The 288,358-nt window shown below is 32.5% G+C and overlaps 4 protein-coding genes and 1 pseudogene across 4 annotated transcripts; 2 read left to right on the forward strand and 3 right to left on the reverse strand.

Moving 5' to 3' along the window:
- The first annotated feature begins 26,392 nt into the window (after positions 1-26,392).
- LOC118203056 (ubiquitin-associated protein 1) lies at positions 26,393-67,422 on the forward strand. The gene is made up of 7 exons (XM_035375300.2): positions 26,393-26,503; positions 34,423-34,465; positions 39,455-39,573; positions 50,255-51,202; positions 62,162-62,392; positions 65,694-65,795; positions 67,036-67,422. Exons 2-7 carry the CDS (start codon positions 34,444-34,446, stop codon positions 67,159-67,161), a joined length of 1,548 nt encoding a protein of 515 aa, XP_035231191.1. The 5' UTR covers positions 26,393-26,503; positions 34,423-34,443; the 3' UTR covers positions 67,162-67,422.
- An 8,574-nt stretch (positions 67,423-75,996) lies between these two features.
- LOC118203055 (lysosomal aspartic protease-like) lies at positions 75,997-100,802 on the reverse strand. Its single transcript, XM_035375299.2, has 9 exons — positions 100,511-100,802; positions 98,109-98,241; positions 91,493-91,616; positions 90,015-90,148; positions 89,097-89,281; positions 87,878-88,000; positions 82,504-82,651; positions 79,887-79,985; positions 75,997-76,970 (listed from the first exon to the last, which is right to left on the reverse strand). The coding sequence occupies exons 1-9, from the start codon at positions 100,576-100,578 to the stop codon at positions 76,809-76,811; spliced, it is 1,176 nt and encodes a 391-aa protein (XP_035231190.1). The 5' UTR covers positions 100,579-100,802; the 3' UTR covers positions 75,997-76,808.
- Positions 100,803-101,301: 499 nt separating this feature from the next.
- On the forward strand, positions 101,302-159,615 carry LOC118203058 (lysosomal acid glucosylceramidase-like). Its single transcript, XM_085824405.1, has 10 exons — positions 101,302-101,541; positions 102,878-103,072; positions 111,954-112,103; positions 114,349-114,482; positions 116,730-116,902; positions 126,547-126,790; positions 141,487-141,711; positions 155,360-155,523; positions 155,624-155,755; positions 159,289-159,615. The coding sequence occupies exons 1-10, from the start codon at positions 101,499-101,501 to the stop codon at positions 159,383-159,385; spliced, it is 1,557 nt and encodes a 518-aa protein (XP_085680531.1). The 5' UTR covers positions 101,302-101,498; the 3' UTR covers positions 159,386-159,615.
- Positions 159,616-162,828: 3,213 nt separating this feature from the next.
- On the reverse strand, positions 162,829-234,500 carry LOC118202579 (uncharacterized). The gene is made up of 8 exons (XM_035374747.2): positions 233,830-234,500; positions 217,112-217,313; positions 207,184-207,350; positions 191,562-191,701; positions 185,290-185,431; positions 180,691-180,782; positions 180,469-180,530; positions 162,829-178,851 (listed from the first exon to the last, which is right to left on the reverse strand). Exons 2-8 carry the CDS (start codon positions 217,307-217,309, stop codon positions 178,732-178,734), a joined length of 921 nt encoding a protein of 306 aa, XP_035230638.1. The 5' UTR covers positions 217,310-217,313; positions 233,830-234,500; the 3' UTR covers positions 162,829-178,731.
- Positions 208,575-213,408, reverse strand: LOC146995571 (uncharacterized; annotated as a pseudogene).
- Positions 234,501-288,358: the final 53,858 nt, after the last annotated feature.

Raw genomic sequence — 288,358 nt, forward strand, 5'->3', positions numbered from 1 at the left:
ATAGAATCTTCATTTTATTTTTCTTCAATTTTAATACGAATCAGAAAATAATTCATGTTACCTACAATAACAACAAGTAAATCAACAAATAATTCGATACCTTCTTATTATAGCGGTCCGCGAACTCGCGCATCTATGATTTCATCAAACTCATGAAGAGCGAATGTAAAAAAATAAAACTACGAAATATATAATAATAACATTATGATAATAAATGGCTCTTTTTTGTTACAATCATTTAAATACACCCATGCTTCATCTATTGTGACAATTGTTTTCCATTTTTCTTTGGATAAATGTTTCTCATATAGAATTCTGCAGCGTGTCCTGCGTTGAGCGATATGCTTTGGAAGAAGACGATGCACATTGCGTTTTTTCGTTTTCTTAAGATTTAAATCAACGTTTATCATTTTGTTTACAGTGGACACTGAGCATTTTAATGATTTTGCAACTGTCCTTTGACTAGGGGGATTTTCTTTTAACATTAAACAACGTACCTTTGCAATAGTCGAAGATATCCGTTTTTTCCTCGGATACTTGTTTGGAATTTTTGTCCCACTTGAGGCTCCAATTTGACGTTTTTTTCCTTTCTTATTGGTGATATTACCTATCGACGCTTTAGATATCACAAAACCATGACTCTCACATCGTTTTTGGATAACGGAGTATGCCTATTTCTCTTCGGAAAGAGCGTAAATGTAGCCTTCGAACCACTGCTTTGTTAAATTCGCCATTTTCAATAAAAACAAAACTTTCAAGCCACAGACGATAATTTTGACTTACTTTTAAAAACATAGTACAATTGCAATTACTTCTTTTGCAGCAAACGATTTTTTATTACCGCTTACCAAAATCGTTTAAAAATGTGTGAACAGCCTCTGTATTTATGATTGCGAAAATTCTTCTTAGCAGCTTCTCAGATGACAAATTCTATGCTCTTGCTTTTTTTTATTAATGGCCATGTCCACAAACAGCCGATGGGGTAAGACTGGAAGCTCGTGTACGGTTCATGGCTAACGAATTGGCTGCATATTGCCAATGGATTGGGTCCCATGTGTAACTTGAATACAAGTCAGTTCTTACAAAAAACCCTCCACGAAAACATCCCTCGGAAAGCAGATAGTTCCCGGTGGTTTACTATAATCGGTTATTCAAGGGATCAGGCTTTAATATTCGTACATCTTTTTTCAGTCTGAATTTTATTACAAGAAAGGCATTTCTGTGCTTGAACTTCTGTACAAGCACAAATAAGCCTCTCGACTAACTCTGATTAAAATAAATGGTTGGTAAATCGTTGTTAGGTTCCACTTTCGTAAGTCATCGTTCTCATCATATTCTTATATATAAGCATAATTTTAAAATTAATAAGATTTAATGATGCTTTGTTAACTTTACGTTTACCAAATCTCATCAGATAACTCAGAGAGCTTCAGTGCGCTAAATTTTCCAATAATGACAGATGTTTGCAGTTAATTTTTATTTGCAGCAATAAAAAAGTTTGCTACTTTTAGTCTAATTTATTTTAATGCTCCAGTTTCAGTGTTTTTTAAATCCTTAAATCAAGAGCTTTATCACGTTCATCTGTTTCTCTTTTTCCCATTTCGAACGTTTCGAAACTATTTCTTGCAATTTCTTTAACATGTAACACGCGTCTTAATTATATTTTTACATTTCTTACCTTAAATCAACAGAATAAAACTAAATTTTTAAAACGTAGGGTGTCATGTCAATGTCGGCTGTTTTAGAATTAGCCAAAAACCGTTTGTCTTTCAAAAACAATTCAAATGCTAAACCATTTTTTATTTTTTTGAAACGTAATTTATTTTGTTTTATTCGTTACAGACAACAAACAACTCAGAAAAAGAGAAATCGAACCTCATATTTTAGTTCAGCCAAATAATAAAATAGACTAATACGTCGATTCGGTAGGGTAATGTTCTATTATCAGGACTCAGATATCGCCAAAGCTGTTGATCTGGAGAAAAATTCGAAGCATAAAAATTATCGCCAAAACATTAAGTTTAAAACAAGACAACAAAAAAAAAGAACTGATAACTTTCAGATTTTATACAGGGTGTCCCAAAACGACCGCGTAAACTCTGCACAGCTAGATTCCTCGTTGGGAGTACATAAAAACTGCACAAAAAACCGTTCCTGTACGATCCATAGTTTACGAGAAAAATACGAAAAACACAGTATGACGTCACTTCCGGTGCAAGAAAAAACACTTTATTGAACATATCAACAGCAGTATATGCACAATTTAAATTATATTAATCCTCTTAGAAAGAATGTTTTAAGAAGCTAATTTTTCTCTCGCTTGTATAAAAAACATGATCTTTAATATGATTTAGATTGTTTCAGCCGATATAAGAATCGGATCACTCGGTGGTACAGAATAAACCCTGCTGGACTGTTTTATTTCTTTGTCTAACTTCTGTCTAACTCTTAGCAAAAATATTTTAATTAAAATATTTATCCTTTGGACTTCGCTTTAAACTTTATTTATAGTTAAAATGACTAGAAAATGAAAAGCTGTCTTCAGCTAAAACGCAATTCATGTAGTTGATATTTTAAAAAATTGACAAGAATGCAAAATTTATGGAAGTCTAGCAATTGAAAAATCTTAATTTTCTTCCGTGAGCACTGAAAATAACTGTAGAAGAAAAGAAGAAAATTAGGGAGAAAAGTAAGCAAAAATTTGCAAAAAAATTTGACTGCCAGACATACCAAGATTTTCAAAAAGTTAGACGCTTTTGAATATACTTTTAGGATACTTCAAAGAATTTAGGTGTTCAAAGAGAAAACACTTGGACGTGTACACCAGCAAATACCATAAATTGAGTTTCTGTTAACAGAAAAGACAAAAATGATATCATTGCAGATTAAAGTGAAGAGCCACAGGTTTTTGACTATATGGTTGTATAAATTTAAATTGCATTATAGAACTTCATATCGTATCATAAATGGAGAATCCCATGATTTTTTCAGTTGAATTATTTGAAGATTCAGTAGTTTATCCAGTGATGTATGTGGATGTCACCTAAAATGTTTTTTTTTTCCCTCCTGATGAAACAGCGGCCGAGCGGTAAAGTCGCTGAACATTGGTAGTTCGGTCCGAGGTTCGAATCCCGCGAACGGGCTGGCTGCATGGGCGTTTTCGTGGTTTTCCCCACGTGTAACGTGTATGCGAACCAGTTTCCCTTAGAAAGACCTCCACGAAGGCATCACTACCCTTAGGCAGATAGCCCTAGTGTGCTTTGTCATAGTTAAATAAAACCAAAACCTCGATGAAACCAGTCTTTCCTTTCATCTCATACCTTCAAAATGTTTAGCCTCTAAAGACTGATAAAGGCTCTGACCAAATACTTCGTGAAGAACTTTCTAAGGGAAACCAGCTGGCATACACGGTACACATGAGAAAATCCACGAAAACGCCCATGCAACCAGCCCGTTTACCGGAATTCGAACCCCGGATTGAACTACCTGTGTTCAGCGACTTTACTGCTCGGCCGTTTGTGGGCCTTTATGAAATGGAAGGCGATAACTTTATTTAAAATGATTGTCAGAAATACCAAGATATTTCAAAAAGTTGGATGCTTTTTAATATACTTGCAGAATGCCTAAAGAAAAAGAGCAAGAATAAAGTAGAATGCCTGAAGAAAAAGAGAAGAACAGATAAATTTTTGCATAAAATTTAGTATTTGTATTTTTTTTAATTTAAAACCTTTTAATCTTATGATATTTTATTCCTGCGATTTCAAAAATAAAATATTTGACTAAAATATGAATAACATTTTAAGAAGCCAAATGTAGGATAAAATTGTGTAAAGCAATGGGCACAATGATAAAACTGTTTAATGCAGTGTATGCAAGTCATCCTAAGTTAAAATGTCGGTTATACATATCTCTTATTTATATATATCTTTTCTGAAAGGAACATTGAAAGGCGTGTTAGCTGTGCTTTACTATATTTTCTCTTTTAATATATGCAGTTTTCAAACTCATCGTAGTCTGGGTTACAAAGTATTCCCCCGAAAGAAACGCAATTCAAATAAATAAAATCAAATTCTGGAAAATTTATATTAATAAATATATTTAAAATGCTCAGTTCGAAGGAATAAATAGAAAATTTAAAACAATTATCTGAAGAGACAATGCAACACAAACAATTAAATTAAAAGTTTAAAAATTACCTAAAATAATAACTATGACAAAAATTATATATAAAGAAAATTATTTGAAAAAAAAAATAAACGCTGCACCTTTATTTACGCAGTTCGAATAGGTAAAAAGAAAATTTTAAAACAGTTATTCGAAAAAAACCATGCAACTTAAACAATTAAAATGAAATTCGAAAAAGAAAAAATTACTTAAAATAATAACAATTATAATTAAAAATATAATATTGTTGCGTGCGTACGGATTCGTTACTAAATGAATGCACAAGTCCGATGAAAAATGAACAAAAATTTATTATTATCACAACAAAAATGCTTAAATTTTCTCAAATTATCACGCAGTATTACAATATCTCACAGTAGTTTTCTTTTAACTACTCAAATGTCCAATAGAACGTAATTCAAAACAGCTAAAGAACGCTAATCCGCGAATTCGCTACAATCAACAACAGTAGTTTTCTAAACAACAACAAACTAAGCAACTACTACGAACTGAGATGTTTTCCTCCTTTTATAACATTTTAAAATCACGCGCTAGAATTTTCCAGTACTTTCTCGAAATGAAAAAGAGTTATTTATTTATTTAATGCACGCGCTCTTGTATTTTCAATTTTCCGGCTTAGCTTTCTTTTAATATTCGTCACGCGCTGCACTGCGCGAGAAATAAAACCATTTAATTTATAATTGAACTAACATTTGCTTTTTAAATACCAAATTCGTAACACTGCCCCCTTCCCAAGGACTGCACGTCCCGGGCAGTACAATCCCTGGATAGGAAGCTAAACTTACAACTGTGGCATAAATGCAACTGAGGCATAAACATTACATTACAATATCAAACAACATGAACAATAAATGCAATAACTAACTTGAACAAATCAAATGCTATCAAATACTAAATATAAAACAAATACTAAATACAAATCAAATACTAAATACAAATCAAATCAAATACACATTTAAAAACAAAAAGGACCATGGTCTTATACTATTTACAATTATTTACATTATGTACTATGGCCATAGTAATGAGCTAAGCTGTCGTAATGAACGACTTTAGGTTTAGAGTTCGAAGACTTACGAATCCGAAACACGACGTCATTCAGCCTGTTTAGGACTGTGTACGGCCCATCCCAAGGTGACTGTAATTTCGGACAAAGTCCTTTCCGTCGAGTCGGATTCCACAACCACACCTTGTCTCCTTCGTGGAATTGATGTTCAGTAGCTCTTGTGTCGTATCGGGTCTTCATCTTCTCCGTCGCCAAGTTGACTCGCTCTCGTGCAAAATTGTGCATCACTTCAAACCGGGCCTGGAGATCTTGAATATATTCCTCAGACGATGAAGGAGCATCCGGAGGGCGGCCAAACAATAGATCACAAGGCAGACGAAGGTCACGACCGAAGAGCATCTGTGATGGAGAATAGCCGGTAGTCTCGTGGACAGCACTGCGGTAAGCCAGTAAAAAGAGTGGTAATTTCTTGTCCCAGTCCTGTTGGTTTCTGGAAACCACTAATGAGAGGTTATTAAGGATGGTTCGATTGAACCTCTCTACCATGCCGTCCGACTGGGGATGCAATGGCGTCGTTTGAGTTTTGTCAATGCCAAGTAGTTTGCATAGTTCTTTGATTACTGCCGAAGCAAAATTCCTGCCCTGATCGGAATGTAACTGAAGAGGCACTCCGAACCTGGAAATCCAGTGCTGTATCATTACCTCAGCTACTGTGACAGCCTCTTGATCAGGAATAGGATAAGCTTCAGGCCACTTGGTGAAGTAATCAATGACAACGAGTATGTATTTGTTGCCATCAGCAGTTCGTGGCAGAGGTCCCAGGATGTCAAAGGCGATACGTTCAAAAGGCGCACCTACGTTGTAACGTTGCAGTCTGCCTCGGCTGCGTTTCCTCGGTCCTTTCCGACCTGCACAGGCATCGCAAGATCGGCACCACTTTTGCACGTCATTCTTTGCATTATTCCAGTAAAAGCGCTCACGAACTCTCTGTAAGGTCTTCATAATTCCAAAGTGACCTCCTGTAGGGCTGTTATGTAGTTCTTTGAGGACATCAGGAATCCGGGATCTTGGAAGTCTCAGTTGCCATCGGAACGTCTTCCCATCATCCGACTCGAATTTCCGGTATAAGACGCCGTTTCGAATGTGAAGTGAATCCCAGAGTGCCCAGTATTGTTTTGTTGTAGGACTACAGATAGAAATGTCCTGCCATGTAGGTTTTCTGTTTGATGACTCTATTAAATCAAGTATGGGTTTAATGTCGCGGTCTTCCAGCTGGTCTTTCCTGACTTCATCATCACTCCACGGGTCTCGATCAGCCGACGTTGATGTTGTAATTTGTCTTGCGACCGGAGTCAGCAGCTCGTATTTCGCTTCCACCCTGGAACAATATCCGCAGCTGCCTTGGCAAGGTCTTCTAGACAGGGCGTCGGCGTTTCCGTGTGATGATCCCTTACGATGACGGATAGTGATGTCATATTCTTGGAGTCTCTGTATCCACCTGGCTATTTGACCCTCAGGATTTTTGAAATTTAAAAGCCAGGCCAATGAGGCATGGTCCGTGCGGAGGAGGAATTTTCTCCCGTATAGATAATGATGGAAATGTTCTATAGCTTTGACTATGGCGAGCAACTCTTTCCTTGTGACACAGTAATTCCTCTCCGGTTTAGACAGGCACTTGCTCCAGTAAGCTACTACACGTTCTTGGCCGTCTATTTCTTGGGACAAAACAGCACCGACACTTTCATTGCTCGCGTCGGTGTCGAGAATAAATGGTCTGTCGAGCTGAGGATACGTCAGGATTGGAGCAGATGTTAAAGCTTCCTTTAAGTTGTTAAATGCATCCTCGCATTCCTTTGTCCACAAGAATCTTTGCTTGCTCTCTGTCAGCTTGTGAAGTGGTCTTGCGATGGAAGAAAAGTTCTTCACGAATCTCCTATAGTAGGTGCAAAGCCCTAGGAAGCTTCTCAGCTGATGGACATTTTCGGGACGCGTCCAGGATTTAACCGCCTGATACCTTTTCAGGATCCGTGCGCACACCTTCTGCAGAGATGACATGTCCCAGGTAAGTCACTTCCTTTCGAAACAATTTGCATTTAGCGGGAGTCAGCTTCAGATTGGCCTCTTTCAGTTTCTGAAGCACCATTCTTAGATTTTCTAGATGCTCTTCAAAACTCTTTCCGATGATGATGATATCGTCCAGGTATATCAAACAGGCTTCGTAGGAAAGGCCATTCAAAACAGTCTCCATAAGACGTTCGAATGTTGCCGGCGCATTACACAGTCCAAAAGGCATCACTTTGAACTGCCAAAGTCCTTGTCCCGTAGTAAATGCCGTCTTTTCTCGGTCATCAGGATGGATTTCTACCTGCCAATACCCACTCTTTAAATCAAGTGTTGAGAACCACTTGCTTCCAGAAAGAGTGTCTAGAATGTCATCAATTCTAGGAAGAGGGTAACTGTCTTTCTTCGTAACCTCATTCAACCGGCGATAGTCAACGCAAAATCTTGTTGAGCCGTCTTTCTTTCTGACGAGAACGATGGGAGATGCCCATGGACTCGCTGAAGGCTCGATGACATCGCCTTCTTCCATATCTTTTAACAGTGTTCGCACCTCTTCCTGTTTAGCAAACGGTAGACGTCTTGGATGTTGCTTGATCGGGGGATGATCGCCAGTATCTATTCTATGTTGTGTCAAACTAGTTCGACCCACGTTAGAAGACGAGCGGGAGAAAACAACTTGAAGATCTTTAATGACGCGATCGGCAGCATTTTTCTCTTTATCGTTTAATTGTGCATTCTGCAATAACTCCGATGTAATGCTCTCTGAGGACACGGATTCTGGGATGTTACTCTTTCTTTCAACGCTGGTTACTGGAGTACATGTTGCAACCACTTCACCTTTCTTAATAACTCTCGACTTTTCAGTTACATTGGCGACTCTCACCGGCATAACCGTTCTGGATAGGTCGACGAGTGTTGAGGCTACTAGTACTCCTTTTGGGATATTACAGTTATTGGGATATTCTATGATGCCGTAGCGGAAATTTCTATTTTCGGCTATGGATCCAGGAAGTAAAATTTCTGTTCTTGCCGGTATTGTGATATAGTCTTGTGCTATGATTTTATGGACAGATTTAACTTCTTCATCATTAACGAGAAATAACGCTATGTCCTCAGATGTAGAATGCAATTCGTTATTTTTAAAATCCAAGGAAAAATTGTATTTCCTTAGAAAGTCCAATCCGAGTATGCAAGAATCAGTGATCTCTGCTACATATGCCGTGTGATGGTAAGCGGCACTTCCAAACGTGATGTTAACATTTACTTTTCCGTCGATGTCGATCTTCTCACCGGACACAGTCTGGAGGGTAACGCAGGGCGGCGTCCAGATAAGTTTGTTTCCTAGTTGTTGAGCCAAATCTTTTTGGATGATAGTGACGTTGGCTCCTGTATCTATAGTCATATTGCACGGAACTCCATTAATATGTCCTATTATGAAAAGTCCATTACTGCCGCCTCTCATTGCAGAAATCTGAAGCGCTTTAAACGGGGGCTTTTCATTATCTGGCAACCTCCGCCCCGCGAGATGGCCACTAATTAGTTTCCCTGCTGCTTGTTAGAAGCGGTCTTAACATCAGTACCCTGGGGTGTTTTGCAGTTTCTTCGTATGTGTCCTTTAGCACCGCAGTTCCAGCACTTAACGGTCGGTTTCTTCTCACCAATATTCCGTCTCAAGGCGTTCAGTTGTCTAGTTAAATCGTCAAGTCGAGCGGTGACTTGATCCCCTGGCTCCTGGACTTGAGCAGCTCTGACTGGGTAGCGGTCTCGACGAGTGGCTTGCTGGGCTGCCTCAAATTTCATGGCGTACACTAGAGCACTTTTTAAATCTTTTACATCCGCCATTCGTAGAGCTTTCTGTATTTCAGTATCTCGGATGCCGTCGATAAAGTATTGCAAGGACAGGATTTCCCTTGTTTCTGTCGGGCATTCCGAAAAGGCGAGATGGGACAGCCTTTCAACATCCGCGGCGAGCTCCTGAAGTGTTTCGGTAGGCTGCTGTTGACGAGATTTTAATTGGAGCCTGCTGTAGTCTTTTAAACACTTCTCCCCAAAGCGCAACTCCAAGGCGCCGGACAGAGCTTCGAAATCTAACCTTTTGTTTTCGGGAAGAGTCTGAAGGATATCCGCTGCGTCGGCTCTTAGAGAAGCGGCGAGATGACAGGCCTTAGCTTGGGAATCCCATCCATTCGCATCCGCCACGATAGAAAATTGTGTCTTATACACCTGCCAGGAGGTCTTCCCATCATATGTGGATAGCTTCAGAGGTGGACGAGCAGGCATTGGTAAGAATTTAAAATCATCACTCCTGCTCCCTGCCGACGCTACGAATTTCTTTAAAGTATCCATTTCTTTGGCAACTTCAGAAACTCTCTCATCAATTTGTTGTTCGATTTGGTGTTGGACGGCACAAACTCTTCCTTCAATTCGTTCCTCCACAGCAGAAACTCTCCCTTCTACATGTTCTTTTACAGAAGAAACTTTTTTTTCTATTTCTTCTTTCACCGAAGAAACTCTTTCTTCTATTTCTTCTTTCACCGAAGAAACTCTTTCTTCAATTAGTCCAACTTTATTTTCAACTGTGTCAATTCTGCCTTCCATAGCTTCAAATTTATTTTCTATTATGCAGGTAATCTCTCTTTTCATTTCTTCTTGACCTGCTTCAATCTTTTCTTGACCAGCTTGAACGGCTTTCATTTCGTCCTTAACAGAGTTGACGGCCCCTTCCATCTTTCCTTGGCTAGTTTCATCTCTTCTTTCATTTCTTCTTTAAACGAGGCAAAGGCTGTTATCAATTGCCTTAACTGCTCTTCCATCGCTCTTGTTATTGGCATTCAAACCCCACTCCTGACACCAAAAATTGTTGCGTGCGTACGGATTCGTTATGAAATGAATGCACAAGTCCGATGAAAAATGAACAAAAATTTATTATTATCACAACAAAAATGCTTAAATTTTCTCAAATTATCACGCAGTATTACAATATCTCACAGTAGTTTTCTTTTAACTACTCAAATGCCCAATAGAACGTAATTCAAAACAGCTAAAGAACGCTAATCCGCGAATTCGCTACAATCAACAACAGTAGTTTTCTAAACAACAACAAACTAAGCAACTACTACGAACTGAGATGTTTTCCTCCTTTTATAACATTTTAAAATCACGCGCTAGAATTTTCCAGTACTTTCTCGAAATGAAAAAGAGTTATTTATTTATTTAATGCACGCGCTCTTGTATTTTCAATTTTCCGGCTTAGCTTTCTTTTAATATTCGTCACGCGCTGCACTGCGCGAGAAATAAAACCATTTAATTTATAATTGAACTAACATTAGGTTTTTAAATACCAAATTCGTAACACTGCCCCCTTCCCAAGGACTGCACGTCCCGGGCAGTACAATCCCTGGATAGGAAGCTAAACTTACAACTGTGGCATAAATGCAACTGAGGCATAAACATTACATTACAATATCAAACAACATGAACAATAAATGCAATAACTAACTTGAACAAATCAAATGCTATCAAATACTAAATATAAAACAAATACTAAATACAAATCAAATACTAAATACAAATCAAATCAAATACACATTTAAAAACAAAAAGGACCATGGTCTTATACTATTTACAATTATTTACATTATGTACTATGGCCATAGTAATGAGCTAAGCTGTCGTAATGAACGACTTTAGGTTTAGAGTTCGAAGACTTACGAATCCGAAACACGACGTCATTCAGCCTGTTTAGGACTGTGTACGGCCCATCCCAAGGTGACTGTAATTTCGGACAAAGTCCTTTCCGTCGAGTCGGATTCCACAACCACACCTTGTCTCCTTCGTGGAATTGATGTTCAGTAGCTCTTGTGTCGTATCGGGTCTTCATCTTCTCCGTCGCCAAGTTGACTCGCTCTCGTGCAAAATTGTGCATCACTTCAAACCGGGCCTGGAGATCTTGAATATATTCCTCAGACGATGAAGGAGCATCCGGAGGGCGGCCAAACAATAGATCACAAGGCAGACGAAGGTCACGACCGAAGAGCATCTGTGATGGAGAATAGCCGGTAGTCTCGTGGACAGCACTGCGGTAAGCCAGTAAAAAGAGTGGTAATTTCTTGTCCCAGTCCTGTTGGTTTCTGGAAACCACTAATGAGAGGTTATTAAGGATGGTTCGATTGAACCTCTCTACCATGCCGTCCGACTGGGGATGCAATGGCGTCGTTTGAGTTTTGTCAATGCCAAGTAGTTTGCATAGTTCTTTGATTACTGCCGAAGCAAAATTCCTGCCCTGATCGGAATGTAACTGAAGAGGCACTCCGAACCTGGAAATCCAGTGCTGTATCATTACCTCAGCTACTGTGACAGCCTCTTGATCAGGAATAGGATAAGCTTCAGGCCACTTGGTGAAGTAATCAATGACAACGAGTATGTATTTGTTGCCATCAGCAGTTCGTGGCAGAGGTCCCAGGATGTCAAAGGCGATACGTTCAAAAGGCGCACCTACGTTGTAACGTTGCAGTCTGCCTCGGCTGCGTTTCCTCGGTCCTTTCCGACCTGCACAGGCATCGCAAGATCGGCACCACTTTTGCACGTCATTCTTTGCATTATTCCAGTAAAAGCGCTCACGAACTCTCTGTAAGGTCTTCATAATTCCAAAGTGACCTCCTGTAGGGCTGTTATGTAGTTCTTTGAGGACATCAGGAATCCGGGATCTTGGAAGTCTCAGTTGCCATCGGAACGTCTTCCCATCATCCGACTCGAATTTCCGGTATAAGACGCCGTTTCGAATGTGAAGTGAATCCCAGAGTGCCCAGTATTGTTTTGTTGTAGGACTACAGATAGAAATGTCCTGCCATGTAGGTTTTCTGTTTGATGACTCTATTAAATCAAGTATGGGTTTAATGTCGCGGTCTTCCAGCTGGTCTTTCCTGACTTCATCATCACTCCACGGGTCTCGATCAGCCGACGTTGATGTTGTAATTTGTCTTGCGACCGGAGTCAGCAGCTCGTATTTCGCTTCCACCCTGGAACAATATCCGCAGCTGCCTTGGCAAGGTCTTCTAGACAGGGCGTCGGCGTTTCCGTGTGATGATCCCTTACGATGACGGATAGTGATGTCATATTCTTGGAGTCTCTGTATCCACCTGGCTATTTGACCCTCAGGATTTTTGAAATTTAAAAGCCAGGCCAATGAGGCATGGTCCGTGCGGAGGAGGAATTTTCTCCCGTATAGATAATGATGGAAATGTTCTATAGCTTTGACTATGGCGAGCAACTCTTTCCTTGTGACACAGTAATTCCTCTCCGGTTTAGACAGGCACTTGCTCCAGTAAGCTACTACACGTTCTTGGCCGTCTATTTCTTGGGACAAAACAGCACCGACACTTTCATTGCTCGCGTCGGTGTCGAGAATAAATGGTCTGTCGAGCTGAGGATACGTCAGGATTGGAGCAGATGTTAAAGCTTCCTTTAAGTTGTTAAATGCATCCTCGCATTCCTTTGTCCACAAGAATCTTTGCTTGCTCTCTGTCAGCTTGTGAAGTGGTCTTGCGATGGAAGAAAAGTTCTTCACGAATCTCCTATAGTAGGTGCAAAGCCCTAGGAAGCTTCTCAGCTGATGGACATTTTCGGGACGCGTCCAGGATTTAACCGCCTGATACCTTTTCAGGATCCGTGCGCACACCTTCTGCAGAGATGACATGTCCCAGGTAAGTCACTTCCTTTCGAAACAATTTGCATTTAGCGGGAGTCAGCTTCAGATTGGCCTCTTTCAGTTTCTGAAGCACCATTCTTAGATTTTCTAGATGCTCTTCAAAACTCTTTCCGATGATGATGATATCGTCCAGGTATATCAAACAGGCTTCGTAGGAAAGGCCATTCAAAACAGTCTCCATAAGACGTTCGAATGTTGCCGGCGCATTACACAGTCCAAAAGGCATCACTTTGAACTGCCAAAGTCCTTGTCCCGTAGTAAATGCCGTCTTTTCTCGGTCATCAGGATGGATTTCTACCTGCCAATACCCACTCTTTAAATCAAGTGTTGAGAACCACTTGCTTCCAGAAAGAGTGTCTAGAATGTCATCAATTCTAGGAAGAGGGTAACTGTCTTTCTTCGTAACCTCATTCAACCGGCGATAGTCAACGCAAAATCTTGTTGAGCCGTCTTTCTTTCTGACGAGAACGATGGGAGATGCCCATGGACTCGCTGAAGGCTCGATGACATCGCCTTCTTCCATATCTTTTAACAGTGTTCGCACCTCTTCCTGTTTAGCAAACGGTAGACGTCTTGGATGTTGCTTGATCGGGGGATGATCGCCAGTATCTATTCTATGTTGTGTCAAACTAGTTCGACCCACGTTAGAAGACGAGCGGGAGAAAACAACTTGAAGATCTTTAATGACGCGATCGGCAGCATTTTTCTCTTTATCGTTTAATTGTGCATTCTGCAATAACTCCGATGTAATGCTCTCTGAGGACACGGATTCTGGGATGTTACTCTTTCTTTCAACGCTGGTTACTGGAGTACATGTTGCAACCACTTCACCTTTCTTAATAACTCTCGACTTTTCAGTTACATTGGCGACTCTCACCGGCATAACCGTTCTGGATAGGTCGACGAGTGTTGAGGCTACTAGTACTCCTTTTGGGATATTACAGTTATTGGGATATTCTATGATGCCGTAGCGGAAATTTCTATTTTCGGCTATGGATCCAGGAAGTAAAATTTCTGTTCTTGCCGGTATTGTGATATAGTCTTGTGCTATGATTTTATGGACAGATTTAACTTCTTCATCATTAACGAGAAATAACGCTATGTCCTCAGATGTAGAATGCAATTCGTTATTTTTAAAATCCAAGGAAAAATTGTATTTCCTTAGAAAGTCCAATCCGAGTATGCAAGAATCAGTGATCTCTGCTACATATGCCGTGTGATGGTAAGCGGCACTTCCAAACGTGATGTTAACATTTACTTTTCCGTCGATGTCGATCTTCTCACCGGACACAGTCTGGAGGGTAACGCAGGGCGGCGTCCAGATAAGTTTGTTTCCTAGTTGTTGAGCCAAATCTTTTTGGATGATAGTGACGTTGGCTCCTGTATCTATAGTCATATTGCACGGAACTCCATTAATATGTCCTATTATGAAAAGTCCATTACTGCCGCCTCTCATTGCAGAAATCTGAAGCGCTTTAAACGGGGGCTTTTCATTATCTGGCAACCTCCGCCCCGCGAGATGGCCACTAATTAGTTTCCCTGCTGCTTGTTAGAAGCGGTCTTAACATCAGTACCCTGGGGTGTTTTGCAGTTTCTTCGTATGTGTCCTTTAGCACCGCAGTTCCAGCACTTAACGGTCGGTTTCTTCTCACCAATATTCCGTCTCAAGGCGTTCAGTTGTCTAGTTAAATCGTCAAGTCGAGCGGTGACTTGATCCCCTGGCTCCTGGACTTGAGCAGCTCTGACTGGGTAGCGGTCTCGACGAGTGGCTTGCTGGGCTGCCTCAAATTTCATGGCGTACACTAGAGCACTTTTTAAATCTTTTACATCCGCCATTCGTAGAGCTTTCTGTATTTCAGTATCTCGGATGCCGTCGATAAAGTATTGCAAGGACAGGATTTCCCTTGTTTCTGTCGGGCATTCCGAAAAGGCGAGATGGGACAGCCTTTCAACATCCGCGGCGAGCTCCTGAAGTGTTTCGGTAGGCTGCTGTTGACGAGATTTTAATTGGAGCCTGCTGTAGTCTTTTAAACACTTCTCCCCAAAGCGCAACTCCAAGGCGCCGGACAGAGCTTCGAAATCTAACCTTTTGTTTTCGGGAAGAGTCTGAAGGATATCCGCTGCGTCGGCTCTTAGAGAAGCGGCGAGATGACAGGCCTTAGCTTGGGAATCCCATCCATTCGCATCCGCCACGATAGAAAATTGTGTCTTATACACCTGCCAGGAGGTCTTCCCATCATATGTGGATAGCTTCAGAGGTGGACGAGCAGGCATTGGTAAGAATTTAAAATCATCACTCCTGCTCCCTGCCGACGCTACGAATTTCTTTAAAGTATCCATTTCTTTGGCAACTTCAGAAACTCTCTCATCAATTTGTTGTTCGATTTGGTGTTGGACGGCACAAACTCTTCCTTCAATTCGTTCCTCCACAGCAGAAACTCTCCCTTCTACATGTTCTTTTACAGAAGAAACTTTTTTTTCTATTTCTTCTTTCACCGAAGAAACTCTTTCTTCTATTTCTTCTTTCACCGAAGAAACTCTTTCTTCAATTAGTCCAACTTTATTTTCAACTGTGTCAATTCTGCCTTCCATAGCTTCAAATTTATTTTCTATTATGCAGGTAATCTCTCTTTTCATTTCTTCTTGACCTGCTTCAATCTTTTCTTGACCAGCTTGAACGGCTTTCATTTCGTCCTTAACAGAGTTGACGGCCCCTTCCATCTTTCCTTGGCTAGTTTCATCTCTTCTTTCATTTCTTCTTTAAACGAGGCAAAGGCTGTTATCAATTGCCTTAACTGCTCTTCCATCGCTCTTGTTATTGGCATTCAAACCCCACTCCTGACACCAAAAATTGTTGCGTGCGTACGGATTCGTTATGAAATGAATGCACAAGTCCGATGAAAAATGAACAAAAATTTATTATTATCACAACAAAAATGCTTAAATTTTCTCAAATTATCACGCAGTATTACAATATCTCACAGTAGTTTTCTTTTAACTACTCAAATGCCCAATAGAACGTAATTCAAAACAGCTAAAGAACGCTAATCCGCGAATTCGCTACAATCAACAACAGTAGTTTTCTAAACAACAAACTAAGCAACTACTACGAACTGAGATGTTTTCCTCCTTTTATAACATTTTAAAATCACGCGCTAGAATTTTCCAGTACTTTCTCGAAATGAAAAAGAGTTATTTATTTATTTAATGCACGCGCTCTTGTATTTTCAATTTTCCGGCTTAGCTTTCTTTTAATATTCGTCACGCGCTGCACTGCGCGAGAAATAAAACCATTTAATTTATAATTGAACTAACATTTGCTTTTTAAATACCAAATTCGTAACAATATAAAGAATATTATTTGGAAAAAAGGAACAATGGTGACTTTTTTTCCTCTCACTGGAAAGGAAACTAGGTTGCTATATATTAAGAAGTTCGCCAAGTGAACTATTCTTGGCGCAAAATGAAAAATTGTGCTAACATAAATTTGTGAATTTCTCCGAAAAATTTCGCTCCAAATTTTACGAAATTTCATTTTTAGGCGTAATTTGAGTTGTAGAATCGAAATATGTAAAAACATTGGTATGTTATTTCAGAAAAAGTCCGATTTTGTGTCAAAATACCTATGTTAGAATAGTGGGTACTATTCGGTTTCGAGGGCCGTGTAAAATCGCCAAACTATTTTTGACGCCAATGCTGCCAAATATAATTGCGGCAAGAAAAGACGTATAATAGTAAATAACTATCTAAGATTGATGTTTTAATTTAGATGACAGGTTAATTTCATATAATACTTTTTTTATTATTGTAATTTATATGAAAAAGGCTAAAAATGACTGAATGGAAGCAAAAGAGTAAATAACTATTTCAGATCATTATTATAATTTATATAAAAATTGCTAAACATAACTGAATGGATGCCTGCATCGCTATTTCGCTACCGACTTATCGCTAAAGCATAATTTCATCTCGTTGGTTGTTCAAACGTAATTTTCTATAATGAATGATGCCTTTTCTTTGAAAACATTCTTGGTAAAGTGCAGAATCGCCTACTTATTTGTTTGCCGCTTTTTAGAAGGTTAAAAAACAATTGAATTTTTGTCACTTTTCTTTTACTCTTTAAGTGAAAATAGGTCGATGTGTACATAGATAAAGCCAAGGGTGTACGCAGTGCCATTTTTGTGCAATTCTGAGATTTTTTTTAAGTGAAAATAGGTGACATGGATACCGAGTATGTGCAATTCTTAAAAACGCGTCAAACGATGGGTGATCCTGCACTTTACTCAAAATTCTATTGCCGACTTTGTAAGGATCTTAAGTTTTACTAACGTTTATTTTATTTTAAATCTTTACTATCACTTCTTATTTTCTACTTCCGGCCAGAATTAAAAGCTTTAACTTATTTATGCAAATTTGTCTTCGAACGCCAAGTACTTAAGTTGTGGCTTTTTGCCAAGCAAGAGAGAGGAGTTAGTAGAAGCAGGCCATTTGCCTTAGCAGTTTTACTCGGTTGCTGGTTGCCTTCAAGGCCAGAGGTTTAATCCTCTTGATAATTTTAAACGTATCGTAGTGTTAACAGTTCTCTGTACTACATACGGCCTTTCTGTTAATATACGGCCAATCTTCAAGTCGACTCTTGTTTATTAATCCAAAGTTAGTTTAGTTAGAATTTAGTTAATATTTTTATATTCTTACGTTCAGACCACAAGTGGTTGGTCTCTGTATTCCGAAGTCCGGAAATCATTGTAAAGAGAGAAAAATAAAGGGTTTCGTATACCCTTCCTGTGTATCTTGTCTACTTCCCACATTTATTGAACATAGTTTTAGTAAGCTCCCTGTTCCGAGTCAGATCACTTAATGTTCCCCAAACAAGTAAGGAGGAACACAGAACCTGATAGTGGCGCCCGACGAAGAAGAATAACCATGGCCGAGTTTCAAGAAGAACCTGTGCTGCCTGCAGAAGCGGCTCAGAATCCAGAAATGCCAGCTGCCGCCCTGGAAGGATTTGGTTACATCGTCCAGACCATGCGCGCATCGATGAAACCAGAAGCAACATTTAATGGAAACTCACCGGTAACCAGTTTTTTGGAAAAATTGGAGGACCACTTCATGATGTATCCCGTGTATGAGTTCCAGAAAGTCACCTTAGCTACCAGCGCTTTGAGGGGCCAAGCGCTTAAATGGTTCAAATGTATAGGCAGAAGTCTCTTGGGTCAAGCGGGAAGTCCCATCTATACTTACGAAAATTTCAAGACTGCCCTAGTAAAAGCCTTCCCTGTCGTAAGGGAACAGTATTATATTTCGTTCATATTATAACTCAGAATGTACAAAATTTACATCATTTAAAGAATTATCTAATCGTTGCCACATGTTCTATTCAAATACTATAATAAAGCTAGAACGATGTATAAAAGAAATTAAGAAAACAAAACAAAAAAGAAACAGTTTTTCACAGACGATTGAGTATTTCTCATTCAATTAATTCAGTTCTCACTTCGCGACAAGGCAAAAATACATAAAAACTCAAAATATATGTATTAAATATTACGAAGTAAATCTTAAACACTTATTTCCTGAAAAAAATTCCAGAAAGAATTAAGCATGAAATAATAAGTTGGAAATAATAAATGAATGCGTTATCTTTGTTGTTGCGAGGCTAAGTTTCTCTAGATTGGAAACAAATCCACTAGTCTGCTGTTTCAAATGTAAACATCAATGGCCGCCATAAAAAAAAAAAAAGGCTTAGCGGCAATTAGACAACTTTAAAATTGTTGATAATTCTAAAAATATTCCATACAAATTTACTAAAGGCATTAAAACCTTAACCCGAAGATAAAAACAACATAATACACATTTATAAAGCAAAAAATGTGCAATTTACAAACATATAAGAGTAAAGAAACTGAGATCACTGAGCCGGGTAACAGAGTAGATATATATATAAATATATTTATATACGTTTGGTGAGGCCGATTGCAACCAATATACGAGGTGCACATCTACATGTTATAGCAGTCCTATATACAAAATTTCAACGTTCTGAAGCTACTCGTTTTTGAGTTATGCGAGATACGTACGTACGTACATACGTTCGTACAGACGCCACGAAAAATTCTCTTCAGAATTCATTTTAAAGCAGTTTTACAATTTTTTTTTGAGGAAATGAGTCTTTTATTCTGTCCTTACGTACAGATATCACGCAAAAACATCCTTAAATTGCATTCGATAGCAGTCAAAATGGATATTTTCGTTGAAATATACTGCCTGAAACTTTTCGCGATTATAATACTTCCTTTTTACTTCGTACAATGAAGTAAAAAGAAGAATATTTTTTTATTGCATATGAACATCATTACGTAGCTTTCATATAAATTTCTAAAATTCCTAAATCACGCCATATTCTCTGTAGACATACTAGAATTCTACGCATTAATATATAAAATAAATCTTATTTCTCACAAAGAAGAAAATAAATACTGCAAATTTGGAACACTAAGCAATACTTCACATACGCCCACACACACATATTGTCAATGAACTCGCATTATCAAGCGCAATTACGATACCAAACACTATGTATTAAAATAATGAGGTAAACGTTACTTATAGGGTCCAAAGTTTACAGTTTTGTTACTGTTGAGTATATCGTCGGATTACCGATATTTAGCGTAAATCGGAAAGCATTATCAACATATCAAAACCAAACAATTAAAAGTGCAATTTAAATAACAAAAAAGATGTCTCAAATATGAATTAACACAACAATACAAATTTAAAATACACAAACGATATGTTAAACATTGTACTTGAAAAAAGTTACATTACTCTTCGGCATCGCACATAACCTCGTTTTCACTTGTACACAACGCTCCGTATTTGCTCGAGAAACAGCAAAGAATTGCACAAAACCGGTGTTCATGTGCACATCCATCTATTTTCACTTAAAAAAAATCAGAGAATTGCACAAACTCGGCATCGCGCACAACCTCTGCATTGCGCACCACATTGGCTTTGCCCATGTACACATCGATCTATTTTCACTTAAAAAATTCCCACATTGAATAAACTCTGCATTACTCATATACTCCAGAAAGAAACTCATATTCGCCGACGCAAATTCGTTTCGCCGGCGCAAATCTCGCCAAACAGACCTTACTGGCGACAACACACATTATACACATAAAAAAATGTTAAGAAATGTTAATTTTAAGAATTTTACGCATTTTTTATTTTGGAGGCATAAATATTTTAATATCGTTTAGAATTTTTCAAATGGGTCTTTTGTGTCCTTTCGCCACATAAAGTCGGCGAGGTAACTTTCCAGATGATGCCGAGCAGTTCCTCTGTGTTTCTTATTCCGCCATTTTGCGCTTCCCCATAGTGTTTCAATTTTTTTGCGTGTGCGTTCCAGTTTCCGGATCTACAAAATTGTATTTATGGTTCACTTTGAAATGTTCGAAACTTTCCTCTTCCAGTTTTTCAGTGCAATATGATTTCCATGAATCGGAATATATTGTAGTTCCTTTTTCGATGTTTTCATTTATTGCCTCTAATATAATACTCATGGATCGGTTTGGCACCATCACAAGGAAACATTCGTTTGTTTCACGACAAACTCCACCAAAGATCCACTGTTGTGGTAAAATCCATCCCTCGTTGTTTTTGCGCTTCGTGAACATACTTTCATCCACTTCAACGATCATACCAGGGCCTCCTATTTTGCGTTGTTGACGTTTAAGTAAAGAATCCACACAAACCTCTCGCATGTAGTTATTCCAATCCACAACTGTTCCGTGACTGATTTCCAACTGCTTTTCACACCATTTAACTGAAGTTAATTCTTCACTCCAACCATAAATGAATCTTAAACACTTCAAGAAACTCAATCTCGATGATTCAAAACCATGTGCCTTTCCGTATACTTCTTTAACTGCGGCAAGTTGAAAGGTTGCAACGCCATTGAATTTCGTCTCCGAAATATAATTTCATTTCAAGATTATTTTAACAAATAGCAATGTTAGGCAAAACGCCTTTCGCTTGAAAGAATCTGACGGATTCTTCCTCTATCCTGGGCAAATCCGAAATTTTCATTGGTTTTTCATCCATTTTTGACATATTTGTAAAAGACGTTAATTTAAGAATTTAAAGACGTTAAATTAAAGATTTACTATGCTTTCATGGTATAACCTCTTGATTCGCAGGTTAATATCACGTGATCGCAAACGATCTCATCTCACGTAAAATACGCTACAAAAATCTGATTCTCTCAGGAATTATCTACATTAATTTCAAGTTAAATCTCAGTATGGAATACGAGTTTAAATGTAAGAATTATTTCAATATTATAATTTAAAAAATTCTATGTAACTGTATGCCAATATTGAAAAAAAAAAAAGGTAAATCTGATAATAAATCTCAGCGACTTGTTTTGAAAAAGTGCCGTGAAAGGTTATCAGCGAAGATATTCGCTTTGGCATCAGTTCTACTATTTTCGGCGACTTTATCGCTTGCGCCGGTGAAATGGGAAATTGCGCCGGCCAAACGGAAAAGTACCTTCAGAAATCTGCTTAAAAAAAATCAGAGAATTTCTGAAACTCGCGCATAACCAACTCCATTGATTCGAGATGTAAAAAAATATTTCCAGAAAAATGACACAAAACAAAAGTAAAGCTACCAGAATAAAGTAACTACCCAATATCCAAATTGCCATATTTGACAAGCACCCGATATTTTACTTAAGTCGAATGTGGTGTTGGGTGGGATACTTGAAGGAGAATGTGATGGGGAGCAAAAGGAGAGGACTGAAGGTAAATTTCATTTATTATTAATGACGTCTCTAGTGTAGAATTGGGTGCCTCTTCGATCAGCCACAATGTTTTGTAAAATTTTGGGGATGAAATCTCATTTCTGATTACCATGATAGTTTAACTTTGTTTTAGACTCCTGATTTTTTTAAAATAAAAATAGATTGATGTGTACAAGGACAAATTTAAAGCAGTGCGCAATGCCTAGTTTGCGCAATTCTGGGATTTTTTTAGTGAAAACAGATCGACATGGACACAGAATTTATGCAATTCTTTGACTTCTTATTTTGGTTTTGTGTAGCGGCCATCTTGAAATTATGTCTTTCTGGCGCCGATCTTGGTGTCAAAAAAGAATCGCCAAAAACCAAGGGGCACCCAATTGTAAACTTTAACTCCACATTCTTCCTCAAGCATAACTCTATGCACACTTCCCTACAAACACTTTTCCAATATGTCACCGTATTTTTAGCAATACGTAATTTCGATTGCATAAAATCATTCGCGCACTTATCCAACCACATATAGGTAACTCGCAAAACACCACATATGCTCAATTTACTCTTCGCAAACCACGAGTGCTTTCGAACAGACCTTGTAATTCGATGCTTACATTCGCCTCCAATAAGTCTACACATTCACTCAAAACTATCTATACAGTTCTTTCGCTCTACTAGTTTCATATCAGTTTCATAAATTGGGCATTTATACGGTCTTGCTATCAGACGTTTCTCCATACACCACTCAATCATGCTTTTTTTTTTTTTTTTTTTTTTTTTTTTTTTTTTTTTTACCATTTCGCTGCAACTGATAAAAAAAATCCAGATTCAGATAATCATCCATTCTGCGAAAAGCATCGAATCAGACACACTCATCAATAATCAAACCGCTCTTTAAGCAAAAGAATTCCTTTCTGTATTTTGAGAAGTTACGGTTATAAATTTTAAATCACGCATTTAATATTTTCAATCATTTGGTATCTTAATAAGATATTTGTCCGAGATAACGCGTTGCGGGTAAAATCCTAGTATACGGTGCGGCTTTGGCGCGATTTTTAAAATTGTCGCCAACACCAAAATGATGCGTTTACGTTTGTCGCCAAATTTTTGGCAATCTCAAGGTAAAGCGTCACCACAAGTTTGAGTTGGCAAAAAAAGTAAACAAAATGATAATCATAAGATAATAAATCCTAAGCATACGGTGAGACACAAGAAAAAAAGCAAGCATTTAGAAATTGAAAATAATTTTTAACAGACTTTATAACAAATAAAAATATAATTTTCAACGTGCATCGCAACAAATACAAAACATTCACATATCAAATATAATAAATTAAATACCATGGCTCAGTGTCACATATGTTTTAGGGTCTATATTATAACTCAAATGCCATGGCCCTCAAACTCGGGTGGCGGATATATTGCTTTTATTGCAAATATAAAGTCTTTCATTTTTTTCAGATGACGATTTATTATTTTTCAGGTGCCGCCACATATATTCCACCAAATAAGAGTCAAACTCTTCGCTTACCTTTTTCGTCCCCTTCATCCCACGCTTAACAGCACTCCACGTTCCTTCCAAACCCTAGTATACGGTGCGGCCATGCCGCGATTTTTAAAATTCGGCAGCAATCCGGCATCTACTGCCCACTGAATTACAGCAAGCTTTCCTTCTAGTTCTAACTTTCAAAAAAGTTTCGTGTTTAAATATTCGCAATTCATAGCATTGCACATCATAATCGAAAAGTAACGTTATCCAACTGTAGAACAAAATACGTTAGCAACTCAAACTGTAGAATAAAAGACGTTATCAAACTAAAATTATATTCAGTATCTGACCAAAAACCGATTAATTAAAAAATATTAACCAATCGGAAACTCGGCGGAACCACTACTGTTATTTTAAAAAATACAAAAAATAAAAGATAAATAAATTTTACCTGAACATACGTTATCCTTTCTCATTCAGTTCAGCCGAAGACAGAAGATTAACAGAAAGAACTTCAAACAATGGTTTGAAATAATTCTTCTCTTCCATCTGCACCAATCAAAACTTCTCAATTTAAAATATTTAATGAGCATGCGCGAAAATGCTCCCAAATCGTGGCCTTCGAGAAAAATCGGGTTCTTTTAAAATGCTCTTTTTATTCATAATTTTCATTTTTATCTATAAATGAAAAATAATGTGCAGTATTTTCAGTTCGAAAGCATAACATTTTTGCATTATAGCGTTTAAGTGTTGAAAAGTTTATCCAAACTATAGAAAGTAAAATGGGATTGAAATAAATAATTATTGATCACCCAGATGAAAATTTTTATCAAGCGTTAAGAAAAATAAGCTCAGATACCTGAAGTCTTCAAGCATGATATTTAATTAAATGCTAAGATAGTATCACTTATTTAATAATTTCCTGTTTACTTTACATCGGAATAACATAAAATTAGCTTTTACTAATAAATAAACGCGTTGTGGAATCGCTCGCTTTCAGTGGAGAAGAAAGGTTTCTTCGCACTCCATACGGTGACGTCACGAGAGAGCTGGACGGCCTTGTTTCTCGAAGGCCACGCCCAAATGCACTCTCCTACAGAGCATCAAAAATCGGCTTGGTTACCACAATTGGCGAGCTTATTAGTCTCTTAAACCCGAATTTCGCCAACTCTCATGTGCACCGTATACTAGGATTAAGCCGCGTTGCGTAAAATACTAAAACTACCACATAACACACAAGAGTAGATTTATAATTTAAAAAAATATCGCACAGAACATTATAAAATTAACATTTCAACTCAGTTAAAATATAATTTTTCTTTAAATATGAAGCTATAGCATACTTATAACTTATTTTTAATGGTGTATTTAATTATGGCAAAGCACAACTATCTGCCTAAGGGGAAGGATGCCTTCGTGGAGGACTTTCTAAGGGAAACTAGCTTGTATAAACGTTACACATGGAGAAACCACGAAAAAACCCATACAGCCAGCCCGTTCGCGAGATTCGAACCTCGGACCGAACTACCAGTATTCAGCGACTTTATCGCTCGGCCGCTGTAACTTGTTTTTAAGAAGAGGCGTAACCAATATTACATTATAAAAAGGCATGTCCAAGCATTGAACAAGTAAACACCACATCGACTGATGTAGCCCATTCTGCGATTTAGCCAAAACTAGTTCATTTATTATTCCTAACACATTTGATGAATTCTGAAAATTCTAATTGCATACATTACCGCTGAAGATACATTGCAATATAGAACAAAATTTAAATTTTTAAAGTTGACTTACCATTTCAGAAGTATTTTAGTCCCACGTACGCTCGGAATTTGTATTTCACAGACGCATAAAAACAATCGAACCATCAATTCTTGATGCAATCCATGCGCACCAGAAGAAATCGAAACTATCATACAATCCACCGTCGAACTCAGAAAAAAAAACTGCGGAACTTTAAAATGGGTACGCAGCTGCTTACGACGCTGTCCGTAACATATATTCGATAACAGGTGACTACATATAACGTGCGTATAATATCAGTGACATCTTGTAACATTACAGAAACATCGTACTTTCTTTTTCCATTTTACACTTCATAAGTAGAATTGGATCACATCCGGGTAAACCAGTGTGGAAGTCTGGAACATGGGAAATGTTAAACACTGTTCTGACTCCAATAAGATTAATATTTATTTAAATTTTTTTATATAGAATTACACAGACAGAAAATCAGACAATGTTCTTTTTCTTCTTGAAGGCTTACTGTTGCCACTCTGGCGAAAAGAAAATTGCATGCGAGGAGTTTCACAGATGGCGCTTCGTTGACGCAAATGATATCGCCACACTGACAAAACGCAAAGAAAATTAATTCTAAATAGCATACGTAAATGAAACGAATTTCCGTTAAGAAAATGAAACTAGATCCTTCAAACCAATTTTGAGAACATAATACTTTTCTTCTCGGACCATTATATCTTCACATCATTATTTCATCGATTGATGTAACCAAATATGGGGAGTTGAAAAGGGTCAGTCACTTGTATGGAATCTTATTTTTGTTCTCAGCTTACAGATTAATTCTCGAACTCAAGCCTTTTTTTTTTTTTTTTTTTTGTTTTGTCTGAAAGGACACTTTACTTGGCAGATTGGATACGCCGCCCAAACTGTATAATGATTAGGGGAGCCTGACTGCGACACCAAAAGGCCCGGGTTTGAATGGATGTAAAATTGTCTGTCCCTTCATAGGAGGTAATGATGCCCGCCTATTAGGTGCCTCCACAATAAAATGGCCACCACTTCTGGCCTTAGTAGTGGCCAGTGCCTTTATAAGCAAGTGCCAGTCATTGGGAGGGGGAAAAAAGATTGGATACTGTGGTTAGAAAGTTTTCGTACCTACACTTCGTTAAAATTTGCTTCCTTACTCTGGTACTGTGTCTAGCGATCTCTCATTAATGACATTTTTACCGTTATAAATTTTCTCATTAGTATGATGGAAAAGCCCCAAATCAGATGTTTCTACTATTTAACTATTTATCATTATTCAGTTCATCTTTCCTGACAGCCTTCTGTAGGGGTCTGCCACTTCGGATTTTAGAAATTGAGACCTGTTTAGGACCATAAAAAAAGATTTAACACTGCTGCTGAATCATGTGCAAATGACTGCATGTTAAAGAATACTTTTACTTCTACTTTGATAATGGTCAATATGGCAATCGCTGTGAAATTATTTCATGGAACGTAAATGGAATTTTGGTAAGAAGGGATGTTAACTGCTATTTATTTCATGACCTTTTCACCTATTTGAGATTGATAACCAATTTTTTATTCTCAGCGCTTCTAATGTACAGCTAATTAATTATTCTCATTTTATTTTGTCTTTAAAATTTAATATTTTTTCCTGTTATTTACGAGGTAGAGTAATGTTTTAATTAATTCATGATAAACATGAATAAAAAGTATACTGATAAATGAGGAAAGACTGAGAAGTTTGGATATATTTTAGCTGAAATGTGTATGTTGATCAGTTGTGTAAGATGGGTAATATAAAATTATATTCTGAAATAAGTGAAGTTTTTTTTAAAAAAACTTTAAAAAATTATTTTTAAACTTATGAATTGGAAGTTTTTTGATGCATGGCTAAAAAAATAAGCTATTTGTGTGTCTTTTGTTAAGTGATATGCATCTTGCACTTATTTCATATTCTATAAATTTTCAAACCTGTTGTGTTTACACACAGCAGTGTTTTGAATCTGTATATGTATTTTGTAAATAAAAGAACTAAATATTGATTCATATAGTGCTCATCAGTGTCAAAAATTGGCTACTTCTCTATCATTTAAAGGACATTCTTTGGGATAAATCTTTCTTATATAAGATAGCTTCTAATATAATCTCTTTTGTGTCTAAACATCTGAGTAGGAGAAGGCTGAAATTTGAGAAGATTCACTTCCAAGGAGTTCTTAACAATTTTTATATTACAATAAGAAAGGCAGTGAAGTATAAGCAGTTGTTTAAGAGTATATAAGTTTATAGGGAGTCTTTCTGCCCTAAACTGCTTTCAGTTCCATTGAGCAAGTTCTAATTAGATATTTCATTATGTTTAATAATATGCAATGGCTCAGATTTGTTTTCAGACACATGTAATTTTGAAATTTATATTCATAGATCTCGTAGGTGCTAGCAATGTTCTTTTTTCTTGTACTAAATACTGAAAAATATATTTCAATTTTTTTCTAATATATTATTTTTTCTTTATTTTAAATTCTGATCATTTTAAATAAATAACGTCAAAATATTCTGGGTAATAAAATAATATGTTCAAAAAGTGTTAATTCATAATTTGCATAATACTAAATTGGACACTCCAAATTTTCATTAAAATGCTTTGGTAGACAATATTTCTAGTTATAATTGTTTTTTTTTTTTTTTTTTTTTTGGTACTTTTCCGTTTCGTCGGCGCAAATCTCGCCAAGCAGACTTTATTGGTGACAACATACGGTATACACATAAAAAATATTTAAAAAATGTTAGTTCTCAGAATTCTTTTTTTTTAAGGCATAAACATTTTAATATCGCTTAAAATTTTATAAAAAGACAATAAATATGTAAAAAGACATTAATTTAAGAATTTCCTATGCTTTCATGGTTCAACATCCTGATTCGCCGGTTCATATCACGTGAACCCAAACGATCTCATCTCACGTAAACTACTCTACAAAAATCTAATGCTCTCAGTAATTATCTACATTAATTTCAAGTTAAATCTTAATTTGGAATACAAGTTTAAATGCAAGAAATATTTCGATTCGTACGAATAGCTTACACAGAAATTATGTAAAACTGCAGTGCTTTACTTTGTTAATGCATTCTCATTAGAATTGATGAATTTAACCCTTGACTTTATCTTTTCTATATTTTCGGCTTCGGGTAAGCGCTGTGATTGCATCCTGATTGACTTAATTACCGAAAATGGCCTTAGACATAAAACTGAACTAGTATCTGATAAAAATTCTATGTAATTGTACGCTAGTATTGAAAGAAACAATCAATCTGATAAGACAAAGCGGCAACTTGTATTGAAAATGAGGCGTGAAAGGTTACCAGCGAGAATATTCCGTTTGGCATCGGTTGTACCATTATTGGCGACTTCATCGCTTGCGCCGGCAAAACGGAAAAGTACCTTTTTTTTTTTTTTTTTTTAAATAAAAATACATCCCAAGAATTATCATTTGCATTTGGAAACTTTTACTTGTTTAGCAAAATACAGGGTAGACCCATTTTGATGTTTAATAACTCGTAAAATAATAAAGATAGATTAAAATTAATAACATAAATGGTTAGATGGACTCAAAAAGTTTCATAACCCTTGTCAATGAACTTCCACATGTGCCCCCTTCATCGCATGGAGAATATCAAGTCGATATTCAATTTCACGGCAGGTAGTGGCAAGCTTGTCGGCATCCACAGATTCTATTGTGGTTGTAGTTCTGGGTTTTAGGTCATCAATGTTCGACACTCCTCAGGTAAACGTTGTCCTTTAAAAATCCACAAAGGAAAAAGTGCAGTGGTGTTATATCAGGTGATCTGGGTGGCCAAGGAATTGGACCTCTTCGCCCAATCCATCTTCCTGTAAAATGGTCATTCAAATAACGATGGTACTCCAATGAGGTGGTGTACCATCTTGTTGCAAAAGACATGTGGCTGAAGCTCTTCTAGTTGTGGAAATATGATGTTTTCCGACTGATGAGACCGTCTTTTTCTGTAAAAAAGAAAGACCCAATGACTCGTGCATTAGCCCGCACCACACATTAACCTTTGGGGAATCCCTTTGTGCCTCACGGTATTCATGGCAGTTTTCAGATCCCCATATGCGCATGTTATGGCGATTAACAATGCCAGAAAGAGTGAAAGGATGCTTCGTCGGAGAGCATTATGCGCTTCAGAAATTCATCATCGTCTTCTATCCTCCTTAGCATATCTTTTGCAAAGGCCATCCTCCTAGGCCTATTGTCCGGTTCCAAAACTTGAACAATTTGAACTTTCTATGCATGCAGTCTTAATTTTTTTTTTTAATAATGTACAAAACTTGAACAATTTGAGCTTTGTATGCATGCAGTCTTAATTTTTTTTGTACACTATCGAAATTGGCATATCCAATTCTCTTGCCGCTGATCTCACAGATTTTTTAGGATTGTGTAAAAATGTCTCTCTGAAATGCTCAACATCAAAAATCGCCCACCAGTGGCCGAGCGGTAAAGTCGCTGAGCACTGGTAGTTCGGTCCGAGATTCGAATCCCACGAACGGTCTGGCTGCATGTGCATTTTCGTGGTTTTCCCTATGTGTAACGTGTATACTAGCCAGTTTCCCTTAGAAAGTCCTCCGTGAAGGTATCCCTCCCTTTAGGCAGATAGCTCTCGAGGCTTTGGCATAATCAAACACACAACATCAAAATCACTTGTGCTGGGATGTCTGGAACGTTTCTTATCTGCGATACTTCCAGTTTCTAGAAAATTCTTTTCCACCGCAAGATGCTGCTTTTGGATGGAGGATGTGTTTGGTAAATTCTACTGCAATTTCTCTGTGTTTGCATCATGGATTTCGTTTTTGTGAACCACCATAAAATGTGTGCTTTCTCTTGTGGTGTATGCATTCTCCTTAGTATCCGATCGAATAAAAAATCGCATACAAAAGTACTAGAACAAACACATCAAAAGTAAACATAACATTGCAATAGTTGCCAAAAACAAAAGAGAGAAAAATGCAATTAATAAGCAGACGATATTTAGAAAAGTACAGATATTTAGACTGGAAAATGAAATTATCTGAAATTAACCACATGTGCAGATGATATTTACAAAAGTAAAGATATTCAAACCTGAAAAGTAAAATATATAAGTTATTCCATCAATTAATGCCATAAGTTTGTTTATATCTTCATTATTTTATGAGTTATTAAACATCAAAATGGGTCCGAGACTTTATAAACACACCCTGTATATTAGCAGTTCCATATCTGAAGTGTACATGGCAAGACACTGCAAATTATTGACAAATGCTGTTAGAAATTTAATATAATTCATCTTTTTAAAGGCAGTAAAAGTATTGCAGATACTAAAAAAAATCTCTGATGTAAATCATTATTATGTTTGGTATAATAAAATGATGGAAATTGCGTGGAACTGTTGAAAATGTGCTGAAGTTTGGAATACATTCTAAACTAACACCACAGATTACAGATTTATTTAAAAAAAAAAAAAAAAAAGCAATCATCGTCCAAAAATTTCGTACTGTAAAATATTCAGCAGATTTAGAAGAATGATTTGCAATAAAAATTAACCCTGAAGCTTTTTAGAAGAATCATTTAGGGCAAATGGATAAAATTGGCAATCAACAAGAAGGAAATTTCTGCTTCAGCAAGAGAACAAGGAAAACATGCCTGACATTTGCAAAATCTGTAATGAGCTAAGTTTTATCTTATTGGAACAATGCTATACTTGCAAACAAGTCTAAATTTAATATACACTCAAAAGTTGTTAATCCGGACTCGTCGGGACTTCGGCGATTCCGGATTATCGATTTTTCCGGATTATAGATCATCAGTTTAAATCTCGTAAGATGGCATGCAGAAATTCTAAAATTAAAAATATGAAACCGTAATTTATGAAATAAAGAACAATTATGATCTAAAGAATATCAAAATTTACAAAAAAAGCTTAATATTTATTTGTTTACTGTATTAAACATTTCTTTCAATGCAAGTTGTTTAAATTACTTCGTTTTATGTGATAATACTTTCTCTTTAATTCTATAATCAGACAAAATTTCTTGTTCAGTTACAAAGTTCCGCTGTTCAAGTCCCGTAATTGCTGTGCCGAGAATACCGACTAACTTGTCAATCGAAATGTTTTCGTTTTCACTAACCTCTCTGTCACCTTCTTCATGTCTTTATCCATTTTTTGCAGCAATTCCACTTTGTGTTTGATGGACATCGAAACATACTTTTGTTTTGTAGATCCTTTGGAAGCTCCAGCATCGGAAATTCTATTTGACATAATCGAAAGTTCAAGTTTACTTTTATAAAATTGCTCTTACAGTCTGCAAAAAATAATAAACCGGATCTAATTTGAAGATTAAGGAACAATGCAATCATCAACATTAACTGAAATAGGTAATTAGATAATTTTAGCTTATGCCGTCCGTTATTCATAAAACGCGCACGCGAAAACATATTCTGCGCTTGCCCACACGCATATGCGCAGTCGTAAAGGTCTTACGCGCACGCGTAAACGCCTATGCGCATGTGTCAACGCGGAGCATGCGCAGAAAGTTTTTAGCTTTGAGGTCTGGATTATGGGTGTCCGAATTAACGACTTTTGACTGTATTTGCCTCTTGTAGATGAACTAATATGTGGCAAATTCCAAATTAAGAATTGAATTCAAAAAACATATTGCTTAATACTAATTCAGAAGTCAAAAAACAAAAATCAGCGTTATACCTACAAAATTTTCACAGGACTAGTTTCGATGGTTTTACCGAACCATCATCTTCAGCTGCAAACCGCAAAACCGCAAAAAAAAAAAATTTTGCAGACTGTAAGAGCAATTTTATAAAAGTAAACTTGAACTTTCGATTATGTCAAATAGAATTTCCGATGCTGGAGCTTCCAAAGGATCTACAAAACAAAAGTATGTTTCGATGTCCATCAAACACAAAGTGGAATTGCTGCAAAAAATGGATAAATTTTGCGGTTTTGCTGCTGAAGATGATGGTTCGGTAAAACCATCGAAACTAGTCCTGTGAAAATTTTGTAGGTATAACGCTGATTTTTGTTTTTTGACTTCTGAATTAGTATTTATTCGGCGTGTTATTGTGTCTTAATTATATTGCTTAATGTTATGCATGGAGGTACAGGCATTAATGGACTCTTATGCTGCCTGTAGAATTAGAAGTTTAGTGTTTATCAAAAAGGGTATAAGTGAACAAATTTTTTTATGAAAACCCGAAATTCATTTTCTGAATGATTTTTTGCTTTAACTTTTTTTTTTGTTTTTTTAACCAAAAACATTATGAATAACTTTTTCAAAACAAGCAGGTTTTAAAAATTGATCAATAGCATGTGTTAAAAGAAAGAAAAGGTAAAATTGTCATTTTGCTAATATTTATAACTGATGTTTGCAAGTAAAACTGAAAAATACATGTCCGAAAACAGATGTCAGCCTTTGTAATGATGCAATAATTATATCTTTAAGTAAAATGTCATAAAATAATAAATAAATGTTTTAAATTAAACTTTATAAAAAGATTTGGTAAAAGTATATTTACGGGTACCCCTTTGGTGAAAATTGGTAATTTTTCGCTGCACATGGATACCTAGTTCATGCAATTCTTTGACTTATTTTGTCTTTGTGCAGTTTTAGCTCCAAAAACCATGGCTATCCAAAGACAAAATAACAAGTCAAAGAATTGCACAAACTTGGTATCCATGTACACATTGACATATTTAAACTTAAAAAAAATCACAGAACTGCACAAACTAGGCTTTATGCACTCCCTTAACTTTATCCATGTATACGTCAAACTATTTTCACTAAAAAAAAAAAAAAAAAAAAATCGGAGAATTGCGCAAACTTGACATTGCACACTCCCTTCGTCAATGTACACATTCATATTTTTTCACTTAAAAAGTCAAAGAAACGCCATTTCTAGGTAAAAGTATATTTACAGAACATTCAACTTCTCAGGTTATCATACATGAAACAACAACTTCACGATAATATAAGGGGTACCCTTCAGTCTACTCTAACCAAAGAGGTAATGTAAGCGTTTATATTTATTTCTTTTCATGCAATATTAAATTCTGTTTTATTCTTTTCAATGATTAATTTTTTTATGCTTTTCCATTGTGCACCTGTCATTCATTTTGGCATGTATATATTTATATATAGAGAGAGAAAGTACCGTATGCATGTTGTTTATAAACAACTAATAACTAGAAATTGTTTATAACTAAAAATACTGCCAGTATGTGTTTTTGGTACACAACAGAAAAGTATCAATTTTTTAAATTTTACTTTTGAATCAGTAGTTTTAATTCATGGTCTCTGGTGCACAATGATGCAATTTTTGTTGTAGAATTAAAAAGTGAAAGCATGTGGCATTGAATTTGAAAATGTGTTAATGATTATTTCTTACAGATGTAGCTTTAAATTCAAAAGCAACTTAAAAGTGTTTCAAAGAATTATAGCATTCATGATTAAATCAAAATTTCAGCAAGTAAGAATACACAAGTAATTCAAGACAATTTTTAAATTCCTCAGTGAAGCTGCAATGATGCTAATCATTAGTGACATAAATATAACTATCTATTAATTGCAATACTATAATTTTTCTGGGATTTTTGTCATAAAAAGCTAGATCAAAAGAGTAATTATTAAATTTTTTGGAATAATGAATGTTCAATGCAATTTTTTTAAAGAATTTTATCTTACATAATTTATGTGGAATATTTTTTTTTTTTTTTTTTTTTTTTAAAGCTTAAATTTGCTCCTGAAAATAATGTTAAGCTATAAAAATTAAGTATGAACTGTTAAACTCTGTGAATAATTTTTTATTATTTTAGTGCAAGTTTTAAAAGAATGTTTGCTTTTGTGTTTAATATTGCATTCTTTTTTTTTTTACTAGATTTAGTAATTTCTTTTGATTTTGTCTGCAAAAAAGAATCTGCATAAATGTATGCATGTTTCTCGCGTTGTGATAAAACAATGGTAGCCATCCATTGTAGAGCCATCCGATTTTGAATAACGTACGTCTTCACCCGAATATAGACATCTGAAAGCCCGGAAAAAAATTTGTTTTACATTTTTAAAGAAATTGGTTTACAAACATTTTGAGGGACAAGTTGCTTTCAGAAATGAATTGCATTTGTGAACCTAGGTTTCACTTTAAATTCATTGCTTACCTTTGGTTCTGTCTGAACGGGAGTAAATATTAAAATCAGATTTAAGTGTGATGTTAAATTCTCTGTTTCTCAATCAAATATAGTTCTTACCCTTCTTTTTAAATTTCCATCTTATAATTATTCTTAATGTATGTCTTCATTTTTGTTTTTCTGTTTCATTTTTAAAGTAATAATGTGATTTTTCTTTTGTTTTAAAAAATTCAATAATTTAGGTGGAAAACATTCCTTTTGAAATGGATTTTGACAGAAAAGATGGTGAGTTTTTCTCTCATTTAATACTCTCAATGTCTTTCTGTTAAAGTACTTTTACACAAAATATGAATGGAGGGAAAAAGTGTAATTTGAAAAGTTTGCTTATGTATGTCTGTGATATAATGTGTTTAACTCTTTCTTCATATATTATTTTATATTTTTTGTTGGCTTGCTGTCTTTTGCAGAAACTTGTTAAATCCCTGATTAGTACCTAAACTTTGAACTGTAGCAGTTGACAGGAGCAATTTCTCTATATCTAGTTTCCAATCTTAATTAGTTTTTGTTGATAAATTCTAAGCAGGAATTGGAAATATAGCTGTTTTATGTGACTGTTTCTTTTCCCAGTTGAAAAAGATTTTTGTTATTTTCATGCTAATAGCTGAAATAAACCCGGCATCTCTACTTATATCAGCTTCAGGTAGTGGGATATGGATTTGTAAGCCCCCACAGAGGCTTTGTAATGAGATTTTAATCGGATCTTCGGTACTTTTCCGTTTCGCCGGCGCAAATCTCGCCGAGCAGACTTTATTGGCGACAACATACAGTAAACACACAAAAAATACTAAGAAAAATGTTAGTTCTAAGAATTCTTTTTTTGAAGGCATAAACATTTTAATATCGCTTAAAATTTTATAAAAAGCCAATAAATAAAGACAATAAATTTGTAAAAAGACATTAATTTAAGAATTTACTATGCTTTCATGGTTCAACATCCTGATTCGCCGGTTCATATCACGTGACCCCAAGCGATCTCATCTCACATAAACTACTCTACAAAAATCTAAGGCTCTCAGTAATTATCTACATTAATTTCAAGCTAAATCTTAATTTGGAACACAAGTTTAAATGCAAGAAATATTTTAATTTCTACGAATAACTTACTCAGAAATGATGTAAAACTGCAGTGCTTTACTTCGCTAATGCATTCTCAATAGAATAGATGAATTTAACCCTTGGACATTACCTTTTCTATATTTTCGGCTTCGGGTAAGCGCTGTGATTGCATCTTAATTGACTTAATTACCGAAAATGGCCTTAGACATAAAACTGAACTACCTGATAAAAATTCTATGTAATTATATGCCAGTATTGAAAGAAACAATCAATCTGATAAGAAAAAGCTGCGACTTGTTTTGAAAATGAGGCCTAAAAGGTTACCAGCGAGACTATTCCGTTTGGCATCGGTTGTACCATTATTGGCGACTTGATCGCTTGCGCCGGCAAAACTGAAAAGTACCGGATCTTCTTTACATAATTTCCATATATTCTATAGTTTTCTCTTTCTCCATAAATATTCAGTTCATTAAAACAATTTGCAGATCTTCTTGTATAACTTTGTTTTTCAAAACATAGTCTTCTTGTGAACAGAGTAGCATATAATTGGACTTTGTCATTCAGTGAATCAAATGCTTCCTTTAAAATAGGAATTCTTGGCAGTCTAGCTCTTAACTGTGCAATCAAGCATAATGTTGTGTTTTTCATGAACTGATTAAATTTTAGTGTGTTCTGCAGGAACTGTTTGTTATTCATCTATGTTGTCAACATGTTTTCTATGTCCTGATTTGCTGTCTCACCACTGTCTTATTTTGTAAAGCACGTTCTTGAGCTGTGACCAGGTTTAAGCCATCAGTACGTCTGTTACAAAATTTTCTTCCATTGTTTGACTGTAATATGGATGGTTCTCCAAATTACAGGAATATGTCAAGCAACTGTGCTACAAATTCTGCTGCTGTCTTTGTTTGAAGAGGTCTTCAAATGACAACCTTAGTAAAAATTGTCTTAAAAAAGTTTGAAAAAAAATGATAGTTTTCATCAGTTTGTGTTTGAAAATTTATGAAGTCTACTTGACATTTGAGTTGATATGTGAAAATAAAAAATAGATTTAACATCATTTTTGTTTCCTTTTTTATTGAAAAGGCTTGCAGAGATTCAGAGAAAATACTACTATCATTTTGTATAATAAATCCGTTTTTTCATTGTTTGATTTCTGCACTATGCTCAATAGATGAATGGGTTTCTTGTAAAATGTCAAACAAAGAATCATTTGAAGAATAAAATCACTTAATCCATATTTAAAAATGAAATGCTAAGAAGCTTATTTATAAAGTGATAAATGACGAAGGAATAAATCTTCAGCAAACAATCCCAAATTTAAATTAATTATTAAATGATATTGACATAGAAAACAAGAGTTTAGTTAAACAAAATGAGTACTAAATTAAAAAAAAAAAGTTATCCTAAAAAAAAAAAAAAAAAAAAAAAAACTTGTGTATATCAGTAAAATTAACATGCATAAACATGTAAAATGGCAAAAGAGTAACTTCCCAGAATATAATTCTAAGTGGCAGTCTAAGTCAGAAGTTAAAAATATGTAAAATAATATGAGAAATGAAATGAACATTAAATTTAAAATCTGTCCTAGGAAGTAAAAAAGCCTCATTTAATAAAATTAAGAAATTCATCTACTAAAATAAAATGATAGAAGGAACAGTGCACTTGTAAAATGGTGCATAAATGACCAGCTAAATGTGTCGGGAAATATTTTTCCTTGAAAGACGGAAAAAAATGTGGGTTATAAGATATTGTGATCGTGATTCTAAGTGAAGTGTCTTTGCTTATAAACCCCTTTTAAATGCATACCATGTACCATGTGTTTTTTTTGGGGGGGAGGAGAAATAAAACTTTTCTGCTATGTAAGTTATAATTCTGTATATTTTGGAGGGAGGAATCTGGAAAATTGCTTAGTATTTTTTACTCATTCTTGCTTTAAAAGGGGATGAAGGATTTGTTGTATAATGTGTGAAATTTTTTGATATTTTATAATGTATACATTTTTAATGTTAAAATTTTAAAATAATGGGCATGCAATTATTAAAAAATTAAAGGTACTTTTCAGTTATATGGGAACCACGAAAAACAAAATGTGTAGTAATGTGCCAAAGATAGCAACAATGTGATCAGCTAAATCATCTTGGTTTTATGAGTGAAATTGAGTCAAATATTCCGTATCTGCAGCCTTTTTTCAGAACTGCACGACACATAATTTGATAGATGACTTTCTTCGTATACGTTATTTGACTAATAGTGTTTTTTATAGGAGGAAAAAAAAAAAGAAAATGGATTTTGCAATCTGGAATTCACCTAAAGATGAGGAGGCAGTGAAATTACTACAGGATGAAGGAATTCTTCATAGGCGATGCCAGTATGGCATTGCAACTTTAGATCTTGCTGAGAAAAAATAGGTGCTACGTTTCACACTTCATTTGAAGGATTGCTCCTAAATTTCTGTGCAGCTGTAAAATCTATCTGGTGTTCATGCCACAAACTGACCTCAGATGACTTTTGTAATGTGCTGTGGAAAATGAACCATAATGCAGTTGTCAACTAGAACAATTATATATCAGTGGTTTGCGCTCACGTCTTGTTATGTAGACCTGAAATTGGTGGAAATAACAGAACATTAGAGGCGATGTCCTTTTACTGGAAGAAAGAGTAATGTTGAGCGTGTTCTTAATCCACAGTCAGTTTTTGGAAGCCTATGTAGAGAAACTTTAGAAAAAAAAAAGAATGCTTTCTTGTAGCCATTTCAGATCGCTCAGCTGAAACTTTACATGGCACAATTGAAAAAAACGTCAAAGATAGTAGTATAATTTTTTCTGATTGCTGGAAAGCATACAAAATGGAGGATTTGAAAGAAGCAGGGTATAATCACCTCACAGTAACTACAGATACAATTTTGTAAACCCAAATATATTCGATGTCATATGCAAACAGTTGAATGAATGTGGGCAAGTACAGAATAGTGTAATAATGCCAACATGGCACCCCACACCACCATCTTGACTTATTAGAGTTTATGTGGCATCAATTACACAAAAAAATGAAATTTTGTACAAAATATGTTTTACACCACCATCTTGACTTATTAGAGATTATGCGGCATCAATTACACTGTAGAGACATTAGGTATTTTTTTTTTTAAATCGGGCAAGAAGAAAAATATGCAACGCCTTTGCCAGGGGCTTTCAATTATGCACTGAGCATGCAGACCACTACACCACGAAGGCTCACTAAGAAGGCGGGAGAAATACCTTATATACTCCTCCTTTTAAAGTGTGACTGGGGTTTTTAGAGGATCCAATCACCAAATCCCGGGTGAGGAGAATTATCATCCAAACACCCTTTTAGTTCAAGTGCCACTGTAGAGGCATTAGGTATTTTTGGAAGCAGGCAAGATGAAAAATTAGCAATGCCTTCGCTGGGAATTGAATCGCGGAGCTCTCAATTACGAGCTGAGCGTACAGACCACCACACTAAGAAGGTGGGAGAAATACCACATAACGCGCACACACAAAAAAAAAAGAAATGTTTTACGAAATATTGCAAGACATCTCTAAATTCATAGCCTCTGTTCAAATTTAAATTGTATTTCATTTATAATGTATTTAAAATTTGTCAATGCTGTCATAACAAACAATATCGTATGTTTTTTGTAGCATCCGTATAATGGAAAATTACCAAATTAAACAGTTATTTGAAATATTTTCAATAATTGATTAATTGTGTTATAAATTGGGGATAGACTTCATCTGGTTTTTTATTTTTTTCTTTCTTTTTGTAGCTGATGGTATAGTAAAATTATGAAATTATTAATTTGTTCATTAAGCAAAGATATGGGAAAAAATTGCATATGTACCCTCACCATCCAAATGTGTGTGTTAATTATCCTTAGTTCAGCTAGCTTTATGGTATGCAATACCAATGCATATAAACTTTGCTTTATTGCTATTAATTAAATCATATGAAAAGTCCAATTATACTCATATTCTAAGTTATTTTTAGTAATTAATGTATGTTTTCTGAGATTCTGTACTGAACAGATTAAAGTATGAAATTAAAAATTTAAATTACCTTTTTTTGTTTTGTGCGTGTAATATTTGTGTGCCATTGATTTCAGAATTGAAATATTTCTTTTTCATATTAAATATATAGGTTTCAGTTATTTAGATGGTGTTCCTGTTAAAATATCTCCTAAATTCTGCCCACCGCGACCAGTTTCTATGCCTTTAGCGCTTGATGCAGAATTTCCATCAAATTTACTTGCCGAGCAGGTAGGTTGCAGTTCAGGTTTCTGGCCTAGTGTTAGTGGCATTTTAATGCTTTTTTTAAATTTATTTAAGTTTATTTCTGTTTATTAAATAAAACTAAATTTGTTTAAATTAAATCTATATATACATATATTTATCAGGTTTGTCAGCTGATCAGTCTCAAATATTCAATTTGATATCACATTTTTGGACATTAAAAACAGATGTGAAAATGAACTTCCCTCTTTTATGTCAATCTTTGTGTAATACGGGATTGCCTCTGATAGAAATACAGTCTTCATATCCTAATTAAAGAGAATTTATAAAATTGTTGATCAAGCCTTGTGAAATTGCACTTTTCCCAATTTGTACTTTTCAGATACTGGAATATTCAGAGAAGCCTTAATGCATTCTCTGCATACTCCAAATCTAGTGAGTAATTTATTCAAGACATATCTTCGTTTTCCAAGTATTCAGATATCAGTAATGTGGACAACCGTTGTCACTTGTTAGCAAAAAATCTGGGCCAACAGTGTCCGTAAACAGCCATGCATGTTATTCTAAGAACTTTTACACTTATCTGTGACACTGGTTACAGAACCTCAGATACTAGTTTGTTGCGACCTTTTTTTTTTTTTTTTTTTTTTTTTTTTGGATGACTTCACCCCAAACTGTTAAACTGATTCTTGTAGAAACAGAATCTTGAACAAGGAATGCCCATTTGCATGTTCTTTTCTTTCTGCAGATCAAAGCACATTTAGAAATCATAGTTCTGGCTATATCTGGATTAATGGCTCCACTGAAAATGATGATGACATGACCTTAAGCAAGTCTCATTTGAAGATGAACTGAGTGAAACGCAAACTATTGATTTTCTTGCACTAAGTTCAACTGATTCTAATTCTCTTGTAGTTGCTTCATGGTTTCTTTGTGTCAACAAAATGAATAGTCTTTGAATGCAATTTTTGCTATTGGTTGCCCTGGAGCAAGTTGCCTAGTAATTGATATATTGCTTTAAAGAGATTTGAGAGGTATTTAGTTCTTGGGCTGTTACTTGCGTATTATTGCAACCACCTTAATAGAAGTCCCCAAATTTTCAGAATTCTCCAAACTCTGGCAACCATGCCCATAACATTCTTCAGGTAACCACATTCATTGTAAGTTGCAGTCCAAAAATTCACCAAATCATCCCCTTTTTTTTCTTCCTTGTACGAAGTAAAAAGGAAGTATTGTAATCGTAAAAAGTTTCAAGCAGCATATTTCAACGCAAATATCCATTTTCGCCGCTATCAAATGCAATTTAACGATGTTTTTGCTTGACATCTGTTCGTAAGGACAGAATAAAGGACCCTTTTCCCCCAAAAAAAATTGTAAAGCGAATTTAAAATGCATTCTGAAGAGAATTTTTCGTGGCATCTGTACGAACGTACGTACGTACGTATCTCGCATAACTCAAAAACGAGTAGCCTCAGAATGTTGAAATTTCGTATATAGGACTGCTATAACATGTAGATGTGCACCTCGTATTTTGGTTGCAATCAGCCGCACCAAACGTATATAAATATATTTATATATATATATCCAGGCTGTTACCCGGCTCAGTAATCTCAGTTTCTTTACTCTTATATGTTTGTAAATTGTACATTTTTTGCTTTAAAAATGGTTGAATTATGCTCTTTTTATCTTTCGATTAAGGTTTTTATGCCTTTAGTAAATCTATATGAAATATTTTTAGAATTATCAACAATTTAAAAATTGTTTAAGTGCCACTAAGCCTAATAATTTTGCCATGTTAGCCATTGCTTGTTTACATTTGAAACAACAGAATAGTAGATTTGTTGCCAATCTAGAGAAAGTAAGCTTTGCAATAACAAAGGTAATGCCTTCTTTTATTATTGCGAATTAAATCATGCTTAATCCATTCTGGAATTTATTTGAGGAAATAAGTGTTTAAGATTTAATTCATAATTTTCAATACGGACATTTGGAGTTTTTATGTATATTTGCCTTTTCGCGAAGTGAGAAGTGAATTAATTGATTGAGAAATACTGAACCGTCTGTGAAAAACTGTTTCTTTCTTTTTTTTTTTTTTTTTGTTTGTTTTTGTTGTTGTTCTTTGCTTAATTTCTTTTATACATCGATTTAGATTCATTATAATATTTGAATAGAACATGTGGCAACGATTAGATAATTCTTAAGATGATATAAATTTTGTGCATTCTGAGTTAAAAAAATGATTGAAATGTATTGCTGTTAAGTGAGCCTAGGGCCAGAGTGTCCCTAGGGTAAACAAATATAGTGAACTTTAAAGAGTGCATTTGTTCTATTGTTTTTTTATGTGCTATTGTCAAAGTAGATTTAATTCAATCCAATAAGTTTAAATAAAAGGCAAGAAAAAATGCATATAATTTAATATTCCGTATAAGAAAGTCATGTGGTGTGCACATGAGATTTTTTTTTTTTTTTTTTCCAAATAATCTCCAAACTGTAGTTGCTTTAAAATTTAAGTATCCTTGGTCTATCTCTGTATTTCCCATGCCAAAATCTACCAATTTACTACAACCTTTATTCTTTTTTAAATGTTACCTTTAAGTTGTAACTGTTAAATTTGAATGTTATCTTTGAGGCATATGAACTTTGAATGACATTATGTATCTGAATTCCAACATGCATCCATTGTGCAACATGAAGTCAATCACTTAATTTGTATATTTCATGCACTAACTTGTGCACACAGGTCAAATTTTGTTTTCACTCGCAGATCATTAAATGTAAATAAATACACCATTTGGTTGATAATTTTAATCGGTGAGAATTTTTTTTTTCAGATTATCTTTTAATTAGCAAAATATGTATGTATGTATATATTATATATGTACGTAAAGGAGGCAAAATTTAGAAATTGTAGAAATATCGATGGCAAATCACATAGTAGATCCAACCCTACCAGTTAATTATAATAAAAACAAGTTTTAGAAGTATTGTGACATAGAAACTCGGGAATTCTGATGACGAAGCACTTAGATGGCATATTGAAGAAACATATATATCTAAGAAACTTGGCAGTCAATCGAGGCAAATTAACACTAGAATTATGGCAAAGGTTATTTTGACCGCTATTTCTGTTCTAATTAGACATAACTTCTTTTAATTCTTTGTTAAGTTTGTTTGTTCACTCTAGATTTTTTTAAACTCTTTCTAAAGACTTATGAATATTGCGTGATATTTTTTGTGCATTTTTAATAATTATTTTCTCCAATATTGTTTATACCCATAATTACGGCTATCGCTCATTTTGACCATATCCAGAAAATTATAAGTTTTTTGTTATTTTTACGACTTTTTTAGCTATTTTCGGTTTGTTGATAAATAAACATATGTATTTGTGGTAAAGAAAATTGCATATTTCACGGAAGTGAGTAGGGGGAGCAATAAAAGCACTTGCTTGGAATTTTTGTATGCTACCTGAAATTTTTCGTGATTACAATACTTCTTTTACTTCATTCAAGGAAGTAAAAAGACACCAAAAGCTGTGAGTATTTTACAGTTTGATCAAATATGGAGTTTATGTTTTGGACTAGATGGCTAGAAAATACTCAGTGAAGTCCTCATCAAGACATTGGTCAGATCAAGTTTTTTTTTAAATGTTCTTGAATTGGCCTCAATAAATGCATGGATAATTTAGAAGGAAAAATAAGAACATCAGCCATCGAGATTTTATTTTGAATACGGATGAGGAGCTTCGAAAGATGTACACTGCCACAAAAAAAAAAAAAAAAAAAAAGGACAGTTTTATATCTTCCATTCTACAGTGACAATTGGTGAAAATCAACTTGCGTTTTTCATGTCTCGAAAGCGCAATTTTGGATATGTATTACAGAGTTGCCAACTCTTCTGATTTAGGCGGGAGACTCCCGATTTTTGACCGTTGTCCCGCCAACCTGATTTACAACATATTTCGCCAGATCTTTCTCTTATTCTTAAATTTTCTCACAATTTTTATGTAGCTTGGCTCAATACTTCTTTATTTGCTTTGCCAAAAAAGTTATTTGGGGTGTCTGAAAACATCTGGTTTTTCTCTAGATTGTGAAGAAAACCAAAGTAGTTTCATCGGTGAGAAACTATGCCGCGTTTCTGCTTTGTGAGTGAGCGTACGTGTCCGAAAACGTCATACTGTATACGCTCACGTAATGTCCGCACTTTTTTTTACTAAAATTACGTTCACTAAAATGCAGGTGCGGACGTTACACGGTTGTTCAAATGTCGCGCTTTTTCTCGCGAGTAATTTTAGGTGTAAATTTCATTTCAAACAGCCAAGTTAAGTTCTATGTGGAAGAAAATAACATAAGTATGAAAAATATCAAATTTAAAGTTATCTAATATGGCTACCTAAAATTTACAAACTCCTTTCCTCCCATCCACATATATAATATAAATTACCTCGTTCGCATTATCACCACTCGGCGCGGATAAGTTCGCACAGAAGCGCAATATAGAGACACAAATTAACTAACACTTGCAATTTTAATATTTACTTTTACACAAATTAAATAAACATTGGTTCTTTTAACATCTTGCACACATTATTTAAAAAAAAAAAAAAAAAAAACTTCTGACGCACTGTATGAAAATTTTGGTTGGTTATGTCTGCGTGTGTGAATGTAAAATCTTTCTGCTGCAAATAGTAGCATAAAAATTGCACAAGAAAGCAAAGAAAATGCATATTCTTTAAAGATGTTTATTGACTGAAGAGAAAAAGGCGATGTTAAGAAAAATATTAGGTAAAATACTCATGTACTTTTCAAAAATCGTATACAGATGACTTTCTTTCTAATGTTTCCTCAAGGAAATATAATGCATTTGCGATGTGTAACTATTTGTCACTGCGATTTTTTTTTTTTTATTTCGTACGGTGGAAGGGTGGATGTTCTTAAACATGTTCGTACACAAAAACACAGAGACAACAACAACAACAACAAAAAAAAAAAAAAAAATTTCCTGTGGAAACAAAGGACCAAGATGTTATTAATGCAGAATGTTCTGTTTGCATTTAAGAATTAGTAACTGAACATTCAGATATTAATTACACGATTTCAAGGTAATTCATTATTAAAAATATATTTTTATCATTTAAAAATCTTTTTGTCGTTGCAGTAAATCCCCTGTTTTCTAAAAAAATTGTAAATATATTTTTATCATTTAAAAATCTTTTTCTCGTTGCAGTAAATCCCCTGTTTTCTAAAAAAATTGTCCCGATTTTAGAGTGTCGTAGGTTGGCAAGTATGGTATTAGATTTATATACAGCATTGTTCTAATATAGATATTTTGACACAAAATCAGACTTTTTCTGAAATGGCATGCCAATTTTGTTCCATATTTCAATTCTACAACTCAAATTATGCCAAACTGCCGAGTCATAAAAGTCACATGAGTAGTTTTTAAAAAATTAGTTCTCAAAATTTTAGCTTGTCATTGTTAATTGCATTTGATATATGCATTAATATGGTATTATAAGAAGAAATAATTTAATTAAATAAATTTAATTTTTTAAAAAAAGTTTAATTTAATACTTGACTTTACTTGCTTGTTTCTCAAAAGACTTCATTAGTATTTTCCTTTTAGAACTTTAATTCTTAAATGCTAATTTCTAAAGTCGTTAATCCGGACTCGTCGGGACTTCGGCGATTCCAGATTATAGATCATCAGTTTAAATCTGGTAAAAGGGCATGCAGAAATTATAAAATTAAAAATATGAAACCGTAATGTACGAAATAAAGAACAATTATGATCTAAAGTGTATCAAAATTTACAAAAAAAAAAAAAAAAAAAAAAAGAGCTTAATATTTATTTGTTTACTTTACTAAACATTTCTTTCAATGTAAGTTGTTTAAGTTGCTTCGTTTTCTATGTGATAATACATTCTCTTTAATTCTATAAACAGACATAATTTCTTGTTCAGTTACAAAGTTCCGCTGTTCAAGTCCTATAATTGCTGTGTCGAGAATACCGACTAATTTCTCAATCAAAATTTTTTCGTTTTCAATAACCTCTGTCACTTTCTTCGCTATCGGAAGCGAATTATATTTGATTTAAATCATATCAAAGAGGAGTACATCGAAATGAAATACTACATTTAGTAAGCAATTATAAGCCAAATAAAATAAAAACATCTGCCCTGAAGATAAGGATAGTGCTGACAGATCAACTTCCAATTCATTGCGCGAAACAAAGGATATGCCTTTATTCCTTTTTTGCAGCAATTCCACTTTTTGTTTAATGGACTCCGAAACATTCTTTCGCTTTGTAGATCTGTTACATATTAGTAAATATAAATTGGAAATTCTATTTGACATAATCGAAAGTTCAAGCTTACTTTTATAAAATTGCTCTAACAGTCTGCAAAAAATAATAAGCCAGATCCAATTCGAAGATTAAGGAACAACACAATCTGCAACATTAACTGAAATAGATAATTAGATAATTTTAGCTTAGCTTATACCGTCCGTTATACATTAAACGCGCATTCATAAACGTATTTTGCGCACACGCAAATTCGCAGCCGTAAAGGTCTTATGCGCATGCATCAATACGACGCATGCGCAGAAAGTTTGTAGCTTTGAGGTCCGGATTATGGCTGTCCGAATTAATGACTTTTGACTGTATCTCTTTTTGGACATTCTTCACTTTTTACTTTTGGTTTTGACTTTTACCCTTGCCTGCATGAATGATGAAACATGAATTGAATGATTGGAGAGTTATGTTTGGAGGCAACTTCCCCTTGATAAGTCTGTCTCCTGCCTGCTCAACAGTCATTCACTTATGCATTTTAAAAAAAATTGTTTGGATTAATTTTAATTTGCTAAATTAGTGTATTTATTTTCATGGATTGGTTTTGCACTTGATTTGCTTATGCTTCTGAATTTAAATGATATTGTAGATTAGTTCGAGAATTAAATCTTTTATATGTTTACACTTTTTTTTTTCTTTATATTTGCTTTTTTACTTTTATACGTGTTTGTTAAAATTTAAATTTAATTTGTTTAACATTAATATGGTATATATTTATTATATTTATTAACATTTTTTTAACTTACTTGATTCCTTCTTTCAGAATTCAAAATTTAGGTTCATTCCAAATAAAATTTGCATATTTTTATGATTTATTTTTAAAATTTGTATTTTTAAATATTTTTTATACATTTTTTGAAACAATTTTTGTATTATAATCTATCAAATTTTTACTATTGTCTTAAAGTAGATGCGAGCCTTTTCTTGGAAAATGCCATAATGCTTGTGTGAAATTCCATTTTTATTTAAATTGACATTTGTGGCCTCAATTCACTTGGCACTCTAATCATGCCTGTTTCCAGAAATTTACATTTTGGAATATTTTTGCGATAGAAAGAGCAAAGCGAAATTGCATTCAAACAGCATGGAGGGTGAAGCTAAAGTGTGCATTTATCCAATATGGCAGGTCACAGAAGAGGAAGTTTTTGGTTTAGGTAGAAATATTTCAGGTCTCAAAATTTTGAGTTCAAGTTCCCAATTAGCTACATCATCAGCATTATGCAAGACATGCATCATAGATTCATCTAGAAATGATGCAGTCCAGAAATGTTATTAATTTTTTAGAATAAAAAGGGAATAACTGAATTAAAAAAGAGGAATTAAAAGGCTATTGCTAAATTAAGTTATAAAGTTGATTTACATACTTTTTTTTATCTTAAACATATATGTAGATAAGAAGTAAGAAATTTAGAACCAGCTCCACAGAGAGACCCAAAAGAAGTGAAATTCAATACCAATAATTTTCAGAATGTTCTATAAATAAACCAAAGTCAGAAGAATTAAGGAAATTTAAAAAAAAAAAAAGGGTTACACTTTTTACTAAATTTAAATTTTGAAATTAATGTAGTAATACAAAATATTGAAAGAGTGCAATGTAGAGTTCCAAAAAAAAAAAAAAAATCATTTATTTTTGGGTCTCTCTCCCTCATATCTAGTGTATAATGTAACAGAATTTTATGGCCATAAGAGTAAGTTGAAACTTTTAGCTTTCATTTGTCATACAATATTAAAAGCTAGTCACCTATGCTTTTAGGTAAAATTGTATTTGAGCATCCCACAATCATCAGCAGTTTATTATGCTAATTTCCATTATAGTGGACTTGCTCATTTTTGCCAAAGTTTGTTATTATTGCTTTTTTGTTTGTTTGTTTTGTTTATATATATTAGTTATTCCATTGCTCTACGATATGCAAACTCGATTTTTGTTTTATTAATGAACAAGTATGAACTAAATGTAATGCACTTTCATAACTATGTTTTGGAAAATATTTCTATTGACAACAACATTGAGATTTTACAAAGGACTAAGTTTTTACAACCTGTGAAAATCTGAGACAATATCAAGACGTCTTTTCAAGAACTTTATATGTCTTGAATATAAGAACATTTTTATGTTTTCAAGAACTTAAGAGGCTTTTCATTTATATCATTTTGTTTTCATACTTCTAAATTGCATTTTTACATGTTTTTATACATTCTGAATTTGGAATTATATTTTTGTGCATTCTTATATATCTAGATATGAGAATTTGAAGCAAATGATGAATGTAACAAAACCTCAATGCTATGTCCCTGAAGCCATTCATTTGCTTTTTCGTACATATTGTATAATATTTCTTTGCTCCTGCTCTAATGCTTTTGCTAAAAAGGCTTCTCTGTCACTAAGCCTTTTTCTGTTTGAAAGGGGGCAGGAATATGTAAGATATTACAAATCAAAATTATATTACAGTAAAAAACTAATACAAATCAAAATTATAATTTAAAATAGTGATAACCCCTTCATTCCCCCTCTCTGTTCTAAAAATCGTAATAATAACTTTTCTGGACTGTGTCATTTCTAGATCAGTCCGTCTTGCATGGCTTGCATAACATCGATGACATAGCTAACTGGGAACCTGAACTCAAGATTTCCAGAAATAAAATCTTTCTATTCTAAATAAAAACTTTCTCTTGGTGAGCCTGCATATTTCATTATTGTTCACACTTTATAGCTTCAGTTCTCCTGTCAGGATTCTACTTTGTCATGCTGCAACTTCGCCATTATCTAAAATGTGGTACTCTGTATAAAATTTGAGGTGTGTATTGTGCCCATGATCATGTGTGATGAAAAATATATTTTTGATTAGTTTGTATCCACAAATAAAAGTTATATTCAATTCTGCCTACCACTATGTCCTTCAAGTCTCATCCTTCTAAAGCTACTATCACACATCCATTTGTTTCAGAACAACTGTTTAAAACAATCTTCTGCTTTGTCATAAGCCAATGATCAAAAATCTCTTTGAGGTTAACATTGTAAAGGGGAAACTGTTTCTTCATTACAAAAAAGCTGATAGCTGATTGGTTGAAAACGAAGAACTTGCAATTTTTTTTTGAAAGAAAGGAAAAAAATTGCACGTCTTTCTTTCAATAGTAAACCAGGCAAAAAAATTGCCCAAAACAGTTGTTTGTATGAAGCAAATGCATGTGTGATATGCAGTATAAAGTCTCCTCAGGATATAATGCAGAGAACCATCATCATTCTGCAGCAAATTACTCTTAAGTCATCTTATTAGATATACATATATATATATACACACACAGACACATGCATAAGCTGTTGTATTTAAGAGAAATTAGATCTATTCTGTTTTTATAAACACGTATCTCTATTTTTTCATCTGCATTTGATACCACACAAATTAACTCAGTTTTAGTTGGCCTATATGTTGTGTCATTATAATACTGTAGTAATATTAAAATAACATAAAACATTGCCTATATAATATTTTATAATGAATTTATTCTGAAAATTAATGAATAAATTAGTAATTGAAAAGTTGATTTTATCATGTAGTATTTGGAATAAAGGATTAATAAAAATGCAGTAGAAACTTTAATACTTTCTGATTATCCATGTTCCCACCAAAATGCCCAAACTTGTTTGAGACAAATTTTTCGGCAAACTAATGTGTAAAAGGCAACAGCCATTTTAAAAAATGGTAGTGCACTAAGAATTTCATACAAAAACAACTGATCAATAAAATATAAAAGCAAGAAAAGCAGTAATAAAGCAGTTTTGATTTTGGAAATTTTTCTTTATTGTGCCCTCATGTATACAATGATCTGTTTCTTTATTGTGATCTCATGTATACAATGCTGTATTTTAGTTTAAAAAAGCATCAGAGAATTGCCCAAACTCGGCAACCATGCAATTCAGCATTTCGTACCAACCAAAGTAGATGTTCTATGTGCATGCTTGGGTTGTTACGTAAATATTTTAGTGACATACTACTTAGCCTCATGAATACCTTTCCGTGACTTCAAAAGGGGATTCAGATAATATAAGAAAGTACCAACTAGTTTTTGGTTCCTTCCATCTGCTGGCATTTGAATAATAGTTTATAAAATTAACATTAACCAAAATAACTAATTTTAGTTAACTTCTAGTTATTTTTTAGCATTCATTGATTATATAGATTTAGATATTTTTATGCGATTCACTGCATAAGATTTTGGCGACACTTGAAATTTGCATATAATGATTGGGAGATTGAGTTTTCTAGTTTCTTAGTCACTAAGTATTGTGACTGCTTTAAAGAGAAAGTATCATTAATAAATTCTAAATAGAGTAAAATGTTTTTATTTTGTATTTCAGTATGATTTCTCTTTGGAAAAGAGTGTTTTGGAGTCAGAAAGAAGAAGAAAAGCGGAGCTAGAAGACAAATCAATTGCTAAAGATGGTTCTACTAATATTGGAAGTACGTTAAATATTTCTAACAAGGATGGTTTTAATCAAACCATTAATGCAGGGTTTGACTCAGCTTTAAAACCAAATGTCCACCGTGTTTTACCATGGCAGTCTGATATAATTTTACAGCCAAAACCTCAGCAATCTGTCGAAAAAGTTTCAAATGGTAATGAAATTGAGGATGCCACTAAACGAATTAACTTATCAGACTTTGAAAACGATACTTCAAGTCCATTTGACTATATGGAACTTCAAACTATTAATGATTTAGAAGAACTAAGTAGTGTCTTTCAGGACTTACATAGTAAAATATCTGACAAAGAGAAATCACAGCTGCAAGATTCAGAGAATTTGGAAATATCTACTTCTGCAAAAGAAGAAGCAGTTAGCAATGTCTCAAAATCCATTAGCTTTCCAATTTCTCAAAAACACGAATTTAATTCTGAAAAAATTCCAAATAGTTCTAGTGAAGATTTTGTATATGGGTCCTGTAATAATCCCATGCCTTTATTATCTGGTTCTAAAAGTGATGCTCGTCTGTCTTTCTCCTATCCGAGCGTTTCTGCTGTTGTGAGTGATTTTAATTCCCAGTCAAAAGAAGAGGTGAAGAATTTTGTTAGTGATATAAGTTATACAGCACTATCTGAAGTGCCTTACATTTCATCTCATACTGCCAGAAATATTTCTGAAATGACCAGTGAAACAGCATCTACATCTAAAGCAAAATTGCGTGGATGCAAAAGTTATTCCGATATATGCAATCTGTCTGAACTCGAAACTGCATATGCCACAGAACAAGAGAGATCACGTACACCACCTAGTAATATATTTCCTACAGAAGTTTCTGAGCCTTTAGTAAGTAAAATGTTCTATTTTGGCAATGTGAAAAGAAAATTCAGAATTTTGGCTCTGCCTATTTTTTAATTGTCTTAGTTGTGGAGAAATTTTCATTTCTACTTGGGTATTAGCTGATACGTGCTGATACAGCAGTAAAATTCTATTTGTGTTTTTTTGGTGATGAAATTATTTTCAACATCAGGAAATTTAACTGGTTTTCTGGCAGCAGGTAGTGTTCAACAGTTGTGTTTAAAACTGCATCAGATTATTATTTTCTGTAGATGTCTCTGCCTTCATAAAGATTTTAAGAAGAATTCAAATGATTTCTCTCAAATCAATTTCCTGTTTTTATTTTTATTCTAGACTTTCTCAGCGGGTGTTGATGCTATGTTTCCTTCGTACATCTTGCATCGTATAGTTGTGATGCTTGGAACACTCGTAATCATTTGGCGAAATATCACAGGCCTAATAATGGATTGTTTCTGCTTCATTTCTCAGTAAATCTTATAAGCGAATAATGCTAAATGCAGTAAAAGTCAACAAGATAACCATTCTCCTGAAAACTTTTCTTGGGAAAGAGTTACTAAAAGGATAACAGTTTTGTGTTTGCTTTAATTAGTCTTAAGATGCTAAAGTAGAAAGAAAACTATTTCAGACGTCTGTGGCCAAAAAAGAAAGAAAAAAAGAATATTAATAAGAAAAGAAAAAGGAAATAAAAAAGTCACATCTCTGTACAGAATCTGGAACAGTTTTTAGGGATGTTGCAGTACCCACAAGAAAGCAGAATCAGAGGTGGTAGTATTGGTGATGTGTCAGCAAGTACCAGTTAATACCCAAGTACTCATTCATTTTCCATTTTTGAAATTTATTTTTGGAAAATGAAAATTTTTTAACAAATTATATTTTACATTTACATACTACCTAAATGTAATGTAACATACAAGTAAGAAAATTAATGTTAATTTTGTTTTACATAAGATTTAGTATGTGTTGCTTAGTTCAACATTTTATAGAATATCTTTGTACGGCAATTTTGTAGTGGATTTGTCCAATGTCATGTATTTTTCTCTCTAATTTTAATAGTTGAAATTCATGCAGGTTTTTTGGTGGTAATAATGTTTTTTAACTGTCTTAGAATACTGAAATAGCAAGAAAATTTTTGGCAGTTTTCAACAATATATTTCTAAGACTCTATATAACTAAACAATATTTTTAATGTAACAAGCAGTGCAATTTCAGCATTTAGGATTTCGCATAGAGCAAAATTTAGAATTTGCATTTGCATTATTATAAAAAATTTTATGCACACCACTTATTTAATTTGTCATATCTTTCATACTGTCTTAGTCATTGTTTGACATTGTTTTATAAATCTACTGTTCATCTGTATCTCATTCATATAATGCATAAAAATATTGCAAAAAGAAAAAAAAAGAAAAAGAGGGGGGTGGTAAGTTTTAACTTCTAGTTCCACGGTTATTATTATTATTTTTTTTTTTTTATTCCTAACTGTACAGTTATAAGCATTTCAATGGTGTTCAATTTTATAATTAGCTGTTATTTTTGTTGAACAAAAGCATTGAGTTAAATTAGTAGATGATAAACATAATTTAATTGCAGTTTCAAATATGCTGTTTCAGGAATCCATTTATTTTCTTATTTAAATAAGTTGAGATTTCAAAATAAAACTATTTGATTAAACTTTTGATGCATTAAAAAAAAAAATAAATTGGCATTTCATTCTGCTATTCTACAGTGGCATGGAGTTTTGGGAAAATGGCCTTCACAAGTATTTGGATGTATTCTGTGTAGGTTGGTGACCACCATAATTCCTACAGAAGCAGTCTATGATTTTATTTTTGTATGATGTAGAATTTCTGCATTCCACTGCACATTGGTATCATCCTAGGTATGTTTCATAATATTGAGATCTGGTGACTAGGTGGTTGTAGCAAGATTGCAGATTTAAATGAGAGCACCACTAATCATAACAATAGCATCTGCAAATGTATGTGGTTATGACTCTATATAAAATAATGCTCTATATAAAGCCCATATAGTGAAAGAAATAGGCCATAATCCTTACACTTACAATTTTTGAGGGCCTAGCATTATAGATTATGTTACTTGAGATATATATTAATGTAATATGTATCTCAAGTAATATTAAAGATTTATATTTATGTGTTATATATATATATATATACTAATTATCACTATTTGATGCTGGTCAAGGTCATCTGGAGTTTCTTTAGGGCCATGTTGTAGTTATAAGTTATACTTCATGTATCTCATACATATGCTTTTCAGCCTGGAATAACTGATGAGCTATAACAGATCAAAGACTACTGTGGTCAGTGTTATCATAAAATTGTAGTATAACTTTCCCTGACAACAAAACCAATAGAGTTAATAAAGCTAGCCAAAGTACATTAATAAATAAATAATAATTTTTAAAAATGGTAAAAATTTATCAGTTAAACCAGCTTTTCTAGTGTTCACAGGTTTTTTTTTTTTTTTTTAAGGGAAATTAAATTCATTGGAAAGGAATTTAATCCTTTCTTGAGTGAATATTATTTTTAACTTCATGATCCGAGCTGTTTGCTTCTTGCATATAGTTTCTACAATTTGCAGTTGCTAATTATTATAGCTTAAAGTGGGTTTTTGCTTATGCTTTAGCACTGCATAAATTGTATTAAGTATGGCATGTGGTAATGGACAGTATTCTTTCTATGTGAAAGGCATTTTACCTCATAATAGAATATGTAAAAATGATCACAAAATATAACTATGTATCAGTAATAAAGGCATTTGGAGATGCAGATTTCAAAGTTGTGAAAGAACAAAGGCATTTGTGCTGGAAATTGGGTGTATGGTTTCTGGCTGCTATTTTTTAAAGGTGTTATGGTTAATTTATTTTTGGAAAGAAATTTTTGTTCTCTAAATAATGCAAAAACGGCACTTGAAAGTTTTATTCTACCCCTCCAGAAGAAAGAAAATATTGATTGGAATAGTTATTTGCCTCTGTATGATGTTGAGTAGTGTTAGTTTTCAATTACAACAAAGAATTTTTTTATTTTATTTTTTTATTTTTGCATTATAGTGACCACTATAATGCAAAAATGGATCAATATTCTGTGCTTTCCTTTTTATATATACATGCTTGCAGAATAAATTATAAACTAACCCAAAAAAGAATATAGAGTGAGAATAACAAAATGGAGGATTGTGTTGAAGTGCTCCAAAGTATTCATATATTTTTAGTCAATCAATGCACAGTAGTTACATTTTGTAAAATAGTCATTAGTTACTAGCTGAAAATACTTAAAAGTAATAATTATTCATTTCATGCAGTACAGTACAAAGTCCGTAATCCGGAATGATCTATAATCCACACCTCAAAGCCACAAACTTACGCATGCGCGTAAAGCCAGTAAAGCGTTTACCCATGCGTGCTTCCGATAGTGAAGAAAGTAACAGAGAACGTTGTTGAAAATGAAAAAATTTCGATTGACAAGTTAGTCGGTATTATCGACACAGCAATTACAGGACTTAAAGAGTGGAACTTTGTAACTGAACAAGAAATTATGTCTGTTTATAGAATTAAAGAGAAAGTATTAGGACAAATACGAACCAACTTAAAAAACTAACATTGATAAAAATGTTTATAATAAAGTAAACAAATAAATATTAAGTTTTTTTTTTTTTTTTTTTTTTTTTTTTTTTTTTTTTTTTTTTTTTTTGAAATTTTGATACCCTTTAGATCATAATTGCTCTTTATTTCATAAATTATGGTTTCATATTTTTAATTTTATAATTTCTGTATGCCATCTTACCAGATTTAAATTGATGATCTATAATTCGGAAAAACCCCTAATCCGGAATCGCCGAAGTCCCGTCAAGTCCGGATTACGGACTTTATACTGTATATGTTATTATAAATGTGTTTGTTTTGCACACTGAGTATGGCTGTTTGATATCAGGTTGATATTCCTATAGATTGAGAATTTTTTTAATGGAAATTTTAGAAAGATATTTTAGTTTACATTCTTTTAGCTATAGGAAATTGGGTTTTACTTTGGAGCAGGGGGACTTATACAGTATAAAACTTCTATTTAGCTGAAAATGTTAAATTGAAAAGCTAGCAAAGTTAGTCACAGAATTTAAGTTTTTGCATTTTGTTACATTATGATTATTGAAGATGTTTAATTTTTTGGGAATAACTTTTACTATTAGTGCAGGTGTGTAGATTTATATGGGCATTATTTCACATCATAAATATTTAGTTATTGATATTAACCCTTGAATGGAGGAGCCGGCATACCGAGTACACCAATGCCATCTTTTGGGCTGTAATTTTTAGACCACCCCTTCCTGAGCTTCCTCTACCCTTCTAGAAACATTCCGTGAGTGCAACACATCTGGTATTTCTGATCAGTCTATTTTTCGCCTTCCCTCTGAAAGCAGTTTTTGCGTTCATGTTGCGTATGTGAACGCAGTGTGCTGCTCCTCCAAGTTTGTATACACAGAAAGAATATTGTACCTCCTGAAGATTATTTGTGCATTTTAAAAGTCTCGGTTGATGAGGACTCCAACAATTTGGATAACACAAAATTTAAGTTTGTGATGTCGATGAATCAGATGCCATTGAACATTCTGATCATGAGAGTGACTCAGAAATTGAAGGAAATATTTCTAAACATCCTCATTTTCCTTCCTCAAATGATGTTTCTCCAGCAAACGACGATTTTAATGATGTTGAAAATGACCCAAATGATTTAGAATATCAGGACTTTTATGTAAAAACAATTTATAAAAAGAAGAAAGTTGGAGGAAAGATTCTGAAAGAAGAAAAGGAAACTTGTAAGTGGAATGAAGTTCCCCTCAAGAGCAAATTTGCCAGAACGCCTCTAAAAAATTTGATGAAAAAAATATTCCCAAGTGCCAAAACTTGTGGCGATATAAATGATGAGCTTTCTGTTTTCCAGAAAATCATAAATACAAATATGATTGATGCTACTGTACAATATACAAATATTTATCTCAAAAATAACAGGACTGTGGATGATCTCCAAAACATATCAAAGAGAAGCATGTATGATACTAATAGAGCAGAAGTGTTGGCCTTTTTAGGAATTTTATTCGTATTAGGGTGCAAAAAATGTCAAAACTCAATTTGGAGGAAGCATGGGCAAAAGACAGTACTGGAATTGAAATTTTTTAAGGGGTCATGCGTCTCAAGCGATTCAGAAACCTGTATGCTACTATTAGATTTGACAATAAAGGTGCAAGGTTTGTGCAAAGAAAACTGTAAGCTTGCTGCACTAAGAATTTTTTTAATCTTTTGATCAAAACTGTCAAAACTTTTGTACACCAGGTGACGAACTCGCAATCGACGAGAAGTTTGAACCCTTTAGCGAGAGATGCTCATTTATTCAATTCATCCCCAACAAGCCCACAAAGTACGATCTGAAAATTTTTTCAGTTGTTAACTCACAAATTTTTTATACATTAGAGCTTGAAATTTATTATGGCAGTCAACCTCCAGGTTCTTACGAGGCTTTTAATTCAAGTATTGACATCGTCAAAAGGCTAACTGGTGTGTAACTAAAGTTCCAACCATAATCTGACAACCAATAATTAGTATACAAGCTATCCACTAGCTCAATATCTTCTTACCAAAGGTGTAACACTTGTGGGCACGCTGAAAAAAATAAAAAGGAAATTCCAAATTCCAGCCATCAAAAGCAAGATAAGTCGGCAGTTCGCTGTTTGGTTTTCAAAATGGTATGGCAGTTTTTTCATATACAATGAAAAAAAAAAAGTAAGTTTGTAATACTGCTCAGTACTGTGCACAATGATGACAAAATTGACAAGGAAATGAATAAACCTCGCATAATCCTGGATTGTAATAAATGTAAAGGCTGAGTTGACATCATAGACCAACTCTGTAGCAATTTCACTGTCTCATAAAAAAACCAAGAGGTGGACAATGGCAATATTTTTTGCACTGCTAAACATAGCGGCTTAAATTTGCAAGTGCTCTTGAACTTCACCAAACCTGATGCAGCCATCAAGTTCAGAAGATATTTTTTGAAAAATCTAGTTACATCTTTGATGAAACCACATCTTCAGATTCATCTAAAATGCCATTTTTCCTCTCACATTCCAAAGCTATTATTAGAAGGTTGGTAACAACAGAACGGACAAGATGGCCGAAAAGGACAAGGAAGCATCTGCAAAAAAGATCAAAACACGTTGCACTGAATGTGGTAGAATGAAGAATAATTATACTACCATAAAATGTTCTGAGTGTTCTAAGTTTACCTGCAAAAATCATCTGGGCAAGATAATACAACTTTGCAAACCCTACCGCAGTGAACAGTGACAATCTGAAGAGGATTAAAGTAGCAAAAGGTTTTTAATTTTTTCATTTGTGAAATTTGTTACCAAACTTTTCTTTATAGAATATGTATAATTTGTAAATTTGATTTATGATCTTATAATTTTAATACATAAAATAACATAGCATACATTACATTTCCAGTGCATTCCATTTTTTTAATTAATTAAAAATTCATAATTTCCATCTTTACTGCTTTTTTTTTTATTCTTTTTCTAATATCCTTTTTTCTATGACAAATCATTTTATTAATGCAATTTATAAGATTAAATAGTTTCAAATATGAAGCAGAGGCTCGAAAAATGACCTGCCATCCTTCATACTCCACCCCTCTGAAATTGTACCATACGCCAGCCCCTCCGGCTGAGGTTTAAATAAAACAAAATTGCTGTATTAGTCAAGAAGTTGTTTACTTCAGTCATACCTAAAACTTCTAGGACTTAATCATGGAAGAATATTTATCATGAGAAAAGTTTTAAAAATTACTGCATTAAATATTAAGTTTGCCAAATTTATTTAAGAGTCTGAAATAAAATTTCCTATTGAAATGGTACTGCATTGTTAGTATTCACATGAGAATTTATTCTTTTTTGATGTTGCCTAATTTTCATGTTTTTCTAATCTCTCTCTCTCTTTGTGTTTTTTTTTTTTTTTTTTTTTTAAATTTTATGGCAAATTTGGAGTTTATTATTTGGTTGCGATCATCTCCCCCCCCCTTCAAGGACTGCATAATTTGGCAACAAACTGGTTGTTATCACAGAAATGTTTGAAAAGTACAAAATTACTTTTTGAAGGGGTATTCCTTTGTAAAACTGCAAATAAATATATGAAGAAGTTCATTAGAAACAATGGTGCATATTATGAGGCTATTTTCATAGAATATACGGTTCTGATAACTGTTGAAAGACAACTATATTGGAGATACAATTTTACATATTTAATGATAGGTGGTAAAAAATTAGCAAGTTATTGAAACAGAAAATGTGATTTAGCAATAATGTCACTTCTAACTGCATGTCTATGTCAGCAAATGGCAATGGCAATGCTGGGAAGCTGAAAGTCTGTATTTTGATATTGTAGTGCGTTTACCTGTTGTGCATTACAGAAATTTTTATTTGTTTAAGGATCTAGATATGCCTTATAAACCAGCATGTGTGTAAATATGATCATAGTGTACTGTGACTACAATGTATCTTAAGTGAAAATGTGCTGACATTGTTGGAAATCCAGTTACTGTCCTATAAATATGAAATCAGTGGCTCCAGAAACGGCATGGAGTGAACTGCAGGATCATAGCCACCACAAGATATCAATGCATAAAGGACAGATCTTATGTCCATATTCCATGCATCACATATCCTAGTTCAGGAATTAAGAATATACGGAACAAGAATAAGTATTTGCACATGTGCTGTGATATTGTGGACAGTTTGCAAGGCAGCTTCATGTAATTTTGATGGTAAATGCAGGCATCTGTGGCTATAATGGTACATTCAATGATGTGCATACATTCCTGAAGGGCAGTACATTATATCTTTCTAGATGAAATTCGCTTTTGCATGTAGCATCATGAACTGTATCCACATGTGGTGACACTTTCGAAATTTATCATTAGAGTATTGCATTATGTGTTATCCTTGCACAGTCTTTCACTGATTGAGCACATCTAGGCCATAGTTTGCTTAAACACTAGTACAGTGACTGCCATCAATCAGTTACTGTAGTTGGAACTTTTTTAAAGATTTGAAGTATGATGTATTGCAACATACTAGGCTACTACTGTCTGCAGTCTTTGTGCCCACACTACCAGAAATTCTAATAATTTCATACTTTTATTAGAAGGTATGTATAGAATAAATAAAAGATGTAATTTATTATTTTTGTTCTTCACTGTCTTGCAGTTTAGAAAAAATGGTCAGAAAAGATGACTGCACTAGATGTTGTAGTCCATCTTCAACCAGTATTAAATTATGATTGCTTTGTAATCAAGTTGTTTGCTTGAATTTTTTACAATAGTGTCAGTTACTGCCAGTCCATAATTATATCTCTTCCTGTTGGACATTTCATCAGGGTATTGAGCTGTACTTTTATTTGTACTTTTACTTTGTCAATTGGTATTGTTTCATAATTCAGACCTCTTATTTCTTGCTGTACTTATGTATATATTTACATAATGTTAGAATATTTATTCTGAGATGGTTGGATTCATGCTTCTTTGTATGGTTTGTAAACATTTTATCTTTGCCCATGACTTAACCTTTTAACTGTCATGCCCGAGCACTGGTATTCTAAAATGTCACGCCCGAATATTACTCGGGCTAATTTTTTTTTTTTTTTTTTTTTTTGAGCGCATCGTATTGTTATACCCGAATATATATCATGAGAATTTTATTTCAGCTTCAGTTCAGCAGATGGCAGCATTTTACTGAAGGTTTCAAAGGATAGAGGTTAAAGTTCAACGTGCACTGCATTTTTTTTATTTTATTTTTTTTATTTATTTATTTTATTATTTATTTATTTATTTATTTATTATTATTATTTTTATTTTATTTTATTTATTTTTTGACTGCGAGGCAAACATTTCATTTTTGAGATAAACAAAATTGGCAATTTATGCACCCAAATCATCAAAATAACTTGACAGTTAAAAGGTTAATAGTTTCTTTGATTTGTTGCTCTTTAAAATGCCTAAGAAAACATAATCTTTATTTTTTGCAATAGTATTTATTCTGTTGCAACTTGAAGTCATTTACATTAAACTTTTGAATGCTTAAGAAGATATTATCAAACTTATATTTGTATCCAGTAGTATAAATTTAAAATGAAAAGTTTGCTAGTATAAGATCACAATTCTTCTCTTTTGACAAACAAAGCAATTTTAATAATAAAATGTTTTCTTGATTTATAAAATATAATTATCTAAGTTTTATCAAGAAAAAGTCTTTTCGTGAAATGCTTTTTTGCATTATGTTGTAAGGTTTATCCTAAGTTTTTAACAGTTGCCTTTAGTTTAGGCCATTTTCCTGTCCCTCCTAATTTCAGCTTAAAATTTCCTAGCAGAATGTGTTTTTAGAATTATGGTTAATGCAAATGAGTAAGAGCGGTATTTAAGTCTAAGTTCCACTGACTTAGACTAACAGTGGTTGTCTCTAACATTTAGAGAGCCTTAAATTCTGACTAGTCAGTGTCCGTCTTTTGGCTTCTCTCTCTCTAAGCTATTACTACGCTCGGCCGTATTTCAGGTCCATGATAACTTCGCCAGCTTAGTTGATATTTAGGGACCAACTGCTTAGAAATTTCTTCATAGCTTCGGCTATATCTTTTAGTTAGCATTAGTTAAGTTTATTTCTTATTACTTTAAGTTCAAGCCCAAGTAGAAGCTTTGATGTACCTCCTGAGAAAGGGACCATCTGTAAAATTCTGATTTTGAGAAATAAAGGGTAATTAACCTTTCTTGAGTTTTACATATCTGTTTCTGACATAAAGCGATTATTCATTTAAGTGTTCACGAGATTCCTACACACGTAGCTGTTAGATAAAAGGTTGGAACTGCACAATTTAAATATAATTTGTTCCATATAAATTTATTGCCTTATTTTGGTTTTCATGAATACTTTAGAAATGCTTCATCATACACATTTTCTTTTTATCATCATAGATGACTATAGAAATTCATAAAATTTTCTGTGACAACTTGCACATATTTTAATTTAAAAAAAAAAAAAATCATTGTTGCTCTTTAAAATGCATAAGAAAACATAATCTTTTTTTTTTTATTATTTTCCAATGGTATTTATTCTGTTGCAACTTGAAATCATTTACATTAAATTCATTTTTATACCTATACGTTTATGGTATATTTCTTCTAAAAAGATACATGTGAAGAAAATAATTAATTTTTTATAGTTATTAGGGAAAAGATGAAATGTCAGAGATTAACTTATGAAGAATATAAACAAATGAATACAATGCAATGAAATAGAAACAAATGAATTTTAAGCAACCAACAAGAACTCTACTTGATACAGTTTAATATTTGTACATAAAGTTAATGATTTTTTTTTTTTTTTTGTTTAATGTATTACTTTTTTCAAAAATGAAGGTATATATTATTTATATTGTGTGTAATATCTTTTAGCAGTACGCTTAGTATAACTGTCTACAGTAATAATTTGCTAGGAGCTGCATGAGACTTAAAAGTGCCATTATGCATTTCATGTTGATAGATTGCATTATTAGCAGTAAGAAAAGCCGGCCCAGCCTCCTAAAAAAAAAAAAAAAAAAAAAATGTTTCATTGACTTAAATTTAGGTGGAAAAAAGGTTTGTTTTTAATATAAAATTTATTTTTATTTTTATTTCTTTACCAAATTGATAATAATAATCTTTAAGGCAAAATAAACTGGATGAAAAACAGTAATGATTACATCTATCTGGTAACAGCAATATTTCACCTATTTTTAGTTGTTATGTATTATTTCTTTTGTTAGAAAAATAAAACAAGTATATTTTTAAACTAAGATTTTTATTTCTCCCTTTTTGTGCAGATTAGTATTAACTTCATGTAATTTTTCAGATTAATAAAATGGATAAAAATGATCATTCCCAATTTACAAACCATGAGAATGCATCCAGGAATGGCATCCTAAATTCAGATAGCAATGCATCAAAACCATTTGGCTTGCCCGATCCTTATTATGAATTAGATGATAATGAAAGACAAGTTGTTGATTCAATAACAGACATGGGTTTCTCAAGAGGACAAGTAGCTCGAACTGTGAAACACTTAGGAATGGATGAAAAAAAGGTAATAAATGGTGAATTGCTTCATGTATCAACAATGCAGTCTTCAAACTGTGTTGACTTAAGGAACTCATAGAGCTGTAAATTATTATTATTTTTTCTTTTTTTAAAGCATGGAACTCCTATTGTATTTCCAAAAAGTAAATGTTAAAACATTGAAAATATAGCAATGCTATCAGCACTTTATGTGGAAATAGTAAAAGAAACTCATTATTTTATTATAAAAACTGATCTACTTCATGTTATTTTAGATAACAATAATAAATTAAATAAAAAATATTTAATTATTTTGCACATTTAATAGTATGATGTTCACATGGTATAGAAGGATTTTTTGCATTTTTGATTTTGCTATGCAGATCCCTGAAAGGAATTGCACGGAACACATAGGTTCTATAAAACACAGTTTGAAGACCACTGTATTATAGCCTGTTATTTTAAAATAAGCATTCCAAGGGTGTAACAATCCTCTTCTCATTTATGATCATAACCGGTGTCATCATCACTCAATGCACAGAGATGATTAGAGATTTTAGCAAATTGGAGAACTCAGCTATCTTCTGCAATAATTGTTACTATAGTTATAAGGCAAAAAAAGAAAGTTAGAAATGGCCTTAAGTATCTGTTGTAATGTAGCAGACTAGCAAAGAAACAGGTGCTTGTTTCTACACTATTGTGTTATGTGCTGTTGTTTGTGTAACAGTCTTTTGCAGTTCCCGTATTGTTTGCCAGAGCTCGATGGGTGGAGGTGAACTTCCCTCCCTGGTAGAATTTTGAAAAATAAAGTTTAAAATAGCATTTTATGCTCTTAATTTCAACAAGCCTCAGATGGTGAACATGAGGTCATAGTGAATTACATGCAAGTCAACCAGTGAAATATAAAATGTAGACTTAAATTTCAAGAAATTAATTATTTCATTTCTTTCCTTAGCTAAGTATGATTAGGTTACTAGCAGTGTGTAATTTTGCTAAAAATGGGATTTGTTGCTGTTGGTATCAAATAATTGACATGTGCACTGTTTCATTTTTGAATAAAAATTTAGGACTGAAATGTTCTTTCCCTAAGCTTCCTTTCCTGATTGATCTATTTATATCAACAATACTCATATTTCATTGTTTAATTTCTAAATTACAGCTGCTAGAAATGATAGAACTATATTCTTTGTCAGTGCACATGCTTCCTAGCATGTGTACTATTCTCAGCTTAAGTTGACTCTTAGTATAGTCATGTATATATGTGCATATACGAGGGCTGTTCAGAAAGTATCAAGACTGAATTTATTATGCAAAACAGGTCACAGGTTTTGAGTCAATCTCCTTCGAAAAATGCTCCATTGGTAGTAACACACTTGGCCCAACGACGTTTAAACATTTCTTGAACTCTGACTTTGGGATGGCCTGAAGCTGCTGCATCGAATTCTGTTTTATGGTCTCAATGTCCTGAAACCGGTGTCCTTTTAAGGTGTTCTTGATCTTGGGAAAGAGGAAGAAATCGGGAGGTGACATGTCCGACGAGTAGGGAGGATGTACTACTTGGATTGTTCAGTATTTTGCCAGGAACTGCTGCACAAGATTGTTGGCGTGTGCTGGGGCTCCATCATGATGAAGCATCCAGCAAGAGGACGGCCACAACACCGGTCGTTTTCTGCGAACATCCTCTCTTAATCTCCTCGTGATGTCCAAGTATAATTCCGTGTTCACTGTCTGGCCCTGGGGAGCATACTCATGATGAACAATTGCATCTGCATCGAAAAACACAAGCAACGTGACTTTAATCTGGCTTCGCACCTGCTGTGCTTTCTTTGGCCGAGGAGACCCGGAGCTTTTCATTGTGACGACTGCTGCTTTGTTTCGGGATCGTATCTGTAAATCCACGACTCACCCCCAGTGATGATGAGCTTCATGAATTCCAGATCATCGCTTGCACTTTGAAACAAATCAGGTGAGATTGCCAGTCGTTGGAATTGCTGATCCTCAGTGAGGAGACGCGGCACAAGCTTTGCAGACACTCGGTGCATGTTCAAGTCCTTCCTCAAAATTTCATCACATGATCCTATGAAAACACCACACTCCTGTGCAATTTCTTGTACTGTTAAACGACAATCAGAGCGCACCACTGCCTGCACTTGTGCAATCTTGTCCTCATTGCGAGAGGTGGACGTGCGTCCAGAACGGGGATCACTGTCCACCGATTTCCTACCCTCCTTGAATCGCCAGAACCACTCTAAAACCTGAGCACGACTCGTCGCCTCATCTCCAAATGCTGTTTTCATCATCTCGTAGCTTTCAGTGCCCATTTTACTGAGCTTAAAGCAAAAAGTGATACAGATTTGCTGCTCCGTGTTTTCAGACATTTTTTGTTTTCGACGAACGCATGCAAGCACTCCACATGAAAGAAGTCAGTGTGACTGAACGGCGCACTGTACAGACCTGCCGGTTTTTGTGAAACGAGGTGAAACATGCGCGTGCATGATGCACTCGGTCCCACCGCTAGGGGTTTTCTGGAATAAAAGAATAAATTCAGTCTCGATACTTTCTGAACAGCCCTCGTATACTGTAGATACTGTAACAACATGTGCACTTGATTTCGGTAGTTTGCATATAAAATTGGGTTCAAAAGAGAGAGAAATTTAGTTAGCAGTAGTTCATAATTTGTCAGATTAAGCAATTAGAAGGGCTGGCTTTTATCTGCCCCGAACTAGAGTATACTATTGATTCTAAAATACATAGGTGCTGGCTTAGCTTCTACCTTACCTGCACTTATGTACTTTTAATATATTGCCTTAATTTCTTGGACATTTCAAGATGCACGCAGACATATATATTTTTTCTTAAAGTGTTTTTTTTTTTTTTTTTTTTTTTTAAGAAGAGCAAATTCTAAAGAAAGAAAAAAAAATTTCAGCCAGTATATAAAGCTTGGCCGGTCAGAGAGTTCATTATTTATACCTGGAAGTAACTGTCCCTAACTGCACTCATACATGCTTAATGAAAGAGTTATTATGGTTATAAGAAGGTAATGAAAGAAACACTTGAAAAATATGTATTTTTTACCATTTATACTCAGATATAATTGACATATTCTACATCTCTTTGTTGTATACCATGATCTAGGAAATATCTATGTATAATTACTATATCTAATCTTTACAAAATACAATAACAGACATACAATATATATAGCTTCAGACATATTTCACATCATATATATATAGGACTATATTTTTAATCTTGGCATATTACATTTTCAAATTTCAAAACTTTAATAATATTTTTTTTCGTGTTATTAATTTTTTTTCCTGTTTTAGGTTGTGGAACATTTGTGTCAGATTCAGATGCTAGAAGAATCTGGATATGATAGTTTAGAAGCAGAAGCGGCACTTCATTTACATGATTACAATCAAGATCAAGTAATTCAGTTTTATATTTCTATGTTATTCCTTCTGGAATATATGGTAGGGCTCCAATAATTCACAAGTGCTAGCAATTTGTTGTAATTTTTGTATGTAAACATGTAAAGTTTCATTTTTTGCACATTCAGCATGGTTAATCTAATCATATTTTTTTGGGTACGAATGTGCAAATAATTTTTAACAAAAATATGCTACATTAATAAGACTTTTGATTGAATATACAATTTTATTATTGAAGTTATTTAGCATTTTGTGCATGTGTCAGTATGCTGTTCTTACAATCGCATCTTTCATTTTAGTATTACTTCTGGATGTATATTTCATTGTCTAAAAATAATTTTGAGTTAATGTGATAAACATTTGTGAAGAATATATTTCTCCACTGCTTTTCAGATATTGAGTTTTATCTTAAGTGCACTATATGATTAGTTCATTTATATTTTGTGCTAGTCGAATCTACAGGTTGCTGCAAGCTTTGATGGTAAATAGAGATAGATTCTCAAAAATAGCTCTTGCAAAAAATATTCGGACTTTAAAATTGAAAAACAGGATAAGAAGGAAATTTAAAGAAATGTTTTAAATAAACTCCAGATTTCAATTCTAGCTGTTAATATAGTTATTAATCATACTGTATATGTATAGAATGTAATGTACTAGAATAAGCATAAGGATTCAGTTTAGGAAAAACTGTACTGCTGGCCATTTGTAAGTAATACATGTATTTACTTATTTGTTCTCTTGTTTAACAGCATAAAGATTCCTTTGAAAGTAATTCTGCATGCAGTTTTTTTTCCCCGTATATAAATTGCCACATTATTATGAAAGAACTTATTGCTATCTCAAAAGAGGAAAAAAGTCCCTACTATACTTTATCTTCTCACGACATTGTCGTCTTTTACTGATATCATTTTCTTTGCATATACATGTATTTAAAAAATATAATACTTTTGTATTCAATAAATCCTGATTAAATAATTCTTAGATATTATTTGATTAATCATTTAATGAGCAAATACTCCCAAGTTTAATGTAAAACCTAAAAAGAGAGAAATAAAACTTTATTATTTTATTAACTGCTAAAAAACACCTTTTATTTAAAAATAAAGTGTTCATTTTTCATGAAATGTCAAGGAAAAATCTTTCCTAAAATATGGTGACTAGTACTCACAAATATTTTCAAGTGTTAAAATTTTTTATTATTTCATTAATTACAAATTTTTATTTTATTTTAAAACAGGCAAAAGTTTTTCTGGATCTTCTGAACAAATTTCAAGATTTGGGATTTGAAAAGAATGCAATCAAGAAGGCTCTGGTGCAGAACAAAAATGACTGGAACAAAACAATAGATGCTTTGCTACCTTGATACCAATTTTTAGAGTGCTTTCTCTTATTTTAATGATGTGATTTATATACTACATAAGGAAAAGATGTTGTAAATCATGAGGGAATTGGACTTTATAAACATTCACAGTATTTTATAGGGTAACTGTGTTATTGGTCACAGTTTGATCACTTTTCCCCTTCTCATGATCATTCTGTTTATATAAATGATTTATTAATTTATATCATGCATAGTAATTATGTACATACATAAAATAAATAAAATTATTTTTATTTTCATCTATTTCAAATACTGAATTGTATTTTTCCCCTTTATTTATGCATACACATTTTTAGCATATACAGGTTTGATTACCAAATGCTTTTAAAATCTCATTTCATTATAACTGTTCATTTGTTAGTATTGACAATGGTCTATTTAATTACACTGTCTATAGGAATTTTATACATGAGATGACATAATTTTCTTAGTAAACAATTTTGAAGTATTAAATGTAATAAAAATTAAAGTAATGATTATAAAATTATAGTATGTGGAATTCTTATATTTTCCCTGAAAAAATTCAACTTTTTTTAAGGGATATCTGTGCATCAGGAAAGTGAAAGTATATGGGAGAAAGAACATATTTTTGGTTTCCTCAGTTTTTGCATTTTGAATTTTTCTATTTTTCATATAGAAGAGCTGCTAACAATCCCAGTGAAACCAGGAAACGTCATATTTTCACCATAACTTTCAGTCTCCGGATAAATTAAAAGACCTACTAGTTTTTAATTTACCTAGATAGTTGATAACTAAATAAGGAAATTTTTTAATTTTTTTTTTTTTTTTTTTTTTTTTTTTTTTTTTTTTTGTCAAGGTCTGATTGGTCATGAAATGAAAACCACATTGAAAATAAAATTGTTCAATTCGGAATATTTAGATACACCTTCCAGCTACTTTTCTACATAATCACTGCTCCAACTGAGACATTTGTTGTCATAGCATGGTACCAATTTTTCAACACCTTCATCATAGAAGGCAGCCAGCCACCTGTGTTTTAAGCCAATTCTCTGTGCTGATCTGCAGCTCGTTGTCTGAAATTTCTGTCTTCATAGCCAGCATTTCATGTGAGCTAAGAGATGGTAATCAGAGGGAGTCAAGTCCAGGTTGTATGGTGGATGATCAAACATGTCCCACCAAAAACACTGCAGGAGTGTCTTCATTGCAGCTATAGTGTGCAGCCACACAATGTCACGAAGAACGACAATGCGTGATGACATTCCACTGCGCTTGTTCTCAACTGCTCTTCATAAATGTTCAAGAGTAATGCTGTATGATGCTGCAATGATGGTTGTACCACATTTCATGAATTCCACCACCTTTTTGGTCCCAGAACACAGTGTCAGTAGCCATACACTTTCTGCTGAAGAATGCTTCCCTGAACTTTTTTGGTTTACTTGAAAAAATGATATGCATCCAATGTTTAGATTGCTCATTTGTTTCTTCAGTTTTGAAATGCACCAATGTGTCGTCAACTGTCATGATTCTAAAAAAATCTCTCCTTTTATCATGGTAGTGCATGGTAGCACCTATTTGCTGTATTTTGTGATGGTCAGACAGCATTTTCGGAAGCCATCACACAATGTCTATGGTACTGGAGTTTCTCACTCACGATGATATAGAGAGCTCACTGAAATTTCTGGAAACTAATCACTCAACACAGAAAATTGCGAACTGATGATTTTCTCGAATTGCTTGATCCACTCGCTGAACAAGATCATCAGTTGACACTTGCTTCCCTCCCTGCCTGCCTGCATCATGAACATCTGTACATGTCTCGCTTCAAAATTTCTAAACCAATGCCACACTTTGCTGTCAGTCATGAAAGTGTTTTCTATGCACATTAGTTAGTTATCAATGAATTTCAACTGCATTGCACCCCTCAACATGCAGAAATCAAACGCCAGCATGAACTTGTCACTTCGTAAGAGAGACAATTGTTCGAGGCATGTTTATGGGCTAAGAGACCTGACACTATTGACATGAGAAAATGCACGACATCTGCCCATAATGTCATTGGAACTTTTCATTTCGCGACCAATCGGACCTTAAAAAAATAGCCTAAAATTATTATACCATTAAAAGAAAATTAAATGGAATGAAGAAAATTTTAATGAAAAAATTCTTAAAAAATGTCAAGATATAATGATTCCTTAACTTTCTGTGTGCTATAACCAGCTTTATCCAGTCATGATATTTTTTTACTTGGTTTATGAAAGTAGAGACTAAAATAAGTAATTTTACAAATTTATCTAATTGTTGAAAATTTGCATTCCTTCCATTCATGACTGCGCTTAGCAGAAAAGGTGAACTATATAACTGCACGGAAGGATCCTCTCTACAGTGAGAGAAAGGGTTGTGTGTCTTCCCGGTTTTAATGGTGTTGAAGATTGTCTTTCCTGCCTTGCCTATCCTAAGTGTTTGCCGACTCTCTCGAGCGTGGTACAGAAATGTGATGCATAATCCTAACATGGAACAACACACTGGAAGAAATATCACGTGCTGATACCATCAAGTCATGTACCAGTCAAATACATTCGTATGTTATCCATCATATAATTTCACTAATGTGTCATAGTCTGACACGATATGTCCATCTATTTTGTTAAATGGAAAGAAAGTAACCAATTAATTTTATTTTTTCAACTTAGTGCAACTTATATTTCTGCAGCAAAGAACCTCGATTCCACACATACTATGTTAACTCTCAAGTTCTTTTAAAGAACAAAAATTCAAAAAACAGCACTAATAAATACTATTTAAATACAAGTCTTCATGACAGATCCCAAAACCCATTCTGCTCAGAAGGTTAATAAAACTTATGTGAAGCCTGTCCGCATGGTCTAATGATTGGTTTGACGTATTTGATTATGCCAAAGCACTTGAAGTCTATATACTTAAGGGGGAGGGATGACGTCATAAAGGATTTTCTAAGGAAAACTGCCTCATACAGATGTTATGCATGGCGAAAACCACAAACACCTATGCAGCTACACTGTTTATAGGATTCAAACCCATGACAGAACTATCACCATCCAGCGACTTCTATCACTCAGCCATTGGTCGGCCTTGGCCTAATGATTTTCAGCATAATTTTTTATTAATTTGTATTTAGTGTGAGAATCTATGAAAGATCAGCCCACAAGCAGCCGAGTGATAAAATCACTGAATACTAGCAGTTTAGTCTGAGGTTCGAATCCTACAAATGGGCTGGCTGCATGGATGTTTTCGTGGTTTTCCACCATGTGTAACGTACATACGAGCCAGTTTCCCTTAGAAAGTTCTCCATGACTCCCCAAGCCCTCAAGACTTTGCCGTAATCCCATAAAAAAACCATGAAAGATCTGCAGTGCTTTTTATGAAACATGGCTTTGCTTTAAATCTGCATATGCTAAGCTTATCTATACGAGTATATATATACTAACTATTAATTCATTTTTATTATGTTTAAATGTACTTTTATTTCTTCTTTGGAATTTCATCAGTATATTTTAAAATTATAAAATTTCATGAAATTAATCAGAAAACATAACTTACATATTAGTAAAATAAACATCATATTCAATGTCATTTTTTCAGTAGCTAGTTTAATAACCCAAAACTTACTAATTTTGAAGTAATTTTTTTTTTATAAATATGAATTAAAATTAATGAATTAAATGAATGAATTAAAATATGAATTTTTTTATAAATATGAATTATAAATATAATTTTTTTTTTTTTTTTTTTTTTTTGGTTTAAAGGTCTTTTGAAATTGTAAGACTTGGCAACTATGGTACAGTGACTCAGATTTGCTTTCGAACACTTATTTAGAAATTTTTAGGTAAACATGCTATATATGGTGATATATCAACAAATTTTGCCAGGCATCAAAATCAGATGGATGAATTGTTGGTGTTCAGTTATGTCGTAAATTGAGCCACTTTAAGGCCCTCTGCCAAGGAGTTGAGAATCTTTCATCATCTATTAATTAACATACTTTAATTTCCCAAAAGTTATTGCACACTACACATAGATTTTCTGTTTATGTATTAATGACCTGAATAAAAATTTACATTCATATTTATAAAACTACATTAATAAATATTAAAACAAAATTCACTAATTTTGCTTTTAAATTTGTTTGATGTTTAAATGCACTCTTAGAAACAAAAGAGAGCAATTTTATCATCATAGCAACAAATTCATATGGGTTTAATACATATATGTAAAAAAAAGAGAATTGTTCTTCATGTTAAGCAATATTTTCCCTTTTTTCAATATTTTGCCTTCCTCTCTAAAACTACGAAACATGTCATGCATTAAAAAATGTATGATTTCCCCCTTGAGGGTTTTCAGTAAGGTCTAATTGTCTAACTTCGAAATCAGATTTGATTTTTTCAGAGAAATTCTCAACAATTTTACTATTTGCAGAAACTGATTCTATCTCATGCTGTTAGATTTGCATCTCGATGAATTTCGTGGTCCTATTCTGATGTTACTGTCAGACAAGTGAGATATTACAACAGATCTGCATCTATATGACACAGATTTATAACTTGTATGACATTAAAAAAATAACATTATCTTTAACGTGAAAGAAATTCCAGTACTTTTCCGTTTCGTTGGCTCAAATCTCGCCAAGCAGACTTTGTTGGTGACAGTATACAGTATACACAGAAAAAATGTTAACAAATGTTAGTTCTAAGAATTTTTTATTTTGAAAGCATCAACATTTTAATATGGTTTAAAATTTTGTTAAAAGCCAATAAATTTGTAAAAAGACATTAATTTAAGAATTTACTATGCTTTCATGGTTCAACATCTTGATTCGCCGGTTTGTATCACGTGACCCCATGTGATCTCATCTCACGTAAACTATGCTACAAAAATCTAATTCTCTCAGTAATTATCTACAGTTATTTCAAGTTAAATCTTAAATTAAATCTTATGGAATACAAGTTTAAATGTGAGAATTATTTCAATTCATACGAATAGCTTACTCGGAAATTATGTAAAATCGCAGTGCTTTACTTCGCTTGTGCATTCTCATTAGATTTGATGAATTTAACCCTTGATTTTTCCTCTTCTATATTTTCACCTTCGGGCGAGTAGTGTGATTGAAACAAACAATCAATCTGATAAGAAATGGCTGCAACTTGTTTTGAAAATGAAGAGTAAAAGGTTACCAGCAAAGATATTCCGTTTGGCATCAGTTGTACCATTATTGATGACTTTATCGTTTGCGCCGGCAAAACAGAAAAGTACCAAAATTCCTTAGGATTTCATTATTGGAAATCTTTTACTGCTATGACCTTTGAGTGAATACATCAACCCACATTTATGGAATTAACTTACAAACAGCCAACTGTAATCATCTCTTCCAAAAACGTTTTTAATTTTAAACTCACCACACGTCAGTATAGCAAGAAATTTAATCTGGTAACATGACACATTTTATCAATAAAGTACTTTTAATGCTGAAATTAGCATGCAAAAAACATAAAAATAGTATGGATACATATCCTTGAGCCCAAATAGCATCAAGGTGTTTTCTAACATGGGAGGAATGATGCCAAGAAAACATGTAATCAATCACGAGGTTAGAATTTTCTCCTCTATGTTTGCAGTAGAGTAGTTTGTTTAAATGTCTTCCTCTCTAAATTACTTCCATATTCTGCAGGCACACAGCAGCTCGCTCATTACAGTCAGCAGCTCCATATCTGCTAACTTTGCATTTATGAGACCTTTCATCCTACTACTTTTGTAGGCAGTTCCACATGACTTTTTTCCTTCATGGACATATTATCATCTTCCAAACAACTCCATCTACTGTGTTTTGGATTCTGCATTACTATCAGATCTCAATTTGTTTTTGAGTAGATGCTATTGAGACTGAAATTGAGATCTACAGCTGTGCAAACCTCTGACCCTGTAAAAAGACTGCAGCTAAAATTTGAACCAATGATTTCTTTTGTCCTTTTAAATAAAAATAATACCTTTTGTTGCTAGCTGATAAAAATAAATTTTCATTGTTTAAAAAAATTAAAACTTGCATTAAATATAAAATGTATTCAACAGGTAAGTACTGCCTCTAGTCTGAAGTGACTGGATTTACGGATGTTCTAATGCAGTGGTTCTACTGCCCCAAGGGGTCCTTATGACTACTAAGGAGCAAATTAAACAATTTGGAGGTGTGTGGACAATGTTGGGGTTTCCACAAATGGTTTAACGTAAAATAAAATAATTGTGACCGATTTTTATGAAAGTTTAGAAAAAGCAATAAATAAATCAGAAGCAATTTTTATGTCCCGAGTGAAATAAAACAAATTGTGTCCTTTTTTCTACAGATGACAGTATCAGTGAGTTAAAATGCAGTCAATATACAACTTATTCCATTACCATGATATAATACTTTACCCACATGCCTTCTAATCAATAAAACATTGTCAAATGAATCAATGAAATTTAAGGAACATTTTATGAAATTTCATAGTGACAGATTTAACCTTTTACTTTAAATAGTTATAAAAAATATTTAAAAACAATGCAACACTGCAACAACACCTGAGTGAGATGACTATGGACTGCATGCTTCTTATATTATTTCTTTACTGATTGTAAAATCGGAAAGCTGCTTATCATTAGTGAAGAACTTATCCTACCCAACTGTAAATGAGGTAATACATATTGTGTTGCATAAACCAGCTTTTGATATTCTAAGAACTCCACTGAGCAATAGTTCAGTACAAAGAAGAATTGACAAAATGGCTCGATGCATAGAAATTCTTTATGCCAGATTTTAAAAAACATTTAAATTCTCTAGTCAGCTTGATGAATCAACTTTCCCAGGAAATATTGTTTTATTTTAAACTTATGTAGAATTTGTAAAAAAAGAAAAATTTCTAGGAATTATTATCTGTCAAATGTTTAGAAACTGATATGAAAGGTGAAACAACACTTAATTAAAAAATTTTGGGATTTAAAAGTTATATCTTGTCTCCTGCTACTAACAGTGTTTCGGCAGTGGACCAAATGTGTTAACAGTACATTGCATGATTGTTTGACAAAATTTAGATATTAAAAATCTTAATGAACCCTTTCATGGCTCACTGGATTACAGCATTAGAACAGTTAACGAAATCAAAAGAAATGCCTTAAATGAGAGACTATTTTACCTTGTGAAAGCGATAAAGGTTATATAATTTACTACTTAATAAGGAAGTTCATCAATTATCTAAAAGTGGATGTTGGGATGAAATTTCTGTGCTCTTTGTTGTGTTGAATTCCAGGAAATTAAATGACAATGATTTGTCACCTTATTTAATTAATTAAAAAAACATCCAGCTCATATAATTAACTTATTTGTTTGCCTATCTTACATAATTAACTTATTTTAGCGAAACTAGTTTGAAGCTACAAGTCAATCAATTAAATTTATGAAAAATAAAAGCATAATATATGCATTTATGGCAAAACTTTTTCTATACAAAAGGGGAAAAAAAAACTGAGATGCAACGGCGACAATCCTGCATAATTGACGTGATTCACATCAGATCCTAAGTTCAAGTATATATTCTCGGACGCAATTAACAATCCTACGACTCACAGCAAAATGCAAAGGGGTATCAAATGTTTCAAGACTTGGTAACGATAAAATATCACGTCCAACAGCATTTTTCAAATGAGTTAACACACACTCTTCATAGCCAGCTTTCGCAGCAATATAAAGACTTACAAAAAAAAAAAAAAAAAACTAGCGAGAGAAGAATGTTCTCAATTTCCAAATCTTTCGAAATTGCGTAAAACAAGATGAAGGTTTGCTTGCTTACTGTCAGCATTTAACTGGCTATTTATTCTAACTTGAGCCACAGATTTGAATATATTTTTCACTTTGGTGTTCCCGATTGGGCGCTGAAGCTTCTGCAAGAAACTCAGATGAATTCTATACTAACATAGGAGCAAGTTATTGAATTATCCATGAATGAGGAATGGAAACCAATGTTTGAACAAGCATACACAAATTCTGGTTACAAAAACAGATTCGAATTTTATGTCCTGCATTACTGTAGTAAAATCTTTGCATGCTTTCCTGTAACTTCCTGTTTATAGGAACATAGATTTAAGGCAGTTCAGAGCATCATTACAAAACAAAGAAGTCAACTGGAAATTAATGCTCATGAAGACTTATGAATGTTATTCCAAATATATAAGTGACCATAAATAATCTCATACCATCCCATTAGGTTCATACATCTCGTTTGGGTCAGGGGGTATTTTTTATTTTTATTTATTTTTAAGCAATAGTTATAATTTCAATACATACTACTTTAACTATATAAATGTTTTATTTATACTATTGTATTTTTACACCACCACTTAAGACATTACAGTTAAATTTGTATTTTCTAAGTACTTAAGAGTTATTTTACTTGGAGTTTTATGGTCAGGGTTTTTGTTATAAGAACGGGTACATGGGCATAGTACATTTGGGAAACACTGCGCTAGTGCCTTATACAAGTGCTAAAATTAAAAATTTGTCTTCACAAAGATACCACTTTTTCCCACAATTACAAATGGAAAACATGCATATTTATTATCTAAAGCTCAATACTACCATTGAGCTTTAAATAATAAATATGCATGTTTTCCAATATTATGAAAAATGATATCAAATTTATAATAATTTAAAATCTATAAAACTGATACAAGCAATTTTGTGAATTTGTGTTTTGAAATATCTCAAGGTATTGAAACAAAATGTTTATAAAAAATGAAATGTTAAAGCTTTATATAAATTTAAATATATTGTGATTCTAATAAGCACACAAATACCACTTGTTCTCCTATTAGCTCTTTATTATAAAAATTGACATTAAATATGTAAATCTAAAATATAACATGCCATTTAAAAATAAATGCTAATATTCCACAACTTGCATCACTACGCATTTTAATAATAGGTAGTATGCTGCATGAGTTATTATTCATTTTACAAATATTTCAGTGCATTGAGAAAAAAATAAAATAAAACAATTAAGTAACATACCATGATTTAACACAGGGTTTCTTAAACTGGGGGTTGCGAGACCTGTAGCAAGGGGGGGGGTCGCCAAAAATTTTAGCAATTTTGATATTTCTTTAACTTATAATAATTTTACAGTTACCAAATATTTTTACACAATGTATCTAAAAATAGATAAAGATAAGACAATACACACAAAGGGGAAAAAAAAAACTTTCGATGTATTCTTTTTATAATATAAACATTCATTTTCCTTGCTTTGCACACGACTCTGACATTTTATCTGTTACTTATTTTAAATTTTCACATTGTTCTATGTATTAAAATTAGAAATTAAAGTTAATTACCTAAAACTGCAGTAGTATGTTACTGTACTAGCGAAAGAATTGACAGTTTCACTCACGCATGTGTCGGATTTTCGCAATACTTATGCGGTCCTTAGGATCGCGAAAAAAGTCTCGGTGATAAAAAGGGGTCGCGACTGAAAAATGTTTAAGAAACTCTGATTTAACAGAAAAATATTCATTTTAAATAAACTGAATCTTTAAAAACTAAAATAACCTAAGAGTGTATATAAAAGAAAATGCACAAAATGAAATGCTGTGTTTTCAGAAAGTATATTTGATTATGCTGCATCTGCAAAGCCTACTCTGCTGTTGCCGTAGTCAAATTCACTATAATATCGCCCAATGAAAACATCACCTAATATCCAAAGTGGACCCATTGGTTTTGGAACATCAAGGCCTAAGAATCCACTTAAACATATAGTTTGACCCATCTGTGATACCTAAAAAAAAAAAAAAAAAGGTTAAAATAAAATAATATCTTGCACAACATACTGAAACAATAATATTATACCTAAATTAGAGACATAGCTATCGATCTTGAAACCCAGTAGTTTTTAGAAGGTTTCCATGGTGCGTGGTAACACCATCTGCAAGAAGCTCCGAACTAACTTAAAGTCACTTCATAATGCATTTTAATGATTCGTGTTACTGAACTATTTCAAATATAACTCTGATGTAGAATACATTAATATTTCATTAAATATTTTAAACTTTATTCTCTTTGGCTAATTCCATTTCACAAGTTTCTTACCCTTTTATACTGACAAAATGTTGCTTGACTCTTCATAAAAAAATCTACAAATATCTCCAATAAATTAAGACAACTCGGATAAAATGAAATTCTGTAAGAAAAAGGCCAATAAAACGTAATGAAAAATACAATTCAGATGAAATAAAATTTAAGAAGAAAAATTATTCTGAAAATCACTAGTGGTGGAGGAATGTAATTGGGACAATTTAAGTAAATAAATTTCATTTATTTCTTGAAAATATTTCCCTTAGTAACATGCTAAAAATTCAAAACTGAGAGATAAGTTGATCTACCAGAAAACTTGGAGAAAAGGGAGAGTTGGCAGCTCTGCAAAGTTAAAACAGGCAAAAAAAGCAACTTCTTACTGCTGTGGATTTTTAATAAAATACTACTGATTTCAGGTATGATCAGACATAAATCCTACTTCTCTGGAAGCAAAAATCTGCAAAAGTTTGAGCACCAACAACCATTTTAATATCAAAACTAATGGGTTGGACGAAAGAGAAAATGAACACAGTGCCATCTGTCAAGGAAGAAAGGTGAAACATAGGAAGATAAGACAGAATTTTAAAAGTATTCAGAGCTTGGTTAGAATTAATGTCATTAAATAAAGATGATAAATTTTTGTGAATATGGCGATTTACCTAATTTTAAAATATGATGATATATTACATAGAACACAAGATTTAAAATTCTTTCCTAAATAGGAAATTATATAGGGTGATTCTATGATTATGAGACAAAACTTAAAGGGGTGGTTGAGCATACTAAAACATGTATTTCTTTTATAGGAATGTAGAGTCTAAAGTGACATGTTAAGGCACGAACGCAAAAAATGACATGGAAAAATGATTATTTACAAAATCAGTGCAAAGTGCTTCTTTGCAGCAATACAGTATTGACCAGAAATGTTAAAAATTGCAACCACTAACAGTAATACATGCTTGATAGCGACGTAGAAGAGTTTGTCGAACACGTTGAAAAATGTTAGGCCTTTCACTTACGCTTGCAGCCGAAATGGATATTCGTGCAACGAGGTCCTCCAGCGAGTCAATGGGAGTCTCTTAAATGATGCCCTTCATACGCCCCCATAAAAAGAAATTCACGCTGGATAAATCTGGCGAACAGGCTGGCCATCAGACTGGTCCACTATGGCAAATCCACAGCCATGCAAAATTCACATCCAAGTAATTCTTTCACTGATGCAATTAGATCGTGGTTTGCCCTGTCACTACTGTCCTCTATCTCATTCATTGCTCCCCATCCACCGACGCCCTCATGGCCAGCCAGTCGCAGCTGTAGCTTACTTACAAATGTTACTTCAGTATACACGAAGAAATAAGGAAACAAACTTTACTACATGTGGGAAAATGAGCATAAAAACTGATGAAGTTATGAACAGTTGTCCAGCAGTGAGTCGTATGGTACATGACATTTCACATAGTGTCTGACACATTTACAGACATTATAGACCAACAAATGTTGTTTATCCATCCTTACGAATCTACATTCATTCATGTTGTGCTTAAGGGTTTTTGTCAGATCAATAAGCATAACTGCCCAGATCTACTCGAAAAATTTCTCTGGATGTGGCTTCATGAGTTCACTGGAATTCCAACAAAACATGAGTAATTTAACATGTCATCCATTCCAGAATCCAGTACATGTAAATATCAAAAGAACGAAAGACCACTATTCAGACAGCAATTTATGCATACTTAAAATACACTATCTGCACGTGCAAGAGGGTTTTTCCAACTGTGCTATTGCAAGATTCTGATCAAATGTGGTCTACATCCAATAATTATTAGAGATATGTCACCTTTTGTGATCCATGAAGATATATCACTGAAACCGTATATTATTATATTATGGCATATAACACGCATCAGTGTATAATGCACGCCTAGGATTTTAAAGTACATTTTTTAATTTTTAGGTATATTCACTATATAATACACACCCTTTTCTTTGTGAAGGTTTTAGTTTGGGACATGTTCAAATCCCATTTAACAGATAATACAAAGAAATTGTTGAAAGAATGCGATACAGATATGGCAGTTTTACCAGGCAGATTAATGCTATTTCAGCCTTTAGATGTGTGTATTAATAAATCTTTCAAAGAAAATTTAAAACATTGAAATACGTGCAGGTTAGAAGGTGAAGAAACATTTACGAAAGGAGGCAAATGTGACATGCCAGTCTAAAAATAATGTGTGAGTGGGTAACAAAAGCATGGAATGAAATTAGACCCAATGTAATTCAAAAGTCATTTAAAAAATGTAGTATTTCTAATAATCTAAATGGAATGGAAGATGATTATTTATTTATAAATCAGAGTGATGGTGAAGACAAAACAGAATTTGATAGTATGCTTGAAGATATAAGGGAACACAAATAAGACGAACTTTTCATGTTATTCAATAATGAAATTTTCAAGTTTATGTGCTCTCATTTCTTTTAAGTACACAGCACTTAAGTACATGTAGAAATCTATGGTATATTAATAAAATATAGATATTTATAACATTGTCATTCTAGTCTGCCTGAGCCAAAAAAATACAGAATGGATTAGATATATAACATATAATTTTCAACAACTTACTTGTAGAACATAATCAGAACCCTGGAGATCAAAATTCCTTCCACCAAATACTAATGAAATTTTCGGCAGGTTTGGAATTAATTTGCAATCCACAACATACTGCAAAAAAAAATTATTTTAAACAAAGGTTTTATTCCTTGGAAACACCAAACTAATTATGAAATACTTTAAATATGTACATAAAAACAATTACTGTCTTCAAAAAGAAAATGATACTATTATCTTATCAGCCTATATATACAATTTTACTATTATCATGAAAATTCTGTTCTTATTTATCTTAGACAATTATAGTAATTTTAATTAAATTATTTTGATAATGTTTGTATGCAAGGGAAAAAAATAAATTTTCCAAGTGTAAACTGGCAAAGTCAGATACACAGCTAATGCTATATGACATCCTTGACAAAACATGTGTGTTGATTCAATCATTCATTTTTTTCCTTAGTTTCCTTTTCACAATGGATTTTTTTTTTTTTTTCTTTTCTTTTATCTTGGTTTCTAAAATAAGCAAATTGGGATTTTCAATGATTTATTTCTATATTACATACTTCTAACATTCACACATTTGTAATATTTCCTTTTATATAACATATTAGATTTAAATTTTTAAAATTTTGTCATCAATTTAAAGTTTTATTTGCATATGTTTATGCATTATTACTGCTTTTATTTTGTGTTTACATATTTTTTGTATTTGTTACACTGGCTACGGGTTAACAAAGCTCATATCAATAAATACCTCCTTTTAGCACAAGTATGAAAATTTATATGTATAATTACAAAACATTTTTTTAAAAAAACAATTTAATCATGCTTATTATTTTTGCACATTAAGCTGCTGAAAAATTATCAGTAAAAACAGTGGAAAAAATTTAGAACCAATTTTTTACAAAGACCAAAAATTGAAATTCATAAGTAATAAATTTCATAATGGAAAAAAAAAAAAAAAAAAAAAAAGAATTTAATAAATGTTAAAACTAATACTTCAAACAAATAATATCCCAATTCAAAAAAAAAAAAAAATGAAATTTAAAGAATATAAAAGAAGAGGAATTCGATCAACTTCAATGTCACTTCGTCAGGAGGAGGAGGAACAAGGAAATCAATTGAAATCTCTTTCATAAGAAATTCTTGCTTTTCTGTATCCAGAATTAGCCAATGAACTTTATTTCTTATGAATTTCAATTTTTGGTCTTTGTAAAAAATTGGTTCTAAATTTCTTACTTTATGTCTTTTATATACATATATATAGTTTTATATACACTGCTGGCCGGCCAGTCTGCATGTTATTCCGTATGACTCTCAGCAATCCACTGATTCCTTATTCGCATAACAGTAGTTGGATGTCAACCAGTGCGATCGGCGATATCACGGAACAATAATCTGCACTTTCGATAGGCAACGATCCTCCCTCTATAGAATTTTTTAATGAAAATTGCTGATAAGCATTTCCTCTTCTTATTCGAGACACACGATATTCTGAACAAACTCCAACTTTACAAAGCACTTTCTGAATGAGAAATCCACTACACAACTTTTCTTTTATGCAGTGCGTCAGGTGACGTTTCTCCCTCATGCGTCGTCTAAATGTTCTGAAATACTAATCATTTGCATATCCCAAATTCTTCCTTTCATGTGATTTTGACATTCGTCAGATCATTCCTTCCTGGTATTGCAATTTTAATGGCCAGCAGTGTATATGTAAAATTTCAACTTGTTTAACTAAAAAGCTTTTTGTCATCATTCTTACTTGAGAAAAAGAAACACTTTTGCATTTATTAATTATTGTTAATTGATCAGAAGTTAGTTTGTTCCCCTTGAAAAGTCAACTAATTTCCAGTCAATGACCATAATTACTTAGTTTGTTGGTTACATTTTCACTTTTAAATATACCTTTTTAATGCTTCCATTTTAAATATGTTCAAGATTCCACTTTAAATATGCTTATGAGTTACTTCATTTCAATAGAATTCTAACTAATTTTTTCAAAGGAGAAAATATACTAAATATAATCTACTAAAAAATAAATTACATATATATTTTTCACCCAAGTATTATAATATTTAAAATGTTTTGAATTATATGCTATATGTTTAATGGTAAAAATTTTAATTAAAATTTTTCACTTATATTTTAAATTCTTTAAATAAAATAGAATTCTCTTTATTTAAGTTTAAAGATTCTAACTAGAATTTACTTTGTTTTTAACTTGCTTTGGGGAAGGGCCAGAATTTTTGGGTGAATTATTAAAAGTCAAATACATTGGAATGTTTCATCAGCTGATTCTAGATACAGAAAAAAATGGATTTTTGTAGAAGAGTGATTTCAAATGATTTCAGTGTTCCTCCCCCCCCCCCGATGAAGTGGTATTGAAGTTGATTGAATTCGTCTTGTGTTATGTTCATTTTTCTTTAAGTTTCATTAATTTTTTTTAATTGGGGTATTGCTTGTTTGAAAAGTTTTGGTTTTAACTTTTTAAAAATTCTTTGTAACATTTAATGGATATGCATGCAATTAACTACACGAAAGCACACTAAAATTGAGCTGGTCAAAAGCATGATTTTTAATACTTATTTAGAAGCATGACAATATTTATTAATAAAAGGGTTTATACTTCTCCTTGTGCCAAAGGCGTTGCTCCAATTTCTTTGTTAAGTTTCTCTATTTCAGCAACAGGACCAGCAATGAGAGAAGTTCCAGTATCTGCAATAGCTTGACAGCCACCAGCACAGTATACACCTGATTTGCCATTTACAGATAAACTGAAATGTAAGATAATTTCAGTAAAAGATGCTCAAGAATGAAGATACAACTTACAGTCATAGGATCAACATAATATAGGTTTGAAACTGTACAATGTCAACATGGTCATACAATCAATGCCCTCATGCAGCCCATATTAGTTATTTGAATACTATCAACATAAGAAAAAATATTCTAAGAGTGTAATAATTAATAGGAAGATTAATGCACTTTCACAACACAGTTATCACATGCATATAATCAACAATGCCTAGGATCATAACCAGCATAACATCAACACAGGTAAAGAACCATCATGGCAAAAAAAAAAAAAAAAAAAAAAAAAAATTAATCTGCATACAAGAGCTATAGGCACAGCATTGAAAAGACATTATAATTAGAAAAACTGTATAACCAAGAGTGTAAGAATTTGATTTCTTAATTATTTTTAGGGTACTTATGCAGGATTTATACAAGCATAAGATCAATGCTGACATATGATCAAAACCAGTTTTTGAACTGCTCTGCCAGTACAGGTATTGTCAATGCTACTTTCTTCCAAAAGAAACATTACTCCTCTCTTTTCATTTAAATTCAGATCATTCTCCATTTTTGTGGTGTTTTTGTTTCTCTAGCCTGATGCAGAAAAAAGTATTCTTTTTCACTTTTTAAGTACTCTTGATTCTTCTGCGATGCTTTCTTGTAAATACTGAACTGTAATAGCTTTATAGTACTCATACTTCATGTTCAGTTCTTAAATTTGTGCCACAATGACTCAAATCATTTTTCTGTTATCTTATCCCCTGCATGCTTGTTCCATGGCAAGCAAGCCATAAATGTTGTCCTCAAATTTTAAAAATTCTCTAAATTTTCTAAATGTAACACAAGAATGTGATAGAAGTTCTTATCAGAAATTCCCATAGCTTCCCCCAGCCATAAATTTCTCATCAATTCCAACATCGAATCAACTTCTAAACAATTTTTAACTTGTATCAAATTCTGTATAATATTAAATGTTACTGATGCATTACATGCACTTTCTTTTCCACTCGCAGACCACTTTAATTTAGTTTCTACTGCTATCAATGATTCAGAAATTTGGAAGACCCTTAGCAAGGAGCAAATCTAAATTTAAATACTTTCTTTATAAAACTATTTTATAGAATCAGCCTGAAGTTTGCTACTTATATTTCAGGCTTTGACAACAGTAAGTGTTGCTAGGCGATTGCAGATGATGACAATCAAAAGTTTGACATTTTTAACCATAACTTCTTTGGATTGTTTGCCATTTTAGCGTGATTTGTGTTGTTTACAGTAGATTGAAAAATTCATCTTGGGCAAAAAATGGAAGTGATTTGTGAACATTTTTGTGCAATTATTTTTCATAACTTTTGATGTAGATTATCAAGACAACTGTGGTTCAACGAACTTAATTCTTTATACAACGGTAACACACTATCCCACAGCACTGTAAAAAACTGGTATAACGAATTCAATCGTGGTTGACGTTCGCTCCTGGATGAATCCCATGAAGGTTGTCCAAAATTGGTTGTGCCAGAAAATATCAATACTGTGCGTGATCTGATAAAGCAAGATTGTCATATGACATACCATGAGATTGAGGCATCTTAGTGCATTAGTAAAGCAACATTCAATAAGATATCACATGAACATTTGACCGTAAAAAAGATTTGTCCACATTGGATCCCGCATAATTTGACAAAAGAAGGCTCATGTCCACTGGTGCAAGGTAATGGAAAAATACAGTCAAGGTGCATCAAAGGCTGTATATAACATCTATACAGGTGATGAATCATGGATCTATGCATATCAGTTCGAAAATAAACAGCAGTTGACTGTATGGGTCTTCTAACACAAGCAAAATACAACAAAAGTTGTTCGTGGAAGAAGCACATCGAAACAAACGGTTGCATGTTTCTTCGGCATTACCAACCACATGACGACACTGGCATTACAGTAATGCAGGATGGTCAATTCAGAATAGCACATGACCAATTGTTTGCCCAGAAGTCACCGGAGAAATTTTGAAAAAAGCAGAAAAAGATGTGAATCATTCTTTATCATGACAATGCCAGCTCTCACACATCGGCTCAAACAAAGGAACTTTTGACAGGCCAAAACATCAAATTGATATGTCTGTACAGGCCTGATTTGGCATCCAATGACTTTTTTTAAATTCCCACATATCAAAAATAAATTACGCGATCACTGATTTGCAACACCCGAAGAAGCAGTCGATGCATTCAAAATGCATATTTTTTTAATTACCTCAATCGGAGTGGGAAAAGTGCTTCGAAAATTAGTTCAGACACATGCAAAAGTGTATTGATTTTCGAGGAGAATATTTTGAAAAACAATAAATACAGTTTCGATCATAAACATTTGTTTTTCATTATTAGGCGAGTAATATAAATAGCACACCTTGTACAACATTTTTATTTTATTTTTATGTTTCTGAATACCATTATCAAGTTTCTTAACCCGTTAGAAATAAAATAAAATAATTGCATTTGGAAATTGATCAGTTTAAGTTTACTAATAACTCTGCAAAAAGAAGTGGAATGAATTAATTTCTTTCGTTTGAACATTGAGTAGTTTTAATTTACAATTTCATACATAAATTTTATTTGCATTAAAAGCCACACCACAGGCATGCCAGAGCCACATTATGACCATCCCTAATATATTATGTACTGGCTCATACATATGATCATATATGATTATGCATTTGGACAGAAACTTTCCTACAGTAGAAATTATGCTATTTGAAAAAAGCATTTGAAGTTTTCACAGAAAAAAATTTCAATGGATTTAATCTCACAATACTTTATTTAAAAACTTACTGAGTTTGTTCGAACTTCTGTGAATTCCTGTTCACTGAGTTTAATGAACATATTTTGAGTAACATATACTTTACAAGAAGAAAGTGTACTGAAAATTGTTAAAAGAGATATGAGTTAGTTAAGGGAGGAGTCAATTAATGATTAATAGAGAAGTTAAAATAGTTCTCAATTTCACGATCATTAGTGACTATACACATTCTTCAGACTACAGTCTACCATAAACCAACTGGCAATTTAGAAAGAATCTCATATGATTCTTCATTTCATCCTCATAAAACAGTTACTTTTCATTTTTACTTAACATGAACTAAAGATTTCTGGTCCTCAATACAAGAATCAATTAGAAGTAACTTCATTAGACATTCCCCCTACTATCCAGTCATCCCAGAAATTAGTTCCATTTTCAAAAAGATTTGATTATAAACCTGCTGTAATTCCATCTCTATCCATCTGAAAATTGCTAACAGCAGACAAATCAAATATGAAAATATAAACACAGAAATTTAATGCACAGGCTCAACATCAGAAAATTATGGGTAAGAATAGCAAGGGTAAGAATAGCAAGGGTAAGAATAGCAAAGAGATATTTATACAAACTCTCTGCCAACCAGTACACCAGCAAAAATAGCACATATTACTTAGAGTATCCAAACTCGATAATTGAATGGGTCAAGGGCAAAATCATCTACAAAACCTGGCATAAATGTAGCTTTAAAATCACAGACATGCTAGAAATCACCACTATGACTGATACAACAGATCTTTCAATCTATCATACATCTGAGTGCCAGTTCTGAGAAGTAAAGTATCCCTGCAGAAAGCAATGAAAGAGGGAGAACTTGATCAAGCCCTTCATTCCAACTCCATTTGACAAGGCACATGTGCCATCTGTGAAAGTTTCTTATTTTCACTTATCTTTAAATGTGATTTTAGCTTCCCGCTTAGAGGAATTTATTTTATTTAAGACTTCAACACCATGTGTCTTAATTCTTACAAATGAGTCAAGGAATACTGCATAACATAAAAACTCAGAACAATAGAAAAGAACAAAATTTTATACTACTGCCATTGTAAGTATTTCACTGATTTGTTGCTGTAAGGAATTCAGTTTATTTAAGATTTGTTTCTTCAATACCATGTGTCTTATTTCTTACAAATGAGTCAAGGAATGCTGCATAACATAAAAACTCAGAACAATAGAAAAGAATGAAATTTTATACTACTGCCATTGTAAGTATTTCACTGATTTGTTGTTGTAAGGAATTCAGTTTATTTAAGATTTGTTTCTTCAAGTTTCAAGTACAATTTTCACCTTGTTATTAAAAATTTTAAAAAACATCCTTTACAACTATTGCTGCAATGTTCATGCATGCTTCACTTAAATTATGCAAAATGAAGCCTCTTAAACTATTTGCCAAAAAGCAACTAAGAAACAAATTCTTGAACAGCAGAGGACAAATAAGAATTAGATAAAGGATTACTAAACAGAATAAAAAGATTTTTACTGATATAGAACATCTCTAGGAAATGTAATGGAAGACATTTTCTTAATAATTTTGACTATGGAGAATTGGAAATTGTAATATCTGATGTTTTTCTAAGCAGCAATGATGGATAACAAAAGAAACAAACTTACAAAATTTGAAAACAAAACTTATGCTCTTCAGTATGAACTCATGCTCTTCAGTATGAAACCTCAAAAATAAACTTATTTTACCATCATATATGAAACCACAGTGGCAAGGAATATTATTCGTACCTAATGAGTTAACATACCTACCAACTTTATAAAAGTAAAAATCAGAAGGTTTTTTTGGAGGCGGGTAGAATTCAAATAAAGCCCAAAGTAAATTTTAAAAAAGTGAAAGAAGCACTTTCTTGATATTTTTGAATAAATAACAAAATTATAGTACTGAAAACTTTCTGTTATGTCAGTTCCTGTTGCTCATTATTAACTGTTTTATCATTAAGTTCAGATGTTTTATAACTAATAATAATATGGACCACTAGTAATCTCTACAGAAATAATTTTGTAATAGAAACTATTTTATTAGCCCTGCAAAAAAGTGTACAAAAGTGTTTCGCATATTTATTGCATAATACAAGCTTTTACAAATCTGCTCCATTTCAGTGTAATATCATAACATAATTTACCTTGGTTCCTCCCCCCCCCCCGATAGCATATATTAAAGTAACCTTTTTAAGAAAAATATTTATTACTTGTCATCCAGTCTTTCAATGCCATAAAACTGGTTTTCTTGCCTTTTTTTACATAAAATTAACATTACATCTTGAACTTTTCATACATCTAAAACACTTAATTTATCAGGTAATCACACTTTTTGGACTTTAACATTTCTACATTTAAATAAAGCAATATACCCATCCATAGGAAATTGCCAATAGCCCCTTCTATCAACTGGAACATATGTAAAGTTGCCTCTATAATGGTCAGGATCACTACCTCCAAATATGATTTCTCCTCCAACACTTGCATTTGGGTTGCTGAAATGGCAGAAATTGGGACAGTTTAATAAAAATTTTCATACAAACCAATCATTTTAAAATGCACTTAACAATATTTGCACAAGATATATAAAATGATGATTAATAAAAACCCCCAAATAATTACACTCATTTACAAAATTATTCAGAAAAAAGAATTAACAGAAAAACTGTCCTACAAAATAAAAACAAAGCATATACCATAAGCTATGGTAAATAAATAGTTGTCAATTTTAGAATATGAGAAACAAGATGTTTTTACACCTTGTATCCAGTGCAACTCTAAAGGTACACCAAAGTAGGAAATTTGATTCAAACTAAATTCAGATTATTAAACTAGTTATAATAGAATTTTAATATCAAATGCATTAAATTAAAATTAGAATAAAAAAATAAGCTATAGTTTGGGACTAATTTAATTCAAATTTGTTCTTTCTTTTAATATTATTAAATTAATTAGTACAGGAAGGAAAAAATTTAATTTATTAAAATGCTTTTAAACACCATGGAAACAAAATTAAGATCTAATGTGCATATAATAATGAGGATAAAATTAGTAACAAACCATTTTCAAATTTAAAGCAAAATTAATTACAAATGTTTACCCATTATGTAAATATTCATAAAATGTTCTACAAATCTCTCCAATATATTAAAATACTGAATATATTGGAGAATGAATAAAAATTAACCAGAAAAATTGCTCTACAAATTACCAAGGAAAAATTGAATTTGAACAAATTGTGTTTCACTGAAGGATGGATATCGCTGAAGGATTAAATAATCGATATTTTTCTTGAGTTACATTTAGAAGGGATGATCTATATTCAATTTAATTAAAAATTAATTGAAATAAAAAATCAGATGTGATGAAAAATTGAAAGCCTGATTTTACCAGGACAGTCGGCAACTATGGTATGTTCAAGTAAATATAATTACATATCATATTTTCTACATAAATTACAAATGTATATAATAAATGTAAATCTATAATACTAAAATCAATTTCAGAAAAATGAGATATATTTAACCATATACTCTAAACTACATTAATAATCTTTTTGTTGTGAAATAAAAAGAACTTTTTAAATCCTACCGATTAAGATAAAAAGAGAATATCGGTTGCTGCACAAGTTTTTGTTTTATCATATTATCAAAGACAGGTACAACTCCATCTACGGAAATAGTACTAAATCCCAAGCCTAGAATACCATCAAATTTAGCTGCCACAAATGCCAGTCCAGGTTCTGTTACAGCTTCACCAAATGTTTGATCCTGAATCTGAAACAAAATAAAATAGAAAGTATTATTTTACTTAAGAGGCTATTACTTCAAACCTTTTAACAAGAAAGAATAAAATATTTTGCCACACTCTATAGCTATAAATAACATATAATAGTATTTCTTTAAAATAATATTGTTCTGAAAGAATAAAGTCTCCTTAATGGTATCAGAAAGCTCTAATTTCCAACTTACATTTCTAACTACAAATGTATTCTCATATCTCCTGATTTAATACCAGCAAATTCAATTATCCATGATTTCCTGAGGCATATAAGAAAGTACTAAAATGTAGTATAACAGTTTATCCTACAATGATCAAGCACCATCGAGAATGATTTATTTAAAATATTGCATGTACATAAAAATCATCTCAGCCATTTTTTTCGGGATGGGGGGGGGATTTGTTACAATTTTTATCAGTATCTAGCAAAAATTCTTACTTTCAAATTTTATTTTTGCAACAGAATTTCTGCTATAAGAGTATCTGAAATATAACAAAAAGCTTTTGAGAAGAATATTTTATTAAAACCCAGAGTTTCTAAATGTTGTAAGATATCCAAAGACAGAGAATGATGCATCGAAGATGAACTATGTTCTGGTAGAAGAAATACCTCAGCAATTAAGTGAATTTTACTTTTATTTTCATGCAAAATGAAAATGTCATGAATTGCTAAAAAAAAAAAAAAAGGTACATGACATATATATAGATATATTCTATGCAATTACTTACTTTTGATCCTCCAACTGTTACAACATCAGTGCTTAAAAATCCTGTCATACTTCCACTTCCATATCTAATTTCTAATGATGTTCCATTGGGTTTGTAAGTGCTAGATTTCTCACTATCATATTTATTATGAAGTACTGAAATATGAAAACAAATAAATTTAAGTATTAATAATAATTAAGGATTGATCTTTTCTCAAATAGAGATTTAAAAATAGCATAGCTACTTTAAATGCATGCTTAAAAATCAATTAGCAATTTGTTGATTTAAGAAATTAAAATTCAAAATGTAACTTTCATGTTCCTTAAAGTATTCTGTCAGGGTGAACTGGTTCATGCATTTACACTATCCCCTCCCTTGCATCCAAGGTACAATGTTTTAATGAATTGGTCTTCTAAAACAAACTGATAAACTTTGACAGTGAAGTGACTGGCAAGCATAATTACTGCTCTTGATGCTATCCACATTGTAACCAAGCCACTGCTGTGCTTTATTCTGAGGACAAAACAGTCTGGATCATAAGTCTCTGAAAGGATTTACCCCACATAAAATTTCTCAGAAGTGAGAAAGATAATGCAGATAAACTCATATCAGAACAATACACATTTTGTATTACAACTGTAGAAATCAAAGGTTCTCAACCAGGGAATCCCCATGGGAGAGGAATGCGGTCAGTCTTCTATTTAGCTGTTAAGTATTAAGTTTTAAATTAAGAAATAAAAAAAAAATTGCTTTGATTAAAGCTTTGTTGTTACCACTGTTCTTTACACTTTTTGTTGTTTATTTTATAAAAACACTTACCTTTGGTCTAGGTTTTACATTCCTTACATCATTGAAATAAGCATTGCCAATAGGTCATAAATATAAACCCCGCAACGCTCTCCACAATATTTCAGTAAAAGTACATGAATTCAGAAAACTGTCGAGTCTCAACATAATTTCAGTAGTCAATTTTTTAAGCAAAATTCTTTTTAAAAGTTAACATCCTTTTTAGCAAATTACATTAACTACAATTTTTTTATTATTATTCAGACAAGTTTTTTTAGAAATTGTAGTGCTCAATATACTAAAAAGACCTACTGTCATGGTACAAAATATACCAGCTAGACAGCATAAAAAAAAATCTTGTCTTTTGAAGTCTGATATATTTTCCCACTTACGTCCTAGATGTGTCAGTGAAGCCAATACATTTAAAGGAGAGGCAAACTCAGACTTGACAATTTGCTGCTTTAATCAAATTGAAAATCATTCAAAATTCTTGACTGGAAGTGCATACACTGACTTAAAATTTGGAGTGCTAAAAAAAATTAAAAGTCAGTTTGCTAATCTAATGTTAGACTGTGTCCTTTTACTTAAACTTTTATGCATCAACAATTTAATACAGAACTTAAACACATAATTAACATACAATCCATTATGCTTATTAAACATCAATGATGAACTATATTCTAAACATTTCCAATTTCTCTTGCTCTACTTACAACATGCTACATTTGTCCATTTGCATTTCTTTGATGGCACCCATAGATTTGAAGATCCAGTATCAAAAACAACTTTAAAATTCTGAGGTGGAGTCCCAATAGAAATAGGTCCATAATATTGAGCCTATGAAAATTCAACAAATTTGGGATTAAGACATTGAATGCAATCTGTTTGGTCACTAAATAAACATTGGAAATGTTAAAACACTTTTTACAATTTTCTCATATTGTGATTATTAAAATAACATTTGCTTTATTTCTGAAATACAGTCAAAAGTCTTTAATCCAGACTCGTCGGGACTTCGGCGATTCCGCATTATCGATTTTTCCGGATTATAGATCATCAGTTTAAATTTGGTAAGATGGCATGCAGAAATTATAAAATTAAAAATATGAAACCATAATTTATGAAATAGAGAACAATTATGATCTAAAGAGTTTACAAAAAAAAAAAAGCTTAATATTTATTTGTTTACTTTATTAAACATTTCTTTCAACGCGTGCATGCGTAAAGCATACATTACGCATAGTCGAAATTAGAAAATTGCAACCAGAAAACTATTTGATGTGTATTCGTGATATTTATAATGAATTTGATTCAAATCATATAAAAGACAGAGTACATCGAGATGAAATACTACATTTAGTAATGAACTATAAGCCGAATAAAATAAAAACATCTGCCCTGAAGATTAGAATAGTGCTGACAGATCAACTTCCAGTTCATTGCATGCTGTGACGTTCCCCTCCCCCGCAGAGCAGCGTGAAATTGATAAACAGATTTCGGAATGGTTAGAGAAACAAAGAATATACCTTTATCCATTTTTTTGCAGCAATTCCACTTTTTGTTTGATGGACATCGAAACATGCTTTCGCTTTGTAGATCCTTTGGAAGTATACAACATCGGAAATTCTATTTGACATAATCGAAAGTTCAAGCTTACTTTTATAAAATTGCTCTAACAGTCTGCAAAAAATAATAAGCCGGATCCAATTCGAAGATTAAGGAACAACTCAATCTGCAACATTAACTGAAATAGCTAATTAAATAATTTTAGCTTGGCTTATACCGTCCCTTATACATTAAACATGCATGCATAAACGTATTATGCACATTTGTACACGCATATGCGCATGCGTAAAGATATTATGCGCATGCGTAAATGCATATGCGCATGAATGGTTTGTAATCGAGAGGTTTTCCTCTGGGAATACACTTTTTAGCAACTTTGTGGATTGTCTCACAAAACTTCTTCAACTAAGTATCAATGCTCCCAATATAGAATATATTATCATCTTCAAAACCCTGTTCTGAATATGCAGTAAATACATTCGAGTTGGCTTTTTCAAAGTTCCATCTGCGTTGTGGTCTACTACATTTGGCATTTCTTTTTTAGGAGTATTTTCCTTGATTGCTGTAATGATCGCTCTGTTTACAGTCATAAATTACATTTCTTATGGCATTAGGTGCTAGATCATCCGAAACCATTTGTAGATGTGTTGTTGTAATGGAGGTAAGTAGGAACATTGGATGGGTGGTATAGAAGATTTAAAGGGTTGAGTTCAGAAGATCTTCTATCACTCTACCTGCAATATTGTAGTCAGCAGAGTTTCATCTAGTCTATGAGCATTAAAATCACCCATTAGCACTGTTTTTCTGGAGAAAGAGAGAATGTCAAAATTTAATTTTGTGTTACCAGTTGGGCTGTAGCACATAAAGATTGTAAAATAGGCATCATTTTTCCAAACTTCAGTGCAAACCTACTCAGAGCCACTGACACAGTCCAAGGCACTAATAATTGTGAAAGAAGACATAAGAGATTTCTTTAGTTCAACAAGAATACCACTTGCAACTCGTCTTGATTTAGGTAATATATGTAAGAAGTATCCAGGAAAATTGCGGAATTTTAAGGATTCCAAAGTCAGATTATTAAATTAGCTTTAACAATGGAAAACGCAACATCCTCCTCCTTATCTAGAATAGTTAGTTCTTTTTCATGTGAGAGGCCATCAGCATTCCACTGAAGCAGTCTCAAAAGTTTACCCACCTTGCAAAAATTCTCAGTAAAATGTCCAGAGACACAAGGAAGGAGGCAAAGCTGTAGCAGATTTAGTATTAACCAGGGTGCACCCCGTGAAGGACTGTTACATTACATTCCCGAGTGTGTTTGTACACATGCGTTAGTAAAACGGGAGATAAAACATATTTGTTCAGATCCGGAAGTCCTGCATTTATTTGCTTTCATTGTTACACTTTTGGCTTCATACGTAGAACATTAAGAAGTTACTGGTTTTGAAAATTTCACTTTTTTTAATTATTATTTTGAAAGAGGATGAATGGATTGAAAATGAAAAGAAAGGTAGCAGATGATATTAAGAAATTTTTGAAGGCCTGGACTTTAAAATACTTTTTTGTGGAGCAAGATAATATAATTACATGCTTGATATGTAATTTCATGATAAGCACCAGAATGTTTAATTTTGTTACGATTAGAACTAAAAAAAAATATTTTTTGTCATATCAGAACAGTAAGCTGTAAGTAAACTCCTGATTTTTGCCCTAGAATTAATGAAAACTTCATATTTAGAGCAACAAAACCCTGTGACTCATCCCAAAGTAATTATTCTGTATAATTTAAGCAGAGAAAGTTTCAAACCTGAACATTCTGAACTTTGAAAACAAATCACTGTAAACACATATTTGAAAAATATAAAAAATATTTTTTCACATTTATCTTTATTTTGTTTAGTATAAAATTGAAGCATATTTTATATATTTCTCTTAAAGGAAGTCAAAGATATTAATAGCTTTTAAGCACATTTTTTTTTTAAATTCTTCCCTTTACTAAACCTAACTCTAAAGATTTTTCAGTACTACTAGATTTTTACGGCCCCACACAATAAACTGCCAAATTAAGTAAACCGTGTGAAATAATAAGTCTTTTTTCAGATTAACTTCTGTTTGTCAAATTTGATGAAACACATGATATCATAATTATCTTTTTTTCAGTTTCAACATTTTTCACTTTTGGCTTCTATTTGCCAAATTTGATTAACAGTGCAATATCATAGCATTCTTTCTTTCCTTTTTTTTCCCCTCCAGTTTAAACATTAGAAAAAGAATTTTTTTGACAATCTTTAATTTACTGAGCAGTGAGGAAGACACCATATCATTTTTCTAAGAAAAAGATATATTAACTCACAATAGAATATGCGTAAATGGCCACGAAATGAAATTATATCGAAACAAATGTATGTGGATGTGCAACATGAAAAGTTGTAAACAAAAAAAGAGCATTCGATCTGACAGCTGGTTTAGTGGCTCCAGAATACCATTCTTAACAACACTGCATTTCAATTACTGTTAAGCAAAGGAAGTAATGTCGCTTAAGTGGTGCAATAAACAGATCAACATGTATCAAAATACCAAAATTGAGTAAAAAAATTTTACAAGATAGGTTTGTTTGCTATATTTACTTTGACAACTTAAAGGATGAATTGGTGACCCTGGAAAAATAGTTCAAATTCACGAGAGCTTGTTAGTGCAGAGAAGAAACAATGCCGACAGGATATTTCCACAATACTAGATATTTGGCAGGTTTTGCCGTGAGTAGTGAAGTGGTGAGTGCACCACCCAGCGATGCTGACTACCGTACCAAACGGCCCAAGTTCGAATCCCGGAGAAGGCATGGATGTTTGTAAATGTATATTGTCTGTGTGACATGAGAGCACTCTAAATATGTGGCGAGCCTCTTGCGAGATTGACGGTAGGGAAAGAGGAGTGGGAGACTCTCAGAACAATCTCCCCCGAGTACTTTCCTTCAAAATTGGAGGCGGAACTGAGCAAAATCGTACAATCACCTGTATGGTGCTCAAGATTCTTGCCAATGACAAGCGCAATGTTGCAAAGCGAGATAAGTCACAATAACTGTAGTGAATGCTTCCTTGTTCAGGGTCCAAATCGCCCAGCAAGCACACCGATATTAACAATTGTGTACCACGTAGTGGAAGCCTCAATAATACATTCAGATTGTTGGTGAGCCTATTAAAAAAAGAGCTGGTTTCTGCCTTTTAACTGTGATTCACACATTTAATTTTGTTGATCCAACAAGGGGTGCTCGCACCCAAAATGTGGAAAGATTGTGGGATTCTGTTAAATAGCGAAACAAAAAGCAAAATGGTACAGCTCAACATCATTAGAGTCGTATCTTTCAGAATTTATGTGGCGGAAATCCTGTGGGAAAGATAAGCCTTTTGATGCCATGTTAAAAGCAGTAGCAGAGATATAACAGCCACAAACTGTATGCGAGTAGTTTAAACTTGGTGATAATCTTAACACCTGTTTTGATAATGGGTGTTAAGTAATAATTACCTTTTGAAATGCATGTACATCAATTTATTGGGTTATAACAGAAGTTTCCTGACACCGTACCTATCGTTTGCAAACTGCTTGCATTGGCATTTTTAACCATATTTTGTCAAAATATTTTTGGGGCTAATATTTGGAATATGGTAACAGGTAGTTTGGTGACATTTTGGTAAGGCAATAAAGGTTACTAGCTAGTACTTTAGCAGTGTACCTGGATATAGTCAAGAGTGTGCGCAATGCCATTTTTGTGCAATTCTGGGACATTTTTTTAAGTGAAAATAGGTCAACGTGTACATGAATGATACCGTGTATGTGTAATTTGCAAAAACGCGGCAAGCAGTGGGCGATTCTGCACTTTGTCCCAATTTCGCACCTAATCTTTGTCATGATTAAGCACTTTTGTTCCATAAAAGTTCAATAAGCGTAATTCGGCTAGCAGATTGTTGGAAAAAAATAATGGAAATGTTGAGTAAAAAAAAAAAAAAAAAAAAATGCCTTTACTTCGTGAAAACAAAATGCCGTCCAAACAAAAACTAGCAGGTTGCTGTAGCAGGGTTAGTCGCCAAAAAATCGTCAAGTTACCATAATCCAAAGATTAACCATTTTTGGCATTTGAAAGAAACAGTGCGAAATTTGTAAAAAAAAAAATATTGTTATCATTAAGTACAAGGTATCTGAAGTGGAACTATCAAGCTACCAGATTAGAACCATCATTTACTTCGAATTCTATTGCAAAAAGTCAGCTACAGAATGCCACGAAACCATGTGGAAAGCTTTAGGAACGAATGTTGTAGCATATGGCACTGTGAAGGTTTGACACCGAAAGTTCAAAAACAAGGACTATAACATTCAAGAAGCAGAGCACTCTGGTCGGGCTACTGATAAGGCCCACTTGCAAGAACTTGTGAAGAAAGATTTATATGCAACCACTCAAAAGCTTGCTAAGGAGTTATGTTAGTATTATGCCCATTAGGTGTGCTATGCATCGCATAAACATGATGTATAACTTCAATCACTGGGTACTGCATGAGCTGACTCAAGCAGATAAGGATAGAGGTTGTTCGTGCCTGCATTAACCTGCCCGAATATCAAAGCAAGGACAAAATTCTGGACTGGATAAAAAATTGATTTACTTAACAACACAGACCGAAAAGGGTTTGGTGAGTCTGTCGGCAGCGTTGCAAAGTGCAATTTGACTAAAAAAAAGATCATGCTTTGTATCTGGTGGGATTGCCATGGTATTATCCATAAAGTGTATCTGAGAAAAGGTAAAAGCCTCGACATTAAGGTGTACAGCAGGATGCTAGTCTGTGTTGAAGCTGTTATCAAGGAAGAATGTCGAACTGAGTTCCAGTGCAAAAAGGTAATATTCCATCAAGATAATGCAAGATCACATATGTCTGCATTTACTGGATGGACTACGTACAGCCTCGAATGGGATCTTTTGCCACACCCACCATATAGCTTGACATCGCTCCTTCGGGCTTCTACCCTTTTTTCTCAGTTGCAGCTACTTGCTGGTGCTATCTACCATTCTGCATAGATGAGGTTAATCTATTTTTGGACTCGCAGCCACCAAGTTTCTGGGCTGAAGCCTTTGAAAAACTACCAAAACATTGGCAGAAAATCATAGATGTGGGTGGTGATTACTACCCACACTAAAGTATTTGTTTCGTTTTTTTTTTTTTTTTTCTTACTTTATTAAGAATGTTTGGCTAATCTTTGGAATATGGTAACAGGTAGTTTGGCGACATTTTGGTAAGGCAATAAAGGTTACTAGCTAGGACTTTAGCAGTGTACATGGATAAAGTCAAGAGTGTGCACAATGCCATTTTTTTGCAATTCTGGGATTTTTTTTAAGTGAAAATAGGTCGACGTGTAGGTGGATACCGTGTATGTGCAATTCCTAAAAACGCGGCAAGCAGTGGGCGATTCTGCACTTTCTCCCAATTTTGCACCTAATCTTCGTCATGATTAAGCACTTTTGTTCCATGAAAGTTCTAGCATAAGCATAATTCGGCTAGCAGATTGTTGGAAAAAATGTTGAGTTAAAAAAAAAAAAAAATGTCTTCACTTCGTAAAAACAAAATGGCGTTAAAAAAAAAAAAACTAGCAGGTTGCTATAGCAGGGTTGGTCGCCAAATTTTCGCCAAGTTACCATAATCTGAAGATTAACCGAATGTTTTTTTGGCAGATAACATTCATTATAACCAGATAAAATTTATATGCAAGTGCAATAATACTTACATCTAAGTAATTAGACAATGGCTCAGGAAATGGACCAGCATTGAGAAACCTATTCTTGGGCAAAGCTATTTTAACAGGTGTTTTAACTTCAAGTAGATGTTGCCGAACAGATTGCATTCGAAAAAGAGAAATTCTAGAAGTACATAAAAAAAAAATAATAATGAAAAAAACTCACCTGAAAAGATATGGTACTTATTAGAGATCTGGCACCCACTTACATAACAACAAAAACACCACCACCGACTCCAAATCTTGCAAGCACTAAATAACCTTGCAAGCTGTTCCACATTTTTTTCTGCTTTTCTTGTTTATTTCTCTTATTTTTTTTTTTTTTTTTTAAGCTAAGGAAATAGGTAGATGGCCCCTTTCCTCATTATTTCAATGTCAATTTTGATTCTGAGACTGATAATGACACACAAACAATGCAACACAGGTAGAAATTGGCAAAATGGAAAAATACAAGTGGTAATATGGCACAGTTTGTCAAGACTTGCCTTTATATGTTTTTTCTTATATTTGTTTTTTTCTGGCCAGTCTTATTTTTTGATCATACGGCCCGCATGTGCCAGCTAGGAGGATCGGGGCTGTGCCCTTATAATGATAATGATGACTTGCCTTCTCACTCATCGGAATTTATACGATACAAGCTGCATAGAATAACAATACGTTTGATGCCATTTTGAATGCAATAGCCGAATACCTACAAAAAAGTTAAATAAAGAAAGATTCCATCACCAATAGCTTATTTGTGATGTGTTAGCAGGTATCAGATAGCTAACAAGTACCACAGATATTACTGCACATAATTAGATGCATACAATAGTATTCATAAATTACTATCAGAAATAAATATATAAAAAGAAAAATATAAGTACATACGAAACAATTCAAATTCTAATTTGGTCAGAATGACAATGTTTTAGATGCAGGGAACTTGTATTCATGAATTGTTAAAATTTGTGTTGCAATGGAGAACTAACTTTTAATGTTTAGTATATTGAGACACTCATTCTAAATATACAGCAATCCAGTTTGAAACTGCGAAAAAAAAAGGTTTTCAGATATTGTATTACATGCAAAAGGGCTTTTTTTATTAGCATTATTATTATTATTTCTTGACACATACATGTCGCGACAGCATTTGGGATAATGCTACATTGTACTAAAAATATTTAAAAACAGCATATCTTTAGAATTTTTGACAGACAGTCTTGTGTGCTTTAGATAAAAATGTTTTATTCCCTGCAGTGTAGCCACTGCTTGCTTTGAAATTGTCGAGTTTCTTTTAATAAAAAATTCATTAATGTTTTACAAAACATGAAATAGACAATAAAACAAATTCAAAATTTGAGATTCCAGGTACCCATGTCCAGGTGGAGGACTACGTTATTCAAAATTTGACAACTTCTACTAAGGTGGTTGGCTAAAATAACACATAAATCCAGGCAGTTTATACTCATTGTTATCACAGAATTCTCAACAAAGCTTTCAGTAAAATAAGAGAGCTTAACAAAATAATAAAAAATCGATGAAAGCAAGTCACGGATCAATTTGTTTTCAATAAACCGTATTTTGCTTTTATCAGCAGGGATATAAATTAACTATTACTACTGCATTTTTTCTATAAGTATTTTTCATTTTCAAATTAAGTGATTACGATTTGAAACTTCCATCAAGAAAACAGCATACAGTAGATTATTTCCAAATTTATGGTATTTTATGATGAAAAAAGTTGTGCATCCACACATGATTGCAAAATCTCTTCAACGATATCGGCAAGATCTTCAAATCCATTCAAATTCATTCATTCATTTACAATTCCCATATTCCGAACGATTAGCCCTATTTGAAACCGATTCCATGTCACAATTATCAAACGCATTATATTATCTTCAAATGCATTATTATCTTTAATAAAATTTTTGTTTTCTTAACAGATAACAAAAATCTTGCATAAATAACACAACTTTCAGAACTCCATAACACAATAACTAGAACATAAATACTAACAAAGAATATCATTCTTGTTCATTTAAAGATATTAATAGTAATAATCGAAAATAATTTCAGAAAACTGACCACGATGTACAACGTATGTAAACCTTTAAAAATTAAGTAAGAGACTAAATAACACAGTTAAAATATTTATTAAGCAATTTATGATACGCAAAATGCTTTTCAGATAGATATTTTTTTCAACACCGTTTTATGTCTTTTTTTTCACATATTTACCACATTTTCATTTCATCCAAAGATGTGAAACAACCGATTAATTCCTTTCAGTAAATTCATTTTTCTTTCCCATAACGATAATTTTGGATAAATGTACACTTAATTATAAGCAAAATACATAGAATGTTTTTAATACATGTGAAATATTTCTACACTGAGAAAATAAATACCTGTGTAATCGATTAGCCAGCAAAGTTTCGAAAGCGCATAATAACATTAATCCAATATACAGCTTCATTTTGCGCAAAAATTAAAATACAGAAGAATAAAATAAATGATGTTTAATCACCAGCTATGAGTGAAATAAGAAATATACTGAACAAGAAAATTTTACGTCAGGGAGTACACTAAGAATCATATGACACAGTAAACACAGTTGCCGGTTGTCACAGCTATTTTAGAAGTTCAGCAGACAGCACATGACTACTTGGAATTGCCACATTGATAAGAAATTACTGAAACCAAGGTCCGTAGAAAGAATGGACCTTGTACTGAAACAACTTTCATTTTAGACATGTGACTTTGACAGCCAGGATTTATGTTTTTACGACAAATGTAATTAAGGCCTCATTCAATTGAGAAACCTCCTCATCTGAATATAAAAACCTCCTCATCTACACGAGACATATTATATATATTTCACTTTATCAAATATTCGAGCAATATTTCCATCAGTAAATTTATCATTAAAAAAGCAAACCAATGAAATAATAATATAATATGGATTGGAAATTGATATACAGTATTCAACATGATTAATTTCTGAAAAGAAGGAAAGCAAATGTGGACAAAGAGGGTACAAAACAGTACACTCTATATCCGATAATTATTTTCATCCGCTTGCTAACGTCCTTGTATGTACTTTACCATTATTAAAGAACCTTGCCATTTTCCCTCTACAATGCAAGCTTGACTTTTTGTCCTAAGCAGAAAGACGTAGCCGATGCAAAATATGACATCTCTACTTTGTAAACAATTTGAATTTTAGCGGCTAATGTTTGATAACGTTGAGTGAAAAATATGATTAAGCAGAGTGATAGCGTATCATATGACAGGATGAGATTACTTCACATGTGATACTCTTTTTTCAAAAACATTAACTTTCTGTCATCTCCATGGATCTTTATTTTTTGGCTCTTATTGATTGATGTTTTCACAATGTTAATTTATAGGTTATTGCTTTTAACATTGCTGTGTTCAAGTAAGGAAAAAAGCAGTTATATATATAGAAGAAATGCTTAACTTTTATAAATGTTTATTAATTTGTTAAAGAAGTATGGCACAGTATCAGTTATAACTTTTTAAATTGATTATGAGGTATGGCAGAATATTATGTCTATAGATCATACTATATTTGATGATATTTATTAAAGGTGACAAACATTATCAACATAATTTTAAAATTTTAATTACAGAATTTAGTTATTAAATAAAGATTTCATGATACATTAAAAATATAAAATATATTTTTCTCCAAATCTTTCTGTTTTTATTTTTTTTTATTTATTTTTATTATTTTTTTTTATTTTATTTTATTTTATTTTCTCTTTCCCGAGTACACAGTGATCTGAGATTGCTTTAAAAACATCAGAGGAAGGCAGAGACTCATTTCACAAACCTCAGCTACACTGGGTATCTACCAAACACATCTCTTTGTTGTTTCCTGTAGAGATTTTATGTCAAAATTCTGTATTCTTGCAGAAATTTTACTGAAGTTTTTTTCATTGATGTCAAACAAGTGCATATTTTAAAACTAAAATTAAGGCAAAAAATATCACAATTTGTTTATAAAAATTGCTGGAACGTGAAACATAATGAAAAGAATGCATACAAAAATGGCGATGTTGCTTGAATGAAGGATTCCTATTAGAATAGTTGCCTGAAGAGTGGTTATGCACATGGGTGCCAAAGTTTAGCACATTCTAAAAATTTGACAACTTCTACTAATATGGTTGCGACAACACATAAGTACTTGTTTTTGTTTCTTTCGTAATGTGCCGAGCTTTCAAAAGCTACCTGTATAATCAAAGTAGTTATCTATCAGAATTTTTCAAAAATTAATCAGATTTTCTTCTAATTAACATTGACTTGATTGACTTCTAATTAAGATTCTAATTCTAATTAACTGATATGATTTACTTCTAATTTCTTGGTTGTTAATAGTACTCAAAATGCCTGTGGACTTATATGACTAATCATAAAATATTTGGTACTCTTCTATTATCGGGACTATATTCAGGAATGCATGTATGTATGTACATATGGACGCATATATTCATGTATTCACATTATATAAATAATTAAAATGTGTGATATAGTATGGAAATTTTGACACTATAAATTTTCATTAATAAATTTTATCTGGTTTAAATGTAGGAAAACAGTTTTATTCTCTATTCGATATCCTATTGCTGAAATTTTTACGAATTGAGCATCTTGTAGAATATATTGTTCCAAAACTAATCTATATAATAAATTAAAAATTCATTTTAAGATTTTTTGTAATTATTGTTACTTTTTCTCCATTTCTTTATTAGGTTTAGAGTGTGCGTCTTGTGTTGCTCGTGTTTTCCAGAATGAAAATATTGTATGCGTATGTAATGAAACATATTGTGATGACTTAACTCTGATTTACAATGTGCCTGATAACCAAGCTGTGTTGTATGAAACTAATAAAGCTGGAGCAAGATTTAGTTCTTCATTTTTAAATTTTTCATCATTTAAACCTCCAGGTATTATTATTCTTATTTTTTATCTGTAATTGAAAACTGATTTAAGCAGAAAATTATATCTATCTCAAAAAGCCGTAGACATAATTTATAAAAATATCTAATATTATTTGTGCAGTTAAAAAAAATACTGTTTAATGGTTTCTGAAATGATGTAGTTAATTCTTGATTTACTGGAGTTAGATTAACTGTCTTTATCCTTAAGGAATCAAGCATAAAACAAATCTGTTTACAAAAAATGGTAAAAAAATATGTCGGAGAGCTGTGAACATGGTAGTATATAGACCTGTCCACAACAGTATGTAATCCAGAATATAAAAACATTGTTAGATCACCTTTCTTGAGGTTAGATCATTGATCTGGGAGGGAGAGGGGAACCTGCCTAAAAAATTCTGACTAACTTCTCGGTGAACCTGATGACATTGTTCAAGTTCTCTTGTAAATGTTGTTCTTTAATGCTATTTATAATTGAATTTCTTCATTTCTAATAATGTTTATTCTTTCATTCTTTACATTATAGTCAATCACCTGCTATACAATCTACCACTTTTAATTAGTTATTTCTTGGATGGTACTACTAAAATGCTATTTTTAATTATGAAAACAAATACGATTAATTATAAGTGCATAAATGAAAATAATTCCACTAATTAATAAGCTATTAAATCTTTAATTTTATTAAATTTTAATGCTTTCTGATTTTTTACAAAAAAAGCAGGAGTTTCTTTTAAAAGGGACATTTTTATGAGGCATTCAGCCATATGCATCATGAATGTCTTGCAGTATTATCCAAAAATTGTCATCTCTTTTATTAACTGCTTAAGATGTAGTTAAACATTTAAAATTTATCTTTAAAAGCATTTACACGAGCTTGAAATCTCTTGAAAAATTATTAACATGTGTATACGTGGAGGCCAAACTGTCCATAAATGTTTAAGACATGTTCAGATGATACATTCTAGTCTTCTTGTCCTTACATTTCAAAAGATAGCTGTAACAAAGCTCTGGTCAAAGATGATGACACAAAACTCTGAATAGGGTGTGAAGTCTGTTTTAATAGAATACTTTGCGAAAGAGCCTTGCGAGTTCTATCTTATTGTCAGACAGCAGATAGGAGGGATGTTATTTAAGTAAGGGCTGATTGAAAATAAAAACCAAATGAAAGGAAATTTTCAAAAACCAAATTATTTTCAGATTCTACACATGCTTCTCTATCTTTCAATATAGTTGCCAAATTTGTTTAAATACTTATCATACCTTATAACTAGATTTAGAATACCCTCTTCATAGAAACTTGCCACCTGATCCAATAACCAAGAGGTCACAGCCATTTTCACGTTTTCATCATCGTTGTAGTGGTTGCCGCTGAGATGACATTTGGGATAGCAGAAAAGATGAAAAAAGTCACTTGGCTCAAGGTGTGGGCTGTAGGGGGCAATCCAAAACTACCCAGCCAAAATATAATCCAATAAAACTCAGGTCTGAGCTGCAGTGCGAGGCCTTGCATTGTCATGGAGTAGCAATATTCCCTCTGTCAGCATGCCATGTCTTTTGTTTTTGAATCTCTCTGCATAGTTTTCACAGGGTTTGGCTATAACTTGCATTTATGGTGTTTCTGCATTGCATGAAGTTAAACAAAACACTATGAATATCCCAAAACACAGACGTCATGATATTTCACTGGGACAGAGTCTGTTTGGCCTTAATCTTTACGAAAGAGTGTGTATGTTAAGTATGACATGTGAAATCCATGTTTCGTCTCCCATTACGATCCGACTCAACATGCCATCACCTTCTGCATTTAAAAAAAAAAAAAAAAAAATTCAGCAAACACTCAAGTCTTTTGTTTTTGTGGTCCTCCATTAGGAGTTTAAGGACCCAACGGGAGCACAGTTTCTGAAATCTTAACTTTTCAGAAACAATCTTGTACAGCCCTGACTTAGGCAGCTCAGAAAATTTGTTTGAAAGAGTGATTAAAGTGATGCGTCTGTTCTCAAGAAATTTCGTTTCAACTGAAGCCACCATATCATCTGTGATCACAGATGGGTGACCGGAGCGGGACTTACCGTGGACGTTGTCGTGGCCAGCTTTGAAGTCTCTCATCCACTTATGCACTTTGCTTTTGCTCTTGCTCATGGCAGTAGCTCTGTAAACTTCACAAATCTGCTAGTGAATTTCTGCAGCAGACAGGTTTTTTGACAACAAAAAACGTATCACTGACCGTACCTCGCATGTGGCGGGCGATTCGATAATCTTGAACATTTTGAAGACACAGAACGGACCGTACAGATTACCTGCACAGCCGCAACTGAGCACAGTTGTTTCCAAGGAATGCCGGGACACGATGCAAGCACTCATTGCGGCATGCATGCTATCTATTAGTGTATACAACGAAACAGCCCTTACTTAAAAAACACACTATGTATGTATTATCCTTCTGCCGACTAGAAGCTTGTTAATGAAGATAAATCATTTTACAATTGTTTGCCTTGAGCTATTTTATACTAATGAAAATCGGATAGAATCGCGTGTTATTATAGTTTATTGCCAAATTTCAGCAGACATAGGAAAAAAATCGGAGTTGTAATGGAAGACATGTTTATTAATAAATCATACATTATGCAATTAAGTATTTTACTTTTGTTTTAGATATTGTTCACTATTTCTGATTTGTCAAACACAGGAAAAAAATATAAAATGTTGCAACTAGCCTTTTTGTTTGCTCTCATATTTCAAATACAGCAGTTTTTGGTATATTCTTCCTTATTGTATTTTCAAATATTAAAACTTTTCTTTCAGCATGCTTGATTTTTTTTAACTTGTATGTCAGTATTCAGTATAAATGGGAACTTGCATGTAAAAACTTCTTAAATGTCGAAAAGAAGATATTCAACTCTGAAACTTCAATTAAACCGAATAAATAAATATGTAAAGAGAATTTATGGAGATTTTTGTATTAAAAAAATTTTTATTAAGATTTGAGACACAGCACACTTTTAAAATCTAATGGAAAAATATGCATTTATTGATTCTCTTTTAGAAAGAAATTTATCAATATTAAATCTATTAAAATTAACAGAATGTAAGCTAAAAAGAATAAGTATATGGATATTTTGTGCACAAAAAATTAGTCAAAAGAGTGTTTTCTAATCAGAAAATAAATTAATATCCCTCTAATATTGTTTTGCATATACAAGAAAACTATGTGTAAAGCAAAGGAATGTATTATATTTTTGTAAATTTTTCTCTCTCTTTCTTTATAATACATAAGCATTTTTACGAGTATGGATAACTCATCATTGGTAAGATCACTGAAGACTGGTAATTTGAATTAAGCTCAATTTGTGCCAAATGGGCTGATTGCAGGGGAGCTTTTGTAGTTTTCCTCCGTGCGTAACATAATACAACTTGGTTTCCTTTAAACATTTTGTCGCATATCTCCTTTTAAGCATATAGTCCTCAACTGTTTTGCTGTAAATAATCATGATCTAAATTTGAATAATATAAAATTTCAGGCTATATTTTAGGGTACCTTTTAGATTATCGCAAAGTTGTTGCTTCATTTATGGTAACCTTAGTATTTTACGTTGAATATTTTGGAAACCCTATTATGACATAATTGGTTGTAATGTGTGATATTGGTGATTTTAATTGTTGCAGAGTTCCCAACTCTCCCGATTTAAGCGGGAGATTCCCGATTTTCAACCGCTCTCCCACCAACCCGATTTAGAATAAATTTCTCCTGACTTTTCTTTATTCTTAAAATTTCTCACGATTTTTATGCAACTTGGCTTAATACTTTGTTATATGAATAAAAAAAAGTGCTTTTGGACGTCTGAAAGCAATTGAATTTTCTCTACATTATATCTAAAACAAAACCCTGCGAATCAGATAACTTCTGCTTTGTGAGTGACAGCATTATACGTATTCAGAAACGTCGTTCTCCAGTTCTCCAATGGGCATGGAGTTCCACTGCATGTCAGCTGGCATATATTAGCCAATGAGGATAAAGCAAGTTGTTATTTGGATGTTCTTTAGTTATTTCGTTCATTTTGTCCTGAGTTGTGTGAGTACACGTGCCTTAGGGAAATAGTTTTAGAAATTATCATCTTTAGTTACGTCTGCGAGAAAGGTGAAATACTCGTGTACGTTTCAAAAATCGTACCCAGTTGACTTTCCTTCCATTATTTCCTGAAGGAAATATAATAAATTTGCGATGTGTACCGCCCGTCGTTGCGATTTTTCGATTTCGCATGGTGGAAGTGCGGATATTCTCAAACATGTGCGTACACAAAAACACAAGGATAACATGAGTTGTTTTTAAAAAAATGAAAAATTAAATTTTTTTTCGGAAACAAAGGACCAAAAAGTTATTAATGCAGAATGTCTGTTCTCTGCCTTTTTATTGGAGCACAACCTGCCACTGAATGCATCGGATCACACTGCAGCTTTATTTAGAAAAATGTTTCCCGATAGTGAAATTGCTAAGAAATACTCAAGTACAACAATCAAAACAGGTGCAATTGTTAAAGAAATGGGTTTGAAAAATAAATCTTCAGTTAGTGATTGCATTAAAACAGCTCCGTTCTGCCTCTCTACGGATGGAAGCAATAATACGGATTCAAAACTGTATCCATTTGTTGTTTCTTTTTTTAATAAAGAGTCTTCAGAAATTGAGTGCAGTTTACTTTCTGTTCCCACTTTAGAAGGACATTTGACAGGCTTTAATATAGCACAGCTAATTATTAAAATTTAAAAAAAAATGCAGGCCCTCTGGATAAATGCTTAGCACTTGGTGCCGATAATGCACCAGTATTGGTAGGCTTGGAAGACTGGTGTTGCAGGCATCTTAAGAAAGGAAAATTCAGATTTGCAGATTATGAGGTGCACCTGTCACCTCTTAAATTTAGCAGCTGAAAAAGGGGCAGCTTCTTTACCAATATATGTGGATGAACACATTGTTGATATTTATTATTATCTTGAAAGGAGTTCTAAAAGGAAGGAAAAATTGAAACAGTTCCAACAGCTGCATAACAGCAGTTTACAATTAGAAAACTTGGATGAAGTTATAAAATCAGCTAGGATTGACACCCAGTGGAGTTTAATTGGAAAACTGAAAGGTGCTGATGGAATTTTAAAATACAGTGAACTGTCTAGAATTGTGTTGGCCATCTTGACAGTTCCCCATAGTAATGCAGAGTGTGAGAGGATTCTCAGTGTTGTTGCGAAAACGAGGACTTTTGCAATACTTCGGATTTAGATCTAATATTAGTGATAACACATTAGAAAAACTTTTATTAGCAAAAGCAGGCCTACATAATTTTGCTGTGAACAAAATTATGAAGTTCCTTTCTTAAAGAAAGCAAAATCTGCTGCTGTTTATATCATTTGTACGAAAACTGATTCAAGTGTCTTTTTTTTTTTTTCTTAGACGATGCAAGTAATAAAAATGTTTTTTATGTGTAAGGTATTTTTGTGTTGCTTGCATTTAAGAATTAGTTACTATTTAAAGTTAATTTATTATTAAAAACTACATTTTTATCATTTAAAAAAGTCTTTTTAACATTGTGAAAAATTTCCTGATTTCTTAAAAAAATCTCCTGATTTTTGAGTGTCATAGGTTGGCAAGTATGTTGTTGGGAAAATATTTCTCAGGGTTTATTTCTGCGTTGAATGTCGGTTAGGAAGTACGTTATTTATATTGTGCTTTACACCATAAAATGGCTGCCGGTGGTAAGATTAACCAGGAAATAAATAGGAAAGAAAACATTGATTGACTGGTGTGTAAATGAAGATTTAAAGGGCTTCGTTCACCTCTCAGTAAATTATGCAGTGACATTTAAGGATTCAAAAACCAGAGCTCATATCAATACTATGGAAGATATGTGGGGTGTAATAAAAAGGTATTTTCGAAACAAAAAGTATTGAGGATGTTTTTGATTTTTACTTTTGTGAGTTTATGTGGTAATGACAGTATACAGATTTCAGTTCAGATAATATTTAACATCGTTTTCGATGCTGTTAAGGAATTCTTTGTGCCACATACCGAAGACACAGAAATTTGTAAATAATGTAAGTTGATATTGCCTTTTTGTACTGCGCAGATTAGATAACGTATATTTCCATTTTTATGTTATTTCTTTATTTTATTTTGATTTAAAATGCAGTTTATTGAGATTATATTTTTTTAATGTTTTATTGCATTGTTATGGACGCTATTTTACGTGGGAGGGCGTTGCATATATACAGGAATGGCGCAAGAAAAATTGCCTATTTTCCCCAAGGGGGTAGCCTGAAATATATTTTTCCCAAAATTTCATATGAAAATTAATCACAAGCATTAGTAGCTGTTTTGGGGTATATTATATTTATGAATACATATCTGTGATGATAATGTAATTAATATTGAAAATACTGTTTGCTCTATGTTGCTTTATAGTGAAAAATCATTCAAATCTGTTTTAGAGCAAACAGATTTGAATGATTTTTCACTATAAAGCAACATAGAGCAAACAGATTTGAATGATTTATCACTATAAAGCAACATAGAACAAACAGATTTGAATAATTTTTCATTATAAAGCAAGACAGAGCAAACAATTTTCTATAGAAAGAGATATGTACTAACTTGATACATCAAGCAGAAAACCTGTTATTGCCATTAACTCATTTTGGATACGATTAAAAATTCCTCATCTTAAGGATTATAGCATACAGGGAGCTAGCTGCCTAAGGGGAAGGAGGTCTATTTCTATATTATAATTAAAAAAATTCTATGTAACTGTATGCCAGTATTGAAAGAAACGAGTAATCTGATAAGAAATAACAGCGACTTATTTTGAAAATGTGGCATGAAAGGTTATCAGCGAGGATATTCGGTTTGGCATTGGTTGTACCATTTTCGGCAACTTTATCGCTTGCGCTGGCGAAATGGAAAATTGCGCTAGCCAAACGGAAAAGTACCATATAAACATATGCTATAAAATCCCTTTACAAATACAAAAATATATTATAAAATCTTTCTAACTGAAAGAAATTCTTCATGCTAAAATTTTACAAGAAAATGGAATTCCAATTAACTTCATTAACAAGCTACTAAAAAAAGCTGGAGTAGTCTACACCCTATAAAAATTTTTAAAGTTTTTAATTTTTTATCTGAAAGTTCAAATAGAAAGAGATGAAGAAAGATGTTTTAAGGGATTTTGCAGTGTATGTTTGCATATATTTGTATTACTGTACATTTTTTCTTGACTGTGCTTTTATTAATAGAGGGCCTACTCTGTTCTAAGCCAACATGATAAGCCATGATGTGAAGACTTTATTCTTCTCTAACCTTTGTTTCCTCTCTTCCTTTTTTCTTTTCTAACTTTTCTTTTCTTTTTCTTACTTTAATATATTCCAAATCTAAAAAAATGTGAAAATTTCTTACAAGCTTTAATTCATCATTTGGGAAATTTCTAACTTACAATCACTAATTTATTTTGCTAATGAAGCCAAACTTTTTATTTAGAGATAAGATTTTATTAGAAGATAAGTGTATACTTTTTAATTTCATTATTTTTGCCTTTCTTTCTTTCTTGGTAAGTTTAATTTCAATGTTCTGTGTCAATTATGTATATTTTGTATTGTTGCTTTTGAATTTCAATCTTAAATTCATAAAACGTGTGCATTTCAGTAGTCTGTGCAATCATTATTCTTTAATACGGATTTACATTCTATACCCAACAACATCGCTACGTCTTTTTCTTTTAATCCATGAAAATTCCATATAACGAAAAATGTTACATTTATTTGGAACAAAAAAAAATCGTAATTTTTTGTACATCTTTCACATGCTGCATATTAGAAATCGTTCAAATGCTCGCCAATGGCTGAATGTCTAAATTAATTTAATAGTAGTCTGTGGTTCTGTTTCAGTGATTGAATGGATAGGTTTTATGAGATTCTCATTAATTTCTTATGTTTGATATGAATGTTAACAAACTTCTTTTAATAATTTATTGTTTCTTTTCTTTTAATAATTTCTGAATAAAAACATCTCTTCTAATACAAATAGACCTGAAATGCATTATTGTAGTAAAGGCTTGATGTCATAAAATTAAAAGTTCTGAAATAGAAAATTAGATATATTAGTTTTTGCGATAGCTATTTAAAGAGAATAAAAGCTGTAAATCTCCATGTAACTCTTGACACATGTATAGATTTTAGAAATCAAAATTTCAAAGTCATTAGACAGTAAAGATATTTCATATCAGAGAGTAAGTGATTGTAAAATATGAGATTTTTTTTATTTTCCTTTTTCATTTTGTATTTTATCTGCATAAAATTTTTTTATCTCTAAGATTTAATAAAAATAATGTTCTAATTTTATTTAAATATACTGCGAATTTCATAGCTATAATTCCTCTTTATTTCTAACAGTTTCTACATGCTGTATATTAAATTTTATTTTTAGTGGTAAATACTTTACTATAATACATTCCAAATCTAAAAAAAAAAAAAAAAATTAAAATTTCTTACGAGCTTTAAATTATCATCACCAATGAGGCCAAACCGGCAGCCATAAGTGTATATATATATATTTTTTTTTTTTTTAATTTTGTTAAGAAAAATCAAAAAATTATTTTTGAAATTTGATAAATATAAATCAAGTGTAATATTTTGTATTTCTGAGTAAAAATAGTATTATTCAATATACATAATGTATGTTACTAAAAGTGTTAAATTGTGTTTAGATGCTAATGTGAAATACCGGCATCTTCATATTTAAGTTACTAGTGATCTGAATATCATGAAATAACTTGTTAAATGCATACAAGAAATGTTTTGTTTTTGTTTAAATGTTTGTTTTTTTATATATTTGAATTTTATTTATTTATTTTAGATATTCCTGTTTTAATTGTAAATCATTCTCAAATGGGTCAATTTATTCTTGGCTTTGGAGGTGCTTTTACAGATGCTGCTGGAATAAATATAAAATCAGTTTCAGAGCAACTTCAAGAAAAGATATTACAGAGTTATTTTTCTGATAATGGTAAATCATTATTTTTTTCTTTCTTGTGATCCGTTTCCCCTTGTTTCTTAACTGTGGTTGAAAGTAGGAATACTAAATTATGGAAAACTATAGTTGAAAGTATGAAAGAACCACTGATATGATAGAAACATATTTAATAAATCAGCCATAAAAATCTGTGTACAACTGGTAATTCTATAATTTTAATTGTCATATAAATTTTACAATTATTGTATAATTTTCTTATAATCAGAGTAAAATATTGAGTCAGTCCATAAATTTGTGCACATTTTTTTGGTAAATTTTTAAATAATATAAAAAAACACAATTTAACATTTTAATCAATTATATATAAAATTCCTCAATTATCTACAATGTCTCGCCATCTTACAGGCAGCTTTTTTATGCCATTGCTGAGAAAGACTCTGGTTTTGATGCAAAAAAACTTGAAAGTTCATTGTGTACATCCTGTTTAGAATTTAATTTTTTTCCCAGTAAAAAATTTTGTAAGGTAGGAAATAAGTGAAAATCACTTGGGCCAATATCTGGGGAGTAAGCAGGATGTGACAAAAGCTCCCAATTAAATTCACTATTTTTTTGCAGTGTTGTTTGAGCCGTATGCGGTCCAGCGTTATCATGAGGAAACAACACTTACTTGATATTCACCAATCGTGAGCGTTTTTTCATCAATTCTGAGTTTAGACGGCAAAGTTGTTTACTATAAACTTCTGAATGAATCGTTTGATTTGGTTCTAACAGTTCAAAACGTCCTGAACAGGGTTCATCATCAATGCTGCTTTTTCCAACTTTAAATTTTTTAAACCATTTCTGGGCAGTTCTTACACTAATAGTGTGTTTACCATTTACACTATTAATTTTTATTGCAGTAAACCTGGCAGATTCACCACACGAAAACAAAAAATGTAGCACAGCACGTTTGTACTGATTATCTATATTAATCTTCTGTGGGTACTAAAATGAGTTTCATATTTACAAAAGTTGGTAATGAACTGAATAATATGTTAGTCAAATGATGACAAGTTTCAACAGGTTCAAAATCGTATTGTTTTAGTAAATGCGTCATAGTGAATTCCACACATACTCTTAATGCACATGAATTTATGGACTGACCCAATACAAAATGAGATACAGTTTCTGGTAGAAATTTAAAGATATTACAAAAATAATATTATTGTTTTATCTAATTTTATTAGGAAACCAAAAAATGAATATTTTAACAGGTATACCAAATAGTTTATAATAAAGAACATTACCAGAGCTTCTAAACTGCTCCATTTCATGTCTAAACTTTCACTAGCTAGCAGTTTATGCTTCGTTCCTTGTACCAAGTACAAAGTTATTAATATTTTTAAATTATGCCATATAATTTATTTAATTGTAACATCTCAACTACTATACCAAGGAATATAAAAATAAAGATATGTTTTCCAACTGAAAATATAGTTAAATCTCAGCGAACAAAAGTTTTGTTAAAGTCGTACTCTGATTTAATGAAAACTCACCAACACAAAATAAATAAAAGGATTTAAAAGTGTTTCTTAATTAAATCTGAAATTGAATCTAGAGAAGGAAAGTCAGAATTGTCTACTCTCCCAATTTACGTGGGAGATTCTCGATTTCTAACCATATTCCTGCCAACCAGAAATTCCGAACAAAATTAGACAAAGAATTACAAATGTTATTGAATGAACTCTTCTTTACCACTTTCTCAGTTTAAATGAAGGAAAAGGTGTTTGTGTGTGTGTGTGTGTTGGTGAACTTAAAATTTATATTACATTTCACATATCAAGGAATTAGTGTTGATACACACTATCAGTTTGTTTGTGGTACATAAAATGTCTTTCTTGAAGAACGAATTGTTTTCCCAAAGTGTTATGTAGAATTGTTTTTTTAATAAACAGTCAACTTTGGTTATCACAAAGATGGTGATTTTCTTTCATGGTAATGCTATAGTAGGCAATAGACAAATGCTAACATTTTTAGTTATAAATTTTTTTTTCAATTGTTACAATTTTTAGGCATTTTGAATGTATATAGTCAAATATTTTTAGCAATATCTAATGTTTTTTTGAATTCCAATATTTTTGTATGATGATTGCAGGACATGATATATTCATGCATGAAATTTTGTATTTTAATTCACTGTAATAAAGGGTTATGTGTAGTTGCTTTTTTTTTTCCCCCGAATATATATTTTTTCTCTTACAACCTTCTCTTTAATTCTTGTTCATATTTCTGTGTATAGGTTTACAGTATAATATGGGGAGAGTGCCTATTGCTAGCTGTGATTTTTCAACTCGTCCATACTCCTATGATGATGTAGCTGATGATTTTGACTTGAAATACTTCCAACTAGCTAAGGAGGATTTTCTTTATAAAGTATATTACTTAATTTGGTTGATTTTTGTGCCAAAAATCACCGCTACAGAAATCCAAAATAACAAGTCAAAGAATTGCAAAAACTCGGTATCCATGTACACATCGACCTATTTTCACTAACAGAAATGCACAAACTAGGCGTTGTGCACTCTCTTAACTTTGTCTATGTACACATCAATCTATATTCACTTAAAAAGTCAAAGGAGCAGCCAACAAAAAATATGTAATTTTAATAAACAACCTTTTAAATCAAGCAATAAAATAACATAAAAAAGGAAATCCATCTTAGCACTACACAAAAGAAATATCCACTTACCTTATGTTCAAATTTCCCTGTCTTCAGTCAAACAAAATTCCTTAACAGCATCCAATAACTTCCTAAAATTATCTGAACTAGAATATGTATACTGGCGTTGCCACAGGAATTCACAAAAATAAGATTAAAAAATATCCTTTGTAGTGCAGGTAACAAGGACCTTATAAGAGATAGACTAACCCAGTGGGTGGGGCACGCGTCACCCACATGCAAGAAGAAGTAGGGACGGTCTGGTTTACTTTAACATTGAAACCTATGACATTTATATCACTTAATTGTTTTTAATTATTAAATGTGATACATTGTATAAATGATGTGATTATGAAAGTCACAGTTTTTTCAAATAAGATTTAATACATATCTAAAGCACTTTTTACTGCATTTTGCGCAGTCTTTTCACTCGTAATTCTTGTATAAACATCTTTACTTTGGTAAAACAGTAAAAACTCCACAAAATTTATGAACTTATTGAGTATTTGAGTACAAATAAAGCAAAGTTAAATAAGATTGATAGTACATGAAGCTTTGAAATAAATAAAGCAAAATTAAACAATATCTGATATATATATATTAATTTTATGAGCATTTTCAGGCAGTGGCTTTTAAAATTATTATACCATTACAAGACGATCATTTATTTGATCATATGATCATTAATTACAGTAGAAGTCCAGAAATCCACAAAGCTTGGGACCAGAGGTTGTGCGAATTTTGCGGATTTCGAGACAGAAAAGATAAAGCATAATATTCAGACTAAAAGTACAAAATAAATAAGGTGTATTAGATACATTTAATTAAATTATTATATACATTATTGCAATAATTTATTATATGCATTAAATTATTATTACATGTATAAATTGATTATATTATTCATTGTATTATATGTACACAGCATTGAGGTTTGCCGTTTTCGCCTCATGCAAAGATTTCCGGTGTTAGAATCACTGTTGCTGTAAAATTTCAACAGCTTTTCTTTATTTTTTCGTATATCATACACAATCATGTTGCAATTCTATACCATTCTGCTATAAATCGAGGAGTAGCACCTGCCTTCATCTTTTGCAGAATTTGCACTTTTTGCGTTACCGTCAGTGCAATGTGTTTACGTTTTTCAACGTTGCAAGCAGTAAAATGATGAGTAAATTTCTTATCTGTCATTGTATTAAAAAGGACTGAAATTTAAAATATTCTAAATTTAAATTAATTATTTAAAATTTATCCACAAAATATCAGGATTAAAAAAAAAAGGCAGCATTAAACAATCTTGTGAACTTGAACAAACTCATGTTCTTCCAATGAATGAATAGAAATCGATGTTCATTATCTTAGCATCCCTCGGACTATTTCTCACAATATTTCACATGCTTACATAGTGATAATTGTGTTCCTGAATTTCTATTGTGTTAATATAGAATTTGTCAATGAGTGCTTCGTAAAAAATTTCATTTTTGCTTAAATAAATTGACAGAAATTTGGTAAATTTACTTTGTGCTTTATTATTATTATTATCAGGTGGGAAGATGTGATTTCAAGAAAAATGAAAATTAAACTTGACTACATATTTTTTTTTTTTCTTCCTCATTTAAGTAAAATTAGCTGAAGAGCATTTGGAATTTAAAATTACAAGTTATCCTTGAATACTCCTTATTTCATTATAGAAAAAAGCTTGTAATAAGCAAAGTCTAAGGATTATTCCCAAATAGTAGTTTTTTCAATACTAATAAATTATATATATAGAGAGAGGCAGGAACTGAATATAATTTGCATACGAATTTGTAGCTAGAGCTTTGCAGGCATACTGTATATGTAACTCTTACAGAATAGTTTTTATTTTAATTTTTATAATGTTTTAACATTTTTATTGTTAAATTCTTTGATGTGTAGACTGTAATTTAAAGCTTTCAGAGTGCAGTTTTTTTCTTCCCTAGATACCTTATATCAGATATGCTGCTTCATTAAGTAAGGATGAGTTACTTTTATTTGGCAGTCCATGGAGTGCACCAGCATGGATGAAAACAAATAATGCAATGAATGGGAAAGGAAGCCTAAAAGGTCAACCTGGTGGAAAATACTATCAGACATGGGCAAATTACTTTGTCAGGTAGAGCTTTAATTGAAATATACTCTCTATACTATTGCTTTCTACTGCAGGTATGTGACTGAAATATATACAGCATATAGATACTACTATAATGGATGCCTTGAAATAAATAGCCTAATTTTAAATTCAGGTTTGACTATGATTAGGTATCGTGAGAGAAATTTTACATGGTTCAGAAATGTCTATTTAAGAAATAATGAGAGATTAAAAAAAAAAGTAATTTATTGGTTGAACATACATGCAATATTTGTTTGCTACCTTTAAAATACAGGATAAGTTTAAAAAAAAAAAAATGTCCTGCTACGAATATTTACTTGTGATATGTATCAAATTACTTTGATTATCGAAGTTTCTTGTCATCCATTACACGTATTCTTTCAGTATATTTAGTATGTTCACAGCAGCACTAAGATCTCAAGTAGTTTTACTTATTCACAGCCTTATGCATCATTTTGATTAAAATTAAAATTTATACATAAACACACATTCATATATCTATCACAGTCACATACAGTACTAAATGTTAAGGAATATTCTTTGATATCGCCAAGATATGGCGTTAGGAGTCCATCTATTGGCTTACTTGACCTTTCCCCTTCTGAACACGTGACTTGAAAAAATATTCTTCTTCTTGAAGGTAGAATTTCGATGCACTACGCAATAGAATTCGATTGACATTTAAGCTGGAACTATTCAGTTCTTGCCTCTTGAGCATTAAATATTCGATTCAGGCATTTTAGCCTACATTGTATATATGTAAATATTAAGTTTAATTAAAATTTATGGAAAACCCTCCAGGCCATGCATCTCGTCTTTTGGATTATGAGTGATTCGACTTTGATCTAGAACGTTTCGTTACATAATGGTGCATCGGCCCCACGAAAGAATCTGATTAATTTGAAAATTTGTGTTTTTTGCCTTTTGGATTAGCTTTGTAAGCGAAGACTTCTCACGGTAAGTCTCCTTTGATAATTTATTAAAATGGAACAGAAGACACTAATTAAGAATCGAGCACATATACGTGCTTCTGTAACTCAAATTATTAAAAATGTAGATGAGTATTTAAAAGAAGAAAATCAAGAAGAGTTAGAAACTTGTTTGGAATTGTTAAATAGTAAAGAAACGGAACTACATGATTTAAATGAAAAAATACAAAATTTGATTGAAGATGAATCAAAATTAGATTCAGATATTAACACTTCTATGGAATATAACGATAAAATAATAATAGCGAAGTCTAAAATCAACCGCTATTTAAGGAAATACAATATTCAAAATATCAACACGAATTTAAATAATTCATCTACAGAAGTTGAAACCAAAAGACAGATTGAAGGCAATGTGAAATTACCCAAACTGTTAATTCACAAATTTTCCGGAGATTATAACGATTGGATGAATTTTTGGAATTCATTCAAGGTCACTATTCATGACAATGTTACACTTTCGAAGATAGAAAAATTTAATTATTTGAGAACTTATTTATGTGGAAACGCAGCATCAGCCATAGAAGGTCTCTCAATCTCAGAGGCTAATTATGACTCTGCTATAGACATTCTTAAAAATAGATTCGGCCAAAGTGACCTTATTATCAATACACACATTTCTAATCTCTTAAATTTAAATCCCGTTCAAAGTTCAAGTGAAGTGGCAAAATTGCGAAAACTTTATGATACAATTAACGTTCAAGTCAGAAGCCTTTTAGCATTCGGTGTGAAACCAGAAACATATTCCAACATGTTTATTCCAATTTTGATGAAAATTGTCCCGAACGATATAACTTTAGAATTTCATCGTACAAATACTGAAAATCCTTCAACCTATGATTTAAACAAATTTCTAGACTTTCTCCGATTAGAAATAGAATCGCGAGAAAAGATTAATTCGTTATCCTTCCCATGCAAGTCAAACCCGGAAATGAAAGGTATTAACAGATATCCACCGACGCTGAAACATAAACAAACTGTCACCACACATGAATTTATGGCAGCCGCGTCATCAAATCGAAACTGCATTTTTTGTTTTCAAAACCATGACTCAGAGTCCTGTTTATGCCTTACAGTTAATGAGAAGAGAGATATTTTAAAAAAACAAGCGCGTTGTCTGCTTTGTTTGGCCCCTAAACACAAAATCTCACAGTGCCGGCAACGCCAAACTAAAGTTTGTAAAATTTGCAAAGGTAAACATTCAGAAGCCATATGTTTTAAATCCAGTTGGATAGTTAAAAATACACCAAGTGATAAAAAGGATAGTATATTAATTTCGAAAAATGATACACAAACTAAGGAACAGAAAGAAGAAATTGTTTCGGCCGTTTCACATAATGCAAATAATACAATTCTTTTACAGACTTGCATGATAAAAGTTAAAACAGCTAAGGAAAAGGTGTTTGCCAGACTTCTCTTGGATAGTGGAAGTATGAAAAGTTTTTGTGCTCGCGATTTAGCGGATAGGTTAAACCTCGAAGTCATAAGAAAAGAAAAATTGACTGTCTACACTTTTGGGAATACTTCTCCCATCCAAAAGAATTATGACGTAGTTAAATTAACTTTAGAACATAGAAGTTCTCCCGATTCTAGAATAGAAGTTGAATTATTAGTAACTGATCATATATCAGGTACAGATATTCCACCTCCTAAATCAGAAGAAATTAAGCAAAACAGACAATTAAAAAATTTGCTGCTCGCAGATTTTCCCGATTGTAAAAAACCCATTGCCATTCTAATTGGTGCAGATTATTATTACAACATAGTAATGGGACACGTTAAATACTTAAGCAAAAATCTTGTTGCAGTGGAAACTATTTTCGGCTGGTGCCTACATGGACGAAAAGGTGATGATGATGTCTCTTTAGCTTTCAATGTAGTTGTAGGAGAAGATTTGATTTCCAAACAAATAACAAAATTTTAGGACTTGGAAAACTCAGGACTTATTGATAAGAGGGAAAACTTCAATTCAACTGAAAATGAAGTCGTCGAATATTTCGAATCAAATATAACATATGAAAATTCTCGCTATAAAGTTAGATTGCCTTGGAAACATGACACATCAAATCTAAATAATAATAGGGAAATCGCAGAACAAAGATTTCATCGACTTAGAAAACGATTTAAAAAAGATCCTAATCTATTTTCCGAATACAGGAATGTATTAAGAGATCAGTTAAAACAAAATATTATCGAACCAGTTTCAGAAATTTCAAATGAAGAGGATGTCGTGTTTTACTTGCCACATAGGGAAGTTATACGCGAGGATCGAGCTACAAGTAAATTACGTATTGTTTATGATGCATCATCGCATGCCCCAGGATCCATTTCTTTAAATGACTGTCTACATGTTGGGCCAAATTTATACCCTGAAATATTCGAAATATTGTTAAGATTTCGGTATAATCTAATAGCCTTCACCGCAGATATAAAACAAGCCTTTTTACAGATTCTCATACATGAAAAAGATCGAGACGCAACCAGGTTTCTGTTTTCCGATTTCCCTAATGATGAAACCATTTCTCCTGATATATATAGGTTCACTAGAGTTTTATTCGGAATAAATAGTAGTCCATTTCTATTACCCGCTACCATTAAACATCATCTGAAAAAATATAATAAACTTTATCCTACAACGGTTAACTTTTTGAATGAGAACGTATATGTAGATGATGTGATTGGAAGCCAACCAACGATCAATGAAGCATTAACTATGAGTCTAGAATCGGTCCAAATATTTAAGGAAGCAAGCATGCAGCTTCACAAATGACATAGTAACTCGAAACAATTACATGAATTGTGGGTAAAAAAGGGTATCGTTCCAGATGAAAATCCTGAAGATTTTAATAGAGAAAATTTCCTATTTAAAGTCTTAGGTATGGCATGGGATAATTCAAAGGACTTACTGTATTTTGATGTTCGGAACTTATTGTCTTTCACATCTAAACCAATAGAAACAAAACGATTTCTTCTACAAGTGTTGGGTCGGATATTCGATCCGATTGGAATTTTAGGACCTTTCACTGTTAGAATAAAGTGCTTAATACAGAAGATTTGGTTGTCACAAATAGATTGGGATGAACCGTTACCTGAAGATTTGTCCTCTGAATGGAGAAAGTGGTGTGAAGAGCTACCTCAAATGGCTGAATTCTCCATCTCTCGTTACCTTTTCATGCACTCGAACATTAATGTCGAAAATCTCGAACTACATTGCTTTTCAGATGCAAGTGTCAAAGCCTATGGTACAGTTGCATATTTAAGTTTCACGACAGAAAATAAAGAAATCAAAACGACCTTTGTCTCTTCTAAAAATAGGGTAGCCCCACTAAAATCCCTTACTTTACCGAGGTTAGAATTAATGGAGGCATTGTTATCAGTTAAGTTAGTCAGCAATATTCTGAAAGCACTGAAATTGAGAATTCCGTGCTATTTTTGGACAGACTCAACAATTACTTATTTTTGGATCCAGAAACAACCTGAAGCCTTCAAACCCTTTGTCAGGAATCGTGTCGAAGAAATACAAAAATTGAGTTCACCTCAAGATTGGCATTATTGCCCAGGTGTCGACAACCCTGCCGATCTCGTATCTCGGGGAATGAAGATTTCCAAGTTAATAAATGAGACCATTTGGACGCAAGGTCCCCAATGGCTTCAACTCCCTCACGAACTTTGGCCAAGATTAGATATTAAAGAAACAATAGATGAAAACAAGCTGGAATACCGAAAGAGATCCGGTGATATACATCAACTTGAATGTACAATCGAAAAAAGTGCAGATGATCTTTTCGACATATCAAAATATAGCAAATTAGAGAAGGTGTTAAGCGTCACTGCTTGCACAACACGTTTCATTAGAAAATTAAGAAAAACTAGCGACATTCAAGGAACTCTCACAGCTGAAGAGTTACAAGAAGCAGAAAACTTCTGGATAAGATCAGAGCAAAAAAAGTTTTTTGCCGAAGAATATAAATCCCTCAAAGAAGGTAATTCAGTTGGAAAAAATTCTCCTTTGTATAATTTTCTTCCTTATATTGATGAAAAGGAAATCATGAGGTTGAGAGGAAGACTGGAATTTTCTGACTTCTCACTAGATAATAAACATCCAATAATCTTACCTAAAAATTCTCGACTAACGATTCTGATTGTATGCAAAGAACATGAGAAAATAATGCATGGAGGAATTGCTGCGACTTTAGCTAAAGTCAGATCACGCTTCTGGATTCCTAAAGGACGACAGTTAGTCAAAAAAGCATTAAAAGGTTGTACAATTTGCCAAAAATATTTAGCTAAACCAGCAGACCAGATGACAGCACCCTTACCAAAGGATAGAATCCAAGAATCGCCTCCATTTGCAGTCTGTGGAATTGATTTCGCCGGACCAGTTTACGTAAAGAGTTCTAAAGACACTCGAAAATCCTATATTGTTTTGTTCGTTTGTGCAGTAACCCGAGCTGTACACTTAGAACTTGTATCAGATATGTCAAGAGAATCCTTTTTACTTGCATTTCGCAGATTTTTGAGCAGAAGAGGAAACTGCGTAATCATCTACTCTGACAACGCCAAGACCTTTAAGAGGGCAAAGAAAGAACTTGAGAATTTTTCGAAAGTTTTAAAAGATGACAAATTCAAGAATTTCATTGCCAAAGAAAGAATCCATTGGAAATTTATAATCGAACGAGCCCCATGGTGGGGAGGGTTTTATGAGAGACTTGTTAGATCTGTTAAAGAATGTTTAAGAAAAATCGTAGGAAAAGCATTGTTGACTTTCGAAGAAATGTCTACACTACTTATTGAAGTGGAGTCAGTTCTTAATTCACGACCTCTAAGTTACGTTTACAACGACAATGACGAGCCGCAACCGTTGACTCCAATGCACTTCTTAAACATTGGACAAACTGATTTGAAGTATCCTTTGACCTTTTCTAGAATCATCGGTAGCGAAACGACAAGAAAAACGCTGTTAAAAAGAAAGCGTTATCAAGAATTGCTGTTAAAACAGTTGTGGTGGAAATGGAAGCAACAATATTTATTAGATCTTAGAACTGCCCATTTCTTGAAGAATCCGCAACTTCAACCAGAACTAAAAGTAGGAGATGTTGTTTTAGTCGAAGGAGATAATAAAAACAAACTCTTATGGAAACTTGGTAGAATCATAAAAATTATTCCTGGACGTGATGGTAAAGTCCGATCATTCGAATTAAAAACTGGTAATGGGATTTTAAAACGTACTGTTCAACATCTATATCCTGTTGAACTTTAGATATTTTGAACTTTAACGATTTAGTTATGCTTTTTTCCTTTTTTTTGTCTATTAATGATTAAATTGAATATCCTTAGTTAAGTTTGTTCAGTTAAGTGGAAAATATTTTAAAATTTAGTTCATTTATTAGTTATAACATTTATTATTTGATACCTGTATTGGAATTGAAGTGTTTGACTAATTAGTATATTTTAATATTTTTATAGAATAGTGATTTATGTACTTGATTGTATGTATAACTGAGTTAGATGAACTCTTGTCAGAGTTCAGGTGGGGAGTGTGTTAAGGAATATTCTTTGATATCGCCAAGAGATGGCGTTAGGAGTCCATCTATTGGCTTACTTGACCTTTCCCCTTCTGAACACGTGACTTGAAAAAATATTCTTTCGATTGAATTCGATTGATATTTAAGCTGGAACTATTCAGTTCTTGCCTCTTGAGCATTAAATATTCGATTCAGGCATTTTAGCCTACATTGTATATATGTAAATATTAAGTTTAATTAAAATTTATGGAAAACCCTCCAGGCCATGCATCTCGTCTTTTGGATTATGAGTGATTCGACTTTGATCTAGAACGTTTCGTTACACTAAATCCAAGATTTGTAACTGTAGAGATTTCAGCAATTCCAGATTTTAGATTATGAGTTTAAATCTATTAAGATGACATGTAGAAATTATAAAGTTAAAAATATGAGATAGTTGCTTATAAAATAATGGAGCATTTGTAACCACGGAATAAAAATTTATGTAAAAGCTTAATATTGGCCCATTTGTTTATTTCATAGAATAGTTCTTTCTGTATAAGTTGTTTAAACTGGTTTGTTTTTTTGTGCTAATACTTTCTCTTTAATAGAGACAATATCTTGATCAGTTACAAAATTCTGGTGTTCTCAGTCCTGTACTGAGAATTGTGAACCAAAATCTTTTCATTCTCAGCAACCTCTTAATCACTTTCTTCACTACCGGTAGCTATATTTTCCTAATTTTAAAACTAATTTATGGATTTTGCAAAAAGTTAGTTGATTGACGATTCAGGTATTCTCATTGAAATAGAGAACTTATGTAATATCACCTTCATTTATAATCACTTCTTCACAAATCCCATTAATTAGGAAAGGTACTCATCAATTTCATTATCGAGTGTTTTTACACTACTGACAAACAGTGCAATTTATCGCCAATTATGGATAAGCGGTTCGTCACTACACATTCTTAAAAACTGGAGCCTCTAAAGAGAAGCACTTGCCATAATTTTTATGATAATAAGCAGCAGAATTATGCTCATTTTTACACCTTTTACAAGTTACATAAGTATGTTTAGTTTAACTTTGTTAAATATTTAAAACATCGTACACACAACACGATGAAAGTTAATTTATAGGCGGGGCTCAGATAGGAAATTAAATGTAGCAAGAGTTTGTTATCTTAAAACTTGTTCTTCGAAATAATTTAATTTTCATGAAATTCATTTTATGTTCTTAATAAAAACAAAAAATAATTTTTTATTCTAGATTAACATTATATTACAGTTTATCTAAGTTCTATTAATGTGAGAGGTGTAGTCAATAAAAAAAAAACACAAAGCAAACAAATCACAGCAAGAGGTATCCAATATCTCTTGCATGATGCATGAAAGTTAAGAGGAATTGCCTAGCTTAAAAATGGCCGAATGCACTGTCGTACCTTAGAGGACTTTACTTTTGTTTTATATAGTCCTGATCCTCAGTGAGCCAGGTTAAGTTTTGTAAAGAAAATATAAATTAACTGTTAACATATTCCTATTTTTTGTAAGAATTTTTCTGTTTTTCTCTTGTTTGAAAAAAAGGATGGAAATTTGGGACCTGCCTTGTACAGAACAAGGTTCAAAGTTGCAGGGCTGATTATGTTGATGCACATACTCAAATCATAAAAAGGCTGTGGAATTCATCAATATGGAGCAACAAAAGACATCTTGGAATAGTACAACACCATTTAGATTTATATTTAATTGAATTTATATGGAATCAAGTTCATAAAGAAAGTGACAGTTTTTGTTCTCATTTTATATCTGAGTAGGGAACACTTGATCACGTAATCCTTTTTCAAATGTCAACACAGCAGGATCATCCCAGTTAGAAGAACTACTAGAACTGATGACAAATAAAGAATTAAAAATTGAATTCTAGAATGGCTACCAAGAATTTTGGCTGCGGAAGCTGATTTTGCAACTGTACCCAGGATTATGGTCGATCATTCAATGATTTCTGATACCATCCCCATCTTCCTATTTAGCTGAATGTGGATTTAGTGCTATAGCAACGGCGGTAACTAAAAAGAGAAATCAGCTCCATGTTACTGAATGCGGTATCTTACAGTTGTTTTTAAGTAAAATAGAGCCTGATATTAACAAACTCCTTAAAATGCATCGAATTCACCTTCTCATTAGATAAGTAATAATTTCAATGTCTTTTGAACGTTAATAAAAATACTTTTTAATATAATTAAGTGTGAATTTTAATTGTTCTCACTGAAACAGCCTTTAAACTCAGAATAAGGATAGGGTCATATCCTGTCTTACCTTTGTAGTATATAATATTACATGTTTAAATATATAATACTGGCAATAGGTGTTTCAGATTCAGGGGGCTTTGAAAAAGAAAATTTTCTCAAAAGCAAAATAAGGTTTAGATTTGGCAAATAAGGTTGAGAACCTATGCTCTATACAGATGATATACTATCCCGATTCTTCTTGGGCTAATGGAGTGGAATTGTTCTGTCTTTTAACATGATGGACATGATTGCTTCCACTTTGTGATTCTAGATAACCCAAGGTCAGAGAACTTTTTTTCTGTCGTCAGATTATAATTCTTTGATAATTCAATGGGTTACTCAGTGGGTATGGGAATTACATAGTTTTCTCTCTGATTCAAATACAGATCGGTTTCTTTCAGAAAATATTCTCATATCCTTCTCTAAATAGATATTCTTTTGAGCAGTAGCTGTACAAAACAATCTAACCTTGTTGCATGTGAAGTAACCAGAAGAAATTAGAGCATATTTGAATATTTTTATTATTTATACAAATACAAAGTATATTATTATTAATTTTTATGCATTAATTATAGATTTGTATCTTATAATTTGTATTAAGTGCATGTTACATTATTCAAATACAAGTTTCAGATGCATTTTATTTAATAAAATATCTATGATAAATATTATAATATTAAGGGTAAAAGATATGTGTTACTAATGTTCATTTTATTTGTTAGGTAATAATAATATTTAAAGAAATGGTATTTATATAAAATATAATGTTCTAAAATTTTGTATTTATATGAAGTGGGTATATGAACTTTTAGAACTTAGCAGTTTATTTTTGAAATTTTATATATTAATTTTTATTTTATATTTTAGGTTTTTGAAAAGCTATCAAGAGAACAATATCACCTTTTGGGGCATAACCATGCAAAATGAACCAACGGATGGATGTCTTGCAGATTTTGCTTTCCAATCAATGTGCTTTCCACCAGAGAAGCAAAGGGATTTCTTGAAACTGAATCTTGGACCAACACTCCAGAAGTCTGGATATGGTACAGACAAACTTAGGTTAATGATCTTGGATGATAATAGATTTCTCTTACCAAGATGGGCTGAAGTGGTAAGAAATATGCATATTTTTCTTTATGACAGACATCATGAAAGAAAATTACTAGGCATAAATTCCATGACATGAGTAAAAAAAAAAAAGGAGGTTGGAAATGTATTGAAGAAAGAAAAAGAAAAACTTTATATTACTTTAATAAAAATTTGTATTAAAAATATAACAAAATTAGGTACTCTTCTGTTAGTGCGACTGGATTCAGAAATGTATGTGTATATGTACACTGCTCAAAAAAAAAAAAAAATGGGACAGTCCTATATCTCCCGATCTACTGGGCCGATTGACAAAATTCAAATTGCGTTCTTCATGTCTCGAAAGCGCGACTTAGGATATATATTAGATTTATATATAGCACTATTCTAACATAGGTATTTTGACACAAAATTGGACTTTTTCTGAAGTAACATACCAATTATTTTACATATTTCGACTCTACGACTCAAATTACGCCTAAATATGAAATTTTGTAAAATTTGGAGCGAAATTTACGGAGAAATTCACAAATTTATGTTGGCACTTTTTTGTCAGTTTGCGCCAAGAATACTTCACTTGGCGAACTTCTGAATATATTGCAACCTAGTTTCTTTAGGAAAAAAAGTCACCATCGTTCCTTTTTTCCAAATAATATTCTTTATATTATATTTTTAATTATAACTTATTATTTTAAGTAATTTTTTCTTTTTCGAATTTCATTTTAATTGTTTAACTTGCACTTTTTTTTTTTTTTTTTCGAATAACTGTTTTAAAAATTTCTATTTACCTATTCAAACTGCGTAAATAAAAGTGCAGCGTTTATTTTTTTTTTTTTCAAATAGTTTTCTTTATATATATTTTTCGTCATAGCTATTATTTTAGGTCATTTTTAAATTTTTATACTTTTATTTTAATTGTTTGTGTTGCATTGTCTCTTCAGATAATTGTTTTAAAATTTTCTATTTATTCCTTCGAACTGAGCATTTTAAATATATTTATTAATATCAATTTTCCAGAATTTGATTTTATTTATTTGAACTGCATTTTTTTCGGAAGAATACTTTGTAACCCAGACTACGATGCGTTTGAAAACTGCATACTATATTAAAAGAGAAAATACAGTAAAGCACAGTTTTACACGCCTTTCAATGTTCCGTTCAGAAAAAAATATATATAAATAAGAGAGATGTATAACCGATATTTTAACTTAGGATGACTTGCATACACTGCTTTAAACAGTTTTATCATTGTGCCCATTGCTTTACACAATTTTAATCTACATTTGGTTTCTTAAAATGTTATTCATATTTTAGTCAAATATTTTATTTTTGAAATCGCAAGAATCAAATATCATAAGATTGAAAAGTTTTAAATTTAAAAAAATACGAATACTAAATTTTACGAAAAAATTTATTTTTCTTCTCTGTTTCTTTAAGCATTCTGAAAGTATATTGAAAAGTATCCAACTTTTCGAAACATTTTGAGTATTTCTGACAATCATTTTAAATAAAGTTATCGCCTTCCATTTCATAAAGGCCCACAAACAGCAGAGCGGTAAAGTTTCTGAACACTGGTAGTTCACTCCGGGGTTCGAACACCGGTAAACGGGCTGGTTGCATGGACGTTTCCGTGGATTTTCTCATGTGTACCGCATATGACAGCTGGTTTCTTTTAGAAAGTTCTTCACGAAGTATTTCGTCAGAGCCTTTATCACTCTTTAGAGGCTAAATATTTTGAAGCTGTGAGATGAAAGGAAAGACTGGTTTCATCAAAAGGTTTTGGTTTATTTTATTATGACAAAGCACACTACGGCTATCTGCCTAAGGGGAGGGATGCCTTCCTGGAGGACTTTCTAAGGGAAACTGTCTCGCATACACGTTACACATGGGGAAAACCACGAAAACGCCCATGCAGCCAGCCCGTTCGAGGGATTCGAACCTCGGACCGAACTACCAGTGTTCAGCGACTTTACCGCTCGGCCGCTGTTTCATCAGGAAGGGAAAAAATACATCTTTAAGTGACATCCACATACATCACTGGATAAACTCCTGAATCTTCAAATAATTCGACTGAGGAAATCATGGGATTCACCATTTATGATACGATATGATGTTCTATAACGTAATTTACACAACCATATAGTTTAAAACCAGTCGCTCTTCACTTTAATCTGCAATGATATCGTTTTGTCTTTTCTGTTAACACAAGCTCAATTGATGGTATTTGCTGGTGTACTCGTCCAAGTGTTTTCTCTTTGAACTCCTAAATTCTTTGAAGTATCCTGAAAGTATATTCGAAAGCGTCCAACTTTTTTAACATCTTGGTACGTCTGACAGCCAAATTTCCCTGCAAATTTTTGCTTACTTTTCTCCCTAATTTTCTTCTTTCCTTCTACAGTTATTTTCAGTGCTCACACAAGAAAATTAAGATTTTTCGACTGCTAGACTTCCATACATTTTGCATTCTTGTCAATTTTTTAAAATATCAATTATATGAATTGCGTTTCAGCTAAAGACAGCTTTTCATTTTCTAGTCATTTTAGCTATAAATAAAGTTTAAAGCGAAGTCCAAAGGATAAATATTTTAATTAAAAGATTTTTGCTAAATGACAAAGAAATAAAACAGTCCAGCAGGGTTTATTCTGTACCACAGAGTAACCCGATTCTTATATCGGCTGAAACAATCTAAATCATATTAAAGATCATGTTTTTTTATACAATCTATAACGCGAGAGAAAAATTAGCTTCTTAAAACATGCTTTCTAAGAGAATTAATATAAAAATTTATATTTATATATATATTTTTTAAAGTTGGGACTTGAACCAAACTGTCAGACTTTTAAAGCTTCTTTTACATGGTGGTTATTATTAAAGTTCCACTTTGAAATGGTCATAAAAGGAAAACTACCGGACCAAATGTTATCAAACTTGGGAATCGTGTAAAGGAGGTTATGAGAAATTATTTTCGGCGGAAAAAAAAGAGTTCAAAAACTCACCATCAGGGGAAAAATGGCGCTGTATACAATATTGTTAAATGAAATAAGACACGAAAACATCTGTTTAAAATGTGTTTAATATTTTCCGAAACGTGTTACAAAGCATGTTCAATGTAGCGTCCAGCATTTTCTGAAAGCAAGTTAAATCATGTTACTGCATTCTCAACAGCAGCTGTTAGCATATCAGGTTTGGTTTTGGTTTGGTTTATTAGATTACGGCAAAGCACTCGAGGGCTATCTGCCTTAAGGGAGGGATGCCTTCGTGGAGGACTTTTTAAGGGAAACTGGCTCGTATACACGTTACACGTAGCATATCAGGAGGAATGTTATCAGTGTATCACATTTTTCATTTCTGCCAAATTGTTTAGATTATCACCATAAACAGTGCTTTTGAGATAACCTCATAGACAAAAGTCACAGAGGTTGACGTCTGGTGGGAAGAGGGGAAGTGTTAGTCTATAAGACGTTCATTCGTGAAATGTTGCCTATGTAACTATGCGACACTCTTGAGGTGGTGCCCAGCCCTGCATAAAAATCGTAGTATCTAAAATGCCACGTTACTGCAGTTCATGTATCACGAAACATTTTAATATTGGCTCTAAGTGAGCTGCAATCGCAGTGGTCCAGCTGTCGACTGCTCTTCAGAAAAAAATGGTTCAGTTATAAAACTAGCTGTCATTCAACAGTAAACGGTGTGAAATGACTGTTATGCAATCGAATGCAGTAGGAGAATGCAATGGAACTAGATAAATAACATGAGAGATTTCTTTGGCCCAAATCGATTAAAAGCGTTTTGAATCAGTATCTTCATGTTTTAGTGCCGAATTCAGGCTTAAAAAATTAAAAATTAGCGATCTGTAAGAAAACGATTTCCAGATTGTACGCACTTGTGCGAGTGATTTGCGATCTCACATTTTCTAATCGCTAATTCGTGGTTTTCACGGACGAAATTTTCACTTACAGGGATGGCGCACTCGACATTTATCGAATTTAACGTCTTTAAATGGCAATTTGCCTACTTCAAAGTTTCTTAAGGGTATACAACATATTAAACCCGTTTAACAAAAGGTTAAGTTAGATTCCGACCCATATTTCGTTTAACAATATTGCATACAGCGCCATTTCGCCCCTGGTGGTGAGGTTTCCAACTTCCTTTTTTTCACGGAAAATAAATTCCCATGACCTCCTTTACACGATTTCCAAGTTTGATAACATTTGATCCAGTAGTTTTCCTTTTATGACCGTTTCAATATTATAACCACTCTGTATATTATTAAATTTTAATTTGAAGCTATGCGTTATATGTATACCATGCGTAAAATTTTCGCTTTTATGGAAAAATAAAAAATCGAAGCAAATATACTTAGTATAATGGACCGAAACTGAAAACATTTCCCCTCCCTCCGAAAATAAAATATTGAAATTTCGAACTTGAATTTACTGGGTTATCGAAATATTTAATTTGACTTATCTTCTAAGTCCTAGTTCCGACAACAATTCCGTCAAAAATTCCGAATTACTTAAGCTAAAGTAAAAGATTTAGTATATATTCACTGTATGTTAATAAAGTAATCAGAGTGTAATAAAAATAGATTATAGAATTTACGCTGATGTAACTTTTTGTCTGACTGCACAACATGTAATGGAAAAGAAGGTTTGTAGAGATCTGTTTTTGACATGCCTCTAAAAGTAGATGTCATATTAATTTGTCTCTTCAATGTCAAAAACTTTCCTTTGAGAGGCAACTTTAGTTTTTGAGAAAGAAAAAAAATCACAAGAAGACAAATTTGAAGAACATGCAGGACAATTGAATATACATACTTATTTTCCGGACACAAGCGGTTCTCCGACTGGTTATTGAATAATGAAAAGATGCATTGTTATGCAATAAAAAACATTTGGAATACGTTTTCTGGCTGAATAACGTAAGATTAAAAGTCATCTGCTTAATTCACATCCATTTACAAGTCAACTACTCGGGCAATTGCAGAATCGTTTTGATCCTGAGCTTGTAAGACAAACCTAATATCACTGGATTTAAACACTTCTTTAATCTTCCGAGAATGTTTCTTCTTTAGCTCATATTCCAAGAATATTAAGTGAATACAATTATTGCCAAAGAAATTGAATATTCATTTGCACTACGGCTTGGTAGTTTACTAACGAGTCAACAAAACTTAAATTCTGCTTTTTGTGTCAAAGAATACAACAATATTTTAAATATTTACAAATAAAATATTAAATTGGAGATTTAATTGGAGCCTCATCAGTTGCCTAGTATTTGAAAAAGAAAAGATTGTTAAATATTAATTGTTTGCTACTCAGTCTAACCCAGGCTGCATGGTTGGTTTTCGTAGTTTTTTACGTTCTCTTTACAAAGATTCTCTATGAAAGCATCTTAATCAAATAGCTCCCATGTTCTTTCTATGTTCAAATAACCAACTAACATAGTTTAAGCGCGATTTCCAAGTGAAGTTACTAGTAAAATCCGAATACTCATTAAAAATCATGTAGCTAGCCAATCGGGAGTAACATGAAAGATACGGAACCAATAATTGAAATGTTGTTATGGTACGCTGTTTCTTAACTTAGATGGTCATTCCTTAATTAAATAGCCCACCAACGGCCGAGCGGTAAAGATGCTGAACACTGGTAGTTCAGTTCGAGTTTCGAATCCCGCGAACCGGCTGGCCGCATGGGCGGTTTCGTGGTTTTCCCCATGTGTAACGTGTATATGAGCCAGTTTCCCTTAGAAAGTCCTCCACCAAGGCATCCCTTCCTTTAGGCAGATAGCCCTCGTGTGCTTTGCCATAATTAAATAATCCAATCCAATCCTTAATTAAATATAATTGATTTGTAAATTCTACTAGAACTGACGGTAAGAATTGAAGTGGAAATAAGTAATATGGTGTGCAATCTTGATTAATATAAAATTAAAAATATTTGCATAGAAAAATGTTTGCATTCAGACGGAAAGTTTTTTGAAATATTTGCAATTACTTTATAAGAAGGATTTATTAATAACCGTAATAATTACTTATTATATTACTGATGATTAGGATTCAGTTCTTGACAATTAATTACATTCTAAATTAGAATTTTAAGGATATAATGAAAATACGCTACGCACAAAAATACATTATAGGAAAAAAAATGAGTTGATTTTTTATGTTTTAAAACTTCTTAAATTCATTTAGTAAAAATCGTATCCTCGTTGTTTATTGAATCCAGAATGTTGGTGTCGTTTATATAATTATTCTTACTTGTCCACAGAATCTGCTGACTTATCCAGCCATTAAGTAGCTGCAGATCATTTCTACATAACCATTGAACTTCCATTAATTCAGTCTCTAGAGGGTTGTATGTTTATATCCTGTATGTTTATATCCTAATCTGACTTTTATAAAAAATGATTATTCTAAATATTATGTTTCTATAAAAATATATTGTGCTTTAAAAATATGGATAATAGTATCAGCCGCTCTTTCAGCCACTTCAAAAGCAACAGTTTGTTTAGAAATAAATTATGCAGTTAATGTCATAAAATTCAAATAAATATCAAACGAAAATTCTCAGTTTTAGACAATTCGATTTAAACGAAGTAAAGTAGCAGACGATAAAACGCCGAAGGTAAAAATTTACTCTTACAAAAACTTACTCGTAAATTTTTTAAAAAAAGAAAAGATACGAGAAAAATTTAAAAAGAAATAGTTAAAAATTTGAATAATATCATCTATAATTTAAAAAATAGCCTTTCATATAGTATTAATAAATATTTATTACGCGTCATTGAGGGAAAAATTGTCATATAATTAATTCTCCGTAAAATTTTACTTGAAGTTTAAGGTTAAAAATAGCTGTGGCAATTCAGTGTAACAAAAATCCATAGACCACATTTGGTGTTATTATCGCTCAAAAAAAAGGTGCCAAATTTCAAAACGCGAAATTATGTAAATTCGTGTATATCTTAGAAAATTTTGAATAAAAAAGTCTAATTTTTTGCAGATATGCTTAAAAATACACCTACTTTAAGATGATGGTAAAAATTTTATAGGTTATAATTCAAAATTTTTTTCGAAAAATCTATAAAAATTATTTAAAAATAAAAATTTAAAAAATAAAACGCAAAAAATCGGTAAATTTTATTTGGAATGAACCAAAATTTCGAAATGTGAGAGAAAAAATCAAAAAAGTTTAATAAAAAAAGAGATATTAATAAATATTTGCCAAATTCAATTAACATTGAGGAGCTAAAATTTTGAGAGCTAATATTTTAAAAACTATTCGCATGATTTTTACAAAACTTGGTATTCTGGCATAATTTGAGTCGTAGAATCGAAATATGTAAAAAAATTGGTATGTTATTTCAGAAAAAGTCCGATTTTGTGTCAAAATACCTATGTTAGAATAGTACTATATATAAATCTAATATATATCCTAAGTCGCGCTTTCGAGACATGAAAAACGTAGTTTGAATTTTGTCAATCGGCCCAGTAGAACGGGAGATATAGCACTGTCCCATTTTCTTTTTGAGCAGTGTACATACATACATATGAGTTTGTATACGCCCATACATATACAGATGCATGTGCATTACATACATACATTTCTTAATCTAATCCCGATAACAGAAGAGTACCCAAAATTCTGCATATATTTATTTCTTGCATGCTGTTTCTCCCTTACTTGTGTTTTTTTGCATGTAGTTTATAGTGGCATTCTTGTATATAATTCTTTCACAGGCTGCTGATATGGCTGTAAAAGGATTTTAATTTCCTATGCATCGGTGTCGCATAATTTTGTTATATATGACTCAAAGGGATGTATATGTGACAAGGTGATAAAATGTGTAGTATTCTTTCAAGAAAAAGGATTTTATTTCTTAATAGTATATGTAAAAATGATCACAAAATACACCTATCTGTTTACAGCGAAAGCTTTTGGAGATGCATCATTGAACATTGCTGAAAGGAGAAAGCCGTTTATATGTTGAAAATTGGTTCTATGTTTCTCACACCATTTCTAAAAGAACTAAAATTTATTTACTTTTGCGCAAAGAACTCCCATCCATTAAATGTTGTAAAAAACAATTAAGTATGTATGAAACATTTGTTGATTCGAATAGTTAAGTTACCTAGGAGGGTAGAGTTAAGTAAGGCATATTTTCAGTCTGTGGCCATCTTTGATGATTAATTGCAGAGCTCACAATCTTCTTTTACAGTGGATGCTCTAAACCCACAATAATGTGTAATTTATTTATTTTGGGAGGATTTTAGGTTCAGAAATTTTTTAATTAACACATAATAGTTTTCTTAAATAAATCTACCAATTTATGCATGAAGTATGAGGATTTTGAAGATTATGTGATGCACGCTTTTTATAGTTGTATTAAGAATACTCGTAAATATATGGGGTCAAAATTGCTTGGGTATATACTTTTATTTTTAGCTACTTTTTCATATAAAATTTGTACTTTTTCATTAGAAGATTTTTAAATGAAGTTCATTTATAATGGCAGTTAAATATTATGAATATGTATTTATTATATTGTTATAAACTATGTTCTTTTCACACCATTAAACCTTTTTAATTCTTTTTATTTATTATTGTTATGTGAAACATTGAGTTATACTTTTTTTAATTTAAACATTTGTAAAACATTTTAAAAAGTCATAACAAATAAACTATGCAGTTGAGGCAATTTTATTACATTGAAACAGAACTGTACCTAGATATTTTTTAACTCGAGGCAAAAAGGTAAATATGCACTCCTACATGGAAATGAATTAACTATATTTATTTGTACAATATCATATTCATCAGAGGCAAAAACTGTAAATCATAATATTCTAACCATAATAAAATTTTTAATCACAGCTGTTCAAAAAAATGACAGAAGTAATGATTTATAGTTTTTAAATAAAAAACATGTAAAAAATGCCATTCTGCTAAATAACAGTGAAATAATATAAATAGTAATGGAATTAATGTTTAAAAATAAAGCTCTAACTTGATTTTCTATAATATAATTTTTCATGCCATTATTGAAGCTAAATCGTCAGTATTTTTTTATTAATTTAATTTAAAAAAACTCATAAATAAATAAATTTATGAGTTTTTTAAGACTCTTATTTGATTACTCAATTTATAATAATTACTTTACTCAATTTTTAATAACCCTGTTTTAAAGTTTTTTTGAATAAATGATCTTATGTAATTTTTTAGCTTCATAAGTTTGTTGAAGTTTCTGTCAACCTTATTAATAATATCTTGCCAATTTTAAAGTGTTTGTAATGCATTTTGCAAACTTCAGTATATACTACTCAACTAAGCTGCATTAAAAAGATTTAAACTTGAAGGAGCTTTATTGTCCAAGTCTATTCTCCATAAAACCTGGACCAGTTATACATTTCTAATGAAATTTGTGAAGCAGTTATATCATTTGGATATTTGAATGTTGTTAATCTGCTGCTTTTAAATTATTTAAATGTTGTTATTAGCTTCTTACCAGTTAGAAAATGAAAATCAAAAGACATCTTGTTTAATTTTTCACAGTTCCATTTTGTTTGTTAGCTTAAAACATGTATTCCGTCTTTTATTTCTACAGTGAAAAATTGTTTTCTGAAAAATAAAATTCCTTATTAATTGACTCTTGGTTGTTTGACATATTAACCTTTTTTTTTTTTTTTTTTTTTTGTTGTTGTTGTTGTTGTTGTTGTTACACTGCAAGTGCTGTTAATGTATTCATTTTTAAAGCTAAATTTCCACATTAATTACAAATATTTTCCTCTGGTCTGTTATAAATAAAATGATTATTCCTCTGCTATGATTGCTTGTTTGGTTCAATAAAACGATGTCTTCATGGAGGATTTTCTATGGCAAACTTTATTTACTGTACATGTAGAGAAAACTATGAAAGCTTGCCCAACAGAATTTGAACACATGATCAAAACTGCAGCTTTATGTGCAGGCACAATAACAGTTTTTGATTGTGAAGTTTTCCTTTTCTTGTAGTATTAAATTTGAGGTAGATAACATATATAAAGATTTTTACTATTCTGTTTCAAGATGCTATTATTTTCAGCTCACTGCAAAGATTTATCATTTGGCGCCTTATGTAAATCTGGTGCATTAATATATGTTCTGAGCAATAATATCTAGCAAAAATTATATAAAATACGAGATACTGATTTTTATATCCCACTTTAAAAGTTAAATAATTTAAAATCATTAATTAAATAATTTTTTTATTTTTCTGGTTAGCTGAGGCAAAGCTGGTAAAGGCTATCTGCTTAAGGGAAAGAATAGCTCCATATAGAACTTTCATAGTGAAACTGCCTCATATTCACATTGGAAAAAACATAAAAGCACCCATGCAGTCATCTATTTGCTGGAATATGAGTACAAATTAAACTACCAGTGTTCTTATCCACTTGTCTACTGGTGGAAAAATACTTCTTTGATCACAATTATTATTTAAGAACCTAAGTTATTACTGACTCCTTCTATAATTTAAAACTAGTTTCTTTAGAATTAGCCTGCATAGTTTGGCCTAATTCTTCCACCTCCATTAAAAATCAAAATTTAGACATTTTTAAAAATGTCTTTGATTTTAAACAAATCATTTTATGAACAATTAAAAAACTCAGAAAAGGAGAAGACATATCTCACCTTATGTCTCACATTCTTGTCTTAACAGAAAATGAAACTATGGTCTCAATTCATTCATTCCATCTAGCAACAATTGTAACTATGCAAGGAGCCATTGCAAATGAAATCAGTTGCACATTTCTGAGAGAAACTAAATGCAGATACAACAGAACAAAAACTCAAATGGAAAATGGAGAAAGAGATTGATAATACAGTACATTTTATTTTTGGACATCATAGTTAAATCTCCAGATGCCATTTTCACAAACTTCGTAGTTTTAAACTTACAAAAATAAATTTAGTTCTTAGAAAAGCTTATTTTGTGTTTATGGCAAAATAAGAGCTACGTTTTAGGTAAAAGGGAAACAATATGAAACTACTGATGTTGGTAGCTTGGCTATATTTAGACTATGCACCTCATTACCACAAATGTAAATCAGCTTTACTATGGTAATTCCAAAAGTAAGTGTTTGGAAACAGTGTACAGTGTATACAACACTGTGAAATTAAAACACATTTGGAGAGCAAATTAATCCCACTTATTCTCCTCTTAATTCAGCTGGATTGTTTCTAACACAAAATTCTTCTTAATTCATTTTCTAGAAATTTATGGAACTCCTACAATAAAAATATGATTTAAAGAAATTTGATTGCCATAAAGTAATAAAATAGGTCTTTTAATTCATATTTAAGTAATATTGCTGCTTATTATTTTAACACAAGGCTGTGTCAAAATGTAAACTGAGTTGCACTATCCTGACTTTTAAGTTGTCATAAATAGTGCTTATAAAGTTTTATTCCTTAAATTTTTTATAAAATAAATCTTTCTCACGTGTTTCAAAGTTAGCAATCACAATTCCTTTTTTAAAAAGTAAAAAAGTCTTATTTTCCTGAGCTAATTTGGTGCCCTTTCTAATTATTCACCTGAAGTAAATGCCTCACCTTTATCCTGGCCCTGCTCTGAGGTGAATTCAATAATGTTTTTATATGTTTCACAAAATTCATTGTATCTGCTTTTGTTGGTGCTGCAGGCATTTGTAAATCATAATAAGATTTATATTGGGGAAGACAGATACTGTCTTTATTTCCCACTAATCTCTGGGATCTCTGCTATCATATTACTGATACTGTGGACTTTATCAGTTATCATGTACTAGCATGCTTGTTAAAACAAATTATTGCATAAATATTGTGCTTGTCTCAAGTTCAATTGCGCTAGCCACCAGCTGACAACACATTGTTTTGCAATAGTTGTACGCACTACCAGCTGACAACACACTATTTTTATCATCTGTTCTGTGAAGTTTGAGTTCTTGTAGTAGCTTCTGTGTTTTAATAAGTAAGTTGTGTTAATACAGTTAATTGTTTAGCAATGTGGTATCATAACTCATAGGACCAGCACTTAGCCACATCCAAAATTCGTACAATATCAACTATATATCAGCGAAAATGGGCACATGCACATTTATATATACACTACTCTTTTGCAAAAAAAAAAAAAAAAAAAAAAAAATCGAAGCACAGAGAAGGACTTTTGTGATCTTGACGAAATTTGGTGTGCAAAAACATCTTGATCAAACATGCAAATGATCACAGTTTCAAGGCAAATGAACAGGAATTGAGATCATAGCCTTGATAGCCTCATAATAGCCTTGTGTTATTAAGAAGAATTTTGTGTGCATTTCTAGTGCACAATTCGAAAGTATAAAACCAGTAAGAGAGGCAGAAAATTTATCTTTTTTTGTTGCTGCCATTGTAATTTCATAAAGAAGCAACTAAAGATGCCATTACGATAATATCAAAGACCTTACAGACAACTAAACAACTTTGAACGTGGTCTCATATTAGGGTTGTGTGAAGATGGTTGGTCATACTGAGCAATAGGCCGCCACCTGCAGCGTACAGACATTGCTGTGTAAAGATGTTGGCAGCAATAGTTGCTACAAGGTAATTGCCAACGAAATGAAGGCTTTGGAAGGCCAAGGAGCACAAATGTGAGGCAAGATAGGATGATTGTTCGCCAGGCCCAAACCATCCCTATGGTATCATTGTTGACTATTCAACACACTACAGCCATGTGTATACATCCTGCTGTACCATCCACCATCTCACGGCGCTTGTCCGAGGCGGCGCACAGAGCCTTTAAGAAATTTGCCTTTTACCACACAACATCAGTGAAGTCATTTTCCATCAGACTGGCACTGTATAGTGTTAGGCGATGAATCCCGCTTCACTCTTGAAGCAGATGACCACCGTATTAGTGTCTGCAGAGGATGGGCCCAGCAGTCCAAATCAGCCTTTATTTTACGAAGGCATACAGCCATAACTCCTGGTGTGATGGTGTGGGGCGCTATTTTTTATGACAGCAGGTCATCTTTAGTCATCCTCTGTACATCTTTAAATGCTCAATGATATGTTGATACCATCCTGCGGCCAGTTGCATTACCTTTCATGGCACATCATCCTGGGGAAATTTTCCAACAAGATAATGTCAGGCCACATACCGCTCACATATCTCTGGACTGTCTCTGTGTGGTTGATACTCTTCCTTGGCCAGCAAGGTCACCAGACCTTTCACCAATCGAGCATGTCTGGGACATAGTATGCCGTCAGATTGGGCACCACAAAATATAGCAGATATGTAGCGATAACTGATGAATGCCTGGCAGAATGTGTCACAGGATGACATTAGGAACCTCTACCACTTCTTGCCTCGACAAATTCAAGCATGCATTGCCACCAAGGGCGGTTCGACCAACTTCTAATTTGAACACTCAATGGCTGATTGTGAGCCGTGAACAGGTATTATGACCTTGATTTTTTAATTATTTTATTATCTGTGTATGAGTTATACACATATTCAATTTCATCAAAAACAACCACTTCGTTCATGGTGCTTCGATTTTTTTTGTAAAAGAGTGTGTATATATATGTTAAGAAATTAGTCAAGTATTGCAATTGTCAATGATATGAAGAAAAAAATAGAGTAATACCTCACCTCAAATAGAAATTTTTAATATTAATTCCACGGCGAACTGGAAATGAAAGATTTGTAAAATAAGAACTGCTCTACTGTTTTGCAGCAACCTTTAAAGACCTGGATCGAGAACTGAAACTGTTCTCGAGAAATGTTTTCCCAATACTGCATGCATAATGTTATTTTTCTTTATTTTCTAAAAATGTCAATATATTAAGGTATATTATTTACAATTTATATATTGATATTATTATTGACTGTGTTATAGTGAGAGTGTCTATTTAAGATTAATATTATTGTAACTCGAATTCTGGATGCGAGTTCTTCAAACAAATTAAGCAATTATTTAAAATATTTTTTCTATCTGGAATGTCTTGTGTTCAAGGTGCCCAGCTTCAAGCCTTTTCAGATGGGGGGGGGGGAATATATGTAATAATAAAATTCCATAGTCAAGAATACACTTAAATTTCTAACTGTATGTTCTTTTCATTTTTAATGGTGACGTTCTCTTATTTGAAAGTACGTGGAATTAAATCCACAGCCCTGTAGTCAAGTTGTTTTTCCTGCCTTTTCTACACGTACAGTTTTAGAATGTTCTGGAAATATTTAAAGCGAACCGGATTAACTGACGAGGCTGACGTCATTTCTTGGAAGCTCCGCCTTTCCAAAGGCTATAAAAGAATATCGGGGGCTTTTTCTTAAATGTCACGATGCAGTAAACTTCATATAAAAAGTTATTAGTAATTCTTTTTGTTTACTCCGGATATCTGATTTTGTAACTGCTATTTCTCCTGAATAATAATAAATAGATCCTGTTTTTTTTTTTTTTTTTTAACTTATCGTCTGATAATTTAAGCTTTAAGCTACGACTAAAGCTGGTACATCACATATATATATTTATATAAAAGAGAGAAAGAGGAGTTTATTTCTTTTTCAACATAGTAAAATTTGGTGTTGTTTGCATAGTGTATTTGTTAGAAATACTTGAAATGTTTCATAGAATATGAATAACTCTATATACAGAAAATAATTTAATGTCACTTTTTCTGTATAAATTAAATGTTATTGTGAAAATCATGTTGATAAAATTTTAATCAGATTTTAAAGGATGACAAGGCTGCTCAGTATGTATCAGGAATAGCATTTCATTGGTACCTTGAAAAACTGTCACCTCACAAGATGTTAGATATTACCCATGCGAAATTCCCCAATATGTTCTACTTGGCTTCTGAAGCTTGCACAGGGTATAGTTTTCTTGAATTTCCGAAAGTATCCCTTGGAGACTGGAAAAGAGCTGAACGATATGCCTATGATATTATTCAAGTAAGATTTAATACTATGTCATTCTTTAATTTAAGTTATAATTATGATAGTTTTAATAAATGTATTTTATAGTCAGTACCCTATTTATATATGTTTAGGCTGCACTTTTTAATTCCAGATTTTTTTATCAAATATGGCTAATTCTATTTTTTTAATAAATTGCTTTAGAATTATTCATTCTCATTATTCATTCTATCATTATCTGTATGTACCTGAGAACTATAACAAAAACTGTAATCCGTGTCTTCATGTGAAACTTAAAATTGGTACTTTTGTTTTTCATTTGTAATTTCATCATCATTATTATCAGTGTCACTTGAATCATCAATCTCAGATGATGCAAGATACACTGCATTTTTAATAGTGTCACTTGAATCTTCAATCTCAGATGATGCAAGGTACACTGCATTGTTATTAGTGTCACTTGAATCCTCAGTCTCAGATGATGCAAGATACATTATGTTAGAAATAAGTGTGACTTTTGAAATTTTAGTACTATTTTTTCGACTATTAATTCCTTCAAACCATAGTCCATTTGCACATTAAAAATGGGAAGTTTTTTTTTTAAATTATTATTATTATTATTATTATTATTATTATTAGACACTCGGTCAGATCTCCAGTAATGGTACAGATGTTGCAGCTGAGTCTTAAAAAGATGATTGATGGATACATCAAATGTGTGAATCATTTTCTAGTGGTTCCTTCTGATATCACAATCATGTTACTTTTTTCCTCCTCCATCTTCTCTTTCACATTTTAGGTGAACCAAGCTGGACTAACAATATAACAGTGCACTTGGATATTGAAACCAAAGAGATTTCAGTCTGTAGAATTCTTCTGTTATCCAGTTTTGAACTTAACTTTCTATCAGCATTCAGGGTGGTAGTTTTTCTTTTGACAAGGTAATTGCACTTAAAAAGGAAGTAAAGTGGCAGCTTAATGCTGTCAGTGATATACAGCATTACAATATATATATTGTTTGTTTAAGCATATAATTTTAGAAATGGAATTGGTTTATATATGTATGCAGCTCATGATTATTTGTGCTCGGTATGCATTAATAAAAGTTTCCATAGTTAAAATTGATTTAAATTGTTAAATAACATGATATGCATCATTAAAATCACAATGCTGCACTGAAAACAGCAAAATGTTGTCAATTTACATGTAACTAAATGCATCAAAACTGTATTTTGTGTAAATGCATCAAATCCGTGTAAATTTCATAATTAATATCATGCATACATATATATATGAAATTTAAATTTAAGACATACAGGATTTGAGCATGTTTTAAAATGACAAAGCTTTGATAAACAGTTAAAATATATACTGCAGGTACAAATCTGGATTTATGTCAGACCCTCTTTTATACCTAAAGTGTATACAATATGTATTGTGTCCTGAAAAATGAATTAATGAATTTGATAGTTCTATTCAGGGTTATCTGCAGGTCATATTACAGTACAAAGTCTTTAATCCGGACAAGTCGGGACTTCGGCGATTCCGGATTAGGGGTTTTTTCGGATTATAGATAATCAGTTTAAATCGGGTAAGATGGCATGCAGAAATTATAAAATTAAAAATATGAAACCATAATTTATAAAATAAAGAACAATTCTGATCTAAAGGGTATCAAAATTTATATATATATAAAAAAAAAAAAAAAAAAAAAAAAAGCTTAAAATTTATTTGTTTACTTTATTAAACATTTCTTTCAATGTAAGTTGTTTAAGTTGCTTCGTTTTTTGTGCTAATACTTTCTCTTTAATTCTATAAACAGACATAATTTCTTGTTCAGTTCCACTGTTCAAGTCCTGTAATTGCTGTGTCGAGAATACTGACTAACTTGTCAATTGAAATTTTTTCGTTTTCAATAACCTCTCTGTATCGAAAGCGGTACATTAAAACATGCTTTCGCTTTGTAGATCCTTTGACAGCTCCAGAATTGGAAACTCTTTTTGACATAATCGAAAGTTCAAACTTACTTTTTATAAAATTGCTCTAACATTCTGAAAAAAATAATAAGCCAGATCCAATTAGAAGATTAAGGAACAACGCAATCTGCTACATGAACTGAAATAGATAATTAGATAATTTTAGACTAGCTTATACCGTCCATTATACATTAAACATGCATGCGTAAACACACGCAGAAAGTTTGTAGCTTTGAGGTCTGGATTATAGATCATTCCGGATTATGGACATCCGGATTAAAGACTTTGTACTGTATAATGAGACATGATAACACATAATTATATAATTATTAATAACATACAAAATTCCTTTATTATACTTTTTATTCTTTATGAAAACAATGTTTAAATGTCATACATCGCTTATTAAATGAATGTCTTTAGTTTCAAAAAGCAAATCTTAGTGTGAAAATCTGAATGTTTTTGCACATGCTTCATTGTTACAGGTTTTATCATGTGTCTTTCCTATATATATACAGTGGATGGACAAAAATATGGAAACACCTTGTGAAATGCATGTTTGAAAAAAAAGATTGATTTTAATGAAATATGTAGGTGGCGCTGGCATTTTTGACTACTGACGCCATCTATACAACTTCGTAAATGTGCTAAACAGTTCAGTTGTTGTCGGAGTACTGTTATGTGAGGTTGTCATTGCATTATGTCAGAGTTAACAGACTTCGAACGTGGGCAAATTGTTGGAGCACGTATGGTAGGTGCTTCCGTAAGCAAGGTAGCCGAGGCGTTTAGTGTTTCAAGAGGTACGGTATCGAAGATTTATTCCGCATATTTGAAAAGCGGAAAAACATCTGCTAAATCACAGCGCGGACGAAAGTGTGTCGTGAGTGACCGTGACAGACGATCATTAAGGGCAATTGTGACGAAAAATAAGAAGACCACAGCTGCAAAAGTTACTGCTGAAATGAATGTTGTGTTACCGAACCCTGCGAGTACCAAAACAATTAGAAGGGAGCTTCATAAACAGGGAATTGCTGGCCGTGCTGCAATTAAGAAGCCACTCATCAGTGATGCTAATGCCCATAACAGGAGAAGGTGGTGGTGTTTAAGTCATAAAGCCTGGACTATAGAGCAGTGGAAGCGAGTAATATGGTCTGACAAGTCTTCTTTCACATTGTTTCCCACTTCTGGCCGAGTTTACGTCTGGAGAACGCCATCTCAAGCCTATAATACAGACTGCTTGTTGCCAAGAGTGAGTGGCGGGGGTTCTGTTATGGTTTGGGCAGCCATATCGTGGTTTTCTGCTAGCACCATGATAACTGTGTCAGGGCACATGACTGCCAAGGAAGGAAGGAGAATTCAAACGCGGTGACTCAGTGCAGCTCCTCTGAGCGGGGTCAAATGGCAGTGCTTTACTGCAAACTTGTACTGTCTTGGCTTGTTCGAAAGGAAACTTTAAACTATGTCGGGTGTTAATGGATAATGGAAGTGAAAGATCTTGGATAACAAAATCTTCGGCAGATGCCCTTAGCCTTAAAACTATTCGAAAGGAAAGATTGTCAGTTTATGCCTTTGGGTCCACGAAAGCCATAAATAAAACCTACAGTGTAGTAAAATTAACATTGAGAAATAGGAACGATCCTAAGAAATATATTGAGATAGAAGCATTAGTTACTGAAATGATTACTGCCACACCCATTGCATTTCCCAATATAAATATTCAAAATATTTTTGAGCAAAAGGTTTAAATTTAGCTGAGGCATGCATGGATTCAGATGAAGGTATTCACATTTTAATAGGAGCAGATTATTTTTGGGACGTCATTAAAGAGTCAGAAACAGAAAAAATAACCAAAACGCTAAACTGCATACAAACTATTTTTGGCCTTACACTCCAGGGCATACAAAATACTTCTGAGGATGAAATTTGGGGAACATAGTATCGACAAATTTTTGCGTTGGCACTGATATGCAGATGCTATGGAATTTAGAATCGTTGGGAATTACAGATTCTTATAAGTTATCAATTGCAGATGAGAATTTGATAAAACAATTTAAAGATAAATTTAGGTTTGTAGATGGAAGATACGAAACTTGTTTGTTATGGAGAATAAAGCCAACACATTTAAAAAATAACTTTTGTCTTGCTAAAAAAAGACTTGAGGACTTAAAAAACAATTTCGAAAATAATGAATGGTTGGCGAATGAATACAAGGACATAATTAAAGTTCAACAAAGTAAAGGAATAATTGAAGAATGTTCTAGGAATGCGAAGGAATATTTCATGCCACATAGGGCAGTTGTGAGAATTGATAAGGATACTACTAAAGTTCGCGTGGTTTTCAATTGTAGTTCGAAAGCGAAACTAAATCTCTCTTTGAATGATTATTTAGCGACTGGGCCGAATTTGAATCCCAATGTACTAGATGTTATTTTAAATTTTAGGAAATTCAAAATTGCATTTTGTGCTGATATAGAGAAGGCATTTTTGATGATTGGAATTTCAGAGGAGGATAGGAAATTTTTTTAATTCTTGTGGTTATCAGAAAATGCAAATGAAGACTACAAAATAATGCGTATGACACGTTTGCCATTTGGTTGTAAGTCATCGCCATTTATTTTAAGTGCAACAATAAAAAAGCACTTAAAGCAGTACAGGAATAATAAACCCGAATGTGTTGAAATGTTGAACTCTTCACTGTATGTAGATGATTTATATTTTGGGGGAAATAGTGTTGAAGAGGCATTTAAGCTGTCTTCTGAAGCTGTGTCGATTTTAAAGGATGCAAGTATGATTTTGCAAAAATTAAAAACTAATTCTGAGAAACTGAGGTCATTATGGATGCAGAATGGACTTAGCAATGATACTTGTACTTCTGATTGTCAGTTGAAGGTTTTAGGCTTGAACTGGAACCCAGTAAATGATAAATTTTCTTTAGATATAGCAAGATTAATGGATAGTTTAAAGAGTTTGAAGAGCACAAAGCGTTATGTCTTGCATGTTGCAGCAATGATTTTTGATCCAATTGGTTTTGCAGCTCCATTTGTAGTTAGGATTAAGTGTTTGCTACAGGAAATTTGGGAACGTGGTATTGGTTGGGATGAGAAATTGCCAGATGACCTTAAAATCAAGTGGACTAGCTGGTGTTCTGAGGTTAAATATCTGAAGGATATTTCAGTTCCGAGAAATTTATGTGTGTGTTGTGATAACTTAAATTCAAAAATGGAAATATATGTATTTTGCGATGCGTCTCCTATAGCTTATGGTGCTGTAGCGTATTGTCGTTACTTAAATGATAAGGGTGACATTTCCATGTCGTTTGTCATGTCGAAAAGCAGAGTAGCTCCTTTGAAGAAATTGACGTTGCCACGATTGGAACTAATGGCAGCGGTCATAGGAGCTAGGATAGGAAAGTATCTGGGAGAGGTTTTTAAGGATCTTATTGATAAATTTGTGTATTGGACTGATTCCTTAATTGTCTTGTTTTGGATAAAGGGTTCTGCGAAGCATTGGAAACAGTTTGTCGGTAATAGAGTGGTTGAAGTGCAGGAAACATCAGATCCCAAGACTTGGAATCATTGCAGTGGAAGGGAAAATCCTGCTGATTTAGTTAGTAGGGGTGTGCCAGCTCAATGTTTGTTGGAATGTGATCGTTGCTGGTGTGGTCCATAGTGGCTAAAGATAATTTTTTCCCTAAGCATCCACTGAAGGATATCCCACTGGAAGTAGTAGAAACTGAGAGAAAGGGATGCGTTGTGTGATTAAGAATTTTGTGATTGATGAACTGCTTCATAAATATTCTTCTTGGACAAAACTTTTACGAGTTATAGCTTGGTGTCTCAGATTTATTGCCAATGTGAAACAGTCATCAATAACAAGGACAAAATTTAATTTTCTCCAGACTAGAGAGCTAGCCGTAGCACATTCTTGGGTAATCAAGTCTGTGCAAATGCAAGAATTTAGTGAAGAAATCGATCATTTGAAAAAGAGAAAACTAGTGAGTTCCTGCAGTAAACTCAATATGTTGAATCCATTCTTAGACGACGAAGGTATTCTAAGAGTGGGAGGACGACTAAGAAATGCTAGCATCACACAGAATGTAAAATATCCAGTCATTCTGCCTAAATCAGACTATTTTACAGAACTGACAATACGATATTATCACTATAAATATCTTCACGGAGGAGCACAAATGCTCCATTCAGAAATCAAGCAGAGATACTGGATTATTAATGCACGAACAGCCATTCGCAAGATCATTCGTAAATGTGTAACATGCTGTCGGCACAGAAGTGAGCTGTCATATCAAGCAATGGGCGATCTTCCAGCATCCAGAGTGAGTCCTGCAAGAGCTTTTTCGAAATGTGGTGTGGATTTTTCGAGTCCTTTCCAAGTTAAACTGAGGAAAGGGCGCGGTGTTCGGACAGTGAAGATCTACGTTTGTGTTTTCGTATGTTTTAGTACTAAGGCAGTGCATTTAGAACAAGTTGGAGACATGACGACAGATTCCTTCACAGCAGTTCTAAAACGATTCATTGCTAGACGTGGAAGACCGGAGGAAATGTATAGTGATTGCGGCACTAATTTTATAGGTGCCAACAGACAACTGAAATCATATCGCTCTGACCAAAAGGTAGCTAGATACTTAATAGAGGAAGAAATTAAGTGGAATTTCAATCCGCCTTCTGCGCTGCACTTTGGTGGACTATGGGAAGCCGCGGTAAAGGCTATGAAATATCATATGAGAAGAGCAATTGGTTCTCAAGTTCTAACTTTTGAAGAATTTGCTACTTATCTAGCAGAAGTTGAGGCATGTCTGAACTCAAGACCATTAGTAGAGATTTCATGTGATCCAGATGATTGTTCCGTGATTACACCGGGTCATTTTTTAATAGGAACATCATTAAAGGCTATTCCGGAAACAAATGTGTGCAACAAGACACTAACACTTCGCAATCATTGGAAACTAGTTCAGCAAATGTCACAGTCCTTCTGGAGCAAATGGTCTAAGGACTATTTCACTCAACTGCAAGTTCGCACAAAATGGCATCATGCTTCAGCAAATATTAAAGTAAACGACTTAGTAATCATTAAGGATGATAACACACCTTCCTTAAAATGGAAACTCGGACGTATCACCAAAATTTACCCAGGTAATGATTACAGAGTGCGTGTTGTAACGGTAAAAACTGCTCATGGTGAATTCAAGAGACCCATTCACAAACTATGTGTGTTACCAAAGGACAGTTAAGTATCGTGAAAAATTTTGAACTTGAACTTGATATTCATCTATATTCATTTGAATTCTCTAAGTTTTAATGTTATTGTACATATTTATGTTATTAATTTTGTGTAATTCATTGTTTATAGTTATATGTTAATTTAGGCTTAGTATTACTCATTTATAAGCAAGAACTATTTAATCTAGAAATGATATGTTTACTAAGAATAATTTTAAGTAATAATTTCATGTAAGGGGTAGTTTGATATCCTGAACGGTCATCTGTGGGGAGTATATTGACATATCCCATAGAGGGCGTTGTAGCACCCCTCAACTGTGTGAGAAAAGTTTCGATTTGAGGCAGAGTTTGCGTGGGTTTTGAGAATGTAGTGTGAAAAGCTGTGTTAACGCGTATTTGCTATGTAACTGTACTATGTAATATAATGTAATTAAATGTATTTATTTAAAATGTGGAGGAATTTTGAAGGAGCATACTTCACACATTCCATATTGTTGTTTCTTTAAGAATATTATTTAATGTATATCTGCTTTTCTAAAAACCTGTTTAAATGCTGTATTTTTCCATATATATACAGTGGATGGACAAAAATATGGAAACACCTTGTGAAATGCATGTTTGAAAAGAAAGATTGATTCTAATGAAATATGTAGGTGGCGCTGGCGTTTTTGACTACTGACGCCACCTATACAACTTCGTAAATGTGCTAAACAGTTCAGTTGTTTTCCGAGTACTGTTATGCGAGGTCATCATTGCATTATGTCAGAGTTAACAGACTTCGAACGTCGGCAAATTGTTGGAGCACGTATGGTAGGTGCTTCCGTAAGCAAGGTAGCCGAGGTGTTTAGTGTTTCAAGAGGTACTGTATCGAAGATTTATTCCGCATATTTGAAAAGCGGAAAAACATCATCTGCTAAATCACAGCGCGGACGAAAGTGTGTCCTGAGTGATCGTGACAGACAATCATTAAGGGCAATTGTGACGAAAAATAAGAGGACCACAGCTGCAAAAGTTACTGCTGAAATGAATGTCGTGTTACCGAACCCTGCGAGTACCAAAACAATTAGAAGGGAGCTTCATAAACAGGGAATTGCTGGCCGTGCTGCAATTGAGAAGCCGCTCATCAATGATGCTAATGCCTGTAACAGGAAAAGGTGGTGTTTAAGTCATAAAGCCTGGACTATAGAGCAGTGGAAGCGAGTAATATGGTCTGACGAGTCTTCTTTCACATTGTTTCCCCACTTCTGGCCGAGTTTACGTCTGGAGAACGCCATCTCAAGCCTATAATACAGACTGCTTGTTGCCAAGATTGAAACATGGCGGAAGTTCTGTTATGGTTTGTGCAGCCATATCGTGGTTCTCTGCTAGCCCCATGATAACTGTGTCAGGGCACATGACTGCCAAGACTTATGTGAACATTTTGGCCGATCAAGTTCATCCAAAGGTACAAACTTTGTTCCCCGATGGTGATGGTGTCTTCCAAGACGACAAAGCCCCTGTTCACACAGCTCACATTGTCCAGGACTGGTTTTCTGAGCACGAGGATGAGTTGTCCCATCTCCCCTGGCCACCACAGTCAGCAGACCTGAATATTATCGAACCTTTGTGGTCTACATTGGAACGGAAAGCGCGTTCTCGTTATCCACCGCCAACATCATTATCTGAACTTGCCACCGTTTTGCAGGAAGAATGGTATAATATTCCCTTGGCAAACATACAGGAACTGTATTTATCCATTCCGAGAAGACTGCAAGCTGTTTTGGATGCCAACGGGTTTCCTACACCATATTAAGCAAAGAAACATGTTTTTTTAAAGGTGTTTCCATATTTTTGTCCAACCCTTGTATTTCACCTTTTGTATTGGAAGAATTACAGTATAGTAACAAAATAGTAAAACTAAGTTAAACTGCATAATATAAGAGTTAAAATAATTTAGGCAAAGCAACAACCTCCTATTTGGCATATATTTTAACTAAGATTCTATCAATTTCGAGGCCAACAGCTGCAGGTCCCTCATCACCAGAAGAAAAGAAATTCTGCAAAGAAGGAAGCTGTATTTATATCAAAAGTAAAACAGTAAATTAATGGGGATGTAGGGCCATCTGCCCGTGGTCTTCTCTTCTCTCTTGTTAAATTAATTGCTTCTCTCTTGTTAAATTAATTGCTGTATCTCGTGTTAAATTAATTGCTTCTCTCTTATTAAATTAATTGCTGTATCTCTTGTTAAATTAATTGTTGTATTAGTCTTTCTCTTTTATTTTCCTCTAGTTCACACTGAGCACCACACACAGTTTTATTCACATGCATACATTTTATGATAAATAGCCTAAATAAATATGAAAATTTAGGGTTAAATATTTTTTTATTTATCTGATTATGGCAAAGTAGAGAGCTATATGCCTACGAAGAGGGACGCCTTCATAAATAGCTTCCTAGAGAAAACTGGCTCGTATCATCCACATTATACATAGGAGAAGCCACGAAAACACTCAAGCTGCTAGTCCATTCTTTGGGTTTTTGACTTAGTTCAGAGCTTAGATTGGGTTTTCTCACTGATTGTTGAGCCACTGAAGCTCCAAAAATTAGAACAGAGGCAGGCAGCTGTCTACAAGACACGTGAATCTTACTTATCACAATGTTGTTCATTTTATAGCAGATGCACATAATAGACTGGCTTTAAAGTCATTGCATTTATTTGTATGCATATAGCTTGGAGATATATTCTCAATGGAAGGACACTTCTGTTTCTGTAAGATTCCAAACAAATTATTTATAATTGAAATGAACATTATTAATAGTTATATGGCAAATGGTATCTTTCTGCACTTCCAAAAGTTTACTGATTTTTTTTTTTTTTTTTAAATCGGAGCAGTAATTTGAAGAACTGAATGTTAATTCATTCATTTGCTTTCATTTAATCATTCAAAAGATTAACATTAGGTATATTAACCTCAGGATTATTATTCACAGTAGGAAGGTTAACAGAGTACGTGAGGCTAGGAAACTGTGATTTCATATTTGCCATATTTCATCTAATATTTGTATTTATAAAGAATGAGCCTCTATAGGGCAGAACCATGACAGTGGATTCATAAATGTGGATTCACTAATAACTGTGATATCATGCATATATATAGTTATTAAGTTGTTTCTAATGCTCACTTGTCTGACCTATAGTCAGCCCAAGCCCAGAAAATCCTCGTGGCAAGAAGAGCAAGTTTACTCCTATTGTTGGCAACAGCCTTGAGCACCTTATAGGTGCCAGTGCAATTTAACTCGGTTCCGCCACCAATTTTGATGGAGAGCACCCCCGGGGGGATGGATCTGAGGCTTTCCCACGCCTCTTTCCCTACCATCAACTATCGGGAAGGCTATCGGCTCGCCGCATATTTAGAGTGCCCCCATGTTGCACAGACACTATACATTTACAAACATCCATGCCTTCTCTGAGATTCAAACTCCCGGCCCTTTTGCACGACAGTCAGCGACGCAAACAACTATACCAGTTGGGCAGCACAGTTATCAAGTACTTAGCAAGTTTGAAAGAGGATAAGTTGTGGGCACACAATGAATAGATCATGGTATTTCTAGATTGTCTCAAATATTCATATTTTCTTCCTTGTTATTCTATCATGAATGTAGCATAAACACAAAAACTGGTACGAATGAAAGCTAAGATGGGATATAAAAAATTGCTAATGACAGTGCTTTATGCTATTTTGCATATCTTAGTTTTCAGATAGGACATAGTGGCACTGATCCGTAATTGTTAACAAGGAGGCCATCCAGTTGCACCAACTGAAAAACCTGCTGTTCTCTCACTAATGCAAACTGAATTTCTGATATCACAGTTACTACTAAAATCATATCATAAAAGTTTGGGCTCAATTGCAATTAAACTGAATGTTGGTCGCTTGTATACAAGAAATTTAATCAGGCAGGTTAAAATCCCAAATGTATTGAAGCAAAATCTAAGCTAAGTAACAGTCCATGAATAAATAGATCATATTAGCATCTGATTACCATATAGCAGAAACTCAGCAATTATGTGGAACATCTTTAACTAATACAGCTTGGGATGATTAGTACTTCTAACGACATGTTACATATAGTTTATTCTACACATTTGAGAGTTCTTAAATATATTTGTTTTCAGGTGAAATTTGATTTTAATAGTTTAATTGCATATTTGCCAAGGAATGTAATATTACTTATGACTGTAGCATTACTTTGTGTGTTTTCATTGTACGTCTTGCCTACAAAAAAATTGGATTATTCTATATCTCCCGTTCTACTAGACCGATTGTCGAAATTTAACTTGTGATGTCTCGAAAGCGTGACTTAGGATACATATTATACAGTCAAAAGTCGTTAATTCAGACACCCATAATCTGGAATGATCTATAATCCGGACCTCAAAGCCACAAACTTACTGCGCATGTGTCATGTTTACGCATGCGAGTAAGACCTTTACGGCTGCGAATATGCGTGTGCGCATGCTCAAAATATGTTTGCGCATGTGCGTTTAATGTATAACGGATGGTATAAGCTAAGCTAAAATTATCTAATTCAGTTAATGTTGCAGATTGTGTTGTTCCTTAATCTTCGAATTGGATCCGGCTTATCATTTTTTGCAGGCTGTTAGAGCAATTTTATAAAAGTAAGCTTGAACTTTTGATTATGTCAAATAGAATTTCCGATATATATTTACTAATATGTAAAGGATCTACAAAGCGAAAGTATGTTTCGAAGTCCATTAAACAAAAAGTGGAATTGCTGCAAAAAATGGGTACAGGCATATCCTTTGTTTATCTAACTGTTCTGAAATCTTATCCGTTATCAATTTCACGCTGCTCTGTGGCGGGGGGATGTCGCGGCGTGCGTTGAATTGGAAGTTCATCTGTCAGCACTATCCTTATCTTCAAGGCAGATGTTTTTATTTTATTTGGCTTATAATTCCTTACTAAATGTAGTATTTCCTCTCGATGTACTCCGTCTTTGATATGATTTAAATCAAATTCCTCGTCATTATAATTCGCTTCCGATAGCGAAGAAAGTAAAGTAAACAAATATTAAGTTTTTTTTTTTTTTTTTTTTTTTTTTTTTTTGTAAATTTTGATACCCTTTAGATCATAATTGTTCTTTATTTCATAAATTACGGTTTCATATTTTTAATCTTATAATTTTTGCATGCCATCTTACCAGATTTAAACTCATGATCTATAATCTGGAAAAATCGATAATCCAGAATCGCCGAAGTCCCGACGAGTCCGCATTAACGACTTTTGACTGTATATAGCATTGTTCTAACATAGGTATTTTGACACAAAATCGAACTTTTTCAGAAATGACGTACCAGTTTTTTCCATATTTCGATTCCATGACTCAAATTATGCCAAAGTGCCAAGTTTTGTAAAAATCGCAAGCTCATGTTAATTCAATTTGCTATATATTTATTAATATCTCTTTTTTTATTAAACTTATTTGATTCTTTGAAAATTTAGGTCCATTCCAAATAAAATTCACCCATTGTTTAATGATTTATTTTTAAAATTTGTATTTTGAAATATTTTTTTTAAACATTTTTAATTATAACCTATAAATTACCATCATCTTAAAGAAGATGCATTTCTAAGTATACCTGCAAAAAATTAAGTTTTTTGTTTTTCAAAATTTCCTAAGATAGACGTGAATTTACACTTTGGCACATTTTGAAATTTGGTATATTTCTTATAAGCAATAACACCACATTGCGGTTAACATACTTTGTTAAAATTATTTGAAAATAATGAACGATGACCTATTTTCCACTCGTGTTCAATGAAAAAAAGGAAAGGAAAATATATTGCTATAAATTAAGAAGTTTGCGAAGTGAATTATTCTTGTCGTAAACTGAAAAAAATGTGCCAAGATAATTTTTTTTTAATTTTGCCATAAATTTCTCACCAAAAATTACAAAATTTACTATCTAGGCATAATTTGAGTTGTAGAATCGAAATATGGAAAAAATTGGTGTCTTATTTCAGAAAAAGTTCGATTTTGTGTCAAAATACCTATGTTAGAACAATGCTATATATAAATCTAATATATATTTTAAGTCGCGCTTTTGAGACATGGAAAATGCAAGTTAAATTTCAACAATTGGTCCAGTAGAACGGGAGACATAGAACTGCCCGCCCCCTTCTTTTTTTTTTTTTTTTTTTTTTTTTACAAGTTGTATTAAGATATAGGTTGATGTACTTCACAATACCAATTTTATTTTGCTTTTATTACACAGGCACTGACATGCTGAGTGTATGCTTTATAGTTTTGTATACTCCAAATATATTGTTTTGTATAGTTTGTTTAATGTGCTATAGTTGTAATTTGCTTTAGATATTTTGAGTTTCTTGCAAACCATTTATTAATAAAAGAGACAATTTAAAACCTAATAAATTATGATTTGGTTAATCTTCATTTTTCATATTTTAGGATCTTTTGAATTGGTCCATTGGGTGGATTGATTGGAATTTAGTTTTGGATATGCAAGGAGGTCCAAACTGGGTGAAAAATTTTGTAGATTCTCCTATTATTATAAATTCTTCCACCAAAGAATTCTATAAACAGCCTATGTATTACATTATTGCACATTTTAGGCAAGTACTTAAAAGTTTTTATTGCATGAAAAATTATTATTTATTGCATGAAAAATTATTATAAATGTAAAGTTCATCTTTTGATGAAAATGTTTTACAGCAAATGTTTGCCAAGAGGTTCATATCGTATTGGTTTAGATGTACCCAGAGATGCATATAAAATACAGAAAAATTTCGAAATAGCAGCTTTCCAAACACCACAAGATAAAACTGTTATTATTACTGTTAACAGGTATGTGATTTATTTTAGTTAATAACCATTATTTTCTAACATGTATTTTTATACATGGCATTCAGTGGTAACTAATTGTGCTTAAAACAATTATCTGTGCTTGAATATATCATATTTTCTAAAGGGGCACTAGTTTCATTTTGGAGGGATTATTCTATGTATGAGTAAATTTAGGAAAGCATTGCATAGTTTTTCATTTATTTCAACAAACCCTGTAATATTGTTAAACGTCCCTAATAAGTTGCAGTCTAGGTTTAAAATTGATATGGAAATCTAAAATTTGTTTTGTGGCTGGTTACTTAATAAATAAAAAGCATATTAAGTTTGGACTTTAAATCAAATACAATTGGACAATTTTTGTCGTGTGATAGTCTATTTTTTTTTTTTTAATTTATTTTTTAGAATAAAATAAACTCTAACTATATAGATCAGGATATCGTATAAAATGTTAGGTTTCATAATTTTTACAAAATTGATTTTTCAAATTAAAAAAACTATAACATGAATATTTTCCTTGTTTAAAAGCATTCCTGTAATTGACCAACAATTACAAAAATAAAGACCATGTAATTACTTTTATGTATATGATGTGTAAGACTGTACAGTAAAAGCTTGACTATCTGGCATCCACTTAACCAGAAAGTTCAAATAATTGGACTATTTGAATATTATATACTTTTTTTACCTCTGAAAATCTAAATGAGAGACTTGAAAAGCTATTAATGCACATATAGGATTTTGCCACCAATAATGGATAAACATGATGTCCCAATACAATCACAAGACCTTCATCCTGGTTTTAAGTAAACTTTATTAATGGCTTAATTTATACAGGCATTTTCTCACCAACTCTGTTTTGACTTGCCAAATGACAGACAATGCACCATTTATGGCAGCCTTCTACACATCGATAATAGAACACAAGAAGGTGGTAAAATTTGCTTATGTTTGTTACATGCTGCGTTTCCTACAGCCCCTCTCATTTTTCATTTTTATTATTATTGTTTTTATTAGTTCAAAGAGCATTACTCCAGAAGGGCTGTTAATTTCGTTTTTTCATTTTGCATTGAAAATTTTAAAAGGCTGTATCACTTTTCAAATTGTTGCCACCAAATATTATCACCCTGTGTTACATTTAAAGAAATTAAGTAATGAACAATATGCATAAATGTATGTATGTTTCTCACATTGTGATAAAATAAGGTACTTATAGCCATCAAATTTTGAATAACATAGTCCTCCACCCGAATATGGACATCTGGAAGCCCTAATTTGGAATTTGTTTTATTACATGTTTCCTATTTTTTAAAACTTCAGCGAAATTTTTATTAACAAACTCAACGATTTCAAAGCGAGCAATGGCAACACTGTACGAAAAAACACTTTTATCTCCAGCACACGAGACTGTGTATTGGAAATTCTAAAGATATGCTCTTTTTAAATTATTTTGTAATATTGCTGTTGAATTGAATTTTGTGGTTTAAGTGCAAAAAAATGATATTTAATAAATAAAGGTAATACACAAAACGTAAGCCCCTTTGAGCATAACTATAAAATTTGAAAACTTGCAGATTTAAAAAAAAAAAAAAAAATTCCTTTATAGAAGCTGTTCCTAATGGAATATTCTCAAACACTGATAAAATTGTGTTCTGCTATTTACACATTCAATAACACAGCAAACCCAAGTTTAACAACAATGGAATATCTAATGTTTAGCTGCTGCGTGAAAATTCTCCTAGCTACATTTGGTTGCTGTGTTAATGACTAGCAAGAGTTTTGGCAATGTTTACCATTGATAAAAATAGGTTTACTAATTTAGAAGTCAAACAACAAAAATCAGTGTTATATATTCAAATTTTCACAGGACTAGTTTCGATGGTTTTACCGAACCATCATCCTCAGCTGCAAAAGCGCAAAGATTTTTGCATTTTTGTGCTTTTGCAGCTGAGAATGATAGTTCAGTAAAACCATCGAAACTAGTCCTGTGAAAATTTTAAAATATAACACCGATTTTTGTTGTTTGACTTCTAAATTAATATTTGTTCAGCATGTTATTGTATCTTAAAAATAGGTTTATTTACAAACTGTTCTTTGTTAATTTTCAATATGCCAATTGAATTTTAACTGCTATTTATGTTTTTTTCATTGTATCTTGGGGGAAAAAATTATAAAAATTTGGGATGTGCCTTCAATGAAAGAGCATGCAGAAGAGTATTTTCAAAATTACCGGATCCTGGCATAAAAAAAGCTGTAATTAGCATAATATGCAACCTTATTTGAAAATGGATAAACACTGGCTATACAAACACATGCAATTCCAAGTTTACTGTATGTTACAATCTGTAACTTATGTATATGTTGATTATCTAACTAAGCAAACAGTGATCTGTTGGTTCTTTAAACTTTGCTGGAATGACTAATGCAATTTTGACAGGATCTCCATCAATTTGCACGGTCGATGAAATTTCACAACTGCATGTTTTATTTTTATTGTAGTATATTGACTGTTACATGTGAAATGCACCTTTTTTCGAAATCTTGTGTAATTTAAATGTAGGCTTTTGATATTCAAGTTGATAACAAATAAAATTACTCTTTTTGTAATTTTCTAGACCAGAAATGTTTTTCATTCATATGGCTTTTCTACCATGGATTGCACTTTTTGTAGGCTGAACCCTATTTCTCAAGCTTTTCAGCTAGTTGAGCTTTTACTGCATCTAGCTGTTGAATAACAGTGTGTCAAATTTTATCTTTGTTATCATGCCAAAACTTACATTTTATTTGAGTGGTATATGATTCATTTATTTTATTATTATTAATAGTAGTAGTATGTATGTGTATTTATAAATTTATTTTTTGTTTCATTAGTTTTTAAATGCATAATTAGTTAAAATTGCATACAGTGTATTTTACATGGTCTTGCTGGATTTTTTTTTTTTTTTTTTTTTTGAGTAACATTTACTAAGTTGAAAACGTATCTCAAATGCAATGCTATAGAGCAGTTTTCTGTAGCTTGAGGCATGAGAAATGGGATATTAAAAGATACATGTTTGGTTAACATAAAATTGAAACTTCCATTTAAAATCTGGTGCCATATGTGCCTCACCAGTCACCTAATAGCTAAAACTGCTAAATGTTGGGAGTTCAACCTGTGTTTGATCCTAAGTGGGCTAGTGGCATGGTTGATTTTCAGGATTTCCTCCATGTACAATATGAATATGAACCAGTTTCCCTTAACAAAATCCTCCATAAAGGCATTTCTCTCCTCCACATAAATAGCCATCATTTGCTTTACCATATTCAAGTAACCTAACCCATAAGACGAAAATATGTCTACATTATGCAAAAATTATGTTAATACAATTTATTAATTACAAATATTAAGTATTTAATATTGTTTATAAATAATAAAAAATTCCCTTAATGTATTTGGTTATTTTAAATATTTTGTATATTTAACTATACATGTTCTGAATATCAATTCATTTCTTCTTCAGAAATATTTCACACCTTCAAATAAGTTTTTTTTACAGGAAAGATGACCCCATACAGTTGGTTGTACAAGATATCAAGAAAGGATATCTTAATATGACAGTGAATGCACATTCAATTCAAACTTACATTTGGTAAAGCTACAAAACAAATTAATTTAGTTTTCAATTTTAACTCTTGATTTTCCTTCTGTTTTTCTAATAGTCCCAAAAATAACTTCTAATAATTATAAAAAGTAAAAAAATACTTCAGTATAACTCTACCTAAATCCAAGTTTTTCTATTTTGACAATAATATAGTTCTCATAAGTATTATTGTAATTTTGTAGTATATGTAATGAAAAATATGCAATAAAAATTTATCCAGAACTTTAATTTTTTATTCCACAAGTCTTGTACTTCTTGTACCTTAATGATCCTAATTTATCGGGACTTTTAGTTTCTTATTCCAATAGTCTTATACTACTTCTTGTTGAATTTGATCATCCCCTGCTAAATTTTTTTTAAATCTCACGGGCTCATTTCATGGTGTTTTTCAAAATTCACTACATATTAATATGATAGTAGAATACAGATATAGTAATTTCCAGTAGTTATTACATTCTCTTTTGTGACAGATTCTCCCCTTCCTCCTTGGCTAGAGAAGGGCTGTGGATTTGTTTATTTCAACTAAATCAAATTTTTCCTTCCAGACTACAGTAGAGTTTCAATTATACATGATTATCTGTAATCTACACTTAATTTTGGATCTAAATAAAAATTTTTATTTTTAGAAAGATAAATTTAACAGTTAACATTTTCCTTAAATATGTACATGCAAACAATCTTTTTAATAAAAATATATTATATTTATAACATATTTTGATTAAAAGAAAGACTCAATTTTATTGTTGAAACTGTTTATCATTTTCTGCATCCTACAGAATGTAATAGTAAAATAAGCATAGGAATTTAATTTATGGAAAATCTGTGTTTTTGCTAAGGATTTATTATTTTCTCACATTTAAGAGTATAAAAATTACTTTAGAAGTAATTTCTTAATTAATATACAAATTATTAGTCTTTTTTTAATACAAAAAGGCTTATTTTCCCGAAAAATTTCGCCATTTTCTCTCTCCACTACATGTTCCTCATTATTGATAGCTTTTTAATTTGTAAATATATTTTAAAAATATAAATAATTTTGTATTCAATAAATTTCAAGTAAATAATTATTAAGGTATCAGAGTGTTTTAGTCAACTATTCATGGCCAAACAATCCAGATTTATTGTAAAAATTAGAAACGTAAAAAATGTAGACAAAACTCAGAAGGCTACGACTCAATCTATGAAATTCATCAAGATCACATTGTATTATTCCTAATTCAAATCAATAATTTAGATAAAAGAAAGTTCACTATTTGATGATTTAATTTTATCCTCTAGAAGTCTCATGATAAGATGATACCCACTGAGTATTGGAATGTGCAAGAACGATTCTCCCCATTTAAAATTTAAAATGGCTTTAGTCAGTCATCCTTCAGTGGAAAAGAGATAGTTATGGTTAACTTATTTATCTTGAAATTAATCCTTATACAATTTAATTTTTCCATAAAAAGAGCTTGGTAGAATTATGTTCTGTAATAAATATGTTCTATGCAGTTCATAGCAGTCTCTACCATTTCCTGGAATTCTGCAAACTCCACATGTATGCAACAAAACATTTCAACTTCTATGGTGTAAATTAATTTTGACTGTTTGTTCTCAACATCTAACGGCTACTACCCGCACAAATTATGCCCAATTGATCGCATAGCTATTGCCTTTAGTACTTCTTAAGTACTAATACATAAGACTCAAAGATCCAATCTAACAAATTCTATAAGCCATAATTTAAGAGTAAACGAAACCACAAACTTACGAGCATTGGACCTAAAGTTAAACAAATTAAAACCCTTGTCAACTAGTAACAACAGCTGCTTACTGGTACACTGGAATTAAGACACAATTACAACAAATCCTATGCAGACCTATACCAAAATTTTGGTTAGCAAAAGAAAACTAATAATTGTTTAACACTTGCGAGCATCATCATACCTTCAATATCTCTATCACTGGCTCTATGAGCAGCTTCCACATTAAAAAAGAAAAATCATAAAGCAAGCTCCAGTTAAGTACTATTACAACTGCATTTTGGTTTCAGACTGTGCCACTTGTCATAAAGTTTGCATAAAACATCTGGTCTGAGCAAGTATCATCACAAGAAAGGAAATATAGGGTGGAAATTAACATGAAAGTTAACTATTAGTAAAACTTAAACCATGAATGTTCCTAGGCATGGCTTTGTAGCAGACACCTTCATAGTAAGATCTTTGAGCAAGGAAAAAAATCTTTCTCTGCTTGTATTTGTTCCTTCCCTGCTTCTCCTGGACTGCCTGGGAATTTTCCTCAGACAATTGTTGACCGAGAGGAAGCTGAACATTTTTTTTTTTTTTTTAATTTATTCAACTGCTTTCTTGAAGTATAGCATTTTACATGCAACATAAATCAGAAATTAATGTAGCATGGAAGACTTCCAATTAATGATAATAAGCTTTTTTAACAGAATATATTATGCATAACATCATTCTGCAGTAAAATATTCCTTGTGAAACTGATTAGTATTCTGCACAATTAAAACATCATTTGGGCTTATACAAATCTATTACTTAATTACCCAAGTACCGTAATATTTAGTCTAAGAAAGTAAAGTTTAAATAAAATTAAAAGATTGCGTTAAAACTGTTTTATCCTCATACTCTTCCCCATGTAAAATAAGAAGGTAAATTTGTTGTACTCATGTTTGTTAAAATGAGAAGTTTTTCAGTCAAAAAAAAAATTATTAGTATGCTTAAAAGGTAGACTTGAATTGTTAGCAGTTTTTACACATACAAAAATATGCAAAAAGGGAAAAATTTATTGAAAATGTAGTAAAAACGTATTTGAAAGCCAATTTTTTACTTCGCAAATTAGAGCACGATTAGTTAGTAAAATAGGTACCTGGTTTAGACAATCTTCCTCCCACAGATACTCTGTGATGTAAATTTGCACACACTCCAAGAAAGAAGCAATAAAAGCACCACTAAAAAAATAAGCAGTCACGGCCAATGCAACATAGGATTGTTTCTTTTTCATAATATTGCAATACTTAATTTGATTACAGAAACAGTGAATTGTTTTTCTTTTATTTATTTATTATTGTTTATTTTTTTTTCACATATAAATCTGAAATTTTCATTTCATACTTTTTATTTTTCTGAAATTTCTTTTTTTTAATGTCAAAATTATGTATCATTAATTTTTCCTAATATTTTTATACTATAATAAAATATTGTATTTAATTATGCAGCTTGCCTTTCATTATAATCAAAAATATCTGTGCATTTTAATTTATTAAAATTTATACTAAAATGTATTGGGGTCTTATTTTTTAATAAATACAGTATTTAACTTTAAAACTACAGTTTCTAAATGATATTAAATTAGAAAATTTGCTAGTTCACTATGTACTAAATTTAAAAAATGTCTAATAATTCAAATATTCTGTGAATGAGATAAGCAAAATAGAAAATAACCCATTTTATTAAGTGTATGAGAGTGCACACAGTATTAAGCAATAATTTTCACACATGTTCCATTAGTATTTTTACTAAAGAAATGTAAATTGTATTCATAATAGCACTTTTAAAATTCCCCCAAAATTAAAAGAATGAGCAGGTTACACATACATATGGTGAAATATAATCATGCACTAGTATTGCAAATTTTTCATAATTTTTATGAAAGTTGTCCTAGTTCTGTGATCTTAAGCAAAAAATTGAATTTTGTATAAATTTTGTAAAGATGTGACAATTTTTGCAATTTGTTGCCAAATATGTATTATTTTAAACATGTTTTATTGATATATTTGAAATGCCACTTGAATTCATGTCTCTGTTGTGCATCGCTAGATTTGGCAACTTTTCAGGTTTTAAAAAATTTAAAGCCAGTGTGGCTATGAATTTTGATATCACGATTTGTAGATTTCATGATGATTTCTTTAATAAACAAAAAATTTAGTACAATATCATTAAAATAACAATACATTAAAACTGCTAGGGAAATAATGAAAATTAAACATTGTTATCTTTCACATAACTTACATTTCATATTTGATAATTTTCGAATATCACATTAGTTAAATTTATAATAAGATAATAAATACTGTGTAGAAAAATTTTCAACATATTAAAATTTGTTTATCAAAATTAATTTCATTTATTTAATATCTTATTTTTTTATGATAAATATTTTTGAGTTATGAAACATTCAAATGTATGTCAATTCTTTCTGTTAAATTCATTTTACCTCTTTTTTTTTTTTTTTTTTTTTTTTTTTTTTTCCTGAATATCTTAAAAAATTATTTTTACTCCCATGATATCAGTAGGTATGTAATTCAGTATTAGAATTAAATTTTTAATGCATGTTATGTTGATTTACTTTTGCTATTTAATATTCTTTTAAGGCAAAATATGTAAACACTCAGAATTTTTTTAAAGAGGGGAAAAACCCTCATTTGAATTCCCCCCTTTTTTTTAACTTGAAGATGTACATATATTTGCTATCATTATATTCATCACAGATGCTAAATACAGTTTATTTACCATAAGTTTGGAACTGTGTTTTTGTTAATAGTTATTAATATTAATCCATATATATATATATATATATAATTAAGTAGTATATAAGAAAGAAAAACTGACAGCATATGGATTACAATAATATGAAACATAAAAACCATATAAGAGAGAACATAACATTTTATATTATCTGAACAATTGATCACGACTAGTATACAGATTTAACAAACATTTATCTATTCTTACTATTACTAAGACCTCCATATCTTTTCATATTACAGTGATATACTTCAGGAAGTATGCCTTTCAATGTATAAAATCAAAATACTAGAATAAACATAACTCTTTGGATCAAATGTATCAACTATGCATATTTGAATGATTTTCAATAGATTTATCATTACATGCTACAGAATTTATAAATTATATCAGAGACGTGCGAGTGAACGCTTGCAGTATTGTGACAATCATGAGAAATGATTATTAGTTAATAAATCACATGGATGTAAGTTTTTAACAAACCTAGTACAGAAGAACAAGTTCCTATAGAAATAATTCACAAAAACAAAATTTTGAAACTTATGACTTTTTAAAATTTTATATATTTGATAGTTCTGCACTAGGTTAAAACAGACATAATAAATAATAAACTTATAAACAAACCAGTATTCAAAATAAATGCCTTTGCACAAACTCCAATATAATATGTAGTAAGGATTATAATTCATAAAATTTCCTGAGAATTTTTTTAATTGCGTGGTGAAAGAAAAACCAATCTATGAAGGTTTCATTTCTAGATAAATATTGGGTAATATATTTATATAACAAAACAAATATTTTCAAAAAATATAAACATGATTTTTTAAATTTTTTACATTAATAATTATAATTTTTCTATGTTCTAAAATACTGAAAGGTAAGAACATTTAAATTTTTTCAGAAAATTCTTTCAACTATAAAATAAAATGTTACTACAGAGATTAGTTTAAAATCGGGAAGTATAAGCTTTAATATGAACTTATAATTAATTTTATCTATGCTTTAAAGATTTTGAGAAGAAAGATAGTTTAATATTAAAAGTAATACCTGCTCTATCAGTTTCAATAATTTTTAAAATTCATATTTTTAATATTGTACCAATTTACATGCAAGTTTAATTAGAAAATGTCAGACTCTAGTATAATAATTAATCGAAGTATATCTTGGTATTTCTCAACAAGTGATGAATATGCTTACAATGAAGCATATTCTTTAAACATAAATGAATTGAGGTAATATTTGAATAATGGTATTTGAATTATGACCTTTTTTATTTAAACTGCATAAATGTTTAAACATATATTTTTGAAAAAAAAAAAAAAAAGAAATTCACTTGTATATTTTTGCACTAAAAATTAATTAAAATTTATAACTATTTTAGTGTTACATGTGGAAAAGCATTTTAATAGCTTTAATTACATAAAATAAACTAAAAATATCCATGAAATGATCTTATGAACAAAAATCAAAGCATATCAACAATACTATTCATTCAAAAAATTCTACACATTAAGCTACATTAATTCCTATAATATTCTAAATCTGTTATATAATGTAAACAGTTTTTAATATTACCAGGTAATAATGCAATAAAAAATGAGGTAGGAAAAATATTGCATTTTTATGTCATAAAGGAAAAGTCATATAAAATTCAATTGAAAAATTGTATGCTAAGCTATAAGATATTAATAGTACATATCTGTCAACTTTTATGAATTTTTCATAATTTTGGGGAAAATTATTAGCTTTATAATTAGACCTTTTAAAAAAAATTGCAGTTTTTGTTAAAGGCGTGAAAAATTGACATCATCTTAACACTTTAATACTAACTTTATGTTTTAAGCCTGTATTCATGGCAGACATAACAATGAATTCTTTCCTTTTCATTACATCAAAAACAAATTCTCCCTGTGGTTCTTTTGTTTTGAAAATATGAATTATTTTATTGTGCATTGCTATATTTGGCAATTTTAAAACCAATCAGTGTACAAGAATTTTGGTTAGGTGAACTGTGAATTTCATGACAACAATTTTTTTAAACAAACATAGTTTAGGTTAAAATAACACGCTGAACAAAGATTAATTAAAAATCAAACAACAAAAACTAGACCTGGGAAATTTGCAAATATAACACTGATTTTTATTGTTTGACTTCTAAATTAAAATATAGTAGTGTTATTACAGTATTATTTTAAATGATAATAAATTTACTTTTTAGAAACACAACAATAAAATAAAATATTCTTGTTTCCTGTAATCATGTTTTATAATGTTATATAAAACATGATTTTATATACCATATTATATATTTCGAGTTTATTATATATTTTCGAGTTTTATATATTTTCGAGTTACCAAAATATATATTTTGGTAACTCGAATATTTTGACACTGAAGTTTAAACAAGATAATAAATAATATAAAGCACAGTTTCTGAATTGCTTTTTAGCAAAAAGAAAAAAGCTACAACATAACAATTAATTTAATTTGGCTGATTTTCCATTTCTTATGATACGTGCCTCCCCCCTCCATTAACTGTTTTAAAGTATTCAGAAATAAGTCAGTATCTTGTGTAAAATTCACTTTCTGCTTTTGTCTGAATGTTTTCAAAAATTTTCTGATTTTAATGCTTCTGAAGTTGGCAGATATGACATTAATCAAAGCTTTATCCTAAAAAAATCATTCTAAATAGAGGCAAACTATGTTTTAAGTTCAAAATTCTTTTTCTGAAGCTCACTTAAAAGCTCAGATACTGTGTGATGTGCTTTTAATTATTACAGGAACTGCTGTATGCAATATGGTCCCTTTTAATATATTATTTCTGGAAAACTGACTAAGCATATATTTTAAAATAAAGCAAAAGTATATAAATATATTTCTTTAGTTATAATATCTGATGTAACTGAAATAGTAAAATATACATTATGAGTTATAATTTTCCCCTTTTAAACACCATACATACTTACTATAGTACTCGTAAAGTAGCACAAAAATCCTAATTCTTAAACATGTTTTTGTAGTTTTCTGCTTGAAAAAAAAGTAAATCTATCTACATCAAATACTTAGATCGTAAGTCAGGTGATAATTTAAAAATAATGTCATATACCTACTGAAGTTTTTTTTTTTTTCTTTTTCCCCCCCCCCCTCTTAATAAGAACTAAACTGTTTCTGCCCATAACAGACTTCAATTCTTGTAACAAATCCTGTTTGAAATTTAGCAGTTACACTACAGATTAGATGAATTTATTTCATAGCAGGAAACTACTCACATTAATTTTAATTATACAACCTACATAAAAAAGCCATAAATTACTATAAATATTGATTGTTAAGTATTTTTTATTGTATACATTAAACATGGCCAAACTTGCATGCCACTTATAGCTATCCTGTTCTTTAAACTGTGGTTTGTATTGTCATAAACAATTGTTTTATTCTTGAGATACCATTCAACAAGTAAAAATCCTCCCAACATACATTTTAACAATTAGTAGTTTAATTTTTTAAAGTATCTTATATATGTATAATCACTTTACACAGTTTCAAATTGACCATCATTTATGCAATTCATTATTGCAGTGGTACTACTTTTAAAACAATTAAAGGGCTATAAGACAACAGAGAACATAAATACACCTATAACATGCTGTACTGATGATGTAACTTAAAAAACTTACTGAATGGCACTACAAATATGTAAACCATTAACTTGCACTGAAAGAAATAAAGTCCAGTTTTCATTTAATGAAGTAATTAAATAATTTTTACGTATTGAATTACAGTTTATTCACAGAATGCTCTTTCCCATCTCACTTGTTCTAGAATTAAGAGTAAAGAAAAACTGCTAGTTCTATTTTTCAAATCACTGCATTTTTCTTCACTCAAATGAAAAGCTGTTTCTTTATTTTAATCACTGCTATGTTTTCTTTCTTCTCCATTTAACTCTTTTATTAAAATCAATCGACAACAAAGAGTCAAGGAAAACAACAAATGGAAGACAAAAGAAAAGATTTGTTTTCCTATCTGAAAAAAGAATGTTCAGTACTTCTTACAAAATGTAAAATTTGTGAATCACAGGAGCATTCTTTCCTGAATATAACATGAATTACTTACATAAATCATATATTACTTTTATAATGATATCATTTTAAAATTGCTTAGAATATTACAAAACTGTTTTATTCAATTTAAAATCATATATAGTGAGGTTCTTGAATATTTTTTAAATTATAACATATTGTTCTTACTGACATAAAGTTTGGCCACCACGGGTACATATTCCTTCAAAGATCTTAATTATACCTTTACAAATATAATATATTGTTAATTCAATTAAGGAGAAAAAACAATTATAAATGAAGCAGACCAGCAATTAAAAAAGGCCAATATGCTTCATTTATATAATCTTGTATTGATTGTAAAAAAGAAAAAATATGAAATATATAAAAATATTTGAGGAATTACCACTTAATATGACATATTTAATACTGAAATATGTATTAATTAAAAATTTATTTACTGTTTTTTAACTAATTAATATTTTCTTGTCAACTAAGACCTATCATATTTTTATTGATGATATTATTGACTTATGTCCCACTTCTCTTTTCATTCTTGTTATATTTTTTAAATTAAAAAAGATATTGCTGCTCTTTCTCCATTACTTACAGCTTATCCATTAGAATATATAGACAGTAACTTAAACAAGCTCTGTATAAATGAAGCACATGCATTTATAATAAAAATTGTATCAATGAAATGAACTCTCAAAATGTCAATAATTCTAAATAGATATATATACATAAATGATTTACAATTCTTTTTCCAAGATTTCTACATTATATCAAAATCTACACGGATGACATTTAAGAAACATAACTATTATCTTTTTTCAAAAAAAAAAAAAAAAAAAAAGATTTAATTTTTTTGAAACTAAAGTATACACATTTACTTATTTTAATATTTTTTCTTCAGTTCTTTCAAAGCATTAATTCGAGCACTATCAAATATATGGTACCATTTCAACTAATAATCTTGCACAATTTATCAATTACTTATGATCTTATACGTTACTTCTACTGTCATCAAAGTATAAAATTGGCTTATGTTTACTTTCCAAAAATGAAACATAACTGGTTTTAAATTTAATTTAGCATTCAAATTTTGCTCTTGTTAATAAATTCCTACATGACTATTCTCGCTTTGGAAGCTACACTATTAGCACCTATGTATGATACATGGAAAAACCATTTTTTGATCATTTTTATTTCTAGACATAATTTTTCTGTAATGTGAATTGTGCACCATTAAGCAACATTTTTAAGGATAAAAAACTTTTTGTTAAGCCTAAAATACATTTATACTAAACAAAATCATATCTCATCCCAAGAATGTATATTAATTTTTAGTTGCAGAATTTGATTAATAGAATGTCACAACCAAATGTACTTAAATTCTAAACTAAAATAAATAACTTGCAAAAAAGGCCAACTAAAATAAATAACTTGCAAAAAATTATTTATGTTAACTAATTATAGTACTTTTTAAAATGATGTTAGCAAAATGATTTATAGGTAAAATAGATGTTTTATATATTTCACTTGATCAAAATAATAATATGAAAATTTACCTTTAATAGCTGCAGGAGATAACATATTTAAAACATACTCTCAAAAAATATCAGAAAATATTTAAGACACACATGAACATGGTTTCAGCATAACAGCCTAAAATATTTTATCTTGTTTTAATTCATTTTAACCACATGTGCCAATTTATTTTTCAATATGCCTTTTATATAATAAAATAAAGGTTTGTTTCATTTTCCATCTACGAATCAATCTCTTGACTATATAATACTATTGTATATCCTAAATCAATAAATATTACAATGAACAATATAAACTCTATAACTGCATCATCACTTTTTGTTGTTTCTTTTGATTATTTTATAAAATTCATTGTATATAGATATATAGTATATATTTAAATGTACAGTCATGAAATATTAACTTGATAGATCAATATTCACATAATTTTAGTTCCAGGGATTAAACATTTTCAAATTCTGATGCAGAATATACAAATCTTCAGACCTGATGTAAATAATAAGAAATAAGAATGCAAGTATTTTTTATTTCAAGTGAAATTCCTTTCTGTGAACACAGAATATCACATTCTTAATAACAATCTGCTTTAGAAGAAAGAATATGTCACACAAATGGCTAGTATTTACAAATCTCCATTAATATAATTTCTTGAATAATCATAGGGACTCCTAATTAAATGATATTTTTACACAAAATATGAAATGCATTGCTTAATGCTAAATATTTAAATGCTAAAATATTTTACCTGATCTCCAAAGCTGTCACTCTCGGAACTTCATTTCTTAGCCCAGAAGAAATCAAAGTCCTGAGCATTTACAATTAAATTTAGGAATTCAAACTAATTCCCTGTGGGTTTAATTTCAGTGGTGGGAATCAAAATTTTTAAGAACCAGTCTGCTGCTAAATTAGTTACTAAATGATGACAAAAACTACATATACACATATCAACTACATATCACTAACAACGGCACATTAATTGGATGTTAATCTGGAATGAAAACATTAAATTTGTTTTGCAGAGCAATAAAGAAATTATTGTCACATAAAACAAAACTAGAAAAATTTGAAAACATTTCACATTTTGTGTATCAAAAAAGGTCAATCACACATTTATCTGACTAGAAAACTGCTTTCAATAGAATGAAATGATCTAGAAAAGCTTGAAAGTATTTTATATTTGGCTTATTTAAAAAGTAAACTTGATCTACCATTAAATAATATCCTCTGCATAAGCCTCATCTATGCTACAATCAATGAAACAAAATTACTTGCATGGAAAACTTTATCCACAAGAGAGAAATTATATTTAATTATATCTGTTCTCTTGTCACATATTCTTTACAAAAATGGAACTCAATATGAAAGAAATCAGGTACTATTACATGACAATGATGTGATAACTTAATAATGAAATAAATTCTAACCATGATAAATACAATGGAATCAAGTTTTGTACAATCTGTCAAGAAATCAAAAATCTTTCCACATCAAAATGAATTTGTGTAAGTTGTTACTTCTTAAAAGCATCTGACAAGAATAACTTGATATTCTAACCAAATACAGTGAAATAGTTTTATAACTTTCAGTAAATAATGCACTATATAGCAATATCTAATATATAAATACTTTATATGATAACATAAAAATTAATATAATAATAACATCAGATAAAAATTGCTATAATGAAAAAATATAATAATGAACATAAAATAAATGCCTATCTATCTGAGAATAATATATATGTTATACAAATATTTTTATAACTTTCCACTGATTTTGGTTACATTAATTAATAACTATATTAAACAATAGCTTCAAATAATGTTTCTTTTCCAACTGAAACTATTTTTCTAACAAGAAACAAAAGACAGAAAATATATATTACATTATAATTGTCCAATGTTTTTTTCAATTTGCCTAATATTTCAATTTCTTGAACATGATTTTAATATAAAGATTGCATTAAAAATAGGATCAATTCCGAATTAACTAAGTCATCTAAGAAAAGTTAAGTTTGTTCGATGCAAATGAATGGAAAAATTATTATCACAAAGTATCAGCATAAAACAAATTTGTTTATGAGAAATAAAAAAAGAACAGATGGGATAACAGCAGTGATAGCATATATAGTCATTTATAACTTAGTTTCTCTTCTAATGCTCTTTATTCTTCCATTATTTACAATGTGTTCTTTTTATTTTGAATAATAATTTACATAACTAAATGAATTTATTCTCTAGATTAAAGTGCTTGAAAATACAGCTTAGTAGTTAGCAGCACTTTTCTATTAATTATAATGTAGGTTGTTACTTTTTTTAGATCTGCCATTTTAAAAAATAAAAACCGATAATAAAAGTAAATTTAAACACTACATACAAATTTACACACTCACTTCAATGGCTTTGTTTTTATGAGCAACAATATACCTTAAAGGTTTTGTAAATTTTACGATTACTTATAAAGTAATTATCACATGTAAAACTTCACAGAAATGAAGTGAAACCTATATATTAGGACATAACTAATATATTAGAATATTTAAAACAAAACCAAAATTATTTACAAATTCACAATTCTATTAACAGAACAACAAAATCATAACAAGCCAGTACCTTTCATATTAAAGAGATTCAAAGCAAATGCAAAATAAAGAATTCAATAGAAATGCCAAAAAACATCTTATTTTGATTCACAATAAAAGAATTACAAATGCATTGTAAGTTTTAATTCAACATCTTAAAACATTTCTTTTTATGGTTTTGCCACCCCAGAAATTTCATGCCTATATCTGTTAAGTGCTGGATTCTAGTAGCATTCATGTATTCAAAGAGAATAACAATTTTTTTTTAATTATGATTTAAAGAAAAATAAAATACGTACATTGCAAAAACTTGTCTAGGAAGATTCTCTGTTTCCTTGGCAATATCTATTTTAGTTATTAAATCATACTGATGGATTTTTAAATAATGTCCATATTCAGAAACATTTGCTGTTAATTGATAAATGCTCTTTTAGTCGTTTAAATTTATAATCAGAAATGATACTTCCTTATTATCATAGCCCCCATTATTTAAACAGCATCAAGATTATGGATAAACCCCCCAGTGTGTGACAGAAAGCATTGCAAATGCCAGGCAGTCCTAAACACAGTCACTTAAAAAATTATGCTCACTGTTATTTAATGGGGATTTTCATATATTTGAAAGACAGATTAAGAAAAAAAAATCTTGGAAGATTGATATAGCATCTTCCTCACTTATTGTTATATGTTAAAGTTGTTTGGAAAAAATGCTGAAAATGTGATAGTAACACCAGAATAACTCATAGCCTATTCAGAACTTTTCTCATGAACTTTAAGTTACACTGCTTAGGACTGCAAGTCATTTGGCAATAATTTGCAACATATACACCAGTGATTTATCGATAATCTTGGAGCCACTGAAACAATAGGGGCCATAATGATAAGGAGGTAACCAGAAATTCATATATTATTCAACCCTGCTAATGCAACCAGTCTGGCAGTTTGCTAAAATATTTGTCCAACAGGGCTGCTAGCTATAAAACTGGGCTGGTGAAGAGCTATATGGGAACTTAAAGGAGTTTCTCTCTTGCACAAATAGCACCCATCTTATTTTGTAAATAAACTGGGCTGAATAGTATGCACATCAGCCAATTTTTTTACATAAAATTAGGAAGAAATTTTTTTGAAAAATTCAGAAAAAGAGTATAATGAATTTTTAGGACTTTGTAATTACCTGCACCCCTACAAAAAGTTGCCAATTCACTGGTGACTCTGTGAATTGGTGAAACATGCTTGGGTAGCTCTGCAGTTCGCAGATGCTGTTTTGTTTGTACATAGTAATAAAATGGAACATTTTACAAAAAATAATAAATTTCATAATATTCCATGAAATGATGGTTAAATAAAGATTTTTGAAATTACATTCTAAAGATTTTTTAAATTGCATTCTGCACCATTTGTTTTACAATCAAGCTGCTCAAAAACTGCCAAATTGAAAAGTAAAAATATCTTAAAACACAAGAGATATTTTTTCTACTTTTTTTAGAATGATGCAATTTCAATACATTGTTGCTAATTCGAAAAAAATAAAATAATCTCGCAAATCACCAAATCAAAATTTTGTAGTCAAACTAGTTTTTAAATTTAGCAAAATGCAGAAAAATCACAAATCAAGAGACATTTATAACACAATTCATATTTCAAGAAAGGAATAACCTGCTTTTGATATAACAAAATGAACAAATTCAAATGACAAATATCTGTCAACAATATGACTTAAAATACACATTTGGCAACAATTCGCCAAACTATAACACAGGGTTCGTACACATTTCTGCACATGGAAATTAAGGACCATTAATGAAAAAAATTAAGGACCTATGAACAAACGGGAACTGAATAAATTCAATTGAAGATATTATCTATGCCTGAATTTCACTTTTGTAATACCATCCTAAAAATAAAATAGATCCCTAAGTAGTACGCATTATTACTAAACATAAATTAATTAATATAATTGTTAATAAGTTTGAGAATAAAATAAACTATGCAATTTATCAAGTAGCATTAAATATTTTACACTTATGATAGTCAGTCATATTTGAACGTTTATATGGATTTCCTTCTCTTTTAAGCATCTTTTCTAACAATTAGAGATTTGTCTCTTGCAAACCAATGCTCTCACTAGTTTCTGCGTGCTTCATCTTCTAACTTGTCAACCTCTCCACAATGTACCTATGAGGATTTACTTGATCTGGTAAAAGTTAAATGGTCCAACCCCCCCCTCCCCGACAGACGTGAAGCATATTATCGCTATGTCTGAAATTAACTACAATATCAGACAAAGGTTTAAATAAGCCTCTTATTTGAAAAGAAATTAGAACATAAAGGCATGTTCTGATGCTAACAAAATCAATTACAGCTCACGGTGACGTAATTAAGCAAGAACAGTCAGATTCAAACTAATAATGTGGACTAGTGGTCAAAGATTATACAATTTAATTGTAATTTAATCTGGCTCAATAACTCTATCATATGAGGAAATAGAAATGGGAAATTATAGTAAAGGTTGAAATCATAAACAATTGGGTAATTTACATAATAATAACTGCACATATCTTTGAAGAATAATTTCCTTTATGTACTCAGTTTCTTTCTTCAACACGTTTCCTTTTCATTTTAGAATTTTTGGATTTAATTAAGGATTTCCGTTATTCTAAAAAACACTAAATGCATTTAGAATGTACAGAAAAAGCGGCTAATTTTATTTCTTTAGTAATATGAACATTCAGAAGCAATATGAAATATATATAGTAAAAAACGGTTACAGAGTTGATGTGGCAGAATTTCTAGAATTTAGTGACACACTGAACAAAAAAAATCTAGAAACGGCAAAACTTTTGGAATTTAGAGCAAGCATTAGAAGCAGAATTTAGAAAGGCAGTAGGCAGCAGAATTTAGGATCCACAGAGATTGCATCAGGTGGGAAAATGCCTAGTGCCAGCTATGTGTATGATGCATTAAGAAATATTACATGAATCTTTTAAATTGTAAGTTTTCAATTTCTTTATTAATAAAAAAAATCCCTTTCTATAATGCCTGCCCATGTGATAAGATCAGAAGCATTTTTGATATTTTCCATGCTTCTGTCTAGTGAAAAGTACAGAAAATAAAGAGAAGGAAAACATGTTAAGATTCTAGTATCAGAAGTAATATATTCAAATATTATGTTTTCATTTTCTTCCAGATGTTCTTCCAAAAATAAGAAATTCATTGCAAACTTTCTGTAAAATACATCCACTACGTGTTGATACAATGGAGACATTTTTCATTTTGTCACATATTTCTTGAATCTTCTAGAATCGTGAAGGCAAGATTTATAATCTTGCTTCAAATCCTTCTAAACTTTCCAAGCTGCAATGTCTAAAATCCTAAAGAAAAATTATCCCTACCATTTCTGTAACAGAAAAATGTCAGAAATATTTTGGAAAAAAGTAGGAGGGAAAAAGTATAAAATTAAATTTATAGAGAAAACTGATGCACATTCTGAGAATTCTGAATATTCCGAGACAATTACATGGGAAAAACTATTACTATGAAAAAATTAAAAACAAGAAATTTTTAATTAATTACATAGCTAATTTTGTTTTTGCTAAGAGCTTTTTCGGAAATTGTGCTTTATAGCATTATACCTTGTTTATTTTTCAGATTTAAAATATTGTACAAGTTGCCAAAATGAAACTTTATAATATTACAGTGAAAAATAAAAATGTTTTATTTTAATGTTATTTTTTAAATATAATTTCAATATATTACCATTATTTTAATAAAATTTATCAATGTTACGATGTTTTAAAAAAGAATCGTCAAAAAATTCTGAGATTTTGGAATTAAAACTTTTCTATAGAAACTAATCTTAAAATCGCCAAAATGTTGAAAAGTCGCCAAATTTAGAACAGTTTAATAAAAGAATTTACATCCCCAAAAGCAAAAAGTTGTTTACGAGCTCTTTACTAGAATAAATGAATTTCGAAATGCTTATGTTCACTTCTTGCTTAGAAACTCGAGTATCCCATATTAGAAATAGAAATAAATTATAACTCATGAACCCATTCAAAAGATTACCATATATACGGCAGTGAATAGCCAAAAATATTCCTCAAAATGCTAATTCACACTCAAAATGACAGTCGTGAAAACAGACAGAAATTTCAGATGATTAAAATTAAGGACCTTCTGTTGATTTTAACCAAAATTAAGGACTTTTAAGGACAAAAAATCGAAGGACTTTTAAGGACTCTTAAGGATCGTACGAACCCTGGCACAATTTAAGATGACACAAAATTTGTGAAAAATCAATTTCATGTGTGATAAAACTAGAGAAGTTTTTGTGAAAATTACAAAAAAAAAAAAAAAAAAAAAAAAAAAAAAAAGTTAGCAGATATATGAAAGTATATTTGTGCTCATGGTTGTGTCTTTCATGATCATTTAGTATTTGATCTGTGATTTGTTATTTCAACCAATTTATGATTGTATATTTTTTACTTTAAGATTGGTTATATTACAGTGCAATTTAGTATGCATATGAAAATGACATATATTGCATTTTTTTAACAACAGCCAAAATGCATTTGAAGGTTAAAAAAGACCAAATTTGGAATTCAAGAAACTACATTTTGTTTATGACCAAAAGTTCTGAAAATAAAGGCAGCATAAAGACAAAATGTATATTAAACCAGAAAAGAAATTTTCTCAAATTTCTCCCAAAATTCTTTTAATTCTACTGAAAATTTAAACTTCTAATTTTAATTTATTTCATATACCTCAAAATAGTAAACACCATAATTTATTATAAATTATTTTATATTCTCAAGAATCAAACAATTCACATTTAAACAAAATACCCATGAGCTAAACCAGAAACATAACAGTTCTTCAAGATAATGACTACCTTAATGTTAGCAAAACTTCTTACATTTAGCCAAGTACATATCAATTTGCTTTCTGTACGTGAAAAAATTTCACTTTTTATACCAAACTTTCAAACTGTGAATCAGAACCACCTGGAACATTAAATTACTGAATACAATTCATCAAGTAAAAGATGCAAACAAGGGCAATTTACAAAACTGAAGTCACAAAGCAAAACCTTTTATGAAAACCACCTTTCCAAGGAATTTACAAATATCAATGCATACTATATAAAGTATTACATGAAATTTATTATTTTTTACAATAATTCCTTAAAAAAATACATTTAACCTTTCTATATGTTTCATTTTCATATTTTAATTTATTATGCATTATGTAAGCTTATACTCCTCCTTTCCTTTAGGAAAAAAATGAGGTGGGGGAATTACAAAATTCTTATCAATTTCATTATAAGTTTCAAATAATTAAATTATGGATACAGAAACAAAATGATACAGTTATACTTTAGTAATTTAACAATTAAATTTATGGCTAACGGAAAAAATCAAAAGATCCTCATATTAATTTATGTGCCATTATGAGCTTCACATATGATGGCCACATTCTCCCCCCCCCCAATGGTGGACACTTGCCTATTACGGCACTGGCCACTCCTAAGTCCAGAAGTCGTGGCCATTTTACTATGGAGGCACCTAATAGGCAGCCACTGTTACCTTCTATGAAGGGACAGACAATTGTACATACATGCCTTTTCTGGGATTTGAACCTGGGCCCTTCAGTATCGCAATCAGGCTCCCCTAATCAATATATCATCTGGGTGGCAAAAGCCACACAATACCTAAAACTGGTTGGCAAACTGTCATTAGTTTACATATCAAGGCTTTTCTAAATAATATCAGTCACCAATGAATGTGCAATACAGTGTCTGAGTTTTTAAAAATAGTATAAAAAAACTAAAATACAAAATGTTAACTTTTGTTCTTGCTCCTAATTTTGAAATCTAAAATTGAAAAATTTTTTTTTACATATTTTAAATATTATGAAAAGATCTAGAGGTCTGAAACATATGCCTCATTGTTCTTGCACAAATCAAGTTTTGATATTAATAATCAGGCTCTGGAATTATTTATCAATAAATAGATTACAACCTATTTTCCATATGGTTTTTCTTACTGAAAATTTCTTTTCTCCAGTCCACTTTATAATAAAATGTAATACTTGACATAGAAAATATGCATTAACTGACAGTTAACAATGCAGCTTCCTAATCAACAAAAAGTTGTTAGAAGTTAAGATGTTTTTAGGGAAAGTAATGTGAATTTTTGACAACAAGGAGGGTCAGCTCCCTAATCCATGTTTTTCAAGGCTTGAATGCACATATTTATTTAGGGTAGTAACTTTATAACCAAAATAAACACTGCCAGGAAAAGGACATAGCTAATGAAAAAATTATTAATTACTATTTTAATAGAAATCACTAAGTATTAGCTTAGTAAATCATAACAAATCTAGGTATTTGTTTAACAAATGTTAATTTTAAATCCATATAATATTACAACTTTCACATAAAATTGTCCTTGAAAGTATATTGTTAGACAGCTTGGTTTTTTTCATAATATTACCTACGAGGGAAGCTAAAAACATAAAATATATACTTCTGACAAAACCATGATGGACGGATTTTTGGTTTCTTGGATTGATATTTCAATTAGGATAATGAAACAAATTTAGTGCATGTAAGTAGATATCACTGTACCATCATAAAAATTACACCCATCAAAACTCCACCTCCAATACATGCCACAGCTAGAATAGAAGCAATGTAACAAAACAAATTGCCTTTCTTTCTAAAAAGAGTTTCTTCATCCTGCAAATAAAAGAAGGAATTTAAGCAATTACTTTTATAAGCCATTAAGGCATCAGAGTACAACAAAATCTAAATCAAGGTTTTTACTAAAATTTATAAATGTTTTTAACAATAATACTGGATACTGTTCTGTTATCAGGGCCAGGTCCAGAAATGCATGTGTGTATGCATGTATATATGGATGTATGTGTTCATGTATGCATGTATATGTAGCTGTACGTGCATATCTGGGTGTACACACACATATTTGCACATACATACATATATACTCATCTGCATATACAGTCAAAAGTCTTTAATCCGGACTCGTCGGGACTTCGACGATTCCGAATTATCGATTTTTCCGGATTATAGATCATAAGTTTAAATCTGGTAAGATGGCATGCAGAAATTATAAAATTAAAAATATGAAAGCGTAATTTATAAAATAATGAGCAATTATGATCTAAAGGGTATCAAAATTTACAAAAAAATAAGCTTAATATTTATTTGTTTACTTTATTAAACATTTCTTTAAACGCGCGTATGCGTAAAGCATACCCTACGCATAGCCGGAATTACAAAATTGCAACCAGAAAACTATTTGATTTGTATTCGTGATATTTATAATGACGAGAAATTTGATTTAAATCATATCAAAGACGGAGTACATCGAGATTAAATACTACATTTAATAAGGAATTATAAGCCGAATAAAATAAAAACATTTGCCCTAAAGATAACGATAGTGCTGACAGATCAACTTCCAGTTCATAGTGCGCCCGCCACGACGTCTCCCCCCCCCTCCCGCGCAGAGCAGTGTGAAATTGATAAACAGATGTCGGAACGGTTAGATAAACAAAGGATATGCTTTTATCCATTTTTTAAAGAAATTCGTTTTTTGTTTGATGGACATCGAAGCATACTTTCGTTTTCTAGATCCTTTGGGAGCTCCAGCATCGGAAATTCTATTTGACATCATCGAAAGTTCAAGTTTACTTTTATAAAATTGCTCTTACAGTCTGCAAAAAATAATAAGCCGGATCCAATTCGAAGATTAAGGAACAACGCAATCATCAACATTAACTGAAATAGATAATTATATAATTTTAGCTTATACCGTCCGTTTTACATTAAACGCGCACGCGAAAACGTATTCTGCGCTTGCGCAGACACATATGCGCAGTCGTAAATGTCTTGCGTGCACGCGTAAAACGCCTATGCACATGCATCAACGCGGCGCATGCGCAGAAAGATTTTAGCTTTGAGGTCCGGATTATAGATCATTCCAGATTATGGGTGTCCGAATTAACGATTGTTGACTGTATACGTAAAATATATACTTCAGACAATACCATTACACTTCTGAATCCGGCCCTGATAAGAAAACAGTACCTAAAATTCTAAAAATCAATGAGGAAATAAACAATCCAACAAATTACAATTTGCTGTAAACTAAAAATATTCCCTTAATACCTAACCTAAAAACTGTTAAAAAATTCTGAAATATGGGAAAAGTGAGTACAGGATGTGATATAACTTCTAAATATCATTAAAAAAAATTTTGGCTCCATGCTAAAGATGATAACCACAGTAATCCTTTTTCAATATATTTTAGAACAAATTCAAGATACTTACACAATATCCATCAGGTACGTCACTGGTATCATCTAATGAAATGCTGCTCCCTGGTATTTCACCTGTTCCCAGGAGAAGAAAGATTATAAATTTCAAAAGACATTTAGATAGTAATACAAAAATTATAAAAACGTTTAAAAATTTATTAATTACAGTATTTAAAAGGCATGCTTTTGTTGATGTTAATGTGGTAAAAAATCATACTAGTTATAGAAAACTTACCCATTGGGCATAAAGTCAAGTAATCTAAAACTGGACCCAGTATTTCATCTCGATGGAGGTCTACATCTAAGTCATGAACTTTAAGAATTTCACTAATGAGAAAATGAAGAAAATTTATATTAGCATAGTTATATCTAAAATTCACTAAAATAATCCATAGATAATAACATAAAAGCTAGAATAACATATATCATTGCTTACCAGTGAAAAAGTAATCATCAGATAAAATGATAAAATACACAAAATTTGCAACTTATTTAAAATACGCTACTTTATTTTTATGTTACTCTAAAAGTATACTTCTAAAACAGGTGTTTTAAATTACTTTTAAAAAATGAAAAGGTGCTTTAGTTTATTTTATACTAGCTTGTTCCTTGCTCTGCACAGGGTGCTATGTAGCACCAGTTAAGGCTAAAGTTGCAGAAAAAACTTAAAATATTCTCAAAATTCTTTATCATTTTTACTTTTCCATTCATCAAACATCTAACTATTCTTTCTGATTTCTAACTATTACCGAACTTTCAAATTTTTGTAGTCATGTAAATCACAGAACAAATAAATGTTCTGTGATTCTGTCTGTGTTCTACATAATAAATGCAAAAGACATGCAGCACTTGCTTTCATTATTAAAAATTCATTCATGTTTTTGAGCCACATAATTTTCGTAGTGGTTTTTTTTTTTTTTTTTTTTTTTTTTTTTTAAATATCTTTTAGGGTAAATCTGAAAATTGAGATGCTTGATAACCTACATATAATAAAATTTATTACCAAGCTATGAGCGAAATTCCCAGTCAATTCCATCTACTGGTATTTGCCTAATTTAGCAATATACCTCAAGACAAACACTCATATATCAGTAAGATTTATAAATAATAATGATAAGTCAGTATAATGGTGAAATAGCAGTGACACAAGATAAAGAGAAAAACAAACATTGAGTTTCAGATGATGTTAGTAGGCTATGATAAATTAATCAAAGAAAAAAAAAAAGTAGACAGTGATAAATCAATACAAAAATTTAATATCTTTCAGCAGCACACCGCCTGTCATTTTCCTTTAGAAAATTTGATTCTAATATTATTTATTTTGCATTTTTATAAGTAAAAATATTTTTTATCTACTTAATATTTCAATCAAAATGAAAAATACATGTAATTAATATATTTTATTAAATTTAATAATTTCACTAATAAATGTACATATAAATCATTATTATAGAAGCATATAACTTGATTACTGAGACATATACAGCATATAACACAGTATATAACTTAATTATTGAAGAGATTTTTTTCCATAAAATATCAAAAAAGGTCAGAACACTTGTTGAAAGCTATGGATTCATTGATGCCTCCTTTAAATAAGCAATCCAGATGAGCAGGAAGAAACTGGCAGTTTACTATAAATAATAATGACACAGACAGCTCAAGAACATTAATATGTAAATCCTCATTTGTGTATGAAAAATATCTTGAATTTCAGTATCATTCACACATTACAGAGGAAACTATAAAATAGAATTCAGTTACCTCTTTTTTAGCCACAAACACTTACAGATGGTTAACAATTGACTCATACTGGCCCCCACAGCCGTATTTTTTAGGTGTTGCATGAGACTATGAAAACTTTGGGAAAAACTAGACATTAGAACTTCAAAAATACATTTTCCTGAAACTTGCCATGGTCATCAGAAAGCATATTTGCCCATATTTCACTTTCTAGCTGAGCTATTTTAACAATTTCAAGATTACTGAATTCAGATTTGAAAATCTTACATTTCTATGTAAGACATAAATACTTCTGTACAAAACATGTGACTGCAAATTCAATTAACATATATTTCTGCGTATACGGCAAGAATTTTTGAAACTTTTTTAAAGCTAAATTATGGGGTTGGCTGTTATACAGATCCATTAATCCTGCAAAAAACATAGCTACTTTTCCGTTAACCATGCACAAGTGATAAATAGCTAAATATCACACTTTTTTATTTCTTTAGTTTACACTGGTTATCATAAATTAAGGAAAAATCACAAAAACCACGATTACTGAAAAAGTTACACGTAGAATTTTATGAAACTTACCCACAATATACAACATATAGTAAGGTATCAAATAACACAAAAAGAAATTACCAGACAATTATGGAAGTATAGAAATTAGCACATGTATAAAATGAACAAATCGAAGATGTCAGTTTGCTATAGTAAAAGTACCTTCAATATGGAATATAGTCGCCTCTAGAAGCAATACAGCACATTCAGCGATGTGTGATGCTTTCAATATTGCGGTTTATCAGTTCCATAGAAAGTGAGAGCCATTGCTCTTTCAAAGCAGTTGCAAGCGCGTCGAGGGTCTAAGGGGGCGGATTGAGAACAGCTAAATGTCTCCCTAAAACATCCCAAACGTGCTCGATAGGATTCAAGTGCGTGGATCGAGCTGGCTACTCCATACGCATAATTGTTTCTTGCTGAAGATAATCGTATATGATGCGAGCCCTGTGTGATCCTGCATTGTCGTCCTGTAACAGGAAAGCATCGCCTATTGCCCCGGCATATGGGTGCACATAAGCATCAAGGATGTCATCTCTATAAACATGAGCATTCACGGTTGCCCTTGGAAAAACATTTAGGTCTGTGCATCCACCCAAAGAGATGCCAACTCAAACACAGACACTGCCTCTTCCGTATGCATCTCTTTCACGGATGTTTGACGGATAATAACGGGTTCCAGGTTCTCTCCATATCAAATAATGCCTACCATTACGTCTAGACTAAACCTGGACTCATCCATAAAGAGAATAGCCCTCCATTGCTCAGGCGTCCAGTGGACATGTTGTCATGCCCACTGCAAACGGTCGCTCCTACGGCATGACTTGAGCAGCACGCAAATGGTTATTTGCCTCGCATATACAGACCACCTTCGTGAAGCCTTCTACGCACAGTTCACGTTAACACCAACCTTCCAGTGGCTGCAGCAAGGGAGGATCTAAGAAGAGTCGGAGTAGTGGTTCTATTCCTGAGTGCACATAATTTTAAATATCGATCATCGGCGCTCGTTGTAGCAGTTGGCCGTCCTTGGCTGAACCTCCTAGGTGCTGAATCTGTGATTCGAAATTGCCTCCAAAGTCTATGAACCATAGAAGGACTCACATTTAGCCATCTGCCCACTTCTGTTTGACTTTGTCCTGCCTCTTGTCTCCCACTGGCTTTCTGTCGTAGTTCTGCAGGCAAATGATGCCTGGAGATCATTGTTACGAATTGGCTATCTTAGATTTCTGATGTCACTATCACAGTGAAATATGTGGGCTTGCTCTCAAACATGGACTTTTATGCTCCTCGCATATGACGTATTCCGAGTGCAACGCCACTAATTTGCATATTGGAGTTTTACTCAGCTACTCTTACTTGGCAACATATTCAAATTTTACACGGTTTGGCTTACTTTTTAGGGAGTTATCGCTATTTTTGTGATTTTTCCTTAATTTATAATAACCAGTGTATATTTAAGTTTATAAGTTTTAGTTTATTAAGTTTTATTTCTTTAGTTCATATTTCTTTATATGTAATTATTCCAAACAACAGTTGAGTTATGGTTGTAAAATTCAAATGACGTAAATGAATTACTAATTCAATTATTGAAATTAACATACGTAAATGAATTTTATGTCAGTAATGATAGGAATAAAGCATTCAGCAAACCACATTTGTGTTCAGACACCTTTTTCTTCTCAGCGTAAAAAAAGGTATTTTATTTTTGAGTTGCATCTTAATTTCATGAAGTAGTTATTCGAACATAATCTTTCTTTGTGAAGAATACTATTTTCTTGAAGAAATAGAATATGTGCTCATTCATCTCTTGGCAAATCCCAAATCATGAAAAACCAATTCAATTAAAAATTTTAAAAAAGGCCCAACTGGATGAAATATGTGATTACATGAGCAATGTTTATAAAAACAATTATTGCCAGAAAAAAAGCCAAACAAAACTGACACTGCATGGTACAAGGATATATCCCAATTTTTTTTTAATAAGGTAGCAAAAGTATGGCTTTAATAGAAAAATATATTTAAAAAAAAACTAGAACAGTTATGTAATTTATGGCATTAAAAACATTTTTATTAATCACAATAATGCTGCAAATATTCATAATCATTAATTTGATTCATCGTAAATTAAATGTGTTTTAAGTTATATAAATTTTATATATTATTAAAAAAACGAAATAAATACTGAATGATTAAGAAGTACATTTATTGCTTTATAATGCACCAGCTGCCAGTTCTACTGAGTAATAAAGCAGTGCATGTCTCTATAGAATTTGATGTTTTCTAAATTCAGATTAAAATAATGAAGTATATTTTCATTAAATATACTATTCTACCCAAGAAATAGAAGAAATAAAAATATCAAAAATAAAATCATAAACAACTAGAATACAAAAATTCAGATATAAAATATAAAACAAAATTAACAGTGCCTTGATTTACCACTTGAGAGTTTTCCTCCCTTTTATAATTTATATATTTCATAACTACACGTATATCTAACAGTATTCATATATTTCAATTTCAAGTAATAAAGAAATGATTAACTTGCTTTTCAAGTTCTTGCCAGCTATCTCTTTCTCTAAAATATTTTTCAGTAGGATTACAATGAAATAAAACCAATGAGCTTTTATCTTTGGCTTCAACTTTTTCAATGACTCCAGTCCTAATAAAATGGCACTCGCTTGTACCATCTGAAATACAAAATCAACACATTTAAAAAATAACATAAAATATTTTACTACCACAACAAGAACTTTCAGATACTTATGACACTTAAATTATTTTTGTTACTTATGCAGGCAAGTAACAAAAATATCTGATACCTTTCTTGAAAAATATCTGCAAAATTCTTTTGCATTCTGTTAATGATCTTTTTCATTGAATGTTGAAAAAGTAACTAGTTTTTATCATCAGTTTTTGGATAAACTGCAAAATTTGAATACTGATGCTAGCATATTTTATTTTTAAAGTTTGAAACACAGTACCTGCTGCTGATTAAAATAAATTTGAACATATTTGAGTTTATTCAGCAGTTGAATTTATTAAACGGTAAGTTATATATTAAATATTGGTCATATAATGAACCTGACATCATTTATTTCATTAAATGCCAAAGAATAAAATGGGCAGGCCATGCTATCAGAATAGATGAAGACCGTGCAAGAAAAAAAAGTCTTCAACGCCAGACCAACAGGCACACGGAAAAAAGGCAGACCAAATCTACCATGGTTAGACTGCTTAGAAACTGACCTACTGGTTTTTGACCCAAAAACTGGAAAACGTTAGCAGGGAGAAGATTGATCTGGAAATGCTTTTTGAGAAGGCCAGCGCCCACCCTGGACTGTCGGGCCACTGAGAAAGGAAAGAAGAATTTATGCATGATAAAACATACTAGTTTTAAACTGCTCAAGTAAAATAATAACTAATTCATTTATTAATCCCAAAATACTAATTAAAAAGTAATACTAAAATTAATATATTTATACAATTTTTTATAAAAAAATGTAATTACATTGACGTAAATAGCTGTTTTATCTGTGTTTTTAATCAGCACCTTTCAGTTCAGGAATTTTTCTTACAATTTGCAGTGATTTTCTAAATTCAATTGATGAGGGTATTTCCTCATTATTTTCTGTATCACTTCCACTGTTAGCTTCTGCAGTTATTTTAACACTACTATAGTTGTCTCAATGTTGTGAATTCACACATATTCTAAAAATTAATCTCCATTGCTTCCCTCAATGATGTCTTGAAACATCAGCTTCAGTTGGAAGTTCCTCTGAGGCTTTCCCTACATTTTTTTTAAGGAATTAACATCCTAAATTCACTATAATATGTATGGCTTCTAGCAGAGATACTGACTTACTCATCTTCTACAAAATGCTTAGAATTTCACAAAATTTAATTCTGTTTATGATTTACCAAACATCTTTCTGTAAGGACATATGAATGCTTTTATAATATCTTAAAATTAAAGGTTGAATGTTAGAAGCTGTATCCCCAGGAAGAGACATTAAGTTTTTTACAAAGAACTCAGAGGTGTGTGTTCTGCAGAATTACCTAATTAGTAAAGTTATTTTTTAATTTTTCAGCTTACTGCCCCATTTCAAAAGAAAGTAAGCAAAAATACTATTAGTCATTTGCGAGTCCTTGTTCCTATGGTAAATTAGAAGTCCAACAGGCCAGCAGGAGAGTTTTTCTGCTTTCATCAATAACCAGTGCTATCTTCTTAATTGCTGGGTCCATATTGCCTGATAATAACACAGTTAATTATTTCTTAACCCATTAACTGCCAAAACTAAAAGGAACAACTGCTTTTGCATACAAATAATAATAAGTACTAAATTAAGCATTTATAACATAAATTTACACTGAAAATAAAAAAAAAAAATACCTATGGTAAAATGAGAGTAAAAATACAGATGCTTAGTGAGTATGATTGTACTTGAGCAAAGTTTTATTTGAAAGGAGAATTGACTACTTTTTAGCTTAAAATTTTTTATAAATCTACAAATCACTTTATTTGTAATTAATTTAATATTAAAATTTACATTGTATTTCTTTTACAAATAAAGATTATTTTCAATTGAAAGATTAAAATATGAAAAGCTTCACTACAATCACGATGTACAACTACATTACATATTTTGCACCTATAAATAGTCTAGCTATGGCATTCTTTACAATGAAGTCTTCTGTTATTCAGACCTTACGATAAAATGTCTACCATCTCCATGCAATGGCTTTTGAATGCTGAATTTAGGTCCTTTTGTTGCTGATCTATTTCTGGCTAATTTTACACTTTCAATAGGAGTCTGCAAAAGGATTAATGCAATCTCACGTCTGAAATCTAAGAGAGACATTCATTCCCAGTAGTAGAAAGTTGTGATATTTTCCCTGCATTTGTCACGAATACATCAACATAATTAGTAAATACAGTACAAAGTCCGAAATCCGGACTCGTCGGGACTTCAGCGATTCCGGATTTGGGATTTTTCCGGATATTAGATCATCAATTTAAATCTAGTAAGATAGCATGCAGAAATTATACAATTAAAAATATGAAATCATAATTTATGAAATAAAGAACGATTATGATCTAAAGGATACAAAAAAAAGCTCAATATTTATTTGTTTACTTTATTAAACATTTCTTTAAATGTAAGTTGTTTAAGTTACTTCCACCAAAAATTCAAAAAGTTTTTCTCATATCTTATACAGTTGACTTTCCAATGCCATACTCCTCGCATAATTTTGAGAGGGATATTTTCTGCATTTTTTGCGGCAATTCCCCTTTTTGTTTAATAGACATCGAAACATGGTTTCGCTTTGTATATCCTTTTGCAGCTCCAGATTTGGAAACTCTTTTCGACATATTCGTTTTCGATTATGGAAGTTTAGTTTTTATAAAATTGCTGTAATAATAACAGTCTGCAAAAAATAATAAACTGGATCAAATTAGAAGATTAGGGAGCAGCGCAGTCTGCTACATTTACTGAGAATCAGTCAAGATAACTTTAGCCTGGCTTAATAGCGTCCGTTATACATTATTGGCTGTGTATCGCAAGACTGGCGACGAAAGTCAAGTTGTTTCGCTAAATTTTGTCTTGCTCCTATTGTGTACTGAATTAAGCCTAGTTTAGTTATTTACTATACCTACGTTTATTTGTTGCATATGCTTAAAAAAATCTGAGTTCTGAATAAATAAACTCCCACATATACTTAAGGCTTTATCTAGAGCCAACGCTAGATACCACTTGGTGCAGTCGCTACAGGTCCTAAATTCTGCTACAAAGCGCCTTTCTAAGTTCTAAATTTTCACCGCGCCTAAACGGATCCCAGTGCTTTCCCTAAATCATAAAAAAAACTTCTCATCCCTTCATTTTGTCGCTCAGTGTTTACCCAAATTAAAAAAATTTCGTCTTTTCTAAATTCTGCCGTCCGGTGCCGACATATTCTGCCGCCTCTTCTGGGTTTATGGTGAATAACATATCAGTTATTCTTAATTAAAATAGCACTAAATGTAATCTTTTGGCCTATGAGTTTCATTAACAAAATAGATTTTGTTAATTTGATTAATCTATTTCAATGTTAAGAAAGTATATAACTTTCCAATTATACACCATTTCATGATGAGCAAAACTTTGTGCCCCCTCCCCAAACAAAATGATAAACCAAGAAATTCAAGCAAAATATTCCATATTGAAAAACGGATTATGCATCAGGTTTCTAAGATGTGGCTAGTGTCGCAGTGTGTTATTGAAATGATCTACCAAAATGCTAAAAATTAATAATGTTATGGATAAATGCCTTATGTATGTTAGTAAAAACATTATTATGCTTTAATGAGTTATCATCCCTTTAAAGATAGATCTTTGTTGCTTCTCATACTAAAGAAAGGCAATCATTAAATAATAACTATGGATAGTCTTCTTAATACTCCAAAACAGGAAGGAGAGAACAGTATATCCTTTTCGTACTAAATGTATAATTATTCAAAATTAGCACATATAACAGAAGGATCACCGATTACGCATGTTTAAAATAAAAATTTAGAATTCAACAAAGTTACTTGTTTTTATTCAAAAATTATAGTAAAGAGACAGGTTATTTCCTTAGTTTTTCTATTCTTTAATTTCTCAACATTGCTACATTCTTTTTTCATTCATTCTTTTGTATAACCAAATGAGTAGAAGTTGGGATATAGGAGGAAATATAAATGTCAGAACCTTATTTTAAAAAAACTGGCAACATTTAATATGCTATGCATTTATGTAAGTGAAGAAAAATAATAAAGAAAAGATTCTACATTTCAAAGGATGCAATTTATAATCAGGGCATAGAATGATTTAAAAAAAAATTCCAATGAAATTTTATACTTAAAACAACAAACCTTAATATTTATTATATTTCATTTTTTAAATATAAGTAATTTTAAGTAGCTTCAAAACATGCATGTATTTTTTTTTTATTATTATTATAGTCATAATTTATTTTTTAAGTTACTTTAATTACTGTTTTTCATAATTACCTGATGGATTTAATATGCAATTAGTAATAGCCCTACTTTTCAATTTGCAATGAAGAATCATCTAACATCTATCTTCTATCAGTGAAAACTCAAACATGTTGTTTATAATAAATATTTTAGTATTTTCTTCTTGACAAAATGACAGTAGAAATTTTGGACTAAAGTGTTGAATGTTATATGCTATTTCACCATGTTTAAGCTTTTTTTTTTTTTTTTTTTTTTTTTTTTTTTTTAATAAGTAAAAAGAAGAAGAAAGGGAATTATATGGATTATACAATTTGGAATTTACTGAATGAAAAGAATGACAATTAAATTCTTCCAAGACAAATGTATAATTCATATGGAGGGACTTATCTGAAAAACCACAAAATGAAATCACATTTTACTACTAATGAAGCACCAAAACAGCACTGCAATCAGAGGCCATGCCATGAAAAAAAAGGTCTACAATGTGAAAGCTGGTTTGAATTCACACAATCCTTTACTGACAGTTATTTGGTTTATTTATTTTGGGCATGAAGAATTTAGATTGGTACAATTCTGTAAACTGCAACTGGAAATGAAACACAAGTGTTGATTGAAATAAATACATTCATTCTGATTAATAAATATCTGCATTTGTTGAAGTATGTATATTGAATTTTAATACAACAGCCATTCTTTTTACCTAATCTATATATAGTCAAAAGTCGTTAAATCCGGACTCGTCGGGACTTCGGCAATTCCGGATTATCGGTTTTTCCGCATTATAGATCATCAATTTCAATCTGGTAAGATAGCATGCTGAAATTATAAAAATAAAAATATGAAACCGTAATTTATGAAATAAAGAACAATTATGATCTAAAGAGTATCAAAATTTACAAAAAAAAAAAAAAAAAAAAACTTAATATTCATTTGTTTACTTTATTAAACATTTCTTTCAATGTAAGTCGTTTAAGTTGCTTTGTTTTATGTGCTAATACTTTCTCTTTAATTCTATATAAACAGACGTAATTTCTTGTTCAGTTACAAAGTTCTGCTGTTCAAATCCCGTAATTGCTGTGCCGAAAATACCGACTAACTTGTCAATAGAAATTTTTTCATTTTCACTAACCTCTCTGTCACTTTCTTCATACCTTTATCCATTTTTGGCAGCCATTCCACCTTTTGTTTGATGGACATCGAAACATACTTTCGTTTTGTAGATCCTTTGGGAGCTCCAGCATTGGAAATTCTATTTGACATAATTGAAAGTTCAGGCTTACTTTTATAAAATTGCTCTAACAGTCTACAAAAAATAATACGCCGGATCCAATTCGAAGATTAAGGAACAACGCAATCTGCAACATTAACTGAAATAGATAATTAGGTAATTTTAGCTTATACCGTCCGTTATACATTAAACGTGCATGCGTAAATGTATTATGTGCTTGCGCACACGCATATGCGCGCCGTAAAGCTCTTATGCGCATGCATAAACGCCTATGCGCTTGCGTCAACGCGATGCATGCGCAGAAAGTTTGTAGCTTTGAGGTCCAGATTATAGATCATTCCGGATTATGGGTGTCCAAATTAACGACTTTTGACTGTATATATATATAGATATAGATATATCTTTAGAGTTGCCATCCCTTTCTCCAAAGTGGCATCTGTTAACTGGAAAGTAATAATAATTTTTTCTCTCCCTTTTGGGAATCTGATGTAATCTGACTTCATGATATATTATTACAAACATTTGACTATTGAACTGATTTGACTATTTGAAATATTTCTAAAATAAACATTTAAAAGTACACAGAAAATCTAACCTGCATTAGGTACTAGAGGGAACAAGTGATAAAGGTGCATTGTCCTCCTCAGCTCTCGGTCTAATGTGTGAATACAAGCGACTAGCACTTTACATGATCTCTCCAAGTCACCAATTTCTTTTTTGGGGATACTGTCTGCTCTTTGAAGAAAAAAAAAAACATACATCAGATATTGAAAAATGTTACACAGAATTAATTTATTTATTGTATTTTGTTTTAATAATGTATAAGAACAAATTAATAATCAATAACACCCTGCAAATGTAAAAAATAATTGGTGGTACTATTCTGTTTTGAGGGCCGTAAAAAAATTGCAGCAAAAATGTATGTGCAAAAGCGCTAAATCTAGCAAATGCACCCATTTAACAGCGTGCCAAATCTTGAGTACGACCTGATTTCAGATTGCGTTTAAGTTTATATAGTTCTATATTTCTTAAGACACCATTGAAATACTAGTTTAATTTTTAAATCCTTTTTTGATTTGACGAAAAGTTGGCAATGGAATTTTGGGTAAAGTGCAGAATCACCCCTGCTTGACGCGTTTCTAAGAATTGCACATATTTGGTATCCATGTGCACATCAACCTATTTTCACTTTAAAAAAAATTCTAGAATTGCACAAAAATGGCATTGTGCACACCCTTGACTTTATCTATGTACACATCGACCTATTTTCACTTAAAAAGTAAAAGAAAATTGACAAAAATTCAATTGTTTTTACCCTTGTAAAAAGCGGCAAACAAATAAGTGAGCGATTCTGCCCTTTACTGAGAATATTTTCAAAGAAAAGGCATCATTCATTATAGAAAATTATGTTTGAACAACCAACGAGATGAAATTATGCTTTAGCGATAAGTCGGTAGCGAAATAGCGATGCAGGCATCCATTCAGTTATGTTTAACAATTTTTATATAAATTATAATAATGATCTGAAATAGTTATTTACTCTTATGCTTCCATTCAGTCATGTTTAGCCTTTTTCATATAAATTATAATAATAAAAAGTATTATATGAAATTAACCTTTCATCTAAATTAAAACATCAATCTTGGATAGTTATTTACTATTACACTTCCTTTCTTGCCGCAATTATTAGGGTTGCCACAATTATTTTTGGCAGCATTGGCATCAACAATAGTTTGGCGATTTTTTACGGCCCTCGAAACCGAATAGTACCTAATTGGTTATTTCATTAAGACCTGAAACATGCGACTGGAGATCATATGAAATCTTTCATCTTTTAAAATTTGTTACATCATTATTTATTTTATATTCATAATATACTTCCCACTGGAATTACTTTCATCTAAATCTGAATTGTGCTCTTTTTTATCATCAAATTATTATTTATTAAATTTTATTTCAGAAGACTACTTTATCTTAATTAAGCCTCCAAAATAAAATTAACACAGCAATAAAAAGGAAAAGTCAAGCACACGATACATTTTAAAAAGACATTCAATTTCTTTTTAAAGGAAATTTAAACAGTTTTCAAATTGAGTATAATTTGATGCTCATAATGAAATTTAGGATGATGCTAAAAAATAATTGTTTTATAAATTTAATTGGTATTAATGCATTTTAGTTCTATTAAAAAATGTTAACAGTCTCGAACAAGTCAGTCTTTAGGCACACGGATAACTGCGAATACCCACAGTAATGTTCCCTAAGGTACCAGCACCACAATTCCATAGAAGTATTTTGACCACCTTATGAAACATTCACAGTACACTGAATTATTAACCTAAATTCTTTTCTAAACCCCAAAAAATATTTTTTTACAGCTAAAAATATGATGCAATGAAAATACACATACATTGAATTGTTGGTGAAACTTAAAATTAGACAAAACTTTTGTTTGGTATTAATTTAAGCTATACTTTGGTGCAGTTCTCTTGATGTTAGTGAAATATTACAAACTAATGAATTTTTACAGAGTATAAAGTATATATCTGCTTTAGAGTATCTCTTACTATTGTGGAACAACATCACAAATGTTAATTTTATGTAACAAGACATGTTTGCATGCTGTTCTCCAATCAAACACAGCAATTCCCTGACACAAAAGACTACAACAATTTTAATTTTTATATCAAATAGTAACAGCAATTACATATTTTAGAATTTATGTGTGTTGAGTCCAACCTATACATATTTGGAAAAAATACATACTTTAAGGTTTTTCACCAAACTTAATCTTGAAAATATTAATTTATAAAAAAGCAGCAAAGATGCGTTATACATCACTACAATACTCTGCTCAAGATTATAAAAAAAAGGAGGGAGAAGAAATAAACATCACATAAGTTTGCAAATATAACAATGAAACTAAAGAGGGGGGAACAAAACATAACTGCTCTTCCCATTTCATAATCAAATAGTAACAGAAATGTTAAAATATAAAAAGAAAGAAAGATTTTTAAATTATTAATACAGTTAAAAGTCTTTAATACGGACTCGTCGTGCCTTCGGCAATTCCGGATTATCGGTTTTTCCATATTATAGATCATCAGTTTAAATCTGGTAAGATGGCATGCAGAAATTATAAAATTAAAAATATGAAACAGTAATTTATGAAATAAAGAGCAATTATGATCTAAAGGGTATCAAAATTTACAAAAAAAAAAAAAAAAAAAAAAAAAAAAAGCTTTATATTTATTTGTTTACTTTATTAAACATTTCTTTCAACGCGTGCATGCGTAAAGCATACATTACGCATAGTCGAAATTAGAAAATTGCAACCAGAAAACTATTTGATGTGTATTCATGATATTTAGAATGATGAGGAATATGATTTAAATCATATCAAAAACAGAGTACATCGAGATGAAATACTACATTTAGTAAGGAATTATAAGCCGAATAAAATAAAAACATCTGCCCTGAAGATAAGGATAATGCTGACAGATCAACTTCCAGTTCACTGTGCACCGCATCGTTCCCCCCCCCCCCAGAGCAGCGTGAAATTGATAAACATATTTCAGAATGATTAGAGAATCAAAGGATATGCCCTTTATCCATTTTTTGCAGCAATGCCACATTTTGTTTGATGGACATCGAAACATGCTTTCGTTTTGTAGATCCTTTGGTAGCTCCAGAATCGGAAATTCTTTTTGACATAATCAAAAGTTCAAGCTTACTTTTATAAAATTGCTCTAACAGTCTGCAAAAAATAATAAGCCAGATCCAATTCGAAGATTAAGGAACAACGCAATCTGCAACATTAACTGAAATAGATAATTAGATAATTTTAGCTTAGCTTATTCTGTCCATTATACATTAACCCCTTCGAGATGGGTAGCGCAAACGCGCGCTTATCGCGGAGGCCGGCAGTGTCTTACGCGAGCGTCTGTCCAGGACTGGGGGCTTTTTTGCTACTAAGCCTAAATCCATGAAATTTCCAAAGTATCAACACATTGTTTAATAATGCTCTATAGAGTATTTAACCGGCTTACACTTTATAGATATTTTTATACTACGTAGGTAAGTTGAAAAATAAGTTTCCCCTGTCGACTGTGGTCAGAGTTGTGTATGAAAGTCAAAAAATAGAATGAGACATTAAAGATATGACATACTTTTATTTTATTATTCTCGTATGAGTACATTGAGACATTTGTCATATCGCTTGATAAGCTTCAAAAAGTCCTCCAAGAAAAATTCACGCTTTGCATATGGAAGAAGCGTTGAACGGCTATGGGCGAAAGGCGACACAGCAGGAAAATGCGCAAGTCACCGATACACCATTGGGTAGAGGTCGCTGCTGTTGGAAAATATAGCTTATTTTTAAACCTTTTACTGCATCATCTCTCCTCCTTGAAATGTTTATTTAGTTTAGTCCTTATTTTAATGTAATATAGTAGTTATTTCTACTTCTTTTTCTTGCTGCCACTGTTTGCATTGAGAATGGACTGTTTCAACCTAATTGAGATGCAAAAACGAAACATGATGTTACGTCATCTGAAAAGCCGATTCGCGCCGATAGCTGATTGGTTGCCGTGAGATGACATCATTCCTACTTCTGCTATAAGTATCTCGCGCCGCTCTGACTTAACCCTTCTAGTTCCTGCTTTCCCGGCATTTGAGTGAGCGGTTTCCAGCCCCTTCAGAAGGACGCGTGCAGTCCGGTGATTTAAGTGCCTTGGTTCCGGTTTGCGAGATGATGGTTCCAGAATAAAGTTCTTTGGTTCCAGAGGCTACCATGTGAGTGACTGCCGTGGGCGGCATCCATGTTCTTCAATAAAGGCGGCAATTAAAAATACGTGAGCGGCGACTCCTTGTGCAAACGGGGTTAAGCCTGTTTTAAGTGCTTTCAAGAACTTCATTTAAATTTTCAGGTGTTTTTCTTGACCATTGATTATGGACTTATTAAATGTGTAGCCAGCTTCAATTTTAGGCCGCATAATTACTGTTTAGGACTTTTTGTTTGTATAGAATGCCAGTGTTTTGGAGACCAGGTAAAAATATTTGATGAATGATGGTTATATTATATTTTTCCTAAGACTCTAATATTGTTAACATTTATTTTTTGTGTTTTTATTCTTTATTATATTGTTAATAAATTTGTTAAGTTCAAAATCTTTTATTGTATTCAATGTCTGCACAACATACCTCAGGGAGCTTTTATTGCTACTAATGCTAAATGTTTAATTTCTTTAAACTTTGCTTTAGCATCAGCTGCAAATTAAGCAGATGGCACTGTTGCAGTGCCTGCGCAAAGCGGAGACCAGCCTCTCATTTGAGCCCCGGTAGGTATGGAGAGAAGGCGCGTTTTGAATTCGTGGTCAAAGGAGGAAGTGAGAGCGGTTATCCGCTATGAACGGGCACGTGGAGTATCAGGAACAGAAATTCATAACCGCCTCGTGGAAGTCTATGAGCCAGGTGTGATGTCGAAGCAAATGGTGCGGAGATGGTGTCGCACATTCAGTGATGGACGTCAGCAAGTGGAGGACATACCGAGAGCTTGACAGACGCGCACGGCCACTACAGATGCAAATGTCAGGAAGGTGGATGACATGATTAGAGCGAACCGGCGTATCACCATCGATGAAGTAGCGGAAGAACTTGAAATCTCACATGAGCAACCTCAAAACATCATCCACGACATTCTTCGATACAGAAAAGTGTCAGCACGATGGGTGCCCCGACAATTGACCTTGACACACAAGGAACAATGCATGGGGGTCAGCCTGGAACATCTCGTGCGTTACCATGAAGATGGCAATGACTTTCTGTTTCGGATTGTGACGGGGGATGAAACGTGGGTCCACCATTTCACACCAGAATCGAAGGCCGCATCTATGGAGTGGAAACATCCGTCATCACCTGTCCAAAAGAAGTTCAAGACAATTCCCTCTGCAGGTAAAGTGCTCCTCACAGTTTTCCGTGACGCCCAAGGAGTTTTGTTGCTGGCATTTTTGGAGGTTGGAACCATCAATGCTACGCGCTACTGTGACACCCTGTCGAAATTGAAAGAGACGATTCGGAAAAAGCGGCCTGGCCTTCTCACATCTGGCGTTCTGCTGTTGGATGACAATGCCAGACCACATTTGGCGATGGCAACGCAAAAACATATTGCAACTCTTGGTTGGGAGCGCCTACACCATCCGCCATACAGTCCTGATCTCGCACCAAGCGACTTCCATCTGTTTCCGGCTTTGAAGAAAAATCTCGGGGGAAGGCGCTTTTGAAGCAATACTGAAGTGAAACAAGCCGTTCAACGCTTCTTCCATATGCAAAGCCCTGATTTTTTCCTGGAGGGCTTTTTGAAGCTTATCAAGGGATATGAAAAATGTCTCAATGTACTTGGTACCTATGTGGGAAAAAAAAGGTATGTCATATCTTTAATGTCTCATTCTATTTTTTGACTTTCATACACAACTCTGACCACAGTCGACAGGGGAAACTTATTTTTCAACTTACCCTCGTATATACTTTAATTACCTTATTTCTTGTTTAAATGCATATTTTACACATTTTATTTTCATTACTCACCATTTTATGACTTTTAACATTATACGTCTGAAAACTAAATATATTACTTAAAATTCTCTTTTCGTATGAAAAATTTGAAAACAGGGATCTACACACAGTCCTACGTTACGTTCCTTGCACTCGTAATAACTCATTTGCCGTTTTGGAGGATTTTTCCGGGAATGTGAACAAACGAAGCATGGTCGTCTCATTTTCTTATCAGTCTCTTCTGAACAAAGTTTTGGAAAATGTCTTTCAGTTAATCTTTCAGAATCAATATCAGAATATCTGAATTTCAGAACCAATATCTGAAATATTTTGCATCATTTTCGCTATTTCATGCTCTGTTAAATATTTTCGACGCTTCGACATTGCAACGGTAAAAATGGAAAGAATTCATGTCTAACAAGATCTAATTATTTTCTAAAACTGAACTGCAAACCGAAATACCCAACGCTTTAGCGCAAATAAAACTTCTCTACTTAAATAAACAACTACCATGTGCAAATAAAGTGCGATTTAAAGAGACATCATAAATCACGCCATTCGGAAACATTTATTTCCCCTTTTGTTTATATAATCAAAAACACGTGTATGTGAGTCATGCTTCTCTCATTTCGAGTAGAAGGTCTAATGTACATGTATCTGAAACCATATGGACATACAGTGCCATCTTGTGGCAGAAATTATAGTTTTTACAACGTTCCAGGATCCTGGCACAAATATGCGACAGTCGGTAGTAAACGGGAAAATGCTCTGTCACGCCTGCGTGTCGGCCGGGAGGTGAGTGTGTTCGTTGCTGGCATGTAGACGTGACAGTCGGCGCAAAGGGGTTAAACGCGCATGTGTAAACATGTTATGTGCATGCGTAAAGGTATAATGCGCATGCATTAACGCATTATGCACTGACGCATGCGCGGGAAGTTTGTAGCTTTGAGGTCCGGATTATGGACGTCCGGATTAAAATCTTTTAACTGTATAGAGAATTCAACTTGGTTTAAGTTACTGCTAATAACAAAGGTGAAAGATTTCTAACTGTGAATTAAATATTCCAAGTTATTAACACATACTTCTAAAAGTAAAAAAAAATTAAATTTCAATAAATTTTTAGAAGTGGAAGCTTTCAGATTTAAATTCAGTGAGTTTACCTGAAGATAAAAATTTAGCAAACATAAATATGTGGAAACAACAAAATGGAATCAATTCAAAATGGCTGTATCCTAGGAATGAATGAATAAAAACAGTTGACTTACCTGTTTCAAAACAAATGAGAAACAAATCTTAAGTCCAAAACTGTAAAAGTTACAGATGAAACAAGCATAATTGGAATAATTATAAAAACAGATAAAAAGGCACTATAGAAAATGGAAAGCTCTTCAAAAGTTAAGGTGTATAATTTATTATGGCAAAGCCTCTCTGACTAGGAAAAATGATGTGTTAAGGAAATGTGATTTGTAATAAAATTACATACATAAAAAGTGTTGATGTCAGCAATAAAAGCCACGATAAAATTATCCATCCCAGTTTAATACTTGGCCACTAATGAGCACAATCATAAAGGAAAAATTTTATCACAAATTTACTGATGAATCACTGACTTGATGATGAGTTTGAAAGATGTTTTGAAAAAAAATATTTTAGCACCATACATCTTGAAGAATCATTTATTCCATTCATTATAATAGAGCTATATCAGATGGACAGGAATAAGCATTTTACAAACAAGTTGGTCACAGCCACATGCACAAATTGTAGAATCAGTTCCCTGAAATAAGATTCACTGTCATGGAGATAACAGTAAACTACCTGAATCAATAAAATGAGTTCTTAAGATTGTTTGCTGCCTTTTTTAGGATGACAAAAAAAAAAAATTCAACACATACTCAATTTTGCAGCTAAAAGGAAAGTATCGGTTACAATTACAGAATCCCATCATAGATAACGATTTTATACAACACATATTTAACACGATTTGCCTGACCATACACACAACCAACAACATAACAGCCTTCAATATGGATCAGAGAAAAGAAAATGAATCTTTGGTCATATTACAATTGGATTCACTATACTTGAGAAAATAAGGAACAGACACAGCATTCCCAAAAAACAAACAAGTCTTGATTCTTAGTCTTCTATTTCAATTCACAAGTCACAATATTCACAAGTCTTCTATTTCAATTCACAAGTCACAATATTCACAAGTCTTCTATTTCAATAGCTATACTAATTTTCTTCTCTGTTTCATTCATACAATTTAAAGCTCAGATGAAACAAGGTAAAATATTTGATCAACGCACTAAACTACCCGTTTTTACAAATGGTGGCATTTTCCACTTCATGGATGATAATAACCAGTTTCACACTGTTTTTAAAGTATTGAACAAATGGACAGGCTAATTCAATCTCAATAACATGTTCAGCACTTGAAGAAATATCTAAAAAAGTAGATTTTCATTCTTTTCTTCACAACTCATTGACAACGGGATTCAAAGATTTCCATAATTCAGTATAGCCAAGTGGTAAATATCAAGCCAGAGATTTCCAAGTTTACCTACAGGTGGACAAAAGAGGAGATAGATTTTGCTGTATGTTAGCCCACATCAATTTGTTAAACTTCTTAAAATAAGCACAAATAAAGGTGAGAGACATATGCTTTGCTATCCAACGAGAAGGTTTCACAAACTCATAGTACAGAATGGAAATATGAAACATATTGTTACAAAATGCCCAGTTGCGGTAAGTTGGCTTCCCTGCACAGCTGGTTTAGGTTTACCAGAAAAAGGCAAAAAGGGAGGGTTGCCAGATTTGGTCCAAAATTGTCTATTGGGTAATAAATTTAGCGATATGCCATAGAAAGGGCTAAAACATTCTAGAACAAATTCTTACTAGTTTTCCCGAGAACGTTCTCGAAGGCATGTTGAAAACTATCTATACCCTGCTCGTACGTGGAGTGAGTATCTTGAGTAGTATATAGGGTTCAGTAATAGAGTCTCGAGTTCAGATATTAGCTAAAATGCGATCGACCTAGTTGAGAGTTGTACTTTAGTGATTTGCCGTGACGCTGTCTTCACTATTATAGCCTGATGGTTGTGTTGCTGATTATTTCAGTGTATTTGTTGTAGTTTTTCAACGATTGTTGTCCTGTGTAATGCAGATGAATAAATTGTGTTTTGATTCTTCATCAAGTATTATTATCAATTACTCCAAATCCACAAACCCATAGAATGCAACAATACATTTAAATTATGTCTTCCTTTTTATCGATCATATACTTTTAAAAGGAAGTCTTCCTCAGAGATGTGAAATTTCACCTAAAATTAATCAATGTGCAATAACCTATTTTATTAACTAAGGTTGACAGACATTTAGATTTATACTTTGTTTAAAAAAGCTCATATTTTTAAAAAACTGCTTCTTTCTTAACTTTTGAAGAGCAGTGACATGATAGATACAAATCTTGGAAAAAAAGAAAAAGAAGTGGCAGAAAAACACACTGAAACTAATATAAAATATTTGAATTCTAACAGTACCAAGGTGTTCTTATTGCTAAGTTAAATACATAGTAAAAGCATAAAAATTTAATTGTGTCATAACTGAGAATCTAAGTTACTGACTGTCAGAAACTGTAATGGAAACTACAGTACACTAGGATTGGGGAGCACACAGACCTGGATAGCTCAAGGCTGCCTTACTGAGTTAAATGCCTCAACCCCTAGAGGCAATCCAAGGAGAACTAACCCCTTAGTCAATACAAGGGGGACAATTTTGTTTCCCAAAGGTAGATGGTAATGCATCCACCACAAAGAGAACAAAGTCATAGTAAGACACTAACTGTCCCCCAGTGTTGACCAAGGGGAACCAAACTCCCAAGGACAACCTTCAATATCTGACCATGTAACATCCCCGCAAACAAGACTGTACATCATATGGTTCCTACTGAGCCTGAGTCTACCACCAAATAAACGATAGTTCTAGACATTGTGAAAACTGTTAATTTTTATTACAGAAGTCGAATCAGTCTAGGTACTGGCCCTAGCCAGAAAGCAGGGAATTTTCCCCCCTCCCCCGGGAGGAACTACAGAAAAACAATTTCAGTCTTAAATTAAAAAAGGGTATTTAAGCATTTATCCATCGACCATTTTCAGCAAAAACTGCATTTCTGTAGTTTGATTTAGTACCAGTAATGAACAAGCATGATGTCAAAACACACTCGTAAGATCATTGTTATATAATCCTAAACCTCAATATAGAAATTTAGTTTTCATGAAGAAGGATATAAGCTAACAATTATTTCTCTGTTTCGCTCTTGTATTTTTTCATAAGATTAAAATTTGGACTTTCTTTCGACAAAATAACAAGTAGTGGAACATTTTTAGAATTATGAGACTGGTTATGCTGGTTTGCATATCTAAAACATTGAAAGATTCTGGGATTTTGAAACATGGTTCAATGAAAAGCACTGCACAACCATGAAAAATAACTTGAATTCCTATTTAAGTGAATTTACCTGTACAGAGTTCACAAATATAATGACTATTTTGTTCTTTAAAATGGCAATTCAGATTTTTGGCTACCAGAAAGATTAGCACCAGTTTTAATGAATTTGTGTGTCACATAAGCTCAAAGTTCACAATTATTAAATTTATTATTTGAGATCATATTTATTAAATTTGGTACTTTTTATATCTGAACTCAGGTCTCTTAATTACCTAAATAACTAAATAGTTATCTGCAATTACTAAATAAGGAAAATTCTGTTCGTCCAAACTTCCACCAGATGAATGGCACAAATTTAATGGAATTTCCACTGGTTTTTCAGAATCAATGGGAAAATTCAAAAATATGAAGAAAGCATGCTAATGAACAATCCTCATGAGATTCAGTAAACAAAAAGTTATAATTTAATTTTGCATCTGTTGAAGCTACAACATTAAGATAGATAAAGACAGACAACAATATTGCATCTACTAAAGTTGCAACAGTAAGGCAGAATTTGTCTATTCTTAATGTTCCAGACAGCATTATATCTAATTGAAGTTGCAACAATATGGCTGAATCTGCCTATCTTTAAGGTACTCTAGAACATTATAACTGCATCTATTAAAACTGCAATACAAAAATTTAAAAAAAAAAGAGCTCTTTTTGAGGTCTCAGATAAATTATATCTTGTATCTGTTAAAGGCTCAACCAGACACATCTTAAAAACAGTGCATACGGTAAAAATATAATCTTCCATGTTAATAAGAATCCTTGCAGAATTCAGTATTCTTCACACTTAAAAATAACTAATTTCTTAGTAAGCTTACAAAACAAGAAGATCTGTTAAAACATCTTCAGAAGAAAGCATTTCTTTCTTATGAAAACATACTACAATACCTCATTTGTCAATAACCTCACAACAAAGATTTGACAGGTTATTTATATTAACATCACAAAAGGAAATATACTTTATACTTGTGTATTATATCATCCCTGGAAATGCTGGTGGCAGTGCCTGGTTGCATGGGAGATGGGAAAGTTCCTTATATTATTCTCTGCTTAATATTTGATTGGGAACACATAGAAGACTTAATCGACCAAATCCAGATGCTGGTGAGTTATTGTCTATTATGGTTTAGTCTGGGGGCTACTATAAGGACCACTGGGTTTTTTTAAATCCAGGAAATGTGAGAAATTGTGTGCTTGCCATAATTCAAACCACAGATCTTTTTATTATTAGTTAGATGTGCTAACCACTTATATCACTGCAGCACACATAACAAAATGCAAAAATTTGTTTATTTGTTCCCATTAAGAAGGACCTGCAAGAAGCACAGAAACCCAGTTAATCAAATCCAGGTTTTGAGAAACGGTCCACTACATTTTAGTTCAGGTGCCATTACATTATGTGGTACTTTCTTACCTATGATGTTTCTTACCTATTATGTGGTACTTTCTTACCTATTTTTTATAAAATATTCACTTAAAATTACTAACTTTTTTACTATAGCAATTCAATTTTACTAATATCTAAAACAAATACCTACATTCTGTACAAAATTGAAAACGTATAATTTTGAATTTAACAACTTCATTTCATAACATTCACTAACATCAATGGTTTTAAATTTATTCAAAACCATTAATTTAAAACAAATAACAGACTATCTGTTTAAAATCCACACATTACTATTTCTTATTTAAAAAAAGGTTTGAACAATTCATTAAATAGCTCAGGTTAAAAAAAAAAAAAAAAAAAAAAAAAAACAGTAATGCAGTTGAATTCAATTTATTTTCCTACCATGAGCATAGTGTACATAATAATGTACTGGATATCAAATTAAAAAAAATCACATATTTCAAAATACTCTATTCTATGAACTAAATTTATGTGGTACTTTCTTACCTATGACTTAATTTTCACTAAGTATCCCAATAGAAATGATGGTTTAAAACTTTAAAAATAGCAAAAGAGTAATGATTTTAGCACAAGTCACATTTAGAAGAGTTTCAAATAATTTTCAAATCAGCATCAATCAAAAAAATTCCAATTTGTGTTTTTTCCTTTTTAATTAAGTAACTTTACATACAGCATTTAGGTCTTATTATCCCATATGTACTTTTCAAGTACAAAATGGTTTAAATTAACATAAATGAATGATTTTTTAAATATGCTATTTTAACGTGTGTACATGAAAGAAATGAATTTTATCACATGAAACGCTTAATAAACTTTTAAATGCACTTTACCATTATTAAATACAAAATACAAAAATTCACTTGGGTAGAAATGAGGTACCATTCACTCGAAAATTTTAAGTATCACTATAATTATAATTTAGCCTCAAACATTCCACTAACATATATAACATCATAATTACCAAGCAATTTCCAAACAGCACAAATCCTTGCAACAAAGTTAAGGGAACTTCTAAGTTGGGAAAACAATACGACTGTTACTATCATGCATTGAAAAGTAGAGGAATCAGTAGAGTAGAGGAATAGGAGAATCCAAGGGAAAGAAAGAAATTATACACAGAACAAAATTACACAACAGAAAATGATTTGTGCAGAACTTACGAACAGTAGATGTTGAATTGTTTGAAAATGATTTTTTAAATAAATTTAATCTCATTTTTCACAATATGTCAACATATTCATGTTGAATTTCTTTAATTATAATAACTCATCAGATATATGAAAACATTATAAAATGGTTACAAACATACACTTCAAAAAATTCTACAAAATAGTTTTAAAAAAATAAATACTGAATATTAAGCCAGGCACCTTTAATTTTCAAGCATTAATATTATAGCTCATTAGTCAGTGATACTTTCATACTGAGAGACTAAAAACAAAACCTGTTTAATTATTTCTGTTAATCAATAAAAACAGGAAAAAAATATTTTCTATTTTAAATATTTATTTTCTATTTTTATTTTTAATAGGAATATTCACATAATAAAATAATAGAAGTATTATTAATAATTAAGTAATTATAAATTAAATAACAGGAGTATTTATTAATAATAAGAGTATTCAGAATCAATATAAAAAGATATAAGATCAAGGCTGCCACAAGAGTCAGTATGGCAGAATTTTTAGAATTTAATGAAGCACAAAGCGACAAAATTTGGGGCAAAAGTTTTAGAATTTAAGGCAGGCACTGAGGCATGTAAGGTGAACACAGACATATATGATAAATCTTAACAAATCAACCCTTTTCTTTCCCCCCCCCTTTTGATTGCTTCAATGCTTGTGCCTAATAGAAAGATAAGAAAATAAGGGGAAAATAAACATGTTAAGATAAAAATTTCTGGTATCAAAAGGAGAAAATTCAAATAATTATTATTTTTTTTTTTTTTTTTTTTTACTTATCAAAAGACAACTGATTACAAATTTCCTATAAAACATGTCTATTACATGTTAATACCATGAAGACACTTCTCAATGCCTCACATTTTTCTAGGTCTGTAAACCTTGCCTTCAAAATAATAATCTATAAATATTGCCTTCACACCATTCCTGCTATAAAAACTGAAAGAAAAATAATTTCTACCAACAAAGCAAAATTTTGCAAAATTCAAAAATGAGATGTATAAAGTAAATTTTCAAGAAAAACTGCTACACATTTAAATATTATAAAACAATTACAGAGGGGAACAAAAATATAAAAGACTAATTTTTAAATAATTCCAGCAGCATTTTTATCTTTTCTAAAAAGTGTTTCAAAAACAGTGCTTTGTAGCATTTATTATCTTGTTTATTTTCCAGATTCCAAATTTTACGTCACCAAAGTGGCTAGTAATATTTTAAAATATGGCAGGAGAAAATAAAAATGTTTCAATTTAATGTTATTTTTTTAAATAAAATTTTAATGTGCGATTGTTTTTATGATATTTATCAATATTATTGTTTGTAAAAAAACCATCAAATCTCCAAATAAAAACTTTCCTTACAAATTAGATCTTGACATCACCAAAAGGTTGATAAATTGTCAAATTTAGTGCTGCATAATAAAAGAACTCATATCTCAAAAAGGAAAAGTTTTTTTGATGTAATATTTTAAAAACTCTTCTTTTGTAAAAAAAAAAAAAAGTAATTATTTCAAAAGTTTATGTTCCATTCGAGGCAGGGCCTTGTGACTAAAACTCAAGTGTCCACTATTTATTAAGAAATAGAAAAGAATTCAAATGTTAACCCATCAAATACATATTTTTCAATGCATCACCAAAGCATATTCCTCCAAAATGTTAATTCACACTCAAAATGGCAGTAGTTGGGAGGAGAAAGAACAGAAATGTCAGATGATTCAAATTAAGGACCTTCTGCTGGTTTTGACCAAAATTAAGGACTTAAAAGGACCAAAAATCATTTAAAAAAAAAAAAAACCTAAGTACTTTAAAGACCAAATGAATCCTGTTTTTTATATATTTCCAAAAATTCCAACTTGTAAAAATTGAGAACAGTGGTACAAATAAAGAAATTCTTCAATGCATTTTTTAAAAAATTAAATATATTCTTTATAATTGAATATTTTATTAAAAAGAAGCCAGAAGAATTAATATAAATTATCTGTATGCAAATAACTCTCATATACAAATCCAATTGTTAATGACCAAATTGTTATGTCATTTGCAATATATTTGAAACAAGAAATACAGATCTAGCTCCAATAATTCGAAGGAAAAAGTTGCAGTCAATATTTCTAAAGCATCTTGTACATATTATGTCATATGAATCTAACTACACCTTCTAATGTTCCTTTACAAAATTATACGTGATTACAAATTAGAAATTTGGACTACCAAGTAATTAATTTATGCACACTCTTATTCAGTACTAATTATTTAATGCATACACACTGCTGATTTTTCAGCTCTCTAAAAATTATTAATACTTTTACAAACTAGAAGTTATAATCTATACTTAGAAAATAAATTTTTTTAAGTATATAAAACATATACCTATACATGCATGCCAATTAATCAAAACCATACAACCAAAATGCAAAAAGAAATAATAAATTCATCCACGAGTCTTCAAAACTGAAACAAGACAACATTTTAAAACAACAAAACAATCAAAATTTCAAAATCATTATGAAAACAGTCAACATGTGTAACAAGTGATGAATTCCAAACCACAACAGAAAAACTTGAACCAACCTCCTGAAGGCGTCAGACAATTGTGTTGTTGTAGAGAGTACAGTATCACAGGCCTTCTGCTGTCTTTCAAGCAGTTCTTGCCTTAAAGATTCTCCATCTACATTTGTACCAATTGTAAGAGCTAAGGAGTGATATTTACAAATTTGATGGCTTAAATCTTCAACTACCTAAAAAAAGAATGACGTCAATATGTAATAAACAATGGAATTTTAAGAATACACAGTCGTATTTCCTCATTGATTTGGTACTCATAATTTCAGTTATTCATGGCTTACAGTAGAACCAAAGGATCTTTTCAATTACAGGTCAACACAAGCCAAATGGTTTTCATTACTTTCTGATTAACTACACTCCCCTGAAAAGTATTCATGAAGCAATGCTCTATGTCACTAAAGCAGGCAAAATTTGCCAAAATGTGTTTGTGTGGCAACTCAGATATGCATGTACATGCAGCATACAAACCCCAGTCATCAGTATTTGTTTTTGTTGCACTGAAGATAGACATCACTGTTTTTGTTGGATTGAGAAAGGAACTATCCATTCTTGCCAGCTCAGAGAAAAGAAAGCATTATGTAGATGTTCTCGTTTCCTCAAAAATATTGCATTTTGACTAACAGCAGATAACAAACAAATTCACATTCCATGAAGCTGTATTTCATAATCAATACTTGTGCATCGATGCCAAATTTATGCAATGGGAAAACAACAGCATGTGCAGTGTGAAATTTGTGCAATTCTCTGTTGCTGTTTTAAGTGAAAACAGATCACAGTGCACATAGGAAAACCATATGAAAAGCCAAATTTTTGCAATTCTCTGATGCTATTTTAAGCAAAAACAGATTGCTGTGTACATGGGGAGAACAACACAAAAAATAAATAATTAAATAAATAAAAGCTAAGTGTTTTATTAGCTAAGTACTAAAGCTAAAATAAAAGCCAAGTGTTTTATTATAGATGTTCTTAGCATTTTTAATTTGTTAATTGATTATTGTTATATGTAATTAGTGCTGTAATATTTTTGAAAATGGATGCTGTCTTTTGTATCTTAATTTAATGAAAAGTTAGCTGGTGAATTATTAAGAAGAGGTTGCAGGTAATCAGAGAATACCCAACTTCCTTTAGAATGGTATAACACCAATTTAACACTTCTAGCAAAAAAAAAAAAAAAAAAAAACACTTTCTTCATCATTTGCTTCAAATATATGGTGCACAATATAATAAAACACCTTCCTCTCAAAAATGTAAGTTAGGAAATAGGTTAAATTTTTTATGCTAAAACTGCATCATTTTGCACTATGTAGAAAACCCTCATTTCATAAAATGAATGCAGATGCAAAGAGAAAAACCATATATGTACATTTGTTTATAAAAACTGAAGTAATAATGTTCATCTAGCGGGCAGCAGAAGTAGCTTCTACAATATGAATCTCTTCAGGAGAAAAAGTATTCATGTCCGTAACCATAGCTGAGGAAAGATTTTGCATACTGGAGAAAAACAATCTCTGTCCACATGCCAAGAGAAGTGAAACATTGATAGCCACCTTCCTTTAACAGGTTTATTCATGTTCGTTTTTGTCTATTATAATAATGACCTGTTGGTTTCTTTCATCCATTTTAAATTCCACTTCAGGCTCTGATTCAGTGGCCAAGTTTTCTGTTATGAAGAAGAAGAAAACAAGGAGAATCCATGTTGTTATGAAAGATTTAAAAACAATCCCCCATGAGTTAATAAGAATGTAAGTGCATACTTTTTTCAATATTTTTCTTTGATCTGTGATAGTGAAGTTAACGAATTCTCAAAACTTTTAATGTTGAATTGTAATACCGTAATCATTATCTTGCTAGTCTAACGTTTTGTATCGATGTTCTTGTTTGGGATCTTAACACTATGTAGCTTATTTTTATTGAGTATATTGTTTCCAAGATGAGTAATGTAATGATGTCTAAGCTTGGATAAATGCCTTTGCTTCATTCCATAGTATTACAAAAATTGGGTTAAAAATATAAGGGAAGCTTTGGCCATTGATGGAAAAGCTCCACTAGATTGCAGATGATAACATACAATCTGAAAACATTGCAGTTCCAGAGAAAAATATTTCTAAAATAATAGAGTTTATCAGCTCCCTCAAGAGAACAAAGTTTCATTATTCCTTAAAAAGGGTAAGTTACCTTCTGAAAGAGTTAAACATCATAAAATTACATTATATGTACAAAATGGACAATCTAGTGCCATACGATAAATTCAGAGATATTTTTAATTCTAAGTTTAAGACCAGATTCCATTACCGAAGAAAAGACAATTGCAATCTTTGTGATACATTAAAAGCAGAGATCAGAGATTGATATGCTTGTCAAAAAATCGGAAAAACTTGCTGATAGCCAAGAAAAAGCAAAACTGACTCAAGAACTTGTAGCGTCATTAGATTATTTTGAAGAAGAACATGTGAAAAATGTGCAATGCCCTCGCCAGACTCGAACCTGGACCTCTCGAATACACTCTAAGTGTGCTACCATTACACCACGAAGGCAGCTGGAAGGAGGGAGAAAATACCTTATAACCTGAAAAATAAAATTACAGAAAACAAACTTCATTTGAGGAAGAGGCAATTATGACAGTAAAGACTTATGTTCCCAAAACTTACAGAAGAAATTGGACAACAAGAATGTCACCTAAAAAAAAAGTGAAAATTTTTTGCAAAAAATGGGAAATGCAAAAATATCGTTACCATTTTTCTCCTGCAAAGATAAATTTTTTGTGTTCAAAACTGGCCTCAGACTATTTCTTTCCCCCCTTTCACCAGCTGTGAGGCTCTTTTTCGAAGTTCTATTCAAATCAACTTGACAGTGTACTTGTCACACTCAAGCACACTGAATAAGGACCCCCCTAACGAGAACCGTAAACACAAAGACCGGTGTATCACTTACATCAGATATTTTTCGCTTTGACTTCACTTCTTGTACGAACCCAAAATCTATTGCAATCTCTTACAATGTAAATGAAATTTTTAAATGACAAGTAAAAGCTTTGTTCATTGGAGTAAAAATAAATTCATTAGCTAGTATTGGCTATTTGAAATATCCTTAATTTTGTTTAATTATTTTCTTGATGCACTGTAACAAAACTAATGATCGAATTATTTCCTGTACATTTTTATATATTTAATTTAAAATTTGTTTTTTTATATGGAAAAAAAATCTTTAAGCTTAGATATTTAAGGTTCTGATTTAAAATTGCAGTTATTTAACTTAAGAGTTTTTTTTTTAGGCTATTGTACACTGGTGTGCAAAAATTAAGGACTAAGTTGAAAAATTAGCATATCAGCTGAACGAAGAGGCAGAGCGGACAGAAAGACCAATCAGGAGATTAAGTAAGGTGATGTATGGTAGCACATGCGCAGATATGCAGGTAGACGTAATGGGGGAGTGCCCGAGTAGTATAAAGCATGTTGTCATGTAAGATCAGTATTTCTTGCAAAGAGATTGCACTCTGTATAGCAGTTAAAATCACACCGAGTTGCTGCCTCAGCGAGAAACGGCGAATAATCAATCTGTTAGACGACATCTGGATGCTTTTACCTGAGGTCGAATCATTGGGAAGTTAGAGAAATGCCGCAGTGTGACAAGTGTGGCTGCAGAGTTCGGAATTGCTCACAGCATCATTTCACAATTTTGAAGACAATTTCAAACTACAGGAACAGCTATCCGGGGGTTTAGTAGTGGTCGCCCACGAGGAACCACACCCGCAGATGACCGGTATATTGCCTTACAGGCCAGAAGAAACAGGCGGCAGACAGCGAGAGAAATCGCTAGACACACGACACAGGCGACTGGAAGACCGATATCGCGTTTTACCATGGCCAGAAGACTGCACGGTGGTGGTCTGTTTGCACGACGCCCCGTACGGTGTGTACCTCTAAAGCCTGCTCATCGGAGATGGCATTCTATGTGGTGCCAGGAACACCGGAATTGGAGAGACAATGAATGGGGACGAGTACTCTTTACAGATGAGAGCAGATTCAGTCTGAGTAGCGATTCTCATCGCATACTCATCTGGAGAGAGCGGGGAAGCCGCAATCATCCCTCGAACATCATTGAAAGGGATAGGTATGGAGGTGGCGGTGTTCTCATTTGGGGAGGCATCATGCTTGGTAGTCGTACAGACCTTCACATCTTCGACGCAGGTTCAGTCAACGGGACCCGTTATTGTAACGCAATTCTTCTTCCATATGTGCGTCTTTTTAGAGGCGCTATGGGTCCGCAGTTCCTTTTCATGGACGACAATGCACCATGTCATCGCACAGTAGCTGCCGAACAGCTCTTAGATAGTGAGGATATTGAACGTATGGATTGCCCGGCACAATCTCCGGATCTCAATCCCATTGAGCATGTATGAGATTTTCTAGGCAGACGCTTGGCAACTTGTACCTTGCCACCTATAACGATTCCGGAGCTTCGAATGGCGCTGCAAAACAAATGGGCAGCAATGCCTCAACAACTCATTGACACCCTCATTCTCAGCGTAGGCAGACGCTGTGAAACCTGCCTAGCAGTCAGGGGAGATCATATCCCCTATTAAAGACCGGATGTTTCTTGCTGGACACCCATCACAGGGATGTTTCGGCCTTCAGTCGCATTGCGCTCCATGCTACTTTTTCAATAAAGCTTCTTTTTATCCCTCTGATTTCTCTTTTAGTAAGTGTTGCTTACGTTATTCATGTCCTTACGTATTGGGGATCTTACGGTATTAAATGTGTTGATTTGGAAAGCTTTTGTACGAAGTTATATTGAAAAAAGCATCTCGTCCTTAATTTTTGCACACCAGTGTACTTTTCCTACAGCAAAGAAAGTTTGCATTATGCAAAGTACCAGTTTCAAAGATTAAGAAGGTAGTAACCGTTTTTAGTTGTTCTTGATAAAAAGATTACTAGAGAAGTGGCACTTCTTTTTTTTTAAATTAGGCTGAAGATTCAACATTAATCATAATAAAATTTAGCATCAATTTTTTTACCATTTCTAATTTTTAAATATGTAACTGTTGCAACTATCTTTATAATTCCATTAATATTAAGTAAACAGCTTCAAGAATTGTATCTTCCAAGACTATCTACACAAAAAGTTTCCAGTGTCCTTAAAATTAGATTAGGCGAACCTAAATACTTATCTAAGTTTATTTCAAGGTTTTGGTTTATTGTCGCGTAGTTGAGGGGATCCTACAAATGAACAGGCAAATACAAGTCTAAACTCAAGACTTTTTATTAACTAGAACTGAATGAAGAGCTACTTAGACTTGGAATGTTTTGGAAGAATAAGAAGGAAACTTACATAAATAAGATAACATTAACAGCAAGGATATTTACATAAAAAAACAATTATCTGGCATCTTGCCGTTGATGGGTTTCGAACCCGGTACTTTCGGGTTTCGAGTCCTGCGCCTTCTCCGCTAAGCTATGAGGAGCTCGGTCGAAAAGAGCGATTTTCGCTACAACATGAAGGTTAAAAATATGAAGCATTCACACTATAACCCGTATATTTTAAATGTTATAATACAGAGGTGTTTGTGGGACCCCAAAAAATCCCCTGAAACTTTTACCGGCTTACTACTGACATTTTGGAGTTTCGAGAAGGGGGGGAGAGGAATGAAAAATTACAATTATGAAGTATTGAATGACTTAATTATAAAAGTTCAATGAATTACTTTTTTTTTTGCAAAATTAATAACCATAAATTTTCAAACATATAAACTACTACATTTTATGTAAATATTTTAAATTACCTGAATTAATTCTTTAAAAAAAATTATCTAATTTCTGCTGCTGCTTTTTATTTTCTGATGTTTGTGGGCTTGTCTTTCTTTTGTGGTGAACTTCATAATTGCAGGAAGGTTGACTTTTATTTTCCTCATTTACAGTTGAAGAAATTTCCTCGAGAACTGCACATGCAGAGATAGAAGCAGTTTGCTTTTCTGCTAATGTAGAAGGTTTTTCAGAGACTTTTATAGGTGACTCATCTGAAATACATGTTTTTAAGTCCTCTTGATATGTTTTCCAACTTCTGTTCATATTCAGTAAGATATCTTTGTGAATTGAATCAGTCATTGGTTTTTTTTTAGCTATATTTTTCACAGGAGGTTTCTTTAGAAGCCATTAAATCATATTTAATAGTCTGCACTGCATCTAGGGAATCAATCTTAAGAGAGGTTCTATAGTCAGTGACAAGTGTATCCATTAAGTTGAATGCACTTTCCACTAATGGGCCATGGAAGCAGCTAAGGCAGGTTTTGACCAATTTAGCCAATGTAGGATACTTATAATCATTTGTGAAATCATCTTTTAAATTAAAAACTTTAGACCAATATTTATCAATTGTACACTTGACTTGATTTCCACTTTCATCAGATGTGTAGAGCATTTCTTTGGTGATATCAATATCAGTCTGGTATAACCTTTTTCAGCTTCTACTTTTGACCTTTCATTATCACTAAAAATATGGGACATAAAAGATGATAATTTTTCAAAAGCTAATATTGTATTGGTTTTACCTCTTAGCTCTGGATCTAATGCTGTAAAACTAATTAGATATGAATTTTTAAGGGGTAATTTCTGTTTCATATGCTGTGCTGTATTAGTATAAGCTTTCATCACAGAAATTTGGAATTCTTTTGCTATTGGATGATTTTTTGATAATTTCTTCAGGAGAGTGGAAGCTTCTGCACCAGTAAATATTACTTTGCTAGGTAGATGGAATTCTGGATTTGTGACATCAAGCTTTAAAAAATCATTATAAGATGTGCACTCTATATATTCTAGCTTCATAAAAAAAGAGAAAATTTTTGCCATCAATTTATAAATACTGGAATGTATTAAATGAAGCATTGGTTTTTTTGTTTCAAATAATTTAATATATGTGTTGAACTCTGGTAATACTGCTGAACATAATGCCATATGCAATGAAGTTTTGTTTTGCATAACAAATAATCCATTTAGTATTCTTTTTTTCCGAGCTAAAGCATCCTTTGTGAGTTATTGGGAATGCAAGCTAGAATACACCCCTTCAACACTTTTTTCCTGAGCTTCAGAAATATTTCTTTTATTGTATACAGTTTCAACATAAGAAAAATAATCCCCTTTATCAGTTTTATCCAAATAGTGAAAATAAAATGCAATAAGAGCAATCCACAGATCTTTGATTCTTTCTAAAACACATAAAATGTACACCCACCTATGGTCTGGTCTCTTCAAGGGCTTAAGTTTTTTAATGGCAAGGGATTCACAGATTTTGAAAAAATTTTCTCTTTTACTGCAGCTTTTCATATCAAAATAGATGTCATCAAACAAATCTTCTAAGTATCTATCAAAACATGAAGCAATTTTTTTTGCACAGTTATTAGCTGTGTGACATGTGTCACCATCAATATCTAATAAGTGGGGTGCTTTGTTTGATCGTAGTCTGGTTTCAACACCCTTTATTTTCCCACGCATGGTGTTACATGAGTCCATTAATACACTAATTAAGTTTGCCCATGAAATATTATTATCTTCAATAGTATTAACAACTGCTTTAAAAACAGCTTCTGAATTGCAAGATTCTATCTTTAGAAATGTAAAATGATGAACTACAACTTCATTTGTCATAAAACTGCATCAGTATTGCCAGTATACTTTCTTCATTGCTAGTACTTTCATCCAAATTTAGAGAAAATGGAGTCTCCTTTAAAGTTTTAATGATATTTTCCTTAATAGTTTTTGCGAGCCCGTATTTCATCTTATAACATGCAGTAGTCATGGACATTTCCAACGAGTTTAGTGCTGTCTGATCGCGGCTCAACTGTTTGCAGAGTTAAATTAAATTGGGAGCTACATTGAAAGAAAGAGAATTCTCGGCGATAAACCAAGTTATTAATACCTCTTGGTGTGCTTTTCTTGTCACTATATCCAATGGCCGAGCATCAGTCTCCAGTGAGTCATCAGTATTTTTTGAATTAGCATAATTACTTAAAGTCATTGAATGTCTAATGCACTTTGAATATTTTATGTGCATCACAGTTTTAGAATGATTTGTGAAAGCTTTGAATCCTTCCCCACCATACTTCAGCAGTGAGTTACAAAAAACACAATATGCTTGTCCAGCAACATTTATTTTCTTGCACCATGTGCCGATGGTATCCCCATTACCATCTCTCCGTTCAATCCAATTCCACCTAAATGCATTCTGGACACCTTCTTCTAATTGTATAATATCACTATTTATATCGAGAAATTTCATAGTGAAATTCTCTTACGTACATAAATAAAAAAATATTTCAATAAACGAAACGAAAAATTTACACGTGCATCAATAAATGAAACAAAAATTTTACACAGCGGAGAAAAAAAAGTTGAGAAGCGATCAATGACAAATAGCTAATACGGCGAAAAATCCCCCTTCTCTACTTATTAGCGCCAAGCCAGGAGAGATAAGACCTTTGAACCCAGAGTCACGTGAACGCACATGTGGTCGAACGAAGTCTCTCCCTTTTTTTTCTGCCGTGCCTATTTGCCGAAAAGAATCCAGAAGAGAATGTCCGAGAACCGGGGGAATGAGTCATAACTCGCAATAAGGAAAGAACAAAAAAGAAGTTTTTTCCCCCTTTTCACGCATTATCACTGCCTTTGGAGAAAGAAAGGAAAAGTTTTCACCACACACACTGACCTTGCATTTTCTGCTTTCAAAGCAAACAAAATTACCCAGATCAAAATAAATAATTCATTATTATTCCACTTCCTTTTGAACGACGATCCCCGGAATTTCCGGGTATCGAAGTTCAAAATCCCCGGAATTCTGGGGTTTCCCCAGAGCACAAACACCCCTGATAATAATACATAAAATTGCGGATTAGAATTTAAATACATTAAATTTTTTAATATTAAATTTTAAATGTTAACATAAGTCTGTAAGTATTAAATAAATAACAGGAACTATGCATAACAAATTATACATTGTAAAATACCAGAACTTTATTCTTATTTACATATTTCTATACGATTTTAGTTTTCTCAATTAATCAGATTTAAATATATATATATATAAAAGTATCGATTGAAATGTAAAATATTAATTAATGATTAAAGTTTTGAAAAATTATTTTTGAAAATTTCATTTCACCAATGCCATTCATAATTGGCGCAACATTGTTATAATGAAACTTAAACATTTCCATATGTGAAGGTAAGATGATAAAATAAAATGCAGGTATTAGGTATAACATTTAAATGTAATTCATAGATCAGAAAATAATAAACTGTTTATATCCTCAGGGAATCATTAGGAATTCAAAAGAAATTTAAAACCTTCAAACCTCTTTGTTCATTAATGAAAGGGAGGAATTTATTGTGGAACTCACGAGATTTGTTGAGGGTGTATCCACTGGTGTAAAGTGATTCCCCGTGATTTCTTTTCCTGATACAGCCCCGCTGTGATCCTAATGCGACACCGCTGAGAAGGTAAGTACGACTAAGTAATCTATCAATTACCCCTTTTCATTTTCGACTCATTCTGGGGAGCTGGAAAAGGACACTACGACGTATCTGGCTCGGGGTTTACAGTCTGGCCCAGATTTTACCCCGACGATAGTCTGCCGACACTAACGGATGATGATGCATTTCCTGTCAACGTATCTCTCTCGGGGCAAACGATTAACTGGTTAACCAAACAATAAAATTTTTCCATTTTTTTTACTACTGCATGTAATAAAATATTTAACATTATTTTTTCGTTTGTGCATCATGCATACTTTTTGAAGCAAATGTGAATTTTCTAAGCTACTATTTTTTAATTTCACCTTTGGTGCTTATTTTTGCTGTTTTGTTTCTTTGGTGGAAAAAAAAATGCTGCCAAGAAAATGTAAGCCAGGTTAAATGAGCACTAAAATATATTTATTTAAAAAAATTACCTTAACAACTGTTTTAGGAGCAATAACTTGAGCTACCTCCATGCTGAAGTGATCAATAATTTCTGAGCATTGCGTCGAAATGGAATCTGCTTTAATTGCATGTATGTAATCGGCAACTGGTGGAAGACAGTCAGAAAATGAGGGTAACTGATAATTCCTAGATGTTGAACTACTTCCTGCATTGCCACCATTTTCCATAATGCTAGAAATAAACAGATAAAAAATTTCATTTTATTTGGGTTATCACAGCTTAGTGCCATAAATGAAATTCAATTTTTAATTTTCTTGACTTCCCCCCCCCATGATCCAAATAAAACAATCTCCCTAACCAAATATAATGAACCAGTTATCAAATTACAAGTAAACAGCTAAATAGTTTTAAGCTCTTAATACAGTATAATAAAACAACTAAGAACATTAAAAAACTTTATTTTATTTTATTCATTACTACGAAACATATGTAAACAAGAAACATGCATCTAAAGCATTCAAATCTACAGGCAGGAGGTTTCTTAACAACAAATTTCAAATTTAGGGGGGAAAAAAATCATTTTGCAAAAGATGGCTAGGTAATTTGAATATGGCAAAACACTCGAGGGAAGGGTTGCCTTTGTGGAGGACTTTATATGGCCACCTTGTTTGTATCTATGTTATACATAAAAAAAAGCTATGAAAAATAGCCATGCAGCCAGTCCATTCACCTGGGATCGACTCCCAGCATTCAATGGTCTCAACCCAGGGGTGTAGCTAGAGGGGGGCAAGGGGTGCATCTGTCTCCGGACGCAAAATACAAGGGGCGCCAAACTGATGTTACATTTTAGAATTAAATGTTTCCATCTTGGCAAGCAGTAGGGGGCACGAAATCTTCAGTTGTCCCTGGGCGCTGAAAACCCTAGCTACGACTCTGTCTTAACCACATGGCCGCGTCGCTGGTATGGCCCTTTTGCAAAAGTAATTTATAATCAATCATAACAAATATCCCCCTATGATAGTTTAAAATAAAACTGACAGCTAAGAATTACACTAGATTTAAAAGAACACTTAATTAATACAGTTATTTACTATAATATATAATTGCATGATGTATCGAAATTTAAATAGCATTGCTGATTTCTGAATGGTTTACCAGTTTAGTGAATCAGTTACCAGTTTAGTGGACAAGAACTCAAATTACATATTTTCAGTGCATAATAAGAACTCCTACTAAGCTAAAGTGATGTCTTGATGAAGGGAAGCCTTTTAAATTCAAGTAAACTTTGGGGGAAGCAGATATATTTCTAACTAGATTTATTTTTATTCTACAATTTTTTTTAATCATTGAAGACTATGTACATATGGTATATCAAAGTTTTTTAAGGAAAGAGACTTCTGGGCTATTCCAAGACTTTAAGGAAAGAGTAGCCAAGTGTCAGCAACTTAAAAACAAGAATCACTCACCCAAAAAAGAAATACAAATGCAAAAGCATCTGCACATCAACATGATTAACTGAATGAAAAAAAAAAAAAAAAAAAAAAAAGCATTCATTACACAAGAATCTTTTTTACAACATTGTTTTCCTTTTCCCTGGGGGGGGGCTGGGTCATAGGTGTCCCGAAATAAATATGCAGCAACTGGGGGCTCGGGGCAGTTTGTTGTTGGTGGCAGGGGTAGGAGCTCTAGCGCTTGAGGCTTGATGACTATTTTATGACACCCCGTAGAGTGCACTCTTTTGTTAGATTCCGCTAATGGATTGGGGAAAATTGTCCGTGTTTTGAATTCACATGTGTTGTTGGCAAATATGGTATCTTCTAGGAAATATTTTGTTGAGAAAAGAAAATAAAAAGAATAATTTGTTACTTCGATCCACACGCATTTGCGTTTTCAGGTTTTTTCCTGCGCAAATACGGCTTGGAGCTTAAATATCAAAGAAGGAAGTATTTTCGGAAGTTCGTCTGCTGAAATTCTTTGGAAATTATTTTAAAAGCTTGAATAGTTAAAAATGCACAATTTTTTCAGTTGATTCTGATTAAATTCTTTTTAATTTGGTTTCAGTTTGAATTTGAAATTCTTTTCACAAGTGTTTTTACCACTTTATTCCATTTTTTAATGTGCATGTTAAGGCAGTGTAATAAATATAAATGTTTCAGGTGATGAAAATTACTTTTAATGTTATTTCTAAATGACACACATTCTATGACTACTGCTTACTTGAGTGAAATTTTGGTTTATGTTCTAAATGATAACTAGCCGCCAAGCAGATAATATTTCTTTAACTCTGATAATTTAACCTGGATTCAAATTCCGATGAACGGATTGACTGCATTAACTTTTCTCCCCTTTCGCTTAGGTAGATAACACTTTCTTTAATTCGACAAATAAAAATAAAATTATATTCGAAATAAGAAAGCTAAACTTATGAGCATTTATTCCCTTTTATGAATAATTTTGATGACAAAATCAATTTTAATTGTGGGACAAATGAAATACAGTCAAAAGTCGTTAATTCGGATTCATCGGGACTTCGGCGATTCCGGATTATCGATTTTTCCGGATTATAGATCATCAGTTTAAATCTGGTAAGATCGCATGCAGAAATTATAAAATTAAAAATATGAAACTGTAATTTATGAAATAAAAAACAATTATGGTCTAAAGGGTATATCAAAATTTACAAAAAAAAAAAAAAAAGCTTAATATTTATTTGTTTACTTAATAAAGTTATAATGTTTAATAAAACATTTCTTTTAATGTAAGTTGTTTAAGTTGCTTCATTTTATGTGATAATACTTTCTCTTTAATTCTATAAACAGACATAATTTCGTATTCAGTTACAAAGTTTCGCTGTTCAAGTCCTATAATTGCTGTGTCGAGAATACCGACTAATTTGTCAATCGAAATTTTTTCGTTTTCAATAACCTCTGTGTCACTTTCTTCACTATCAGAAGCGAATTATAATGATGAGGAATTTGATTTAAATCATATCAAAGACGGAGTACATCGAGATGAAATACTACATTTAGTAAGGAATTATATGCCAAATAAAATAAAAACATCTGCCCTGAAGATAAGGATAGTGCTGACAGATCAACTTCCAATTCATTGCGAGAGCCGCGGCGTTTCCCTCTCCCCCTGCCACCACAGAGCAGCGTGAAATTGATAAACAGATTTCGGAATGCCTTTATCCATTTTTTGCAGCAATTCCACTTTTTGTTTAATGGACTTCAAAAGATACTTTTGCTTTGTAGATCCTTTACATATTAGTAAATATATATCGGAAATTCTTTTTGACATCGAAAGTTCAAGCTTACTTTTATAAAATTGCTCTAACAGTCTGCAAAAAATAATAAGCCGGATCCAATTCGAAGATTAAGGAACAACGTAATCTGCAACATTAACTGAATTAGATAATTTTAGCTTAGCTTATGCCGTCCGTTATACATTAAACGCGCATGCGTAAACGTATTATGCGCATGTGCACACGCATATTTGCAGCCCTAAAGGTCTTACGCGCATGCATCAACGCGACGCATGCACAGAAAGTTTGTAGCTTTGAGGTCCAGATTATGGGTGTCCGAATTAACGACTTTTGACTGTACAAATTTTTACTAAAGCAATTATTATGGAACATTTTCTAATTCAAAAAAGTTTCAAAACTTATTAATTTATTCATTGTTATATGTTTGCGTCTATAATGTTATATCTATATCAATTCGTTCAGAAATTAGACACCATTTAGGTTAATTGAATATGGAAAAAGTACACGAAGGCTGCCTACCTAAGGAAAAAGACGCCTTTGTGGAGATCTTTTAGAGGAAATTGTCTCGTATTCACGTTCCACATGGGGGGAAGCAACGAAAACCGACCATGGGGTCAGATCGATCGCCTGAAGTCGAACTAACAGCATTCGGCGGCCTTAACCACTCAGTTGCTAGTAGTGTTCAGAAAGTAATTAATTTTATATGAGAATTTTGTTTTGGAGGGAATCAAATAAGATATTGGAATACTAAGCATGTCTACAGGAATTCAGATGTGTACCACTTTTTAGTTTGCTGAATTTAATCCTCAATGTGAATCTTCACTAATATTCATCAACTCAGTACGAGTCTTTATTCCCAGCTTCATTACTCCCAAAGAAAACAACTGTAAATAGCTTAAGATTTGAAAATTTCACATAACAGTTTGATATCTCAAAGGTGATTTTTTGAAAATTTTCATTCTGAAAATGTAGATCATAAAAAAGTGAAGAAATATTTCGCTATTCGACAAAGATGTTTACTTTCTGAAATATCAATGGATTCCTATTTATGCAATTTTGCTTTCAAAGAAAAAATGGTGTAGCAATATAAATCATTGAACAACTACCATACAAAGTAATATCTTATATCGCTAAGTGATAAAACTAAATTTTTGTTACTGAATACATTAAAACTCAACAAGGATTTTATTTTCTAAAGCTCCAGGGTTTGAATCTGCATTTCTTTCTTGAACCAAAAACTATGAAGTGATTAAAAAAGATTAAACATCTTATATGCCTGATGTAAAGCAGATCAACTCTGGGACTGCTATTTGCAAAGCCACATAGAAGAAAAATAAATAAAAAATTTCTTGGCTCATGCATTGTAAATCTTTAGCGCAGTACAAACGTAGTGACTAATTGCTATTTCTCCAGAAATGAATATTACCAGAGGTGTAAAAGTAATAACACTCATTTTGGAATCCGGAAGAGCTGTTTAGTAAAGTTTTTAAGTTTCTTTGTAATCAATAAACTCTATTTAATTTGCTCTTCAACATCAGAATAAAAATGCTATTAAAAATGAAAATGTATATATTGTTTGCAGGAAATGTTTGAATATTTTAACTCGCTGAATTTTCTGATACGATGACAAGTGAATATATTTTAACTCTGATTGCTTCGCTTATTTTTAGTACATAATCTACGTGCAAGTTTAAAAAACTAGTTTAATCATAAGATGGAACACTTCTTACTACAAAATTATATAGTTGTAGCATACATTTCATCTGAAGAAGATAATTTTTCATTTCATCTGAAGAAGATAATTTTTTTTTTTCGTTGGGAAATCTGCATTCATCTACCTGCAGTGTGAAAGCGATTAGTGCATCCCGCATTCTAAGCATTGGAACCTAGAGCATTGGAACTGGATTGAAAGGAAATGACAGTTTCCCTGCCAGCCCGACAAAATAGCACTAATCACCTAGTCGTCAAGACTCAATTCGATAATTTTCCTCCCTTTCCATTACCGCTAAGACAAGAGCCCCCGAAGAAGGTACACAACTGTTTTTTGAGCCCACGGGAAAAGGCTAATAAAATATGAAAATTACCATGAATGAAAGTATATATTAAATGAATTTCAATGCTGTACGAGTATACCTAGTTTTAAAATACATACCATGTACAAATGAAGGGCGCTTTCTAAATTAAAAAGTAATATAATGGTGGTTTGCAAAGTCAGCAGGCATATTTCTAGGCCTTGGTTTAAAATGTCAGAGAAAACATGGATATATGTATTATTGATTGCCCTTTCTTGCTGCTGCAATAGCCATCCAGGTGGTACAGTTTAAGCTACATTCTCCTTTATGAGATGTCTAAATAGGTTATGGGCTCAGTCATATAGTAATCAAAATTTTCTCTGAACCATAATAACTAAACTGCTAATTCACTAAACTGGTAACACTTTAGTTACCAGTTTAGTGAATTAGCATTTCACGAATTTCATTAATTCATTAGGTAAATGTTACCATAACTGAGAATCTTTTTCAAATTTCTTTGTTCTTCACACCTGTATTACAGTGAGTATTGATTGTTGTTTGAAGCAGCTTAAAAAAAAAAAAAAAAAACCATTATGAATGTTGATATTTTCTGCTTTACCATAATACATACATACTCCGAAGAGCCATTGCAATATGACCACCCTGTTAATAACATGTAGGACCATTTTTAAACTTCAAAACTGCCAGCACCCAGCATGGCATTGACTCCACAAGGTGCTGACAGGTCCGAAGGTGAAGGATCTTTAGGGATCGGATTATATGGTCCTTCATTTAAGAATTTAGTGACACCATCGATGTAAGTGTTTTTATCCATGACAACTATCTGGCCACCTTTGTCGGCCTTTGGAATGATAATATCCGGGTTAGAATTAATTTTGCGCATTGTAGCTTCCACACTTTAAATCATGTCATCTGACTAAACAAAAGTTAGCTTCATTTTATTCCTATGTTTTCCGTGCTCTTCAAGTTTGCTCCTCCAAACTATCCCTTGATGAAGAATGAAATTATTTAAAAGTAATAGCTATTGACAGGGGCTTTTCACCCAACATTATTAATCAAGCAGTTAAAAAATTCTCAGTTCAACACACTAAAAGGCACACTCTTATTTTAGGAGATTATAAAAATTCTGTTGTCTTTCTCTTCTTTCCATCAATTAGCTATAAAGTTGCACATATTTTGCAGAAATTTAACTTCCGGGTTGTTTATTCTCCCATCAATAAATTTCCGAGTTCCATACTCAAGGACCCTATTCCGGATATGAATTCCTGGGATATTTATAGGATTCCTTGCCAGTGTGCTTTAATTTACATTGACCAAACTATGAGAGCCTTAAAATTTCGCGTCAAGGAACATGAGGCATATGTTAGAAAAAAGGAAACACAGAAGTCTTCTGTTGCTCAACATTGTTGGTCCGAAAATCACACTTTCAATTTTTCTGCGGCCAAAATTATTCAAAAAACATCTTCCATTGGAGAACTGGATTTTCTAGAGGCATTTCACATTCATAAAAATCTTTCTGTTCTAGTTAACGATCATAATTCCAATCCAAATTTGCCTTCGGCCTTTAAAGAAATTATGTTTTAGTTCTGGTTTCATCAATAGATAGCACCACTTTATTATTCTTGTCCAGGCTTTTTTATCTTGTCTAATCATTATTTCCTATCTTGTTCATTTGCGGTTTTACAGCTAAGGATGGTGGTTCGGTAAAACCATCGAAACTAGTCCTCTGAAAATTTCGAAAATATAACGCTGATTTTTGTTTGACTTCTGAATTAGTATACTTTTATTTGCTTTCTGTAACGATTTGAAAATTTTTATTTAATTGACACTGAAACACACTTTTGCTTTGCATATCTTGGTGCAGCTACAAAATTAAAAACTTTTTTAACATAATCAAAAATTCAAACTTCAATTTCGGTAAGAAATCTGTAATAGTAAAAAGTAATCTTCAACTAAAAATAATTAACTAGATTAAATTAAAAAGTTAGTCTCAAGCAAAAATAATAAGCTAGAACAAGTAAGAAAATTAAGAAAGAACACAATTTGCTACATTAATCTTTAACTCTTTTGAATCTAACCTTTTCTCCCTTCCCTGGTACTATGCCAACAAAAGAAAAACATTCTCCAAAAAAACATGTGATGGGGCTTCACTTATTGTTTAGAATTGAGGCCTCAAGGACCGTAACTGTGATTGCGACTAATATCAATGCAAAATCCATCAATGTCTTTGAACTAACCTCGGTTAGTCAAGAAAAAAATCATTTTTATGACACATACTTTTTCTTGAGTATTATGTATACCTTTCTTAAGACTTTTTGGGGGGATTCTAAATAAAAAAACTGACGTGAGTATCAAATGGTTTCCCACCTATCCCATATTTTAAATAACAATGAACTTTAAGTACAGAATCGTTTCTGGTTGGTCGTTTGTAAACAAAATCTAATTTGTCACTTTAATAAATAAAAAGGTCTCCAACACAACATTTTGGATTATATTTTATTAGGTACTAGATGTTACCCAGGATGCGTTGCAATTCTACTTAAGAAAATAGTTTGATAAATTTGCACTTTACTTTGAATGTTGGCATTCTCGTCCACAATATTTGTTGATTGAACTTACGTATGTTTGATTGGCTTGTGTCACCTGATACCAAGGTTGATCATGTTTCCACTGGTGAATTTAATTCTGGCAATTTCACTTTTCCATCAGCACAGCACATTTCTGGTGCTTCATCCTTAAGTTTGAGGGCTCTGCAATACATGCATAATTTATCCATTTTTCCAACGGCCACACTTGGAAAGACTATAATCATAATTAGCATCATAATGGAATGCACCAAGATTTAAATCAGCATGCAGTATTCATTCGGATGGAGCAGTGCACATTCGAACATTTTCCAGTCTTGCTTCCTGTTGCTCATCTGTTTCAGATGAATGGGCTTACTCGAACATTTCTAAATCTTGCTTCCTGCTGCTTGTTTGTTTCAAACGAACAGGCTCGAATTGTGCATACTCGAATGTTTTCTAGTCTTGCTTCCCCATTGCCTTTTTGTTTCTAAAGCTCATGATGGTTTTTTCTGCCATGCTTGAGGTGTAGCTCAAGCAATCAATTTTTGTTTAGATGGCATAACTGATTTCACAACAAAAATAATGCTTTGTAATGACTATTACATATTCACTTTCAAAAAGGAAAGAAAATACGTGTGATGCAATAACATGCACGTTAACGCGTGAAAAATCAAATATTTTACGTTTTGCTGATGACAACACATTTTAAAGCATTTTAATTTGGGCAAAGGCAACACATTTCTATTAAATAGCCAAGTTTATTTATTCAATTCGACACAAATTACAGTCAAAAGTCGTTAATCCGGACTCGTCGGACTTCGGCGATTCCGGATTATAGATCATCAGTTTAAATCTCGTAAGATGGCATGCACAAATTCTAAAATTAAAAATATGAAACCATATTTTAGGAAATAAAGAACAATTATGATCTAAAGGGTATCAAAATTTACAAAAAAAGAAGCTTAATATTTATTTCTTTACTTTATTAAACATTTCTTTTAATGTAAGTTGTTTCGTTTTATGTGATAATACTTTCTCTTTAATTCTATAAAGACATAATTTCTTGTTCAGTTAAAAAGCTCCGCTGTTCAAGTCCCGTAATTGCTGTGCCGAGAATACCGACTAACTTGTCAATCGAAATTTTTTCGTTTTCACTAACCTCTCTGTCACCTTCTTCATGTCTTTATCCATTTTTTGCAGCAATTCCACTTTTTGTTCGACGGGCATCGAGACATACTTTCGTTTTGTAGATCCTTTGGGAGCTCCAGAATCGGAAATTGACATAATCGAAAGTTCAAGTTTACTTTTATAAAATTGCTCTTACAGTCTGCAAAAAATAATAAGCTGCATCCAATTCGAAGATTAAGGAATAACGCAAGCATCAACATTAACTGAAATAGATAATTGTATAATTTTAGCTTATACCGTCCGTTATACGTTAAACGCGCACGCGAAAACATATTCTGCACTTGCGCTGCACATGTGTCAACGCGGTGCATGCGCAGAAAGTTTTTAGCTTTTAGGTCCGGATTATGGGTGTCCGAATTAACGACTTTTGACTGTAATATAATTGCATTTTTCCCCAGGGGCAACACAATTTTTTTTATGTCACCAAGTTTTCTGATTAAATTCAAAACATTTTACACTTTGCACAGTGGCAATGCAAATTTTTTAAATTCCTAAGATTTTAATCAAAAGTTCGTTAAATTAGCATAATATACATGTATATAAAAAGTGCAGATACCATGGATTGGTTTTTGAGAAACATGTAGGCAGTGACCTTTCTCTTGTTTTGAAGGTCAAGTGTGGCAAGTTTCATAAAGATCAAAATTAAATTATAGATTTGTATAAAAGATAAACAATTAAAAAAGCATTTAATTTTTATACATGTAGATAATTGGCCACATGTATAATCTATTTTGTCTATATATATATATATTTCACATATGATTGGTGAAGAGTGACTATCATACGCTCAGGAATCAATAAAATAAAGTTATACATGTTTTCGAATTTGCCATATGCTCTTGCACTGGGTCATATCAAGAATGCAACAGAATAACAAGTACATTTTATGATAACATGCCTGCTTTAGAAAAGTTTCAAAGTTCTACAAACAAAACACTGTTATAAAAATCACCATCTTCTGCAACTTCCTATAAATAAATAACAAGTCTAGGTATGAAAGAAATAGTCTTAATACATGCTGCTTTATTTAAAATTAAAATTATATTACAGTGACTATATTTTCCCACAAAAGTCTATTATGAGTTCCAAGTAAAATATCACTTCCAGTTTATCCTATATGTTCAAAATCTAATATGGGTTAGAGTAGATTGAAGGGTGCCCCTTGTATTATCGCATAGTTGTTGCTTCATTAATGGTAACCTGAGTAGTTGAACATTATGGAAACTCTATGATGTAATTGGTTGTGTTATTGTGGTACGTTTTGAATTACTAGGAAAAGATTTGTAAGGGCTTGTGGTGTGTGTTCATTAGAAAGTACAATGCTTGTTTTGTGGTTTAGACGGTAAAATGGCTGAATATGGTAAGATCAATTTGAAGTTTCTGTACAATTTGGAAAGAAAAGAGAAAGCAGCATTCATTGACTGATATGTAAATGAAGCTTTACTTAGTAGCCATTATAAGTGTCCTGTTTGTAGGAAGGAAATGCGTATGGTTGAAAGTCGGAGGATATCGGTACTACTGATGATATTTTTAACTCTTATTTTTGTGAATTTATGTGGCGACGCTAATATACGAATTCTAGTTCAGATAATTTTAGAACGTTTTTGGATGCTGTTAAGGAATTTTGCGTGTCACAGACTGATAATGCAGAAATTTCTAAATAAGGTAAGTGAATATTTGTTTTGTGTAGTGCTTAAATGCATAAGATGAATTTCCTTTTTTATGTTATTTTATTGTTTGATTTAAAATGTAGTTTATTGAGATTATGCATTTTTTGCTTGGCTCTACTATGGAATTGGGTGTTCCTTTGACTTTTTAAGTGAAAATAGATCGACGTGTACATGGACAGGGTCAAGGGAATATGCAATGCCAAATTTGTGCAATTCTCTGATGTTTTTTTACCTGAAAATAGGTCGATGTGTACATGGATAAGTCAAGAGAGTGCGCAATGCTAGGTTTGTGCAATTCTCTGATGTTTTTTTAAGTTAAACAGGTCGATGTGTACGTGGATACCGAGTTTGCAAAATTCTTTGATTTGTTATTTTGTCTTTGTATAGCGGCGATTTGTGGCGCAAAAATAGCCGCTACACAAAGCCAAAATAGCAAGTCAAAGAACTGCACAAACTCGATATCCATGTACCGCCAAAAATCACCAATTTTCGCCAAGGGCACCCATAAATATATTTTTACCCTAGTATGCAGCTCTCAGTACAAGTTTTAAATATCAAATTTGAAAAGCTTTGGATTATATCATAGTACATTTTTTTTCAGGAAAATTTATTCAGAGCTTTAAGTAAAGTACCACTTCTGGTTGATCATTAAAACTTCTATGTGTTTTAAGCAAAGCACCACTTCTGGTTATCTAAATTCATCCAAAATCTAATCAAATTCTTTATATGAATGCAAAAAGCTTAAATATGGTAAAAAGAAAGGTACAACTATAATATACGCCCTAATTTCACCAAATGTGGCGATATGTGTTCTGCGCTGGCTTTTGGCGCGATTGCGTGTTCTATGGCAACCCTGTTGACGTTGAAAAATCTTTCGCTGGAGCTCGTTGGTTCGCCTCTGTGTCTGAGAAGATGGGAGGGAAAGATAAAATGGTAGTTGTTGAATTGAAGTTCAGCAAAAGGAAATATGATTGTGGCTATCCTGTTGAGGGGTAGTGGGTATTTGGAACTGTGGAAAGAGGGCCTGGGAAATTATTTTTAATGGTAGTGCATGATAAAAGTAGGGATTTGTGATTTTATTTATTTGTGAACCATAGTATAAATTTTCTGGATAGTGTGTCTGGCTGTCATGTAAATACGATAGTGATTACGTGGCGGCGTGTTAAAGGCGGTATGAAATTTATATTTCTGCTATTTGAAAACGCATTAATTCATGGTAAGTGCATTTTATTTTATCCTTGTTCTTATTTTGTAGAATGTTATGTTCATTGGTTCTTTAGTATGAATTTCTGTCGTTATTGTTGTTTTTTTAAATTGTTTGAAATTTATTTTAGTTTATTTTGTTGTTTAGTGTCTAGACTGTACAATTCGTAGATGTTTTTAAAAGTTGAAACAGAACGCTGTGTACATGGTATTATTTGAAATTTATTGTTGTTATGTTATTTTATTAAAGCGAGGAGTGCGTAGATCGTAAATTCCTTCCTCGCCTAAATTGTGCAATTCGTAGAATTTTTTTTAAGTTTAAACAGGATGCTGTGTACATGGTATTCTTTGAAATTTATTATTGTTATGTTAATTTATTAAAGCGAGGTCTGTGTAGTTCATAGATTCGTTCGTTGCCTACATTGTGCAATTCGTAGATGTTTTTTTAAGTTAAAACATGTCGCTGTGTACATGGATTCTTGTCAAATATTTTTGGTTAGAAACTTTACGTTTTTGCTATCTAAATTTTTTGTTTTTGTTTCGGATTTTTAGCATTGTGTGTTCAAAACGTAGTTTTTGCATGTGCGAAAACCGCGTTTTTGGAGACATTTTAGGCTAAAAGTTCAAAATGTAGACAAAAAATTTAGATAGTAATATGGCAGCGTAAAGTAAAGTAAAGTAATATGGCAGCGTAATATGGAGCCAAATATTTTTGGCGAGAAATTTGGCGACATGAGGGCGCATATCAGAGTAGTTCCAAAAGAAATTTTTGGAAGTCTGATATAACTTATCATAAACAAAAAATCCATCACACACATATAGACATTAAGGTAAGAATCCATGCTTATTCATTGAAAACTCACTATTGAATTCTTGGGCCAAAAGCATTATCTACAGTGATCAAACTATGTATACAGTACGTTGGTGAAATGCCAAAAAAGAAAAAACAGCTAGTGGTCCACATACTGAATGCCTGGATTTCAGACTTTGTTATGTATAAAATAATGCATCATGAAATTCTGTACTTCTACATTGCAAGAAACAAACATACAGGGTGTCCAAAAAGTCTTTCCCTGATTACATAAATTGATAACTCAGGCTAGAAGTAAGATACAAATATGAAACTTGTGTCGAATTGTTTACAAACTATCAAAGTTTTTTTTTTTTTTTTTTTTCCTGTTTTAGGTTCGCACTACGTAAGTAGTGAATGAGGTGCAGTGCCCAAGAAGCCATGTTAACCAATCAGGAGAAGGCACAGTGTGTCCTGTGGTACCATGAGACAGAATCATCAACCACAGTGCAGAGACACTTCCAGAAAACATTTGGAAGGAATCCACCTGACGTCAAGAGCATTAAAGCCTGGTATGAGAAGTTCAAGAACACAGGATCGGTTGCTGACCTTCTGAGGTCTGGTCGACCAAGAACCTCAGCAGACAGGGTGGAAGCTGTGAGGCAGTCTTTTCTGCGAAGTCCGAAGAAATTGGTGCGCAGGGCCTCACGTGAATTACAGATACCAAAAAGCTCTCTCCATGACATTTTACACAAACGTTTGTTTCGTGCATACAAAGTGCAAATCGTTCAGGCCTTGTTGCCCAATGACAGTACACATCGATATGACTTTGCGGTCGAAATGCTATCATGTATTGAGGACGATGATGGTTATCTCAGACGAATTGCCTTTGCCGACGAAGCGAGCGACCTTTTTTGTCAGTGGAGTAGTGAATCGCCATAATGTGCACATTTAGGGTTCACAACCCCCTGGCGAGATCATGGGGTGCACCAGAGGCAGTCCAAAGGTGAATGTTTGGTGCTCCCTATTGCAAGATTGAATTATCGGGCCATTCTTCTTCGCTGAGGCTACCATCACATCTGCAGTGTATCTGGACATGTTGCAACTGTACGCTGTTCGTCAGCTGCTTCAGTATCACCCCAATGTCTTGTTTCAGCAAGACAGTGCACCGCCTCATTGGGGTTTGGACGGCCGTGCCTATCTCAATATGACCTTTCCTGGGCATTGGATTGGTCATGATAGGCTAACAGTTTGGCCTCCACACTCTCCTGACATAACCCCATTAGTCTTCTTTTTATGGGGTTATGTCAAGGACGAGGTCTACTGAATACGTGTACCAGATCTTGAAACCCTGCGGCTACGGATAACCACAGTCATTGAATCGATCCCTCCAGTGATGTTGGCTAATGTGTGGACGGAAATTTAATATCGCCTAGATGTACTACGTGCTGTAAGTTTACTGATGTGTGAAAAACACTTTGATAGTTTATAAACAATTAGACACCAGTTTTATATTTGTATCTTACTTCTAGCCTGAGTTATCAATTTATGTAATCAGGGAAAGACTTTTCGGACACCCTGTATAAATGGTATAATTATATATAAAACAGTGTATTGAAAAACTGCACCTCTGTCAAAAAAGAGAAAAGTGCCAGGTTGTCTGTCATCCCAAAATTCAAATGCAGAAATGTATATTGAAGTTTCTGGTTAATCTTTGGATTATGGTAACTTGGCGATTTTTGGCAAAAATTTGGCGACTAACCCTGTTACAGCAACCTGCTATTTTTTTTTTTTTTGGACGCCATTTTGTTTTCACGAAGTAAAGGCATTTTTTTTTTTTTCCCTCAACATTTTTTTCTAACAATCTACTAGCCGAATTATGCTTATACTAGAACTTTTATTGAACAAAAGTGCTTAATCATGACGAAGATTAGGTGCGAAATTGGGAGAAAGTGCAGAATCGCCCACTGCTTGCCGTGTTTTTAAAAATTGCACATACACGTTAGCCATGTACACGTCGACCTAATTTTACTTAAAACATCCCAGAATTGCACAAAATTGGCATTGCGCACACTCTTGACTTTATCCATGTACACTGCTAAAGTCCAAGCTAGTAACCTTTATTGCCTTACCAAAATGTCGCCAAACTACCTGTTACCATATTCCAAAGATTAGCCAAGTTTTCCTTTCCCAGATAAATTGTATCAGCCTCGAAAAATGAATAATGCTTTTATATGGAAAATTTTCCCTCTTCTGCCTAAGCCATCTCCACTTATTACCTATTTAGGTTAATACAGCATTTAATTACTGATAAAAAATTTTAGAGACATCATAAAAATATAATTAACTACTAAATGTTGGAAAAACTAAACGAAATGTTCAAAAAAAAGGGGCTTGATAAGTTGCCTGAAAGATGGATAAAAGTCGTAGATAATTACAGATATTATATTCATAATCCAATTTCAGAACAATAATTTTACCATTTAAAATTTCAATTTCAGTGCTACATTATTTTAAAATAAAGCCAGTAAAATAAATAATTATTATATTCCCCTCGAATATGACATATGTAACATTTTGTAAACTCGTATTTCTATAGCCACTGATAAAAATTTGCTTACTCAACTGCAAAGCAATTTAAAAATGTTATATATAATAAAAATTAAAACATAGGTACATTGCAATTTTTAAAATGTAACTCATGAAAGCATGTATATTTTCCAATAAATAAATATATTACATGTAAACATTAATGATATAAAAATAATTAGAAAAGTCTACAGATTCTTACTGTAGTTTATACATATAATAATACCCAAACACAGGAATACTAAAAATCTAAAAATGTAGACAAAATTTTAAAAGCTTATTTTCGTACTTTGCTCTTACAAATATATGAAATGCATTCATACTTAAAAAGCAAAACACAACCATATTTAGCTCTTACAGATACATTATTCCCCAGTTATATATTTAGAATTGGGAATTTTGTGTAAACTAACTAAAACTTCCAAATTTTAAACAGAAAACGATTATACCTAAAAGGTTTAATAAAACATATGTCACATTTAAGAGTTCCCAATGATTACAAATAATTATACAGAATCATTAAGAAATAAAATAAGTTTATTACTTTATTACTTTATTACAAGAACACCTGATTTTGATCCACAGAAAGTAGTACAGAGGTAAAAAGAAATGAGTTAAATGATATCTCATATTCACTTTATAAGATGACAAACAGCTATACCACATGATAATTTTAATAAACATATTAAATTTAGCATAATGTAACCTATACTTTTCTTCAATAGTATATTTGTACAAGACCAGAGAAGTATTAAATATATATTGCTAAATTGTTGCATTTTTCGCTTTGGCGTAACAACTTTAAGCATAAATGGCATATGGAATTTATCTAATATAGATTCATTTTAAACTTAATGACAAAATATATATATATATATATATATATATGTAATTTTTAATTAATGACTTTGTTAAATAAAGCTGGTGTTCACAAAAAGCAGTAAATAAATAAAAGTAAACATACTAACAGCAGCATACTTTCATAGCTATTTTTATACAAAAATCCTCTTACAAATATGGTGAAAAAGATCAAAATAATCTAACATTGGAGATAAACAAAGTATTAAAAGGAAAAAAAAAAGGGGGCCTAAAATATCAAAACTTCATATCTTCTTTTTATCCTAAACACCACAACAAAATAATTTAATCTAATGAACAAACTTGATGCCTCTGGGAAAAAAGTATTTCTCATGCACACTATAAACAATGGAATAGACTGTATTTCTCCTTATAACTGATATACGTAAGCCCTCTACAAAAGCAGAACAAATAAACGATATTGATTATGGAATGCACATATTTCTGAAAGCAAAATTTCATGTTTTTAACAGAATTTATGAAGCAGGGGGTATTACGTATCGAGATTCTGATATTTTAAACTCAGGTTATGAAACATAAAGGTAATTTTTAAGATAAAAAGAATTTTTCAAATGCCTACTGACCGACAAGATCATATAAAAATTTAAACGCGTCAAACCAATGATTACGAACATCGACGTTCAAGATTGCATCTTTTCAGCTCAATCTTTAACCCTTCACACAATCACAATAGCTCTAGATTTTACATAAATATGCTGTACGAAGCCGGTAGACGAACACAAATTATGATACCATAAATTTTAATAAATCTATGTTAGTGCCATCTAGCGGTCATGTTAGTGCCATCTAGATATGCGCAGGAAATATCTTTAGCAAATATAGCGTTCATAATGACATTGATGGCTCCTACTTGTCTCTAATTCTACAGATTTTCAAAGTTCTAAAAGTGAATTTTTTTAACTTTAACACTGGATCCGAGTTTTTCACTTCATCTTATTTCTCCAGTTACCAGAGCTGTAGCTAGGGTTTTTACCGCCCGGACACAACTGAAGATCTCGCGTCGCTCCTGTTTCCCAGGAGTGGAAAACATTTCATTTTAAAAATTCCTAACATCAATTTGGCGCCCGGAGACAAATGTCCCCCCCCCAGCTACGCCCTGCTAGTTACATTCAAAGGCTTAGGTAAAGAGCTCGCAAGGTGTAAGACGTTCTTTCGCTAAAGCTTTGCGGTAATAATATTAATTATCTTACTACAGATTTTTAGATACATATCGTTATCTGTATTAAAGAGTATTGTTACGAAGGGTCCAGCTGCGGTAAGATAGCTTCCCCTCAAGGCGAGTTTACGGTTACCAAAAATGTTCAAAAGAAGGTAGGGTTGCTAGATTTGGCGCGAAATCGCCTATTTAGCGACATTTGGCGATATACCGTGGACGGATGGAGAACATTCTAGAACGAATTCTTACCGGTTTGGTCCAGAATTTTCTCGAAAACAGCCCAAAAGATATATAAACCCTGTTTCTACGCGGAGTAGCAGTCTATTGTGAGTTTATCGAGTTGATCTTCAGTCTAATGTCTGGATGTCTTGTCAATGTATCGCGAGTTGGTGCATCGCGCTGAGGCTATCGAGCATGGAGATAGGAAGCAAGAAGAGAGAATTTAACCGGTTTTTTCCCATACACTGTTTTGAAGCACCGGCGATCCCTTTGTGGAGACCAAAACATTCAGTGACTTAGTGACTTACCATTAAGATCAATGGGTTTTGACAGGGTCGGATGTAAACATTTTTTAATTACGGCGTAAATATACATATAAATGTATATATTTTCTTTTTCTACAATATTTCAGAGCCCTAAGTATGTGAAAAGAATACATTATTAAACAACATTTCATTTTGAATGAAATTAAATGCTATACTTTTCACAGAACAGTTTGCTTACTTAATTTTAATGAAATATTTACACAAGTTTTCGTAAATTACATTAGAAAAAATTTTTAAGGTAATTCGATTTTATTCGGTTAAGGATTAAAAAAATTAAGATCAAAGTTTATTGTATTATTAAAATTAAAAGTATTAATATTAAAAATTTTACATTATTTCTTTTCTATTTACAGAGCTTCTTCCTAAAATACTTTCTTAAATATGACATGATGTTTTAGCTTCTGAGGTATCTTTTAAATCGAAAGGCCCACCAGCGGCCGAGCGGTAAAGACGCTGAACACTGGTAGTTCGGTCGGAGTTTCGAATCCCGCGAACGGGCTGGCTGCATGGAAGTTTTCGTGGTTTTCCCCATGTGTAACGTGTATACGAGCAAATTTCCATTAGAAAGTACTCAACGAAGGCATCCCTCCCTTTAGGCAGATAGCCCCCCGTGTGCTTTGCCATAATTGAATAATCCAATCCAATCCTTTTAAATCGAAAATCCGAGTCAATTTATAATTAATACTGTATTCGGTCAATTTCAAATTAGAGCACCTTTTACTTTAATAATGAAATACGTTAAATATCGGTGCTGATTTACGTACACTTAACTTTCTCTAAATATATCTGAAAGAGAATAAAAAAACTTTCTTTTTTTTTTAATATTATTTAAAATTTGTAACTGAGTTATTATAAAATGTAAGGTAATAATTCTTTTAAGACTTATCAGATTTTTTTTTACCCTTAATTTCAACAATACATATTCTAAAGCTCTTCTTTGCTACTTCCTTAAGTACGCATCTCATAGAATTTGCTTTAAAATACGTGTTAACAGATTGCTTTCCAGAACGAACAATTTTTGCTTAAATAGTTTTATAAACGTATTTATTAACAGATTTTCAATTTATACTTACAATTACAAGTTAAGGTTATTACACTATATTTAGATAATATTTATAATCATTATAAATTTAGATATATTTAATAACTAGCTTTCTTCACAGTAACTTTCACAGGCGTTTATGAATGAATAAATCCTTGATTTCCAAATACATTTATAAAGAATTTAATAAACATGTATGTATTTTGTTAAAGGCAGGTACATGTTTTTTTCAAGCATATGCATAAATACTCATACATATATCACATTTTTCATTTTCGGCGTGTGCAAATCTTTAATTTCTGTTCATTCACAAGCTTTTTCGAGTAAAGTAATTCACAATAATTTAACATATACCAGAAATGTTTACATAAGAAATATGTATAAACATAATTTTAATGAAAATTACATGCATTATTTGAGTGGATGCATATTACATGCATGTAAAAATAAGTCAATTTTCCTTCGAAATTCTTCCACGATGGCATGCCTTATCTTATTTAATAAAAACTTACCTATGTGTTGACCTATATGGCTGACCTATGTGATTAATTACAAATAGTTTAATGAATAATTTTATATTTACATCTAGCCATCAAGTTTCAAACTTTTGACTTATAACACGTTTTAAGGTTTCATTATCAAATTCGAATCTTCTAATAAATATATTTTGACCGAGCACTCAATACCTCTTTTAGCGATTTTACCCGGTTTAATAATTCTCTGATAATATAATAACTATCCATTTTACATTTAAACATTAACTTCATTGTCATAAGAAAGCAATCCATCACATACTGATTTTTTCTTTTTTTTAAATGGAACTGTCATGTGTTGAAATAATATCAAAGCTGTCAAGAATTCTTCCAGATCTAAAGAAAAAACCCCCTATCTGGAGATCAAAGCCTGGAAGCAATGCTTCACTCATGCTGTAGGGTTGGCCCCTCCTTTCATTCTTAACTCCATGCTATCGAGTGTATCGTCGAGTGCATCGTGAGTTGTAGCGTGGAGAATCTCGAGAGTACGCTGAGTTCCGAGAACTACCGAACCGAGTCGGGAGCTGTACTCTAGTGCTTTGCCGTGAAGCTGTCTTCACCGTTATAGCCTGATAGCCTGAAGACTGTGTTGCTGATTGTTTCAGTGTGTTTCTCGTAGTTTTTTCGACGACTGTAAATGTGTTTTTGGAGCTGCCCTGAGTAATACTGGCTAATAAATTGCGTTTTCATTCTTCATCAAGTGTTGTCAACTATTTTTATTTAAATTTTTAATAACAAATATTGTACTATTATTGATATTGTATACAAATTTAAAGTATCGCCTGAAAATATATTTTGAAAATGCCAGATATATTTGTTATTTATTAGTATTAGATATATATTAATATTAGATACATTTGTATAATTATTATATCATGTCGCAGTATAGAAAATGATAAATAAATTGTAGTTTTTTATTTGTAACTTTTTACTTCCTTGTACGAAGTAAAAAGGAAGTATTGTAATCGCGAAAAGCTTCAGGCAGCATATTTCAACGAAAATATCCATTTTGACCGCTATCGAATGCAATTTAACGATGTTTTTGCGTGATATCTGTACGTAAGGACAGAATAAAATACTCTTTTCCTTCAAAAAATATTATAAAACTGCTTTAAAATGAATTCTGAAGAGAATTTTTCGTGGCGTCTGTACGAACGTATGTACGTACGTATCTCGCATAACTCAAAAACGAGTAGCCTCAGAACGTTGAAATTTTGTATATAGGACTGCTATAACATGTAGATGTGCACCTCGCATTTTGGTTGCAATCGGCCGCACCAAACGTAAATAAATATATTTATATATCAAGCAAGGTAGTAATTACAATTTTAAAAAACTAATTTTGGTCTAGAAAACATCTTGCGCAATATGCTGCAAAATAAGTAAAATATAAAAAAAATGTAGTAAGCTCGCCTAAAAGTTACCAAGAGCTGCTGCTCCAAAAAGTTCAACACGTTTTAAAAAATTAATACATATGAAAATCAAACCATTAAACATGTAAAACATTAAAAAAACAGAATCAGATAAAAAAAAAGTAAGCGGAAAATGGTAAATTAGCCCAACTCGACTTCCAAACTGGCTTTTCAAGGGAAATTTCATTTATTTGAACGTCGAATCAAGCTAACCCCATTACGCGTTTCGCCGAAACAGACAATTGAAACTTTTTCGCTACAAATTTTTTTTTAAATTTAGACAAAGTGTCTTGGAAATTTTAATAGTCTCAATTCTCTGTTCCAATTTCCCGACGCGTCCGCACAGAATGACACATTAAGGTGTTAAAATATGTGAAACTATAACTAAACATCTTAAATCTAGACTAAAATCAAAATTAAAATTAAAATCAAAATAAAATCGAAAATAAATAGCGGTCAGCTATTAGTCCTAAATATACAAAAACATACCGGCTGGGCCTGCAAGCTTAAAGATTAACAATTTAATTTTTATATTTTAGAAATCTGTAATGAAAAACTGTAATTAAAATAAAATAAAAGAAAATTAAGATGAGAACAAACTAAGTGGGTCTTGCTAAGACCAAGAAAAAGCTGTAACAAAAGAAACAAAAAACTGACCTGTGGCGATGCAAAGCTCTCCCTCTTAAAACTAGTTGAAAAGTGGTTGCAATTCCTTTCTGTGTACTTCATCCGAATGACGTATGTAGGGGGGAGCGAAGTTCTGTGGGCATTTAGCCAATACGAAGAGATTTTCGTTATCTGCAACTCGTCTCCTATTATCGAAGGGGGCCGGAAACCTCGGAAAAACGTGAAAAGATCTCAAAAATGGCGCCTGGCATGTAGTTGGATGGAAAAAAATTTTTCTCGAAGTGAAAATGGCTAATTCAGCTAAAACTACAAAAACTTGGCCATCAAAGCAAGAGTAAAAGGAAAAAACAGTCATTGTTAAAAAAGTCGTAATTCTTCAAGCTACTATGAAAAACGAAAAGGCCCGATTTGTTAATAAAAGCAGTAAAATTGGCCATTATAGAAATTTAAAACTATGTACACAATAGTATTCTTTACTCTTATATGTTTGTAAATTGTACATTTTTTGCTTTAAAAATGATTGAATTATGTTGTTTTTACCTTCCGGTTAAGGATTTTATGCCTTTAGTAAATCTGTGTGCAATATTTTTAGAATTATCAGCAATTTTAAAGTTGTTTAATTGCCGCTAAGCCTGTTTTTAATGGCGGCCATTGATGTTTACATATGAAACAGGAGACTAGTGGATTTGTTGCCAATCTAGAGAAACTTAGCTTCCCAACAACAAAGATAACGCATTCATTTATTATTGCCAATTAAATCATGCTTAATTCTTTCTGGAATTTTTTCGAGGAAATAAGTGTTTGAGATTTACTTCGTAATTTTTAATATAGATATTTTGAGTTTTTATGTATTTTTGCCTTCTTGCGAAGTGAGAACTGAATTAATTAAATGACAAATACTCAATCGTCTGTGAAAAACTGTTTCTTTTTTGTTTTGTTTGCTTAATTTCTTTTATACATCATTTTAGCTTTATTATAGTATTTGAATAGAACATGTGGCAACGATTAGATAATTCTATTCTTTAAATGATATAAATTTTGTGCATTATGAGTTATAATATGAACGAAATATATACGTTAACTGTTATATAATTATTGGATTATATAACAGTTGACTTAGTTTCCGTTTTATAATTATTATATAAGTTAACTGTTATATAATTATTAATACTGTTAAGTGAATCTAGCGCCAGAGTGTCGCTATGGTAAACAAATACTAGAGTGAATTTTAAAGAATGCATTTATTCTATTGTGGTTTATGCGCTGTCGCCGAAGTAGATTTAATTCAATCCAATAAGTTTAAATGAAATGCAAGAAAAAATGCGTATAATTTATTATTCCAATTTAATATTCCAATACAAGGAAGTCATGTGGTGTACACATCAGATTTTTTAAGTAGAATCTTACAATTAGGACTTTTCATGACACCCAGTTTTGTCCAGTAGTAAAGCGAATAAGACCAGTGGACACAGGTAGCTCATCCTGATTTCAAATTACAACAAACGCTCTACAGACATTGTCAGTGTTTTCCTGTTAGAACATGAATACGAGCTAGTTTCTCATAGAAAGTCCGTCATGAAAGTATTATCCCCTCCGGCAAATAGCACTAACCGGTGACTTGGTGCCGCATGTGAAAAAAATTATTCACAAAATATCGCGAAACTGGAAACATTTTAAAGTTGCCAGACTATCAGAATACTTTAATACTGACAGACAAACAAAGTGGACAGATGTCTTGTCGTTGACGTACTGAAGAATTTTGAGCACAGTCATGGCTAGCATCAGAATTTTGATGCTGGATCTGAGATTTGGAAATTTCTAGCTACTTCATTGTTCGTCTAAAACTGATTCAAATACCGTCACAATCACGTGATTTGAATCACTTTTAGACGAGCAATGAAGGAAGTTTAGATAATCTATTTTCAGCTGAATCTTCGTTATGAGTTTTTATGCAGAGTTAGTGTACTCATCGCATGTTTCAAAGGTGTACTGACTTTTTTTCAATTTTAAACTCAATCAAATCAGAGGGCAGATTTTGATTGTCTGGTATAAGCAATGGCAAAAGCAGCATGCGTCCCACGCCTCCAGTTTTGGAGCTCCATCTTAGTTCCCATTTTGTTTTTATAACGTGCAATATTTTTCATATTTTCTCAATTCTTTATTTTAAAAATATGCAATCGATAAATATTGGAAACGCAGCTATCTAGAATTTTAGAACACTGTGTCTAATGCGAGATTTTGGATGTTCTTTGATGTGCCCATGCTATGTAACCAAAAAATGAACCGGTCAATAACATGTGATAACGACTTTCAAACTAAACATTTTTAGATGAATTTTAGGTAGTACGATTTGTTTAACTGAATTAAACATTCATCTTTAAGACTAAAACCACTAAATGATATTTGAGAAAAAATGATAGCTTTCAAAATTAAATAAATATTTCAAAATTAAATTGAAATTGCTGCAACATCGCATTCATTGCAACAATTTTGTTCATTTTGGAGCATTGCCAGAACAAAGTTACATACAAAACTACGCAGAAGTTTTATCACAAGACTAGATTTCAAGAAATACAGAAATGCACCTGAGAAAATTAAGAAACATATAAACAAAGCAGATTTCAAGATATTTGTATCACCAATTGTATTTTCATACATTTGCTACTTCAGGGACGGTTAATATCAAATTTATCTTGCGAACTTGCAAACACAATGTGTGAAAATACAATTAGAAATGCGAGGTAAAAAGCAATCCAAAGATTCACAAACAATCCTTTTTCATGATATGTACATCTATATTCGCTATTCTCAGTTATATAAAAATTTATGTCTATCTGTGAGCACTTTTATCCCATATGAAGAATACAGGGGGGAAAAAAGAAAGAAAGAATAGAGAGGGGCACAAATTTTCAGACAAAAAATCTTGAATAGTCTTCGCAGTTACTCGGGGCTTGATTTCTAAAATCAGAAATGCCGGAGCCCTATGTTAAACTATCAGGAAGAAGGGAATAAATAAATAAATAAAATAACTTTAAAAAATTTTTTCTTTTAAATCTGAAAGTTTTCAGATTTTATATTACGCCCAAAGCGACCTTTTTTTAACGTTTCGTGTGTTACCTTTATTTATTAAATATCATGTAAAATACTAATTCAGAAGTCAAACAACAAAAATCAGCGTTATATTTAAAAAATTTTCACAGGAATAGTTTCGATGGTTTTACCGAACCATCATCTTCAGCTGCAAAACCGCAAATGAACAAAATAGGAAATAATAAAAAGTTCTTTCAACAATGAATTCTATTGATCCTGCTATTCAGTTCACTTTTGAACTTGAGACTTGCAATTCTCTTCCGTTTCTCGACATTCTGGTCACACGTAACATATCCAACTTCAATACTACAGTTTACCGTAAACCTTCATCGGTTTGCCTTCCACCACACTTTAAATCATGTCATCCGACTAAACAAAAGTTAGCTTCATTTTATTCCTATGTTTTCCGTGCTCTTCAAGTTTGCTCCTCCAAACTAGCCCTTGATGAAGAACTAAATTATTTAAAAGCAATAGCTATTGACAGGGGCTTTTCACCCAACATTATTAATCAAGCAGTTAAAAAATTCTCATCTCAACACACTAAAAGCCACACTCTTATTTTAGGAGACTATAAAAATTCTGTTGTCATTCCCTTCTTTCCATCAATTAGCTATAAAGTTGCACATATTTTGCAGAAATTTAACTTTCGGGTTGTTTACTCTCCCATCAATAAAATTCCAACTTCTATACTCAAGGACCCCATTCCGGATATGAATTCCTGGGGTATTTATAGGATTCCTTGCCAGTGTGGTTTAATTTACATTGGCCAAACTAAGAGAGCCTTAAAATTTCGCGTCAAAGAACATGAGGCATATGTTAGAAAAAAGGAAACACAGAAGTCTTCTGTTGCTCAGCATTGTTGGTCCGAAAATCACACTTTCAATTTTTCTGCTGCCAAAATTATTCAAAAAACATCTTCCATTGGAGAACTGGATTTTCTAGAGGCATTTCACATTCATAAAAATCTTTCTGTTCTAGTTAACGATCCTAATTCCAATTCCAAATTTGCCTTCGGCTTTTAGAGAAATTATGTTTTAGTTCTGGTTTCGCCAACAGATGGCGCCACTTGCTTATTCTTGTCCAGGCTTTCTTATCTTATCTTAACATTATTTCCTATTTTGTTCATTTGCGGTTTTGCAGCTGAAGATGATGGTTCGGTAAAACCATCGAAACTAGTCCTGTGAAAATTTTTTAAATATAACGCTGATTTTTGTTGTTTGACTTCTGAATTAGTATTTATTCGGCGTGTTATTGTGTCTTAATCATGTAAAATACTCTTCGCACTTAAACCATAAAATTCAACTGCAATATCATAAAATAATTTTAAAAGAGCCTATCTTTAGAATTTCCACTTCCCCCCCCCTCCCGTACAGTGTTGCCATTACTCCCTTTGAAATCGTTGAGTTTGTTTATCAAAAATTCGTTAAAGTTTTACAAAATATAAAATAGATAAGAAAACAAATTCCCAATTCGGCTTTCCAGATGACCATGTTAGAGTGGAGGATTACGTTATTCAAAATTTGATGGTTCTACGTACCGCTGTTTTATCACAATGCGAAAAACATACGTACGTTTATGCAGATTCTTCATTATTTAATTTCTTTAAATATAACACAGGGCGATAGGTTTTGGTGGCAATTAGGGCTTAATTTTTAAAATTAGAAGTACTGATGTCGTATGGAAGATTGTCAGGAAAGAAGAACAAAAATAAATAAATAAAAAACGGCTAGTAAAATAATTAATGATCAAACAGTTAAATAATTTATTATTAAAATTAATGATTAGACTAATTAAACAAATAATATTTAAATTTAATAAAATGTAAAGACCTAAATAAAAATGTAATGAGTTATTAAATAAATGGTAAATAATTAAATATTAAAATCAAGTACTGGACCCTGACTTGTTTGGGGGGTTTCAGGTGGAATTACAATTTCACGCAAAAAGTAAGAAATAGCTCAACCGGTCTCCGGTTTAATTTAAGGTCTGACTATAATGTACTACTTCAAAGGATGATAGAAATGAAGACTATTCTTTTTCCAGCTCACAAATAAATAAATAAATAAATAAATAAAAATTTAAAAAAATGAATAAAGCATCACTATTGAAAATGTAGAGAATGCTAATAGTTAGTAAAAGAATACGGAGAAAATTTTAACGGATAACCTGTAGATATGGGGGGAGAGGAGACAGAAGACTAACATTTTTTTACTGCGATCTCTTCGGAGCAAGGATGGGCAAACTACGGCCCGCTGGAGGCAAATTAAAATAAATATGTATTTATATATTATACGGTCAAAAGTCGTTAATTCGGACACCCATAATCCGGACCTTAAAGCTAAAAGTTTTCTGCGCATGCGCCGCGTTGACACATGCGCAGAGGCGTTTAAGCGTGCGCGTAAGACCTTTTACGTCTGCGCATATGCGATTATGTCAAATAGAATTTCCGATTCTGGAGCTCCCAAAGGATCATACAAAACGAAAGTATGTTTCGATGTCCATCAAACAAAAAGTGGAATTGCTGCAAAAAATGGATAGAGACATGAAGAATGTGACAGAGAGGTTAGTGAAAACGAAAAAATTTCGATTGACAAGTTAGTCGATATTCTCGGCACAGCAATTAACGGGAACTTGAACAGGGGAACTTTGTAACTGAACAAGAAATTATGTCTGTTTATAGAATTAAAGAGAAAGTATTATCACATAAAACGAAGCAACTTAAACAACTTACATTGAAAGAAATGTTTAATAAAGTAAACAAATAAATATTAAGCTTTTTCTTTTTGTAAATTTTGATACCCTTTAGATCATAATTGTTCTTTATTTCATAAATTACGGTTTCATATTTTTAATTTTAGAATTTCTGCATGCCATCTTACGAGATTTAAACTGATGATCTATAATCCGGAAAAATCGATAATCCGGAATCGCCAAGTCTCGACGAGTCCGGATTAACAACTTTTGACTGTATATCATCTACTTTTCTACTTTCTTTAAATATTATTTTGTTCTTCCTTTTTTTCAAAGGGCTAATGATCATTTTACTTTCTCTATTTTTGTTCTAAAAACATAAATGATGGAAATAGCAAGCACAGATAGCTTCCGATTGATAAAGTGTTAAAAGTGGAAGTTCTTTGTTAGCTATAGCTGTAGATTGGCGCCAGCAAACGTTATCTTTTTCTCGGGGAGCAGACATATGGGAACCCAATATAGGTGAATTAAAGACCTCTTAGAAAAATCTTAACTTAAAGCTTAATAAGAAAACTTAATCTGTTTGCTGGGCAGCTAGCTAAGAACGACTTTTCTCATTTCCCGAGGTTAAATTCAATACCCTCAGTAAATAAACAAAAGCTAAAGAATTATAAAGACAGATTGAAAAACCTGCATTTTGAGTTCGAACGAGGATTTCAAGATTTCAGTGCCATTCAAACAGAATTGGATAATTTTACCATGCCTTTCAACGTAAATTGTGAAGCAGTGAGGTGCCAGTTGCAGGTTGAATTAATTGAGTTGCAATCTAACAATCATCTCAAGCATTTTTTCTAAATATGCCAAAGTTAGAGTTTTATAAATCCTTATCAACAGTAAGTTTCCAAAATTTAATATCTCACGCCCAGAAAATCAGTGCTGTGTTTGCTTCATCTTATATACACTGACTACCAATAAGTATTTGGACACCTATGCAAATGACGATATCTGCGGTCCTAAGGTACGTCACGGACTCCGCCGGTATATATCATGTAAGAAACAGCATCGGCTTTAGTCGCATGCAAGATGCCTCGCAGTTCGGAGCTCTCTGATTTCGAGAAAGATATAATTATCGGGTATCACAAATGTAGCCGATCCTTAAGGGACATATCTAGCGATCTGAAGTATACCCAATATCGACAGTGGCCTATGTGATTAAGAAGTGGAAGGTGAGCGGTGATTGTCGGAATGTGCCCCGAGTCGGCAGACCAACGAAACTGGGAGATAGAGACCGACGAGTGCTGTCCAGAGAAATTCGGAAGAACCGCACACAACCGATGGCCCTCCTCCGCGAGAAGTTTCAACAGGCATCCGGGAGTATTGTTTCAATGAATACCATCCGTAAGGAAGCACATCTGCTTCGTTTTCATAGTCGTCCTGCTGCCCATAAGCCTTTGATTACAAAGTCCAACCGCGCTGCTCGGTTAATGTGATGCAAAGCACATCGAAATTGGACCGTAGATCAGTGGAAACGGGTTCTTTGGAGTGACTAATCAAGGTTCACCCTTTACCGTTCGGATGGCAGGGTCTGGGTCTGGCGTCTACCTGGAGAACGTCTCCTGCCAGCATGCATTGTGCCAACAGTCAAGTTCGGCGGAGGTGGAATTATGGTCTGGGGGTGTTTCTCCTGGTATGGACTGGGACCATTGGTCCCCATTCATGGTAAGCTCAACTCCAATGCCTACTGCACTATTTTGGATGACAATGTGCTTCCTACGTTGTGGAAGTTTTATGGGTTGGACCCCTGTTACTTTCAGGACGACAATGCCAGTTGTCATGTTTCGAGGTTAACCAAGGCTTGGTATGGTGCCAATGGAATTCATCGAATGGACTGGCCTGCCCAGAGTCCAGACCTGAACCCTATCGAGAACCTCTGGGACGAGTTGCATCGCCGAATTCAGGGATGCACTACCCGTGCAAAATCGGTGAAGGAACTTCTACGTCTTCTCCAATCCGAGTGGAAGAAAATACCACTAGCTGTCATACAAAGACTTGTGAAAAGTATGCCTCGGAGGGTCCACGCTGTAATTACCTTTTGTAGAGGCTCTACCAACTATTGATTTTGAATAAAGTTAGTTTTTCTTTTCTCTCACAGGTGTCCAAATACTTATTGGTAGTCAGTGTATGTGACCAAGTGCCTTCAACTATGAAACTTAGAAAGAATTATTTCACAAGTAGACTGACAAATGAGCATTTAGCCTCGTTTCTTAGAATCAGTACATCTCACTGCGAAACTCAATATAAGAACTTTTAAAAATGAAATCGCAATTTATTTCATCTCATTAACATATTTAAATTGTAATACTTGTGTATATATATTTTTTTTTTAAATTTTAGAAAAGTTTATCTTGGCCCGCCAAACGTTTTGTTTTCGATTTTTGGCCCACGATCGAAAGAGTTTGTCCATCCCTGCCTCTGAGTATACGTCTAGCTGTCAAGCAGAATATGATAGGGGGGGAAATTTCGCGGAATCGGAGGTTTAACTGAAAAAAAAAAAGTAACAAATGACAATTCTCATCCCCCAGTCATTGGTTACATGATTCCAAATTTGAAAAGGGATTCAACGCATTTAAGTTTTCAATGCAAATTGCCAAAACAAAATTAATAGCCTTTCTGGGAAAACATTTCCTCTTCGGGCTGGTAACTAATAATTTAAATAAATAAATTAAAATTAAAATTCGATAAAATATAAAGATTTAAGAAATTACAAAATTCATGATAAAGAATTAAATAAAAGGAATAAAACATCAGACTTCGTCTTATTTGGAGCTCCCGTTAGACCTTGCAATTTCATTCAAAAATTAAGAAACAGCTCAGCCGACCTAAGGCTGAATTTAAACCTTGAATATAAAACGAGTGGAAACAAAAAGTGGAAAAAAAGTAGACCAATGGAAAAAAATAAAATGAATAAAGCGTCGCTAATAAGAATAGAGGAAATGCTAGACACAATATGACAGTAATTAAAGAAATTTTAATGGAGAAGTGTAGCTTCGAAAATAAAAAGAGAAGTGTCCATCGCTTTCTGACCGCGATAACCTGCGTATGTAATTCTAGCTGTCAAGCAGATTACGACTGAGCAAAAAGTTTCCCTTCCCCCGTGAGAACATATGACAGGTCTGCACAAGTGACACAATTATTGTCCCTCGTGTTTGACACATGGAGGTAGGAAGTAAGATGGAGTCGCCCTAAACAAGTTTCTCCGTACCCTGCTCTGAAGCACCGGCGATCCTTACGTGGTGACCAAAACATTGGGTCATTTACCATTGAGTTCTATGGGATTTGACGCGTTCGGGTGTAAATATTTTGTAATTACGTCGCAAATATACATATAAATGTATATATTTTCTTTTTCTACAACACTTCCGAGTCCTAAGTATGTGAAAACAACGTATTTTTAAACAACATTTCATTCTGAACGGAATTAAATGCTATACTTTTCACAGGACAGTTTTCTCAGAATGGTTTAATTTGAATGAAATATTTTCACAAGTTTTCGTTAATTACATTAGAAAAAAAAATTAAGGTAATTCGATTTTATTCGGTTAAGGTACAAAAATTAAGATCAAAGTTTATTGTATTATTAATATTAAAATTATGCATTATTTCTTTTCTATTTATAGAGCTTCTTCCTAAAATACTTTCTTAAATATGACATGATTTTTTGGCTTCTTTTAAATCGAAAAATATAAGTCAATTTATAATTAATGCTCTTTTCGGTTCATTTTAAATTAGAGAATTATTAGGAATTAGCGAAATACTTTAAATAAGTATTTCGCTAATTCGCCCCTAATAATTAAATAGGTATTAAATAGTATTTGACTTTCTCTGAACATTTCTGAAAGGGAATAAAATAAGTTTTTTTTTCTTTTAAGTATTATTTAAAACTTGTAACTGAGTTATTATAAAATGTAAGGGGAATAATTCTTTTAATTATACTTATCAGATTTTTTTTTACTCTTCATTTCAACAATACATATTCCAAAACTCTTTATTACTTTCTTAAGTGCGCATCTCATAGCATTTGCTTTACAATACCTTTTAACAGATTGCTTTCCAATACGAACAATTCTTGCTTAAATAGTTTTATAACGTATTTGTCAACAGGATTTCAATTTATGTTTACAATTCAATATTAAGGTTATTATATATTTAGATAACATTTATAATCATTATAAATTAGATACATTTAATCATTAGATTTCTTCACAGTACTTTCACAGTTGTTTATAAGTGAATAAATTCTTCATTTCAAATACATTTATAAATAATTTAATGAATATTTAAGTATTTTGTCAAAGGCAGATACATACTTTTTGCAAGCACATGCATAAATACCCATACATATTTCCTATTTATCATTTCCGGCATGTGCAAATCTTTAATTTCTGTACATTCACTATATTTTTCGTGTAAAGTAATTTACACTAATTTAGCATACACCCGAAAGTTTTACATAAAAAATATATATGAATATAATTTGAATGAAAATTATAAGTATTATTTTTAATACCCACTCAAAGGTCAGTTTTTCTTCAAAATTCCTCCACGATGGCATCTCTCTCTTTAGGCAGGTAGCCCTTGCATGCGTTACTGTATTTAATAAAAACTTAATCTGACCTATGTGCCTAATTACAAATATTTTAACATACATAATTTTATATTTACATTTAGCCATCAAGTTTCAAACTTTTCAAATCTTCTAGAAAATAAATTTTGGCAGATCTCTTTTAGCAATTTTCTTAAATTCTATATTTTTGTTGTGCAACAGCTTAGAATTTTATAAAACAAATTCATAATCAAAATCGCTGTTGTTAGTTATCGAAAAATAACCAAGATGTGATTTTTGCGTAAATGTCAGTAAACTATACAAATTGCTATTATCCATTACACTATGAATGTTTCTTTCATCCGAGAGTGTCCCTTTTTCGATTTCTATGGAACTGTCGTGTGTCGAAATACTATCAGAATCTTGTCAAGCGAGCTTCTGAATGTAAACAAAGAACACCCCGTCTGGTGACCCAAGCTTCAAAGCAGCGCTTCACTTCTAGCGCGGAATGGCCCCTCCTCCCTTTCCTACCTCCATGGTTTGACACAATTTTTGTCCCCCGTACATTGTTCAAGCCTGCAGGAGCACTGCAGTGAAAGTGTTGCGTTGAATCTATCTGAATATTATTTTATTCAGTCGTTCTCGCCTTTAAATTAAATCTGACTCCTTTCTATAACACTTGAAAAGAAATATTTTAAATAAACAATTACATTTTCTTCCTTAAGAAAGTCAAAACTTTATTTTATTACACACTTAATGAAATCAAAACATTATTCTAAACTTTCTCATTGTGGCCAAACTACAAAAACAAAACTTCGTCTAAAAAAGAAAACACTGGCTGTTGAATATAATTAGCAAACATAAGTCATGGAGCTTACAACAGAAAGATCACTAGTGTTAGATGTGCACGACCAAGGTAATCAGTTTTAGTGCTTTCGAAAACAAAACGTCTACAAATTCATTGCACTTGCCTGAAGAATGAGCCTTTGACATGTGGACTCGGGACTTTTCTTTCCTTAGAAGCCTTAACTTCCGTCAAAGTGACGGCGAAAGATAGGCATGCAATTCGGAAATTGTAATTGATTTTTAAAGCATATTTGTTTTTCAAATAAAATTTATCCACTGAAACTGTATTTCAATTGCATAAAAGAAGTGCCGGAGAACTTTTATTTAGGACTCCAGTGTTCTCCGGCTACAACTACGATGTACCTCAGAAATTGAGAAGTACTGGAATATAAGCTCTGCAGTTACTATCACACTTGTCAAACCAGATCCTGATAATTGACGCATTGGTATTCAAAAATCAGGTTAATGCTCATATTAATATGAAATAAAAATTTTCTATGATGTCCGTTGTGCTGTTAATGATACATATATTGAAATTATTAATACTTTTTTTTTTTTTTTTTTTTTTTTTTTTTCGTGCTCGCTTTGAGTGATTGGATTAAATGAATTAGTTCTATTTCCGCGATTCCTCTTTCCGCGTTTTTCAAAATTCTTCCTGCTCTCGCGAAATCGGAGAATATAGTACCCCTCCCACAGCTCTCCAGGGCATGTCATGATAAGTCATTAAGAAAAGCTGGGCAGTTTCTTTGTGAATAAGATAGTCTTCGTTAAGTTTAGGCTCCTGACGAAATCTTTAATTTCATTATATTTGTAATTCTGCTAGAACGTTAGCTGTTATTTTCACATCTTTTGTTAATCAATATTACATAAGACACCGAATTACATTGTCTAAAACTTATGCAATCAATATTACATAAGTTTTAGACACTATTGAAACTAAAAGGAAAAAATCTTTAGCCCTTTATAAAGGATATCAGTATCGAATTCGAAATAGAAATAAGGAAAATGGAGTTTATTGGATTTGCATAAATGAAAGAATTAAAAGCTGCAACGGCGCAATTAAAACCAAAGGAGAAGTCGTTTTAGAAGAACGAACGTCATTTTAGAACGAATATTTATTCTGAAAGATTTTATTATAACTCACATTTATACAGAATTTTGGAATTTCAAATGCGGTGATCTCCCACTAACATATTTTAGATGTGCAAGTTAGTAGTAATTTACAAATGGAGGCTTCACTAAATGATATCAGTCACAAATGAAAATACAAGGCAATGGTCTTATGTCAGGATTTTTCGGAAAATATGAGGAACTTAGACATGAAATTTGGAATTTTGATCCTACTTCAATTTTTATATTTTTAAAAATCTAAATTTGTAAAAAAAGTTCCAAATTTTACGTATTTTAAACACCACAGAAGGATCTGTAAAGTTTCCTCGAAAATGGATGTCTCGGCGAGATGCACCGTTTGTCCATCCGTAAATCCGGTCTTGACAGAAACTAGTGTCGAAAGTTTTTAAGAGAAATTCCTCTTGAATTCAATTTTACTCATACGTGCAGATTTTGTTTGATGAGTTAATAATAACAGATATTATTTTATCTAAGAAGAAAAGTGAAACGATTTCCTTTATTTTTTATATTTTTGTTCATTTATATATTCTTTAAATTTTTAACTATAAAACTTTTCTTTAAGGTATTATGCTTTAATCTCACGTTTCATAGAATATTTTTAATAAATGTTTCAATAATACTGTGTGATTTAAAGGAAATTTGTCATTACGAAATGTGCTTAAATTTTATTAATTAATTATTCATTCACTTATCGGGAAATAGAAGCAATTTACTGAGTCGTTTTAATCGATTATCATTATGTTTTTTTATAATTTGGTCATATTTTGTATTCATATTGGGCTATTTTCGAAACATGTAATGTAAAAGTTAAAGTGTCCACATAAAAGTATGAATGAATACAAGGAAATTTTTTTCCAGTTTTCTTCATTGCTTCTATAATATTAATTCTATCATAATTATTAAGAAAAAAGCTCAAATAATACTAATAGAATGCAGTGGTGAGTTTATGAAATGACATATTAACATCACCTGAAATTTTGGGAACCCATCATCTCAAAACATAATTCTTTTAAATTAATTCATGATCTGGGGAGGCACTCGCCACTGCTACTTGTGCGACCTTATAAATCGGCTTCTCGTATACTAACGGATAATATAGAACATTAGAAATAACACACCATACATAAAATGCTACAGGCCAGCTTCATTCCTTATTATGGCACTTTTTCAACTAAACTAGTACTGACTTTAGTGAGGGAAAAAATGTATAAACTTACCCCCAACTTCTGTGGGCAAAGGGGGTCGTATAGGGACAAAGGCTATAATCTGTGGAAATGGTATCGATAGCACTTTGTTGTTTCGCTCTCGTCGCGGGATTCCGCGTCTTGCTGGCATCATAGACTTGGAACATCTAGTTATTTTCTTAATCAAGAATTTAAGCCCATTGAACTTGTCAAGCAAATCAAACTAATGGTCACCCGTAACGCTGCTTCGAATGTTAGAACCATAGCGGCTGAGCGAATACCCACGAGTTTCCATTCGATAAACGTGACGTAATGTTCTCCTCTCTGACACTTGATTGGTCCGTTTATCGTTTGCTTTCATTTTCTTTCTAGTTTAATAATGATCTACTGCGAATATGAAAAAGAGACGCGATCGAAATTTTGCATACAAAACCATACAGTAGGAAAACAAAATTGATTTTCCAGGGTAATTTTCTTCCTCTACTTACTTGATGGAATAAATGCTGTCACACGCATATGGAATACTCGTAACTGTGTTCTTTAATTACTTCAGAAACAATAAAAAATTGCAAGAATCCCATAAATACGTAATTAAGACATGGCCTATTTAGGGGAATAGACATTTTGCGTACGAGATTAATTTCACTGGATCTAAAGGGGGGGGGAAAGAAAAAAAAACTACATTTTTTCGTCCTTAGTTCCTGATGTTGCATTTTTTAAAGTGGCATCAAAATTTTTTTATGCATTTTTTTAAAAAATCGTTGAATGTTTTCTAATCATGATTGTTTTAAAATTCCATCCCCACCCCTTAATTTCGCATCTGACAGCTTTTTTTTTTTTTTTCCCTTTAAATGCGTTAACGATCTTTTTCCCTTCTTCAGTTTTGTATTTCTAAAATGTCAACAAGTGAAATACAAAATTTTGTGAATTTAATTTGTATAATTTCCGTCAATAAATGACACAAGAGAAAAGGAGTGAATTTTTGTTAAATAATTTTATTTGCTTTCATGTAACAATAAGAAATTAAATTTAATTACTGTCCTATTAACAAATAATATTCTGTATTAAAAATTAAATTCAGATTTCTAAATTAGAATTTCTAAAGAAATTAATTTCTTGATAAAATTATAAATTATACACAGGGGCTCAATGGTATACAGAAGGTATAGGATCTGTCTGATTTTGTATGTAAAAAGGAGAGAATACTTTATAAAAGGTATTGAAAAACTTTGCATTTCTTACCGCGAACCTTTAATGAGTTGCGTCAGATATTGTCACAAGCGAAAGTCCCCAGATATTTAAATAAAAAAATAAGAATTGTATCATAACCCACTTATTGAGCAGTAGTAGAGATCCTTTCAATTAATATTTGTTCTATTCCCTTCTTTTATTTATAATAGTCTTTAGGTTTGTTTGTATAAATTTTACATACTTTCTTAAGCTGAACTACACGTAACTCATTTTTCCACAGAAAAATAATTTTGCGGAACATGAATTTGCCCTACATGCAATGTGTTAATGACATAACCCGCTCGTTTGGTAAAGATTTTCTGTATTGATAATTTAATATTTATAGCGTATAAGCTACTGAAATCGTTATACATTTAATTGCGTATAAAATATCATAAACAAAAAGCTGTAGAATAAAACATGCACATCTTTCTAAGCACATCAGTGCTAGTAAGTAAAACTGAAATATCTGGGAAAATAAAAGGAAAAAAATCTGATGTGTACACCACATGACTTCCTTGTACGGCATATTAAATTATACGCATTTTTTCTTGCATTTCATTTAAACTTATTGGATCGAATTAAACCTACTTCGCCGACACCGCATAAACCACAATAGAATAAATGCATTCTTTAAAATTCACTTTGTTTACCATAGCGACACTCTGGCGCTAGGTTCACTTAACAGTATTATATTTCGTTCATAGTATAACTCAGAATGCACAAAATTTATATCATTTAAAGAATTATCGAATCGTTGCCACATGTTCTATTCAAATACTATAATAAAGCTAGAACGATGTATAAAAGAAATTAAGCAAACAAAACAAAAAAGAAACAGTTTTTCACAGACGATTGAGTATTTCTCATTCAATTAATTCAGTTTTCACTTCGCGACAAGGCAAAAATACATAAAAACTCAAAATATCTGTATTAAAAATTACGAAGTAAATCTTAAACGCTTATTTCCTCGAAAAAATTCCAGAAAGGATTAAGCATGATTTAAATAATAAATGAAGGCGTTATCTTTGTTGTTGCAAAGCTAAGTTTCTCTAGATTGGCAATAAATCCGCTATCCTGCTGTTCCAAATGTAAACAAGAGCAATGGCCGCCATCAGAAACATTATTAGGCTTAGCGGCACTTAAAACAATTTTAAAATTGTTGATAATTCTAAAAATATTGCATACAGATTTACTAAAGGCATAAAAACCTTAACCGGAAGATAAGAACAACATAATTCAATAATTTTTAAAGCAAAAAATGTACAATTTACAAACGTATAAGAGTAAAGAAACTGAGATTACTGAGCCGGGTAACAGAGTGGATATATATATAAATATATTTATGTATGTTTGGTGCGGCCGATTGCAACCAAAATACGAGGTGCACATCTACATGTTATAGTAGTCCTATATACAAAATTTCATCGTTCTCAGGCTACTCGTTTTTGAGTTATGCGAGATACGTACGTACGCACGTACGTACATATGGTGATTTCCTGTTATGTTTTACCACCAATCCTCGAATTCCATATCACAGACTATGTTCTTACTGCATTAATATAAATATTAACAAGACATAGTGCACAATAAAAATTAAACTTTATTTCGGAACTTCGCGCACACTGCCCGACAGCCTGCCTGTTTCGCTCTGCTCGCTACTCGTAAGAAGCTTCTCCTCTAGGGTTGCCACACTTATCGGAGGGCGCAAGGCGCGCTCCTTATCGCCATCACCACAAAGTTTCCCCCCAGTTCCTTTAATGGCTATTCAAAGGAACGACATAGGTTATGAAATTATCTCAGAGTATCCGTACTGTCGGGTATTTTTACATGATTACAAAATTAGAATATAAAATTAGAAAAGATCAAAATGAAATTCAATATATAACAAGGTATTGACACATATAATAAACATGAAATAACAAGAAATATGTTAAGATATGAATTTTAAAAAAGTGTTTTAAATTGTTATGTAAGAAGCAAGTTTCTTAGGGAAGTGAACATGTCTTCCCGATCTGGTGACAGTTTGTGTCTTAGAGAGTTCGTTTGCAGATTTATTCTGCTGAACTGTCTTTAAGTCTTTATTTGTTTTCAGTTCAGGCAAATTAGAGTCCGAAAGCAAATAGGCTGGTTTCACACGGTCTATAGACACAGTAGATTTCAGACCGTTAACATCTATTGTGAAAGTTTTGTCCGTTCTAGAAAGGACTTTATGCGGACCTGTGTATGGTTGGCACAGAGTTGGCTTTACTCGATCGACACGTAAGTATACATGCGTACACGACTTTAAGGTAGCACTTACGTAACATTTTTCTTGGCAATGTGCAGATGTTGCTATTGGATTCAATTGTTGCATTCTATGCCTAAGATTCGTGATAAATTGTGTGTCATACGGAGATATCTTAGATGACGTTATCATATCACTAGGCAGCTTGAGAGTTGTGCCGTACATCAGTTCAGCACAAGATGACTGTAGATCTTCCTTCACGGCTGTACGAATACCAAGCATAACAACTGGTAGTGTTTCAGTCCAGTTATTGATCTCGTGAGCCTTGAGAGAAGATTTTAAATGTCGATGAAATCGTTCAACAATGCCGTTTGACATTGGATGATAGGCTGTTGTTGTGATTCTGTTCGTACCCAAAATGCGCGTGAATTCTGCAAAAAGTGCGGATCTCATTTGAGAACCTTGGTCTGTTGTTATGATCGATGGGCAGCCAAAACGAGATATCCAACAGTTGAAGATGGCTCTGCAAATGGTTTCCGTTTTCATATCCGGGATGGGAATGGCTTCAGGCCATCTGGAGAATCTATCTATGAGAGTCAAAAGGTACACATTGCCTTCTGATGGAGGTAACGGTCCGACGATATCCATATGGATTTCTGAAAAACGTGCATCAGGAAGAGAGAATGTGCCCAGTGGTGCTTTAGTATGCCTAGTAATTTTCGATTTTTGGCAAGATTCACAGGATTTCACCCAATTTTTGATATGACGTTTCATATCGGGCCATACATAACGAGAACAAATAAGCTTCGTAGTAGCTGCAATTCCTGGATGTGACAGATTATGCAGATGATTAAAGATGAGTCTGCGAAAGGAATTCGGAACAAATGGACGAGGAATGTCTGTTGATATGTCACAAAGAATATTACCATCAGAATATTGGCACGGTTTAAATTCCAGTTTCAAAGATGATGTGTTGTTTTTGAGAAGGTCTTGTACCTCCGGATCATGCCGTTGAGCTTCCGAAAATTTTTTAAAATCCAAAAATGGAGATTTTGTTATGGAATCAATTTCGATTCTTGAAAGAGCGTCAGCAACGACGTTTTTTGAACCTTGCACATGCCTAATATCAGTAGAGTACTGAGAAATAAAATCTAAATGTCGCAATTGTCGAGGTGAACATTTATGAGGGTTCTGTTTAAAAGTGTATATTAACGGTTTTTGATCCGTATAAATTATAAAATTTCTGCCCTCTAACATGTGTCGGAATTTCTTAATTGCAGAATAAATAGAAAATAATTCCCTATCGTACGCGGACCATTTCTGTTGACTTTTATTGAGTTTCATAGAGAAAAATGCTATAGGTTCCCATGTTTGTTGAGACAACTGCATAAGTGTGCCGCCGATTGCGACGTCTGAGGCATCTACCCAGATGCTTAGCTGGGCTCCGGGAATAGGGTGTCTCAAAAGGGTAGCCTGAGCAATGGCATTTTTGGCAGCAATAAAGGCTTGTTCAGCATTCTCGTTCCAATTTAATTGTGGGGATGAATCCTGAACACGAGAACGAGATTTCTGTTTATTAATATAGCCTTCTAACAATTTTATTAAAGGAGAAAGAATATGTGCTGCTTTAGGTATGAAACATCTGTAAAAGTTAAACATGCCTAAAAATCGGCGAAGCTGAGTGAGAGTGGTAGGTTGAGGAAAATCTAAAATACATTTGACTTTGTCAGGAAGAGGTTCAATTCCGTTTTCACTAAGGTGAAAACCTAAGAAATCAATAGATGTTTGACCAAAGGTGCATTTTGAAACATTTATGCAAAGTCCATATTCCTGAAGTTTGGAAAATAAAGCTTTCAAATGCCTGCAATGTTCCTCAGAATCTTTAGAGGCTATGAGCAAGTCATCGACAAAAGCGTAAACGCCTTCTAAATCCCGCGTGACTTCATCTATAAAACGTTGAAAAGTCGCAGATGCATTGCATAAGCCGAATTGCATACGGATACTTTCGAATAAACCGAATGGTGTGCATATGGCGGTTTTGTGGATGTCGGCTGGGTTAATTGGTATTTGATGGTATGCCTTAATCAGGTCGACATGACTAAAAATTTTAGTACCGTGCAATGCAGCAGTAAAATCGGCTAAGCATGGAATAGGGTATTTGTCTTTTATTGTTTGAGCGTTCAATGCTCGATAATCTCCTACAGGTCTCCATTCCAGACTTCCCTTTTTTGGAACCATGTGAAGTGGGGATGCATAATTGCTGCTCGAAGGTCTCAAATGCCCCAATTGCATCATAGTTTGAAATTCTTGTTTTGCTATTTTTAAGCGATCTGGAGCTAACCGACGAGGTTTTGCAACCACAGGTGGACCTTTAGTTATGATATAATGAACGGTGTTATGTTTAACAGGTTGGTTAGGATCTGGTAATCTAGTAACTGAAGGAAATTCTTTTAAAATTTTGTGATATGGTGTATCACTAAATACAGTTTTTACTGAATAAATGCTTGCATTTTTCACGCAACCGACGGTTTTAAAATGCGTTTTTAAATCTTTGAGACATTTGTTTCTGAGATCAGGCACCAATTCAAAGAAATGGAGAAAATCTGCTCCAAGAATGGGTGTACTAACATTTGCTATAAGAAAAGTCCATGTAAACTGTCGTCTTAATTTGAAATCCAAAGAAAGTGTTTTTTGACCATAAACATGAATAGTAGAAGAATTAGCAGCGAAAAGTGTTTGTTGGGACGAATTCCGTTTTTGAGAATTATTTGCTGGAAGTAAGGACACGTCAGAGCCGGTATCGACCAAGAATGAAAGGTTTGTTCTACGGTCACGAACGAACAGGCGACGTGAAACTTGAGGCAAAGAATAAGTCGCCTCTATTCTTTGCTGATTTCGTTTCCCTGCCATGAACAAGGTTTTGTACATTTGTCATCTCTACACTTTTTCCCAAAACGTCTATGATACCAGCAAACAGAATAATCTCTCCTTTTGGAATTGCTTCTTTCCTTATTGCGATCTCCGCGATTTGGCGAGCGACCACGAGAAAGAGAAATGCGATCAATACGTTTGTTTAATTTTTCTATTTGTTTAAATAATTTATCCTCAAGAGACTGATCGACTCTGCGAGAAACGGCACAAGTCCCTGGGGTTGGATTTACTTCTAAAATTCTGTCGGCAATTTCTGCAGCTTTATCTACAGTTAAATTGGAAACCGCTGCCAAAATAGACTGAACAGTCGAAGGCAAACGTTGAAGGAATAATTCTAACATTAAGTTATCAGGAACATTTAAAGATTCTGCTCGACGTTTCATATTTCTAAGCAAATCGGAAGGTTTTCGAGAACCTAATTCCTCTCCAGATAATAATTGGCGAATTTCTTGCTGAGAAGATTCTCCTGAACGATTTATTAACTCAGTTTTAAGCTTTGTATATGGATCAATAGGATCTAGTTTCATAAGTAAATCCCGTACTATTGATGCAATATCTGGAGGAAGATGAGCAACTACATAATTATATTTAGTAATGGATTCTGTGATAGGTTTGGGGGTGGCAAGAGCAAAAGTACTTTCACACATAATAAACCATAAAGATGGGTCTGATCGGTTATAAACCGGAATTTGGACGGCATAAACATCAGACATTGTGCAAGGTTTTTAAGCCAAAATAAAAGGAAAAATTTAACTAAAGAAAATGAAATTAAATGATAAGTAGAAAACAGAATTATAAAATGATCTATAATTACTACTCATCTGTGATTCGGAGGATGAAAACCGATGTAATCCATTACTTCTGGTTTGGAGATCTTGAGTGATGGCTTGTAGTCAAAACCGAAAGTGCTTGAGAACTGTTCATACGATTTAACACAGTCCGGGTTACCATTATAGTGATTTCCGGTTATGTTTTACCACCAATCCTCGAATTCCATATCACAGACTATGTTCTTACTGCATTAATATAAATATTAACAAGACATAGTGCACAATAAAAATTAAGCTTTATTTCGGAACTTCGCGCACACTGCCCGACAGCCTGCCTGTTTCGCTCTGCTCGCTACTCGTAAGAAGCTTCTCCTCTAGGGTTGCCACACTTATCGGAGGGCGCAAGGCGCGCTCCTTATCGCCATCACCACATACATACGTTCCTACAGACGCCACGAAAAATTCTCTTCAGAATTCATTTTAAAGCAATTTTATAATATTTTTTTGAAGGAAAAGAGTATTTTATTCTGTCCTTACGTACAGATATCACGCAAAAACATCGTTAAATTGCATTCGATAGCGGTCAAAATGCATATTTTCGTTGAAATATGCTGCCTGAAACGTTTCGCAATTACAATACTTCCTTTTTACTTCGTACAAGGAAGTAAAAAGTTACAAATAAAAAACTACAATTTATTTATCATTTTCTATACCGCGACATGATATAAGAATTATACAAATGTATCTAATATTAATATATATCTAATACTAATAAATAACAAATATATCTGGCATTTTCAAAATATATTTTCAGGCGATACTTTAAATTTGTATACAATATCAATAATAGTACAATATTTGTTATTAAAAATTTAAATAAAAATAGTTGACAACACTTGATGAAGAATGAAAACGCAATTTATTAGCCAGTATTACTCAGGGCAGCTCCAAAAACACATTTATAGTCGTCGAAAAAACTACGAGAAACACACTGAAACAATCAGCAACACAGTCTTCAGGCTATCAGGCTATAACGGTGAAGACAGCTTCAGGGCAAAGCACTAGAGTACAGCTCCCGACTCGGTTCGGTAGTTCTCGGAACTCAGGGTACTCTCGAGACTCTCCACGCTACAACTCACGATGCACTCGACGATACACTCGATAGTATGGAGTTAAGAATGAAAGGAGGGGCCAACGCTGCAGTATGAGTGAAGCATTGCTTCCAGGCTTTGGTCTCCAGATAGGGCGTTTTTTCTTTACATCTGGAAGAATTCTTGACAGCTTTGATATTTCAACACACGACGGTTCTATACAAAAAAAAAAAAAAAGAAAAAAAAAAAAAAAGAAAAGAAAAAGAAAAAGAAAAAAAAAAAGAAAAGAAAAGGTCAAAAAAGAAAGAGGTCAAAATGGGATATTTTCGTTGAAATATGCTGCCTGAAACTATTCGCGATTACAATACTTCCTTTTTACTTCGTACAAGGAAGTAAAAAATAGAAAGAAATTTAAGAAAACAGTTACTCCGTTCACTAGATCAATTAACTACTACGCATAGGGTGGTAAAAAACATGGCTACTAATTTCTTCCCCAATATATTTTAATCATAATCACTTATTTCTAATTACAAAGTTTCTCAAAATATGAGACAGAAATGCCAATGTAAAATTTAAAAATAGGCAAAAAAGCAAACTTAGTTTGGAGCAAATTTTCCCTAAAACTCTTTCGATTTCGAGTACGCACTTAATGACTTGATTTGATCCATTGAACATTTAATGTCACCAAAACATAAGAATTAACTTTTGCTAACAGCATATATATGGGAAAATATCAAAGGAGATATCCAGTGGCTTACATACCTTTTCGAACAAATATTCGAAATTTATTTGAAATTTGTTTTGAATTTGTTTATTATATATTTTTGAAATTTGTTTCCATAGATTTCATATTAAACATTAAAACATGGACAATTTTTTTTCTTAATATATCGTTTTACATTATTTCAAGACTTATTTTTTAAAAAATGGAAATCATCAAAATATTCTTTGCAGTATAATAATTTATTCCATACGTGTTAATCAGTAACTCACATAATAATTCGGACCCTCAAAAGTTTTGTTGAGATATTTTGGAAGAATATATATATATAATTTATTTTGAATAAAAATGCGTCATAAGAATTATCGTGTGCATTTGGCAAAATATGTTAACAGTTTCATATATAAAGTGAAAATAGCAAGAAACTACAAATTAAGAAAAAGTTCTGTTCGAAATTTAATTAATACAATATTAAAGGTATTAAAAGTGTTCAAAATATATTTTTAAAAATTCATGCAAAGTGTTCAACTATCTTTGATGTATTAAAACGATAGAAAATGCATCTAACTGCTCAAAGTGTACTGAACTCCGAACCACTGTTCAATCTAACACGATGGTATCGGAGATTTATCCTACAAAACCCAAAAGTTTGTGCTCTAAAATTTACAGGGAGTTTAGAAGAACGGGCTTACAATAAAAATTAACCCTGAAATTGTTAGAAGAGTTATTAATGCACGCGGATGCAATGGGCGATCAGCAACAAGAAAGTTCTTCCTCTATACGAGAAAAATGCGCCTGGCATTCACAGAATCCATGGTAAACAAAGGTGTATCATATTGAATAATACATTTGGATCTGACAGATGAATTGCTGTGTGGCGAAAGCCAAATGAAGAATTGAATCTGAAAAAAAAAACTATTGCCTATCGTCAAGCATAAAGCTGGAAGCATAATAGTTTGGGTATGTTTCGCTACGAAATTTACTTTTAATCGAAAATTATGTGGATCAATAAAAATATATTCTTGCGTTTTACGGGTTCGTGGATTTAGAGTGATTGATGACAATACTTGATGAAGAATCGAAACACAATTTATTGGCCAATATTACATAGAAGTGGTCCACATAGGAGCACGTTTACAGTCGTCGAAAAACTATGATAAACGCGCTGAAAATCAGCAACACAGCTTACAGGCTACAACGGTGAAGGCATCTTCAAGGCAAAGCACTAAAGGACAGCTCTCGACGCGGTTCGGTCGCTCTCAGGCTAACCTCAAGATACTCTTGATACTGTCGACGAAACACTGCTGCTCCGCGTACAAGCAGGTTATTTATAGCTTTTGACCTGCCTTTGAGAATATTCTCGGGAACACCGGCAAGAATTCGTTCTAGAATGTTCTCGCTCCGTCTATGGCATATCGCCAATTTTGTCGCCAAATGGGCGATCTCGCGCCAAATCTAGTAACCCTGCCTTTCCTTGCCACTTCCTGGCACCCCTAACCTCCTTTGCGGGGAATCTATCTGACCGCAGTTAGGCATTTGGTAAAAATAAAAATATTCTTAATAAGAATCTTATAAACTTCCAGGAAAGTCAGGGTTACTAGATTTACTAGATTTGGCGCGACGCCAAATCTAGTAACCCTGCCTTTCCTTGTCACTTCCTGGCACCCCTAGCCTCGCTTTGCGGGAAATCTATCCGATCGCAGTTAGGCATTTCGTAAAAATAAAAATATTCTTAATAAGAATCTGAAAGGATCTGTAAGAAATCTTGGAATGGAAAATACATGCATTCAAAGTTATATCAGAAAAGTGATCGCCTGCTATTATTGTGCAATTGTTCTGAAGTTACAAGAAGTCCTCCATGTTTTTCGGACGCTGAACATGGATGGAGGGAGTTGGAGAAAAGAATAAGTAAACAAACATACCACTTCTTCGACAGCTCTGTTGACAACAATTCTTACCGAGGCATGGAGATTTATTCTTACTCGAAAACTTTAGTTAAATCCAAGCCAAAGTGCACGAAAAGTGTAAATTTAGCTCAAGGATATTTAACGAAATACTGGATGTACCGTTATTTCCACGTTTTTATTGAATATAAATTGTTTATTTAAATTGTGAACTTTTGAACTTTTTACGGCCTATATAGCTACTGCATACTTCTGAAGAACTTTAACTCTTATGCCATTCACAGCTTCAAACTGTCTTCGCGTCATTTTCATGGTCTCACTACTGCTTATCATCCTGCACTCTTACTAGCTATATTGCACTCACCATCTGCATTTGCCATACAACTCACTGCACCTGCCTGCATTCTTCAATTTGCTTATTACTTCCATTGCTTATTACTGCACAATTTTTATGATGAACGCCTACTTTCGTAAGTATTAAGATATGCCTACTCACGCAGCTGAATTTTCTTCGCCCACGGGTGTTGGTACTTCCCTAGTACCATTTATTTGAAAATATCTTTGCCTAGTGCACTTTAATGCGATCTACTGGCGAAAACTCTTTAGTAATTAATGACCAGAAAAAAGTAAGCCATAAGTTATATAAGTCTTACACTTAAAGCAATTCGTTTTGGAAGTTTATAAGGTTATTACTCGAAACTAACCAGTTATTTATAATTTCAGACTTTACTCTAATTTCTTCTTTCCGTTTCCTCACCAGAATACAAATCAATTGATCACCAGAATGCAAATCAGTATTTAGGATGAGGTTTTTGGATTTAAGACAGAGCCATTTTCTGCCCCTCGTGACCAATTTGTGCATTACCTGCCAGCTCTGGTGAATTTGTAATTCGGCTTCACGTTATTGCTGCTGATTTGTAAATATTTCGGCCGGTTAGAGCTTCTTGCCAACTTCGATTTAAATTCAATTGTGCAGTCGTTGACTGCTAATCTAGTTTTTTTTTTAATTTGAATTTTAATTGCATTGCCTCAAGTTTTGGTTGATTTCTGTTAGCTTGACAAATGCATTTATATTCTAAGTTCCGCTAAATAAAAAAGTTTCTTTAAACCTCTTCAAGTCTCTATAGTTAATTTCAGATGCAAATTCACTTTATATTTGTTCTGCGTATGAATCTAATTTATGTTCCATAGCAAGTCAAACTATATAAGCTTTTTAAGTAAACTTTTTCAGCAAAAACGATTTTAATATTTTTTTCAAAAACAAGCAAATTTTTATAAAAGATCATCAGTAATATACGAGAAAGAAAAATAAAGTCATTTTGTTAATATTAAGTAACTGATATTTGCAAATAGAAAACTCAAGTATCCGATAACAAATGTAAGTCATTATCTAAAATGTGTGAAAGCAGCGGTTCTCAACCTTTTGACTAAAGCGTTTAAACACAAATAGAAAAGCTTTAGTACCACCACTACATTTTACAACGATTATTTTTCAATTTCTCAAATAGAAATATTAATATATATATAGAAAGAGAGTCTCTCTCTGTCTATATGTATATTAATATTTCTATCTCACAGACTTGAAGAATTTAAGGACAGACAGACTAATCTAAGGACAGGGAGAGATAGACTTGAAGAATCTAAAGTTAAAAGTAAACTGGAGTCAAAGCAGGGTTATTCCTCAACAATATTAATAATAGTAATCGTGTATAAGAGATTTAATTCAATATAGTCATACATATCAAAATTAATAAATTTAAAATTTTGATATTATTCAAGCATATCAAAATTAAAATAAGAATTTATAATAGAACAAACTTTAAAAAGAAAAATGAAAATGCAAAAGAGAAAAAAAATGAAATGCAAAAAGAAAAAAAATACAAGATAATAAAAATTAATATCCTCTTACTGAAACTCCAGAACTCACCAGGTGAAAATGAATTAAAACTTCATAAAAGTCGATTAATATGTTTCGTTCTCCGGGTTCATTTAAGATTAAAAAAAAAAAAAAAAAAAAAAAAAAATTACGTCCAAAGGGGCGTTTTTTAACATTTTGTGTGTTACCTTTCTTTATTAAATATCATGTTCCTCGCACTTAAACCATAAGATCCAGTGCAACAGCAATATCGCAAAATAGTTTTAAAACGAGCATATCTTTAGAATTTCCGATACAGAGACTCACGCGCTGGAGATAAAAATGTTTTTTCTGCACAACGTTGCCATTGCTCGCTTTGAAATCCTTGAGTTTGTTAATCAAAAATTCGTCAAAGTTTTAAAAAATAGGAAATCGATCATAAAACAAATTTCAAATTTCAAATTTGGTCTTCCACATGCTCATATTCGTTGGAGGATTACGTTATTCAAAATTCGATGACTCCATGTACCGTTATTTTATGACAATGTGAGAAATATACATACATTTACGCAGATTTTCATTATTTAATTTCTTCAAATATAATGCAGGACTCTAACATTTTGTGGCAACAGTTTGAAAAGTGAATCGACATTTATGAGTCCGACGCAAAATGCCAAAACGAAACTAATAGTCCTTCGGGATTCAAATCCCTTTGGACTAAAAAAAAAAAAGAAACCCGAAAAAAGAATCTTTTAAATTTTCATTTAAAACACTAAAATTTATATAAAACCGTAAACTTGAATCTCAGATGTATTAGGATTTTCCCTATACGCCTTCGAAACACTTTATAAAAGATCATCAGTAATATAAAAAGAATAAAACATTTCTTTGTGCTAAATTGACTACTAAAATAAAAACCACAAAACTTTAATGTAAAGTTTTGTAAAAAGACCATTAAAAAAAATCAAATTGGTCTAAAATCATTGTATGCACATCCAAAATTTAACAGCAAATAAATATATAAAGAGTAAAACAAATATACTTTAGACCAAATTGCCATTTAAATAGCACTCAAAAATTGGTTGGTCCTCGATTATGCTAAACTAAACTTTTAATGCCAAGAAAACGAAAAACTTTTCAGAAAGGTTCTTTAAATACTAAAATCAAATCTGAGCTTTATTTATCAGCTAAAATCTGGAAACCAATTAGAAACAAAAATTGAAAAAAATACAAACTTGCTGAAAATCTTAGCAAGACCTTCTAAATGAAAATATATTTAATTCTTCAGACGACCAAACTATGTTCTTTGTTGAATTCAATACTGCTCTGTAGATGCAAAAAAATTGTGGTTCTTGGAAAAAGAATGCGGTAAGGTTCGAAGTGTCCAATAGCGGAACGAAGTATTTAAACATGTGTCCTGTTAAACTTTGTGTGCGGGGATGCCAAATGTTGGTTGAGGTCTGTAAAAATTATGAGGGTGAAATTCTAAAGATATGCTCTTTTTAAATTATTTTGTGATACAGTCAAAAGTCGTTAATTCGGACACCCATAATCCGGACCTCAAAGCTACAAACTTTCTGCGCATGCGTCGCGTTCACGCATGCGCACAGGCGTTTACGAGAGCGCGTAAGACCCTTACGGCTGCGAATATGTTTGTGCGCATGCGCGTTTAATCTGTAACGGAGTTATACGCTAAACTAAAGTTATCTAATTCAGTTAATGTTGCAGATTGCGTTGTTCTTTAATCTTCGAATTGGATCCGGCTTATTATTTTTTGCAGACTGTTAGAGCAATTTTATAAAAGTAAGCTTGAACTTTCGATTATGTCAAATAGAATTTCCGATATATATTTACTACAAAGCGAAAGTATGTTTTGAAATCCGAAATCTGTTTATCAATTTCACGCTGCTCTGCGGCAGAGGAGGGGGGCAGAAACGTCATTATTAGATTATGATAGATTAGAAAGATTATGTCAAATAGAATTTCCCATATATATTTACTAATATGTAATTTGTATCTACAAAGCGAAAGTATGTTTTGAAATCCGAAATCTGTTTATCAATTTCACGTTGCGGATTGGAAGTTGATCTGTCAGCACTATCCTTATCTTCAGGGCAGATGTTTTTATTTTATTTGGTTTATAATTCCGTACTAAGTGCATCTCGTCTTTGATATGATTTAAATCAAGTTCCCGCTTCGGATAGTGAGAAAGTGACCCAGAGGTTATTGAAAACGAAAACATTTCGATTGACAAATTAGTCGGTATTCTCAACACAGCAATTATAGGACTTGAACAGCGGAACTTTGTAACTAAACAAGAAATTATGTCTGTTTAATAGAATTAAAGAGAAAGTATTATCACATGAAACGAAGCAACTTACATTGAAGGAAATGTTTAATAAAGTAAACAAATAAATATTAAGCTTTTTCTTTTTGTAAATTTTGATACCCTTTAGATCATAATTGTTCTTTATTTCATAAATTACGGTTTCATATTTTTAATTTGTAATTTCTGCATGCCATCTTACCAGATTTAAACTGATGATCTATAATCCGGAAAAATCGATAATTCGGAACCGCCGAAGTCCGGACGAGTCCGGATTAACGACTTTTGACTGTATTGCTGTTGAATTGAATTTTATGGTTTAAGTGCTAAGAAGATGAACTATTTAATAAATAAAGGTAACACGCAAAAGGTTAGAAAAATGCGCCTTTGGGCGTAACCAATTGTTACGAGATGAAATTTTATGCTTTAATTATAATCCTGAGATAAAACGGCAATTCTTAGTTTATTCTGAAGAAACTTTGTCAGGACTACTGTTCCTTCTAATTGAACTGGAAACATCAAAAGGAATCCCGAGTAGGAACAGGGAGCTTACTCCAGCTATGTTCGTGTGTACGATGAATAGACAAACAAGTTAAGTAAGATGAGTTAACTTTACCCTTTGTTTCACACAGCGTTGAGGTGCTCCCGGGATACAGAGAAAAACACTATTGGTCTAAAACGTAAAAAATATTCAATTAATAACTAACTTAATAAGAATTAAACTTAAATGCTTCATAGAGGCTATTAACGCGAAGATTGGCCTTTTTGACTCTGCGTATGTAGTGAGTTAGATGCAAATACTATAATACGCTTATTATATCAGCAAGAACTAAGTTCTGGCCTAAAGGCAGACACAAACTGACTGAAAAGCACGCCCGTAGCAGGGCAGCAAAAATGCTCTCTCTCTCTTGGCTAGAAGCCACTTCTTAAATAACCTTTTACGGTTTGCAAACTCATTAGCATAAAATCCTACTCACGCTTATTCTGGCCGGAAATGAAAAATAAGAGAGGATAGCAAAGTTTAAAATAAACTAAACGTTAGTAAAACTTAAAATATTTCAGTATGTCCCAGAAAGTTCTATTTTAGGAATCTGGAACAAACTGATGACATATCGGTGGGCTTTTCTGGTTAGAAAATGATAATTCAAACAGAATTTGTTCCTGAAGGATAGACGGTGAACTCTTTATTTTCTGAATACGTAAGGAAGAGACTTCTGATGAGAATTCAGTGCGTTAGGCCTGAGCAAGCTTAACCGAATAAGCACCTTATTTGCAGGCGTATAAGACGCACTGGCCTATAAGACGCATCTCCTTTTTATACACATTTTCGAAGGATAAAACTTTATTACTGATCATTATAATGAATTTACAGTGTTTTAAATATAAAATATATAAATACAAAGTAATACTTTCCACAAATACTCAATCTATCTAGGAAAGAACACCTTTTAATCTTCTTCGTTAAAAGCCAGACACTCATCTCCAGAGCTAAATGAAGAGTCACTTGAAATCTTTTTTAAATCAGTATATGAGTTCTCATACAACAAATTGTCTACTGTACCATCCAGTGCACTAATTCCACACTTCTTTAAATGATTTAATTACTGTCTCCGTTTCCACATCATCCCATGAAGCTTTGACCCATTCACAAACGATGTATCGACGCAATAAGTATCGACGTATATAACCCAGTATCGAGGTATAAGATGCACCCTGTTTTTTAGACCTATTTTCAAAGAAAAGAAGTGCGTATCACTCCGGCAAATACGGTAGTTTCTCCTGCACGATAATGTTGTGCCACACTGTTCCATTCTCATTAAGCAATTTGTAGCAAAAGAACAATGGGGAATTCACAACACGCTTTTCACCAGAATTTACAACTACAGTCAAAAGTCGTTAATCCGGACTCGTCGGGACTTCGGCGATTCCGGATTATCGATTTTTCCGGATTATAGATCATCAGGTTAAATCGCGTAAGATGGCATGCAGAAATTCTAAAATTAAAAATATGAAACCGTAATTTATGAAATAAAGAACAATTATGATCTAAAGGGTATCAAAATTTACAAAAAAAAAAAAAAAAAAAAAAAAGCTTAATATTTATTTGTTTACTTTATTAAACATTTCTTTTAATGTAAGTTGTTTAAGTTGCTTCGTTTTATTTGATAATACTTTCTCTTTGATTCTATAAACAGACATAATTTCTTGTTCAGTTACAAAGTTCCGCTGTTCAAGTCCCCTTAATTGCTGTGCCGAGAATACCGACAAACTTGGCAATCGAAATTTTTTCGTTTTCACTAACCTCTCTGTCACATTCTTCATGTCTTTATCCATTTTTTGCAGCAATTCCACTTTTTGTTTGATGGACATCGAAACATACTTTCGTTTTGTACGATCCTTTGGGAGCTCCAGATTCGGAAATTCTATTTGACATAATCGAAAGTTCAAGTTTACTTTTATAGTATTGCTCATACAGTCTGCAAAAAATAATAAACCGGATCCGATTCGAAAATTAAAGAACAATGCAATCATGAACATTAACTGAAATAGATAATTAGATAATTTTAGCTTATACCGTTCGTTATACATAAAACGCGCACGTGAAAACGTATTCTGCGCTTGCGCACACGCAAATGCGCAGTCGTAAGAGGTCTTACGCGCACGCGTAAACGCCTATGCGCATGTGTCAACGCGGCGCATGCGCAGAAAGTTTTTAGCTTTGAGGTCCGGATTATAGATCATTCCGGATTATGGGTGTCCGAATTAACGACGTTTGACTGTATAGACCCGGATTCTTTCACCGGATCCTTTCTAGATTCTTTCACCGGAAGTCTCATCTCAGAAGTCATATTTTTAACAGCCTGAAAAGATTCAGAAAACTCTGAAGTAGAGGCTTATAACAGATTCTAAAAAATGAGTTCTACAACGAAAGCAAGCAGCTGTTTGAACGCGCCAAACGTTGTATAGATTTACGTTGTATAGAATATTGTAAGTTAAGGTGTAAGAATATTATTTTCTTCACCTTTTGATTTTATACAAACTTAATCCTAAAACATTGTAGACGCACTGTATTTATTTCAGTTGTAGTTATTCATTTGAATATTATTTCTTTATTACTTTCTCGTAATATCTGATCTTTTTCAAATCTAAAGGATAAGAAGCAACAACATACTACGTAGTATTTCTATACTTTAAAATATTGCTACCATAAATGAATTCCTTAATTCGTTTTCTGAAAAATTTTTACGATTAGATAGTATTGAAATTCCTGGTTGTAAATCCGATTTATAGTTGAAAGGAATTTTTTTTTAATAATTAACTAAAGTAGCCATGAGAATATAGCTGTCATATTTGGTAAAGGTAAATGAAGTTTCTCTAGTCTAAAACTTGCCAAAAATTATTTAAAATTTTATAATAAATGAAACTTGATTGAAATGCCTTTTAATGATTTCATCTGATTATAAAGAACAAAAATATAAATTACGCAAAACACATTGGGGATTTTTTTGTTACTACTATGAAACTAAAATAAGTTTCGTTTTAAATTACGGATTTGTTTTATAATAGTGAAATGTAAATTGACTTAAATGTAGCACATATTCTAAAATCTAAATCTGCATTCATGCTCATGTGTTTGTTATTTAGCAGTTTTTCATTCTGTATGATGTGATGAACGTTAATTGCATGTGCTTTTAAAGCACCATTCTAAGAGTTTTTTTAAGGGCTAGGGGACTGCAAAATATGCTGTTGCACAAAGTGACAACATTCCAATAGAAAGAGAAGGTTAAAAGGCAAAGTAATGTGTGAAAATAAATTTGGCATATTTTATTACTCCTAATGCATTTTTATGTCCAGATTTATTAGTTATCCGAATAATTCTTTCTTCTTTTCAGTCTTACAGGTTTAGGTACCTTTATATTTTAATTTTAAATAAATTGTCTATTTAAATTTTTATGTGTCCTGAAAGTCTACACGTGTAAGAGTAAGAAACCCTACTGCTATAAAAATTCATGTATGCATGATTCTTTAGTACTTTAAAAATGTATGGGTAAATAAATAAATTTAAAAAAACTGTTATAAATTTTTGTATTTACAAGTAATCTTATTGGGAGAGTTTGAAAACAACAACAGCAAATTTTACCCCATCGCATTCACATTGAACAACAATGTTGCCGTCCAGTAGACAAAGAATAAAAAATTCTTTTGTATTAAAAAAACTGCCAAGGCCTTAACATGAAAGTACGCATCAGTCTTCAGAGCGAGTATAATAATAAAATGGAAACATCTCCCGTTCTGATACATTAAAACATATGGAAGATTTTTGGCATGCATCCAGGAATACGAAAACAGACAAACCCATTGTCAAGGCCTTCTACGCTTTCAACGACAAAAGGTTGCCAATAGCTACCTTACTCAGCCGTCCGTAGAATTACGAGCTCGACGTAGACGGTTTTCAGACATGCGAAAATATTCACAGGAAAGTTGAAAATTACACAGAAATTTTAAAAGCTTTTTATGAAATTCTTCTTTATTTATTTTTATTTTATTACCTATATTTTATGTTATCATTTATTTATTGAAGTAATAGAGATATCCGGTAAATTCTAGAATAACAATACTCGAATATTGGATTTTAAACAAAAAATTACACGTCTGTATCAAATGTGACTGAAGGCTATATTTAAATTTTTTTGTTTAGTGTTTAAAATAATGTATAAGCGGATGTACTCTTTAAATGCATTGCGAAAAAAAATCGATATGTACAATAAATCAATATGCATCATAAAAAATTAAATCTTCAGTAGCTCACAGTTATTTTCGGACACTTGTGTGTTTAAAACTTATTTGCATACAAAAATGATCGGGCACTTTTTTTGTATTCTTTAATAAACGTAAAAACTAAAATAAATTAAAATAAAAAGAAAGGCTTTTATTTTAATTACATATAAATTCAACATTTTTTATAGTAAATGCATTTTCGAAAAAGATGAAAATTAAATTCAAAAATCAATATCATTTGTTTAATGAAGAAAAATATTGTCACAAAAAAAATCGGACATTTTTAGTAACAGTCAAAAATAACAGAAACTTACATTGCTTTTGCTTCTTAATAGTTTGTAGGATAACCTTTACACTTGTTCCCTTCATTTAATCTTTTGGGCATTGACTCCACAATCTCCCCCCCTCCGTTATTTCTGAACTTATTTTACTCCACTCCTCTTGAATCACTGCTCTCAGTTGCTGCCGCAAAGATATGCTCTATTTTGGAAATTTCGATTCTAGTTCCTGCCAAATATGCTCAATAGCATTAAGATCTGGCGATTGGGGTGGTGCCTTAATTACTTTGGACACTTTTATAACAGGCAGAGTCTGATATTGTGCGCAATATGCTTTGGATCATTGTCCTGGTAGAATTTTAAACTATTTTGTATATTAAGTTTTTGTGCTGACGATGCCAAATTTCGCTTCAAGATGTCAAGGTATTTATACTGATCCATAATACCATCTACAAACTCTATATTACCAACACCGGAATATGCCATAGATCCCAATACCATAACTCTTCCTCCACCATGTTTAATACTTGGTGCTAAGTTTTGCTACCGAAACTCCTCTTTTGGTTTTCTCCAAACCAACGCTGGTCCATTTGCTTTCATCAGCAAACAAGACTTTTTTCCAGTAGTCGGGTGTCCTTTGTTTCATCGATTTTGCGAAAGGGAGGCGAAGTTTTCGATTTTTTTTTTTTTAACTGGCATAAATTTTCTGCGTGCTACTCGCCCATGATAGCCTGCAAATCGCATTACTCTTGTTACTTCTGGATTTACACATATTCTGTATAATCCACGAAGTTCCGGAACAAGTTTAGGACCACTCAGTCTTAGATTCTTTTTAATCTTCCTTAGAATAAAGAGTTTCATTCCATGAGATTACTTAGATGGTCTTTCAGGTCTTCTTATGTTTCGAATATGATTCTGTATCTTATAACGCTTAATAATACCAAAAACTGTAGAATTACTTAAGTTAACAGTCAATTTTTCTAATTTTCCTTTGATGCAGATCAATAACTAATCTGCGGGTTTCTAACGATGTGTCCTTTCGTGAAGGAGGCAATGCAAGAAAACATTAATATAAACGAATATTTTCTAAAAAGAGAATTCGAATTATAAAAGCAAACAATTTTTAGAGTTTTGTCGAGCTTCTTTATTCAAACTAATTCCATAAAATTTCGTTTTTTATTGATTGCAAATTATTTTAATTAGAAATTATGAAAATGCCGGATTAATTCTGTGGTAGCTTTTTCTACCATTTCAGGATAAAACGCTATTTTTTAAATTTACCATTTCGTTTTCCCAAATTTTCAAATACAAAGAGATAGCTATGAAAATATGTATTCAAAGGGAAAATATTCTCTGTTAGTTTACTGCAAAGCTTTTCTCTTATTACTCAAAGAAGTAAAAATATAGTTGTGCCCGATCATTTTTGTGAGACATATATCTTGCGTTAAATATTAAAAAATCTGGTGCGGACACCACACGACTTCCTTGTACGGAATATTAAATTATACGCATTTTTTGCTGCATTTCATTTAAACTTATTTCCTCGAAATTTCTTAGATGTATATTTCTCATTCCATTAATTCAGTTCTCACTTCGAAGCAAAGCAAAAATACATAAAAACTCAAAATATTTTCTTTTAAAGTTGAAAAATATAGAAAACATCAAACACCAGGTATAGTTAAAACAATTAAAAAATCAATTTCAGAATTTTCTACGCGAAAGCAAGCAATTCGGCCAGCAGGCAAGAAGGCAGATTTTTCAGTGTACAAAACTGAAAGTTTACTTTTGGTCCCACTCGGCAAAGAGACACTGAAGGTGCAGAAACTGACTTAACTCACTATTCTGCTAAGTTTCAAATGTAAATAAATATGGCTGCTATAGTAAAAAGAATTAGACTTAGCCTCCCTTAAATAACTTTTAAATTGCTGATATTCTACAACTATTGTATGCAGATTAACTAAAGGCATAAAAGCCTTAATCGGAAGACAATAACGATACAATTCAATCATTTTGAAAGCAGAAAATACGCAATTTACCAACATATAAGAATAAAAAACTGAGCTGTAGGAGCCGAGTAACAGAGTGGGTACATATATATATATATATTTATATAATTTTAGTGCCACCGATAGGAACTAAAAAATGAGGCGCACAACTGCATGTTATAGCAGTCCTATATACAAAATTTCAGTGTTCTGAAGCTACTCGTTTTTAAGTTATGCGAGATGCATACATACATACGTACAGACATCACAAAAAATTCTCTTCTGAATCCGTTTTAAATCAATTTTATAATCCATTTGGGAAAAAAGAGTCTTCTATTCTGTCCTCACGTACACATGTCATGCAAAAACAACTTTAAATTGCATTTGATAGCGGTCAAATAGATATTTTCGTTGAAATATAATACCCGGAATACGTCCTTTACTTCGTACAAGAAAGTAAAAATAAACTTCAGTTTTTTTCCTAATATATATATATACAGTGGATGGACAAAAATATGGAAACACCTTGTGAAATGCATGTTTGAAAAGAAAGATTGATTTTAATGAAATATGTAGGTGGCGCTGGCGTTTTTGACTACTGACGCCACCTATACAACTTCGTAAATGTGCTAAACAGTCCAGTTGTTGTCGGAGTACTGTTATGTGAGGTTGTCATTGCATTATGTCAGTTAACAGACTTCGAACGTGGGCAAATTGTTGGAGCACGTATGGTAGGTGCTTCCGTAAGCAAGGTAGCGAGGTGTTTAGTGTTTCAAGAGGTACTGTATCGAAGATTTATTCCGCATATTTGAAAAGCGGAAAAACATCATCTGCTAAATCACAGCGCGGACGAAAGTGTGTCCTGAGTGATCGTGACAGACGATCATTAAGGGCAATTGTGACGAAAAATAAGAAGACCACAGCTGCAAAAGTTACTGCTGAAATGAATGTTGTGTTACCGAACCCTGTGAGTACCAAAACAATTAGAAGGGAGCTTCATAAACAGGGAATTGCTGGCCGCGCTGCAATTGAGAAGCCACTCATCAGTGATGCTAATGCCCGTAACAGGAAAAGGTGGTGGTGTTTAAGTCATAAAGCCTGGACTATAGAGCAGTGGAAGCGAGTAATATGGTCTGACGAGTCTTCTTTCACATTGTTTCCCACTTCTGGCCGAGTTTACGTCTGGAGAACGCCATCTCAAGCCTATAATACAGGCTGCTTGTTGCCAAGAGTAAAACATGACGGGGGTTCTGTTATGGTTTGGGCAGCCATATCGTGGCTCTGTGTCAGGGCACATGACTGCCAAAACTTATGTGAACATTTTGGCCGATCAAGTTCCTCGCATGGTACAAACTTTGTTCCCCGATGGTGATGGTGTCTTCCAAGACGACAAAGCCCCTGTTCACACAGCTCACATTGTCCAGGACTGGTTTTCTGAGCACGAGGATGAGTTGTCCCATCTCCCCTGGCCACCACAGTCACTAGATCTGAATATTATCGAACCTTTGTGGTCTACATTGGAACGGAAAGTGCATTCTCGTTATCTACCGCCAACATCATTATCTGAACTTGCCACCGTTTTGCAGGAAGCATGGTATAATATTCCCTTGGCAAACATACAGGAACTGTATTTATCCATTCCGAGAAGACTGCAAGCTGTTTTGGATGCCAACGGGTTTCCTACACCATATTAAGCAAAGAAACATGTTTTTTTAAAGGTGTTTCCATATTTTTGTCCAACCCCTGTATATATGTAATAATAAAATTTCCATAGTCAAGAATACATTTAAAATTCTAACTGTGTGTTCTTTTCATTTTAAATGGCGACGTTCTCTTATTTGAAAATATGTGGAATTAAATCCACAGCCCCGTAGTCAAATTGTTTTTCCCGCCTGTTCTACACGTACAGTTTTAGAATGTTCTGGAAATATTTAAAGCGAACTGGATTGGGTGACGAGGCTGACGTCATTTCTTGGAAGCTCCGCCTTTCCAGAGGCTATAAAAGGACTCGCAAAAGAATATCGGGGCTTTTTCTTAAATGTCACGATGCAGTAAACTTCATACAAAAAGTTATTAGTAATTCTTTTTATTTACTCCGGATATCTGATTTTGTAACTGCTATTTCTCCTGTATAATAATAAATGGATCCTGTTTTTTAAACTTATCGTCTGATAATTTAAGTTACGACTAAAGCTGGTACATCACATATATATATATATTCTTTATTTTAATTAAGCTTTGCATGAAACAAAACATATTTTTCTAATAAAATAATTTATTCAAATAGTAACTCACATAATAAATTTATTCAAATAGTAATTCGCATAATAATTTGGACACTTGAATTTTGTTCAAATGCTTTGCAAGACTATGTTTCTTTTCATAAAGTTTTGTTAAATGGAAATACTTAACAAGCATTTCCGTTATAATTTGGGGACCATTACTTGTATAGCAAAATACATTAATACCTCCATATCTAAAGTGAACTCCAAAAGACGCTATATTTCTTTCATGCTAGTTAAAACATCCCAACATTTTAAAGCAAATCAAATGATGTTGTGCAGTTGTAAGGTTTATTCTAAGTTTATAACAATTATTTTAAATTTGTCACGCTTTCCTATCTTCCCTATCTCTTCTAATTTCAGCTTAGAATTCCTTACCAGAATGAGTGTTTAAGTCGGGTTAAATGCAAATGAGTAGTTGAGAGTATTTAAGTCGAAGTTCCACTGACTTCGGTAGACAGAGTTAAGCCAATGGTGCCCAACCTTTGGCCTATCGCGAGCACATTTCCAAAACATCAACATTTTTGTTAAACATGTTTGCAATCTTATGTGATACATCTAAAATATTAATTTCAGCAAATGGGTTTGAGATGAATAATAATACTGGTTGAACTTTACGGCAATCAGTGAAGCGGAGTTCAAAGTTATTTTTCAGTGCATTTAGGTTTTCCGAGTATTTCTCTGTTTCAATTGCCTTGTGGTTATTAATATCGCATGACAAATTCTGAAAATGGGTGAATTTTTTTTCTTTCCTCTGATTTATCCACAAATTTAACTTTATCTGAAAAGCAGTTACAGTCCCAGTCAGTTGAAAAAGGGTTTTTTTTTTTTTTCTTTTCCTTTGAGATCTTCGTTTAGTTTAGTTGTTATATCCGTGAGAAAACACAGATCGGATAACCAATTATTATCGTCCAATTCTTTATAACTTTCGTTTTCGGATTCCCAAAACTGCTTTATTGGCGAAAGAAGTTCTACAAATCGTTGAAGTACTTTTTCCCTGCTGAGCCATCTAACATCGGAATGAATCAATAAGATTCCATGCTGGCTATCAAGTTCATCAGTCAGCAATCAATTATTTTACAACGTCTTACAAGATATCTCTTATGACTATAAATGCTTACCATATTTTAACAATTAAGAAATATAAATGAATGGTTATTTTTAAAATATTTTTAGTTCATGGTACCTAATCGGACTGGCGAGCACATAAAAAGGTTGGGCATCGCTGCTCTAAGCTGTTACTACGCTCGACTATATAATTCGAAATGAGTTAGTTTCTCTGAAAACGTTCTCCGCGAAGGGCATACTTTTCCTTAGACATATAGCTTCACGTGCTTTGCCATAATCCAGGTAATCCAGTCATATCTTAACACAGTGCAGGGATCCTCCCTTTAATCTATTAACTAACTGTGAAGGACCTAGTGAACTACCTAGGACCTAGCAAATAATCGCTGAAGTCCAGAAAAGAACAACAAGAAAAGAACTCAACAAGAGAACTTATTGCTCTTACGAAATGTGTACAGATGGTCCCTTTCTCAGGACGTACAGCAAAGCTCTTGATAGCTTCGCTAGCTAATTTAATATTAGAGGCCAACTAGTTTGAAATTGTGTTAGCTTCGGCTAAGTCTCTTTAGTTAGTCATTAGTTAAGTTTTTATTTCTTACATTTTTGAGTTTAAGCCCAAGTGGAAGCTTTGCTGTACGTCCTGAGAAAGGGACCATCTGTACACATTTCGTAAGAGCAATAAGTTCTCTTGTTGAGTTCTTTTCTTGTTGTTCTTTTCTGGACTTCAGCGATTATTTGCTAGGTCCTAGGTAGTTCACTAGGTCCTTCACAGTTAGTTAATAGATTAAAGGGAGGATCCCTGCACTGTGTTAAGATATGACTGGATTACCTGGATTATGGCAAAGCACGTGAAGCTATATGTCTAAGGAAAAGTATGCCCTTCGCGGAGAACGTTTTCAGAGAAACTAACTCATTTTCGAATTATAGACGAAAACGTCCAGGCATCCAACGCATTAGCAAGGATTTGAACACAGACTGAGTGTTCAGTCAATGCTCTTAACTCTCAGCCGCTGATGAGCTGGAATACGAGTGACTGAAACTTGATAAATACCGTTCGTTCTGCATTCTCGTAGTCAGATTGTAAAGTCATTAAAATATGCCGTACATCAAACAGCTTTTATCTTAATTTATTGATTTTTTATTGCTTAAATTTACAAAGGATAAGCAGTCCAGACGGGGTGGTGCTATGTGATACTGATTGCCGTACCAAAGGGCCCGGGTTCGAATCCCAGATAAGGCATGGATGTTTGTAAATGTGTAGTTTCGTGCCGCATGGAAGCATTGAAAACATACAGAGAGCCGAACTGCAAAATTATTAGTGATTTAGTGGTAAGGAAATAGGGGTGAGATACCCTTGAACCTGTCTCCAAGGGTGATGTCCTTCCAAACTAGGGCGAAACTAGGCAAAATCCCACTTCACCTTATATGGTGCTCAAGGCTTATGCCAACGACAGACACATTCTTGCACTCCTTGCCGTGATAAAATTCGAGAACTTGTTCTGATTAGGGCAGAAAATTGAGAATCGCCACAACAACACAGATGGATTCAAATATGTATCTGGACGAAATTCTAAAGGCAAGGTAAGTAAGATTCAGGCTTCCCTGCTTCGCGAGACTGAACCGCATTTATAGGTTCACTCTCCCTTCAGAACAAGGTGCGGAGGTTCAACCTCTGCTCTTGCCCCTCGGATAGAGCGGCGCATCGACTGGCATTGGTCGCTAATTTGCTACTTACCAGTCGCTCGGGCTGCCCATCGCAGACAGACAGAAAGAAGTACAGGACGCACCAAAACATCGCCATGGGCAAAACTGGTATCGCCCCACTGCACTAACCATCTATAGAAGTGTACCCTGACCGAGTACGCTAACACCATGCTCGGGAATTAGTTTACATTGCAGCATTCTAATACACAGTTATATTAAGACACAATAACACGCCGAATAAATACTAATTCAGAAATAAAACAACAAAAATCAGCGTTATATTTGCAAAATTTTCACAGGACTAGTTACGATGGTTTTACCGAACCACCACCCTCAGCTGCAAAACCGCAAATGAACAAGATAAGAAATAATGATTAGATAAGCCTGGACAAGAATAAGCAAGTGGCGCCATCTGTTGGTGAAATCAGAACTTTCGTTGGTGAAACCAGAATCGAAGGCAAATTTGGCAGTGGCGTAGCTAGGGTGGGGCAAGGGGGGCATCTGTCCCCGGGCGCAGCATTCAGGGGGCGCCAAATTGATGTTAGGAAATTTTAGAATGAAATGTTTTCCGTTCTTGGCACAGATAAAGGGGCGCAAAATCTTCAGTTGTCCCCGGGCGCTGAAAACCCTAGCTACGCTACTGAAATTTGGATTGGAATTAGGATCGTTAACTAGAACAGAAAGCTTTTTATGAATGTGAAATGCCTCTAGAAAATCCAGTTCTCCAATGGAAGATGTTTTTTGAATAATTTTGGCCACAGAAAAATTGAAAGTGTGATTTTCGGACCAACAATGCTGAGCAACAGAAGACTTCTGTGTTTCCTTTTTTCTAACATATGCCTCATGTTCCTTGACGCGAAATTTTAAGGCTCTCTTAGTTTGGCCAATGTAAATTAAGCCACACTGGCAAGGAATCCTATAAATACCCCAGGAATTCATATCCGGAATGGGGTCCTTGAGTATGGAATTCAGAATTTTATTGATGGGAGAATAAACGACCCGAAAAAGAAACTAAAGATCTTTTTCCCTAAAGATCCTTCACCTTCGAATTTGTCAAAAATAAAAATTGCGATCAAATCTTCGCAAATCATTTCAAGCAACTTAAAACATTCGCTTATCCCATCTGTTGCGAATTGTGCCAGATTATATGCTCTTCCCAAAATTCATAAAAGTGGTATTCCTTTCCGCCCTATTGTATCAAATTTAGGTACTGCCTCGTATCCATTAGCTATATATTTAGTTTCTAGATTTTCAACTCTATTAGAGAATAACATTTACACCATAAAAAATTCAATAGAGTTTGTAAAAAAGGTTAAAAACATTTCTCCTTGTAATTTACTCATGATTTCTTTTGATGTAAAATCATTATTCACCAATGTCCCAGTGGAGGGTGCATTAAGATGTCTAGAAACCAGACTTCGCGAATTTCATTTCTCTTGCACCCAAATTGATGAGCTAATTTCTCTCACTCAACTCTGTTTGAAACAAACACATTTTGTTTTCCAAAATAAATATTACAAGCAAACTGAGGGATTAGCCATGGGAAGCCCCCTCAGTCCCATCCTGGCTGATATCTACATGCATTATTATGAATCAAAATTGTTTGAAACTTTAAACTTCCCGGCATGGTTCCGCTACGTAGACGATACTTTTACCCTGTTTGAAGGTAATAAAGATGATTTAAATAAAGTTCTTTCAACAATGAATTCTATTGATCCTGCTATTCAGTTCACTTTTGAACTGGAGACTTGCAATTCTCTTCCGTTTCTCGACATTCTGGTCACACGTAACACATCCAACTTCAGTACTACGGTTTACCGTAAACCATCATCGGTTAGCCATATGCCACACTTCAAATTGTTCCATCCGACTAAACAAAAGTTAACTTCATTTTGTTCCTATGTTTTCCGTGCTCTTCAAGTTTGCTCCTCCAAACTAGCCCTTGATGAAGAACTAAATTATTTAAAAGCAATAGCTATTGACAGGGGCTTTTCACCCAACATTTATAATCAAGCAGTTAAAAAATTCTCATCTCAACACACTAAAAGGCACGCTCTTGTTTTAGGAGATTATAAAAATTCTGTTGTCATTCCCTTCTTTCCAACTATTAGCTATAAAGTTGCACATATTTTGCAGAAATTTAACTTTCGGGTCGTTTATTCTCCCATCAATAAAATTTCGAGTTCCATACTCAAGGACCCCATTCCGGATATGAATTCCTGGGTATTTATAGGATTCCTTGCCAGTGTGGTTTAATTTACATTGGCCAAACTAAGAGAGCCCTTAAAATTTCGCGTCAAGGAACATGAGGCATATGTTAGAAAAAAGGAAACACAGAAGTCTTCTGTTGCTCAACATTGTTGGTCCGAAAATCACACTTTCAATTTTTCTGCGGCCAAAATTATTCAAAATACATCTTCCATTGTAGAACTGGATTTTCCAGAGGCATTTCACATTCATAAAAAGCTTTCTGTTCTAGTTAACGATCCTAATTCCAATTCCAAATTTGCCTTCGGCCTTTAAAGAAATTATGTTTTAGTTCTGGTTTCACCAACAGATGGCGCCACTTGCTTATTCTTGTCCAGGCTTTCTTATCTTATCTAATCATTATTTCCTATCTTGCTCATTTGCGGTTTTGCAGCTGAGGATGGTGGTTCGGTAAAACCGTCGAAACTAGTCCTGTGAAAATTTTGCAAATATAACGCTGATTTTTTGTTGTTTGACTTCTGAACACAGTTATATATTAATGGTGAATTATTTGCATTGCAGACAATATTCTCAGGTATTCTTTACACGGGTACTTTGCAGTTGGATGGATGGATACAATAATTACAATAAGTTATTTACAGATGTATATACATAGTTCTTTTGTGTTTCTGTTTGTAGCTTTGTAAACGAGGGGGCGGAAGTGTTTATAGTATGTGGTTCGTTGTTTGTTTGGTTTTTTTTTTTTTTTTTTTTCTTGTTTGTTATACGATTCACAGTTTATAAGTTCTCATTCATAGTGCAGTTCATAGTACAGCATACAGTTTATGAATTCATTTCAGGGTACATAGTGTTGAGTACGTAGTACTGGTGCATCTGTCACACATTGCACAATATGAAGTAGTTCATAGTTCGTAGTTTAAGTAGTATAAGTTACGGTTACGGTTGTCTCAATAAATGGATATATTTAAGTGTGTTTTCTAAAGGCACTTCTGTATGAGGGTGAGAGTGGATGGCTGCCCATCGCATTGGAACATTACCTAGCGAACCCGGGAACGCTACCCCCCCGGGCTACTAGAACCACGCCACGCTAGGACGTGCCAGATCACCAGGCCGGCCAATAAGTGATCTTTTCGGGGCCTTCAGAACCACCAAGTTCATAAATTTTATACCCCCGTGGTCGAGACTGCCATGGATGTTTGTAGAGACTGCCATGGATGTTTGTAGAGATCCTAGCCAGTAGCTTCGCAGAGTTCTCTACGTCGACCGCCGGGGAGGAAGGCAAGGTAAAGGAGACCGTAACAAGACAATTCCGTAATGGTACGTGTGGACAGAAATGACGTGTTGGGATAATATGTAAAGAAGCTTCCTGGTTTAAATCACTATCCGGTGGGGATCCTGTGGAATGGTCAGTACCGTTCGAGAGTACTAAGCGAGAGTGGATCATTTCGGCACTTTCAGGCGTGATGTGGGAAGAAGAAATATCGTAAACCGGATCGGATTAGGACATGTTGCTTGGCCACCATGAACAAAATAGATTTAAGATATATGAATGTCTCCTTTTGAAATCACATTACAAGTATGATATGCGAAAGTCTCATTGAGTCCGATAAAGACCTAGTGGGTAGACTGTCGGTTACTACTGGAGAAATGTGCGAAAAATACCTGATATCGTTGCTAATATACATCAGTTCATACGCCACTGCTGGGAATCACTGTTCCGAGCACCTACTGTAAATATCTGAAAGATTAATATGCTTCTTTCTTTCGACTTAGTCTGTGTTTCTTAATTATCTGTTGTTTCCCTTTACCTTACGTCCCAAGATTTACACGCGTCATTTCTGCACATTCATTCCATTTGTTGCGTTGAATCTACCTGGATATTATTTCATTCAGTCGTTCTCGCCTTTAAATTAAATCTGACTCCATTTTATAGCACTGGAAAAGAAATATTTTTAAATAAACAATTACATTTTCTTCCTTAAGAAAGCCAAAACTTTATTTGCTTACACACTTTAGGAAATCAAAACATTATTCTAATCTTTTTTACTGTTGCCAATCTACAAAAACAAAACTCCGTCTAAAATAAAAGTAAAACAACAGCTGTTGAATATCGTTAACAAATATAAATCATGGGGATCACAGTACCATTACCAAATTAACTTACTTTATCTCCGTTTACATTTTCCCTAGGTATTTTTTATTGATTCTGCTGTTTAATAGTTGTAAGATGTTATCTAATGGTTTGAAAGACCTGTTACGGCTATCCCATATTTATATTTCAAAACCATATTAGTATTCTCATTCTCATTCTTACATTTTAAGGTCTAGAAATGCTATACAGTCTACTAACCCCACAGATCTTGCAAAACGATTAAAAACTTGCCAAAACATTTTTTGTAGGCGTGTTTGTGTGTGCGTGCTTGTGCTATGAATTGTTTAAAAAGGAACATAAATCCTACCGAACAAAAATGGAGAGAGTTAGAGAAAAAAATAAGGAAGCAAGAAATTTCTGCAAAAGCTTCACCAAAAGCAATTATGACAGAGGAATGGAACATTATTACACGAAAAAATTATTAAATCCGTGCAGGAGCGAATGAGTAATGTAATTTTAGCTAATGTATATATTCAACGAAATACTAAATGTCCCTGATTTGGATGTTTTTATTAAACATGAGCTGTGTGTTCAAAGTATCTGAATACTTACGTGAGTTCAATTTCAGATTTTGTTTTCATTTCCAGTTCTGAGAATTTCCTTAGAACTTTATATATATATATATATTTTTTTTTTACCAAAAATGTTTTAAATAACATTTTTCAAAGCAAACAGGCTTTAGACTAGAATAGAAGAGAAACACGCTAATGTGACAATTAAAATCGTAAAAACAACCTTGTATTTAGCGTAAGTATGATGAAACACTCAATCGATTTCGAGGGCAGCTAAAGGTCCCTCCTCATCAGGAGAAAGAAATATCTAGAAAGAAGAAAATAAAGGAGAAGGAGTCTCAGAAACACGTGGTCCTTATCAGCACTGCACGTGGTTATAACAGAATTTTTAATCAGAGTTGAACTGGCCGCCTACGTTTACTGAGCCAGGCTATCTGATCAAGCATAAAGGACAAGAAAAATTAGCGAAGTTAAAATAGGGAGCGAGGGGCAAATGCACCTTCACGCTCAAAATCTGAACTTCAAACAATGGAAAGCTTAGACTTAGACTTTGACTCTATAATTGACCGAGTTATTGCGAGGAGCAATGTTGCCGGTTCCAGAATTAAAGCCCAAGGGCCCTTGACATAAATAAATCCGGACGTGGAGAAAATCTCAGATGAGAAAACGGAGATAAGGGGAAGAAGAGAAGTACCAAAAGGAGCAAGACAATCCAATCGGACAAGTTCGCAAAACGTGACGAGCGATCATAGCTTTCAAGGAGGACCCAAGACAATAGAAATCAATGACAACAATACGAGAAGATACACTACAGCAATAGTTCCAATGACAAATTCAAATACAATTAAACATCAATTAGTAGTGACAAATATGAAACCGTAATTTATGAAATAAAGAACAATTATGATCTAAACGGTATCAAAATTTACAAAAAAAAAAAAAAAAAAAAAAAAAAAAAAAAAAAAAAAAAAAAACGCTTAATATTTATTTGTTTACTTTATTAAACATTTCTTTCAATGTAAGTTGCTTCATTTTATGTGATAATACTTTCTCTTTAATTCTATAAACAGACATAATTTCTTGTTCAGTTACAAAGTTCCGCTGTTCAAGTCCCGTTAATTGCTGTGCCGAGAATACCGACTAACTTGGCAATCGAAATTTTTTCGTTTTCACTAACCTCTCTGTCACATTCTTCATGTCTTTATCCATTTTTTGCAGCAATTCCACTTTTTGTTTGATGAACATCGAAACATACTTTCGTTTTGTACGATCCTTTGGGAGCTCTAGAATCGGAAATTCTGTTTGACATAATCGAAAGTTCAAGTTTACTTTTACAGTATTGCTCTTACAGTCTGCAAAAAATAATAAGCCAGATCCAATTCGAAAATTAAGGAACAACGCAATCATCAACATTAACTGAAATCGATAATTAGATAATTTTAGCTTATACCGTCCGTTATACATAAAACGCGCACGCGAAAACGTATTCTTCGCTTGCGCACACTCATATGCGCAGTCGTAAAAGGTCTTACGCGCACGCGTAAACGCCTATACGCATGTGTCAACGTGGCGCATGCGCAGAAAGTTTTTAGCTTTGAGGTCCGGATTATAGATCATTTCGAATTATGAGTGTCCGAATTAACGACTTTTGACTGTAATGCTGTGGATTATTTCGTTTCGATGGATATTTTCGTTGAAATACGATGTCTGAAAATTTTCGCGATTACAATAGTTCCTTTTTACTTCGTACAAAGAATTAAAAGGAGGAAAACTCAATCAGTACTAATTCCAGAAAGAATTATTGAAATTAAAAATCGTGAAGAAACTTTTTGCCACCCAGTATATATGAAAGAAAAACAATACGATTTGGGTAATATTTAATAACAGATTGCGAATGAAGTTATAAAACAGAAATGTTCGAAAACAAACATGAATCACTGCACCAAAATGCTTAGCTTGTGCCGACGCTTTTCTTGCTAATGATAGAAGATTTCCTTCGGTAAAACTGACATTTGAAATTTGCTTATGATTTCCATCTTTGGGCAGTAGGTTGCGCAATCGTGCATTTATCTTCACACAGTGTGGCAAGTGTTGTTCTTGCTCTAAACGCAAGATCTCTGATTTATTGTTGTTAGTCATGCTCACTTATATGACGTAGTCAGCCCAAGCTCACGAAATCCATGTGGCAAGGAGCGCTAGAATACTCCTGTCGTTGGCAACAGCCTTGAGCACCTAACTGGTGACAGTGCGAGGGATTCCTATCCCTCTTCCCTTCCACCAAGCCACACGAGAGGACTTTCGGCTCGCCGCATATTTAGGAAGCCGCCACGCCGCACCGAAACTGTACATATACGCATGGATAGTAAAAAGGAACTATCCATACGTTCTCCAGGAGTTAGCGACGACATTATACCGATCGGGCGGCATCTTTGGTTTGTCTTCCAAGTGAGCTTGGTCCACAGCTGTCCGAATGCCACATTTGAAAAAATCATAAGATGTTAATTTATCTTTAAAAATTTGTCCGTTCTGTAATTCCTTGAAAAAGGCATGGTTATTTTAACAAATGCGCAGTTTTTAATAAGTTTATTATTATTATAATTATTATATGTAAAAAATGTTTATCAGTCTTTCTTAAGTTTCTTCATTGGTACGTTATGTTGGGTTACGTTACCGAGCATTTATTCAGTAAATATATACTTCCATAAAAACAATCAAATCGTACATTTATAATAAGAAGATACGCATTTAAAGTTAAAATATCGAATTTTAGAATTTTCATGGCCAGAATTCTTGAAAAAAAAAATGAAATAAAATGAAACATTGAAGCTGAAGAGAAATACAGTCAACTTCCCATTAACCGTTTCATCTAAAAATAAATAATAATAATAATAAAAGCCTGTCTTTTGTGGAACGAAAAGAAATTACGGTCACAAGCCATCAGAATAAAACAAAACTGTCCAAGCAAAGTTAAAAAGAAAAAGAAAATTCGCTATCAATGTTTTGGTGTTGTTTCTATCCACAGCGGTAACGTAATTTAAAAGTGTAATCTAAAATACATAAATAACGTAAAATAAAAAACAAGAAAACTTTTAACCAACTTTTTTACATGACTTTGAATTCAGTACATAGTTCAAGTTCTTTCGTAAATATTATCTTTAATGCCATCTATGAGTTTCTATACCTTTCTTCGTTTCTAATGATGTTTATAATAATATTAGATGTTTATAATAATGTTTCTAATATTCCTAAGATTGCCGCCCAAAAATTTAAAAAAAAAAAAAAAAAAAAAAAAAAAAAAAAAAAGATGCTTAATGATTAATAAAATTTTTATTTCGTACTCACTAATTACTAACATATGACAAACTGTATAAAAAGTATTTACATATGACAAGTACTTAAATGAATTTAAAATTTTAAGGCATGGTATCACTAATGTCCGGACGCCCGCGTTCTTTTTACGCGTTGCACCTCCCGCTAGAAACGGCCCTGATTAAATCTATATTTTTTTTCTAATGATGTTTATACTTCCATTGTTCACAGTGCGTTCTTTTTGTTTCGAATCCTGATTAAATTTTTGCGATGAAATAAACTAATTCTTTAGATTAAACTGCTTAAAAGTACTGGTAAACTGTTAATGGTATTTGTCTGCTATTTTGATATGAATTTTACCCTTTCAGTTTTTAAGGCTTGTTAATGGATCAGCAGATCATTTTCAAAATGCTGTTATCTTACTGTGGAAATGGGTTTAAGCATGCTTATATTAAAATTAAACAAAAACATGCTACAGCTGGTCTCCACTTTTAAGAATTCTTTAAGCATAACCTATGGCTCCATCTATGTTTCAAACTCCTAACTATAGCTTCGTAATGTTGCCAACTATTCATTTTTTTTTTTTTTTTTTTTTTTTTTTTTGCGAAACAGAGCTTACCGGATATCCTTACCGAATTGAACAACAAACCACTGGAACATATGCAAAAACGAAGGGAGGGGGCGGCTAAACGAGAAAACTCACTCTTATGCAAATTACAGAATTTTGTTTCTTCATTCAAAGGCATATTATATTAGTTTGTTAATTCAGCAGAGCTAGCGAGAGTAAATAACAGCAACACGCGGCTGCCAAAACTCTAATCATAACATTTAAAACTCTCAGCTTAAATACACACAAACTTAATTTGCATTCTGACGTGGAATACGAAAAGAAGAAATTAAAGT

This window comes from Stegodyphus dumicola, chromosome 9 (assembly GCF_044657685.1).
Source record: "Stegodyphus dumicola isolate Sdum_Otavi_A_Nest chromosome 9, ASM4465768v1".
Taxonomy (NCBI): Eukaryota; Metazoa; Arthropoda; class Arachnida; order Araneae; family Eresidae; genus Stegodyphus; species Stegodyphus dumicola.

What these genes read in the sequence shown, in the direction of transcription:
- LOC118203056 (XM_035375300.2), top strand. Translation starts at nt 34,444, where the DNA reads ATGGATTTTGACAGAAAAGATG. An exon ending in GGATTTTGACAGAAAAGATG is followed by an intron (nt 34,466 to 39,454) that starts GTGAGTTTTTCT and finishes TTAAATATATAG; the next exon opens with GTTTCAGTTATTTAGATGGT. An exon ending in TAGGAATGGATGAAAAAAAG is followed by an intron (nt 62,393 to 65,693) that starts GTAATAAATGGT and finishes TTCCTGTTTTAG; the next exon opens with GTTGTGGAACATTTGTGTCA.
- LOC118203055 (XM_035375299.2), bottom strand. Translation starts at nt 100,578, where the DNA reads ATGAAGCTGTATATTGGATTAATGTTATTATGCGCTTTCGAAACTTTG. An exon ending in CTGGCTAATCGATTACACAG is followed by an intron (nt 98,242 to 100,510) that starts GTATTTATTTTC and finishes ATGTACTTCTAG; the next exon opens with AATTTCTCTTTTTCGAATGC. An exon ending in CATTGTCTAATTACTTAGAT is followed by an intron (nt 91,617 to 98,108) that starts GTAAGTATTATT and finishes GAATTTTCATAG; the next exon opens with GCTCAATATTATGGACCTAT.
- LOC118203058 (XM_085824405.1), top strand. Translation starts at nt 101,499, where the DNA reads ATGTTAATTTATAGGTTATTGCTTTTAACATTGCTGTGTTCAA. An exon ending in TTTAACATTGCTGTGTTCAA is followed by an intron (nt 101,542 to 102,877) that starts GTAAGGAAAAAA and finishes TTTCTTTATTAG; the next exon opens with GTTTAGAGTGTGCGTCTTGT. An exon ending in AGGAGGATTTTCTTTATAAA is followed by an intron (nt 114,483 to 116,729) that starts GTATATTACTTA and finishes TTTCTTCCCTAG; the next exon opens with ATACCTTATATCAGATATGC.
- LOC118202579 (XM_035374747.2), bottom strand. Translation starts at nt 217,309, where the DNA reads ATGGAAAATGGTGGCAATGCAGGAAGTAGTTCAACATCTAGGAATTAT. An exon ending in TTGTCTGACGCCTTCAGGAG is followed by an intron (nt 191,702 to 207,183) that starts GTTGGTTCAAGT and finishes TTTTCTTCAAAG; the next exon opens with AGCAGACAGTATCCCCAAAA. An exon ending in ACGTACCTGATGGATATTGT is followed by an intron (nt 178,852 to 180,468) that starts GTAAGTATCTTG and finishes TTTTATTTGCAG; the next exon opens with GATGAAGAAACTCTTTTTAG.